We start from the raw sequence: 243793 nt of genomic DNA, 5'->3' as shown, positions 1-243793 counted from the left end.
TATAGTGAGCCTATTTACCCAACTGTGTTTTTTATATGTTCAAACTATCGTGATTGCATCTGTGACCATTTTCTTTTACATCTATTTACCTAATTGTCAATTTCGACCGTTTCGTGCTGTCATTTTGAGGCCAGAATTGATGAATGCCTAATGCTTAACTTCTATTAGAGCCAAGCGCTTAGAATACCAGTGCAGTTCCCTCCGATAGTTTGGGTCGAACAACACAATGTTCGCATTATTATACCAGAAAGATGCTCTATTCTCACCCAGTCCACCTATTCATATTTATATCCCTATTTACGGCTGGCTAATTTTAGAGAATTTGCCTAGCAACATCAAGCATTTTTGTTCACACTTTGAAGTAGGTGTTGTAGATATCGGATATAAATATCGGGGAAAATATTTAGATACAAGACATGTAAATCTATTCTCGTAATTTTCACCCTTTAGTATCACCTACAATGTTTCACTGAATCCAAACTCTTAGAAAATACACCCTTCTATATATAACCATGCTATCTCTGCTTCCAACAGTCTATCGAAATTAATCTGCCGAAATTTTTTTCTTAGCTTTTTTAACCAACTTAAGTTTAATAAGAATATCGATTTTTAATTTCCGAAATAGAGTTATGTGTATTCGAGAATATCTCAGACGTGTCTCAGGAAAAACCCTATATACACAAATATGTTTAAACATAACGAACATGACGAAGTACAAAACTTTCGTAATGAAAGAGTAAATTAATTACAACAGAATATAATTTCCCCTTCTACGATAGTAGAAGTTATAGTAGCGGATACCTTAATATCTTTCAGCTCATTTTTTTTCTTCCAGCAAAGATCTTTTTTCCACTCACATATGATCACAGCATGAACTGTGAGATAAGACTTAATCAGTTTAATTTTCAGACAATGCTCGATGCTGATAAGAGCAAATGAGCGCTAAAGCGCGGCTCTATACGCCAATGGTTTGTTTCAGTTAGTCGGTGATAAGCAATTGGTGGCGGTTGAAGCAATACTCTTGAGAAGAGTGCAGAGCTTGTGTGCAAACTTAGTCCTCTATATTTAGTTAGATATCATTTATAATTTGTGGGTTTCTCTAAATTGCAAATAAAAACAACAATGCAACATTTAAACCATGTATCAAAGCGCCAACTGGTCGCGCTCACGCAGTCAACGAATAAATCTTGGCAGCTGCCACGTGGGCTCTACCAAGCACGTTGCTTGGCCACCGTGCCTGTGGGTGAGGTAATGTTTCCCTCGAAATCTGACTTCCCCAGCCGTCATATTGGACCACGTAAAACGGATGTGGTCGCCATGTTGGATACGCTGGGCTTTAAATCCTTGGAGGAGCTCACGGAAAAGGCTGTGCCGAAGCGTATACAATTGAAGCGTAATCTCAACTTGGAAAAGCCTTTGAGTGAGTATTTATTGGAGGGTTAATTTTGAATTTAAAAACATGTTTACGTTTGTGTCGAATTATGTCCTGGTTGCAACATATTTGCATCTTATTCCCTTCAAAATATTTCCATTCGTGATATGCGTTTTATTTTAATCACGTTTTCACTTGTTGTTTGTGTTACTTCATCTGCTATAGTCACTAGACCCCCTGCTGTTTCGTTTACAATAACACTGATAAGAGCGTCGGGTCCAATCATTATAATACGCCTAGGTTATGGGTTCAACAGCTTTTATCATTTGAAATTGTTCAGTTGTTAGGGCATTGAATAGGCGTTTTGCAAATCGCCCATTTATTTATAATACAACAAAATTTTTATTTTTAACTCAATATTTGAGCTGACAACATTTCTTGGTTATTGTAAAAATATTGAATGTATCATTAGGACTGATGTGTAAATTTGTGAGACACAGTCTAATGTACTTATTAAGCTTTCTGTCATGACTGTATCATGCGGTCAGACTATTTAGTACGACTCAAATTTATGTATTCATAATAATTTATGGAATTTGAGAGTCTTATAAAGCGTTTTTGCTTGGTGGAAATATTTTCGGGTTTGGTATTGCTTGAAAAATGGTTTAGGTAAAAAACTTTCAACAGATTTAAATTAAGCTGCGACCATGACTCTAAGCTAAGATACACCGAATAATACACAAATATCGAATGAACTTAACACCCGCGTTTCTCATCCCATTAGTGAATCTATTGTGTAGCCCAAAAGTTATATCAAAAATGAACATTATGATAACACAGTGGTTTCGTTGCCCTAGATATAGGATCGATTTTGGATACATATATTTGTGGTCACAATTCATAAAACTATCAATGAGTGTGTAGGATTTGCTCGCCTTTATTTTTAAATCCTTATTTCTATTTTAAATTAACAGAAAACATGAAACAAAATAACAGATTGAGATCCTGTTGTCAGTTTTGTTTTGAAAAATAAGGATACATTGAATGGAGCAGAGAGAAAAATATTAAAACATGTGTTACAATCATGATTCAATCACAGTAACGATTCAATTATATAAGAAGTTGGTTTCTTAACTGCTAACTATCACTAGCTAGCAAATTTTCTGCTGGAAAAGCGTTTCTTTACCCGAAGAACTAGCAGAAGAGAGCACAAGTTGAAAGCGTAAAATGCTGAGAGATGCATATAAAGAAGATAGGTAGGTAGAGTGGCTATCTGTCGACGCTCTTAGGCCGCTGGGAGGCCCATTGTGAAACCACTGGGACTAAAATCCCTTCACTTTATTGTCTCCTTTACATGTTTATCGTGAAATAAGATGTTCGGTCCACTAAAAGATCAAGGCATTTTTTCACTATCTTTGACGAAACCCTAAGAGACTTTAGTGATTTCAAAGCCGCTTGGCTACCTGTAAATTGGCTACCTATAAAAAATATGAATATATTCCTTATTGTGAGCATACTCCTTGTCAGAACAAGAACGCATTCTTAAATTGCTGTGATCTCCGCTTGGAAGACACTGTAGTGATCTGGTAGATGAATGCGATTTTTTTATATCTAATTTTGTCAAAAACACCTCCTCACACTAGATTATCTTGTTTTTACCCATCCGTATAGATGCTTTTCCTTGCATCCCTGACACTCTCGCCCCTTTCCCACTATTCTCTGGAAGGAAGGGCATTATTGGGGACCGAATTTAAATTCAATTCTATAGGATTTCGAAAACCCGTGGTATTTGGTAGAATCGGGACTTATTAAGTATCTTAGAATGCCCCTTATTAGAGGCGAACAATAGGGAGGACTCTCTCAGTCTGAGAGCTGACTTAACTACCAGTTGCTTACAGAACAAGTCTGTTGGCAGTAATTGTAAAATGTCGTTTAGTGCCTTGGCGTTATTCTAAGAGCTCCACTGATGCATATACTAGCTGTTCATAGCATGCTTTCCATATACCTTACCTCGTATTTCTTTTCTATTATTGGCCACCATACCAATATATCGTATGCCATAATCGGCTTTACAACTGCTGTGTAGAGCTAATTAGCTACACAAGCCGTTAACCAGTTAACAGTTAAAGTTCTGTAGCTGCTTTCTTTAGCCTAGCCTCTAAGTTCGGCTTTCATGAAAGCTTCCTGTCTAAAATCAGTACCAAGTAACTTGCCTCATCTCCTATTGTTAGCCCATTTAATAATGGCTGCATAACTTCTGGAGTTTTGAATTTTCTAGTGAACAATAACACACTAACTCTGTCTTGCTAGCATTTAAGTTTACTCCGCATGACACAGTCCATCGATTTATGTCATTTAATATTATATTTTTTGCATAAGGTTTGCGAGTGTATTCGGGAATTTACATATACATCATCAGCGTAGGCCACAACATGTATTCCCTTCTTAATTTTGCTTATGTGTATTTCTGTTAGTCTTTAAAACGTTTTTAATAGGAATGAGAAAAGACTAATTGGTCTCAAATCCTTTGGGCTTATATGTGAGCTTTTGCACACTTCTTATTTTACCCGAAACGAAGGAATATAGTTCAATTGCAAAGCCACTTTAAGAATGGGTACTAAAAAGACTTTTATGTAGGGGACTGCTGTAATTTTGAAGGTTTGACGGACTTGCAACTGCTTATTGCTTTCTGACACTATATCTACAGAAATGGAATCTATTACTACTCCACTGTGTTATGTATACTCAACCGTATAGTCAGAGCTGCTTGGGAAGTGGCCTTTAGTAGGCCTAAAGATTCTTCACTGGAAAGCATCTAGCTATGGTCTGGTCTCTGCCTCTGTTGCACAACGAAAGCTGAGTATCTAGTAAATAATTAACGAGCAGTTCACCTCTTTCGTTGATATCTGTGCTTCCCCATAGTATGAGGTCTGCGTTAGAGTCGCATTAAGAACGCGGATGCTTCGCTGTCCCGCACCAGCTGTTTCACCAGCTGCATGGTACTCTTTCCTCTTCATACGGCATATAGCATGACAGCTTACTGCTGTGGTGTCCTGGTTACTGCAGCTATGCAACATGTAAACGTTAAGGGTTTTATTAGCCGTTATACATATCCTAACCTTACCTTTGCAATTCGTATATAGTTTGTAGCTCGGTTTGGTTGAAATCGGTCGACTTTCATCCCAGATCCTAAAAAGCCTTTCTCTACCATCCTGGTTGTGACGTTTTATGCTTGTGGCTCATTTATGCAGTGAGATACAATACCTTTAGTAGTTTTGGGCGTGGTTATTATCCGATTTTACCCATTTTCACAGGGGTGATAAAATCACTTCTTCTCAGCAAGTTAAGTTGATATATCTTAAAGGGTTTGTTGGAAGATATGTACATTAAATCATTTTGAGGGCCGAAGCCATGCCCATTTTTAACAAAATTTTAGCCCAACAGTGCCCCTGGCTACTGCGATCTCCTGTACCAAATTACAGTTTTGCATCTTAATTTGCGGTTTAGTTATGGCACTTTAAACATTTCGTTTAACGGCGTTTTGTTTTGTGGGTCAATGGTCCGCTTCCGCCTATTTGCATTACCATCCTCCATAGGGGGCCAAGGAATGTGTGTACGAAGTTTCATCAAGATACCTCAATTATTAAAGTTATCGCTTTGACCGGACCAACGGACGGCCGGACGGATGGACAAAAAGATACCTGGATTTCAACTCCTCTCGTCATCCTCATCGTTTATCTATACTAGTATATAACCCTATATCTACCTTTTTTAGCTTTAAGTGATACAAACAACCGTTAGGTGAACAAACCTATTGTACTCTGTAGCAACATGTTGTCAGAGTATGAAAATGAATCACTGAATGTGTTGCTAAGCACAAATCTCGAAAACTGCTGAACCGATTTCCCTAATTCTCTCTTTTAAATATTCCTTGAAGTACGAGGATGGATCTTCCGCAGAGAAAATTTAAAGAATTGTATGAAAAAGTCTTTTCTATACTTCCATACAAAGAATTCGTAATAATACCTAAAAGTCAATTTCAACTTTAGTACCATATGATAAATTCAAGTATTAGTGGAGAAGATCTGGGAAAGCAAAATACTTGACTGACGTTAGTATCGCATAATTGATATTTGACATTTGTCAAACACTAACTGTGGTAAAATGACGCTTGAAATGTAAACGACTCTTTTATGTGCATCTATGATATTACTAAATCTAAAAGCCTCAAATTTTCTATAAACTAAAAACTCTTTGTGACTCCTATAAAGCGGCGGACAAATTTCGGCAGAAGAACCCGAAATGCAACGAATCAAATGTACTATCAATCTAATCGTTCTGCAGGAACGTGAAGATCGCATTCAACGTGAAAGGATTCGACTAAGAAAGGCCCGTGAAGCGCGAGCTGCTTTCTATTACTATATGTTGCTATTGGACCTATGAACACAGTGTGCCAATATTGTAAGGCATTAAATGAAGCCATTGGATTATGTTGAGCAAATATAATTCCTATAAAGTACGTTGCTAGCTTATCACCTTTCTAATTCAATAGAAAGCTGATAAAAAAAATTGGTAAATAGCCTAATAGAAGCAATCATATTCAAAGAAAAGTATAAAGTATAAGACGCATTCCCCGCATCGCAATGATTCCGACTGACGTACCATTCGAGTTAAAGCGGCTGCACTAGGTATCATAATAAAAAATTTACTTGTAGGTCATTATTTTCAGCTGCGTAAATCCATCAACTATGACAGCATAACGTTTCCCCGCATACCTTGCCTTCCCTGGGTTTTCGACTTTAAAAATAGGCTATTCTCTGGCAGACGCACTACTAGCAGAAACACTTTTGTCATCTCTATTCCCTCCCTGTTTGGCAGCTATACTTGTTATTGCCTTCCTAGATCTAGACTTCCCTAGTTCCCTCGTAATTTTTCCAAGAGATCCGTACACCTTTAATTCTTCTTTGTTGTTTTTGTTGAATTTTGTTGAATTTTAATATTTGACGCATTTGCTTTGATTTTGTTTATTTTCATTGTTTTGAATTATGAAAATAAAAATTTTAATCATTAATTTTGAGGGATATTTAGTGAATATGTATCGTTATTAGTTTCTTTGTTTGGTTAAATTTGTTTATTAGATTTGAATTGTGAAAACAAAAATTCCGTTGATTAATTTTTAAGTGTGATACTGAGTGTATTTATATTTTGTGACTTTTTTTGTTGAGCAGTAAATTACCTACAAAATGAAGAGATTTCCGGTTTATAATGATTTTTTTTATTGAATTATAAAGTTAATAAAAATAAATAAAATAGGTCTTAAAATAATCAAACTTGAACCGTTAATATCTTTTAATCGGTTAGGTTTAAAAAAACCCGTTAAGGACCATTTTGTAGAGCATTGAATTTCCTAAAATCAATATCTATATCTATGAAACGAAGTATTTTGCAAGTACAGTAGTTGGAAGCGAGATAAACAATTTTCTAGCCGTTAATAAGAAAAAAAGAAAACTGTAAGCCGGTGAACCTTTCGGTTACAATTAAAGGGAAAACTTTAGTATACCATCCCACGATTTCAGGGTTAAGAGATGTATGGTTGGATAGAGGATAATTCCAGATAAAGAATAAATATAATTAAAGCCGCCGGAAACGTCTTAGTTTTCGAGATATTTTCTTTTAAATTGAAAATTTCACAAATTTTATCTTACAATTTCTCGATTTATAGTTATTTTTTATTTTATATTACGCACTTATTATACACACTACAATGTTACTACATATTTATTTTATATTAATTATTTTAATATTCGCTTTAATGCTTATCATTTTATTTTTACACAATTTTCGTTATATGCACAATAACAAATGGGTTCCATGTTGACAGATAATAAGTGTTGCCATATCTATTTTATATATATATATATATTTCAAACGAATTAAAATTAATAATAGAGGATTAAACCCCATATACATAACCATAATCATAATTATAGCACGCTATAATTATATATATTCTTTATCTAGATAATCTCCTCTATCCAACCATACCCCTCTTAACCCGGAAATCGTGGGATGGTATGCTAAAGCCGACCCCAATTAAAAGCTCATACTTGGAAAGATTTTCGTATAGGTGTCTAAGAACCTATTTTTCAGAGTACTAAGCGATAAAAAATATTCGACTTTTTTCCCACCCTAATGTATACATATGTATATATTGTATTTTTGTGTGAATGAAGCTTCTGAAACAGAAGTGGGTCCCGATGAATATGTTTAAACTCAACCAAATTTAAGAGGAATTGCTGTCAGGGATGAAATATCAAGACCTTCAGATGGATTCTGGAATCCGAATAAAAGTGGACATTAAAATGAATTCAAAAACAACTGAATTTGAATTATTTTGAATCATACAAATGAATGAAAGCTTTCAAAATATTAAAAAAATAAAATTGATCAAAAAAATTAGAAAAAATGAGTGCGTTAAGTACATTTGCAAAGATTTGTATAGGAAGTGAGCTGAATGCAGAAGAAACTATTGGTAGGAAGTATTTACGTGATCGTTCAAATCCACTGGATGTGATCTTCCGTTGTGTATTTATTAAATGGCCCCCAGCCTACCTAGTGTTGTGCGAAACTTTCTTCCTGATGAAACCCTTCAAATCCATCCAAACCTGCTAAAAAATTAGCTTAAGAAAACTTCTTTAGAATAGAAAAATTTTGGTTTTTACCTTTTTCCAGCCGGAAACATTTTTTTCCTGTGAACCGTGCACATTAAGCACTGTGACTGATTCCTTCCAGAGCATATCAACTTTCTTTTGTCACCTCAGAAGCCTCGGAAGATCTCCCTATGTGGTTCCATGAATCGAATAATGATTTCATCCTACTCTGTTCTTCTTGTTCCATGTTTTCTTATGTTTTCCACTTTAATATTTGACAATTATTATTATTAAAATTACAAAACACTGAACTTTACTTAATTTTACTTTTAAAAATTGGCCCATGAGTCATCTGAAATTACAAAAAAAAATGTATCTATCTGCAATGATGTCGCAATTGTATGAACTAGCGATAAGTAAAAAAAAAATGTTGATAAAATGGCGACGGTTTGAAAAAAAAACGAGATGAGGCTAGTTCATACTTGAGAGAGGTTTATAAAGAATATTCTCTGAAAATTTCAAGAAAATGGGTCAAAAAGAACGCGAGAAATCATGGGTATCGTATTGAAAAAGTTTGGTGTGAGAAAAACGCATTTTAAATTTCGCGTAAGATCTTTTGTTCGTTTGGACCGAGCCGAACCAGTTTGTAGGCCGGATCAGTAAAATGTCTATATCTCCGAAAATAATTTAAATTTTCAAAAATCATTTCGTAAACATATTCTTATAGTTAAACTTTGAAAATATGAAAATAAAATCGATTTTTTTGGAAATTCTACACTAGAATACCCCGTTAAATGAATAACAACCGCATACTTTTTTGAGAATTCATTTTTCAGATTAATAGTTTCCACTCGAAATTCAAGTGGAAAAAAAAATGTGGAAGTTAAATTATGAAAGCGAAACATCGATTGCCGGATTTAAGCTGAATTTGCTTCAAATTCACTCAGAGTAAATTAAAGAACCTGCCTGATTAATTTAAATATGTTATTTGCTAGTTACACTAATAAAACTAAAACTAACTAAAATATCCGTATTGATAGCAGGATATGGAATGGAGCATTTTATTGTATTTAAAACATTTACTGAAGGAATATATCACCTCAAGTACAATCTCTTGGATTCTTATACCGATTTCGTCTTTATACGTTATTCGTCTTTATACCCAAGGCCGTAGACAGAAAATCGGCACTCGGGGGGATATAGGGTGAAGGCCCCCATATCCATCAATTTATTGAAATTATATTTTATTTATTTTGAGAAAAAATTCGTTTCTTTTACTATATGTATATTTTTTGTTGATGTTACACGTGTTTGAGTACATATGTGATATGAAGTAAGGTAGGCATCCAGAAGAAACATTCATGCTGATCTCAAAAAATTTAATTTTCCAATTGAGAAACACAATTTTAAATTATAACATTACAAGCAAATATTCTTATGAAATATAGGAATTCTTAAAGGGACCAATTGTACTGACTTGTTGGAGATAAAAGTTTGCAAAAAATAGTTGTAAAGATCTGGGCGTCCCTGAGAATCCAAGGTCTGTTGATCATCTTCTTTTTTTGCACGCTCCTCTTTCTTTCTTGCCCTATATAGGCTCGTGCCATAGCCGATGTACTTTCATCAAGAGTACATTCCGAATCGATCCTCTTTTTATTCGCCAGTAATTCGTCTAACTCACTAAACAGAATAAAAATATAAAGAATAAATTTACTCCATTTAGGTTAATATTAACACTGACGCTTCGAATGGCCAATTTCTACAGTCTACAGGATGTTTTAAAATGATCTTGCTTACAAACTAACTCCTATATATGGAATCCAACTAAATTGATATATTAATTAATTTTTATTATAAATTATAACGTATTACCTTACTGTTACCTGTTTGAACTAGTTAGATCTTGGAGAATAATTGAAAAAATAAGTTCTTCTGGTATTAAGGATTAAAAATGTTTTTCATAAGATCAAGCAAGCTCTGAAGTAACACAACCTTATTTAATTGAATCGTGGTTATAATTCAATATTGAAGTTGATAAAGTCTTTTTAAGTACCAGAAATGGTCTGCCAACAAATGGCGTCTCATCAACTTTGATAGCTTTTTCTCATCACTTTTAGATCCTGGTGCATCTGATTTCTCTAACTTGGTACTCATATTTGCTCCTAGGGTCTGAAAGCTTGCCAATATATTTTTCACAATTTTTTTATAATTTGGTGCTTTTTGGTTACCTAGAAAATTTGCGACTCTCAACACTAAATTCTCTCTTGCTTCAATTTTCGGAACCTTGATCAAATATGTATCTTATCATTATATTCCATATTTGAGGACCATCATCAAATATTTCACCTTTCAATTCTTCCATACTAAGCTTCGGAAATAACCTATAAATGTAATTATAACATTCATTCCTAACTTGATCACGTACTAAATCACTGGATACGTTTTGAGAAAATAACTTTGGCGTAAAAATTATTTGGTAATTTTTTATAGAGCTATCTATCTTAACATAGCATACTAGTCTATTAACGACCTTTAGACATGTAGCCATATCAGCAAAACATTTGGAACAGCTGAGGTTCAGGGATTTGCTGACTACTTTTAGAAGATATATAGCTTAATACATCTGTTTAGGGTAACACTAGTTTTATTAGGCCTGATCCATAATTTATCATCCACACATAAGTATCCTAAAAGTGTAAATGTGAAATAATACTTCAGAAAGTATTTCCAAAAATCAGTAATTTTATGACGTATCTATCCAAAAATTTACGTATTGCTGACATTAGTATTGTGAAAGTAATTAGAATATATTAAACATTTTTGCGGTCAGATGTTATGTTCGTGGAGATTGTTTAGTTTTCATAAATTACTACAGTTTATCTTGCATAAGTTGTGTGGCTAAATGTTCTCAACAGTGACCTAGTACAAGGAATCTTCCTCAAAACAAACTTAATAATTAATTAAATGGAAAATAAACTTAGTTATAGTGTCATGTTTGCTAAGCGTCATATATTTATTCAAAGTTAAAGTTTTTGAATAATTTTCAGACAATGACGAGAAAAAAAACCTAAAGGGTATAAATAAAACTGAAAATCCCAACGCTGTTTGTAGCTTACCAGTACTTCTTCATTTACATTATTTCAGTCCTACGGTAATATCACTCTTATTAAGTAACCGGTACTAGAAACAGGACTCACTCATTCAGTCAGTTTAATTCGGTTAGTGATTCCACAAAATGCTGTTGATTTACTAATGAAAAAGTAGGAAGTTCTCAAGCAATTCAATAACTCGAAGGGTTGCTAAATTCTTTGTTCACGATCTGCTTTTGACAAAATATTCCTTTAAACTTATTTCAAAAAGTTATGGGGAAACCAGTACAAGTGGCTTTCGTACCTTGTGTCTTACAAACTTTTTCAGATATCCACTAGCTAATCGCATTTCAAAACCTTTTTTAAACCTAAAATAAAATTTTATTGTTTATTCTGCGTTTCTCCACAACATCAAAAAAATATATTTCTAACTACAATATCCGCTAACATTACACAGACGAACATGAGCTCGTGCGCCACATACGTGAAATCGCGAATCGCAATGAGATTTGGCGTTCCTACATCGGCATGGGTTACCACAATTGTCGGGTGCCCCATACGATTTTGCGCAATGTTTTTGAAAATCCTGGATGGTTTACACAATACACGCCCTATCAGCCTGAAATTTCCCAAGGCCGCCTTGAATCGCTGCTTAACTATCAAACTTTGGTTGTCGAAATGACAGGATTGGATGTGGCGAATGCATCGCTATTGGACGAGGGTACTGCCGCCGCCGAGGCCATGAGCTTGTGCACGAGGTAAGTTGCGGCCAAGGAGTCTTAATAGAATAATTTACTCATTACTTTTGCGACGCAGACACAACAAGCGCAAGAAGATTTATCTGTCAAACAAGTTGCATCCCCAAACTTTATCTGTGGTGCAGACACGCGCTGAAGCTTTGGAGTTTGTGACAGAAATTGGACCGATCGAGAATGCCGATTTGGAGGGACGTGAAATATCTGGCGTCCTGTTGCAATACCCCGACACTTTTGGTGATGTTAAGGATATTGAGGATATTGCAGAGAAAGCGCGTAAAAATGGCGTAAGTCGATTTGAAATTATTAATTTAAAGTATGCGCTTACTAATCGATTTCTTCGTAGACTCTAACTGTGGTCGCAACTGATCTCCTTGCGCTAACACTACTCCGTCCGCCCGCTGAATTCGGCGCCGACATTGCTATCGGTACATCGCAACGTCTGGGCGTGCCGCTGGGTTATGGTGGTCCCCATGCTGGCTTCTTTGCTTGCAAGCAGAGTTTGGTGCGTCTAATGCCTGGCCGCATGATTGGCGTTACGCGTGATATGGACGGCAACGATGCCTACCGCTTGTCATTACAGACACGTGAGCAGCATATTCGTCGTGACAAGGCCACTAGCAACATTTGCACCGCGCAAGCGTTGCTCGCCAATATGTCTGCTATGTACGCGGTTTACCATGGTTCTGAGGGGCTGAAAGAAATAGCTAATCGTATACACCACTTCACGCTGGCGCTGCAAACAGGTCTGCGTGAAGCAGGCCATCAAATTAATAACAAACACTTCTTTGACACACTGCATGTCACACCGTCGGAAAGCCTGTCGATTGATGAGATCAAAACGCGCGCCGCGCAGAAACGCATTAACTTCCGCTACTTCCCTGATGGTAGTATAGGTGTAGCACTAGATGAAACTGTGGGTCCGCAGGACGTTAATGATCTTTTGTGGGTCTTTAAGGGCAAGTCGTTGGATGAAACACTAGCCACACAGGATATACTCTTAAACTCCATCGAGCGCTCCAAGTTCCTGCGAACATCTCCTTTCCTGCAGCACCCGATATTTAGCTCGCACCACAGCGAATCTCGCATGGTTCGTTATATGAAACGTTTGGAGAATAAAGACATCTCTCTCGTACATTCCATGATACCACTCGGCTCCTGCACTATGAAGCTTAATTCTACTACCGAGATGATTCCATGCTCCTTCCGTCACTTCACCGATATACATCCGTTTGCGCCTGTCGAACAAGCTAAAGGCTATCACCAAATGTTCAGCGAACTCGAGAAGGATCTCTGTGAGATAACCGGTTATGATAAGATCTCTTTTCAACCAAACTCTGGCGCTCAGGGAGAATACGCTGGCCTGCGCGCTATACGCAGGTATCACGAACACCGCAATGAGAGCCATCGTAATGTTTGTTTAATTCCCATCTCGGCGCATGGCACCAATCCTGCGTCTGCACAAATGGCTGGCATGAAAGTCGAACCTATACGTATTCTCTCCGACGGCAGCATTGACATGGCACATTTACGCGACAAAGCAGCAGAGCACAATAGTGATTTGTCATGTCTGATGATCACCTATCCATCCACAATGGGTGTATTTGAGGAGACTGTTGCTGATATATGTGATCTGATCCATACACATGGCGGACAGGTATATTTGGACGGCGCTAATATGAATGCACAGGTTGGTCTATGTCGCCCCGGCGATTATGGCAGTGATGTCTCTCACTTGAATCTACATAAAACTTTTTGCATACCACACGGTGGTGGTGGTCCTGGTATGGGTCCTATCGGTGTAAAAGCACACTTGGCACCCTATTTGCCAGGCCATCCTGTGATAAGCCCTCTGGAATGTGAGCAGGAAAGTTTTGGTGTAGTTTCGGCAGCACCTTTCGGCTCATCCGCAATTTTGCCAATTTCCTGGTCTTACATTAAACTTATGGGTAGCCGTGGACTTAAACGTGCCACCCAGGTAGCCATTCTTAATGCAAACTATATGTCGAAGCGTTTGGAAAATCACTATAAAACCTTATATAAGTCATCGACGAGTCAACTTGTGGCGCACGAGTTTATTCTCGATTTACGCGATCTGAAGAAATCGGCCAATATAGAGGCGGTAGACATTGCAAAGCGTTTAATGGACTATGGCTTCCATGCGCCCACTATGTCTTGGCCTGTGGCAGGCACATTAATGATTGAACCTACAGAATCTGAGGACAAAGAAGAGTTGGATCGCTTCTGTGATGCGATGATTTCAATACGTGAGGAGATTACCGAGATCGAAGAGGGACGCATGGATAAGGTTGTGAATCCTTTGAAAATGGCACCACACACACAAGCACAGGTCATCTCGGACAAATGGAACAGACCTTATACCCGCGAACTGGCCGCCTTTCCGGCGGTAAGTATACTATTTTGTTATTCTCTTTTCGAAACTAATCACTTTTTTGTATGTACAGTTATTTGTGAAGCCCGATTCGAAAATTTGGCCCACTGTGGGAAGAATCGACGATGCCTACGGCGATAAGCATTTGGTTTGTACTTGCCCGCCTATCCTACCCGACCTATAGGCACACCATATTGGATTTTTTTTTTCGTTTGATAATGTTTGTTTTTTAAATAGTGTAAATTTTAAGACCAAAAAAGTATAAAATAAAAAAATAGAAAATTAAAATTTGAATTTCTTCATCTAAAATAGTTTATGCTGTTCAGTCACTGATAACAGGCTTTCGTAAAAATTTTTTGACCGAGCTTCAGAGGTTTTGAAAAACAGCTCTTAAAAATCGATTACTTTAATGGTAGTTTTAAGAGGGGGCATAAAAAGATACTTCAGCAATAGATGATTTTATAACTCCCAGAATATTCATTAGTGGAATAGACAGAACGCTGAGTGAATGGCGGTAATACCTGTTTAAATATTATCGCGTCTGAAGTCTGGCCGTTCAGATATTGTATGTTGCCAGCATATTGCAGGAAAGATCGAGCTATAACTGTTTGGAGAGGAGTTTGCTCCCAAAATATTACAGCGTAGTCTGTAAAGAGTATGTCGTTTGGACGCGTCTTACTCAAATCTATAATCAATTATAGTATTATGTAATTTCTCGTCCAGTCAGTGAATAGTGTAGTTGTGGATTTAGAATGAGAGATTTTAAAGTTCTTTCCAAAGAAAGCGAGAAAAGTTGGAAAGAAACTGATTAACTCTGAACACATATGTATGTTTTACTTAAGTCTTTCGCTTTCGCCGTTTTTATACGCTGAGCATAGTATATTAAGTTTGCTACGAAGTTTGTAATACCTAGAAGAAACGTAAAATGTATATACTATAAGTGATCAGCATGATGAGATAAGTCGATTTATTCATGTCCGTCTATCCGTCTGTCTGTATAAACGTGAACTATTCAGACAGTTTTTACGATATCGATCTGAAATTTTGCATGCAATCTTTTAGCCCCAAGAAACTAATCATTTGTCGAATACACCGATATCGAACCACTATAGCATATAGTACATATATATTGGCATACAAACTGAAATGTAAAAATTAAGTTCTTGTATGGAAAACTTTTTTATTCGACATGATATCTTCACGAAGTTTGGTTATTATTGAAAGCAACGGAATAATATCCAGACCTCGATAGTATATAAGTATGTAGCCGCTAAGCAAACTGACCAATCAAAAACAAGTTCTTGGATGGAAATTTAAAGAAAATTAAATATTTTAAAGAGTATTAGAGGCAATTAATTAATTTATGTACCTTATTTGTTGTTTAAATTTTTTCAACAGATTTTACCCTGTGTTTTATTACCTTGTAATAAACTACCACAGCTTTCAAACTGTCCAACAAATTTTTGCCTACAATAAGCTTCGTGTATCTGAAAATATGTTGCCTGGCAACTGTCAGTCGTTTGACAACCGGCCGCAATAGCAACAAAAGCGTGCGCCGCACTAAATGTCAAAAAGTGTTTTAAATATTCTAGAAAAGAATTTTAAGTTTGATCGATAATTTAAAAAAAAGTAAGTTCATCACTTGTAAGAAACACAAAACTCATTCGATATGAAGATCGAAGAAGTAAAAAGTACTGTGCGAACACAGCGTATTGCGGCGCATAGCCACGTGAAGGGTCTAGGCCTCGATGAGAGTGGCGTACCACTACCAATCGGAGCAGGTCTAGTAGGTCAAAAGACTGCACGTGAGGCTGCTGGTATCGCCGTGGATCTAATAAAATCAAAGAAAATGGCGGGACGTGCATTGTTACTAGCTGGACCGCCAGGCACAGGCAAAACAGCAATAGCACTTGCTATAGCACAAGAATTGGGTAACAAGGTACCCTTCTGTCCCATGGTGGGTTCTGAAGTTTTCAGTAGCGAAATCAAGAAAACCGAGGTTTTGATGGAGAACTTCCGTCGTTCGATTGGACTACGCATACGTGAGACGAAAGAAGTATATGAGGGCGAAGTAACTGAGTTGACACCAGTAGAGACGGAGAATCCAATGGGTGGTTATGGGAAAACTATTAGCAATGTAGTAATTGGTCTGAAAACAGCTAAGGGTACAAAACAATTAAAACTGGATCCGAGTATCTTCGAGTCGCTACAAAAAGAAAAAGTAGAGGTTGGCGATGTTATTTACATCGAAGCGAATAGTGGTGCCGTTAAACGTCAGGGTCGCAGTGACACTTTTGCAACCGAATTCGATTTAGAAACCGAGGAATATGTTCCCTTACCCAAGGGTGATGTACACAAAAAAAAAGAAGTGATACAGGATGTCACTTTACATGATTTGGACGTAGCTAACGCGCGCCCACAGGGTGGACAGGACGTACTCTCAATGATGGGGCAATTGATGAAGCCGAAGAAAACGGAAATTACAGGTTTGTAGTGAAATATTAAATGATATATTTCATAGTGCCATCCTGATTTTTGCAGATAAATTGAGAATGGAGATCAACAAAGTTGTTAATAAGTACATAGATCAGGGCATCGCTGAACTTGTACCAGGTGTGCTTTTTATTGATGAAATACATATGCTCGACTTGGAAACCTTTACGTATTTGCATAAATCACTTGAATCGCCTATCGCGCCCATTGTCATATTTGCCACAAACCGTGGACGCTGTGTCATTCGGTAAGTAATTCTATACATTCGTTGTGAATGATCAAATTTTAAATGAATAACCTTACTTTGCAGTGGCACCACAGATATTGTATCTCCACATGGCGTACCTTTAGATTTGCTGGATCGTTTGCTAATTATACGCACATTGCCTTACTCATCCTCAGAAATGGAACAAATTATTAAACTACGCGCGCAAACTGAGGGCTTACAACTGGAAGATACTGCGTTTAGTCGTCTTAGCGAAATCGGTAGCACATCGACTTTACGTTACGCGGTGCAATTGCTAACACCGGCACACCAAATGACCAAAGTGAATGGCCGTACACAAATTACAAAGGAGGATATTGACGATGTACACTCATTATTCCTGGATGCAAAACGCTCTTCAAAACATTTGTCAGAGAAGAACAACAAATATATGTTGTAATCTGATACTGATAAGTTAGGGTATTCATTAATATTACATTGTTTATTTTTTTTTAAACATTTCCAAAAATATATAAATCCTATGAACTAAAATTCGTAAATTGAGCATTTATCATATGTATAGTGTTACGAAGAGATTATCGTATGTTTAAATTGTAGTACACTTATGGTCGTTCAGCTGTTAACAGTTTGTATAGATAATAGGAGTTTTTTTACATTTTATCGCGATTTTTTTGTGTCATTTCACTGATTTTGAGAATGGATGTATCAATTATATTTGACGATTTTATTTTCTACTAAATATTAGTAGGGGTTCAACAGGTTTTTGCTCCTTCAGTTGCGCTATGAAGCTCCTAAGGCAACGCTTTCTATGCTTAGTAAATTTTTGAGAACTTTTATATCGACGCAAACAAACATTACATCGATTTAAACAGTTTATTTTTGTATAAAAAGGCCGTTTAATTACTATCGTTTGATCGAGTGTAAAAGTCACGCAAGCGCGTCGCCGTCGCATAAGGAAGTGCCTACGTAAGTGCTCGTTTAATTCTTTCGTTGAGGCATTCATGGCACCACACCAGAAAATGGGACATTGTTTGTACATTTTTTTCCTCTTTTTATTACTTTTGTGGTTACCCATTTTGCATTGATGCAATGACAATAATCTGCGATGTTCAAATTGTAAACCACATAGATGGCACAGCGCCGCAGGACCCCAATGGAGTGCTAAATGCGAAAGCATTCTTTCCATTGTGTCCTCAACTTCTCCACATAACATGCACTCCCGTCTACCATTCAAGTAAAATATAGAATTCTCTCGGGTAAATCTCATAAATTGCTGTTTCTCAGCGCTTTTTTTGGCCTTCAACTCATTCTCATAAGTTGTCGTTTCCTCACATACCAAATATTCATCTAAATTGCATTGAATGCCTACTGTCGTAGTTTGTATTATAGTTTTCGCTGTTTGTTGTGCCCGATCGCGACAGGGATTTGGACTGTCGGTGCATACACCGACATCAACAACATCGGGTTTTGCTAGTGAGCCAACCTCTAATAGTTCTGGTGGCGTTCTCGTTTGTGTGGCGTTTGGGCAGAGAGTATTTTGTGCGTCTAGCTCAAACCTATAATCAGTTATGGGTAGTAATGTTTGTGCAGAATATATACGATTTTGTGCAGCTATCTGCTGTGTAATAAAGCGTGTTTCTACAATTATCATTTGCGGCAGCTCTATCCAGAAATTCTGTAAAAGTAAGAAAATCAAATTACAATTCGGTCAACTTATCATTTTTGCAACCTACCTTTGACGATGTAATGTATTTTTGTAAATTGGTACCGGGTCCGCCCTTTATTAATAGACTCCTAGTAGCAGCATCAAGATTTACAACATTCGCGTCTCCATCTGTAAGTTTGAGGAGTGGTGATAATTAATAATTAGTAAAGTTACACCATTATTTTGATTGCTAACCTGAGGACTCCAGTGTAACTGTGATGATGGGATCTGCTGAACCATCACTCATCATGTTGCTAATGTTTTCCTCCATTTATGGATCATGTAACTACTTCGTATTACATTAGATTTAGTAAATATAATATTTTGCTGATTTGAAGTATTAATAATAGCACTTTTTGTGGATTTTTCACCGGCGCGCACATTCGAAAGCCACTATAAACATTTTCTTGATTACACCCGCTGCGAATGAAGAGTTGCAATTTTATTGCAATAATTATCGATCCTCGTCATAAAATACATTTGGTTTACGCAGTCTATCGATTTTAAATAGAGATGAAGATGGTGAATGGGACCTTAATAATTTTGTTCCCTATCATAAAAAGTATTTCACCAACAGTGACTAACATATATACTTTGACACCTGATAATTTGTTATTAAATATTTACAGCGAATATTACAAAGTCTTATGAAAATAAATTATCTATTACTTTCGGTTAATAAATGTTTTTGATACTTACCTCCTAGATCTTTTCCTTACTCAACTAATTTTTCTGCCTGAAGCGCTAAGAAGCATGTGTTTCAATGATTGATCCAAAATCGAGTAGTGGCATATTGGGTCTCTACTTGGAAAGGATCGTCTATTTATAAACATCATTCACCTAAGCGAAGTAATTTTAAATAGTTTTGAAGCCAAGTTTTATTTGATTGAACATACCCTCAGTGTTGCAAATCAGTCGATGCACAATGTATTCAACATTGCACAATGTATAAACAATATTAAGTTGAAATAATATGTTATGAAAATCAGAGATTATTCAGGAATCTAATGTAAACGAATCACCCTCGTCAATTTTTTTCCAAGTTTTTCTGTAATTTTTTTCATAGTGCCGTTTCAGACAGGGACGCAAAAGAGTCTCATACCAGTTTATTGTGGGCGAGGGGACGACGAGGAAAGACGAAGGGACCGTGCCACTCGTGTTCGGGTGGCACGCTTTGTGTTCTTTTTCGTAACAGCTCGCTGCTACCCTTTTCAGCATTCCTTTTCACTTTCAAATCCTTTGAATGGTTGCAAGAGCGCTCGGTTTCAAATGAATTCGATCGCAAATTTGAGTTCTGTTATCTATTTTTGTATGTAATATGCAAATACGTATGCATAGAATAATAGAAATATTATGACAAATTGTAAATAAGGAGAAAATTAAGATATAGATTATGGAGTAAAGAAATTATGAGTTTTTAATACTTAAAGATTAGGAAATTCCTATTATAAATTTGGCCTTGAAAATATTAATAGCGGATATTCAATACATTCTTGTGGATTAGGGAATTCCCGTTTTTAGTATTTTTTTGAAACTATTTAGCGGGTAGGTACTTGTATTATGCATATTGTTCTACCATATTCATGGTAATTCATTGCAAGCAAAATGTGTGACCATCATCTCAACATACAAATGAAATACGCAGCATGCAGTGTTGCGCGGTGTTGCGCAGTCGAACCGCACAAATATTTACGAACATTTTGTGAAAAGGAATGCAGAAAAACTAGACTCGAGTTGCTGGACTCTTTTTGACCGTGTGAATGCCCAGAGCGACACCAAAAGAAAATTTGAAAAACATCAGACTCTTTTGCATCCCTGTCTGAAACGGCACATACAAAATTAGTGTCATTGTTACTTTTGAAAGCCTCAAGTGTTTTACAACGGCAACACTGTTGCACATTGACAACGGCGACGCAATGTTCAAAGCGCAGCGTCCACGCTTCAGTCGGCTTCGTTCCCCGTCTCGATGCGGTTTGTGTTTTCTGATTGGATTTAATAGTGTACGGTGTCTAAAAGTGGATATAATATATCGATATATGTATGTGTGTAGCAAACAAAAACAAATGTCAATTAGAATTTGACCAAGGCTTAATGCCGCCCAAGAAAGTTAATACGAAAAATATTTTATTTTTCCATAGTACAAGTGACAAAGCCAAAAAATTGTTTTGAAAAAGTTGGGCAATAAGTTGAATTGTGTAATTTTAGAAACGTCTGGTGCACAACGTTTTCGAGTGTAGCGTTAAAAGAGCGGACACAGACGAAATTGCAGAGTAAGAGCGTGGACCTAGTGGGAGCAGCGCACGATACTAGATCCATTTTCAAATACTTACTTATATCAACTACGCCCCTTGCCGCACGCATCTACGAAATATACGATGTAGCATCGGTGGCAATAATAAACGTATGTATGAATATTTTCAGAGCATCCAAAATACCCAAAAACAAACATCTTCCACTTGCATTCTTGGTTAATACGGTGTTGTTGGTGTTGTACATGATCCCCATACTCCGTACGTTGCATTTTCCTTATATACCAAGTATTCATATACCTAGTATTCATATACCAACTGCCCCAATAAGAAAACTATTACATTCACTCAGTAGTAGCCACCCACACTATCGCCCAAATCAGATGTTCTATGAACTTGTTTTTGCAGTATCGTTAATTTAGTCGCTATTCCGCCTTTGCCATCGCTTTCGTTGTTGTCTTTTTAGCGCCTTAATCAACGAGGTTGTATCGAACTTGGTAGCGCTTTTGTTAGTGTTTAGTTAATTTTCGGTAATTTTTTGTTCTACCAAGCGGCGCTGCCAACGCCGACGTTGACACAGACAGAGTTTAACCTTATTTAACAATACAGAATAGAAACAAAGAACTAAAAACAGTGGAAAATAAGCAATAAGTGCTAAAACTATAAATATATTCGTTTGTACTTGTGTACAATAAATAATCTGTAGATTTAAAGTGTATATTTAAAAAAAAATTTAAATAATATGTGTACAATATATTTTAATATATATGCGCCTAATGGTAAAATTTAGTAAATAGTATTGGAATCTGTACATGTTACTGCACTGTAGTTTGTGATGTTCTTACAAGTTTCCCGTTTGCGAACACAATCCGTAGTGCTTTCAAACACCAGCGATAACAAATAAAAATTTTCTCTCGTAGGGCTGTCAAATCCACTAAAGAAATATATAATATGTATACGATTGTTTACATACATGCTATGTAAATACCTTAAAAGCCGTCACGCTGTCGGCATACTTTCAATTAAGGAAAACCGTACGGGTTGTACTTTTGAGAAACGTTTTTAACGGAAAAGCACACCAAATGACTGCCATCGACAAAGTATAATCGTGAAGTGTAAAAAGTGAAACGTTAAGTCTGTAAAATACATATATTTACGTACGTGACACAACATATAAATTTTAGTTAAGCTGCTTTCCTTAACAGCATCCGGCGAAGTTATAGCATATCCATCTGTACATAACAACCTACTCAAACGAACGAAAGTGAAAATCTACAAATTAATGCTGCATATTCAACGGGTATGTAAAACGATATAATTATTATTTAACTATTTAATTACAATATCGCTGTATCTTCTAAAAGGTTGTGCTGTCAGAAACAAAAGTGATTCCACCCAGTTATTGTAGAGCTGAACACGATTATACAAACTTATGTACATACTTACTTTTTTGTTAGTGCTTAAATTATCCAACGATACTTAAGACAATGCTCTTTTTCTGACCTCCTTAACGCGCACTCACACACTCATTACATTACACTTCATATTGACTTTTTCGCTATCTTGAAGAATCTGTGCTACCACCAACCGGCTCCTCTTGGCCTGTCAATTTCATTGTCTGGCAATGGTTTGACCGTCTTCTTGTCTGTCGTACATCGCATTTATCTCACTTTTTGCCGCTTTGGCTTTTATTCGCAATTTTTATTTATTTATTTATATTTTGTTCTTAGGCTTTCAGCACTTTTCGCAAAAAGTCGGTATAATAAATTGACGCCTGTGTTACTCGCACATATGTATGTATACTTTATATTTATATTTGTATTTCTGCTCATATATATTTTTGCATGTACAGTCAAACCCAGTAAAGAGAGAGTTCACGGGACTATCATTTTTTTTCTCGCTTTTAGAGGTTTCTCACTAATGGTCTAGATCACTAATCCTCGGAGCACTGGGACTTTATGGAGTAATTAATTTTTATAATAGGTAGATTCCGGTAATCCAAATTCAATTCGTATTTCACACCTTGATTTTCCCGACTCAAATGCGTTTATCATCATTGGACATTATAAATTGTTGTAAGAGCTGTACTGTTCGTTGCAAATGATATTCATGAACTGCAGTGAGCATGACAAATAAGTTAATACAGTTAAATATTATTTCTTTGAATTACAAGAAAACATAGTTCCTGATTCCTTCTTCTTGAAAAAAAGAATGAGCTATTGTTGTACATAGGAAAATTGTCGCTTATAGAGTTAAATATAATGCAAAAGAGACTCTCAGTTATAGAGATCAGAATGGGAAAACGACTGTCACTTATGGAGGTTTTTGTTTCTCACTCATAGAAGTTTTTGAGAGGTCAAAGTTCAGGACCTGAGAATTATTCTCACTTATAGAGTTGTTTCGCTTACCCAGTTCTCTAGTACTAAGGTTTGACTGTATATACATACATATGTATGTGTACTTGTGTTTTCCCTTTGTAAACGTAAATGTTTAAACGCCCACTGCTGAGCGCTAACATTGCTTGTCCGCAGCGGCACGTCGGTAGCATGCAGAGCAGGCGCTTAAGTTTACTCTGTCTCAGTCGACGCCTCGGTGATCTACATACGGTATGTACATAGCTGCACGCTGGTATGTCGCTGTAGGCGATTTTGACCTATCTACTTATGTTCGTATGTATCTAATTAGTTGATCGTATGGTTTTTGCGCACTGATCGTGTTCAAATTTTTGTTATATTTGTTGAAATGCCATACGGAACTTATAAAATAAATCAATAAATATTGCTTATGAAAGTGTCATTATCTTAAAGGTGTCATCCCATGTAAAGAGCTCTAAAACTTCGATTTTGTTTTGATAAATTGCTTTAACATGTCTAGAATACGGTGGTAAAGGGATTTTTAAAAATTCGAAGTCGTTTTAAAGATGCAGCAGTTAGAAGCAGGAGCTGTTCAGAGCTGTTTCAAGCAGACTTGAAACTTGAAACGCGTTTTTTAAATTTTCCTCAATTGTATCTCAAAAATGACTTGACCGAATGTAAGGAATGAACTATTATTAATAAAAATTCTCAAACATTCTATTTTTTTAACAAAAAATTAGTAACTTTTTTTTCAAATGTCTACCAAAAGTCCAATTTCTGGTATATTCATTTGATAATAGTCCATTTCGTGCATTTAGGTTTACTGGCTAAAACGCCGCTAATTTTTTTGTTTCAGATAAGCCAATCAGCCGGAATCGTGAAGGAAGTGCGAGTTCATTTTTTCGAGGCGAGCGTGTTCGCTGCAGGCTGTAACTCATGTTCTGCACAATATTTTTAGTTTCATATTTATATATATGCTGTCGAAATATATGTTATTAAGTGATAATAAGCTTTATCTATTTAGTGGTCGTTGAAAAAAATCCCTAAAAACAGGCCGTCATATGGTGTGATCTCCTTAAGTTCGATATCCGTGTAATGCCTCTACAAAATTTTCAGGTGATAGTTCATGCTGCCATATTTCTCATATAATTTGTCAGAGACTATCCGGCAGACAGTATGAATCTGCAGAATGCTGGCTAGTAGAAATTTCTACACTCAATAAAAATACGGGTCCGTTGCAATTACGTAAACCGGACTGTCGTGAGAACGGAGTACGAGTGTAGTTATTGCAAAAAATATCCCAGATAATTTTAAGGAATGCTGCCGAGTAGACAGCCCTTAGCCGAATAAAAATCGGTCTTTTATGGTGTCGTACTCAATAAGTAAAAGTGTGGTCTTCGAATCAAGGTTCCAAGAGGTAATAGACACACTCACAGCGCTGCACTGATTTAAAGAATTTGTGAATAGAAAATAGTATTTCTGAAATTGGTACTGCAAAGTTTACTATTCTGGGACGAATAAACGTCCAGGTTCTTTGCAGTCACTTAGATCAGACTTTCTTAAGAATGAAAAATATATATACCAGTCTACCCTAACAATAACGATTTTAGTCATTTGATAAACTAGAACCTATTTATAGATTTCTGCAGACGAAAATTGGCTTTCATCCGCAAGAACTGTCAAATAAATTTCATCGAAGGATATATCCCACACAATATTTTATTTCGTGAAAAACAGCTCAAATGAAAAGCTTCCAATTTTTGTAATTGGTTAGGGTTTATTGACCCGCATACTGAGTTAAAAATACACACACACATATTAGTATATACAAACATGTGTATGTGTATATGAACTCGTGAGCATCGCACATAGACTTTAATCTGAGCTGATCGCTGCTATATTTATTTTCGCTTCCAATCGAAAATCAAACTGGGTCCAGGAAGAATGTGCTTTCGCCAACTGAAATTTGCCCAGCATTAAATTCCCCAACTAAAAGTGAATTTGCATGACATACACACGTATGTATGTGGTATAGAATATGTGTGCCCAGAAACGCAAGTGTACAAATAAATAATTGTACTCTACGAGCACCGTGTAGGAAAATTTTACAGTTCGGAATTAATATTTGGTAGTTTGTATTTAATAGTTTGTTTTATATTTACCGTTATAATAACCATTTTCAACTAATAGAAGTTTTTTTACCAAATTAAATCTTTTCCTACAGCGCACAATCGCACGAAAGCCATTGCGTATAAGCTACTATTTATCTTTTTGGTCTTTTTTGAATTCTTTGTTGTTTTTGCAATTGCTTTTTAGCCAACTTCTAGCTTTGTGTGTGTATGCGTGTGCATGTTTTTCGACACGGGTTTCAAAATCTATAGCAGAAAAGTCGAACGGCCAACATTCATTGTTTTTTGGCCAAAACAAACAAAGAGCGTTTGCTGGCGTACGTACAAGTACAAAAACAAACATTTTAGCATGCTAAGCATACAAACACATGCATGCACACATAAAAATCTTTGTACAGGATTACACACATAGCGACTATTTTGAAAACAAAAAAAAACAGAAATTAAATTAAGCTAAAATATGCACGCACACATGTATACTTTCATTTTGTGTGCATATGCAAGTCTATATAAATGCGTGTATGTACATATGTAGGTATCTATATATTTGGAGATAAATGGTTTTACAATTGTGCACATTCTGGCGCAATTCGCTTTAATGCTATGCATATGTACATTAGGCTGGCGCGAATTTTGTTTTTTGGCTTAGCCTTTTAACTCGAAGTTTACTTTAAAACTGAGGGCGCCGCCTCTAGGTGTTAAAAAGAATTTTTTTTGTCCAAAAATTTTTTTTTTTTTATAATCTATAGATTTTACCCCCAGGCTATGCAAAGAAAAATTTTTTTTTCGCTCCACCCTAATGTACATATATACCCTACAAGAACAGTGACAGTAATCTGACCGGTAATTTGACAGTCACAGCTGAAAAAATGTTGTCAGCGCGCAAAACAAAGTTTCTATCATTTTCTTAAGAGCCTTGTGCAAAAACTGTTGTAAACAAACGTATGTGTGTGTGTTTGCGTCTAATTTTAAGAAATGCTGCCGAGTATTCTTTATGCATGTCTCTTTTTGGTGTACACAAAATTTGCTTTTTGAAAAATAGTACACATTGACATTTATTTTACTGTTCATTTGACTGTCAGTGGTGACGGTACAAAAAAAATCAGCTATTTCATTCTTACTAATGTAAAGCTATAGTAAGCATTAAAAGCCGTAGGTGTATCTTTTCAGCAAAAGTAGTGACGGCTAGTTGACAAGTAAACTGTACATCACGGCTGACATAAATGTGTGAGTGCATTGGCAAATCTATCATCAGTTTCTTGTAGGGTATATAATATTATGTACCCCCCGTTAGGTGCCAATATCTATCGTCTTTGTGCTTAATCTCTCGCAGTTTGCTAGTGTTTTATCCTTCTTTTTTTGATAGTCTTATGGCTAAATGACGTTAATAATTTCGAAATTGTTTTCTACTCTACATAAATGCCGTTATTTAGTATTTATACGATGACGACAAGCGCCAAAGATCAGCAGATCAACGAATGGTGCTGAATGCCGGCATTTACGTCCACAACATAAATCGCATATGTCAAGACATTATACATGCATTCATATAAACATAAGTAGCTTTACATGCAAAATTTTTTTTTTGTGGCGCTAACTCATTATAAGCGGGCACATCTGAGGATACTAGTAAAATTTCGGAGGGTTATATTTTAATCTCAATATTTTAATTTTTTCTGAAATAATCAAGATTCTATTTTTAACTTGTGGATCCAAAAAGTCTCCAAAATCGCTGCGTAAATTTATTTAACTAATCTCTGCATTGCTACCGCAGACCCTTCTTCTCCGATCTTATCTAATTTTTGGAAATAATAAGATAAACGGTCTAGTCTAGTTTTTTTGGGGCATAGAAGAGCAATAAAGCTATTTACAATTTCAGTATTGAATAATGAAACTTGAAGGCAGCCTTTTTAAAATTTTTTTATAACCTGAACAGGGTATCTGATCTGAAATTTTGCACACGTTTTTTGTTTCCTAAGAAACTGCCCATTTGTCGGAACCGCCGATGTCGAACCACTATATCACATATCTGCCACACAAACTGAACGATCAAAGTTAAGGTCTTGTATGGAAATTTCTATATTTGTGAAGGCTGTTCTAGCTTTAATGTAACCGAAGATAAGTGTTTTCGTTTTCAACAACTATTCGATAATTTTTGATAAATAGTTTGCAGTACGAGGTGTGTTCAAAGGAAAAGGTGAATTTTGATTTTTCGCGGGCTGTGTACATTCCATCGATATTTTGTTTTTGTTATGATCGGACACGTATGTATGTTTATCGTGTGCTTGCATTAGGAGCTAATTTCGATTAGTAGTTTCTTTTTGACAACAGAAAAGGTTAGTCACGTTTTTGCGTGCTCCTCGACTTTTGATGTTGATGACGATGAGCATCCTGGATGTGCGACCACGTAAAAAAGCGAAGACAATACCGAAACAGTGAAACAAATTGTTCTTGAAAATCGTCCAATCACTTTATAAGCTTCAAAAATTCCCGGAATAGTTTCAGTCAGATGTAGAGAGATATGGATCTAAAAAAACATGCTTAAACTAGACTAGTATTGCCGTATTAAAATCGATCAATTACTTTTCAGAATCCTGCTTCGTACGATTCAATAGTGAGAATTGCCCATTGTCGCTTATATACATAAATAAAGCGTCTACCAATAGGGATGACGTGATTTTGACAGCTCGTAGTGGCCATGTTTGTTTGCGGATTTGTGTACGTGTGCTCAGTAAGGTTTACGATTTCATACTGTTACGTTTCACTTTGGTACAGCGCTTGGAAATTGACCAATATTATCATCTTCTCAGATGAAACTCTTTTTCAGCTTAATGCCTTCGTCAACAAACAAAATTGTCGCTATTGGGTTCAATCAAATTCTCGTGTGGTTCAGGCAACGCAATTGCATCCCAAAAAAATTTACCATGCGGATACAATAGTATGGCGGCATCATCGGTCCTTATTTCTTTCGACATTATTTCCCGGAATTAGATTAAATCTCTATTTCCTACAAGACGATTCACCTGCTCATGTCTCACGTCTAAGCATGTACATATTGCGGGCAAATTTTGTCGACTCGTTAATTTCGAGAAATAGCCTTCTAAATTATTTTCCCTGTTGGTATATTAACCAGCAATGCTCGAGAAGCTCGAAGATAACATTCTGCATAACAAAAAAAAATTGACCAAATTTTAGTGATTTATTTCAATTTACCAACACGACGTTCTTCTTGGTAGACCCCGGTCTGTGGGTCTAGGTTCAGAAGAAGTCAAACATTGTGTGTTTTGTGTAACGATGGTCAGCCTCAGAATGTTAAAGCTTCTAGTTTATGTATTTATTCCTTTAAAAAGCTTCTGATAAAAATCGTATGCCCTTAGGAGGTAGTATATTTGATAAATACTTGTTTTACACAGACAATTTTTTTTTAATTCTATTGTAGACCGCATATTTGCAGGTATAATCTTGAACCATGAGCTTGTACTTGTTTGTCCATCTGTTTGTATTTTCCATGAACCTTTGTGCGTTACCATTACTGAAAGTACCCGTACATATGTAAGTAAATGTCAGCCTAAAAGGAATTGCACAAAGAAGTACTGCGTTTGTTGCTGCTTTGCTTTTAAGGCATATACAATACCGTTCACTTTATCCGCTTGTCACTGCTGTCCACAGAATTTCTACAAAGGCTTCAGCAACGTGCACACAAAATGCACTAGAATATATATTTATTATATAGTATACATACATACTTACGTATGTAACATATACATTTTTCTTAGATGTTTACAGTGAAAGCACTTAAAAAAACATTTTGGTTTTATTACCTTAATAAAAAAAAAAGAGTTTTTAAAAGTTCATGTTTCGATCTGTCATCCTTTAAATCCTTTATACTTGTAAGTTCGGAGTTCATGCTCCATGATCATCATGATCCCATGTATCTACTTCACAAATCGGAATAATACTTTAATTTACAATTTTGACGTTATGTCTCTTACTAGGATTTATTAACATTTCCACAGAGCGGAATACTTTTATTACATACGGTACGTAATTCTCAATACCTTAAATAAAAGTGTACAAACAGACGCCTGAACAAGGCGGAGTCAGGAAATTTTACTACCTCGCACTGACACAATAACAATTGAAATTGAGATCATGACAATTATTATTGTAGTTTGCCAGCTCGTTTCGTTATGAAGTATCATAATCTTTTCTGTATCTGGGAGTCATCTAACTGGCGGGTTGGCGACAACCACCCGGTTTAATTGAGAAAAGATATTTTATTTAAGCAATAAATCAAAAAATTTTAATTTATAGAAAGTATGTACTTTTAAAATCGGTGCTTCATGTAGACGATTTTTGGGTTCCCTTGATTCTTTGCAGCCGATCACCAGGAGGACCTCCAAAAAAATATGTCGATTGAGGAAATTTTTTCTGCTTAAAATTATCTCCAATCCCAAAGAAAAAAAGAGTATAACAATACCGGTATAATGGCAATGACCGAATGACTAGTCAAATTTTTGGTTTTTGCTGGCAGCTTTCAAAAAAAACTTTTTTGTTTTGTGTAAAAAACACACTTTAGAGTGACTTCACAAAAAGAGATTATTAGTAAAAATCTTATTCCCTCGATCGAGAAGTTACTGGTGTATGCCTTTGGTGGAATGTTAATAATGTTGTTCCTAATCCTTATTCCCGTACACAAATTTCACGCCACTGTTTACAGTTTCACATGGCAAACATATGTATGTATGTAGAATAAATACATTTAAGAGTTCAGCTAACGAAACACCTTGGAGATTTTTTAACAGTAGGGGGAGCGTTTGGCAAAAGCAACCGGGACCTAACCAATTTCAAATTGTCTGAATGTAAGTATGTATGTCGATGTTTCGGTTTTATATTTCTAGTTTTGATTTGAACAGCTGCCGAATTATAATCCCAAAAATGCAGTCGTCGCAGAATTTAAAAACAAATTTATCTATTTCAATATTAAGCTTTAGGAAATAACCCACCATACGAAAAATTTGCAATGAATTTATTTTTTTGCTTTGTGAAGCGCTGCCATGCCGCTTCAATTGTGTATTTATTGTTGTATGTTTGTAAAACATTTTAATGCAGTTGGTGTTGCCGCTACTGTGCGGCATTGTCTTGTTTGCGCCACCACAGCTTTCTTCCGCAAAATGTGAAGCTACGCTTTGTCTCTGTGCACATTCATCCGGATCTTGTCTTCTTCTTAGCTTTGTGTTTGACTTCATAGAAATGCCAACGCACAGTTATTGCGGTGTAACAAAGCTGCGAATAGACAGACAGCGAGCTATTCTAATAACTGTATAAGCATGTAGTGAATGAATACTTTTGTAGACACTTCTGTGTGTTGCTGGTATGCGTTTAACCTGTAGTAAACATGGATTTGAACTTGAGGCGAAGCATAGTTCTATATACATACATAACTGTAGCCTCGGAAATTTTGATTGCTTACTGATGCAGTTTAGATCAGGGCTGCAAATTCATATACTGAAATAACTGAAATGCAGTAAAAAACCTCAGACCTACCAAATAGTGCTCGACAGGCAGTTATCAAAGTTCAACAAAAGAGAGAGAAGTATGTAATTGAATTCCATTTTTATAACGATAGTATCGCTCCTCCTCAAAATCTCTAAGATACGGCTTGAAGGAGGTTGCAATTATAATATTGAAGGCCTTCCTCACAAAAAAGAGGTAGGATTGTATGAGAGGCTCTATAGGTTTAAGGGGTTTGGAGATAATAATAAGATTATTTGACAAATTTAGATAGCAAAAGGATGTATTCATATCTCTATTGGAGACTAGTCAATTTTGTCCCGGAACGTGTTTTCACAAGCCTCAATCTTGTTCATAATAGTTTCCATAAAGATTATATCGAAAAATTTGTATACTTTAAACTGTTCTTACCTACGAATTGGGTAACACAGTAATATTATTTAAAACAATTTACTGCTTAGTTTTACGGTCTTTTTCACAATACCTTTTTACAAATCTTTATGCAGGTCTTGTGAAAAAGACCTCTTTACAAGTCTTTATGCAATCATATAAATGTTTTATAAAGACTAAAAAAGAAAATTCGAAATCCTCCCGGGACAAATTGTCGAAGTTAGACCTTTTTTGAGGGCTCTAATCTTAAAAAACTTGTAAAAGAATTCTCTGCCTTACCATCGGAGTAGCCATTTTATTCTCTTCGGTGGCTTATATTTATTCAACACTTAACCTTCGTCTTTCTATATGCAAATACTACAACGGGAAGTACAACCGTTCAATTATGTAGTACAACAGATCAATTCGACTAATCACATACTGATTTACCCTCTAATTTGGTCTTCGATCATATTGTGACGAACACGGATGATAGAACAAAATCGAATCAACGATAAACTGCCAGAATCAACTAGTTAGCGAATTCATAGTTGCCAGAATGTTCTAGAAGCAATGTTTGGTTACAGATTTACTATATAAGGGCTGCCGGATTGTGCAGCAAACACAGTTCTAGTTAGAGTTTTGTCGTGATAAGAACAATTGAGACATAAGCACGAAGTTGTAAGCTCGAATAACGAGCAATAAGTGTTAAGTTGTTGGAATTAGAAATAAAGATAAGTGTGTAGCCATTGGGACTTTTATTTAACAATCCAGTGATCGAACTCAAGAGTGAGTTACAGGCGATTTATTGAGAAATCCGTTACAATATGCATACCTGAACTAACGCAGTGCTGCTGCAAAATTCTATCAAGAGAACCCAACTTGGAAACTCTCCGCTAAACCATCGGGTATTTACCGAGGCGCACACTTGAAGAGTTACGAACAGTAAACTCTCTGCCGCGTTATAAAATTGTTGAACATATTTGCATACTGTCGTATGTATGCCTTGTGTGTGTGCTTGCTCGAGAACAGAAACATGTTTTCAATGAGATTATAAGCTGCTGCGAACAACAACAGCAACAATGGCTACAACTCGCCGTCTCTCGCCCACCCACGTACGCGAATTCAGGGAAATTTCGCGCTACAAGAAACAGCCAACAAGCAGCAAACCAGTCAATAAAGCCACAATAAAAACAGTACTATGAGTAGCAAAAATAAGAAAAACAACAACAGCTGTTAGGAGTGCGCCGCTAGGCAGTCAGTCAGTTTGTCACTGTGTTGTGATATGATTATGCATGCGATGCAAACGAATGACTGAAAATGCTTATATGCCTACGCATGATTGTCAAGCACCGCTGAGGGACGGACAGACTGACTGTCTGAATGACTAGTTGACTGACTGACTCCTGCGCTACATGCATTGGCCGCATGACAGGATACGACTCCGCCATGGCGCCCTGCTCCACAACCGCAATTCCCGAACTCTGCCTCGCATTTCTCGTCCCTGCCCCGGCTGGTTGCCAGCCCGTTGGGCGTTTGTAATCACAGCACGGCTATAACGAAAATCCGTTCGTGTCGACTCACGTTTGTTGACTTTATGCGCTTTGTTTGCATGTACATATATACATATGTACATCATATTCATTATGTGTGTGTGTTTGTACGACTGCTTTTGCGGTTGTTCCAGCTCAAAACTAGCATTTCAGCTTTGCTGCAAAACCTGCGAAGAATTGTGGTTTGCTCACGTATTTGTATGTGCTCACGCCGCTTGCGTCTCCAATTACTTGCACTTTCTACCAGCTCCCGCGCCGCTGGAGCTTGTTATTTATTTCGTAATTTAGAAATGTGCTTCACGTGGCTTCGGGCGCGTGCATATCAGGTTAACGGTGTCAAATCTCCAACTATGTACAATACATAGATATATAAATGTACATATGTATGTGTGTGTCTGATTCCACAAACAACTATGCATAGTTACTAAATAGTAATTTCACCATCTCTTACTACCGATCGATCTCATTCCAAAAATATTTGTAAAGAGCTTTCGTAGAGCTTTAATTGGTCGCCAATACTAAACCGCAGTTTAATATCGAAGTGCTTATTACAGTTATGTGCGATTTAGTGGGGCAAGTAATTAAAATGTGATTGGCTCCTCAAACGTCCAAAAACTGCTAAAAATCCACATTTTCTTACAATTTGTAGCGAGCAAATGGTGTTTAGGACGATGACAGCGCGTTACGTGCTGAGGTTGGCTGCAGAAGGAATGTGTTCATGCGAGAAATATGTACTTGTTTTAATTAAAATATACATACATATGTATGTGCTGAAATATCGTGCGTATCACGATATATTTAAAGTTCTACTGCAGAATGGTCCAGCGTACACGCCAAGTAGGTGGCAGGTGGCCAAGGCTATTTTCATCCTGAAAACGGGAAAGGAAAACTAAAATCCTGCCAAAATTTTAAACTCTTACTGAAAGTTATAGAATTATTAAAGATAGGTCACGGCCTCACTGTTAACTCTTTGCACTTGAGGGCGTTTTCGCTTGAGCGAACCAGCAAATCGAGAAGATTTCGGCCTCTTACTGCATAACTGTCTTCTCCACTGGATTTGTTCGTTTCGCGGCATAATCCGCCGGAAATCAATGTAAGTTCGTCATCTAAAGCGACAAAATCGAATTCGTCCGAACTCTAGCTGACCTGATCCTTCTCCATATTCTAGGGCTCAAATATTTTTTTTAGCTACTATACGACTATTTCAAGCGAATGCTACGCTGAGACTATCTGGACTGGAGACAACACTTTAAATGTAGGTCTTCCAAAATTCTTAGAATTTGCAACTCCTGTAGAAGACCTATTGGCCCAAAGTGGGGTCTACGGTTCCACATTGTTTATGGGCTCTACACAAGTGTCATGCGTCCCATACTAACATATGGTACGTTGATGTAGTGGATGGCACTCATGAAAAAGTGCAGTATTAAACACCTGAAACAGATGCAGCGGGTCTTTTGGTTGGATATTACGGGCACAAGGTAAATGACCTCAAAAACGCTCTAGTTGCACGATATCCGTCCAATACATATTCAAGTGAACCATGTTGCCATGATCGGCTTCATTGCGGGTGTGGTATTATAACTCGGAACTAAATTTGCAAAGCGACCGAAAAAACGAGATGGAGAGTTAAACATAACGTGATCATTCCCCAGTAGAAAATAATGGACCAATTGTTCGAAAGTTATAACTGCGAATTGTATGTATTCACCGATGGATAAAATATTGAAATAGTAACAGGAGCGCGTTTGTTCTGTAGCATCCGATACGCAGAAGGTAGCGTCAAACTAAATGTCTGCAATTTAGTCTTTCAGTCCGATATTGTTGGCATAACAGAACGCGCCAAGTCTGATTCTATTCTAACCAGCAAGTTTAGTAACCTTCTAGTCGATAGGTAATTAATGATATCAGAAGTGTTTATATTAAGTCCACTACGTTAGGTTATGCAAGAAGGCGTGACTTGACTCTGAGTGGAAAACTCGAAAAAATTATCTTGGTACTCAGTCATATAAATATGTATATAGGAATAGAGGGAAACGAAAAAACCCTGAGTAAATTAAGCGAACTTCTAAAAATTTAACGAGCTTTATAGCATCCGTCATTTCGTAAGCAATGACAAAGCTTCGAGCACATTTTTATCATACAGAAACCCCTCAGCAACTCGGTGGTCTATATAAAACTGTTGATCTTTCCATTTAGCAGATAAGAAATAATAGAGCAAATTATTTCGAACAAGTGTATGGAAAACCTTTTTATTTGACCGGGTCTTCACGAAATTGTTCAGATCGGACCACTATAGCATATAGCTGCCATATAAACTAACCAATCAAAATCAAGATAAAGATCTTATACACTTTTATACTATAAAAAATGCACCTATGAAGGGTATTATAGTTTGTTAACGTTTTTTCTTGTTTTACTAAAAAATTTCGTCTTTTAAAACTTTTCTAGAACTAATTAATACTTAGAGTATGGTAATTTAACTATTAAATCACCTCGAATCCTATTTGTTGCAATAATTTTCTCTTTTCATTTAATTTCCTGCCACCAAAGCGTAAATATTTCAACTTCTATTAAATCGCATGCATTTCTATTTTGCTTTCAACGCTTCCAAGTTGAGATTCGATTATTCCCAATGCAATGGCAAAGCACGTTTCGGAATTTTCGCAAGAAAAAACTAATAATATAAAACGTGTGGGTGGCCAACACACCCTCCCACACACACTTGCGCAGGGGCAGTGGAGACTGTGGCGCACAGTGAGTTGTGGCGTTTGCATTTTAATCCGGCGTAAGGTTAGGTTTTGCCAGCAAGCGAAGAAGAAGTGTAGCAGGTGAAGCAATTGTTCGCACCACTTTGTTGCATGTGCATGTTGCAAGTTTGTGAGTTGAGATTTAAAGTTTCGCTTGCTTCTATCACAATGTTACACATCCAAGTACCGAGGTACGCTGGGTTCGGCTATTTGTTCGTGTAATTTTTTTTCACTTTTTCGTCGCGTATTCGGCATTCGGCATTTACAGTGGCAATCTGTAAGTGTTACTAATTGAACAATTGTGCTAAAATATGTAATTGGGGAGAGAAAACTTTTCATTACTACTTAGTCACTTAGTTAGTCAGCCGATTAGGCCTTCGCTTGCTCGTTTGCGCGTGTGTGTATGTGTGTGTAGAAGTGCATGTGGGCGGGTGGAATGCCAATTTGTGTTATTGATATGCTGCTTGGGTGCAGTTAGATGCCATGCAATTAACGTAAATTATTGAGGTTTTTGACTAGTTTTTTCCATTTTTTTGCTTATGTTGTTTTGTTTAGCTTGCAATGTAAAAGTTTTAGAAATTCTGCAAAATTAATAGCTTAATGTATTTGATTGTTGGTTTTGCTAAGGCACGCAATTGATTGATGTAAAAGTATAAAGCTGGTGCATTTAGATACATACATACATACAAATTAAAATAAAATATTAATTTTAAATGCAAAACATTTAAATTCTCAAATTGAATGGTTAACAAATGGTATTAAAAAATTTTAATTTTGTGTTCCTACATTTTCAAAATACTGCTCAAATTTGACCCGGAAGGACAAACCAAAAATATATTTTCACATATTTTAATACAAAACTGTAGTATCGCCTTCAAAATATGCTCCTGAGCCAATACAGGTATGCCAATACTATAATCCAATTCTCCATAACCATAAGTGTAAGCCTCGACTCGAATGAGAATTCTGTGCTTTCATGAAATGTGCGTTTGATGAAAGTAGGACCCTTAGCTACGTTCTCAAGCATCTCTTTTGTGAACTCTATCCGACGTGGTTTTTGCAAAAGAGTAAAGTGTTTCTGTTCGAGTCTAGCATTGACACGCTTTGTACCCAAAAAATGAACCCAAATTTGTTGAGTTGATCGCTAAGAGCTGTTAAGATTCTCTGCTATCTCTCTAATGCCAATACGACGATTTTCAAACGCAGTTCCTTTAACTTTTTCGATGTTATCGTCAATAACAGTGAGTGGATGGGCGATTCGCAACAGGCAAGTTTTAAGTGACTTCACGACCTTCACTGAACTTTGTGCCACACAAATTCCACAACATTTTCAACGATTCCTTAGAAGTGAGTTTATTGGAAACACAAAATTTCAAACAAAATCGTTATTAAAATTTTTTCTATGGTAAAAATCGGTTAACAAACTTATTACTGCTGCTACACACACTAATTGACATATGGAGATCAAACTCACGAACATAGAAAATGGTTGTACTGATCTAGGAAGAAACTATTTATCGATTTATTTTGCGCGCGAAGTTAATATGGACTAAATTAAATTTAATCCGAAGAATTTGTTTTTAATTTTATGACGGGAGCTCTTTTAAGTATTTTCATGAAAAGACTAACAAATCCATTAAATTTAAAAAAAAATTTTAGGGAGTAAAATTTAATCTTTATTGCTACCATTAAAATTTGTTACTTTAAAGGGGTCATTCCATGGAAAGGTCTGTTTTTAAGAGATTTTTAGTATTTTTTATTATGTTCAGTGAATAGGTAGAGCTTTAAGTTTATGATCATTTGTTAACATATATTTTGACAGTATAAATATACCTATATTTTATGATAAATTGTGTAGAACATGAGTTACATGGTTCCTCCGTCTGAAAAAAATGGGTTCCTCCACAATTTAGGCTGATTGGCTTATCCGAAACCAAAAAAGGCATTCCATGAATATACCAAAAATTAAACTTTCTTAGATATTCCAAAAAAATTGCGAATTTTGCGTTTTTTCGAAATTTTTAATTGATAATAGTTCATCAATAGTGCGTTTGCATGTGCCGAGTGTACCTAACAAATTTCAAGTCACTCGATCAAACCATTCTTGAGATACGATGGTGGAAAGTTTGAAAAACACAGTTTTGAGAAAAACGCGTTTAAAGTTTCAAGTCCGCTTAAAACAATTCCGAACAGCTCCTTTTTCTAACTGCTGTATTTTTAAAACGACTTCGAATTTTCAAAAATCACTTTACTACCGTATTCTAGACATGTTAGGAAAGCAAGTTATGAAATAAAAAATAAGTCGATTTTTTGAGCCCATCACATGGGATGACCCCCTTAACCATGTGTTTCAGGCGTGTCTTACTCTGCTGGGGAAAAATTCGAAATAATACAAATAATTGTTAAAAATGTTCCAGTAGCTAGCATTAAGTTGATCACTTTCGAAACAGGGGTATTATATCCAGATATATAGTACTTTTAAATTCTAATATTGATTCTATTAGCATCGTGTCCAAATTTGTGAAATTTTTCACATATTGAAATTGTGTGTCAAAATAGACAATTCGAGTGGTTTAGTCTCCCAACTCTGCCTCTCCGACTTCTGTAAATCTATTGGCAGCATTAGAAAGTCAGAGTTCTGTGTGTTGAGTGTTTTAGAAGAAACTTATTTTTACCGAGCATTTCCAAAAATTCATAAAAAATATTAAAACGTCACGAGATTCTTGTGGAGCGATCTCGAAAATCTTAATTGTTCGTTAAATTCAGATTAATCGAATGCAAAAGTACCACTACCATATTATGTCGGAAAATTTAAATATCTATAGCATTATAGCTACGATGTAGTACTTATTAGCCCCTTAAGTTAGCTAAAGATTTGCTTATTTCTTTCGTGTGGTTTTGTGTATAGTCCTCCCTGATCGATGTGGTACTCGTATCTTTGCATTTCTAATTCATGCCACAAATAATGTTGAGGTTAAGTCGACAAGACTATCGTGGGAACGATTTATGTATGTTGCGCCTAGTAGTTCCTATCTACATAGTCTCATTTGGTCTCCATTGATTTTGTTGTTATTTTTCTGAAAACTGGGTGTTTTCATTTCCAAAACAGTAAAAACACTTCTTCAGTGTAAGCTTGTGATATTAAATCCATTATACGATACTTTAAAAGAGATTATAACCTGTAGATAATCTCTATGTTCAGTAATGATAAAAATTCGTTTGATATTTGTCGAAAATCATCTAAGCATCATCAGCTCTTGCTTTTATTCTAATATTACAGAAGTCGTAACTGTAATGACTGCTGCATATGTAAAACACCTACGACACCTAATAGAGTTACTGAAATAGAATCTGTTGTTATTTTTACTATTTTCGAGCTTTTGGTCGAAATTGTATGAAAATTTTCGCTTTGCTTTGCTCGTGGTATAACCAAGAAGCCGTGGCTTGTCTTTTCAATTTACCAATCTATCCCCCTACAATTTGCGTTGCACCTTTTTTTAAATGAAAATTACAGTTCACTAGCTCCAAAGTCAGGAAGTAAAGTAAAGGCTAAAAAGAAACGTCAGTGTAAATGAATATTCGAGAGTTTGAAGTTCGAGAGGAAACCGACGTTCGTTTGTAATTTCTAACATTTGTCTTTTAATTACTGTTATACTCGTACACGCACACATAACAAATGTATGTAGAGTTTCTTGCTTTTTTTTTGCGGTTTGCAGCTGTGCGATGTTCTTCTATGCTATCTTTTCACTTTGTATCGCTTTAGCAAAAAATGGTGACTCAGCCAAGCTTTTTTTCGCACAAACAGTACTTTGAAAATAAAAGTAGATACTTACATAGATATCAATATTGATATGTATGGTTATATTGAATTGTGAGTACTTTTATGATATATAGGTATATGTGTATGTATGTATAAAGATATATGTCCTTCTGCTTATACATATAGACACCCAGTGCTAATGTAATTGGTATTAGAAGTTGAAGTTGTAGCGATGAATATAATAATTTCCGATAATAATTTATGCCAAATTTCGTCAAGATATCTTGCCAAATTTCGTCAAGATATCTTGCCAAATAACGAAGTTGTATGGCAGCAATATGCTAAAGTTGTCCAATATCATCGGCTTCGATAAATAACAGCTTCTTGGGAAGAAAAGAACGTTAACAGATCGATATCTCAAAAAATTAGAGACGTAAGTATATACAGACGGGCATGGGTGAATCAACATAGTTCGGTACGCTGATCAGTGATATATACATATATTTTATGGGGTCTCCCTACGTTTCCTTTTGGGTGTTCGAAGCTTGACACAAATTTGCTATACCGTGTTCATTGTTTAAAAATTAACATTCAATTTTAGTTAAAACAGCGCATTATAATGTGTAGTCTACTACTCTTCACTAAGCTTGAGATTTTTACATTTTTTATATAGTTACATGTACTTTTGATAAGGTGCAAAAATAACTTCACTACTGTTTCTTTTACTTACCTCTACTCTTTCGCACAAAACATACACACATTCGCACTTAAGTGTATTTAAAATATGTTTTCGTATTAGGGTTGCCGATTTTTTCTAGAAAAAACTAAACGATTCATCCATTGCGATTTCTCCGATTGCGTATAGGTTTTGGGACATTAGACACCGGCACATTACGCGTGGGCTATGCATTCTATGTCATTTGAAACAATCTTTTGTATTAATTAAGTTATAATTAATCGAGGACGACATATTTATAATAGTAGTTTTCGAATTTTTCGATACAATTTTGGATAGTCAAGACTGAATATCTTTCAAGCCAACATTTCCATGGGGCCTAATATGATTTAATAAGAGCCAAATCCGGAATATACGGTGTACGTATGCAGAGGCAATCCGATTCGGATAGCTTGCTAACTTGCACTTCTAATGTTAGAGAGCAATTTAGCAGTAAAACTTTTAACTACCATTTTCTAGTGAATGTAATTCGGAGAAAATTTTATGTTCTACTATACAGAATCCGTATAATAGTGCAAGACCACTTGTCTGCAAAATATATCTACGACTCATTAAGGTAGATACTCAACCAATAATAGCCTACAAGCAATGATTCGAAGCAGTAAACTGAAGCTGAGTATGCAAAAATAACGGGAATAACGGTTATTTGTATTAACGCCATTTATTACTCTAGTAGATATTCTGTTTACTTACATATGTAAAGATTGAAGCCCGCTCTCTATAATGGCAGCTGGTTCTGGGGTTCTTCTATATCCAGCCGAAAAGTTGCGAGAAAATTTAGGAAAATACTGAAGTGGAACAAAATATGAATTGATTTGCAATAAACTATATAAAACTATAATTATAGTTTTCTTAGTTCGCATTTTGTGTGTTCATATTTTATGTACTCGTACAACCTTTGGCAAAGCTAGTAAAGAAAACTTGACAGTTCAAATAAATAAATAAATAATCACACGTTAAACAGGGTATATTAACTTTGTCAAAGTTAGTAATACCTAGAAGAAAAAGTCAGAGACCGTTAAAAATATATTGATCAGCGCACGGAGCTGAGTTGATTTTTGGGATATCGATTTGAAAGTTTGCATACGTCCTGCTCATTTGTCGGTACCGCCGATATCGGACCAGGATACAGCTGCCGTACAAACTGATCGATCAAAAGCCCTTGTATGGAAAACTTTTTCTATTCGAAAATATATGTTTACCAAATTTGGCATGCATTATTCTTCAAGGCAACGGGATAGCCTCCGAACAAATTGTTGCGATCAGACAAACATCTTTAGCATATAGCTGCCATTCAAACTGATCGATATAAATCAAGATAAATATATTATATAAAATATAGTTTTATTTATCGCATCTTCATTGTAGTCAACGTTTTTTTTTCCATTTTACAACCACTAACATTTGTGCAGGTCAAAATTTCTTCGGAGTGGTATGTTAAAATATAATATTATAAGTAGTTTTTCCATTGGCCCACCCTAATGCACACACGCCCAATCAAACATCTGTAATTATAAACAACGGAGTGTTTATTTTACGCGACACAAGCTTTCTAGCATTTGTACGATCTGACAGTGAGCGTGATTTGTGGTTTGCAAAATGTCACCACATTTTCACCCGCAAGCACTCCTTTAACAATTACACTTAATTCGCCAACTAACGAATATGTGCAAAAGTCACACACACCAACATACATACCATACACATTAACTTTCCCTCTCTCCATTTCTCCACCTAGCTCTCTCTTTACTGAAATTACCTGTGCTTGTACGCTGACTGAAGTGACTCGGCGCACTTACTGTGTGCCATATCGTATTCCAGCTTTTGCTAATGGGCTTTGTGTCGTCTTTGAGTACACATACAAACACACATACATATTTGAATTTATGTACATAGGCGTGTGTGCTCCTACTCCCTGTAAAAGGCTAGTATTTACTTAGTGGTTATGTACTTAAAAAATTTCACACACTCACCCTTTGACGTGGGGCCGCTTTATAACTGCTGTAGGCGCTCGATGCACTGCCACACCCTTATCAGCACCATTTCTGGGTGAGTGAGTGAGCGTTAAAAAATGCCGGTATCGCTTTATTTTGTTTGGCAGAGTTGAAAAAGTGCTACAGCAACAAAACCACTGTTTATCTACTGACAAGCGCTACCATTTATATATACTTGTATGTACATTCTACATATATCTACATATAAACATATCCATATACATATATAGATATATGCTCGTCCATACATACATACGTATTGTATATGCGCTACTGAGTCAATTAAGTAGAATTAGGCGCATTTAAAAAAAACTTTTGATATTTTTCTTACCGTCGATTTATTGAATTGCCAAACGTTTTTTTTTTAATTTTACTGTTCGTAAATTTGACCAGCGCACAGTGGGCCGTCTCATATTGTAAACATTTTGATAAGAAAATAAAAGTTGTCGTAGGATTTATCGTAGTTTATATTTTTGGATAAAAGACAATAAAAACCAAAAATTGGCGTGGTTGGTTGATTTCAAAGAAAAACTTTCACACAAGCCCTGTTTAAAAAAAATTTCTAAAAATATCATAAAAGTTGAGTATGTTCTTCTGAAATATTGTACATATGCGCTACGTTAAGTGAACACTCTGAAATCAAGCTTAAAATATTGATTTTAAATCAAGTCTTCAATATACAAGTATACCTAACATTTTAGAAGACGTTTCAAAGGGAAGTAGAAATAATTATTATTCATAATTAATTTGTTTTTCTACTCTTGCAACATGTTGCTACAGAGTATAATAGTTTTGTTCACCTAACGGTTGTTTGTATCACCTAAAACTAATCGAGTTAGATATAGGGTTATATATACATATATAAATGATAAGGATGAAGAGACGAGTTGAAATCCGGGTGACTGTCTGTCCGTTCATCCGTCCGTGCAAGTTGTAACTTGACTAAAAATTGAGATATCTTTATGAAACTTGGTATACATGTTTTTTGGTACCGTAAGACGGTTGGTATTGCAGATGGGCGTAATCGGACCACTGCCACGCCCGCAAAGCGCCATTAATCAGCTATAATCAGAAAATTCAGTGTGAACAAATATTTCTATCGACAGTGCGAAAACTGTTGAAATCGGGTGACAACCCCGCTCACTCCCCATATAACGGTACTGGTAAAAACTACTAAAAGCGTGAAAAACAAGCACTAAACACGCCAGAGACATTAAATTTTATCTCTGAGATGGTATGAGATGACTTTATAGGAACCGACTTGAAAATTAGACAATGGGCGTGGCACCGCCCACTATTAGGTGAAAACTCATATCTTAGGATCTGCTTAACCGATTGCAACCAAATTCAGTACATACCATTCTTCTCATATTTCTATGTTATAGTCTGAAAATGGGCCCCATATAACACCATTTTAAATTCCATCTGAGTATTTCGCTTTCCACTAAGCAAATCAAGCAACAATAATTATCGGCGTAAAACGAAAATATCGGTCAATATGTAAGATACATAATTGAAATTCATAAAATAAAATAAATAAATCAAACTCTCGATAATAGTATGTCTTTGTGTCAAAAATGGGTTGAATCCGATCAATACTTCCTTTAATATAAAATTTTGCCAACACCTGAAGTAGCGAGAGTATAAAATGTTCTGTTACACCCGAACTTAGAGCTTCCTTACTTGTTTAAAATAAAAATGTAGTATACTTTTCTTTTAGCCCGTTTTCTTTAGTGACTTTTCCATTCGCTACGTTTAAGTTGTGCTCTCTTCTCGAACAATTTACTCGTAGGCAAGCTGGTTATACCAGTCTATTTGAGTTATATCAGTTGCTTATTCGATTGCCTAGTCTGCAAGGTTTGACAAGTATATCGAAGACAGGTAGTGTTTTATATCTATCAGCAGTTAAATAGTATTTGGGGTTTTCCAATAGGGATGATATGATTTTTTAGTGTAGTTTCGGACATTTTACATATATCATGATCTGTAATTTTCATTGTATTCAGTAATTTTTACAATTCCACCATGGAAAGATATACGCAAGAACAGCATTTACAAATTATTCAATTTTATTATCAAAATAATCGTTCTCCAATTGCAACTTTTCGTGCGCTTTTTCCATTTTATGGTCGTAATAATCGTCCACCTGTGCTCGCTATTCGTTAAAATGTTACATAATGTTGTAGTGGTAATAAGACAAAGAACCGCTCGAATAATGAAAATATTGCTGCCGTTCAGGAAAATGTTGCTGAAGACCGCAATTCGTCAATTCCAAGACGTTCTCAAGAATTGGGATTGTCTCAAACCACAACCTGGCGGATTTTGAGAAAGGATTTGGGTTTGCATCCCGTCGTGAACAACTTGAAAACGATAACGATTTCTTTAAGGAAATCATCTTTTCCGATTAGGGTCACTTTCTTTTGAGTGGTGCCATAAGTAAACAAAACTATCAAGTCTGTTGAGAAGAAAATCCACAAATTATTCATGAACGGCCATTACATTCACCAAAATTGACAGTTTGGAGTGGCTTTTGGTCTGGGGTAATCATAAGTCCGTACTTCTTTCGAAATGAAACTGGTGACACCGTTACTGTCAATGGGTTGCGGTATAGATCGATGATAACCAAATTTTTATGGCTGCAATTGGAAGAAGTTAATCTTGACAACATCTGGTTTCAACAAGACAGGGCTACATGCCACACAGCACGTGCAACAACCAAATTATTGCGAAAAAAGTTTAGAGATTTGATAACTTTAAGAAATTGTGACATTGAATGGCCTCCAAGAAGTTGTGATTTAACACCATTAGACTACTTCTTGTGGGGTTACTTAAAGTCAATAGCCTTTAGCAATAAACCAGACACTCTTCAAGTTTTAGAAGTCAATATTGATTTAGTGGAAAAGTATTCGAAAATTGGGTTCATCGAATTCGTACCTGCTAAGAAGTCTAGGAGGCCATTTGAATGATGTTATATTCAGAACTTAATTGTATCAATTGTACTTCACATTAAACAAAAAGCATATAAATGTCCTTAAAAATTTGTGTTTATTTTTTTAAAATCATATCACTCATATTGGAAAACCCTTTATATACGAAAATTAGAATATAAATATATATTTTATAGTTTATAATCGGCATTAATATGAGCAGCTTTTGTAAGCTTGTATTTGTATCATTGATATAGATATTACAGGACGCAGCCAAATATTAATCATAACCTCTTTGAGTATTTTCTATAAAAAGGTATTATATATAATATATGGTTCAGTCCCTACTCTAAGCTTCTTTATATTTACATTGAAAGATTGAATTTAATCGGTTAAAAATCGTTCAATAATGTTGATCTCATTCCTAGCCTGGCATTGCGTTTAGTTTTTATAACACACTTTTTGAAACTCTGCTGAATTTTGTCAATTATAGATATAGTACATTTTACGAATCCTAAAAGTATGCAATTTTTATACGCTTAAACTAATTTTGTAGCGATAAGTTGAAAATATGCGTAAATAGAAGATAATATATTAGATATGAAATAAATACTATAGCAGTCTTCGATTCGCCAAGCGTTACTCTCCAGCGAATCGAAGAGACTATACCAGATGCTTAAACAAACGGGCAGCACTTGTGGTGCAATCCGGCGCTAACATATCTTCTGACGATTGTGTAATAGTGTTAATATTCTTTCTTAGTGAAGAAATTTCTATTTTCGCGTCAAAATATGTTGCTGTTACCCCTTAAATTTGTTTTCTATAAATTACCACAATTGATTTTAAGTCTTAGGTTAAAAAAAAAATGTAGTAGCATACTCTCTTATACGAATTCAACTCGATAACTTTGTTGATGCTTTTGCACGTAATTTTTTCGAAAAGAGAGCACAAACGTAAAATTTGTATTGTTCAAATTACTTCGATTTATTACGCCACAATCCCTCTGTGCAGCTCTAGCTCTTTTCGCAGGCAGCAAAACACACTGTTTAAAAAAAGAAAATCAATAGTGACTGTGTGTGGGTTGTCGCATTAAATTGAATATAAAACGAACTTATCTTTAAATATTTTACCACCATTTGGGCTATATTATTTTAATATAACACGTCATAGCGTTTTTTCACAAGTCAGAATTTAGTGCTTTAACGAATTGGTTCTTGGATTTTATGACTTAAAAAAATTATAAAAAAACTTTAGTTATTTGATTAACAAATTTATTGGAAATTGAATATAAACTTTTTATGTTGAACATTTGGAAAATTTCAAGGTTTTATAAAGGAAGTTCCATATAACAATTGGATAATATACATATTATATATTTATTATGGAGTTATGAATCTGATAGAAGTGTGACATTTAATCAAGACCTCGAGTAGTTTCAATCGCTACTGCTTACTGGCAAAGTCGTCTCAAAGTCAGTACGCTTCTCCTGAAGATTGCTTAATATGTTAAACTTCAGTAGCGAAATGTCAACTACATTATTTAAATGGGCGAGGTCATGTAGAATACTTAGATTATATATAGTTGGCGATAGTATTTAATCGTTTAATTATTATTTCTCAGATACCAATCGCAAATCCTTATCACTGCACGAAATATAACCAATAATACTGAGATCATACAATAATCGCGTTTATATGCAAATTTGCCAAAATTAGCATAATTATTTAAGCAAAGCCTGTTTTTCTGTCCGTAAATTTAACAAATATTGTGTTACTAATGTATGTAATGAAATATAGGGCGCATCAAGAAAAAATTAGAACCAGCAGCTACAATTAAAAAATTTGCAAAAAATTAAAGTGACTGAACCTAGGCATAGACACTATCACATGCGAACACAAAACGGTGCGGAACTAAAATTGACCGACTGCGGATTTCAAAAAGTTTTTAAGATGATGGTTTTCAGAGTAAATTCCTTAAGTACTGTCATATTTCACGAAATAAGGTTCGAGAAATAAAAAAAATAATAATAACAAACGCACAAAGTATTATTTATTTACTATTTTTTACCAACCACCTCAATAAATTTTAAGCATTACAATAAATATCTTGGTGCGAAGAACTTATTTATAAGTAACTATGAACCGTATTCATGTTTGTTACTATCTTAATAATCTTCTGTCGAGTCTAACGACGTGTGTGGCCTGGCGTTGTCCTGATGCAGCACAATTCCTCTCCTATTAGCCAAAGCAGGCCACTTTTGGGCGCTTGCTGACATTACAGGACCGTTTGACCGTTGGTGAGCAGCAGGTAAATGATTTCCTGCCAATCTCACCAAACGCAAAGCAAACCCTTACTGACCGTTACCCCAAGATTCGCTACCGTTTGCATCGGTTCAACGAGATTCGACCACGAGCTTTTTCGCTGAACGTCATCGTAAGTTATTCACATTTTATCACCAGTAACCATCCGTTTCTTAAATGGATCGATTTTGCAGCGATTCGAAGAGGAGAATTCGTCATACATCGAACTTCTTTTTATATCCAACCTTATTTAAATAGTATCAAACGGTTTTTTGCGCCATATTTACTTTTAGAGCAATCGAAAAGTGAATGGTCGGACTCGACGATTTCCATTACCATTTTACCGAGATACGGATTACTGAAAAATTTAAACACCTATCTTCCCGTTATACTTATAATTCCGTTAATTCTAATTCTAAAGGGCATATCATCCTTGAGGAGCGAAAGCACCACATGACCTTTAAGTTTTTGCACCATATCGTCCTGCATACGTAATTAACTAACCGTCAATTTACTATTACGGGATATACTTAATTGATAATCACTTTCGGTGTCACTCAAATTTCGTTATGCAACAAGAATAACAGGCAGAGAATCTGCAGCTACCGTAGATGCAAAGAAATGAGAATAATAAACGTCTAGATAAATAAAACATGAATGAGCCGCTTACATGCCTCGTCTAGCAGGCAGCACCGTCAATGATGGGTGTGTGCCCGTAGGTGGCAATAAGCTGGAAAGTGTGCGAGAAGTCAAGTTGAGGAGTGTTGCGAAAGGCAAGCGGAAGCAGCTGAGCAACTGAGGCGTCAAGTACCTCTAAACTGGTTTAACCAAATGCAATTTACTTTCGAATAAATACTTTTCGTGACATACACGTCAACTTGTGCGAATCGGTAGCGTTAAGCCGCAGTCAGGTTAACTGCAAGCGTTTGACCATACACATAACTTACTGTTAGGTGTGGTTATTTTTGGTGTTGGATGTATGTATATACAGGGTGGTTCATATATATATATGTGTTGGTACATTCGTGATTCATTCGCTACTTCTAACATTTTTATAATTTATGAAGCTTGTCATTAATAGTTCGGCTATCTTGGCTGAGTTAAACTTCTTAATCACTAGCATTCGACCGATTTCAAATTTTTAGCCGATATCGATTCCGAATAATCGGTTGGTAATTTCAGGTCGTAGAAGAAAAGATATTTCAACGAAATTTAAGGATTAATTTATTATTAAATAATTATGCTAAGCGAACTACTTTTCATAGGACTCAAGCGCTCAATTCTTATTTGCCAGACATTTTAAATGCAAGAATTCTTCATGGGTTGTTCACAAAACCTCAGCATTTCATGGCATCCCTCAAAAAGAAGTCCAACGTCTTCAAAACGAAGTTCAATGGTAGTCAATTGACACTTTTAAGTTGAAGATATGATTACCCAAGTTGGTGTTTAAATGATCGGTTCTGGCAGGAATCATGTAGGCTACCATGCTTCTTTAGAGCTAGGCGTTAATCTACTTGACACGAGCAACAGCTTGAATTAGTCTTGTATTTGTAAGAAATGTTTCTAAATTGTTTTTTTTTTTAATTAAATCACATTTTAGGGACCTTAAAGCATTAATCCATTGGTAGAATAGTAAGACAAATGCCTCTCTTCAATCCGATGTTCTGTTAAACGCGTTTTCTCGAAACTGCATTTTTCGAATCGGGCATTGATCGTACTCGGAGACTTGAAATTTAACTGTTAGCAGTAAATTCTAGTACACTGTGTACAATTTCCATGCTGTTATTGTAACTTTTTTTGATTAAGAGTTTACTCTTAATTTGTTCGGTCATAATTAGAACTTTTATTTTGCAAATCTACCTTTTTGCGAAAAACTTAAACGTACGTTCTTTATAGCAGATCTTGTGTAGATAAATATTCCGTTTTATACCGTGAACAGGGTATAATGAACTTGACACAAAGTCTGTCTATATATGTATATATGCGAACTAGTCCCTCAGTTTTTGAGATATTGATCTGAAATTTAGCAGTTCTTGTATGGATAACTTCTTTATTTGAAAAGATATTTCCAAGGAATTTGGCATGGATTATTGATCAGAAAAAAGATAAAAAAACTCTGATTTTAAAAATTTTTCAGATCGAACACTATAGCATATAGCTGTATATGTATACAAACTGATAAATTAATTCCTTGTATGGAAAACTTTTCTTATTTGACAAGATATCTGTACCAAACTTGGCATAGTTTATTCTTTAAGGCAATGGTATAATTTCCGAAGAAATGGTTCAGATCGGACCACTACCGCATATAGCTGCCATACAAACTGAACGATTAAAATAAAATTTTTGTATGGATAACTTTTTTTGTAACGGATATTATAGTTTCGATGCAACTGAATTTAGCGGTTTTCCTTGCTTTTTTGTTTCATTTAGCACGAGATCTTAGCTTACCGTTGCTCGTCGAGACTGTCTTGAAAATCATAATTCCAAAGGCTAGCTCAGTCGCCGCCATTTTGTATCAAAATGTCAATCTACAAATTGTTACATTACTGCCAGTCAAATACAGACCTTCTTTGAGGGCTCTAGCGTGGTCTTTAAGCAAAAATTATTATATAAACTACCCTGTATGCATTTAGTGCCATATTTTAGTCTATTCGGTCCAGTCTGCACACTCAGAGCAAATTAATATTAAAAGAGTTGAAATCAATTTTGTAAGTTTCCGTATTTGCACTTTCTTGCAAATGAAAAATGGTGAATATTAGATTTGTGCACACAACCGCAAAACTATTAACATATGCATGAACGTGAATGTGTGTGCGTGAATATGGAACTTTGCAATAAATGAAAATTTTTAGATATGCGGTTGTAAGCTCGGTTTAAGTGCGTGTGTGTGCAATAGTATGTCACACCCGCTTACACTCCACATGCACACTGCTTTGCAACTAGCTTGCCATTCCGCCTGTCCGTCAGCCAGCGTGCCATTTATCCATCGTGCCATCATCCAACCAACCAACTAGCTCGCTTTGGTTTGCTACTTTCGAATTTTTCAACATATATTAGTTAGCTTTATGCACTTATGCATGCATGTGAGCTTTTATTTCAGTGTACAAACTTGCATTTGGTTTTATGTGTGGCAACAGCAGCAAGAACGCTAACCGACGAGCTACCGGCACCGAATATCGGTCAAGGTTCTTTTTTGCTATATTCGTAAATATACATAGAGAGTTGTTGTTGTTACGAAAACAGTGTTGTTGTTGGTGTTTTGGCTTTACGAAACGTGCAGTATTCTCCACATTTTTTCGGCCGCAGCACAGTCTGCAGCCCTGTCGAAATGAAATGATATACACCCGCTTTTGCTCGGCGCTGTGCGGCAGCAAGCTGAAATGTGCATGGGCATGCAGCAGGCGAATTAGGCCAAGGATTCGACAGGAATATTATTTGCACGTAAAAGACATTGCACGAAATAAGCAAATCTGAACTGCCTGTTGGCGATTTTTATTATCCATTTGCCTTCGTCTTCGTCTTGTTGTTGTTGGTGTTTTTGTTGTGTGTTTTCGTACACTTTTTGTTGCATGTAACTGTGTGCAAGAAGACAACAACAAGCAAAAATAAAATTGCGCAAAAATATTGCCCGGAAATGACAGCAATGAATGAAGAGTTGAGAGGAATTTGTGCGCCGCACACGCGATGCGGACAGGTGACGCATGCGGCGGTGGGCAAACGGGCGCGCCAACGGTCGGAAGTGAAGGTACAAGCAATCACTACTAAAAGCTGCAAACTCTCGAAGCACTCGAACGGAAGTGGCGCGCGCAAAGTACACAAAAAATAAAGGAGCTGCACCGAAGCTATAACACCCTTCAAAGCTTCATTTCTTATAAAATAAATAAATCTTTATCTTGATTTCGATGGATCAGATTGGCAGCTATATCCTATAGTGGTCCGATCTGAACAATATGTTCAAAGATTATGCCGTTGCCTTGGACAATAATCCGTATCAAATTTTGTGAAGATATCATGTCAAACAAAAGTATTTTCCATATAAAGACACGATTTTAATCGTTTAGTTTGTATAACATCTATATGCTATAGTGGGTTTGGGGAGAAAAGACCGTGCTCAAAATTTCTGATGTATATCTCTAAAAGTGTGGGACTAGTTCGCGTATATACAGACAGACGGACATGGCTAAATCGACTCAAATGTTACGCTGATTACTTATACAAATACTTTATAAGGTCCCCGACGTTACCTTCTGGGTGTTACAAACTTTGTTCCTGTTGAGGGTATAAAAAATTAAAGGAAAAGAAATACGAATAGGAAACCAGCAAAAACTTGACTACCTGAAGAATTTTCGCAAGCTATTGAACTTGTGCAAGATTAATTAGCGCAATTCGCAAGCTGTCCATTTGCACACTGTTCATGCTGTCGCTTCACGCTTTTTATCGCATGCTCACTATTCATAGATAAATGCAAGCATCCCATAAATCAGAAGGGTTTTATGGTTGTGTGTGCTGACAGTAAAGAAATGTTAATCGGAATATGGACCCCGCATGTGTACATCCAAATAATCAAATATGAAGGGAGTTATTTCTCATATGATGCTTTTCTGACAGTCGTCTTTTATTTAATAATGAGTAAAATATTTTGACTCAAAACAACAGTTTTTAAAAATTTTTAAATATTTATATTTGAAACTATCCTAAATGCTTTCGTTTTTTATCTCTTTTTTTCCCTTCGTCAATATCCGTCAATCTTTCCCTATTCCTACATATACATATAACATTTAATATCTCACTAACGTCTGTGTACAATTTTTCTAAAAAGAAATTTATTTAAATTACTCATATGGAAGATGACCAAGTATTTTCCTAGATATATGAAAAAGTAAAATATGCTGCACTCTATTTTGAAACCGAATGTATATACTTTAATTTCTTATATGAATCTTAAAAGGTTTGAGCTCTAATAACATCGGTTATTCACAATATTATTGGTGCCATGACATTCTTTTTTATTCATAAATGCCGAAACATTTGTTATACAAATTTATTTAAATTAAAGATTTTTTTGACATGTGGTTTTCAAGAAGAAATAAACGCATATAATAAAATGTTATGTCCAAGAATTGAGCTTTAGTTTAAATAAAAGGATTGCCAGTATGTTTTTAAAAGGGTTTCGGGCAAGTGACTGCCGCGACTGGTTCGAATAAATTCCAGCAGAGAGCGCTTTTTGACCACTTTTTGCAGCAATTGGGGTCGTATGATAGCAATAACGCACCGAGCTACTTTACATAACTCCATAAAAATATTCCAGCTGAGTTAAATCGCATGATCTTTGAGGCTTCTCCCACGACGCGAGATAATGCGTTCACCAAAAGTTTCCTTCAATAAATTGATTGCTTCGTCGGCTGTATGTCATGTAGCGCCCTTGTTGTAACACATCAATATCCTCCAATTCAAGCACGAAAAAGTTATTAATCATGACTATTGCATTCCCCATTGACTGTGACATTATGTAGTCAATGGGCGACTTCATTTTTAAAGAAATATGGACCAATCATTCTCTTTGCCCATAGAGCACACCAAACAGTGACTTTGTGAGGATCTGACGGCGTCTCAACAATGGCTTGTAGATTACCATCATACCCATTCAACCATAAGTGAGCTTCATCGCATATTGGAGGCAGCGCGCGAACCGAACCATTATTTTGGTAATAAATTTGAATGATTTGAAAATGTTGTTCTGAATTGAGCCTGTTCATTATGAAATGGCAAACCACACTAAGTATATGAGTTTGGTAAATCAATTAACATCTTGACAGCTCGGAAAAAAGTATTGCCACATTGAAAACCACACGTCTCAAAAAACACTGGTCACATAACCAATATTACGAATTCTATATATTGTAAACGTTTGTAGGTCACCATATTCATTTCACATTTTTCAGTGTCCCAATTATATTTTGAATGTTTAATAAGATTGCTATTTCTCTTTGACATCTCCAAATGATATCAAGTGGACCCCTTTCTTTGGTGTTTAGTTTAGTTGAATGCAAATATAATACGTATGATATTAATAATTGTAAACTCTTCCCATAACATTTATAGTAGGTTCTCTGTTCATCTAGTGTAATTTTTGGGCCAGATGTGCTCAGAGGTCTTATACAGCTGCTTAGCGACTTCCATTTGTCACTCTTTAAAATTCTTAGTTGATACTAGATCTTTGTCTTCTTTATTCTCCGGTTTAGAAACCCAGTTATTTTGCATAGCTCTGTCACCGATTCAAGTTATGTTTATTTACGACGTATTAAAGGCCGAATGAGAGCCCTGTAGGAATAATTTTCTAAGATTGAACGTAACTAAATGACTTTCGATTTAATTCTACCGTTAATATGTTTTAAGCTTTTATGATTCGAAGATGTCACTTAAATAAATGTAAAATAATGGAAGTTAATACCCAGTGGTGTTCTGCAAAGGTATGGGGATATGAAAAATGTTCAAGAGTTTCATCCAATACTTCTTAAGTTTTATGTGTTTTAGCGAATAACCAGGTTAAATTTGGGTCTGTCACATAACTTTCAGAATCGTTATACTGATAGTCTATATACCCACCAGCCATTGACATTTTTAAATTTATTAAAATTTCCGAATTCATGCATTTTCGACATCACTTAATATTCGGTTTCGTCCGAACATAGTAGCCCCGCAGTTGTTCTTCTTAATTTATTTGCGTTTGCTACTGCTTAGTTGAAGTGTCAACTATCTTTCTTTTGCTCTGCACTTTTTTGCACCTATTTCCGTTTTTAATTTCGCTTTTTGTCACTGATTAAATTCCTCGTCTGATGCTTCCTCGTCTTCTACTTACGATATCTCTTACTCGCTGTAATTTCCCTCAATGGCTTTTCTTATCATTTAATTTGCAGTAGTCACTAAGTGTGTATCTGTGTCTGCGAGCCTTCCGGTAATAAGTCACTTCAGCTTCCTTGCATTTAACTTCACATTTTCATCAAAAATTTATTCATACATTTACTGTTAGTTTTTCTTGCAAAAGTGCATTAAAAATTTCGCTTTTGTTTATCTTGCTGGCAGCTGCTGGAAAGTGTTATGATAAAATAATATTAAATGATAATAAATTATACGTATATTCACATTCGATATAGTTACGTATGTAATACAGAACCTATAGTAAATGCATTTACGAGTCTTTTAATTTCATCATAAAAACTATTCTATTCAATAACTTTTCGGTTGCAAGAAATACGACGGATATAGATTTTTCTGCGTAGTATTTTTAGTATTATACAATCAAATAGACGGAGAGGTTAATAGGGAGCGGCTAAGTTCGGGTGTTAGCGAACATTTCATTCTCGCAAGGATCAACGTCGGAGAAATACTTTCAGGTGTGAGCTAAACTATATATTAAGGAATGTTGCGAAAGAATTCAACATTCATTAATGGACGAAAGGGTGAAATTATTACAATCATGTTTGGTATCTTATTAAATTATATTATAGGTCGTAGACTCATGTACTTTGGTTTAACGCTACATTTTGCAATATTTTAGAGATATGAGGTTTTCATTCATATTCTGCACTAAAAGATATTATTTCTAAGAAAACTTGTTTACTTTTAAAATTCTTATATTAGGTATATGGGAGCTTGAGTTAGTATTTACTTGATTTTATCCATTTTGGGCATTACGACGTATTATTATGAGAAAAAACGCTTTCTGAGTTTCATTATGATACCTCCAAATATTGACCAATATATAGGGTCAACCGGATGTTTAAAAATCCATATATTAGTTATATGGGGGCTAGGGAAAATTTTCGTTTAGATACAAAGATACAGATGTCATTGATAATATATTTTCTTCGAATTTGATTATGATGACTAACATATTGACCGATATATGCGATACAAAGTCAACTGGAAGTTCGAAAATCTTTATTTTATAACCAGGGAAATTATTATCAGAATTCATCTTTGGTTTTAACAATATTTTTCACTGATAATATCGGTATTGTCGGTAAAGTTATCCATAAGCACTGGAATCCACATATTCGGTATTTGAGACTTGAACAGTTATTGTCCGATATTGACACGGAACAGTTATGAAGCCCTTCCGTGCCAATTAGGATGTGAAATATAATGTTTCTGGTGTATTTACTTAATAAGTTAGCGCGCATTTAGTAGTTTTCAACATAACCGTTATGCGTGGAGCGGACGTAGTCGTCCGATTTCACATTCGAGGTGGTGCTGAAAGGAATAATTCCCAGCAAGTTTGGCTGAAATCGCTTTAGAAATTTGTGAAATATATACATATATTAAGGGGTGGACGCCTATCTACAATACCGTTTTCTCGATTGGACCAAGGAACACGTGTACAATGACAATATCTCAATTTTTACTCAAGTTACAGATTGCACAGACAGACGGACGGACAGGCAGACAGTCACTCGGATATCGACTAGTCTCTTAATCCTGATAATTTATATATATATATATATATATAACCCTATATCTAACTCAAATAGTCTTGGGTGTTACAAACAACTGTTAGGTAAAAAAGTGTTTTCCAAATAGACCACGGCCTCGCTGATTACCTCTTCAATATTACTAAATTTCCTTCGCTCGGATGACTATCAATTGTAGTCTGAAGTGAAATGAAGAACTCATTCTTGGCACATTTCGATATATCGGTATTTTTACTTTCGTACACCTCTAAATATTTGCTACTGAGTATAACGAATTCGTTGATGTTCTTGGTTGCTAGTGAGCTTGTGCGGCACCCTATTAGAACAGAGCTTTCGTATATCCGAATTTTCATGACATAAGTATTGAAAGTGTCGGGTGTCTCGATTATATTAAGGTCAACCAAAATTGTTAATGGCTTGTGCTTTTGTGTATAGCAACCACATGTTAACTGTGTTCATTATCTACGATTCTCATCTATGTTAGGGCCAAGTTTTGAAACTTCTTATATCATAAACGACTCAGAAATCTGATGAATCCGAGATTTATCTAGGTTTAGAGTTTTAAATACAATAATGATTAGTAATTACATAATAGGGATAAAATCAGTATTTAACAAGAAATAAAACATTTATCTTAAACGAATATTTAAAAGCTCACCAACTAATTTACTAATTCCATTTAAATAAAAAAAATTGCAATCTGAAAATTCACTGAATTATTTAATTTATTCAATCATAAAAGTTTATCGTTAGCTTGCAGTTTATGTCGTCTTATTTCTGGCTTGTTCAGGCAATCGTATAAGCTTTCAGCGCGCCACATTGAAAAACACAATTCTGTTGTAAAAAGTTTTGTGTACGTTGAATTTTCAGCATAAGTTTCAACATACAAACATACAAAAAATTTGATTTCTGGTAATGACTTATCGAAAAAATTCAATTGTAAAACGTGGAGGGTTGTATCAGGCCACTCGAAAGACATTTAGTAAGTGCCTCAGGAAGTAAAAGGGTAAAAGAAACAATACTCTTCATTCATACATCTATGAGTAGTTTCGATTTAAACATAACAATGTATGTATGATCCATCCGTACCTACGGATGCGCCAGTGTCTCGGTTTCTGTAGGCTTTAACTTCGCTATCAACCAAGTGGGGAAAGGGAGCCTTGTGCACACTGCTACGAAATCTTCACGTGTCGGTAGATGTGCAGGAAGTAGTGATAGAAGAAAAACTAGATGAAAATATTATATATATAGATATATAACAACAAAGAAAACCAATCTTTAGTAGCTTGGCAAACGACTTCTATCTCCCGAGGTTACTAAAAGTTCCGGGAATACTCAATATCACGTTAATCGTAAGGGATAAGCTTCGCGGGCGAACATGCTAAGCGGCTAAACAAGAGAAAGGGTAGGCCCTAATTGGAAGTGGCCGCTAGAAGAGCCAGACAGAACATATAGGCCGATAAGTATACTTTGTTCTTGACAGAGTGCCGCACCCCAGTAATTATAAAATGGTGTCGGCAGATAACGTGCCCACCAATTTGTGAGTTGAATTTAAGTCAAATTATCTATCGAAAAAGCTGCTCAGGGGTTAGATCAGATGTATTGAGAGCAGCTATAAGAAACTTTTTTCAACTATAGTATCGCAAACAAGTTTTCTCTTTCTCAAAATTAAAATCTTAAATATATGATTTCCCTATTTAAGCCCATTACATTAGTTTTAATCTACGCACTTACAAAATTTTATGTTGATCCAATATGTATTCCCTTCAAACTTGCTGAGTGCTCTCTAAATCCTTTCAGTTAATTGCCATTACTAAGTAACTCCATGTAGTTGTTGCTGTAGCGTATTTTCTTGTTGCATGTTTTCTCAACTTCCTTATGTGCTTTAAGAAAATTTGGGTCGACTCCAATGTTGCATTACACTTCATTACCTAAAAATGGGTGATCCATCTTTCGCTCTGCACACACAACAAACATATACGCCTTGCATATTGAATGAGTGTAAGGGGGCCGAGTGGCAAAGACTCGAGTTAGTCACACATCTGCTTAACACGAGTGTATGTGTGTGTGCGATCTATAGCTTTGCTGGTATTTGTGACTATTTTCCAGCGCAGCCGAAACATAGCCAGTACAAAGGCACCAGGCTGCGTGTAATTGCATTTGTCAACTCAAGTTTGTGCAGTCACACATTCTACATATGTATTTGTGTGTGTAACTTTGTGCATAAAGCACACACTGTTATTTGTATTTCTATACGTGTCGCACAAAATCCTTGAGCTGGCTGAGAGGCTTGCCATATCACAATGGCGCATCGCTGCAGTTGCGGCATCTTCGACGTTGCCTTCATACTTGTCGTCATCGTCAACATCGTCTTCAGCTTTAAGTATCTCAGTATCTCACTGTGCCTTAATCCATTTTCATGTTTCGTTTTTCGAGCATAATTACAAGCGAAGGTCGTTTGATATGTCAGTGTCTCTTAGCAAAATGCTTTTCTTACATTCTTTGAATTAGAGTTAAGAGTTCTGGATCCATAAAAAAACAAAACACTAGAAAATCTTGAATAAAATAAATAATTTCCTAATCATTAACCTGCAAATGTATTCCTGATAAACAAGTTTGCCTTTCGTAAGCTTTTTAAAGCTTAATTTGACCAGCGCTGTTTCCATTATTTCGGTACAGGTATTCGGTAGTATTCGGCTGCCGACCTATTTCTTTATGTTTGGAAACAGAAAAAAGTCTTTGGATTCAGGATTTTTGAAATTATATTCGACTGTCGCCCTGCTTCTCGAAGAACAGAAAGGAATTTCTGGACTCAAGCTCTTTGAGCTTGAAAATGGAGAATAAACTTTCAATGAGTGCCGTTAGCACTGCATAAGTGTGTTCACGTGTTTTCACAAAAGTCAGTGAGCTATTCGGCTGTCCTCGTACTATACATAGTATATGTATTTTTAAAGAATTATTTTTTCTGAATTTTGCTAGTTTAATAGCTACATCGTAGGAAATGGCTTATTGCTTTAATAGATGATAATATTGATAACATTCATGAAGATCGTCAATCGCCCCGCTCTTCATGGGTTTTCTATATTTTAAAAGTAGCTCCAACTCTCCATGTGGAATTCCTGAAATCTCCATCGCGAGTATCAACTCTGAGACCTAAACTAAGTTCCACATACATTAAATGTAGAATGTCTGTAAACTAGAACCGATACGAATTGTTGAAGTTTTGTATTTCTTGTAGGGAAAGTAGATGCGCATGTGTAAGCTGTCGCTTGTTTGGTGCAAAAATCAAAGTACCCGTTGAAGCATTGAAGAGCAAACTGCTTTCTACACTTTTACTTTTCACTTTTACTCTCAACACTTCTTAAAGGTTTCTCTTACTTTATGACAAACATATACTTTGTTGTTTGCGTTTTTTTTTGTTTATTTCTTTGTAGTCGGATTTTCCTTCTAGCACTTATTCTACATACAAGTAGTATATATTATTTATTTATTTATTTATTTTTGGTTTGACCCACATAGAAGTTGTGGTGTGTGAGTGTGTGTGGGCTAGCCAACTGATGCCTGATGGCTGATGGCCACGACTGGGGTATTTCATTTGACGCATTTAACGAGGCGTTCTACTCAGCACCACTCCACCCTCCGGCCAATTCTCACACTTTTGGCGATTATAATTTTAAGCTTTGCTACAACTTGTTCATCTCCTTATTTTTGGTTTTGTGCTACTCAAACGTGTAGTTTTATTCTATTGTTATTCTTGATTTCAGCATTCGTAGAGCGTTAAGGCACATAGCTTTTTTCTGCGCTTCCCGCTGGGTTTGTTTGAGTTCTTTTTCTAGCATTGAACAAATCGTTTTGCGGTCGTCTTTGGTGGTTTAGTCTTTTGTTCGATTTGAATTTTTGCGGCTCGTTGATAGATTTTCTGTCACTTGTTTGAAAATATATCATTTACTAGCTACTTATCTGTTATTTTTTTTTATAGTTTGTTCATATTTTGTGATTTTAGTTACTTGTTCGTATAATCAGTTAAGTAGACGGATTAAATGGAATGAGATGCTATGCTAAATTGCTTCTGTCATATAGTGCAGCCATTTTCTCTAAATGGCGCATGATTTTATGGCTTTGAAGTTTCAAAATAATTGTTCTTACCGTGTACCTTCGGTTACCTACCGTCGATTTTAGTCCCTAATTTGAAAGTTTGCGTAGCCGTTTCAATCGTTACAACTGTAACAATAAATATTATTTTCCCTAAATATTGTGAAGGTCTTTGTTTTCGTAGTTTCATATACTAAGATATGATATACGAGTACTTGTAGGTACTAGCTGAAACGGCTTTGGTCTAACAATGAAATTAAATAGTCGCCGGAGCTTAAATCTGTCGAATACGGATGGGTGGGGACTAGTTCATAACGTAATTTCGTCAATTTAGTGTTCGCATTACAAGCTGAAAGAGCGACGATAGTCAAAAAAACGTGGTTACTGCACTAAAAGCCTTTTCATTTGTAAAATTCGTGGGCTACGCAATTCTTTGAGAATCCCTCCTTTCAGCCAGGCCAAGGGCTTTTCAGCCCAATATTGTAAAAAATATGAAACTTTTTGCGATTCTATGGTAGATATGTATGTGAAACTATGGTTCGAAGCAAATAGTAATGGAAAATAGACATTTTTTTCACGGACCATCTTTCTTAAAAAGGAATAGAACGAAGTTGACGTTTGGCGCTTTTCAGTTAGTTTCAACAAATACACAAACAATCCAATGTGAATATATCTAAATGGGTGTCGAAATACAACTTTTCCGTAAAGGATACACGATGGAAAGGAAAAAAAGTTAGAGAGCAAATGCTTTTCTCAAATTTCGGTCCTCTCCTTACTTACTGTTGCAATGTTGACAGTATTGAAACATCAAAAAGTATAAACATTCGTTCGAAAAATAATTGTTTATCTCTCTAAAACTTGGAAGATGTATATCTTCTGATTATTTGTAACCAAAGTTCCGAATCGGTCCTCTCCTTTAATTACGTAAATCACTATACTCTTCCATGATTATAAAACCTAACAAATAACAAATAAGAAATCTAATCACTCCCTCACTATTACTATTTATATTCCTACAACATGTCATGATAATTAGCGACATATCACACTCAAAAAGTCAAATAAATAGTGTGAAGACACGGAACTTTTCTGACAGGGTGTACGAAGAGTATATATACACATAATTTTAATATTTGACAGCTGGATAAATAAAAAAACTGCCAACAGGCACATTATTACTCACAACGCGACATTTTATTCTGTACTTTTTCACATTTTTTTTTTTGAGCCCCTCGTAAACACCCCGAGAGTGTGTGGGTGGAGTGCAATACTTTGCCGTTAGCAATTTCAACAGGCAGATTGTCGTGTACCGCTACTTGGCTCATTCGCGTATTTGTACATTTTTCGAAAGCAGGGCGGACGCTGCTGTCCCAGCAGACTGACAGCGCCCGTTAAAGATGACGTGAGGCGGCAAATGGCAGACGACATTAACACATCAAACATTCGCACAAACAGTTTGCGCAACAAGGAGAAGAGGAAGAAGCTAGCGTAAATAACACTATTTTCGGTGTCACTTTTTCTGCGCCATGCTTTACATATTAAAATAAAGAGCGAAATATCAAATGCAAAAATTGCATAAAATATTTATGCAAATAAAGTGCATGGAAAAGCATTACAAGCAAGTTACGTCATTAAATTTAAGTTTTGTCGTGCTTTCCATTCGCTTTTGTTTTCGCTGAAAGTTGCTCTTAATTACTTCATTTCATTGCTTCTGCTTGTACCGCGTGAATATGCTTACTGCCTACTTACAGTTGCACGTAGTTGTTGTAGTGTTGTTGTGGTGTTGCAGGCGTTTTTCGTATAGCGCCGACCGCGTGCAAGCGCAAAACGTCCAAGCCGTGTACTAGTAAATTATAATGCCTTAACGTCGTTTTACCGAGCCTGTACATACGAACGAACGGTAGTGAGTTGCGGCGTTTGGGCAGCGAGGGTGTAGTGCGCACTTTTGTTTTGTGTTGTGTGCGCGCGTACACATTTTGTTGTTGTCGTAGAGGAGTTTATGCGCTATGTGGTAGGACGCTGAGCAATTAATACGTTTTCCACTTGACTTGTCTGACCAGTTTTCCTACTAATTACGCTGCTGTGTGGCAATAAAAAATTATTGTGGTGACATTTGGTTTCGTCTGCTATTAATAACTGCACATTTAATCTGTTGAATGAGTTAGTTCCATTTATTACTGTGCCAATTTTCATGTGTATTCATAACAAATACGCGAAACGCAGCATTGAATCCGATTACAGTCAGTTTATTTGTAGAAACTTACAACATTTTCACTTTTTTATTCCGAAACCATAAAATAAAATAGTTTTTTATACCCTGAACAAGGTATATTAAGTTTGCCACGAAGTTTATAACACCCAGAACGAAACGTCGGAGACCTTATAAAATATTTGTATATGTATGTACATAAATGATCAGCATGATGAGGTGAGTTGATTTAGGCATGTTCGTCTTTCTTATCGTTTTGAAATTTTGCACCTGCACTTTACTTACTATAAAGCCGCGGCCGATATAGCTGCCATACAAACTGAATATTCGGAATCGAGTGCTTGTATGGGAAACTTTTTTATTTGACGAGGTATCTTCACGAAATTAGATCGGAATCAAGTTCTTGAAAAAAACCTTTGTATTATAGCTTCGGTGCAACTGAAGTCAACATTTTTTCTTGTTTTTTTTTTTACTTTTTGAATATTTTGTTAGTAACTGGTATCGATAACATAAGAAAAATGAGCGCTGAGTATAAGAAACGTTTTGAAGCAGCCTTTCTAACGAATCATCCTAAAGGCCCCAAATGGACTAATAAAAAAAACTCCAAAGTATTAAATACGAGTTGTACATATGTGAAGAGGTGGTCTGACTATTATGGAGAAACTAGAAACGTTGATGAAAAACCAGTAAGAGGGAGAAATCACGTGACACCTAAAAGTGAGGACAAATCATTTGTTCTCCCTTTTGAGAAGAAACCACTGCTCAGTATAAGCGAAGTTAAAAAAAATTTACTTATAAAGATGTTAAATATACATATCTCTAAATACAATACGGGACAGACTTCAGAGTGTTCAAACGCAACAGCACTGTGATCGAATCCCTACTTTCAAAAACACACTTTGAAAAAAGGTGGGATTGGGCTCAGGAAAACATGTTATATTTATAGATTAGTCACCTTTTTAATCAACCCCTTAAAACGTGTTTGGCTAAGAAAAGGACCAACATTTATTCTAAGGAGTCTTATACACCTCCAAAAGGTGAATGTTTATGGTTTCTTCTATGTTCATGGATTTTGGCTTTGAGGTGCTTCACAGAGAACCTGAACGCTGTTAGAGTGATAAAATTGATTTAAAAGGGTTTACTGAAATGCTTAACAGCAAAAATAACCATGATTGGATTCGCTTTCTGTCGTATATGCGGAAAATTTAGTTACAAGTGGACATCAAAGATGTCAGGCATAGACAAACGTCATCCTTAACGAAACAGTGTGTTTTCTATATTTACAACATTTTCCCAATAAATTCTACCTATACTTTGGAAAACGCAAATATTATTTTTTTAACGCACTGTATATCCACATTCCTCCTGTTACACATGCACATACGTCCCAAAAATGAACACCCGTTTGTAAAACCCTTAGGGCGTCTGTAAACAAACCCACTATGTCACTCTAAATCAAACGCTTTGTTTCCTCTGGCTGATCGTGATTAACGCTGACCTTTGTATTAACTGTGGCCATTTTTTAATGTTAGCCGAAGATAGAATACTGGCGTGTCAGTGTTGGAAATAATGCTGTTAAATAGAGTTGTTATTTCCTGTCAATGAAGTGGCCTCTAGGAAATACAAAGTAAGTTTTGGTTTAGTGTTAAATTGTTTAATGGACCAGAGTGTGTGTCACTCATTTATTCGCTGAGACTAAAAAAAAACATTTCTAATTTTTAGCAGTAGATTTCAAGTAAACGTATAATATAAATTTTAAATGTTTGAACGTCGAATATAACCTTAAATTATTATGTAACCAAAAATTAGCGTGTATTCATAGACGTATTATATAAGTTATACCAAAAAGATGTTTTTCAAATTGCTAGCAGTAAAAGTTTTAACAGATGCCAATATTGCTAAAGGCCTCCTATAGACTTTTACCAGATGAAATAAATAATTATATATACATATTTTATCAAGCTACCGCTACTCTATAGGTTCTGGTTATTTTCCGATTGGGTTATCAGCAACTAGTCTAGACCGAGTATTTTAGTTCGTAACGTGTATGTCAAGGTGCTTGCGCCCATTTTTCTCTGGTAATTTAGCTCTCTCCGCGTTTAATGTGTGTCACCTTAACTGCAAAGTTTGTCGTCCACCGCCGACAATGCTATGTGTGTATACACTCGGAGCAAGTACATGCATACCTGGTCGGGCATAAGGGCCATGAAACTTTGCCAACTCGTTGAGAGCTCGCACGTGAAATGCACAAAACGGACCTAATTTGCGCGCAGCTGGGTCCCACGTCATGATGGATTTGGGCAAACAAACACACACACACACGCACGTGTACTTGTACTGCAGCAACAGAAACCACAGCCGGTGGACAATTGTTTGCATAAATGGCTCAGCGAAATTGTTGCTGTCGCTATTGCTGTCATTGCAGTTAGAAGCTCGCATGGTTGGGTCAGCGGATATGCGCAGTGCAGGGTCTGCTTGCGCTATGCAAATTTGTGACTAACTCGCTAACTCGCTGAATGAATAAAAACGGGGTGGAGCGAGCGAATGGTCGTCAACGGTCGCTAACTCGCCAACCAACCAGTCAGGCAAGTGCACATGCAACACCGAAGCATAAAACTTTTCCACTTCACGTTACTTAAGTGAATTCACTTTGTTGCGCTATGGAAATCTCCACATACATACATACAATTGCATACGTTCTTACGGGCCGGAGTGTGCGCGTGGGTGGCCCAAGTATTCGCGCTAGGCCAATGTGCCTGTGTGGGTTTTATGTGAGTGCAGGCTCTTTTATATTTTGGTGCTGCAACACTATGCCGTCAAAAAACACAATTTATGTGCCAGTGTAGCTGCACTGTCGTAACCAACGCAGCAACAAGCAAAATAAAAGTAAACGCACAACGGTAAAGGCTGAGAGTAACGGGACAATACCTATATACTAGAAACGCACTGTGGCAGGCTTTAAGAAAGAAACTGATCATATTTTTCAGGAATTCGGAAGGGACACACATATTTTTTGCTCTGAATAGTTCTGAGTTCAAAACTGCAACTGGAGTATCGTTTTCTCTTATATCATATTTGAAAGATAACTCCCTTGCCAGTCAGTGAAGTTATCAGTCCAATCTAACTTGCAACTATTTGTACAAATAAACTTTGTTTTTTTAGACATGTGTTTTCAAGGAGAAATAAACGCTAATAGTTAAATGTTATGGCCAAGAGTTTGGCTCTATTATAAAAAGAAAAAGGTTGAGGACATGATGGCATGTTTTAAACATGATTTCGGGTAGGTGACTGCCGCGGTTGGCTTGAATAAATTCCAGCCGAAAAGCCCAATTTTCGACAAATTTTACACAAATTTTTGCGATATATCATCAATAACGCGCCGAATATTCTCTTTCAAGACGTTAATCGTCTCGGGCATATCTGTAGAGACAAGCTATTTCACAAAATCCAACAAAAAATAGTCTGTCTTGTTGGAACACATGAATTGGTGCCTTCAATTTAGGCACCAAAAAGTCATTAATCATGACTCAATAGCATTCCTCATTGACTGTAACATTATGGCCGACATAATTTTTGAAGAAATATGGGCCAATGATTCCTTCTGCCCATAGAGCACACCAGACAGAAACTTTTTGAAGATGTAACGGTTGTCCGCAAATCAAGATCCTGCGCAAAACATTCCATAAAGTAGATGGACACAGCTCCAATATTTGCGTGCGTTATGCGATTATATGGAGTAAGTCTGTTCATTATGAAATGGCAAACTAAACGGAGTATAAATCAAGTAACAGCTGTCAAAAAGTCGAAGTATTAGAGTCTCCAAACTTTCGGAGCTCTATACAAGAAAATAAAACGACGGTTTTATCTAAGACTAAATCCTGGATTGCCAACCAGTATAGCGTTCAATAATCTTGAGAAGTTTAGAAAAGTTTTGAAGAAAAGAAAATGGGATATTGTCTAAGATGAAATATTGATGCCCTTAATCCAATTCATTCATAATAACTCATAAAACATTAGCAGGCAGTAACTGCTGCTTTGTATATTTTATAATTATATTTCTTTGTTCAAATATGGTTTATTCGGCCCTCTGTGGTGAGTGCGATGATTTAAGATGCAGAGTCTTTAATGTTAAAAGCCCTTTCGATCTGCTCGAATCCATTTAGCCGAATTATTGATATGCGATATAGACTTTTTTAGAGCCAAAAGTTACGGCTTAAATGTAAAATGCACCATTCCCCCGTGCATGTTTGTTATAAACTAAAATAAAAAGAAGCTTGATAGTCACTAATAGAGTTTGAAATCAATTGAATTTCGCATTCCACAATCTCCAGTCCACTGTATGTACCGGCGGACACAACTTTTTCAGCGTTCACTGCCACTGCCACTACAAGCTTGTACTTTTCAGTGTTGGCGTCAGTATGCTCGGTGCTGGTGTATGTGTGCTCTTGAACGCTTAAAGCCAGCTGCTGGTAGTAGGATGTGAAGCGGAAATTACTGAAAGAATACACCGCACGCTAGACTACCTTGAACTATAAACGTGTAAGCGAACTTTTTCATGCGGTCGCTGGGCAATACTTGCAGTTAAAACGCGACCACTGACTGACTGCTGCTGCTACAGCTGGCCTCCGGCTGTGGTTGTGGCTATAGGTATAGCTATGACGTGCGCGATAATAACGCGATGAGCATGACGATGATGATGACGTTCGTGGGTATTTATGTATATAAGTTTGCTTTTAGTATAATTATGCATATAATATATATATATACATACTAGGAAGGTTTGATAAATACTGAATATTACCGTTTAATGACGCCACCGAAGTGTGATTTGAATCTTGCATTCAGAAAGGAAATCGCTCAATCAAAACTTTAGCACACAAAGAGTGCTTGAATGTTGTATATAATATAATATGTTGTTTTCGCTTTTTAATGAGCCACGTCTAAGTGCCCCGAAAACGGCCGAACCAAGATCAAAAGATCGCATGGGCTCTTTGCTGCTTGAAATATTGGACTTCGTGGTCACTTAGAAGAAGATCGCAGCAGTTTTTGAGAGTTTTTTAAGCAGAATTTGAAAGAGCTTGTACGTCGACGAAACCAAGAGCCAAGGAAAATAGAAACCGTTCACTCAGCGAACCTGCTCTGAAGAAGACGAAGACTGTCCTACCGGCCGCCTATGTCGTAATCACCATTTTGATTCATAAGTTGTGATATAGGTACATCTTCTACCTGAGAAAAGGCAATATGATCGCAACGCTCTACTACCAAAGCCAAATCTGTGAACTACTGCCTATCTATCGCATTCTCCATATTTGGACCCCGTACGCCTACTTTTTGTTTGTAAACATGAAAAAGCCACGCGCCGGGTAAAAGTTTTAGACGAATTGGGAGGTTATCATCTCCACGGAGATCGGTTTTACTTACAGACACCAAGAAAACTTAGGCAGAAAATGATATGCTAATGAAGATGATCAAATAATTATAGCAATGATGAAGATTTAATAATTGTGTTGATGTTATAATGATCATATGATGATTATGATGAACATATGATGTTGAAGCTAATGATGATGTGTAATCATTTAGTCGAGTCGTCACAATTATTAAGCGCGTTGCAATCACTGTGCTCTGTCTGTCGGAGTGTGAAATGCGCCATAAACGTTTCTTGCTCGTGCAGCTATCAGGAAACGCCCAGCGAATATAAAGATGGCAATTGCTTGAACTTTGTTGTTATTGCAGCCGCTGTTGCATTATTACTATAAACGCAGAGCCAGAATTCAATTTAACTATTTTTCATATTTTCTGCTTTTTCTTTCACTGTAGTTCATATTAATTTTTGTTTAATACGGAAAACGCGGGTAAAGTTTTGCCGCGAGTGCCCGCTTTCTGCGTACATGCGTGCGTGCGTGCGCGTATATGTGTGTGTGTGACGCATGAATGGAAAATGTTAATTTGCACTGCACAATTTTCTATGCTTAATTAACTGACTGATGCGCTCTTCATCTACAAAGCTCCAATGCATATTTGCATAATTGCTCACGCGCCTGTAGTGGTGCGGTTGTAGAGTTGACTGACTGATTGACTAACTCACAACTAATGAACTGTCTTGTGCACGTATGTGTGCATGTGCGCTGTTGCAAGCCTTGCATGAATAGCTCTCAGCTTCTGGGCACCTGCTTCCTTCCAGCAGTCAGACACGCACACACATACACATACAGGTGCGCATATGTCTTTTCAGCCAGCTATTTGAATGAATTTTAATTATTCTCATTATAATGTTGCAACAACGTTTGCTTTTTCGCCTCTTCCGTCCCGTCTTGCGTTTGCGCTTTAACATTTGATGACTGCTGATTTTTTCATGAATGACGTGAGCAATTTGCCATATACAAAGCCGTTGACGCTGACGTTGACAGCGACGCTGACGCTGATTTTGACATTTATGATGAGCACAATGTTACTGTGAATTTATGGAATGAAAAATGTTCTCCAACAGCCGTGTACGTGTGTCCACATATAATATTATATATTATATGTAAGTCTGTAAATATGTAGATAATTATGTGTGTAATCATGTGAGCAAGCAATTTTGCTGCTGGTGCCGCCGACGACATGCTTTTACTGCTATTCAACTGTTTTCTTGCCTTTGAGGTGTGAAATGAGTTGACGTTTGTAAATATGTACTTATATATTTTTTAATTCATTTACATGCCTGCATGTGAACATATGTATGTATATATGAATGGTTGCGTTACTAGGTGTTTAAATGAACTTGTAGGTGATAAATGTATGCGTCATCGCTGAATATATCGATGTTGTTGTTATTATTGTTATTACAGGTACTTAAACATGTGTATTAACGCATGAATAACTGTATACATAGGTACTTACATGTATATTTATATGTACGTACGATTTTATCACTCGAGTGGGGTAGTTTACGGACGTTATTACTTTATAAATAATTGTGTTGTAGTATTTGCTATTGCAGTTACTATTATATTTTATTTTTATACCCTTAAAAAGTTAATATAGCCTTTGTGAAGGGTATTATTGCTTCGGTTCAGCGGAAGTTAACGTTTTTTCTTGTTTATTTGTTATGGGTGTACATACATACATATAAGTATATGGTATAGATGTATTTATGTTAAGTGTGTTAAACTTCTTAAGTGTTGTGCAGTGTAAATTTAATTCATTTCCCAATTAAGTTAAACGGCGTTTCTTTAAACGCCTTAACGTATGTTATCAAATTTATACACACCTATTTTTCGATATACCAACATACATACATATGTACCATATATAAATATGTACATAAGCATATACAAATACTACCATATGACTCGCCCGATTCTCTTGATTATTTTATTTTAATGTTCATTTTTGGCCGAAGAAATTTCTGTGTGAAAAAATTTTATTCCTACATATCGGCAAAATTATTTTTCTCAAACAATTGCAGTTGCCACACCTATCGGCAATTATGAGAAAGTAAATAATCAAGAAAAATCTACTCTGATTTCGTATACTACTTACTAAAAAATATTTAAAAAAAAAGTAAAAAAGAATACTTTCATGCGTGTATAACCCTATAAACCCTTACAATAAAAATGAACATAACCTACAGTTATGGGCAAAAGCAATAGGGTCACTCACTTTAAAAGGAAGTAGTTCAAATACTATATATCATCTTAGTTGTCCTTGCAAATATTTCTTTCATATTTGATCATGATTTTAAAATTAACAAACAAAAACTTTCATACAACTAATAAAAATTGAAATATTGATTGGCATTTATCTTTCATTTAACATACCCCCAGAGAAAATAATTTATAGGCGTTCAATCACAAAATTCAATTATTTCAGCAATCCTACGCTAACCCTGTCCTTCTTTTCGCAATTTTTGAATAATTTCACGATCCTGTTTTGTAAAACGCCTTGCACGTCCTATATTTAAGCAATCTTATGAAATTTAACTACTTTTTTGCAAATACAAAGCTAAAATAATTGATGTATATGTATTTTCTTGATGGAAATAAAAATATGTATTACCACATATCATACCTTTGTTCTTGCGCAACGACGGCTATGATTGATTTTAAGCGTTTTTTGTTTCTACAGTTTGTTTTGAGAGTTCCTAACTAAGAGCTTCTAAAAATTGTGATGTCCAGTAACAATTTCCCCAAAGTATTCCATACATACCGTTCAAGGTTCACAAAGAATTTAAATAAACTTACATTTCTTAAAGATACCCTATATGGAGGTGCCAGTCTTTGATGACCGGTGTAGAAGGAATTATATCTATGGCAGCATCGGCTCGCTGTAAGCGGGACCAAACTTTCGGAAATAAAATCGAATCACTAATTTCTATGAAAGGCTAAAAATTCATATGCGGGAACTTTTTTTGTCAATTATTTCAAGTTCATGTAAAATTGTACAATATCAAATCACGGTCGAAAATTGTTTTATAGAAAATTTTTATATACTAACCTATGTATACTTATTTTCTTTGAATTGTACACTGCAAGCAATTTTCGATCTATTGCTGGATTATAGTTACCATATCGCTAGAAATATAAAATCTATTAATAATTTACAATTATAATTTCATGTTGATGAACTTTACTAAATCCTTATTTACTCTTTTTTAAGTCCAGATCAAAAATTCAAACACGATTCAGTGTTCTTGTAGAAGCAATACTAAATATTGCCGAAGCATCAAACATTTTAACTTTAAAAATTAAGTATTCAAATGGTTTTCCGTACATAGTTCGATTTATAAAGTTTTTTAGTCGAGTTTGACTAAGTCTTTAATTATAATCATAATACGGTTTACAACTTAATTCCACTTACAACACTATCGATGGCGATTTAACTTGTCAAAAATGTTTAGTTGAGTTGTCAGCGTGTTATAACTTTTTAATGTCGGCGATTTTCAACAACATCGAAAACTAACAACTCATAACTAGCATTTGTCATCGAGCTATTAATAAAATATGAAATGCAGGTAGATAAACTATTTCAAATCTAGAATCAGCATTTTGTGCAAATATATAGAAATAAACTTAATATTGACAAAAGTTAAATTCTTGCAATTTAAATATAACTCTAGTCGACCAACTATTCCGATTTACTGTATTAGTTATACATAAGTTACGTATTTTTATCATGCATTATATATATTTATATAATATAATTAATATATATTTATGTAAAAAAATAAAATTTTTCAATATATAAATTTTTATACATTTTTGTATATTTCATTTAATTTCAGAAGCAGTAACTATTTCTACGAAAGGTGGTAAGTTCCTAATATGTAATATAAAGCAATAAACATTAGTTAGCTTTGAACCTCCTTAAATAGTGGCTATCGAAAATTGAATTAAAAAATCGTCTACTTCACAGTTAGAGATGATGTACTATCCAAGGTGATATATGCCACATGATACTACTTTTTCTTTATTTTTAAGTTTGCTTCAGATGGGCTTTGAACCCATGAACCACCAAGCGGTAATCAAGCCGTCAAGCCACTTAGCTCATTCGACAACGAAACTGCTATGTTTTGTTAGTAAAATGTTTATCCGACTAACTCCTGACTCTTAAAATCTAAAATTGTTATATCGAAAAACCGATTTGTAATAGGATTTATTTGCATATCACTTAGGGCTGCCCTAATTGCTCTGATAAAGTGATTTTTTGTTGGTTTCTAGATAATGAAATTTTAAATTTAATTCGAGAAATGGAAATTGTGTGTGTTATGAGCAAGCCTTCTACGAGTATAATCATAAGGAATATGAAATTTAGAATATTTTTATGCGTATATCTAATGTACGAGTATTTCGAGTTATATATGATATAACGGCACATAACCACATGCACAGTTGCATACAAATATACTTTAGCATTAACCAACCATTCATTTCATAAAAGCATATCAACATATTATATAGCCCCGATTTTTTTGTCTGTATGTAGTTCATATGTAAAGTAGCGGAAAAGTTCTCACATTTTTCAATTTGCTAATGCTCTCGTTGCATAAGTGTAAATTAAAATAAATATATTCCCAACAATGACCTATGTATTTGATTTCATTCGATTATATTTGATTATGTTGATTTAAAATATTTTTCTCACAGTTTATTAAGTGAGTTAAAAAATAAAAATGGCTGTACAATTTTTTTATTTCGATTGAATATTTCTGATTAATTTAAATTTTAAGCGGAATCATTATGTAGCAGCTCTGCATACAGCGAACTTTCAAAAGGTTTTAGTATACAGAATTTTCCAGGTGAGCTATATCATCTGACATTAACAGGGCGCGATGCTGCTAAGCCAGAGAAACGGTTGACTTTGCATTATTACGGCAAAACGTCACTGATCACTTACTTTCTATAAACCAACATCCTTTTGGTTTTAAGTAAAGTATGAAAGCAATACTGAGTACCCTTAATTTCTAAAATGTTTCACATATTTGCACTGGGAGAACTGTAATACTCTTGCCTAAAATATATCCAGGTAAAGACGCACTTCTTAACTACGATATTTCGAGCAGCAGAACTAGAGATTTCATATCTATACTATTTTAATAAATATAAACCCAATCGTTGCTTATTAGACTATCTCTAACAATGTAAATGGGTGGTCTTCAGCTGGCATTGTTCCCGATGGTTAACCCTCCAAGACTATATTTAGACGAACTCGATCTCGACTTGGTTCAAAAGTCGTAGTAAAATGACACCTACTTAGAGCAGCAAAGCAAACGGCAGCTTTTAATTTAATTGATATTAAACATAAAATTACCTGAATTTTTCAGACTCACACCTTCATGATTTAATTCTCAGGTTTAGCTCTACAGGATTGTTTTGGGTCAAGTATTTAGGACGATCGAAAGTCGAAGTTTGGGGAAGCACGTCAGGCGACTGTCTGAAGACTAGTGACTAGATTATATATACATTCGATAGTGTCTCGTCTCTCCATTCTTCCAGAACGGCATAAAATCTGTAATCTAAAATAGTATGAAAAGTAAATCTATGCAACAACAATTAATTGAACATTTTGGGTCACCCTGCGTCTTCCTTAGGCCAATAATTTTTGAGCCTATTTAATAATTATTGCAAATATGTTTTGTGCCTTAATTAGATTATGCCCAATATGCATTAATTAATTATGTTTAGCTATTCGGCTGTGACTCTGGTGGTGCCACACATGTTGTGCAAATTTCTACAATTGCCAAAGGATCGAATTTTTGTAGTTGCTCTATATACATACGTATATTATATGTGCGCACACACACATGTAGATTCGAGTTGCTAATTTGAATCAATTTTGGTGTACATTTTTTTACTGTTTATAAAACAATATTTAATAGCATTAATTAATAGACGCCGCAGGCAGTTTGTTGTTGCTTTGGTTTTCTAATTACTGCTTTGGTTTGTGTTTTCCCCATATTTTATATCTCTTTTGCCGATATTTTGGGATATCAACACTAGTTTATTTAATTTTTTTTTTTTTTTTTATTTTATTTTGCTCAAATTTATTTCAAAGGTTTAATTGCTTGCATTGGTGCCAATTTATTTGACTTTGCGTTTCCGCTCACTGTGGCGGTTCACCGAATACATGCACGCATATGTATATATAATATATACATTTGTAATATATATACTTGAACTATAAATATGTGGGCCTACATACATACGAATCGGCATATATATTCCACATACAATGTTTCTATAAACGCAACGAGCAATTTATAAATGAAAATTTTAAATTATGTGCTGTATATGTGGGTATAATATACAGTGCTGGTACAAAAAATTGCATTACGGTTACTATTTGAAATATGTGTAAATGAAAAATTCAATTTTTCCATACTTTTACTGTTCTAGTAGTTACTTGAAAGCAGTTCCATTCTCTCTATTTGGGCACTATCTCATAGAAATCACCTTCGTCAGTTTTCGTGGTACGGGAAAAAATTTATGATCCGAATGCTAAAATATAATATAAACGAAGTTGTCAAACAAAGTAATTCAAACTAGTCAGATATTGATAAAAACTATCAGATCAAAGAGAAAATATCATTAAAAAACAAACATAACAAAAAAAAAACCAACGAAAATTGTCATCACTCCTTAAATAATATAGAAATTAATATAATAAAACTATCCTAAGAAGTTCTGGCTCCAACCCTTTGTTTAACGTGTTTATGTTACACATTATTAAAATATTCTGCTACGAACTTCTAAGCTGATTGCTTCTGAAAAGTGTTCTAAGTTTAGGGGTAGTCAGAACAAAAATTTCTTTTCGAGTTACTCGATAATTAGGTAATTGGTGATGTGCTGTATCAATACATGATGATTTGTCAAAAAGTTTCGATAGTTCTGTGCAAACACAAAAAACTATTTTCAGTGCAATCTCTTTCGTTGTGATTTATTGTGATCAAGTCGTTAGGTTTCAATGTGATTGAGAATTTGTCTGTATGTACTGCTCGACACATCAATAATCATTTACTCTGTTTCAGTTCGAGATTCATAGATTTATTAAAATTCAAAGTTAACAATCACATTTGAAGGAGTTGAACAATACTAATTATAAATTAATAACATACCACTATGTTTTAAAATTCCAAATTAATATATACTTTTGCGTCTTTTTAATTTTATAAAGCAGTGCCATTATTTTTTTCGGCACTGTAAATATACCTACATACAAAAATTACGTAAAAATGTGTGTGGGCTGCATGTGGTGGCTTTTGCGGTGCATGAGGTGGATGCTTTGTTTTTAAATGTAATAATTTCCGCCTGGTTAAATCCATTTTTGTGTGTGAAACAAATTTTATAAAGAAAAAATAAAAATTAAAAGAGAAAAGCTTGCGCTGTCGGCGCTAAATTATTTAATCTTATAAAAATAGTGTTAAATAATTAATATATTTTAAAATCGCTGAGATTTTAATATTTTGCACAGACAATTGTCGCTTTGTTTTCACACAACAACTACTACAATCCCATAGATAAACAGACATTTCTTTATGAATTTAAGCAGTTGATTTGATAAGCGAATTTTTATTTACTCTGACACTAGTTTCGTTGATTTATTTATTTTTCTACGCTTTGTTGTTGACTTTAAGCATTTCTATTTTTACTCATATGTATATATTGCTTTCGAACTCTTTATTGTTAACTGATGTTCTTTGCGTCATGCTCTTTGTTTTGTTTATTCTTTTATAGCTTCGGTTTGAAGTTTGTTTTTCATTTATGTTCTGTCGGCATTATTAGCCGTTGACAGAGCAGCAGTGGCAGCGTAATTGCTGAGCGAGCACGAGCGACGTTTCAGTGACGAGGTGGCCGAGAGGTTAAGGCGTTGGACTGCTAATCCAATGTGCTCTGCACGCGTGGGTTCGAATCCCATCCTCGTCGCAAAGTTCTATTTTATATCTTTTTGTTAAAAATATTTAGTTCTTTGCTTTAAATAGTTCGATTGAAGAGCCACATTCTTGATACAAAATACTTAATAATTTTATTACAGTTTTTTTCAAACAGCACGCCCAAGTCAGCTTTTGCGTGGAATAAAACTTTTTAGTACGTGGAATACGCGATATTAAGAACTCGATTTTGTCGATATTCTTTTATCCAGAAATTATTATAATATTTATTTTAAGATTTGACAGAAATTTGAAGCAGTTGTATACAGAAATTCATTTCAGGGTTTAATAGAAATTTTAAAACAATATTTGATGAATTTTTCAAAGGGTTTTCTTTCCATAATTTGATTTAAATCAATATTTTACCATACTGTCGAATTTGAATCTATTCAGAAATTTATGTTAAGAAATATATTAAAATAAGAAACCACTATTGGACGACTAGTCAAAGTTTTTTCCGAAAACGAGTTTGTCGAAATTTTTTCTATTCAAAATTCATTCCAAGGAATGACCGAAGTTTGAAGCCAATGCTACACGCTTTGCTCCTCGTTTTTTCAATCCAGAAATTTATTTTAAGATTCGAATAAACTTATTAACCGTCATTTGAGGAATTTGACGAAATTATTCCTAACCCGCAGGTAATTTCAAGATTTGATAGATATTTAAAATTTACTTGGATTTATTGGATGAAATTTTCAAAGTGTCTTTCAAAATAATACCGCTTTGTCAAACTTTTTTCTGTAGGTGTTCCTGCATCAGCCTTTGTGAGAGTTTTGAAGAATTTTTTTGGTTTTAATGTGACTTTCGTCAAACACTTGTGACAAAAATAAATAGAAGTGACCAAGAGCAGAAATATTACTTGAAAAGTTTGAATATGTTCGGAGTGTTCTTTTTTTGAATGCAGATATTCTTTTTATTCATGCAATAAGTTCCGCTTCATTCTAAATGTATGCCATGACGTTATATAGAAATACAAAATACGTTGCCTACATTAAGGCGATGATAAAAGTGAAAAAGTAAATTGCATTTAAAATAAGAGTAAACAAATAATAATATTTAAATAATAATAAAACAAATAACAAAACATAGGATAACTTTTTAAAATTCATTTTAATTCAAACTGTTTAAATACGTTGCTTAGGTGATTACATTAGGGCGATTAGTGTTATTTAAGTTTTATACATGTTGAATAAAAATAATAGAATTTTGAAAAAAAAAGTTTATATAATTTTAAAAAGTAATAAAACTAAAGTTTTAAAAGCAATACAAAATAAAAGAAAATGGAACCAATAAACTTAAAAAATCAAAAATATAGGTAAAATCCTTCGTTTACATATATTAAAAAAAAAAATCAAAAATCCTCAAAATTCATAAAATATGAAATCCACTGATTTGGTTTAACAATATTTCAATAAACATATTTTTATGCGTTTTTTTATTTCTTTCACCTATTCATACAGAAGGGAAATTTATTCTAATATGTTGGAAATTTTATTTCCTGCTATGGTTTTTATGTTACACTTTTTATTATTATTTCTTCTTTTTTTGGTTGTAACGCTTTATGAGGAATTTTATCAGAGGTTCATTTGCTGATTTTAGATTTTCATTGCCAACGCCCGACATTGTTTGGCTTTGCGAGCGACATTATTTTATTGTAATGTTTAATCTCTTTTGCAAAGTTTTTTTATTGGTGTGTAGTTCTTTTCTTTTACACTTTCGTGCCGCTGCACATATTCATTCATTTCATCTATTATCCGTGCTATGTTTGCTCGCCTCCGTTACTTATTGTTATGCAGCAGCACACTCAGCAATGCAAATAAAATAATTCCTTGATTTCGAAACTAATATTGCTACTATTGTTGCTGTTTTTGCTAACGCCCAGCAGCTAGTTTAATTGACAGAACAGCTGGTACGAGCAAAACAGCGGATAACACGCAATTCGAATCAATCAAATCTAGCATTACGGCTTAAGCTCCGTAGAAAAGCCAGGTAAATGTGTAAATTGATTGGAAACATTTTAATAGACACTTGTTCCGCATTAACTATTTACAACTATACCCATTTTTTTGTAATTCAACTGCTGTTGCTTACCAAATAGTTACACTATCAGATTCAAGTTTCTGCAATTTTTGTGCAAAATTCATTAATAAATGTGTATGCGAGTAGCAAAAGAACGCATAACTCGCATGAAATTTTCCGTGAGGGATTTAACTGACGTATCAACTGTTAAACATATGTAGGTTGGATTTTGGTTTTAAGCAATGTTTTAACTGATTTTGGCTGCATTCTTTTTCAATGCTTTTAATATTACATTTATTTCAGTCTTTTTAGGACTTTGCACTCGACATGAACTTTTTCATTTAAAGAGATTTTCACAAATTTTAATATAAATCTATATCATCGCTTTCAAAGTAATCTCCTTTTCAGCCAATACGATTCTGCCCACAAATCCGGTCATTTACGTATACTCTTCAAAATAGCCAAGTAGTATTCCTCATTGCCCATTTGATCCTGTGGAACGAATTCATGATGAACGACGTAACGGTACGGTTGTGACTTCTACTTGACGTTGTTTTTGCAAAAGTTCTAAGTTCATGCGTTTAGCATTGACACGCTTCATACCAAAACATTAACCAAATTGTTGAGTCGATCCATAAGAAATGTTAAAATATTTTAATATCTCTCTGAAACCAACACGGAAATTTTCAAGCACTGTTTTTCTGAAGGCTTTGAGCCACTCAAAAACTCGTATTCGCAAGAAAGTGGACTCTCCAAATCACTTCTACAACATTTTCAACGACTACGAAGCCATGATTTCAGAGAAAACACAAAAGTTCAAAGAAACTCGTTTTTAATTTTTGTGCATTCGATTAAACCTTGATCAGATGGTGTTTTATTCTCATTATTATTATTTTCATTTCATTCACAAAAACAAACATGTCATTAGTATACATATATAAGTTGCCTTGTTTTAATCACAGGAACACATTTTACAATTAATTCGAGATACGCTTTTCGAGGAAAAAAATGTAAATACTAATATTCACCTTCGCCTAATTGGCTTGGTAAGTAAAACAAGCAACGATGACCCTCTCATGTGCACTCCAGCAGTAACTGATAAACCTGCTTAGATGGCGGTGCACACACATACACATATTAATAAAGAATTTTCATGCTAATTTCATTCATTCAATTGCTCTCTCGTTACAAATTATTTCGAAAAGCTTTTTGGTACACGCTCGAGTGTCTGCCTCAAATAATTTTGCTTTAAAATAATTTATATGTTTATATTACCTAAAACGTGTTTGCGTTATGTATGTACTTATCTATGTTTATTAGAATTAAAATTAGCCGTTGTGAGAATTTCAAGAATTAAAAAAATGTATATATTAACATTTCTTTGTCTAATTGTTACACTGTGCATGATTGCAACTTTCGTGAACATGACAACAATCCCTCTAACAATTGAGTGTCGGTATCCTGAACAAAGTGCAAAAAGTAAGTTTTCAAGGCTAGGTCCTTTAATCGATTATTACCAAATTGAAGTTTTAGGCGGGACCCTTTGCTGAAAAATTTTCGTTTATTGCTTCGTCGGCGATCAAGAAACTACTTAGTACAGTTGTCATATACAAAAAAAAAATAATCATAATCAATTAAGTTCGAAAATGCCCAAAAACCTTGATTTCTATAGGTAAATAGACTAAAAATTGTCGGGAATACTTTTTTTAAATGCCTCAGAGAATAAATAATATTCCATCCATAATTTTGTTTGAATTGTGAGCAAAACCGTTGTAAGTTCCATTTGTACCAGCTAATAAATATGTACTACCCCTGGCTGGCTAGAATTGCCCATTTAAACAAAAGCGGCTTGGAGAAGGCAAAATACTCATCTGAGCGATAGACACAAAGACATACTATAATCGAGAGTTTTATTCATTTATTTTATTATATGAATAGGCGGTGCCATGCCCACTGTCTAATTTATATATAAACGCATTGAAAAGGGTTAAATATTAATACATTAATAACTATGAATGTTAAATGTTCTCATTGTTCACAAGTTTGAGTATGTACCTTAATCGAATTACTCTATCGGAAAAGTGGGTGCACCGTGTAGTGAAGCTTTTTATAGAGAAACCCGGCAAATTGTTTCACAATTTTCACATGTACGATTTATTATAAAGAAATCCATTATTTTCGCGCTAAATTTAAAGTTTTACCAGGTGTACCGGTATGAAATGAGTTTTCTGTGAAAATGAAATACTAATTTTAAATGGGAAAGTAAAAAAAAATTTACTCAAAGTATTGGCCATTGCTTTTTACACATTTTGACCATCTTTCTGGCAATTTGTGGATACCATGTCAATAAAAATGTTCGTATTTTGAAGAAAACTAATCAGAAACCCAGTTTTTGACTTCTGTGTAGGAATTGAAGTGCTGCTCATCCAATGTGTGTCCCAAGTATTGTACTTTGATTGCATCCTGAACCGGTTTTGCTTTGTGTGCAGGTGCACTGTCGGGTAACAAAATTACTTTGCCATGTCTTCTGGCCCATTCTGGTCGTTTTTCGATTAATGCATAGTTCAAATTGATCGTTTGTTGTCTGTAGAGATTAGTATTAACATTTTCACCAGGTTTTAGAAGCCTTGATATAGCATACCCTCCTGATCCCACCAATCACAGAGCATTGCTTTCTTACTGAATCGATCTGTTGTTGCAGTCGGTGTTGATGGTTGTCCTTGATTAATGCATGATTTTCTCCGTTTAGGATTCTTAAAATAAATCCATTTTTCATCGTCAGTGACAATTCGATGCAAAACTGGCTTTATTTCAAAGTATCATTTTCATTCAATAGTGCTTGCAGTTCAGCGTCTTCAAACTTTTTGGTGGTGTTCCACGTTTTCCATTTCTCACATCAAAATCATTATCTCTGAACTGTTGAAACCATCTTTTGTATGCTGCTTGATCACCATATACCTCGACAAGCATTCGATACGACTCTGTAGTACTTTTCTTCAAATAGAAACAAATAATTTATGTTTTTTTCAAAATATTGGTGTATGCATTAATTCGTGCGGTTTTCTAAGAGAGGGCTAGTATTATTTCGCGTCGTATTCATCTGTGGCTATATTCATTTCAAAGGTACTGCCATTTCGCGTCGTTTTCCATAGATATAAATTGTTTGAGCGTGAACAACAATTTGTTTCATTCATTTGAAAATGTCGAAATTTGTACCAGATAAAGTGTTTTTGCGGGGAGTTCTTCTTCATTATTTTAACATGAAGAAAAGTGCTGCCGAAAGCCATCGTATTTTACTGGACGTTTATGGTGACCATGCTTTAGCCGAACGAACGTGCCAAAAGTGGTTTGCACGGTTTAAAAGTGGCAATTTCGACTTAGACGACGGAGAACGACCCGGACAGCCAAACAAACTTCAAGACGAAGAATTGGAGACATTGCTCGACGCAGATGCATGCCAGACGCAAGAAGAACTTGCAAAAGTATTAGGAGTTGATCAAGCAACCGTTTCCAGACGATTAAAATAATTAGGATTCATCCAGAAGCTTGGAAATTGGGTGCCTTATGAATTAAAGCCAAGAGACGTCGAACGTCGATTCTGCATGTCGGAAATGTTGCTTCAACGCCAGCAAAAGAAGTCGTTTTTGCATCGGATTGTCACTGGCGATGAAAAAAGGATTCATTATGATAACCCAAAGCGCAAGAAATCGTATGTGAAGCCCGGCCAACCATCAACATCCACGGCAAAGCCGAATATCCGTGCTGCTAAGGTTATGCTATGTATTTGGTGGGACCACAAAGGTGTGCTCTATTATGAGCTATTGACATCGGGTCAGACGATCAATGGGGACCTCTACCGAAAACAATTGATTCGTTTGAAAAAGGCCATCGCGAAAAAACGACCAGAATATGCGACCAGACACGAATCAATAATTTTTCATCATGACAACGCTCGGCCACATGTTGCAAGGCCAGTTAAAAACTATTTGGAAAACTGTGGGTGGGAAGTTCTACCTCACCCGCCTTATAGCCCAGACATAGCACCTTCCGATTACCACTTGTTCAGATCAATGCAGAATGCCCTCACCGGAGAACGCTTCTCTTCAGAATAGGGTATCAAAAATTGGATTGATTATTTCTTGACCTCCAAGCCGGAGAAGTTCTTTTGGGATGGGATACACAAACTGCCAGAAAGATGGGCAAACATCATAGCTTCCGATGGGCAATACTTTGAACATTAAATGTATAACAATTTTTTCACAATAAAGTCTTAATTACCTAATAAAAAAAATATGATGTTGTTGTTTCAATGACTGTAAGGTTATTGAATATGTTTGACGGATGATACCAACTAAACAGAAAAAAAAATAGGGCTCGTGCACAACAAATGTTCCCCACCAACATATTTGCTTCTTAACGCTCACTGGATAGCATTTTGATAGTGATTTCAAGATGCAACTCTCATAGAATCCCTAAGTTTCTCTCGAGGAGATTTTTCAGCAGCAAAATCATTCGCCATAGACAGTAACGATTAGTAATCACTTGGTACCAGGTCCGGATTTTAAAATGGATACATTAATACGTCCAACACACCTCCAAGAGCTTCTGGCAAGTCACTATAGATGTATGTGACCTCACATTGTCTCAATGGAACACAATTCCTTTGATATTAGCGGAAACTTCTGAGCTATTGCTTCCTTCAGACTGTTCAATTGTTGACAGTACAGCCACAGCAACCCCTTTCTGACCGTCAATCTTGGCTACGCCACCGATTACGCTAGCTCATCAGGATTCGACCAAGTTAGTTTTCACTTGACGATGCCGTAAGTGGCCCACTTTTCATCACTATTAATCATCCGCTTCAGAAATGGAGTGTTGTCGAGTCTTCCTGCATCTATTTTCATCCTAAATTTCATGAAAATCTATTCAACTCCGGCGTTGCCATTACGGAACGAACAAAAAGACTTGACTTGATCACGGCTAAACATCTCATAATTCTTTTGTCTATTCCAAAATATTTTATGTTCTAAGTCGAACTTCTTAAATATATTCATTGTTCTAACTATTTCTGGTTTCTTTCTGGACACCGTTTTATTAAGTATTCCCAGCGGTGTACTTCGATACTATTTTCCTCTCTACTTTCAAAATACATACAAATAGAAATTTACTGCTAAGAACATATCTTAGTTCTACAAATAATTTTTTTGTTCGTCGTGGTACAGATGTACAGAGACATTTGTCTCTAAGATACATAACCAGAGTACCAACATAGTTCCAAATTCTCTGCATGATGCATCGGCGATATTCGGGCGCAACTCGTGTGTGGCGCGTGCCTCTCTCGCGGGCATTATGCTCACAGCTTCATGCTGTCACTACAAAAACAAACGCACTCACATATTTAATACATAATCGCACAGATTGTCGCTCTCTCTTGCTTAGCCGCGCACTGTACATAAGTATCTATAGCCGATGAGGTTCGTAGCTGAAAATAAAGCACTCATCCACCCGATTTATTTTTAGGACATACGCTTCATGGCAGTCAAAACCGTTGAAAACTTTTCTGCTCGAGATCAATTTGAGCGTGTATTTTTTTTAGACGGCGCGAGCACATCGTGGCTGAAAGGTACTCGCGGCAAGTCGGAAAAGTGTATAAAATCGGTGAAAATACTATATAGAAATATTTATATATATTTTTTTTATACAATCTGTGCAAGCAGCAGCTCTAGCAGTAAAGTATTTTCCATAAAGTGCTATTTATTATTAAATTATGTGTGGAACTAGGTAAATAAATTGATGTAATAGTTAAATGCATTTGCAATCATATTTATATGGATGTAGTATATACCATATATTTACTTTATAACGAAATTTCGGTGCGCTACGAAAGTGATCGGCAAAATTTCCTCAATACCAAAGTGTGTATCTATAATAAAATTCGTGGCGTGTAAAGCGTGTGGTGCAAGCGTAAATGCCTCCATTGCTGGGAGTGTGTGTCTGAGCAGCTAGTCGTAGCAAAGCGCACAGCTTGCTTGTTGTTGTTGTTGGCGTCTATATATTTTGGATTGAATTTGAATTTGTGATTTCGGCACGAGTCCACGATATAGACGGCTACGTTACGGAACGGCTTGTACTTGTGCATGGATGGCTCAACAGCTTTACGCTTTCCGCTTTACGCTCTCGTTCCTGGCTGCGCTGCGCCGCATACACACACATACAGACATATATTGTGTACTATATACCTTTCAACTGAAAATTCTTCTTGCGTGTTAGCTAAAAGCTATTTTTATAAAACATAATACATATATATTTTGTATAAATACGAGACTACCAGAAAATTGTGACCGCATGTGTTAAAGTGTTTGTGTGTGAGTGCGTGTGTGAGCGCATTATTCTATTGTCGGTGTATGCGTGTGTGTGTGCGCTTGCTTCAGTGCCATACGAAATTTCGGCAATAGCTTGTTAAATCTTAGAGCTGCGTAAAGTGTATAGAAAATAAGGCAATTAAAGTGTATTGATGTAGAATGTACGCAGCAAAGAGCCCAACCCCAAAATCAACACAAGGGTGTACGTCGAAAGGAGCCAACGGAAAACGAGATTAAGTGGAAAAGTAAAAAAAAAAATGAAAAAATTAATGATATCGATTGCTTTTTGTGCAGCGTTTGAAAAATAGTGTTTTTGAGTTTACTTGCAAAAAAAAATAAAATAATAAATAAAAATTAAATACTTGAAAAATCACGCGTGTGCAAAATTTTTCCTTAACTGATTTGCATCTTTTCGCCGCCGTTGCTGTATGCATTTGCAGAAACTTGCAACCACAAAAACACCGCTAACTCCGTATTTAACTGCACCAGGCTTAACGGTGAAGGCGAGGAGCATGCGAACACTATTCGGCTGCATACAGCGTCAACACAGTTCATGGACACTCGCTTAGCGCTGCGCTAAGTCAAAACTCTTCGTCTCTATTAAATTGCTTTAACTCGTAATACACAGCGTGTATCACCGCACGGCAACTAGGTATGAGAAATATATATGTACATATGTATATATAATAAATGTGTGTAGAAGTCACTACTAATTCTTATGCTATGAATCACTAATTATTAATTTCGCTGCTGAGCACGACCACTCTCCCAACCGACAAGACAGAACAGAGGAGAAAAGTAAGCGCTGTCGTTATTACCTGTGCATGAGTGCGTCGGCGAGCGTTTAGCGTCATCGTGTTTGCCGAACACGTAAGGTGATTGAGAATGTGTTCTGATAACGTTTTGTACCATTCTGTCTAAGTTGGTCAAATACTTTCAAAGTCACGATTTCGTTGCAGTATTATTTCTGTTGTATGATGTCATTGATTTTTTTCCGAATCATTAATTACTGCTGTGACAAAATATTTTGATAGAAGAGTTTTTTACCAAGAATATTAGATTAAGAGTCAGGTTTTTATTATTTTCACTTCGGAATTTGTTTGTATAGTTACTTTATCGAACTTACAATATCTCAAGAGACAGTTGAGAGTGCTTTGAGTAGCACTCGTTAACAGTTAGTTTAACGTTATCAGCTGTTCATTGGGCAGTCTTCTTGTGATTCGGTATTTGTGTTTACTTTTAATGATCATTTGCTTATTTCATTTATGATCTTCCAGAGAGCGTCACTCAGTAGCGTCACTCGTGTTATAATACACAACTTGCGTTATATATCGCAAAGTTCTCTTATTGGCAGTAGTCATAGTTTAATCGTTACTTTGTTTTAAATTCTAAAAAATAAAACGATATAAATTCGGTAAAAACCGGAAAAAGTTTGTTACTGTGGTCTAAATTCAACATTTCATATTCATGCGCCTGTTCATTCGTTTGCTCTTAGAGAATATGTATATAAATATGTTATTCTCGATTTTGGTGCTATTACACATCATAGACTTTTGAAAATAGTTATATCGTAGCGCATAAGATCTATATCTATTGCTCTTTCTTATTGAGTTTCAAAAATAGAATGTAGTTCCCGCCCAATTTCTTTAAAATAGAAATTTATGAAATGGATCCTCAATGCCCACCAATTTACGCTACCAAAATTATAGAAAGCATATGACACTCTTCAATATCTGCATGATGCGCCCTCACAGAAAAAATGTTAAGACTTCTAGATTTACTTTAAATCAAAACGATAATCGAATCGCCATAATGATAAAAAACAAGTTTCAGTTTACCACTAGCATCTTTTTAAACGTCTTTCGTTTATTAGTGTGAGAAGTTTGACTGATCTTTAGGAACAGGAGTGTTTCAATTTTTATACTCTCGCAACCAAATTCACTGGACGCAAATGTTTTTAGCACTTCTATTGACGGTGTGAAAATAGTTGAAATCGGGTGGCAACTCCGCCCACTCCCCATATAACGGTACTGTTAAAAACTACTAAAAGCGCGATAAATCAAGCACTAAACACGCCAGAGACATTAAATTTTATCTCTGGGATGGTATGAGATGACTTTATAGGAACCGCGTTCAAAATTAAACAGTGAGCGTGGCCCACCCCACTTTTAGGTGAAAACCCATATCTTGAGATCTGCTTAACCAATTTCAACCAAATTCGGTACGTAACATTCTTCTCATATTTCTATGTTATAGTGTGAAATCAGACTACAACCACGCCTACTTCCCATTTAACACCATTTTAAATTCCATCTGATTCTTTCACTTTCCACTATGCATATCAAGCAACAATGATTATATCGGGGTAAAACTTTGCGTGTATAATACGTTTAAAGTATGCCACCTTGTGACCAAAAATTGTCTAAATCGAACCAAAACTGTTCAAGCCCCTAAGTACTAAATATGTGGACCCCAGTGCCTATAGTTGACCTTCTACCGAAAATATCAGCCAATCCACAAAGAAATCTCAAACGAGTATATCATTTGACTTTGCGAGAGTATAAAATGTTCGGTTACATCCGAACTTAGCCCTTCCTTACTTGTTTTCATTTTCCTTTGTCTTTATTACATTATCAACGTCGATTGATCTAAGACTCCTTATGCTCAAGTAGCAACCTTTCTCATTCTCTACCAAGAGCTTTATTTAACAGAATATTTTTTTGAAAAATTTTAAAAATTGTTAGTATTGCCTATACGTATCACTAAATTGACTAAAATAATTTTAAAATTTTCGATGGACTGAGCTATATATGTTATTGCTAAGGAAACTCAATTTTACTAATATTTAATATTATAAAAAGTTGGATTTTTTAAGACTCTCAAACTCAGATTTTTTTATATTATATTCTGAAACGTCGAATTTGATGCTTCGTTATTATATTTTCCACGTCTAAAAAGTATTGCTTCAAATATTATATTGTATGTGGTTATACTTCTTTCCCCGCCCTTTCCCTTAAGTAGAGTACTTCTGTCTCTCGAGAAAGTTCAAATTATACGCTGAGCACAGACTTTTCCTTATACATATATTCTCTTTAGACCTACCTTGGTAAAAGTGTATATTCTCTTCACGTTTCACCTATTTAAAATACCTCCAGCAATGTGATGTCGTCTCGAAGCTTACTAGTTATTGCATTTAAATTTAGAACACAATTTAAATCTATTTGAATAGGTGAATAATTCTTTTAAAACAATCCAAAACATTTTCTTTTGGGGGGAAAATTCTGATGATACCAAATAATTAGCTGATGAGTATTATCCAAGCTCTGTGTCAGTCGGAACAACCGTTTGTAAGTGCTTCGCTATATTCTGTACAGGCCATATGCGGGGCAAATTTATGAGAAAATATTAAAAAAATCTACCAAATGAATTTGGGCAATCGTAAAGTGAGCTTGATATCAATATATTACGCTCTGAAGATATCACCAGATCTGTTGGAATATCACTAATGAAACTTTGGGTATTTGAAAGATCACAATCGATCGATTTTATGTGTCACAAATCTATGAAATTGATAGCAAAATCGCTTGAAAATTGCTACAAATTGTTTGTGCATTCACCGAACTCTTCAGTTTATGCTCGAATTGACTTTTTTCCTATTCTTAAATCCAAAGAGAACGGTCGCTGGAAAGAAATCGCCCAACATTAGGTTATTTTGAAGCAAATAACCAATCGTACAACAAAATTGGTATTGAAAAGTTGGAATTTCGCTGTATTTTATATGCTTTTCTTTACAACGATATGGATATCCAATCTGCTGTTATATGTTATATATACATATATCTATATATTTCCTCATTGTAAATAAGTCGGAAGTATAATAGTTCTGCTGTATCTTTTTTCTATTTTTCTAACACCAAATCCATTTATTTGTTTAAGAGTCAAATTTTTGTAAATAACTCATTGTCCAATAAGTTCTGTTTTCTTTCAATACACTTCCTCTATTTTATGTGTGATCGTAAATATATTTATGTGCATTTACCACATTCATTAAGTATATGTAAGTGCTCTCGCCTGTGATGGCATTTGTATGCAACAGCCATTGTGGTGTAACGACCTCAGCTGGCACCCGCCGTCGCCGCCCATCAACACCTCATCGGGAAAAACAATTTTGACATTTTGAAAAATAGTGTAGGCAGGAAACTGTCGTATTGTCTTGTACGAAATTTATTGTGCCGTTATAAGCTTAAATACTGATTTGAATCGGTGTGTGTTTTCACTACCGAAATGTCAATTCGAAATGCATCAAGCAGCATTGAGGAATAACGGCAAGAAGACAAGCTAAACGGCGAGAAAAAATTGAATTGACGAGTGAACTCAAAAACAAAAACACATACAAAATTTTGGGAAGACAAAAAAAATTCTGTGCGACCAACAACTGCTGCTGTTACAGCAATAACAACAACAACTGTGCATTGCCAGTACGGCAAGTGATTTTGAAGAATTTACGTATTTGCATTCGTATTGTTGCTGCTGCACTTGCGAACGAGTGACAGCTAGATGAAAAAAAGCTAGAAATTAAATAATGAAATAAATTGTGTGTTGCCAAAATAATTATTGAAAATGTTGCGCGACATTAGTGGCTGTACGAGCGCTTACTGACTTGTTGGCTGCTTAAACAACAATGATTTGCCATTTTGTTCCTGCTGCTTTTGTTGGCGTCAATCAGAAACGATCTTGACTAGAAAGCAATAAAAATTAGCAACAATAAGCAAACATGTAGTTAATATATTATGTAAATATGTATATGTGTTTATATACTTTTCATTGGGCACCGAAAGTCGCCTGTGGGCGTTCGCCACCATTTGACAGACTGACAGCTGATTCGGAGACAATGCAAAAAATAAATCAGCTCAAGGGTGAGACATTTTACGCGTGCGAATTCTTCGTCAGCTTCGGTTGAAGCTATTATACCCTCAAAAATAAAGAAATTCCCATACAAGAACTTGATTTTGGTTGACCAGTTTGTATGACAGCTATATGTTACATTTGTCCGATATCGGTACGGAGCCGATAAATGAGAAACTTCTTGAGCAGAAAACTGCGTGTGCAAAAACTCAGATCTATATCACAAAAACTGAGGAATTAGTGTGCGTATATACACACAGACAGACACAAGGTTATGTTATAGTTGTCCGATTTTCTTTGTTTTCATTGTCATTTATAAGTTTGTATTAGAGAACAGTTCTGCAAAATTACGAACTATTAAACGAAGGTAACCCGAAAACAAAATAACTGAATAATCGGTTGTATGGGAGATATGTGATATAGTTGTCCGATCTGAACGATTCCGACAAATGATCAATAGATTCTCAAAATGCACCTATGTATTAAATTTCAATTTGGATATCTTAAAAACTGACGAAGAAATTTGTATGACTCCGAAAAATTTAACTTCACCTAAAAAATCGCGGGCTCGAAGTCGGTTTTAGATCCATATTCTCATAGGCAAAGTTGTTCAGAATGAACCATAGAATATTTCCCTCATACGCGATTTTTCCATGTTTTTGGCTTCCTGTAAATCAACCCACACTAGTATATATACTTTATAGGGTCTCCTACGTATCCATGTGGATGTTAATACACCCTGTTCAGGGTATAAAAAAAATATGTAGCTAATTGCGAGTTGAAGGCGAAAAAGTTTGACGTATCGCGTGAATTCTCATACACCTGTTACTTAAATTATATGCTCTACTCCACTTTATACATATGTATTGTATATCCCTTTACCTCACTCCCTCTTTTCAACAGTCTCTATCGAAATTGCCAAAAATCTGTTCACTACATGCTCAGCCTCCCGTCGCCATTTTCACTAATTCGCTCACTTAATTAGAAAATTGCCAGTTAACTGTTGCCACAAATTGCCATGTCTATTTCATCTGAATGGTGAGAGTGGGAAAAGAAAGAGAGTAGCACTCTCAGTGTGCTCTGACACAAATAGGAGGTCTTTATATATTTCACACAATATGTATTATTTGTACTAATTTCAAAAACAATACAACATGCGTTGTTCCTTGAATCCATTTTTTGTTCAGATCTATTTCATTTAATTTTATATACGCCCACCCGTCGGAGCAGTTAAAGTTGAGTTAAGAATCAACTGAGTTATCGCTACAAGTTGATTCAAAGTGCTCGAATACTCCACAGCAAAATTTTTTTTGTTGTTTTTGCTTTAAGAGATTATTACTTAAGATATCAGTATCTAGCGGCTTAAATCTTTTTTTGGGGCATGCAAATCCTATATTTTGTTGGTTAGTTTAAGTAAGATCTATTCCTTTGCACCCAATTTGTGCTAGAAGTTACTATGCGACATTGGACATTCTGTCATCACGATGAATCTAGATTTTCACACTTGTGTTAGAGTATAACCATTCTAGATTTGGATCCGATGATGTCGAAGTAGTATTATATATTCTTATTACAGTACCTCGAGATCAAGTCGGGGCGCCAATAATAAATATTTCGATTTGTTACGCCAAAGAATACTGCATCCTCTAGATCAAATTTGACCCGGACTGGTTCATATAAAGAACTCGTCCATAGGAGAACATAAGTCTAACTTCGATAGTATATAATCAGACCAAATACATAGCCTCTGGTTTCAACATCCAAAATTTCGTAAGTTTATTATATTGAACCTAAATTTCGTGAAAGATTTTAAGATTATCGATCTTAAATTAGGTAACTGTCATAACCCACCAAGAAGCTGCTCATTTCTCGGAATGGCCGATATTGGAGCTTATAGCCGCCATACAAACTGAACAATCGGAACCAAGTTCGTGTATGGAAAACTTTTCATTTAACGAGATATCTTCACGAGATTTGGAACGGATAATTATCTATCAGATCGGTTCACTATAACATATAGCTGCCATACAAACTGAATGATAGGAATAAAGTATTTGAAAGGAACCTTTTGTATTTGTAAAGGGTATTATAGCTTCGGTGCAACTCAAGTTAACGTTTTTTCTTGTTTTTTTGTTTTTTTTATCTTAATCTTACATTATTCAGTCTTGAAATTTTGGTAGAGTACATTGATCTAATCCTAATCAAAAGTTAATTTGTAACCTACAGAAGGATACGTCGGAGACCATAAAAAGTATATATGTATATAAATGATTAGTGTAAAAAGCTAATTCGATTTATACATGTCTGTCAGTCTGTATATACGGGACTTTTCTCACGCGCTCTTTTCTCCTCAAGAAGCTGCTCATTTGTCGGATTCGCCGAAATCGGACCACTATAGCATATACTTGTAGCTTCCATACAAACTGGACGATCAATATCATGTCCTTGTATGAACAACTTTTTTATGCGACAAGATATCTTTACGAACTTTGGCATGGGCATAGGCAACCAAGACAACGGTACGATCTCCGAGTAGATCGTGCCACTAAAATATATAGATGTCATACAAACTGATCGATCAAAATTAAGTTCTTGTATGGAATTTTTTGTATTTTTGAAGAGTATTTGAGCTTCACTTCAACTGAAGTTCTTTCTTCTTGTTTTTATATATAATTTCACAATAGAATCTAAAGTTATAACCTACATACAGTATTTTATTTTGTAAACGAAAAGTTGTACATAACTTTGTCATGTTTGTCAAGTTCTCCTCTCATTAAACCCTAATGACAATGCAATTTGCCACAAAGTGTTCTCCCTACAACATCATTATCATAAATTAAAATGCCTTGAAATTGAGATCTAAAGTTCGGCGTCCCCTGTCTTAAATTCGTTGTGCAAACAAATTGAACGACATCCTTGAATTTGTATTCTGGTGACCTACACACACTGACGTTATTGGCAATAAAGCCAAAGGCAGTCTCTTCTCATATATGTATATATGTATGGTATGTGTGTGCCTATAAAATATCTATGTATGCTTATATTATATGTATACATATTAACATATAAAGATAATTCACACAAATGTTTATTGTTATTACCCATGTTATGCTGTTGATGCTGTTATCGTTGAATGGTTGCTTGCCTGCCTTTGTCTCGATACGCGTCTAATTTTAATTTGTACTAATTGTTTTAGTTGATTATTGTTGGTTGCTTTTGTGGGCGTGTTGCTCTTGCGAAAACGAAGCTACTTAAATGCAGACACACGTTCATAAGAAAGCACTTATACGTACACACTCACACTACACTCGGTAGCGGCATTTATTAGCATCCCTACAAGAACAGTGACAGTCATCTGACTGGTCATATGACAGCCACAGCTGAAAAAATTTTTTCATGGCGCAGAACAAAGTATCTATCATTTTCTTAAGCGCCTTGTGCAAAAACTGATGTAAACAAACGCATCTATGTGAGTTTGCATCTCTCTTTAACGCATGGGTATTCGGAATTGATTCACTATATATCTATACTGCTCACTCACTCTCATGCCTTTTCCTGAGTCATTGCAGATCATAAATCCATCAAAGCTGAAAATTGTCAGTTATGACTGTAAATCTATCACAAGTGAAAAATTCTTTTGCGCAGTGGATAATATAATTTTTATTTATTTAAAAAATTCAAAACTTTTAATTTAAACTAGTTATAATAATTACCATAAATATAAAAAATAGTGTAACAAAAAAAAAATGAAAATTAACTGAAAAAACAAATTTTATTTTAAACTTAGTAATCACTTTCGTATATTTTATTTGAAAACTCCTTCGTTATTTATTTATTTTTAATAAAAACAAAATTGTTATTGCACAGAAGCACGCAACTTTTTTGGTTTATCGCAAATAACAGCTACAGCTAGTACTTCACAACTTCTCGAAACTTCTATGGAAATGGATGCTGTCCTTTTCGACGTATACAGAATTTGCTTTTGGAAAAGTCGTAAACATTGACAGTCATATTAATTTTAATTTGACTGTCAGTACTGACATAATAAATGTGAGTGGATTGGTGAATACATCAACAGTGTCCTGTAGGGTCGTTATATTGGGTGTTTACTGGTGACTGTCGCGAAAGAAACATAAACACACCCCAAACAAGTACCCTGCAGGCCAGTCTACTAGTTATAAACTAAATTAAGACTAGTGTGGACTTCAAACATAACTACTAACGTCGGCTGTCTGTGTTTACACCCTGAACAGTGTATATTAAGTTTGCTAAGGAGTTTGTAACACCCAGAGGGACACGTTGGAGACCTTATAAAGTATATACATATATAAATGATCAGAGTGACGAGCTTAGCCGAGTTTAGCGATATCGATCTAAAAGCTTGCACATATCCTTTTCTCCCCAAAAAGTTGCTCATTTGTCGAAACCGCCGATATCGGGCCACTACAACATATAGCTGCCATACAAACTGCACTATTGAAAGCAAGTTCTTGTATGGAAAACTTTTTCATTTGTCGAGATATCTTCACTGGATTATTGCCCCAACGGGCATACAAACTGAACGGCCAAATTTAAATTCTTGTATAGAAACTTTTTTATTGTGATGGGTATCATAGCTTCGTCCTCCTTACATTATCGTCGCCCGTGTTCTCGTAAGGGTTTATATTCACTTGTAAAGTTCAAAAAATCAAAGTTTTTGGATATATTTCGAAATTTAAAATTGATGCGTTAAATAGTTTCGGAGGTATGAGCGTATTTGTGAGAGCTTTTTAACTTAGCCGACTTTCCGGTGAATTGGTATAAATCAGCTGCTTTACGGACTAATCCGATTTCTGTCGGGATATTTGACTTGTCAACTGTTATATTTTTCAGATTAGCTTGATGTTCCGTTGAGGCGTATGTGAGATACACATATACATCTATATCTGAATGTACACTCATATGTACTATAAATTTGCTTATAAAGTCTTGGAGACTACTAAATTGTGTGCTTTTCACGGTTTATTGCGTTTACCGTTGCTACTTTATAGCCGTGTCATCAGACGCCGCGACCTACTTACTCGCTTCCCATCACTTTCACCTCCCCTCACTATCCCGCTCACTAACTGTCAAATTGACTTTTGGAATACGTTGCTTTCAGTGGCAAATATTAATACGACTCGGTACATTTATATGCTAATTTTGTGCTGCCATCTTTGCTTGGCGCTGGCGGATACACCAACACACTGACGCTCACACACACCTACGCGCCTCAATTTATTTGTTTGCACAGAAGTTAAATAAACAAACAGTTTTCCTTTCTTGCCTCATCAACACTCGCCTCAATACATCGGCAACGTGCCACGCAGTTTTACAGTTGGTAGTCGTCATAACTCAGAAAATGTATTTACACAGATTTCAAATGCAAGAAAATGCCGAATTTCGCGCAGAAGGAAAATTGCCAGCTAAAATATTGGTTCCAAATAATTGTGCGTGGATTGTCGGCGAAGTAGAATTTTAGTAAGTTTTGTTAATATTGTATTGTTGTTATAGAGACATGCACATTAATTAGAATATTAGAAGTATGTAAAATCGTATATTACAATATATATAGAAGGACAGGCTCAGAACGAGCGCGCGAAGTAAAAAGTGAATTTAGTTTAGGCAAAAATATCTATACTTTTAGCTTAGGGAAACTCATACAAATATCGAGCGAGTTTTTGTGTCGTCTCGTAATTATAGATGAGTCTTGGCCCGCGTTGGGTATATGTAATATATGTACGTATTATAAAATATGTGAAAATTATATTAGCTCTATAAGCAGTGAGGCTAGATAATATATAGGTTTTTTAAGAAATTTTAAGCCACTTTTTATTGATTTGGAATATTGTGGTCGTGACTTTTTGAAACATTTAAAAGTTTAAGAAGAAGAACCTTATTCTGTTGTTTGTTTGTTTAATAGCCATCATATTTCCAAATTTAATTCAATTCGCGATTTTGTTTTTCACCGTTTTTACAGTTCTACTATATTGTATATTTAATAAATATAATGTAATAAATCCTAATAGCAGGGAAGGTATTCATAAAAATTATAACACATTGTGGTTTTTTGTCGACTTGACTAACATTATATTATATGGATTTATAGATAACAATTAAAAAAATCTTTGCATTAAACATTTTTCAAAAGAAAAAAATTGCGAAAAATTACGTTTACTTGCTTTGAGACACATGTTATTTCAATATATTGTATTTAGCTTCGAGCTAAGGTAATAAATTCATAAAGAGACTATAAACCACAAATACTGGAAACTGTGACAAAACCTTAGAGTTTTGCTATAATAAACGAATAAAAGATAGGTATAACAATTCACAGATGTTTAAAATAAAATAATAATGAAAAAAATATTTTTGATTGTTTTTCTTCACCACATCTGATCTTGCCACTATAAATAAAACAAAAAATAAGAAGCTATGTATAAATCCCAATTAACAATATTGAAAAAGCTTCTTTTGCTTAAAAATCTATTTAAATTTGTTTTTATATCACACATCTCTTTGAAATACCTCCATAGTTTTACAAGCCGTTGCACAAATAGTACCACAAACTATACCAGATATTCAAACAAGCGAGAGCATTTACGGTGCGCTATTTGTTCTGCGAACCATTCGCAATTGTGTTGTGATTCTTTCTTTGATGTAAAGAACTATTCTTTCCGCGTGGAATAGTTTGGTTAAGTTCGTATTTCTATTAGATAGTTTTCGGCTAGAATAAAACAATAAATACAATGTTTCAAATATTTCTAAAACCATTTGTTCACCATCAGATAAAGTTCAGTTAATGAAATAAAGATGTTCATGAAAGAGATGTCTCTCGAACATAATTTACCAAATATACATACATAAGTATTAGGAATATTTAGTACATATTTATAGCAAGGAAGTGATAGACGTACATATTAATGTGCGGTTTGCATTATGTCAAATTTAATGACGTTAAATGGATACTCGAGAAAGGAGCATTCAAATTGCATTAGGTTGTTAAATTTAATTATTTGTTCAACGAGCGTAAATCAAAACATGTTGTAATAGATTATTATTCAAATGACAATTCGTTTTATTGGCCTTACCACAACTGTAATTTAATTTGACGTAGTGAAAACCCAATTTAATAAAGAAACTGCACTAAGACACAAAAGCCTTTAGTGATATACAATATCTATAAATATTGAAAATTTGGAGTTTTAAAAATTACACAGTATTCTTTTAAATAGTTTTTGATTATTTTTGGGTTATCTGATTCAATATAGATAATCGCTAAATACAGGAATGTGTGAAATAAACTTTTTGGGATAGAAATGGTTTACACTAGCGAATTTTCGCTCTGGTGTATGGCGAATCCTTGTATCAAATATTGGTTATGATTTTAGGAACTTTAGAAATATGGTACATAAAAAGCGCTGCAAATACAAGAACCCGGTTCATTGAAGAGACAAATTAGCCAAAAGTTCTTTGCTAGCTAAAAGTTGTAAAACCATTTAATCTATATGATGTATAGCTATTAGTTTTCTACAAGAAATTCTCGAAATTTGTAAATATAACTATATGAGACGTATCAGTCTATATGAAGATAAAGCATATTCTCATTTATTAGCTCTGATAAAGAATTGTTAAAACTGGTGGATCGGACAGTCCTAATGTGACACCTACTAACTTCATTGTTTACAATTGAAAACAAATACAAGATCAACGTTTTTGGACGTTAGAAGAACCATTAACAATGAATATATTGGTGGAATCGCAATCGCTTCATAAATCCTAATAATTGCAACACAAGTTGAAATATGCAAATCGCTTCACCAATTTAAATGAAAGTGTGCCAGTATAAATCAGCAAGTCCTGCACCCATCCATTAGCGCCTATTATTTAGTTTACAGCTCGAGGCATAACGCAGACAATTTTACTTTTTTTTTAAAAGCTCTCTAAGAGAATTGTTTGGACACAATATTATCCATATGCTACAACCAAAATATTGCCTTCAGACATAAATTTATATGAATCTATGAGTGTATCGCTATATATGCGCCAATCAAGCGCTTTGCACCCAACAAGAAGGCAGCGCAGGCTAGGCGGCGAGATCATCGAGAGATAGCGGTGAGCTCGCCGATTTACCGCGATCGCCGGCCGTACTAGAGACAATAAACAGCACGGCGTGAATTTGTATGCAACACGTTTAGTACAGCGAGCGCTGATAATTATGCGCCGCCATAGTGGGGTATGAAAGGAGGCCGGTGGAACGGGTTCACCGCACTTTAAAATAATACGTTACATTTCGATGCGTTACATTTTTATTGTTTTCTTTGTTTAGTTGCTGTTGTTATTATTGTAATTGCCGTTGGTTTTATGTCGGCAACTTAATTGTATGTGTGTATCTGTGATTTAGTGAAACCAAACTAAGTGTGCGTGTGTGTATTTCGATTTCTTCGCACGCGTCTTACCCCCCAAACTGCTTTAGTGCAAATTTACCGCTTACTTTCTTGATTGCCTGCCTGTCTGACTATTTGTCTGTCCTTTTCAATTGTATGCTTCTGCATTTCTCCTTTGCTTCTTTCCCGCTGCGAATTTAATTACTTCACTTGATGTGCGTTGCTTAAATGTCGGCCTCACTGACGGATGCCAGCCTCCTGGCCTTTGCTTGTCTGCATTTTTAAGATGCAGCACAGTGGGGTTTCACAGCCTATTTTGGGTGAACATTTAATTTTAACAAGTAATAAAGAGTTCGGGTGTAACCGAACATTTTATACTCTTGCAACGTGCTCGGATACCTCAAAGGCACTATTTGTGCAAAGTTTTATCCGAATATATTCATTCGTGTTTGATTTGTGTACTGGAAGTAAAATAATCATATGGAATTTAAAATGTGACATAGGATCGTCAGGATTATGTTATATACAGATTGTGGTTAAATTGGTTGAGTAGACGGACGGACAGACAGTCACTCGGATTTCAACTCGTCTCTTCATCCTGATCATTTATATATATATATAACCCTATATCTAACTCGACTTTTTTAGGTGATACAAACAACCGTTGGGTGAACAAAACGATTATACTCTTTAACAACATGTTGCAAGAGTATAAAAATAAGAACTTCAAATAAAATTTAATTTTCAATCATTCAAAATCTCTTTGATAGCAACCGACATTGATGAAGTCTAATAAAGTTATGTTGAAAGACATCACATTCGCCTTTACGTCCATACAAATATTTCAAATATTGGTCCAATTTAACGTACACTTGTTATAAGCCTCGGATGGGATGGCCTCCAGTGGCTTTTATTGGCTTCAATGGGATCATAGCGCTTTTTTCGAAGTCAACAAGAAAAAATGTTATTTTTGGTTGCACCGAAGCCTTAATACCTTTCACAAATACAAAGGTTCCTTACAGGAATTGGATTCTAATCGTTCAATTAGAATGGAGGCTATATGATATAGTGATCTGATCTGAACAATTTCTCCGGATATTACATTTTCGTTATAGACAAGAACTCGTGCCTAATTTTGTGAACATAGCTCGTCAAATGAAAGAGTTTTGATTTTGATTCCGGTTGTTCACTTTGTATGACAGCTAAATGCTATAGTGGTTCGATATCGGCCATTCCGACAAATGAGCAGCTTCTTAGTGAGAAAAGGTCAGTTGCAAAATTTAAGATTGATTGCTTCCAAACTGTCGGACTATTTCGTATATATACAGACAGACCGACGGACGGACGGACAGACGGACATAGCTAAATCAACTCAGCTCATGCTGATCATTTATGTATATATTTTATAGGGTCTCCGACGTTTCCTTTTGGGTGTTACAAACTTCGTGGCAAACTTAATATACCCAGTTAAGGGTATAAAAAGTCACAGGTAGCTAAATTTGGCAAGTACCGTAGCGATAACTCTTGTTTCGTGTTTGGCTAAAAAGTCAGTCACAATCTTGCAAGTATATGAGGGCGCATTGTGGTGGTGAAAAAGCCAAAAGAAATTATGAGTATCGCCATGATTTTAGGCCGACTTTGACCTGTTTTTTTCGGTTTCGCCCACGTTTCGACAGCAGTTATAATGCTTTTGGTGACTGTAGGGCTCTAAGCTACGTAGTCAAGCATCTCTTTTACGACCTCTACTCGACGTCGCTTTTGCAAAATATGCAGGTTTTTTGATACGAGTCTAGCATTAAAACCCTTCATACCTAAAACATGAATAAAAATGGTTTGAGAGGTGTTGAGATTTTTTGCTATCTCTCCGTCGTCAACGCAAAGAATATCAAGCATTGTTTATTTAACCTGATCGATAATTTCGTCTTTAGCAGAAGTGGACAGACGACTCGCAAGTTTTCGATATATATAAATTGATAAACAATTCTGAAACATTTTCAACGAATTTCAAACCCAAATTTTTGAAGCAAACTTGTTCATTTTTCTTTTCCTCCACCTTTTTATTAGGGTTAGAATTTAATTATTTTTTATGTAAATAAAAATGTTTATTTTATTTTTTATTTTCTATATATTATCTTATCCACACCACCGTGCATACACAAACACACACACCAACTCTCATTTACTAGACAATATCTGGCCATACTCACACTGCTTGTTACTGTTGCATTAACCACTCAAATGTCGAAATGTATATACATAGTGTTCACTCAACCGCCCCTCTCTACCGTGTACCCTTCTTTTACAATTCACATATCGCGCTAATTGCACTATATTGTGTTTGTTGTTCTATGGCTTTTATTGACTTGTGCCTTACTTTGTCTCAATTTACTTCACTTAGCACAGTGCTGCCGAAACGTCTACATATACTTAGATATGTAGTGTGGATATGTTTATATATATATATATATACATGAGTGTATGTGACTATATATGATACATATATATATATGTTGTGCACTTCCATGTGTCTTGCTTTGCTCAAATCCATGAATTATCTGTTTATTTATATCGTTAAATTCAATTTCCTTTTTATTTGATCGGCTTGACGAACGGAAATTTGTCAGCACCCTGTATTAAGAGAGTGCATTCAGTTGAAATTTCAGTTCATACTTATTTCACAGTTTGTTATTTGGTGCTGGTGTTTTGTTTTTGCTTTTAAACGCGAAGCAACATGTGGCAAAAGGTACTTCAAGCCACATTTTCTTGTAAGCGAGTGGTAAAAGAACATACAATGATATAGAACGGAATGCCTCCAGAGCAACAACACCAACTCGGCTATTTTATCGGGTACTGTGAGATAGCTTCAGAATAAACGCAGAAATATTTAATATGAACATTTTTTGTGAAAGGGTTGCTAGCAGTTAACAAATTTCATTAAAAATGTATGGCAAGATTAATAAATTGCAATAGTATGTTTAAAAACAAGAAAGGTCGTTAATTTGGGTTGCACCGAAGCTAGATTACCATTCACAAATTAAAAACTGTATTTTGATCCGTCAGTTATATGCTATCGTGGTCTGATCTAAGCAATTTGTTGGGGAACTTTGCGTGTGTAAAATTACAGATTGATATCTCAAAAGAGTTCGTGTATATACAGACAGACTTGGCTAAATCGATTAAACTGATCACGCTGATCACTTATATTTATATACAATACATATATTTTATAGGGGGTTCGACGTTTACTTCCGGGTATTACAAATTTCTTGTCAAGTTTAATAAACCCTGTTCATTTATGTATATCTTCAATTGGATCTTGTTCTATGCTGTTGTTGAAAATAAATTTTCAGAAAAGTACTATTTCTTGCATTTTCATACTACCGCAGCCAACTTCTATTATAATTCTTTAGATAAGGCGAAACTGGAAACAATTGACATCGAATAACTCGTTGATAGTACCCTCTCCCTTATTGAGGTGCTATTGCTTCGATCTGTTGAGTGCAAATACCTTTTTCGACACAGCTTTATTAGGGTAGTATTTAAGCATTGGCAGAAAAATTTTAAAATCTCGAAAATAATCCATAAGTAATTTAGACTCTAATAGAAGAATGTTTAAGGTCTCACTTAATGGTCATAAAAAATTTTTTTGCTACTTAACTGACCAATATTTAGAAAATGAAATGAACGTGTACTTTTGGTAACTACTTTATTTATAATTTTTTTGTGATTTTAATAAATCTTTTTTAACAATAACTATTGTATAATTTAGAAATATTCAATACTCATTTATAATTTCTGAACAAACAAAGTGATACTATTATTTGATTCCGCCCGTCGTCGGCCCCACCCTAGTTTTAGTTATTTTATACTTATTGTTTCATGGCGCGTGCCGTCACTCAGGAGCAACAGCAGATTGCCGTCGTTGTCTGTCGCTGGGGTTGTTGTGCTTCATGAATATTATTGTTGTTGTTGGTTGGTTGTTGCTATTGTCATTGCTGCTATCTTTAGCAATCTGATACTTATCGCCATGTTGTTGCATTTGTTGCTGCTGTTTTTGCGTTCTTTGCACGCTTGTCTTTGTCTTTGCTGCTGTGTGCATTCTACGGATCAGTAGTTGCCATCAGCCGGCGTTGACACGCACATATGCATGGTATTTATCTAGCATTCGTGTGTGTGTGTTTTCCGACACATATTCGTTTGTGCATGCATTTCGCTGCTCTCATTCACTTGTAAATCGCCATACTCGCTCATCTCGGCAGTTGTCTGCCGCCACGCCCGCTACACCGCCCACTCGCTCCCGCCACACATATGAATTGCACCGTTAAGTGCTCACTTAAATTTGCTAAGCACAGGCGAATCTACAGATGCTTGCGGCTTACCAGGTATTCCTGCTCCAGCTTGCGTGATTTTTCGCCACAAACACTAGCATACACGCACACATGCACCTGTTACTCACCTATGCATTGGCTAAAGTGTGTGTGTGTATGGCACAATGCGATCATCCACTCTCGTCGCTCTGCTTATTGTTCTGCATTTGTGTCCATCAAGTGCATCTGCAACTCATTACTATTACCGCATGATTTTCCCTTCGAACATTACTTATGTGTGCTTATGCGCACGCTTATGCCACCACATATGCGTACTTATGGTACATACAAAGTTCGGCTTAAGTAAATACATATCTATACTTTTATATGCATGCCCACACATATGCTTTCTTGTGTTTCCTCGCACTTGCCACTTGCAACACATGTTTGGTTTTTTTTTTTCATTGCACTCAAGATTTACCGTTAGCTGCTTGCTTGCACACAGCAATAATCTCGAGTGCGTGCCAGAGTGTCTTTTAAGTGATTTTCATTTGAACGCTTGGAAAAGTGCAGCAAGCGAGCCAGGCAGCCGGCACACACATATAATATAACTATGTATGTAAGCGTTTGTTTATGGCTGCAAATTAGCAAATTGAAACTACAAAATACTTTAAATTAATCATGCACTTGCTTATATTCACTTTTATGCCAACATATTTTCGCACATCAGCACATGTAGGGTCTTATTTACAAACAATACATCGCATCGTTAGTACTACTTGGTGTATGGACTCCTTCTAGCCGGAAAATGTTGCGAGTTTGTTTGCCATTAAGAGCAATTGATTGCAATCTTACATAATGCGATGCATTTTAATTGAATTTGCTTTCAACTGGTGGTTCAAATATGGTCTACAAATGAATAAATTGTGGGTTTTTAGTAGTGCATTACTATTGCGCTCCATAGAATGTATTTAGAACTGATTATTGTATGACAATTAATATTACATTTCACATTATTGTATTAACTAACTTGTATTAGAAACCAAAAAGACTCGGCAACTAAAGGAAGAAAAACTAGTAAGAAATTAGCTTCGTTATAAGTAGATACCATCCGATCACATTTGACCCATATTTTTTGATACTGCGCGCGCAAAGTTTTTATGTTCGTGTGAAGCTTGAACTACATGCATATGTCCATTAGTGTGTAGCTCTTTGTTTACAACGTGAAAAGGTCGTTTGGCAATTTTTATCATAGGAAAAACTAAAATAAGTTTGCTTGAAATTTTCTGTGTTCCATTGAATCGGGGCTACGGAAACGTTGAAAAATGTTTCGGGGAGTTTATTTTATCGCGAACACTAACGGTAAACGGTATTTGAGTGACACAAAGCTTTCGGGGAAGGCCGTGATGCCACCGAAAACTTGCTTCATGCGAGTTGTCCATCCATCTCTTAATGACGATAGCATCGAAAAAGTTAAATGGCTTTTAGTGGCTCAGGAGCCTATTTTGAAGATGATTACAAAGATTTGTATTAAAATACGTGAACGTGTTGTTTTTTGTGTGAGTTTTTGATCAAATGGTACCTAGATATATAGCCATATAACAAAGCTTTTATAAATTATGCTTCTTACTCAAAGCAAATAAAAAATACTAAAAAATTCGTACAATTTTAAATAAAATCACATTTTTTTCAAATTCCGATTTTATGATTCAACATATGTACTTGTATGTAGGTGTCAACTAAAGCGATCTTCTAACTATTCGACACCATTTGTTTTGATCCAATTTGAAATAGTTAATACCGAAGTATAGAGACTCTCTGAATTTCATTAAGAAACCACATAGATTTACCAATATATATAGTGTGTAAAGTCAAGCGGATATTTGAAAATCCGTGTATTAGGTATATGGAGCCAAAGAGAAGTATTGCCCTGATTTCATCCATTTAAGCAAGAGCATACACTGTGTTAGAATGAGATTCTTTCTAAATTTCATTAAGGTTTCTTACATATTGACCGATAGATGCGATATAAGGTCAAAAGGAAGTTCATATATATTTTTATTAGGTATATGGGAGCTAAGAAAAGTATTGACCCTATTTTAACCATTTTCGGCACATGCACATGTATTCACCCTGATGTTATATACTAGCATATGTTCTGGGGTCTATATATTTAGTGTCTGTATTCCTGAAAAGTTATAGTCCGATTTCAACAATTTTTTGGCGTAAGATGAAATAACTTGAAGGCTCTATTTGCAGAAAGTCGCACCACATTGGAAAACTGCCAAGAAATCGAACAAAGTGCTAACGCTGAACCGGATTTCTAGAAGCGAAATTTGGAAAAGATTACTGATCTCGTCAAGACTTTCTCCAACAAGAAATCGCTGAATGTGTGGTGATTAAACGATAAGATATTTACTGGCCATTCAGATCTATACATTCTAATTCCCCTGACTGAAGATCAAGTAAAATATTTGTGCTGAAATCATCGCGTTATTATGCGAAGTGCTCGAAAAAGTTATTGAAATGAACGAATATACAGTTATATAAAACTCATAGTGGAAATAAATTGTGAAGTCTCAAATTATTGCATTAAATAACAGAGTATATTAAGTTTGACATGAAGTTTGTAACACCTAGATGGAAATGTCGGAAACCCTATAAGGTATACATATACTCGTATGTACATATATAGATGATCAGCGTGCTAAGCTGAGTCGATTTAACCATGCCCATCTGTTCGTTCGTATGACTATCCGTAAACTAGTCCATCAGTTTTGCAGATATCGATCTAAAATTTTGTATATGTCCTTACTCTATAGCTAAAAGCTATAGCTATGAAAGAGTCTGAAGTATGTTATACACCACAGAAAAATAAAACAAGTACTGAAAAAAATAAAATATTAAAAAAAGAACACCCTTAATACATTTTACGTATGTCTACTAAACATACTACAACCTAGTACATTACATGCTTTTGCTTTTCAATTTATAACCTGCGTATGCTGCAGAGTTATGATTTAGACAGAGTGACTAAAGCTTCCTGGCACACTTGGCAAGCTTGTCACCGCTTGTTCCGCTGAATGCTTTTCAAATGCCATACTTTGCACTGCTTTGGGGCAATAAAGTTGCCATAATGAGCTCAATAACTCATTGCAAAATGAGGCACATACATCTTTATGCAGCTGTAAGCATGCACACTTACATATATATAATCCAACAATAACAAATACATCCATATATTACTGTAACTGATATCCTTTCGAATGTGGAGCAAATTGTACTTTCTACGCATTGTTGCCACCATCTCATCCTACTGTGGCTGGCGTTGCTGTTTTTGGGAGTGTGTACGTGCACCATTCCACTTTAAACTCAGTTTTTGCTTTGCCTACTATTTTATATGGGGTTTTGCTATAAATTATCTACAACTTAGCTGTCTGCATTAAAAGTATTTTATATTTTATTAAATAAGTATTATTGATTAGTATATTTATGTGTTTCTCTTTCTCGTTTGCATTTCTCTTTACAGCGCACTCCACATATAAAGCTCAAAAATGGTGATAAGCAATCCGGATGCAGTGGCCGCCGCCGCCGCTACCAACAATACTGCTGGCGAAGCGGTTGACTTGGCACATCCATCGGGTATACCACGTGATAGAATCGATAATATAATGAGCGGTATAGCAAATACGGGCGATGTGAAAATGAATAACCACCGAAAGAAGCTGCGTCAGAGGTGAGTTCGACGGTGACGAGAGCTTTTGGAATTTTGAATTGATTTTCTTGTCTTTAAAAACCCATTAACGCACCCTTGTTTCCCCTTAGATTCGATATTATTAAAAAATTAGGTCAGGGCACATATGGCAAAGTGCAATTAGGTATAAATAAGGAAACCGGCCAGGAGGTGGCAATAAAAACCATAAAAAAGTGCAAAATAGAAGCTGAGGCGGATTTGGTGCGTATTCGTCGTGAGGTGCAAATTATGAGCTCAGTGCAGCATCCCAATATCATACACATTTATGAAGGTAAGTGAAGTTTTGATTTCATAATTTATACAAAACAAACGAAACAGTTATTTGTAACAACTAAAAATATCGTAATTGATATACCTATATAAGTGATCAAGATGGCGAGACGAGTTGAAATCCGGGCAACCGACCGTGCAAGCGATAACTTGAGTAAAAATTAAGATTTTTTGATGAAAATTGGTACTCGTGTTCTTTGGTTGGTAAGAAGGTTGCAGTACTGCATATGGGCGGAATCGGAGCAATACCACGCCTCAAAATGCCGTTTAGATGAAAACTTTAACAAAGCAATAAATAAAGATACAAAAGTGTAATTTGGGTCCGGAAATCGAAGTATAAAGCGAACTCAGCGATTTGAAACTTTTTAAAAAGTACGCTTGTACCGAAAATATCAGACAATCTGTGAGATATATTATAGAAATTCAAAAATAATCTTTTCCTCGTGTGAAAAATAGATAAAATCGTATCATTCCCCTAGTCCCTATACAGCTAATGTAAGGGTTATCAAAACTCCGGTTGGCTTTATACCGTATATACCCACTCTGTGGGATGTCTTAATGGAACTCAAATTCATGCTTTTCTGGTAACGTTACCATAATAATATGATGTCATAATGCCTAAAATTGTTAAAATCGGGTCAACACTACCTCTAGTTGCCATATCTAATATGAGATACCTAAGATATCTTAAGACAATTAAGTGAACGTATATTATTGGATACAATGCAGTTTAATATCAAAAATATGTGGAATCGTTTCTCGAATTACCGCAGTCCCTACATCATACAATGGTTTTCGTTATTCAAGTAGACTTTATGCCAAATATAACGATCAATGTGTAAGTTATCTTCTTAAAATTGCGTGGTCGAGATCATTCCTTAGCCACAATACACCCGGTATGAGATAGTTATTTTTTAACCGTTTATATTGGTCAATAAAGAAATTAAGTGGACACATAATGTAGTTTAACGCTGAAAATCAACGAAATCGATCTAGCTCTTGGTCTAAACCGCATAATGATTTCCGATGCTATGGACCTTTACCTGAACTACCCTATAAATAAAAATTAGCCTGTTTATAGACGTAATAATTATTAGTTATAGATCAGCATGGAATCACGCATGGGGTGAATCGGTTTACAGTATGTCGATATATTGATATATTTCGTTTACGTTCTTTAATAAATAAGCTCTTTTTACTACAACCTAATCTTCTCATGGAGTTCGTTAACATAACGTAACGTATGACATAAAACATATACATATTTATTTTATTTTGCAGTATTCGAGAACCGTGAGAAGATGGTGTTAGTTATGGAATTCGCCGCAGGCGGTGAACTGTATGACTATCTCTCGGAACGTAAGGTGCTAAATGAAGAAGAGGCGCGACGCATATTCCGCCAGGTGGCTACGGCTGTATACTATTGTCATAAGCACAAAATTTGTCACCGCGATTTGAAGCTGGAAAATATACTGCTCGATGAGCATGGCAATGCGAAGGTTAGCGATCGCAACTTAACCCCACTCTCTCATGTTTCCAAAACATTTAATTTACATTTTTAGATCGCCGATTTTGGTCTCTCGAATGTGTTCGATGAACAAAACTTACTATCCACATTTTGCGGCTCGCCGCTTTACGCCTCCCCCGAAATTGTTGAAGGTACTCCCTACCAAGGTCCAGAAGTCGACTGCTGGTCCCTTGGTGTTCTCCTCTACACTCTAGTCTATGGATCAATGCCATTTGATGGTTCCAACTTTAAAAGACTTGTTAAACAAATCAGTCAAGGTGATTACTATGAGCCAAAGAAACCATCGCGTGCCTCAACGCTCATACGTGACATGTTGACTGTGAGTCCGCGCAAACGTGCCACCATCGAACAGATCTGCGCCCATTGGTGGGTCAATGAAAATGATAACGTCTCATGTCTGGACTTGGCTGAAGAGCTAGCAACACAAACACCGGTACGTTTGGATGTGTTGTTGTCATTGACACCGGCCGCTGTGACGGCCGATCAATTGGTTGTGCCATCCGCTGATGCGGGTAAAGGAGATCGTGTGCCACGAAGTCACTCGGTGGGATCGATCCGTGATATGGGCGGCAATACGGAAGCGGAACGCAGAATATTGGACATGGTAGCTGGTATGTTGATACTAACGATTAAATGTATAAGCACAAATTCAATTTAGAGAGTCAAGCAGAGTTTATAAAACGTATGAAAACTACTTGTTTGAATACATTTACCCTAATTTGGGGACTTTTACAAGCTTAGCGCTCGAAAATTTATTTGGAGCTTCCACATTTTGCTAAAATCTATTTGTATGTGTGTATGTTTTAAGTAGTAGCAGTTTCCCATTGTCTGTAAATAGCTGATAACTGTCTTTTCCTACCTTTCATGTGTCTCAACTAAACGGTTCACTATCATTTATGCGCTTCTCCGAACCAAACTTTTACATACATATATACTCTATATTACTAAAAACTACAAATGTTTACGTTGACCTCTGCTCATATACACATTCAAGTGGACTAAACTTGTATTTCCATCATGTAATAACCCATAATTCATCGCACCTCCTCTTCTCTCTCTTTTTCCACATATCTCTCTACCACTCTAGCTGGCGGCGAGGCAGCACTCATGCCATCACCAACACGCACAATCACACCTACGCAGAGCCCAGTGCAGAGTAAACGTAAACTCGAGACTACAGTCTCCACGGAGAACGCACACGGTGCGGCGCTCAAAAAGAAGGATAAACTCGGCAGCAGTTCAATGGTACTCGGAGAGTCCAACGTGCCATTATCGCAAGAAATACCCATGGAGACGGAGGAAGATGAGGCGGCCGAGCAAGATATTGACGAGGAGCTAATTACATCGGCCGGAGCTAATAAAATGCCATCAAGCAGCTTTTCCCAAAGAGATATGGAAAAGGTGGGTGATCTATGCGAACAATTGATTAAGGACGAGTCGAAATCGGCGATCGCTGCACCACTGACTGAAGTTAACACCTCTGTGACACCTACACACGGCGGACTGCCGCGTCAAAAAACGATCAGCAAGCTAGAGTCGCTAGAAGAGGCGCCCGAGGAAAAGGACGCAACCAAAGTTATTAAAAAATTCGTCAATAAGCGCAAAACTGCTGATCTGGTCAACGCCATCGGTCAGATAACACCGACAGCTGAGAAAATCAACGAGCAGTCTACGCCCACATTGGCTACAACAACAACTAGTAATGCCAAAGGCGCAATTGTCAAACCAGCAACCGGTGCGGCAGTCGCTAATAACGCCACTCCAGCGCCCTTCGTGCGCAAATGCAGTTTACAGGATGAAGGTTCCTTGAGTAAATTTAACGCCGACCGACGAAAGTCACGTGTGCTTGAAACCACCGAAAAGTTACAGCAAATGAACACCGTCAACTCTACCGGTGGAGGCAGTGAGAAACCGAAGAAGTTTAGCATACCCGGCGTGAGCGTTGGCAGCTTCAAGAAAGAATTTGAACGTAAAGCCACAAATCCGCCAGTACAGCAAGGGCCTACTCCGGGTGAGTTACGTGCAATGGAGGAGGTTGCGGCTGCGGCCGCTGCCGCCCAAGAATTGGAGGGAGAAGTTCAATCGCCAACAGCCGACAGCGCGCAGCAGCCCACAGGTCATATTGAGGCAAGCGATTCAAAGAACTCCGTCGCTTCGTTGTCTCTAGAAGATGCGCGTCGCTCCATGGAGAACTCAATTGCATTGCTCCGCCAGGCGCAAAGCGAATCCTCGAAAGAGGTGGATCAGCTGTGCGCGCAAACAGAGAATATCGAAGTCAGCGAGGCCAGCAGTCCAATAGTGATAGCTGAACGCGAGCGGAAGTTAAAAAATGCGCGCGCCATCATCGGAAATGCCATACAGCCAGGTAAGTGCGAAGTGAACGCTGCTAAAGATATTGTAGTAACTCAAACAGTAATAAGTAATGCTAATGCCGGAATGTGTTAATAAAACAAAATTTAAAAAAGTTATGCAGTAGGAGACTACTTCAAATGCTTGCCAGTAAATTGCTTTAAATAATTATATGGGAGTTCTAACCAAAATTGGTCAAAAGTTAATTACAAGTTGTCTCAAATTGAAAGTTAAACTTAAATTGTTTAGCATGCATTTGAACTTTCTCAGACCATAAACCGTTAGATAACAACCACACCAACCTCGATGTGATAAGTTTTTATTTCATTGAGAAGCGCGAGACGTACAGACGGATGGCTTTACTAAAACGTTCCTTGAACTGTCCTTCCGCTTACCTTGCTATTAATTTGTCTTATTAACATAACCTAGAATTTAATTAATTTCTCTCCTCTTGCTGAAACTTAACTTTTTCGAAGAGGAATCATTATTATGCATTAATTCGTGCGGTTGTGAAAAAATTGTTATACATTTAATGTTCAAAGTATTGCCCATCGGAAGCTATGATGTTTGCCCATTTTTCTGGCAGTTTGTGGATCCCATCCCAAAAAAAACTTCTCCGGCTTGGAGGTCAAGAAAGAATCGAGCCAACTTCTGATACCCTTTTCTGAAGTGAAGCGTACTCCGGTGAGGGCATTCTGCATTGATCTTAACAAGTGGTAATCGGAAGGTGCTATGTCTGGCCTATAAGGCGGGTGAGGTAGAACTTTCCACCCACAGTTTTCCAAATAGTTTTTAACTGGCCTTGCAACATGTGGCCGAGCGCTGTCATGATGAAAAATTATTGATTCGTATCTGGTCGCATATTTTGGTCGTTATTCCGCGATGGCCTTTTTCAAACGAATTAATTGTTTTCAAAATTACTTCTTTTGGTGGCGTTGAAGCAACATTTCCGACATGCAGAATCGACGCTCGACGTCTCTTGGCTTTAATTCATAAGGCACCCAATTTCCAATCTTCTGGAAGAATCCTAATTATTTTAATCGTCTAGAAACGGTTGCTGGATCAACTCCTAATACTTTTGCAAGTTCTTCTTGCGTCTTTTAAACCGTGCAAACCATTTTTGGCATGTTCGTTCGGCTAAAGCATGGTCACCATAAACGTCCAGTAAAATACGATGGCTTTCGGTAGCACTTTTCTTCATGTTAAAGTAATGAAGAAGAACTCCCCGCAAAAACACTTTATCTGGTAGAAATTTCGACATTTTCAAATGAATGAAACAAATTGCTGTTCACGCTAAAACAAATGGCATCTACTGAAAACGACGCGAAATGACAGTACCTTTGAAATGAATATAGCCACAGATGAACACGACGCGAGATAATACTAGTAGAGCCCTCTCTTAGAAAACCGCTCGAATTAATGCATACAACCAATATAAAATGTATCCCGAGTGAGGAACTTAAATCGAATTTTAATGGAATCTACACTAATCTTTCTATCTTAAACAAAATTAAGAAAGAAGTTAGAAATCCTTAAGGGATTTGCTCACCCTACAGTTCTCAAAATAGGCCTAAATTATATATTTATTTCAAGAGTCAGTAAAAAGGAATCGAATATATGTGTTAGGTGTTATTAGACATCTATTATATAATATATATTCAGTACAAAAAATTATCATCTATATATGGTATATACTCGTATATTATTCACTTATTTTTGACTTAACGTCAAGTTTTGGGAAAATGGCGTACTAGTAAAAAAAAGGTAAAGGTCGGGCTGAGTCGATTTAGCCATGTCCGTCTATCTGTACATACGCGGACTAGTCTCTCAGTTTTTAAGAAAACGATCTAAAATTTTGCACCAGTTCTTATCTCCCCAAGAAGCTGCTCGGGAAACACCGACATCGAATCACTACAGCATACATAGATTCGGTAACAAAAAAATCGTACGCAGTTTACTAGATAGTGTTGCTGCGAAGTCATATTTTGTATTTCGCAGTGGATTTTTGTGGCTGTCTTCAATTACCACCGTCGGTCGATTAAAAAAATGCAGTTTATAGAAAAAACAGTTTGAAAAAATTAGTTTATTTCGTAAGTCTTGACTGGCCTAACCCCGTAAGATGAAGAACGATAATTATACAAAAATATTTTGGGTACATTTTACACCTAAATCACCCATAATTAAGGTCGAATTATTTTTCTGAAACAATTTTGCCTAGAACTCCTGTATTTTTCTTCTGCGAACTGCATTTTAAATCTACCGAAAAATTAATTTTTTGACGAAAAATTGGTAAACTCGACTCAAAAATATATTTTAAAATTTATAAAAAATCTGCAAGCAAGATTTTGGCCCACAAATCATACGAATTCGTCTCTTTCGACATAAAAAATCATTTGTAGTGGTTTCATTTTGCATTTATTCATCAATTTGAAGTAATTCCATACATCTCACAAAAACATATACACACATAACATACATACATATATGCGAGTATAATTTCAAAACGACCGTCGCACACCCACACTCACACAAACACATACATACATAAGGACCGTATACATACAGCACGTACGTTCATTTGCATCATCTCATCAATGGTTCATCTATTTTAGTTATACGCAGGCCACCATCACAACCATCCTTTGGCAACGGCGGCGGGGGCTACGGTCAAATGCGTGCAGCCAGTGGCGGTTTTATTGGTTTTGGCAGCAGTGGCAGCGGCAGCGGCAGCATGAACGGCTTGGGTGGCGACAGCGGCTGTGGCTCCTTGGGCGTCCACGCTCCATTTGGCGGCGGAAGCGCCGGTGGCTTTGGCTGCGGCGTCGTTGGCAGCCATGCAGCACTGCCGCAAATGTTGGCGAATAATAAGAGCGCCGCTCCTCAGACACCGCCGCCTCTGTTGACATCGAAAGCAAATACAAATGCGAAGGCAAATTCAAAATCGAACGCGAATGTAAATGCAAACGTTGCCCTCGCCGCTGCACGGCAGCATTTAATGGGTCGTTTAGCAGCTACTACGGTTGGTGGTCAGAATGAGTTTCAAAGCGAGTTTTCACCGTCCAACTATTTCGTACAATCACCCCCCTTCACTCCCTCACCCCTATATAACAGCAATAATGCGAATATCCAACACCTCCACTACCAACAACAGCCACAAGAACACAATCACTATTCACAACAACAACAGCAACAAAGACAAGCACAAGCACAGCCTAGTCAATATCAAGCTAGTAATTCTTTGCCGCATTCAACACAAAATCAACTCTTGCAATTCCAACAAAGACTACAACAATTACAACAACAAAGACAGAGACATCATCAAGTGCTAATAGAACAGCAAAAACAATTTGAATTACAACAACAACAACAACGACAACATCAACAGTACCAAAAACAAGCATTTTCCCAACCATTATTGCAACAATTTCAAAATAAACAAGCTCACAGCATGTCAATGCCACACACACTTGCCGCATCTGCCACTGCCACTGCCGCCAACGTCAAAAATACCGCCATTTCCTCTACCGCCGCCACCGCGAATAGTGTGCCAAAACCGTTTTATAATGCACCACCTCCTTCGATATTCTACAAATGTAAGTTTAGTTGTCGTTCGTTCGCCCGTTCGTTCGTTTCTTAGCTCGTTAGCTGGTTCGCTCGTTCTTTCTTATACTCTTTTATTTTTTTCTTTGCGTTCTTTTCCTATTTAAGCAGTTTTTTGTTGTTGTTATTTCCTTTTCGAAATTTTTGATTTCCAAAATTGTAGAATTATTTTAAATACAATATATATATTTTTGTTGTTTTTTCTGTTCGTTGCTTCTTTTTGTTTAACCATACATATATATATACATCTCGCAACGCAAAGCTTCTAAAAACACACCGGGATTTTGTAAATACATACAGATGGTATATGAAACGAGCTGTTTAGTATTGCTCTCGTATTTCGAATTCGTAGAAAATTGGTGCTAGTTTAAGTAATTTGGAAATTATTTTGAAGAAGTTTAATTTCAATTTTGGTTACCTCGTTGTATTTCCCCTTATTTCTGCGTTTATTCCTTTATTATTTAGAACCAAAATCAGTCGATGAGAATTTGCATTAAGTACTTATGAAAGTAAAATGTACCCGAACATATGATATATTTGGATATACAAGAGTTACAGTAGTGTGATTCATTTAACAACGGCAGTATCCACAACGAAATTCTAAACTCTTCATGTTCCTACGTGATATGCGAACGCCGACTATACGTACCATAATTGGTTTTCATCTGACTTCAAATTATTATTTTTATGATTAAAGCTTTCATACACCGAGTTAAGATATCGGTTAAAAAAACCACGAAATCTTCCTAACATAGAGGAGGCTACAAATTGTAACCCAAATCTCTATACTTATTAACTCTAGGAGACTTTTTAGCTCGTATCCAGTGATCTAGCTAGATCTACTATGAAATCAGATACAACTTCATTGTCACTTCGCCAAATAATTTAAAAGTTTTATGCGTCATTGGATTATAGCTGTATTTAATTCCATAGACCTTTGAGAGTAGCGAATCAAACAAACAGTGGAACAATCAGTGGTAATGAGGTATTCATATACTCTCTTGAATTTAGTGAAACTAGTTGTTTTTATACACTGAACAAGGTACATATATAGGGTTTGCCACGAAGTCCGGGAGTTACAGAACGAAAACGTCGGAGACTCTATAAAATATATATATGGTATATCTAATGATCAGTTTGACGAGCTGTTTGTCCATCTGTCTGTTTGTATACACCAGTCTCTAAGTTTTTGAAATATCGATCTGACACACGTCCTATTCTGCCCAAGAAGCTGCTTATTTGTCGAAACCGCCAAAATCGGACGAATATAGCGTATAGCTGCCATGCAACTGAACGATCGGGATCAAATGCTTGTATGAAAAACTTTTTCATTTAACGAGATATCTTCACGAAATCTGGCATGGGCTATTGTCTAAGGCAATGGTGCAATCTTCGAAGAAATTGTTCCGATCGAATCACTATAGGGTATAACTGCCATACAAACTAAGCGCTCCGAATCAAGTTTCTTCAAGAAATTTTTTGTATATGTGAAATTCCTTCTAGCCGAGCAACCGAATTTAACGTTTTTCCTTGTTTTTGTATTTAGTGAGTTGATTTGAATTCGATGTTTTTTGAGGAAATTAACTGTTGCTCAGAAAACTATAATGAATATCGCTATTTCGAATCTACTCCCAGTATAGTTATTTCTACAGAACTCGAAGACTCCGGATTTATATCTGGCAAAGCTCCGTTCTCTAAATTAGTTTGCCAGTTTTCTCAGCCACTAATCTCTATATATTCATCTTCTATATATTTCTTATGTGCAGGTATAATTTCAATGTATGACAGATCGAGAGAGTTTACTAGAATCTACAATTATTACTTTACAATATTTACTTAGCTGTGAAAGTGAAGTGTTTAAGCGAGGAAAATTAAAGAAACATCTTATTTTAAATTATCCTTATTTTGTATAGTTTAATCGGAATCAGCATATTTCTTTCACGAATTGTTAGTACTCCAACACAATATCTCTTCAGAAATATAATTAAATGTTTATTTGACATGTTGGAAACTTCATAAATGCCCTCTAAGAAAATCTTTAATCATGTATTGTCTTCTGTAAAACTTTTTCGCACGTTGCTGTATATTTATATGTTGTGTACAATATGGTTCAGAGAAAAATATTCCAACCCTTGGCACACTCTGCAAAATTATTGGTAACTTATTTATTATTAAAATCCCCTCACATGCTTGTAAGTTTATTTTTATGTCCGCTCATTTCATTCATACGCTTATTTCGTGTCGCTCTCTCAATATTCATAACTAATCACAAGCATTTCGCATACATTGTCGCTTCGGCACACAGTACACTTACTTTACTGCTATTTCTAATATTCTTTTCATCACATTTTTTTATACTCACCCGCACAGCATCCCCAGGTGGCGAGCCGAACAACAACGTGAAGACATCCACCGCTACCATAACACTGAAATCAGCCACATTGCCGCGCCGTAAACCGAGCGCCAAAACGGAAATCCAGTTAGAAATAAAGCCACGTATAGTTGAACAACCGAATATGCGTTTCACAACGGAAATGCAGCATCCTGTCGCTGATTTGCGCAGCGCGCCACCGCGTGAAGGCCCGGCGCCCTACAGTCCCATCAAGACGATGTTGAATACTCGCGCCACAAGCCTCGAACCCAAGGAGCACATTATACCCATACAGCGACCACAAGCGCCCTATGCGCGCACCACGTCAAATACAACAACAAGGTTAGTGAGAGATAATCTACTAAATCTTTACTTCCTACCTGCTAAACTGCATTTTTGCTTTAAGGTCTGGCTCACTATCACGACAATCGACCAATGATTCTGAATCTGATACAACAACAACGGCAAATATGTCACAATCCACCGTCACGGGCTCATCTCAACCGATTAAAAAGAGTCCACGCGAATTCATTATACCGATTGCGATGGAGGGCGGTGGCTTTATAACACCGCGCGAAGGCAGCATTGAACCATCAGAGTCTAGTCATACCGCTTCGAGTCGTTCGACCTTCAATAGACTGCGGCCAACCCGACGCATTGGGTATGTTTAGCAATAAATTGTCAACTAAATAGGAATACTAAGCATTTTTTTTATTTGTAGCAGTTCATTGCTTAACGAATCTGGCATAGACGATAGTTCGCCATTCCCGAAGTTCCGCACCTCGTCCGGCACCAGGGAAGTCGATGAGGTGCCACGATTCACGCTGCACAGGTTAAGGTAGGCTCACACGCACCAATGAGATACTTAAATATTGCAAATAATTTAATTTTGCTTTTCCTCGTTGTAATGTAGAAGCTCTAGACCGGTGAAGAAACTTAGTCAGGAGAACGATTCACAAAGTTCCGGCGAAGAAGATGACGATGACGGCTTTGAAATACTCACCGCTGAAAATCTCTTCTCCACACTACTACAAAGAGTATTTTGCTTTAGCTTTAAGCGCATTGAATATGTACTAAATATATTTTTTGTTGTATTTTTGCTCCGTTCACGCTTAGGTGCACGCTTTGACACATCGTATGAATGTCGATAAAGATTTAACTGCAGGCTTTTCGAATTCAAGCCGTCTGCTGAGCAATATGCGGCATGGTCCTTTCTGGAATCAAGAACCTTTTGGCAGGTGAGCTCGCCGACAGTTGCATTTTAAGGTTATGTTAATTTTTGTATTACAATAACTAATTTCTCTTGCATAATGGAATCGAAAATTAAATTAAACCTTTTCATACTTATTTTTGTTTTCATGCTGCGTGTGCTTTGGCTAAAAAATAAACTACCAATCTCTAAAATGCAACAAAAAAAAAATGGTTTTTGCTTATATAACTAAAATAAATATAACAATATTAACGCAAAATTCATAAATTTTTCTTAAATTTTATAAAAATCATTACCAAAAACATTGTTCTATTTGGTGCTAAGATCTCAAGTGAGTTATACATACAGTGAAACGGTCGAAAAGAAACAAGTGTAAGTATGCTAAAATCAGGAATATATTTTAGATTAGAATCAAAGCTTTTGAAGTTTTTAGACTGCACTACTTCGTTTTCTTGTTCTCTCAGTTTCTATCTTTTCTTAAAAGCCGAACTTTTTGTTAGTAAACTTTCGACTCGAAAACAGTGCATATTATTTTTTTTATTTTACTTTTAAAACTATTTTTTTTATTATATTTTTTGAATTTTCAATCCATGGAGAGTTTTCGTTCCATACAATACATTGAAAATAAAAATTTCAAAACAGAAAAGAAATTTAAAAACCCTTCGAAAGGTTCAAATCTAGTCTATCCGTAATTATTATCATATCGATTATTTTATATCGATAACTTAAAACCCTTTTTTCAACATTTGATTTTGTGATCTCGTAAAGCTCTATTTTTTATATCCATATTGTCAACTGCGAAGTATCCACATTATTCCGATATTTTTTTCGACATTTTAATAATTAAAACCTGCTTTTCCACAGTTTTTGTATTTTATTTCTTAACCCTTCCTTCTACAGTTTGTTTTATTACCATATATGTATTTCTACAGTTTTTTTTATTGCCATATATGTATATCTTTTCAACAATTTTTCTCAAAACCTTTCTTCGACCGTTTTCAACCTATTTTCTCGAAACTTCTCTATATTTCTTTCTTTTCAACATTTTAAGCATAAAGCTTTCATTTTGACCGTGTTTCTGCTAAATTTCGACATTATATATCTGAAAACCTTTCTTTCGACAGCGAGTTCAACTCTTTTCTCAAAATTTTTCTTTAGTTTTTTTCAATTACTTTTTCGACATTTTATTTTTCAAAACCTTCCTTTCGATTGTTTTTTTACTATTTTTTTCGATATATCATTTCCTAAAATATTTCTTTCGACCGTTTTTTCAACCATATTCTCGATATTTGTAACTTCCTTTTCGCTATACTCAAACGTAATAATTTTCAAACAAATAGACGAAATCCTAAGCTGTCCATCATATCTATTTTTGTGTACTCGTTTTTCAAATATGTGACGATCATTCTTGTTAGAGTTAGTATCTCGTCCTTCGTTTCTACGCATGTCTAGTGTTCAACATATAATCTCACCATTGTACTTTACTTCTACAACATTTATTTGAAGGATACAATTTATGAAATCTATTTTTTCTATTATTTTCTAAATTGCTATAGATCGATTTCGATTAAGCAACGATTTAGAAGGGGTCTTGCCAGTTTTAAACGTTTAGTTAGATTTTTATTCAAGTTCAAATCACATTGCTGCTTGTAAGTTGATAAAATGTATATGCCTGAAATGTGTTTGTTTTCATACAGTGATTTAAGTAAATGTTTATTAAATACTGGTCATGAACACTTTAAATTCACGACAAGTCAAAAGATCTTTTAAAACAGAGTAGTCGAAGTAATGGACGTTTAATAATTGTGAAAACAGTGTCAGTAGAAGATATATCGAACTTGTTAGTGGTATGTGTATATTTAAGAGGACTTTTCGTTAATAAGCTAGGAGAGTTTTCGAATCAAAATTCTTTCCGGTATTTTTTTTATTAAAACTTTCAGTTTTAAGTGCTTAAACATATGTAGTCCTCAGCGGTATCTCACCGAATGAAATTTGCTTTTTCGAATCGATCACTTTTGAGATATAGATCTGAAATTATGCACACGTTCTTTTCTTCCCAAGTAGTTCCTCATTTATTGGAATCCCCTATTGTTTCTTGATTTGATTAAAAATTACGAAATAAATTAACCGATTACGATGTTTGCAGTCTACTTTAGTTTATTACGAGTATTATTATAATTAAATTTTCTTTGAAAGACTTTTAAAATACCATTTAATGTACTCATAATAGTTATTCGTAAACCTTCAAAGAACTAACACAATTCCTTGGGTTAACCTAATATTAAACTTATTTCAACTCTTCTCATACTCAACTTTTCAGCACTGTTTGTATTTTCATTTCAAATAAGTTTAAATACAAACTTTTTCTAACTTTTGTTTTGTTTATCTCTTTTTCATCTTCCAGCCGCCTCAACAGCGCCTCCGGCAATAATGTTGGAACACCATGGCGTCATAGCATGTCACGTGATTTGGGCAACGACATGGACTCCATATTTTCACGCACTGGCGCTACACTGCCAAGAGGTGAATATCACAGATTAAAGAGTAAATTTTTAGATCAATAAACAAAGAATTTAACTAATTAAAAAAATATATAATAATATAAAAGCTCAGTAACGAAGTTAAAAAAAAAACAAGTCAGGTAAACTATATAGTGCGTTAAAAGCAAAAAAAAAAAAAAGAAATATTATAACAACAACACAGTAGGAAAACTAAGTGAGCAATTCTAAGCAATAAATAAAAAATAACCTACTACTACTACTATATTAGCAAAAAATGCACTGCAAAGCAGATGAAAATGAAAATGCAACAAACGTTAGTGCGTCAAGCAATAAAATGTATGTAGTTGTGTTGTTAGTTCGATGTTGATTAGCTATTTGCGCTAGTTTGCAAACACGGTAGTGAAAAGAATGCCAAACTAAAAAAAAAAACCCACACACTCATGCGGATTTTTTGTTGTAGTGTGCCAGATTAATAAATGTTCTAGTTAAAGTTTTTCAGTAAACGGCAAATAAAATGAAAGAATTTAATTTAAAAAAATGTCTAAACGTTACTATGAAGCATTGCAAGTAGTAGAAAATTAAAAATATCGTATATGTTTATCTGCCAGTTTGCCCAACAACAATTTTACTTTAAAAAAATTTGCAATGCCAATTTATGATTTATTGTATTTTTCTGAAAATAAATTCATTTGTGACCGTTAACATTAAGTTAAAACATTTTAAAGACTATAGAAGCTATTAGTAAGCCTGAAGCGGCACAAAAATTACAAATTTGAAAAATTTTGCAATTACATAAACAAAAATAAAAAATTAGCTTAGCGTTCTGAAACTACCAAAAGCCAAATTGTTGCATATTCGATTTTTTAGATAATTAAAGAAAATATATATTTTTTGTTTTAATAATATTACTTCAATTATCACAGCAGCTGTTACTTTTGTGTGGTTTAGCTATAATTTAAACTACAGTTATCCAAGTAGTAAATGTAAATGTGTAATACGCCCAAAAATGGTTATTAATTTAGATTTTTCCATAAAAATATGTTGGTTTTCCTACTATAATTGAATTGAAGATTGTTTCTTATTTGCTTCTGACTTTTATGTTTTTATATTTTGACATTTCTACATATAAAACAAAACACCGTTTTCGTTACTTTACTTTACTACTATTTTTCTATTTTTCTTCTACCGCCTGTTTCTTAATATTGTTTAAACAATGTTGTAGTTAACTGTTAAGGAAGTAAAACTTCGTATTCAAAGTTTTGTACAGCAAGTGAGCGAACATTTTAATGAAAGGAAATGTGGCATTGAAAATGCCGGGTAGTTTAAGAATCGGAGATTGTGTGAGGTGTGATGAATTAAGCTGAAAGGGTTGGAGTGATATTATTTTTTAATATATGGGGAAAAAATATAAAAAGAAATTATTAAGTTTCTTTAAAATTATCTTTAACTTGGAAATTTCTTGTGGCATTGTAACTATTTTTAGTTTTAATATTTTGAAATATTATTTGAACGCGATACCAAAGCATAAAACATCATAAAACTAACCTAAAATGCAAAAAAAAATTTTAGAAAACGAGCGTTTTTCTTCTAATTAATGATATTACTACTTTTATGCTGACATTTGGTTTTTTGATGATAACTTTTTCGAAAGCATTTTTTCAAAATTTAAAATTTTCGCTTTTTTCCAAAACTATGCTGTTTTTCGAAACGGTTTTTTTTCGAAGCTTTCGAAAATTTCAATTTATTTTTTTTTTTATTATAAAAATCATTTTTAGAACCGTTGGATTAAAACCACTTACTCTGACTAATTCTGCGTGTGAGTTCCAATTTCATTTAAATTTGTTTTCAATCATAAAGTTTAATATCGTAAAAATTTCATATTCGAAAATGTCCACCAAATATACCAAATTTGTATGAAAAACATATTCCAATGCATATATCAAATATTTGATTCACTCCAACACCAGAGTTCTATGCAGCATCTCAACGCTCACAAAAAATCAAGCCAAACCCGATTTACGATAATGTTAAACCTCACTTGGGTGAAATTCTTAAACCAACTTAAATGAAAAATTAACACACAGTGCACTGCACATGTCCATGGGTATCATAAAAACAACAACTAACCTTAAATATATACAAAACAAATGTATATTTGATACGATATTTAAAAAATATTACAAAAAAAATAAATAAAATATTTACAAATATTATAAACATAATAAAAATGCAGTTTAGTGAAAATTACCGAATACATATGTAGAATATATACACTTATATATGCATAATGCTGATGACAACCAAAAATGAGAACTTGATTGAAATAAACGATTTGATGCACAATTTTACAAAAATAAAAAATGAAAAAAAGCTGTTTTTTGTTATTATTTGGTATCACTATTTCTTTAGATTTCGTGCAGTTAAACAGCAAAAACAAAAACACACATGGTGCCAGTGCAACAGCGCGCCGCCGTTGAATGCGTGCAACCAAAAGAAATGTGTAAATAAATTAAAAAGAACAAAAACAAAAAATTGATTATACAAATATTATATTGTATATACATATATCTAAAAGTTTCTGCCTATTTATGGAACAACTTGTAAATTTGCAATGGCCCCGCTACCTTAAATTTGTTTTTTTTTACTTTAATATTTTTAACTATTGCATTAACCACAACGTTACGTTTTACAAACACTAACAGCTGCAGTCCGTTTATAATTTTATTTGTTGACCAATTTTGATATTAAATCGTTTTTTTTTATTACTCTTGGTTATACACATGTTTGCGCTTGGAAATTGTTGTAAAGTGTCAAAAAGTGCTCGGTTTGAAATATAAAAATATAAATTTGAGGGCTATTAGTTTACTAAAAAGTCGTAGAAACTGATTTGATAGATGTCAAATTGTTTATCAATATAGAGGTGAAATATGATAGAACTTAAAAAATACATAAAATATTTTTATTTAAAATTTCGAATTCCTTTTTGGTCATTTTGGATTCTAAAAAACTTTATTTAAAAAATTAAAAAAGTATTTTAGTATACAAAATTTCATATAAACCTTATATTTTATTTACGAAACAAAAAAAAATTATTTGACATTAGATATAAATTAAATTTGTAAAAATTAAGATTTGTTAAATTTTTGCTTATAGCGTCTTAAAACATAACCTAAAAGGCAAGAGAAATTTTCGAAAACGATAGGCAATTGCTAAACTAAACTGCGACTTTTTAAATAGTGCGAAAAAAAAATAATGTTGTAATTTTAATTTTGCAAGTGCTTAAAATCAGAAGAATCCTAAAAAAATTGCTGCTTTTTGTAACTATTCTCATACTAAGCATTTTGGAACAATATTTTTGAAATTTCAAACCGGAAATATTGCTTTATCCATTAAATATATTAATACTTATGTACCATTGTGTCAAAAGTTAGAAAGAAATTTTAATTTAGTTGTTTTTACAAATTTAAAAATTTTATGTTTTTCCGAAACCGCCAACTTTTCAAATTTCAAAACGCAAAACAAATTTTTTATACTGTATCTATATTATTATAAATGCTTATGCAACGTTCTGTAAAAAGTTAGCCACAAAGAATTTATACTTTAACTGATACTAACAAAATAATGTGTTTTTTTCAAAACTTTAACTTTTCATTGAGACATTTTTTGTACACTTGCTGTTTTTTAATACTAAATTACATGAAATTAATTGAAAAATCTATCATCTCAAGCATTAAAAACAAACAACAACACTTCTAATACATAATGTAAACGAAATAAATATAACAAAACAAATTTCTGAGTTCTGGGCTTTTTTTGAAAATTGAATTATATATATATATATACCTTTATACATATTTGAATGCAATTTGTTGATACGCATACATATACCAAAAACTATTTGCAAACCATATACATAATTTTTTTTTTCAAATTATTTTGAACTCAAAATTTTTGAAAAATAGCATAAATCTTTTATTTTCAACTTGTTTATGTGTCGTTGCTTGCCACTGAAAACTGTTAATTGTGTGGCAATTAAGTGTTTTTGCATAATTTACAAATTGTTAAGCTGAAAATAAATGAAACGAATTGACAATGACAAATTGTATTAAGCGTAATGAAGCTGGTATATAATGAATTATATAAAATCACTACTAAAACAATAGAAAAAATGTCCAAAACTTTGAATACGACTATTTTTTATGATGTTAATATAATATTGTTCAATACTAATTGTTAAACTTTGTGCATACATAGCTCATACATTTGCTAGAAGTTGTGCGTTTTTTTCAATTTCAATATATAATATTTTACTAGTTGTTAAAGCCTCTTTTTACTAAGCGATTGTGTGAAATTCTAATACTAATGCGTGCCATTTACCGTTAAAAAGTTTTTTCTCCTCTAGCTAATACGCAAAACATCCTAACTAATATAAAAATTTAATGAATATTATATATTTTTTTAATAATTAAATATAAAATAAATAATAATTTTATAAAATAATATTTGATTTTATTAAATTTCGCCCCGCTTTCCTTTTATGTTCTAATTCTTTGATTTGCCATTATTCTTTTGATTTTATATTTACATTTGTTTTTTGTTTTTATTATTGTTTGCAGTGGGCTTGCGTATACCTAAAGCGCATGCGCTACTTAATAGTAAACGCAGCTTTCCTAATACAACAACAACTACCACAACTACTACCATAATGCCAAAAACTAAAACCAATATCTGTACTACTACCACAATAAGTACTACCACAATACCACAAAAACCAAATCAACAAAAACAACAAACGAAAATTATAACGCAAACAAAAACCAGTAGCGATCCCGGCATTGCCATCGGTAATCTCAGCAACATCAACAACATTCGTAACATTAAACCATTAACTGAAAAGACGCAAACATCTACCACCAACATAACAGCGTGCGCCAGCGCACCAGCGTCCAAGCCATCCAACACGAAAGTGTAGCCAACAACAATAACAACTATTTAGAAAGAAACTACCTAAATTAAACAACACAACAACACTAACAGCATAGCATTAAACAATTTGGCTTTAAATAATTTTAATAAACGTTTTTTTATAATTATTACCTTGAATATAATATACAATATATACTCGTACATACACATTTTTTGTAGTATTGAGTGTGTAGAGTGAATTGAAATTTTTGGTTTTAACATTAATTTTTCTTTATAGTAAATATCCTTTTGATAAATGTGGAGTTTGAACTTCTAAACTTAGCTATGTGTTATTTAGCGCATATTAATTCATGAAGCATACATACATACTTACATCCAAAGTTTCCATATATGATTCGAATACTCGCCAAAAAGTTTAAGTGGCCAATTTTGAAAATTTTTCTATATAAATAAGATATGTACATACAATTCCCAAATGAATCAAAAGGATCACTTAAATCTTTTTTTTAACCCTCTGACGCAGAGTCAGTTGCGGTAACACTGACTTACCACATGTATTGAGCAATAGCAACTCCATTCAATTCCATTCGTCAAGTAGTAAAGTAATTGTCTTCAAACTAACGGGTGTTTTTTTAAACGTGTGGTTTTCAATGAGGCCATACTTTTTTCGAAGTTGATCTTTTTGAAAACGGTTACTTCATTTATACTCAGTTTGGTTTGCCATTTCGGAATCAACAGACTTACTCCGGAACAACGTTTGCAAATCGTGCAAGTTTATTACCAAAATTATATCCGATTTTCACAGGAAAGTTTTGTCCAGTGATTAAGCTCACTTTTGGTTGAATGGATAGGTACGTTAATAAACGAAATTGCCGCTTTTGGAATGATGGTAATCTACAAGCCATTGTTGAGACACCGTTACATCCTCAAAAAGTCACTGTGTGGGGCTCCATAGGCAGAAGGAATCATTGGTCCATATTTCTTCAAAAATGATGTCGGCCATAATGTTACAGGCAATGAGGAATGTTATAGAGTCATGATTAATGACTTTTTTCTGTGCCTTAATTTGAAGATGTTGATGTGGACGACCTTTGGCCTGGTCTCCAAGGTTGTGCGATTTAATACCGCTTTACTATTTTTTGTGGGGTCAGGTGAAGTCGCTTGTCTACGCAGATAAGCTCGATACGATTGACGCCTTGGAAGCGAACAATCGGCGCGTTATTTCCGCCGAAACCATTTTTAAAACATAATGACAACCCTTATCTTTGTAATAAGACTAAATTCTTGGCCATAACGTTAAATTATTTTATATGCATTTTATTTCTTCTTGAAAACCATATGTCTAAAGAATACCCTATATTTTGCTTTACTTGTCTTCATTTTTTTATAACTTGGATTGTGACGAATCGAACTGGCATAATCAAACAGAGATAGAAAGTAATGAGTTTATAGAATATTTTAATGAGCAATCTATTTACTCTCTTGTACTGAATTTAATCAGATAATTTTGTTGTTGTTTTCACATGTAAATATTTAGAAAAGAGAGCAGAACTCAATCAAAACGAGTTGAGAAGTGGCGTATCGAAAATGGATTGAAAGACATGATACCAAGTTCTGGGCATTATAAAAATAAAATTATAATATATCTTTTAATAGAGATAATTTTTTTTTAATAATGAACACATTTAATTAGCGATTTACAAAATTTTCATTACCATTGATCAATAGCAGTATGCACAGTTTCTATTGGCATTGAGGACGCTGCTCGAACTGAAGAATGTTTTGAACTCTCCAAATTTCTGTGGGGTATGCGACAGGCCATGTTCTCCAACTTGAAATACGAACTGTAGTGCAATGGTTTCAAATCTGGACTCCCAGCCGGCCAATTATCTGCAGCTGTGAAACCAAGAATATTGCTTTTAAGCCACTGCTGAGTGGCTTTTGCCTTGTGTGCCTGTTCAAAATCTTGCTGAAAGAGCCAATGCTCTCCATCGAAGAGAATAATGCTTAACTGCTTTACCAAGACTTCTAAAATTTATAACTATAAATTTTTTTTTATATTTATAGCTACACAAACCTACCATGTCTAACATCCTGTTCCTTTTTCGTTATTTGATACATACAGAATTACCATTTTTATGAATTAAGTAAAATTACAAAATTTTATAATTTATATGCATAACATTATTTATTATTTTCTGCTTTCACTTTACCTTCAACTAACCATATGACTGTGGCTGCAGGAAAAAACAAGCAAACTGATTTTTGTGAACTTAATTTTTAAAGAAAACTTCTGAGATGTTTTAAAATTTAAATTTAACAAAATAACAGACTCTGAAAGAAAAGTTTGAAATTTTCTTAAAAACTAGTTGATGGTTCACCGAAAAACTGGTAGGTCATTATACAGAGAAACATATAAAAATAATCATAAGAAAAATAACACGGCTACGCTTTAGACTGCTGTAACTCAAAAAATATTAAAAATATGCATTTAAAATCTCAGTAAGTTATTTTTAAAGGTGTAGACTATCGAAATATTCGAAAACAAAAAAACTGTTTTATTTCTTAAGCAAATATCGAATTAGCAATTTTTATAAGCGTTTTAAAGCATATAAAATGTGTTGTGCTCCAATTTGAACGCCATTCTGAAATATCTCACATCTGAGTTTAGATGTTATTTCTTGTGGCCACAGTTAAATCAGTGATCGATTTTTTCCCTAATTTTACTTTAATTAATTTGATATTTTCTACCTCTTTTACAGTGAATATTTGAATTAAAACCTTAAGCCAGCAATGCATTAATAGTTTACCAAGCAATATTATGCAGATAAATATAACCTAAACATATTTGCAAAGAAAAAAAACTACATAGTTTGCGCTTCTTCCACAACACAAAAATATTTACGACTATATTTTGTAAAATTATATAATTTACCCTACTACGCTATAGAAATTTTATATATATACATAAGTGTATACATATAAGCATACATTTTCTATTGTTTATATGCATTTATGTAATTGTACTATTATTATTACAAAAGTTTTTGGCCGAAAAGAGGACACAACTATTCATTAATCAGCATGTTTGAAAGCGAATGACAGTTTAACTGAGCACAATCAAGTATAAATTTATATATTCATCAAGCAAGTAATTCAAAACCAACAATACGTTCAAATGCCTACACCTACACACACACACGCTTGCAATTCCACACAAACAACGTGGAAGCAGCTAGCAGCGAGTTATTGAAGAGGCAATATATTTCCTTACCCCTTTTGCTAATTTTATATATTTACGCCTTAAACAATTTAATTGAATTATATAAAAAATAACTGTAACTGTATATTCATAAAAAAAATTTTTTTTTTGAAAATAACAAAAACCAACAACATGAACACAGTACATAAAACTATATACATATACTATATAATTATAATACATAATATGCTTTATTTTTTATATATTTTTATATAATGTAGTACGAATGATTTAAACAAGCAAGAAACAATAAAATTGTAAAACTAATTTTAGAATATAAAAAGCAATTTGTTAATTAAATATTTTTATATTTTGGTTTAATTTTAATTGCATTTAAAAATTTTTTTTGCCATTTTATTTTCAATTCAAATTTAATTTAATTTTTTAAAAAATGTTTTAATCTAATTTAATTTTTTATAGTTATTTATGTTTTTTATTATTAATTTTTTTGTTATTTTGTTTTCTTAATTTTTTAATCTAATTTATGTTTTATGGCATATCGTACAAAACATTTATTCGTATTTTTACCCTCATTAATGCTTAACACTTGTTGGCTCAAGCATGTGTTTGAAGCCCCAAACCCGATTGCTGCACTTGCTTTCCGCTCCTGCAATTTGTGTTTTGCAACTGAACATGTATGTAGCTGTTAACAGTGTGAGTTTTTGCCAAATTTGTTGTGCTATGTGACCTTGAAGTGTTCTTGCATTGCTGCAAATGCTATGGAATGTGCTTAACTTTCTGATTTAGAAAGACATTCTTCTGGTTGCATTGCTCGGCAAAGAATTTGATATATTTCCAGCAAGCAGAGAACGTTTGTTCCTTTGGCATGTGTGTCGAAAATCTGAGAAAACAGGTAAGTTTTTTTATATTAAGATAATTCGTGTAAGTTTCCGATATTGAGTTAAATGTGGTAACACTAGCAACAACTGAAAACGGTATACCTACAAGGGTGACAAGAAATTGAGAAAACAAGAGAAAACGTTGACGGAGGCCCCGAAGCTTTAATACCCTTAACAGATGCATTTCTTATAGCATTAAGGGGTATACAAATACATTTATTTTATTATGTTAATGAATAGTTAAAAATTATTATGCTTTAAAAAAGAAACTGTGGAATGAAGAGAAGATTTGTTAGTGACTGATAAGTCGTCCAATGAAGCAATTCCCCTCAGACAAATTCTTAAACTCGTCTTACTCTATATAACATATTGAATGCCGTCAATGCACGAAAATTAGGAATATTTTTCCCAAATATTTGCATCGCTTTGTGAATATTTTGCACTTTACCCGTTTCTGTTTCAAGTGGTGAACGTTCGTTTAGTGCTTTAGCAAGGATAAAAAACCTTCATCGATCATGCTCGTCACAGGGCAGGATTTCAGAACTAGCTACACTGTGCCTAGAACCTGAATTAGCCAAGGTGTTGGATTTCCAGACTATTAACGAAGCATTCGCTACCGCCAAAAGAATTGAAGATTGGGGAATTTTAAATAGAATAAATCATAAACTTAATCAAGATAGTCAACAGATTTCAAAATAACCGTTTGTTCATTTATTAGATAGATAAATAAATGTTTGAATAGGATGATTTTGTCTTCTTATTAACTGTCAAGTTTTGCTAGTATAGTCTGAAACAATATTTTAGACTAGAAGTCTTTGTATGAACTGATTTATACATTATTGATTTTCAAAATCATACAAAACAAAACTGTTCCACCCAACATCAAAAAGAAAGAAAATTTAATACAGATGTGATGAGATCATAAAGCATTACGTCGTAGTTGACTTATTGTTCCAAAATATTGAAGTAGTAAGTGGGAAGATAGTTAATAAAACTTATAAAGTATTACTAACATTCCTGTAGGGAGGTGGCCCACGGTTGACCCTGAGCATGGTCCTTCTTTCGGCGGCCTTGTATATATACCTATATATATATATGTACAAGAATATTCTTGAATACTGTCTCCAATATTTTTATCTGGGTATAACAAGGGACTCATTAAAAGTTAGAAGTGCAGAGCTTACGAGAAAGAGATAGAGAGAGAAAGAGAGAGGAGAAGGAGATACAAAGCTAGGAGAAACTGGGAAGAAATAAGTAATGAGAATTTTATAAAAAAAAAATCTGGAAAACGAAACGAACAATGATTGAAAATCGGTAATTTCACATCCCAAATTTTCAAAAAAAAAAAATTCCGGAAGAAAACATATCCGTTCCTTTGTAAAAAAAAACGTCTAATTTCCCGTCCTCCCTTTTGGAATCAACGAAATATATTTATTTAAAGGCATAGTTACTAATGAAAGTTCTTAGCCATCTACAAACATAAGGTGGGTAAATTTATTCGGTTTAATAAAAATGTGAGCTAAATGGCAAAACTCGCTAAAATGCTATTTGTTGAGAGCCATATTAATAAGAAATAATTCTCTACTGGGAAGTAAATCGGTTCTCTTTTATTTCAAGTAATCACTTAAAAGTTGCAAATAAGGCTATTGGATTTTCTTAACTTACCTCTCTTAGATGATTATTTGACCCTACATTTATCAACCGAGCACTGTTTTTGACTGCAACTTAGATCCGGACTAATGCAGTCTCTGGATGTTTTTACGTTTTCAAATATGTTTTCACTCTTTGAGTCTCGAGTTTAGATACACAACTTTTGAAAGCTTTGATAGTCGTATAATAAAATATTGGTAAAATTATGTCAACTAACGCATAAGAGATTTGTATGCTTATATCCGTTAATTAAATCCTCCGACCTTCGTCTAATATTCAATAAAATATAGTGAAAGTGATGTTATTGTTAAGTTCGTAAGTATTTAACATCCCTCTCAAAGCTGTGTATAGGTGCATAGTTTAATCTATTCAATCTATACAACTCTCAATTATCCAATGACCCCTTTGTCTAGTAAGTATGTCCTGAGTAGGTTATTTATATTTCGTAATACCGTCTTATAGTTCTCAACACTGCAGCTTAGTGTAGTATGAATTATAGTTCAACCCTTAGCTTAATATATATTATTCAATATCAACAATTGTAGAAGAATCTAATAACAATTTCTCAATGCAAATATCAAGCTAACCGGTAAGTACATTTGAGCTTAACGTGTTGCAATAATTTTTAAGAATCCACCTAAAAATCTTACATCACATTAAATGAAGCCTTCTTAATGCTTATTCGTCGCGCCTTTTTGCCATTTAACACATTTATTTATTTTCCAGGTACAATGGGGCCAACCAAAATTGGCCGTCCGACTACTATCGCCGAACCAAGTAGCACAGTTGATGGTCAGGCAACGCCAGCCATAGCCGCGGATGAGCCACTTGATTTGGCTGACTTAGATCTTTCGCGTCTACGTTTGAGCAAGAAGGATCTTGAAACGCTATCCAGCATCACACCTGGTCTACCGAAATGCTTCCAAGAGCAACTACTGGCCAAATTGCCGCCAACACAGGCGCGCAAACTGTCACGCACGTTGAGTATGCAAGGCGGTACACAAACCGCACCGGTAAGAGTTTATAAGCGCAGTCAAAGTGGCGGACGTGGTGTGTTACACACCGGTGGTGGACAGGATCTTAAAGAGAATATCGCCGAAGAGACCGCCAGCAGTAGCACAACGAGCAAACGTAGTACAGATAGCAGCGAACGTCGACACTATGATCCCGTATATCGACGCAGTCTCAGTCGTACGCGTTACGATTACGAATCGAGTATTCCGTCTTCGAGCGATGTGGTGTCAAAAAGCCGCAGCAGCAGTGTTTGCCGTGATGATTACGGTAAATCGATGTGTTCCACTTATACAACTGACATCAATGATCGCTACAAATACTACTCACCATATCTTAATAAAACGCCGACTAAAGACTCATATACCGAAAGTGGTTCTGCGTCGCCGCAAAAACGTTATAGCACTTTAGGTATACCACGTGAGACAATCGGTTCTGCGCAAGGGCGTCCACCAAGTGGTTGTTTGTCACCGCCTATTATATCAGCAGACAGTGGTAACAGCTCATTGCGTAGACGATCTTCGCAGAAACGCATCTCACGATTTTTGCGACCAGACTTTTTCGATGAACCACTCGATGAGGATCCGTTTCAACGTGAAAAGAAACAACGTGAACGTGAGACTCAAACTGTGTTGCGTGAAATACGAGAAAGATCACGTGAACCGAGTAGAGAGCGCGGTAATTACACCAGTTTTGATGCGGAGGACGCACTGTCGCGTAAAAATAGCTTACCCAATGCGGAAAGCTCAGGTATACCACTGAAAACGGAACCGAAACATGTGCGTAATAAAAGCATGGAGATATATTCAGAGTATCAGCCGGGTAGCAGTTCATCTCAGGAGACAATTAGGCATAACCGACGTAGTTTGTCGCGTCCACATGAGATGACTGAGGAATTACGTAAGAATGAGCTGGCTGATAAAATTTTGGAAGAATTACAATTACTGTCAGCTACACGAACACAGCAAGAACAGCAGCAGCTAAGATCGGCATTGCCAAGAGAGATTTCGGTAGAGCGCTCTTCTGAGACGACCACAAAGTCGGTAGTCGAGGGACTAAGTAACCGTGCGGAAATTGAAGAGAAAGAGTCCTCATCTACAATTAAGAAAATTAAAAAGATAAAACCTAAAGATAAGTCCAACACTACGGAATCTAGTACAGATGCGGATGCGACCGTTACCACATCTGTAGTGAAGAAAGTGAAAAAGATCGTGAGAAAGACTGAAACCACAAAGACGACTTTAAATGAAGCTGCCGCCGCTAATTCGAGTACAACAGAAGATAATATACTCACACCAGCAGAAATAGAACAGTCAAGGAGAGAATCTAAGCTTAAGCGACCTAAATCGTATCCAACCAAAGAGCCAAGTACTTTGACGCCCAAGTTACCTAATAAACCAAGCACTATACCAGAAATGACTGCAGATTCAACTTTAGAGGCGTCCAACGCTACTCGAGAAAGCCGACTGATACGACCTAAGAGTTACCCAGCCTCAAAGCTCACACCTCCGAAGGAATCGAGGAAAGTTACACGTAGTGGCGCAGCAATCCCAGCAATAGCCGAGGGTAGAGTGAGAAACTCAACGCCACCACTAGCAGTTGAAGAGAAGTTCGAACCACACACGCCAACATCACGAGGCACTATCGAGACTTCATCTTCGAGTGATAATAAACCTACCACTGTTAAGAAAATCGTGAAAGTTTCCAAAAAATCTAAATTAGCACAACCACTGCCAGTCACACCCACAACTCCGACGCCAGCAACAACGATTACGCCGGCGGACAACTGTAAGGAATCAAGTTTTGTGGTTAAAGAAAAATCTCCCGAAAAGAAACCGAGTAAAGGCTTACTCTACGCTATTGGCCAGAAGTTTGAAAAACTTCGCGATTCTGCTATGAGTAAAGAAAAAAAGAGCATAACTTCCAGTCCCACTTCTTCGGCCAATGGCGCGGTAGTAAAGAAAAAGTCACCAGAAAGTTCGTCACCAGATAAAGTAAAGGATAAATCCACGTTACTTAAAAAGAAGAAATCTTTGGATGGTAATTCACAGACTGCTGGTGAAAATAATACAACCGTTAAGCCACTGGGTATCACTTGTGAAGGGAAGGAGAAACCAGCAAAATCGGATAAGCGCTCGAGAATTGATGCAGTAATCCGTTCATTACGTGAGCGTTCCGTACCACGATCACGGCCCGCAACCGAAACAAACTACATCAAGCGCGCCGTCAGCGTAGAAAACATGCCCGGTACGTTTAATAAGAATGCAGTTAACCGGGTGTTAGGGCTGTTTAAGCGTAGTGATAAGGATGTGAATGGCGCGGAGCGGCGCGTGCAAAGCACTCGTTCTACCAGTAATATTGAACGTCAGATTCGTGAAACTTCGCCGTCGCCCATCTACCAAAATACGGGCGAATGTCATCGTTCCAATAGCATTTCAGCCGCTATTGGCACGAACTTGAGCTCTGGACGGAAACCAGAGATTACTGCCAAATGTAGCTGTGAAATCGCATCGACGCTTACCGTTAAAGCAGAAGAAAAGCAGTGCGTCGAATGTTTACAGGACGCCGTAGCACTACAGAAACCCAAGAGCAACCGGGATGAAAAGGATGTCGTATTGTCGAACAAGGAAATAACGCAGGGCAATAAAGACAAACGGAAGGGACTCATGTTAGATCTTACGAAACTGGATAAAATTGATAACAATACTACAACGAATCGCAACAACATAAAAGCGACCTACATGAACGGTAATGGCATTTACTCGAATCTGCCACCTTACCCTGGAGCAGTGAACAGTTCGTCAAATAACAGCTCCAGCCAACAATCCATGGATAACGTCACTAATAATAATAACTCATATATGACTAATAATAATTCATCAATGCAGACCTCGCAAACATCAGGTTATCGCACCTCGTCGACACACGAGATAAATCGAAATCATTTACTTACACCATCTACTGAGAACATTGCTAATTACTCTTCTGACTCGCGTAGTTATCAGGATGATTGTGCCTCGACCTCGACGTTCTTATCGCCAACTGAAGAGCCTGAGCTCTATTTCGATAACTGGTCTGTGTGTTCGGAAGATAACTACATGCTACACGCTTCACCTTCACCAACAGTTTCGCGTCTCTCACGTGCATCGCAACTCTCATCACCCACACGTGGCGAAAGCTCCGATCCAAATGAGAGCGTTATTGATCGCATCAAACGTCGTAGTTTCTACTGCCGTTTTAACGATAAGAAACCTAAGCGCACGAGTAGCATTGTCGGACCGAGTGCAGTGCGCGACTACTATCGTGAGCAACAGGCCGCGATTAAAGCGCGTTCCAGCAACAAACTAAACCCCAACGAACGCGCCAAATCGCCAGACATTACACAAGAGTTCTTCAGACCATTGAAGTTAAGTCCAGTCGGCACTGAATTAAAACCACCCATTTACAAAGCGCCGTTCGATTATGCAACCAACATCACAAAACCGCGTAAAAGCCTCAACGATATACGGCCAACCACATCACCTTCATTGATCAGCAAGCGTTATGGCTCCACTGCCGACAGCGACTATATAACACTAAATAGCGGCGTGCCAATACGATACAAGCCATCTGCCAGTTCAAGTCCTTACGAGAGCAAAGTATTTTCGGCGACCAGTGGCTTGAGTATGGGTGTAGGTACCGGCATTGGCGCCGGTACAGGTGTTGGTGGCACCTACTACAATACCTACAGCCCAAAACGACGTTCCTCATATACATTCAATGGCACTCTGCCCAGTGGTGCTACACTTACCAATTCCACTTTGGATGGTTACGCGACGGTGGGTCGGCGACCTATACGCGCCTACGATCATCGCACCATGTCACTGCTCGATCCTACAACATCTTCTCCGTCGACAGCCGGTGTCAGTAGTTTTAGACGAGAAGCGCGCACGCCAGTACGGGACTACACTTCAAGTATTTCGAGGTAAGTTATAGTACTTACAACAATTCGTGGCTCGCTATTAATCTTGCATTTCCTAACGGTTTCTAGATCAAGTTCCCGTTATCGAACCTCGTCGGCCACACGCAGTCCTACAAACATTTGATGTACAACACCGCAGAATGGTTTCTGTATCTTCTGCTATTACTCAAAACGGAATCGTGGAAGCAGCACGCATACCGCCTCGTCGTCGGCGTCCTCAAGGGCTAGTAGCGACAAGAAACTGCAGGAATGCTCAACACGAATTAGAAATAAGTTTTAGATCTACTACGACAAATAGTGTTTACTAAGAAACTAATTTAATTACCACATATACATACAATATGTAGGTATGTATGGCGTACACTTACTTAAGTCTGATTCACACCGAGGATAAATATACACATGTATGTAGACGCTTCGTCTTGACAGTTATTAAGGGTTTCTGGTGAGGGAATTCTTGTAATTCAATAGTTGCTTTTGGGATGGAAAGAGTATTGAAACGATTGATTAATACACACAACATGTTTCAGTACAAATAAGTATCAAAGATAATTCTCTATTATTAAACCCTATTAATTGCAAGCTGTGTCTTCCTTCGCCTTATTTGCGAAAAGCATACTGCTAAGCTTCTCTCTTCTGTACACCACTTTAACTCATTTAGACAAGTCCATCTATAACTACGCATCAGTATAATCGATTGGTTAGTTAATTGAGTAATTAGAAGGCAATTGAGTTCAATTTACTAAATAAAGTTAGTTAACATTATTCAATAAAAGTTTTATTGCTTGCTTCAAAATAGACATATTTTAGGATTGTTCATAACTAGACAGATCCACCGGATTTCACAAAGAAGTCAAAACCTTTTGGTTTACTACGATTCGCGTAGAGATCGACAAAATGAAAAAATTTCTTTTCCTGGTATGTAATATACCCTATTAGGTGAGATTATAGTAACGAATTGTATAGAAAAAGTTGACTGCCATTAGAAGTTGCATATTGTATTATTGAAATTGCCTAATAATTTGGAAAAATATCTAAACTTCGAAACATAAGAAATATATTGTATACCCTAAAAAAAATGAAAGCTCCCAGTTAGTAGTACAAATTATGGAATCAGTGAGTTGCCAAAACAATTTCCATTCTTTTGTCTCACCGCATTGAGCTTCCAGCAGAGAGTTAGGCAAACGTATAGATTTCGGTGTGAATTATTTACATTTAGAAATCTTTAGAAAAATTAAGTAGTAACAAAAGCGATTAATAACTATTTTTATTAAATTAATAGACTAATTATGATTACGATATGAACTATGAATAAACAGCTACATACTATATTAATAATGACTGACTTAAAAGAACAATAATACAATTTGAATTCAAATATCAAAAACTTTTTGGTTTTCATTATCTCATAGAACCTTTAAAAAGTGCCTCTTTTTGGAAAATAATTTGGGTGTTTAAACAACTATAAATTATTAAATAAAACGTATGTTGAAGAACTTGACTTAAATGTTTTTAGAGCGTTGCATGAATTGGAAAGAGAGACAGAAATAGCTTTTATTTGTATTTAATTATTTGAAGCGTCGGAGAAGAGTGTGAACTTATAAATATTTGGGAAATATACTTTTAAAATGTGTAAATGCCTCATAAAGCAACCAATAAAAAATGAAAAGAAAATTAACAAAAACGGGAAAGCTTTCCAAGAGTAGACGTGCATAGCAGAAGCGATATTTAGAATATACTCACTACAAATGTACCTTTAGCAAACTGGTGAAAAAAATTTGTTAATAGAGAGAAGCTTTTAAAAACTCCTGATTAGAAGTTGTTAATTTCAGTAGTTCGTTTGCTGTTGTTGAAAAAAACGACTTGTTTGAATAAAGAAAGTTCCAAAAATTTTAAAAACTTTAAAAGTTGCAAACTTTAAAAACTGTGAAAGATGTTAAGTAACCATTTTAATACATTTTTTTGGTAATTTTAATTTCTTATTACCACTTCGAAAAATTAAAAGCTTTAAAATCTACAAATTTTGAAAATTGTGAAAGCTTGTGATTATAAAAATAAATTTTTGTGATAATTTTTATTTCCAACTACTAATTATTTGACACGACTGCGAAAATATCGTAATAAACTGAAGCGCAATTTGGAACAGATAAGGCTTGTATTAAGCGATATATCTAGCATCCGAAAAAAGGCGTGAAAGCTCTCAAAAACACACATATACCATCGTTTCTAAATTTATACCATTTTTAAAGTTTAAGAAAATGTTTTGAAAAACCGCGGTAATAAAAGTTTTTTACGGGCACATCCAGATAGCAGTCGGCGTAAATGGAATTTGTCGTGAATTTTGAGAAGAACTGATTTTTTAGACCGAGCACGCACCCAAATCCCAAATACAAAAATAATTAAAAAACTATAATGCCAAAAGTATGAATAAATGTGTATGCTTGTAAAATCACACTCAAACTTTATTAAGAAATTAAAACTACAAAACAAATATTTATTTCGGAATTAGAAAATTGTTAAATCATAGAAATGTTAATGTTATTATATTTAAAATCGTAAATAAATGAAAAATGTTGGTAGGTGGACACACTGGTAATGTAATTGTGTAAGACTTGTACGTACAATATGTATATGTCGTGTGAATATCCCCTTTTAGTAACAGCGAATACGCATAGCGAATTTACGAAACGAATGCAACAAATACGTATGAATTCAAAACAGGCTGATAGACTTTAACAATGGAATTGTAAGGAAAATTATTAGATTTGAACTGTATGCGTACTTAATGGCACGGTATACATGAAAAACGTAGCTACTTGTTTAGTGAAAATGTAGTTAAGAGTAAATATAAAAATTAAATATAATATAAAAACAATAAAAAATAAAAAAAACTATATAAAACAATTTAAGAAATAGTTAATTGAATATATATTAAACAATAGAATATAAATGGATTTGAAGAGTAAACTAGAAGTCATACATTACACAGTTGCCAAGTTCTTTGAATAAAAAAAAAACAAAAAAAATAAAAGTACATAAATAAAATTATATTTACTTAGTAACAAAAGTCTACTAAAATGCGCGCAGTTGTTTATTTTAATAACAAAAAACACTTACTATTACTCATAGTGCATATTGTTTAGAGAATTTTTTAATAAAAAAATATTATTTATTTTTCAAAAAATAAATGAGAATGAAACAATATTGAATTTTATTTTTTTTGTGGGCAACTAAAAAACTTGTTAGAACAAATTTCAAACTGTTGAAACTAGCAATATAAGAAATGTAAGCAAACAATAGAAATGAAACTTTAATTAACAATTAACAACTAAAATTACAGAATTAAATACTTTTGTAATTAGCAGCTATATTGAAAAACGTCCCTGCTTGCAACCACAAAAGAGAACTTATTCAAACATTTAAAAAATCTGTATGATAAAAAATGTACTATTTAGACTTCCATGTATCCATATATACACATAGAACTATTGCGTTATTTCTCATTTTTGGAAATACAAGAAGCATCTATTAAATAAAAAAATACATTTTTGTTACATTCATTTGAACTTTTTGTGTTTCATTAATAATAAATAAAATATATATGATCTAAAATAGGATCTTTAGAGGTACAGAATTTCCTAAAGGGATAATTGTTAGGGCAACTGAGAAAGTATGTTTTTGCTCCAAGCTTTAAGGCTGAAAAGAGTAAAAATTTCTTTTTATTTCTTCGTGTTCTTTAAAGCAGTCGCTTGCGCTTATTTATTGTTGTGATATTTTAATAATCCTTCCGCTTTATTCAGATTGACAATACAAGTATGTTAATGCAAGATCCACTTAGGACTTTCTTTTTAATTTCAGAATAGTACAGAATAGTACTATCTCATTCTTTCTCTATATACTATATTCGACTTAGTATGTGAGCTTTCCTTTTATAAAGCAAATTACTTATCTCATAATTACAGTCAGTGGTTAAAACTTTCTTTAAGTAGGCTTTTGTGTCTAACGAAACACCACTATTTGAAAATTTAAAACTATATATTACTCTAATAACAGTAACTACTCATAAGCGAACATAATTGAGTTGATACGAATAATTTACATCTGATGTAAATAAAGGTTGATAAAAGCTTTAAAGTTTGTCTATTTCTAAAAGCTTAAACCAAAGAAATTATCCGCAATGCACATACACAAATTCATACCTATACTCTTAAATGTATTCCTTCGTATAAGCTCATTTAGCTTTTGTTAAAAAGCTTTTATAGCATTACTGTTAACCGTACCGTAAAGTTTAAAGCTAAATGTAAGATTACTGTAAAAATACGGTAATGCAACACAACAGACATTACGTACCGAAGCCTCCAAAAAATATCGTTTTAAAACTGATTTTTTTTGCTAAATCATGCTTTGAAGAAAAAAGCATCATAAGGGTCTTAAATGAACTATTAAAAACTGCAAAGTATTTATTTTAAAGTTGTATATTTGGTAAGAGGTGGCCTGACCATAATCGAGAAGCTGCAAATGTAAGAGACAAGCCAGGAGGAGGGAAGAATCACGTGATATCTAAAAGTGAGGTCAAAGCTATTGTTCTCCATTTTGAGAAGAAACCACTGCTTAGTCCAAGAGAAGCAAAAAAATTTGTTTAAAAAGGGATTAGATATATCTCTAAATACAATACGGCACAGACTTCAGAGATTTGGCATCAAATGTAGCAGTAATGAAACCCCTGATTTCAAAAACACTCATTGAAAAAAGGTTGCATTGTGCGCAGGAAAACTTCAACCATGATTAGAGCAATGTAATACTTACAGATGAGTAACTTTTCTATTGTTCAACCCCTTGAGACGTGTTTGGCTAAGAAAAGGACAAAGATTTATTCAAAGAAGTGTTAAGCACCCCCAAAAAGTGCATGCTTATGGATGCTTCTCTGCTAATGTATTTCAGGTTTTGAAATTCTTCACAGTACAAAAAGCTCTTAGTGAAGTCAGCTGAAATGCTTTACGGCAAAAATAACCATGATTGGATACTGAAAGGAGATAACGATCCGAAACATAGGAGCAGACTCTGTACTCAATGGAAACAAGAAAATCATATTGTTACTTTAGATTAGATTTTAGATACATAGATTGACCATCATAGTCACCAGACGCCAATTCAATAGAGAATGTTTGGCCGAAAGCTAAAATATCAAGAAAACATTTGATGTCAATAAGAGCTTTCATCATATAACTGTAGGTCGATTTATGTGGAATATGCGGAAAATTTAGAATTGAATAAAAGTCAGCTATTATAAAAAAATAATGTATTTTCTATAATTACAACATTTTTCCCAGTAACCGCTACCTAAACTTAGGAAATCGAAAACGTTAATTTTTGAACGCACTGTATGTGTTTTGCTTAAACCCTCTAACATCGAAAGCGATACATATTTCTTATATGCACAAAAAGACTTACAACACGAATCTCAAGATATCTGGCAATATTTTGCTCAACAATGTTTTTGTATATTTCAGTATATTTTTATATGATGTTCCATCCTCTCATCTATTTCCTTAGAATAATACCATTATGTCATCAAAGTTAGAAATTCTCTGTTTCCCAAACATCTTTTCTTATACACCTATTCCGGAAATTTAGTGGAATTAACATAAACAAATAGAAAACCATGACGTTCATTACATTTAAAATATCTATGTTAAGCAGAATTAAATTAATTAAATAGAACTTGAAAAATTAATTAGTAATTATCAGCTATGAATATTGGTTTAAATTCATAGAGTACAATTTAACATATTATTCTGTTGTTAAATGCATGTGATAGGCAATAAATTTTCGACTGTATCCCACTTAGAAAGGGTATGTAATAGACTTTGAATAGTAAAGTTCCAATATGTTATATATGATATATGGGGTCTACGAGAACCAGTTGAACATTTCCATTTAGTTTCATCATCAAAGCATGTTTAGCCAGAGGGGAGAATGGGTATATTCGAACTAACGATATGAAAACATATGGACATGATTAATGTCATCTGTGCTCACCACCAAACTGTGTCCGAGAAAGCAACTTAATTATATAATATATAATATTATAATCGTACAGGAGCAAACCGTAGGTATTTTTATGGCGGCTGAGTCGGTATAAACCGACTTTTGTAAAGTAAAGGATACTATTTGGTATCAGAATTGAATTCCATTCGAAGAATGTGTCTTTTTGGTCGGATTATTCAAACTATTGCAGAATCTTCATACCAACTTATGCACAAAATTTGCTTAAAATGGGTCGTAAAAGTTTCCATGATATACATTTTTAGTTAAAAGCGGTTATTGTAAGCCCATAATAATATCCTCCTGAATGCCTACTTTTCAGAAGGGCTTATTTAAAAAGTTATTGTGGTTTTAGTAACTTAAAATAATACCATTTTTTAAATTTGACTCAAATATGTACAAGTCTGTTTTATTTTCTAATTCACGAAGCCAATATTAATCGACAACTAGTTCCAGAACCAGTGTTGCTTTCAACGGAATTAAAATCGATTCCAAAAGATATATTTATATAGGAGGATAAGATACGTATTATATATATACAAGTATATATAATATATATATACATATACATATAAAGTGTTATGACTTTTCCTATCTCGTTTAGTAACGTTTTGGTGTAACAATGAACCGTTATTAAAACATCAATATGTTTTGAGAGTGTAATAATAATTGATATTGTTTTCAAACTTCACAAAATAAACTAAACCTTGATGAACATAAACGAGTTTCGTACTATAAGTGCTGAAGTGAATTTCTGATTGGAAATGTTTTTTTAAACTCGGAGACTATGTAGGTCTTGATTACACCTTTAACCTAGAAGCTTTCTAGTTTATAGGTTAGGAATTTTTAAATACTTAAAAGTCATATTTTAAGAAGGGTATTTGAAAAATGAATGTTCCAATATTATATAATATATATGCATGCATATGTTATATTCGTTTATTCATGACGTCTGCATTGTCTTCATTCAGCGCTTCTTCATTATTAATTTATATACATTTACACATATTTCAATAAATTTAATTGTCTCTAACAGTCCGCGCTGCTTTGTATTCTCGCGTTGCTTTATTAGTCCTCCACAAAATTAGTGTAAATTGTAAATAAAGCTCGCGGCATGTCGTAATTAAACACAAATCGTTGTTGACACGACTAGACAACACTTTCGAACTTTCACGTACACATGTACAGCCATGTCTACAAATGTTCTCATGTACCGAAAATAAACGAATCGCAGTAACTCTTTAACCATGGCAAGTATTTTCGCAATAAATAAATGACCTGCGGATATAATTATGTAATGAAATCAAATGAAAAGTGATTTTAATTAAACGCGCTCTTTGCCTCTCGCTGGTGCACAAAGTTCCGCTAATACTTCTCTTCTACAGTTTCCCACTCCTGGGATATTAAATTGTCTTAGAACTCATAGAATTTTATTGCCTGCAGCAGTTTTCATATTAGTTATTGCTGCCACTGAATTGGAAATTCGCAATTAATCTGTTATCATTGGCAGGGATGATGGTGTTTGTTGCATTTCAACAGCTTGTGAGGTGACAGCTCGGCAATTACTTTAATCGTATTAGTTTGACTTTATGCGCTGTGTTGAGTTTAACTTAGTTAACTGCAGATATTTTGCTGAACTATGCAACGTTGGTTAACATAAGTCTGCATGCATAAGTTAGTGCTTGGATGACTTTCAAATGTGAAAATAGTTTTACAATAAATTTCGAGCTTAAGAGCAAATGACACGCGTAATGATTTGCCCCAAGACCTGAATCGAAGCGGGATTGTGTGCATAGATATATACCCACAGGAAAAAGTCACACGATCTTGGTGGCCAATCTGCTCACCGAAGAGTTCTCTTAATAAATCCCTTGATCGATGCGATGAGTGTTAAGTGGCACCGTCGTTTTTAAACCAAATGTCGCCGAGATCACGAGCTTCAATTTTAGGCAACAAATAGTCGGTTACCATGGCGCGATCACGGTTGCCGTTGACGGATACGTTCTCACGGGCATCATTTTTGAAGAAATATGGACCGATGATTCCACCGGCCCACATACCACACCAAACCGTTGTTTTTTCTGGATGAAATGTCAGCTTTCGAATCTCTTCAGGTTGCTCTTCGTCCCAAATGCGACAATTTTGCTTGTTTACATACCCATTGAGCCAAAAATAGGCATCGCTGAACAAAATTTAACTCGAAAACGTCGAATCTTCTTGGAACTTTTCGATTTAAGATCTCGTTGCTGCGAACGATGCCGAATCGACTCTCCACGGTCTCCGTGTACACTCTCAGTTACGGTCGCTATATTTTCTTTACTGCGTGCTGGACGTGGTCTATTCGGTCGAATATTATATAATAATGAATGCTGAGTCTCAAGATGAGTGATGGTGTTGCGAATAGTACGCTTAGTAGGCGATTATGTTGACCATAAGTTGAGCAAAGCACGCGAGACACATTCTTTACAGAACGCGAATTTTCTTTATAAAGTTAAGGCATAAGTCTTTCCATGATAAAATGTCAAACAATACTGACCAAAAGAACATGACTCACCAAATTTATGTATTTACGTTTGGTAACCCTCAATTTTTAACCAGTTATAATATAAGCCCTTTAATATTTTAAAATTTATTCCATTAACAAAAAAATTAAATAATAAAGCTAAGGGGTGGTTAATAGTTGCAAAAAATTTATGTGACCCCATCAAGAAGCAGCAATATAATGGTAAATGCGTTACTGTGGCTTGATATTGCATTTTTTATTTGTACATACATTTTTAATTGGATTTTTATTAAGTATTCTTTGTAAGCAGATTTATGACTAAATTGTTTTTGATACAAAAGCATTTTTCCAATTATTTCTTATTGAAGTGGCATTTTCTTTTAGTCGTATACATTATATTATATATTATGTATATAACATTAGCAGTCGGTAAATGCTGTCTGTTCAGCATGTTTTTAATAGAAACAGTTATTATAGGTTTCAAAATAGTGCCGTTTTACAAAACGATTCGTGCCCCTTACAAAACGATTCGTGCTCTTTAAATATTTTGATTATAAATTTATGGATAATAATTATCATACGCCGACTTTTAAAAGATGTAGAACCAATATAAGAGAAGAATTTCTACATATGTTGATTTCTTTTATACCTACGGTGGTATCTATCTTATCAGGTTATATTTAAATTTTTATACGTTAACGTTATAATACCTTGAACAATATAGGAATATTATGTTTGCTACGAAGTTTGTAACACTCCGAAGGACGCGTCGGATACCCTGTAAATTATATACATAATATATATACATCTTGACAACCTGAATCTATTTAGCCATGCCCGTTTGTCTGTCCACTATGCCTGTATACTATGGCCCAAGGCAACACTACAATCTCCGATTATATTGTTCTGACCGGACCACGATAAAGTGCCATATTGCTAACATAAAAACTGACCGATGAAAATCAAGATCAAGATTTTTTATACCCTTTGGTCTTATAATAAATGCACCTGTGAGGGGTATTATAGCCTCGGTGCAGCCAAAGTGAACGTGTCTTCTTGTGTTTAAATAGGTTAAGAAAACCTTCCCATGTCAGTAGTGTTACTCATACGCCATGTTGTTCTATATGTGGGTTAGGTACTTGCTCACCTCAACAAACAAATAAAACTAAAGAAACTACTAACTGCTGTTAAAGGAACAAACTACAATATTACGAACGTATATATTTATCTAAATCATTGACAGTTATATTACCATAATCTCGTAATTTGATACATCCAATCTTTTTTAATAGAGATTGTAATTCTCTTGTTTTACACACTTTACTATTCTTATTTCTTCCACTGATACTTTTGCCTCCCAATTGTAAAATGTAACATCGCCACACTTCAACACAATTACTGTAAGCGAACAAAAGTAGTTTAATAATTATACCAGAAAATATTTGCGAAGTCTATACTAACACTTCATCTATTTTCTGCTAAATCTGTAAAGTTTTCCTCTAAAATATTAAGAATTTCCTTTCATATGTATGTTTAAGTGTCTGCCATTACCAGTTTCATTAATTCAAATAGTCCTCAAGACAAGCAAATTGTCCAGCAATTAAGGTTAATAGTTATACGCATTTAAACTTAACAAATAAGGCACAGTGATGGTCAGTAATTTGGAGATTGTTGCTTTCGATATGCTTTCGTGCACTGGCCGCTCTTTAATGGGAAAAGTTTAATAGCCTACGACAATAAAAGTTTTGGAATAACAAGTTCGGAGTGTGTGTACCCTCCTCCACATGTATTTCTGCTCATATACTCATACTCATATTGGCAGGGTTGTTTATGAACACGTCTGCTAAGTTGTGATGAAAGTTAATCGAAACTAGCTGCAGTTGTGGTAAATTAAAGAAAGTTTAATCAGTTTGAAAATGAAAGGAGTTTCATCACATATGCTGAGCTAAGTAAGGAAGAGCTGAGTTTGTGAGTCAATAAACATTGTATAAATATAGGAATTTTATTTCAATTTAGTTTATGCAATTTGAATTATGTTTGTGTTATTGAAACTCGTCAAGTAGAAGCCTTCTATTTTCAATATTTTTCTCTTTTTTTCGATATACTATTGTATATTACAAATATTTTTTTACAACCTTATTACAAGGAAGTCTCCAGATTACACGACTATTATGAGAAATATCTATTGTTTATAGTGGGTAAGACAATTGAGTCATCACCTTCAATAGTGACCTCTAATTGAACTTTATTGATATGTATGAGAAAAAAGTGTCATTTCATTATTTATAGGAGATTTCATAATTTTTCTGAATTAAATGAGGTTCATTCGATTTATAACTCCAATAAAAGTTTGTGGAATCAAATGGTTCATCTCCTGCAAATACATGTTTTTTATAAAGCTTCCATTCTTTTTAAAACAACATAAAGCAAGTATCAAATAAAAATAAATTATTGTTTATAATATTTTAAAGGCTATAAGGAGCAAGCGGGAAAAAACGAGTCGTGATGAATTACTGTGTATGTGTCTTTCGCAAGCAGCAAAAAACAAATGTTACTTGATAGTTTTCATAAATTTATATGTTGAACCTTCTTTCCACGTATATACGTGCCAACAATTTTTATTCTTATATTAAGGAGCTAGTCAGTAGCATCTAAAAGTGAAGCCTTGGTGCAATTTCCTCGACAATAGCTTCGTTGACCCATTTTTTTCTAAAAATGCTATAAATATCGCCCCTTTGGTCAATAGTGAGCTCTTGCAAAATTTTTTGTAGTTGGAAATTGAAGCTATTTGTACAACTTTTATTTTCAACTGAACTATGTAGAATGTGACGCAACGCATTCATCCACCGATCTATTATCTAAATCAATAATCGTATTGTCAGACAAATAGGCGATGCCAATTGTTCACTTCGGAGGTCCGATTTGATCGCATTTTCGGTCCTTGATATTGACTTTATAGTGTATATAAATAATGGAATGACCTCAGTGAAATAATATGACCTTAGATCAGAAATGGATAAGATTCCTTTGCAATCATTAGATGAACTTACAAATTTCCAAGAATCTACTTGTCTTGGTCAAGTAAAAAGGTATTAGGTCAAGTAAAAAGTTCGTTCGGTTTTTATCTAAGAGATGGCGTTATTGTCCATAGTACTAGTGTTACGTGTCGCATCATGTCATACTATACGGCGCTGAAAACGTGTTTATTCGCGCTGAAAGTTTGTCTTTGACAGTTTTTCGATTGATTTACTCAGTTCGTTGTGAGCAAAGATGGACACCAACAAAGAGAAAGTTCACTATATTTTACAATTTTTCTTCGATCAAAGCGAAAAAGCTGTCAAAGCGGCTGAAAAAATTAATTTAGTTTATGGGCCCGATACTGTAAACGAACGTGTAGCACAAAAGTGATTTGCTAGGTTCCGTTCCGGTAATTTCGATATCAAAGATGCACCACGCGTCGGGAAGCCTGTCGTCGAAAATTGCCGTAAAATCATGGAAATAGTGGAAACAGACCGTCACGTGAGTACTTATTTAATTGCTGAGGAACTAAAGATAAGCCAGAAAACCGTTTGGAACCATTTGCATAACCTTGGATTCAAAAAGGAGCTCGATGTTTGGGTGCCACACGAACTAACGAAAAAAACATGATGGACCGAACTTCCATCTGCAAATCGCTGCAGAATCGCAACAAAATCGACCCGTTTCTGAAGCGGATTGTGACTGGCGATGAAAAATGGGTCACCTATGACAAGATCGAGCGCAAACGGTCGTGGTCAAAGCTCGGGGAAGCGGCCCAGATGGTGGCCAAGACCTGATTGACGGCCAGGAAGGTTTGGCTGTGTGTTTGGTGGGATTGACAAGGAATCATCTACTGCGAGCTGTTCCCCTATGGCCAAACGCTCAATTCGGCCCTCTACTGCCAACAACTGGACCGCTTGAAGGAAGCACTCATCCAGAAGAGGCCATCTTTGATCAACAGAGGCCGAATTGTGTTCCATCAGGACAACGCCAGGACGCGCCAGAAGCTCCTGGAGCTCGGATGGGAGGTTCTAATGCACCCACCTTATAGTCCGGACCTGGCACCAAGTGATTACCATCTTTTCCTGTCCATGGCGAACGCGCTTAATGGTGAGAAGTTGGCCTCAAGAGAAGCCTGTGAAAATTGGCTCTCCGAGTTTTTTGGCAATAGGAACGCAGTCTTCTACGAGAGGGGTATCTCGTTGGCAACAAGTTTACGAACAAAACGGCGCATATTTGACTTAAATCGGGCAAATGTACACAAAGTAATCATCTTTTGAAAAATCAATAAAAAACCGAACGAACTTTTTACTTTACCTAATATTTTACATACTGAGCCAGATATCGACATTAAACTCGGTGAAGATATTACCAATAATACTTATTCCTTGAAATCAACATTATATAATATCTAATTATACTCTCGCAACTTGTTGCCACAGAGTATAATAGTTTTGTTCACCTAACGGTTGTTTGTATCACCTAAAACTAATCGAGGTAGATATATATAAATGATCATGATGAAGAGACGAGTTGAAATCCGGGTGACTGTTTGTCCGTCCGTCCGTCCGTCTGTGCAAGCTGTAACTTGAGTAAAAATTTAAATATCTATAAGAAACTTGGTACACATGTTTCTTGGTACCGTAAGACGTTTGGTATTGCAGATGGACGTAATCGGGCCACTGCCACGCCCACAAAACACCATTAATCAAAAGTAAATAAACTGCCATAACTAATCTCCACAACAAGATACAAGACTCTTATTTGGTATACAGGATCACATTAGGGGGGGGTATCTGCAGTTTAAACTTTGTTTTAAGTGGGCGTGGTCCCGCCTCCTAATAAGTTTAATGTAGATATCTCCTTTACCACTGAAGCTATAATAACAAAATTCACTGGGAACAAATATTTTTACCATCTCTATCGACAGTGTGATAGGTGGGTGAAATCGGGTGACAACCCCGCCCACTCCCCATATAACGGTACTGTTAAAAACTACTAAAAGCGGAATAAATCAAGCATTAAATTTTATCTCTAGGATGGTATGAGTTGATTTTATAGGAACCACGTTCAAAATTATATAGTGGGCGTGGCACCGCCCACTTTCAGGTGAAAACCCATATCTTGGGATCTGCTAAACCGATTTAAACAAAATTCGGTACATAACATTCTTTTCATATTTCTATGTAATAGTGCGAAAATGGGGGAAATCGAATTACAACCACGCCTATTTCCCATATAACATCATTTTAAATTCCATTTGATTTTTCAACTTTCCAGTGTGCAAATCAAGCAACAATGATTATATCAGCATAAAACTTTGCGTGAATAATACGTTTAAAGTATGCCACCTTATGACCAAAAATTATCTAAATTGAATCAAAACTGTTCAAGCCCCTAGGTACGGGTACCAAAACGAGTATACCACTTGACTTTGAGAGAGTATAAAATGCTCGGTTACATCCGAACTTAGCCCTTCCTTACTTGTTTTTATTTACATTTATACCAGGCTTCATATCTGTTGTATCTTTACTTTTACCTCTTTTTTGTCTTTTAGGGAACTACTATGTAATATTATCTTTATAATTATTTCAATGCCCTCTATTTGACGCTTTCTCTAAATGCGGCGACCTTTCGTAGTCTTGAAAAACTTCTCGGAGCGAAATACTTTAAAAGTTCGGTACCAAATTAAACCGGGCAGCTGAAAGGGTGAATTTTGTTTATGGCTCTGATAGTGTATCCGCCAATCATTTTGGTTTCGTCGTTTTTGTTTCGGTAAGCGCGATGTATGGGTGCCATACAATCAATGTATAAAAAAAAACATGTGTGAATTTTTGCTGAAACGAAAGCGAATGGTTTCTAGTGATGAAAAGTGAGTAACTTACGAAAATGTCAAGTGAAAACAGTCGTGGTCGAATAACGGTGGCCAAACCAGGATTAACGGTCACGAAGTTTTTGTCGAGCTACGTCGCTAAGGCCAAACCGTCTGAAGAAAGCAATTGTCGAGAAGTGACCAGCTCTGGTCAATGGGAGTGGAATTATGTTCCATCAGGGCAACGCCTAGCCACGAACATCGATAGTGACTCGCCAGAAGATCCGGTAACGTGGGTGAGATAGGCTAATACATCCTTCTTATAGGTCGAACCGGGCGCCAACTATTCTCGTTTTTAGCGAATGATTTGGCTGGTAAAAAACCCGCTTCAGGAGAAGATTGTAAAAAAAAATGTCCCAGTTTTTTGCTAATAGGGACTAGGGTTCCTATGAGAGTGGCATTATGAAATTATGCTCGAATTGGCAAAAAGTTCTCGAATAAAAACGATGCATATTTGACCAAAATTGGATAATTTTATTCTTACTATTCTAAATGAAACATTAAATTTATTGCAAAAATAATCTATTTCTTTTACCATACTTTGTATTAAAATAAATATACACTAAGTTTTTAATACACAAATTTTGTTTATTTTTATTTGTCTCAAAAGGCAAATCCGAGGTTCTGTTCTTAAGTAGACCATTTAAAAAAAAATACCACAATTATCCCAGACTTACCACTCATAGCTCTTATACTCATTTTATAATGCCGACTTATAAATATATATGTAAATGCATGCAAATTAATTTAAAATAGTAGACAAAAATACATATGTATATTACATTAACCTTTAGGGTGTTATTAAAAATACTCATATGGAGGATGGTACCTTAATGGAATTAAAAAAAGTTGTGAACGTCTTTTTTTTGATATTTAAATTTATTTCATTAAGCCTAAAAATTATACCCTGCGTGTTAAGCTTGCCACTTAAGTGGCCAATATGACCTCTTATCATTCGCGCAGGTTTAATCTCTATCAAAACATTGTCATAGTAGCCAGACTCCAGGTGACTTTTGTAAATTCGAATTGTTTTCAACATTTTTCGACGACAAAATTATTCAACATTTAAGCATTAAAATTCAAAAGTTTCCACGCACACAGCAAATACTTGCAAAATATACGCGCTGTTAGTGCCGTTACTAAAACAGAACTTAGCTTTGATATTCAATTTACTTTCACTTGTGTTGTGTGTGTGTGTTGTGCCATTAGTTTTCATACGAGTACTCCCCTCGAAACGCACTTGCCGCCTTTCTGCTGTATAGTTTGCCGCGCTTAGCAGGATGTCTCCTTTAAACATAATCATTTGCATAATTTGACGCTGCCATTTGTAAGCAGATATCTTACTTACAAATTTAATGTCTTCGCATATTTTGTGGCATACTTCTGTTCCTGAGGAGACGGAGTTACGACGGTTCCTAAGTTACTTGTTGGAATTTTTATGCGAAACGGACATTTGGGCGTTTATTGCATTTTAAAGTGGCAGCGGAATTTTGCGTAACATAACATATATTTGCAAGTATGCACATACATACACAGGCCCAAATAAGAAAATTTTTAGTTTCAAAGACAAATGTTAAACTCACGGTATTTTAATGGACTTAACTCACAAGCAAGAACAAGGTGTCAAAGCTATACTCCGATATTGATCGGTTGATTGTTGGTAGATGAGTCCTAAGGCTTACTCCATAGCAACGTTTGCAAATCGTGGAAATTTATTACCAAAATAATGGTTCGGTTCGCGTGATACCTCGCGCGCTGCTTTCATTATGGAAGATTTTGCGCAGGGATCTTGCTTTGCGGGCTAAAAAAATCCAAACAGCTAACGAAACAATAAATTTATTGCAGAAAACTTTTGGTACGCTCATTATCTCGCGGGTGCCATGGCCTCCAAGATGGCGCAATTTTACACCGTTGACCTACTTTTTGGAGGTTATACGAAGTCGATTGTCTACTCAGATAAGCTCGAGACGATTGACTCCTTGGAAGAGAATATTCGGCGCGTTATTGCTGCCATACTGGCCCAATTACTGAAAAAAGTGCTCGGAAATGATGGATTTTTTTTTGGCCCACCGCGGCAGTCAGTTGCTCTAAATAATTTTTAAAACAAAATATCAAACCGTAATCTTCAACAATAAATTATATGCATTCAACTTTTTTTGAAAAGCACAAGGCTTAAAGAAACAAAACCCGCAACAGGAGATATTTACACTTTCATAAACATCAAAAAAGCATTGACTTACGACTCCGCCAAAAACTATGGTCTAAGCAATTGAACTAGGCTATGAATTGCTGCCACTTCCACCCTTTCCTCGGGGTTTGCTAAGACTAAAATTTGGGGCAAATTAGAAAGTTACTCTCGCCATAATGGCATACTTTGAAATCCTCCAGAAAGCTTATGTTTTAGAAGGGTTAAAGAAGTTGGAGAATCGCTGGGTAAGGCCCATGGAAATAAAAGAATATTATGTTGGGAAAAAAATTCTTTTGTAGGAAACTTTCTATTAGATAAAATAAGTACCTCCTTAGCTGACTATTTGTGGACGTGAGGTCGCCTACCTTAAAGGCACTATTTGTGCAGAGTTTTTTGTTGTTAATGCCATTGACTACCGATTTATGCATTGAAAGTGAAAGAGAAAGAAGACAAGTAAGTGGGGTTGTTGTTCATTATCCAATTTTAACACTAGCTACTAGGAAGCCCTTCCGTAAAATCTTGAGTATAATAATTAATATCTCTGACATATTTATTTAGTGAGTTATCGCACTTTTAACAGTGTTCAATATAACCGTTATATGTGGAGAGTTGGTGTGGTTATCATCTAAATTCAGCCATTTGCGCAGTCTATAAGGAGGAGCTAGATATACTTGTTATCTGTTGCTTTATAGTTTGTTTTAGAAGGTAAGCGAACTGAGCTGTTTTTTTTTGTTCATTGCATAAACAATTTTTCACTTTTCAAAGCTTTGAAATGTATGAGTTTTTGAATTTAAAATGAAAAAGAAACAAGTAAGGAAGGGCGAAGTTCGGATGTAACCGAACATTTTATACTCTCACAAAGTCAAATAGTATACTCCTTTAAGATTTCTTTGTGGATTGACTGATATTTTCGGTAGAAAGTCAACTATAGGCACTGGGGTCCACATATTTAGTACTTATGGGCTTGAACATTTTTGGTTCAATTAAGACAATTTTTGGTCACAAGCTGGCATACTTTAAACTTATTATTCACGCAAAGTTTTACCCCGATATAATCATTGTTGCTTGGTATGCATAGTGGAAAGTGAAAGAATCAGATAGAATTAAAAATGGTGTTATATGGGAAATAGGCGTGGTTGTACTCCGATTTCATCCATTTTCGCACTATAACATAGAAATATCAATAGAACGTTATGCACCAAATTTTGTTGAAATCAATTAAGCAGATCCCAAGATATGGGTTTTCACCTAAAAGTGGGCGGTGCCACGCCCGCTGACTAATTTTGAACGCGGTTCCTATAAAGTCATCTCATACCATCCCAGAGATAAAATTAAATGTCTCTGGCGTGTTTCGTGCTTTATTTATCGCCCTTTAAGTAGTTTTTAACAGTACCGTTATATGGGGAGTGAGCGGAGTTTCCACCCGATTTCAACTACTACTACGATTTCACACTGTAGGTAGAGGTTCTAAAAACATTTACTTCCAGTGAATTTTGTTATTATAGCATTAGCGGTTTAGGAGATATGCACATTAAATATATTAGGGGCGGGACCACGCCCACTTTAAAAAAAAATTTTAACTGCAGATGCCCCTCCCTAATGTGATTCTGTGTACCACATAACAGTCTTGTATCTTATTGCGGAGCTTAGTGGCAATTTATTTGTTTTTGATTAATGGCATTTTGTGGGCGTGGCAGTGGTCCGATTACGCCCATCTGCAATACCAACCGTCTCCCGGTACCAAGAAACATGTCTACAAGTTTCATAAAGATATCTCAATTTTTACTCAAGTTACAGCTTGCACGTACGGACGGACAGACAGTCACCCGGATTTCAACTCGTCTCTTCATCCTGATCATTTATATATATATAACCCTATGTCTAACTCGATTAGTTTTAGGTGATACAAACAACCGTTGGGTAAACAAAACTACTATACTCTGTAGCAACAGGTTGCGAGAGTATAAAAACGTCAACTTCGGCTATACCGAAGCTAAAATACCATTCATAGCATAAAGAGTATAAAAAGATTTTATCTTGATTTTGATCGATCTGGTTGGATGGCAGCTATATGATAGTTTCTTAAAGATAACTCGTCAAATAAAATAAATTGTCCATACCAACACTTGATAACGAGCAGACAAAGTTTTTTTCGCTAAAAATGTTGATGTAACTCTTTATTTCTGCTTTCTATAAATTACTATAATTGATTTTAAATCTTAAGTTTTTAAAATACAAGAAAAAAAGAAATTTGTATTTACGTTTGTCATTTCGACTATTAACATTAGTGAAGCTGGTCTAAAATATGCAAAACTTGGTAGCAATGAAGATAGCGGCTATACCACTTTAATGAGGTATCCGCATACTCTTTTATAGGAATTCAACTCGATAACTTTGTTGTTGTATTTACATGTAACTTTTTTGAAAAGAGAGCAGAAGCGAGCAGAGAAATGGCGAATCGTAGACAGCTATATATGCTCTGTAGGGCCTACGACTTTTCCTTTTGGATGTTACAAACATGGTGGTAAACTTAATATATCCGGTTCAGGGCAGGTAAAAGAAACTGAGATATACTTATTTTAGGAAATAAAAAATTTTATCCTAGATGGTTAAAAATTAATAATAATTTTATTGAAAGCAGTGTTTTTACGTATTATTTAAATGGAATGCTCACGGCACCTTTTAAAATTAAGCCATAAATCCTGCCCTGCAAAACCATTTTTTCTCTATACATACACTCATTTTAACCCATAAATTCGATATAAGTTTTTTGATTCATCCATCATAGCTATATTATTATTTAAATTATGATTCGGCCTCTCAGTTGAGGGTTCGACTACCACATGGTGGGCCGTGGTTTCAATTCCCAGCCGATACAAAATGAAAAAACTAAAAAAAAAAACTAATAAACCCTGATGGACGATAGTTATACAAGGTGCGTTCCAATGTTAACAGGACTTTAAAAAAAAAGACAGAACAAATGGTTTTATCGGCAAAATCAATTAATTTTATTCAAAATAGTCTCCTTCTGCTTTAATACAACTTTTTGCACGGTCCAAAAGCATGTCGAACGAGTGTTTCAGCTCGTTGCCCGGTATTGCCGCCAGTATGCCGGTACAAGTCTTTTGAATCGCCTTCACGTCTGCATAACGCTTTCCTTTCATCGGCAAATGCATTTTTCCGAAAAGGTAGAAGTTGCACGGTGCCATATCAGGTGAATACGGGGAGTGGTTGATTGTTAAAATGTGATGTTTGGTCAAATAATCGGCCACAAGCGTCGATCGGTGAGACGACGGCGCATTATCGTGCAACAAACGCCAACTTCCATCTTCGCGATATTCGGGCCGAACACGTCGAATACAGCGCGCCAAACGCTTCACAACTCCAAGGTAGAATACCACATTAACGTTTTGGGCGGGTGGAACAAATTCTTTGTGGACAATACCCTTGGAATCATAAAAACAAATCAGCATTGTTTTCACTTTTGACTTCTCCAGGCGCGATTTCTTGGGTTTCATTTATATCCTCACGACCACCTTGAAAACGTTGAAACCACTCGTGCACTCTGCTTCGGGATAGCCAATCATCGCCATTACCTTGTTTAATCAATTAAAATGTTTCGGTAAAAGTTTTACCAATTTAAAAACAAAATTTAATGTTGACTCTTTGTTCGAAGCTCATCTTCGCACCGATGACAAAAACATACTGACACTTAAAACGCAATAACTTCACTTCCAATAGATGAAATGTTTAAATGAGTTTACTTTGTTACTTTTGTACTGTTTACTTTGGAACGAACCTTGTATTTACACAGGTGATATAAAGTATATTATGTAAATCCAACAAATAAATTTTTATAGTTTCACCAAACAAATTTTAACATACAAATACAGGTATGTAAACCAATTTCTTTCTACGTATGTACGAGAAAACATTTTATCGTTTCGGGTAGCCACCGGCAATATCATGACTCAAGGGAAATTCCGTTTGCCATGTTTACTTGAAATTGCAAAATGTCATAGCTTTGACACACAGGTGACCAGCATATACTATTTTTTGGTGAGGATAGCAGTTGTTTCATTGTTGGCATCTCTCATACGAGGCAAATGAAATATTCATCTAACCAGGTAAACAAAAATAATTCGAGCAATGGAGGAGTTACACGTATGTACAATATACATGTATTAGTGCATAATAGGAAATAACTTAAATACAAATACAATGTGTGCATACCTATATATGTATTTTCATCGTATTGTGCATATTATTTTATACAATCTTAATGCAGATGCTGATATGAAGATATACCATATATGGGGTTAACTATAAGCACTTCTAGATCCTAAAGATCGAGAATTTTGATTTGGTTTTTTTAATTAGACTCTATATTTCCACAGCCATTAGAAAAACTTCACCAAGTGTGAGCCATTAACTGAGTTTTTAACGCTTCTACGATAAGTCCTCAATAATTTGTGGTGTGTTCTTCAATTTGTACTGCGTAACATAATGCCATCTCGCTGGTAAAATAAGCGAAGGTTGAACTTATTTGAATAATTTTTGTGGTATTTTTATACCCTGAACAGAGTATATTAAGTTTGCCACGAAGTTTGTAATACCCAGAAGGAAACATCGGAGACCCTATAAATTATATATATAAATGATCAGCATGATGAGCTGAGTTGATTTAGCAATGTCCGTCTGTCCGTCCGTCCGTCTGTATATATGCAAACAAGTCCCTCAGTTTTTAAGCTATCAACCTGAAATTTTGTAGCTGCCCTTTTCTCACTAAGAAGCTGCTCATTTGTCGTAACGGCCGATATCAGACCACTATAGCATATAGCTGCCATACAAACTGAACGATCGGAATCAAGTGCTTGTATGGAAAACTCTTTCATTTGACGAGGTATCTTGAATGAAATTTGGCATGCCAATTCCCGAAATTAGATCTGAATCAAGTTATTGGAAGGAACCTTTGTATCTGGGAAGGGTACTATAGCTTCGAAGTTAACGTTTTTTCTTGTTTTAATTAAGGTGGCATACTTTAAACGTATAATTCACGCAAAGTTTTACGCCGATATAATCATTGTTGCTTAATTTACACACTGGAAAGTGAAAACATCAGATGGAATTTAAAATGCTGTTATATGGGAAATCGGCGTATTTGTAATCCGATTTCGCCCATTTTCGTACTATAATATAGAAATATGACAAGAATATTATGTACCGAATTTGGTTGAAATCGGTCAAGCAGATCCCAAGATATGGGTTTCCACCTAAAAGTGGGCGGTGCCAAGCCCACTGACTAATTTTGAACGTGGTTCCTATAAAGTCATCTCATACCATCCCAGAGATAAAAATTTAATGTCTCTGGCTTGTTTAGCGCTTGATTTATCGCGCGTTTGGTATAGTAGTTTTTAACAATACCGTTATATGGGGTTATATACATATAACTCGATTAGTTTTAGGTGATACAAACAACCGTTAGGTGAACAAAACTTTTATACTCTGTAGCAAAATGTTGCGAGAGTATAAAAAAAGAAGTAAGAAGGCTACCTGGATACTGAAAATCTTCAGCCAAACAACTTAAGATAAAAGAAACTCTACAAATTGAACATGTATAAGACAATTTACAGTTCTATACGTGATTTTTGAACAATGTTGCCAATTGTAATAATATTAATTACACAGCCCTACAAAATCTTTTTTTTTGTTCCTTTATATATGTTAGCAAATCTAAATTTTATTGTATTCTTGTGTTTATAACTGTCTTATATTTTGATCGACTTGAATTTTTCCAGTCATGATTAGGGTTCTGCGCATCTTTTTCGCGCATACAAATATAACGTGTTTCCCACTCTCAGGCTCTTTACCAAAAATATGCGAAAAATTATGCGGAAACTTTTAATGTGTTTTAACAAAAATCAAAATGTTCTGTTTTACTCAAAATCTCCCTTTGAGTTTAAATTAAGTTATTCGCTTGGACTACTCAGAAATAATGAAGTCGCCAAAATTCAGTCTACATGTGGAAGTTAATGGTATGTTGGAAAAACACCTACGCCAAAATTTTTTTCTCAAAAAGAATTCAGTTACTTAATACTTATCAAGTTGGAAATGATAAAGAAATTTGTCATAACTTTTAAGAATATTTTCGAAGCTTAACATAGTATGGAAAAATTGAAAGGTGGACAATTTGTTGGTCCTCAAATATAACAATAAATGAAAGATACAATGGATGCCCTTTTACACTTCGAGCACCATTCTTCCAAAATTATCTCGAACAAGGGGCACGTTACCTGCCTTAGCTTAGACTTTGAAAAAGCGTATGATCGTATCGAACTTCATAAAGTTCTACAACAATTAGCAAAATGGAAATTGGGACCTAAATGTTGCAACCTACTTAAAATTTTTTTAACAAATCGAAGATTTCGGGTTAAGGTTCACAATAATTTTTCTCACTCTTTGCCTTTAGAAAATGGAGTTCCTCAAGGTTCCCCTTTGTGTGTGGTCATATTTATAGTTGTATTTAATGAAATCAGTGAGATACTATCCAATTTCCTAGTCTACTACTGTATGTATGCAGACGACATGCTGATATTTTCCAAACAACTCGATCTGAATAACGTCAAATTAACTTTTACGGAAATACTTAATAATATATCTAACTGGTCGCTCACATCCAGGGCTAAGTTATCCTTAGATAAATGTAATATCTTACATATGTGTCGTAAAAGAAAATGTGTGTCACTTTTAATAACATAAAAATACCTACTGGAAATGAAATTAAATTTTAGGATTAATTTTTAACTCTAAGTTTAAGTTCAAAAAACATTGTTTATATATAAGAAAAAAACTTGTCGGTAGATTAAATATAATAAAGTTTTTAGCTTCACGACATTCTTTTGTTCATCCTACAATACTTATCAATATCGTGAGATCTTTACTACTCTCAATTATCGTTTATGCACTACCAATATACTCCATGGGCTCTAGACTCTTCTGTTATAGAAGACAAACTTATGACCTGGAACAAAGCCTCCACTAACTACGAGGTGTATAAACAAGAGTTTATGCAGCGCAAGACAGATCTCTATTCAGAAGGATGGAAATTCATTTACACCGATGGGTCAAAAAATCCCCACAAAACCGCATATGCAGTGGTTTCCGAGAACTCGGAAATCATTAAAAATGGATTACTTTTATCACCATCTTCTGTTTTTGCCGCAGAAGCATACGCAATAAAAGAAGCTATCCAATGGATCACGTCTTCCAAAGATAAATATGTTATCTGTACCGACAGCCTTGCAACAGTCACAGCTATTCGAAATACATCCAACAGCAGCCCTCTAATCAGTGAAATTCGGGACAAATTGATTGATAGCCGAAATAAAGTTAAAGTAATGTGGATTCCAGGACACTGTGGCATTTCAGGAAATGAACTCGCTGATAAAGCAGCAAAAAACGCCACTCTTAGTCCATGTATTTGCGTGAGAACTAATGAAAGCAAAGACATTGTGCGATTTGTTAAACATTTCTCAAAGCTTAAAGCTAAAGCGGCTCGTTAATCCCGAACAAAGAAAAGCAGTATACCCCTCTACATGCAGCATCCCGGAGATCAAACTTTTTACACGACTCCGTTTAGGACACACCATTTTAACGCACCAACATATTCTAAACCGCAACATAACGCCTGGCTGCCGGCTATGCAACAGTCCAACAAATTCTGTAGAACACATACTGAACATATGTCCTACCTTTCGTCATCTCTCTCTTTCCAAACTCTTCAAAGAACCGTCAACTGCCAACATAAAAGAAATTTACAACTTCATCTCCGGAGCCCAACTAAAACTACCATAATAAAATTTTCCCAAATTTTCCTATACTAACAAATATTGCTACCCCTTAATTCTAAGCATAAGAATAGACATTAGTATTTAAGTATAACCATAAGTATTAGTTTATACTTGTACATACATATTCATAAGTAAAATCTCATACAAAAAAAGTACAAGTAAAATTAAGCCCACAGCTGAAGGCCTTGTCGCTAGTGCTGTTGTATTTTATAGGTAGTATAATTATTTATAATTGTATTTCCTTTAATAAATAAATAAATATTTTTATCAATGTTATGACTGTTCTGTAAAGTTAATCTTAGAAAATTTTTGTGTTGATTTTCGAAAATTTCTTTGGTAACAATAAATCGCCAGTTATTAAGAAATTATGCAAAATAAGCTGATAATATTTCAGACCCAAGTTTCAATTTAGACTATCCTCGCAACTATCTGTAAACTTTTTGGGTTTATATGGAATATAGTGAGAAACAAAGAAAGCGGTTCCACCAAAATCTAAAAGTGATGGAAAATATGTATCGAGATTGATGGGTTAGTCACGAGGTGGCAGATTACCGCTGATACTTAAAAAGAGATTGTCAACTGGAAAATTATAAAAGAAGAATTATAACATATGTTTTTGACATTTGTCTCTCTGTCTACTGCTATAATACCCTTCACAAATAAGAAAGTTGTCTGTGCAAGAACTAGAATTCGATAGCTCAGTTTGTATGGCAGTTATATGCTATAGTGGTTCTATACTGGCGGTTCCGACAAATGAGCAGCTTCTTGGGAAGAAAACAACGTGTGTAAAATTTCATATCGATATCGGACATGGATAAATCGAATCAGCTTATCACGCTCATCATTTATACTATATTACTTTATAGGGTCTTTGACAATTCCTTCTGGGTGTTACAAACTTCGTGGCAAACTTAAGATGAAAAGCAAAAAGAGCGCTGAAGACCCGTTTAAGATAAACCAAATTTTTTAATATGGCTTTCTAAACCAAAAAAACAACTGTTGAAAAGTTTTTCGTGGAGGATTGTCAGTTGTCAAAAAATTTTTTTTTGAGAAGGGTTGCCACCGGTTGCATCAATTTGATCCAAATAAATTGATAATAAAAGTTATTAAGTGCAAAATTATTGGTATTTGGATATGTTTTCCGTATATACGACATACATGTATGCCTTATATGTACATATGTATGTATATTTCCGAATAACCCTGGAAAGTTAGACTACCACTGTTTTCTTATTTTGAATACTGTAAAGTGAAAAAATCAGATGGAATTTAAAATTGTGATATAGGGGGAGTACGCTTGGTTGTGATCTGATTTTAATCACTTTCGCACCGTAAATTAGGAATATTAGGATATTATTTACCGAATTCGGTCCCCAGGTTTGGGTTTTCACCTAAATGTGGACGGTGCCACGCCCATCGTCCAGATTTGACACCGGCTCCTATAATGCCTTGGAATACCATCGATATGGGGAGTGGACGGAGTTATAATTTAAATTCACACCGTTAGGTCAACAAATTTGTTATACTCTGTTGTAACAAGAGTAAAAAAAGTAATGGATTTGCTCACATGACCTATTTAAATTCATATTCTCTGACTAAAAGCTATATACATATGTAGCTGAGTATTGGATTAAATTTTTAGGCTTCGGTATTTCACTTTACCTTTACTTTAGTTTTAAATAACAAGAATAATATAAATATTGTAGCAAAATAACTAACACGAATGTATATAAAACTAAAAGAAAACATCAAAAAAACAAAAAAAAAAGAGTGAAAAGTTCAAGAGCACGTACACACTTATATATGTTCTCACATCGAGGCTACGGTATCAAAGTGTACACAACGTAATATTTGTTGGAATTAGCTGTCGGAAAGTACCAATATACTTTTATTGAATATTAGTTTCTATAAAATAGTTTTTAGTAGTGTAAATATCACCATATTTGTATCTATGTGCTCGACGTTGCTCTGTGAACTCATGTATCCATAAATGGTTGTAAATTTCAACAGCTTCATAAATATGCTTGGCTGAATTTTCATTGGATTTAGTTCACATGAATTTTCAGTTTGGTGCCGCAACGTATTTTCTTATTTATTTCGAATTTAAATTCAAATATTCTCTATGCTGGCTTCCGGTTTTAGCAATGCAGAAATTACGATTTATATTTAATAAAATACTGATTAAAACGGATATAAAGAAACTGTTTGTAAATATGAAATTACTATTTTACTACAAATATTATTAAATTTTCGGAACAATTTTTAATTAAATTGAAAATTAATTTCGATATATATTGGTCTATGTGCATGACTGTCGTCGGGGTGTAGGGGTTGGAGGTTACATTTAATGTCAGTCCCGGTTGATTTATTTACTGATGGAAAAGTTCCTCAGACTTCCGAATATATGAGGTGTGGCCTTGAATTCCGGCCAGCCATTTGTCTTGCCTTATATGACGTTTCTTTTGAAATTTCCGATTTAGTGGAAAAAGAAAGTGCCCTCCCACCATAATGAGCATAGTAAGCAACTCCGCAGTTACGTGAGCAAATTGGTCGAATTTAACTACGATGCTACGTAAAATGCATTGACTGGAGGCGATAATCCCTACTTTTCTGGAGGTTTAAAAATGTTACGTCAACTGTATCGAACTATAAGGAATTTTCTGTCTGTGATACTCCTTGCGGGTATATGCAAAACCATACAGATTTACGATTTAGGCAATTTATTTGAATCTGTTCACTTTTGCAAGCCACATAAGCCAAATAAATCCAAGGGCTTGTATCAATTTCTTTCTGTGGCGCTATGTAATACCATCTGATCAAATTTGACTAGTCCATTTAAAGAGCGCGCGCAAGCCGAATCGGTTAAAGTTTCTGCAGATTTTTTTTCGTTTGTGTGAGGTTTGATCTTCACACAATACAATTAATGCATTAAGCAGCCGTTGGCGTACGACGCAAAGAGTTTGTTTAATGGAAGCACGACTATAGAATCATTGAAAACGTCGCATAAGTGTTTTGGGGAGTCTACTTCATCCGAATACAGGTATTTGATTGGCACAAAGCATTCAGAGAAGGTTGTGAACTCCATCTCTGTTAATGACGATAACATCGAAAAAGTTTATTAATCGTCGTCAGAGAGATTCGGATTTTGGTTAATGTTTTGGATATGAAGCGTGTCTAGCACTGACTCATACCAAAAGATATAATCTTTTACAAAATGACGTGGAGAAGGGGTCGCTTGACAACGTAGCTAAGGACTTAACATTAATCAAACACATTACTAGTAACGAGACGTGAGTCTATGAATATGACGTCGAAATCGTCCAATAATCTAGCGAATGTGCTCCAAAAATTACCTGAAATCGAAAAAACCAAAGTTCTCTGAAGGCAAAGAAAGCCTTCTAGCCGAGACCTAAAACAACTTTATGAAAGATTGAACCAATAGTGCTTGTATTGTATTGGCTCAAATAAAGTCTAAAACGAGAAGGCGATAATAAAGATTTGTATTAAAAGTAAATATATAAGTTTTAATGACCTCCGTGATTTTTCCCGGCTTTAGTGGCCAGATAGCCAAGTTAAAAAATCATAATTTTGTTCCATTTAAAAGGACACTAACCGAGTTGAACATAAGTTACTGACTAGACTACTAAATTTGTCATACCCCGGCGATTTCGTCTAATCTGAAATTTAGTCCTATTACTTAGGGTATTTTTGACATTTTTGTTACATAAGATGAATTCTTAACGAATTTACATTGCCAACCTTAATAAATTTTATAGCAGTAGATTCACAGTAATAAATCAAAAGCAAACCACTGTAAGTATTTCTGTTGTGAAGAAGTCCCTCATATAATCCATTAACCATTCGAGGTCGGATTAAAATCTGGAGGTCCATGGATTCGTTGAATAAAATCAACTCCCATATCACAATTTTAAAGAGAATCTACCGCTTCAACTTCCTCACAACTTATAAGTCTAAATTTGAATCTGCAACATTTTCGGCGACTCAATATTTCAACGTATACCATACACGTACATTGCGTATGGTTAAGTTCGAGATTGTCGTATGAATTTAAAATAAAACTAGATTTTTTTCCCTCTGCCAAAAAACTGCCATGCGTCCCTTGACTTTTATATATACATTTGCATGTAGTATATGTATTTACTTTTACACAATTAGATATGTATTTGCACAAACATAAATATTCATGAATATATTTGCAAATAATCTTTTGGCACCACAACAAAATTATATTAAATTCGCGTTTATTGCGTAATAATCGCAGCTCAACAAATTAAAATTTCTAAATTGAAAATTATGATTATCAAAATGAATTGTTTATGTACTTAAAATGTATTTTACATTTGTCAAATAAACATTGAAAATACCAGAAATAAAAAAGATTAATTTAAATTAAATTATTTTAAGGGAAAACATTTAATTACTGTTATAGAGACTATTCGAGTGAATGTTTTATGGTTTTACTAAAAATCATACGTCTAGATATCTAGAGTTACTGTCTACAAAATTTCCAATTTTGCTCAATGGAAATTTCGCTTTCATTTGAAAAAACTTACTTTGAATGTACCTTTATTTTTTCACAACAAAACTGATATTATAAGTATAACTGTTATTTTGTGTCATGATTTCTCATTTTTGTAGTGTGTACTGGAAATAAAGATTTCAAAATAAATTAGAACAAATTTTATAATATCGACCCTATATCTAGGGCAATAAAACCACTGTAGACCTGTAGGTGCAACTTTCGTTGTTGATTTACGTGAGTATCTGCCGGCGACGGCCTTACCTCACGGTGTACCAAACCCAACGTATCAATACAATGCGTTGATCAGCGCCCCAAACAATACGAGCTATTTGCAAGTATTTATTTGGATACCAGTGGCAGTGTGTCTGGGTCCACACTACCATCTTGGTATGATTCGAGGCCGACCTAAAACCTCTTCCGTTTTCGGGTACGGAACCCAGTTGCTTTTTTCAACTTTATTTTAGAACTGAAAAAACAGTTAGGCCGAATTTTCTTCCTGCATTTAGGTTTCAACCACAGCCACCACGAATCTCCCCAAAGGGGCCATAACCCAATGAGCAGATTGGACCGAAATCCAAGGGCTTTCTGCTCCCCGTGGTACCAGAAAGTCTCCGGTAAGACTGCGTAGCCGAAACTACTGCCAGTTGAGCAACCCATTATTCAATGACTGGTGACATTTGTCGCTTGAACTTCAAATGTCTTTTAAAGTCTATAATATCAGTTCAAGCTGAGTATTATAGCACTATTTCTGACATACTATGCTGATATTACTGAGCAAGGTACATAATAACAGTCATAGTGTATTTGGCTTTTAGTCGCCTTTTACGACAGGCATGCCTTACCGCGGGTAAATTCTTACCCCTACCCGCAGGGGGAACCTGCAGGTGCAATCTTGAAAACCTAAAACTTTGTTTTGTGTTTAGCAGTTCAAAAGTTGTTGGTTCATACTTTTTTAAAATCAAGATGGAGCCAGCGATACCGCCAGTGGCCAGTAGGTTTTGAGGCTGTGTTCCGCGATCTTAGGAAGTTGAAATTTCGCTCGTTGGTGACACAAGAGAAACTCCTTGATACGAATGCACCTAATATTTCGACAAATCTCTTTCAGCTTTTCACATATCTTTAGAGTCGACTTATTCCAGGCAATTGCTCGGGATCACTAAAGTTATGTCATCCGAGACGTTTCGACCATAGCCTTGTGTAGTTGGATAGCTTAGGAGAAAATGTGATAGTTATTCTACTTTGTCATCTTCGTAGTTCAGTGATAATCTTACGTTCGCTGGTCCAGAAGGATCTTGCAGCTGTGAAAGCGCTGATATTTTGCAGTCTGGTATTAAACCGCAAGAGGTCACGGAAGTATTCAGCTTAACATTTTTCAACGACGATGCTATGGCCAAACACCTACACAAGTCTTATAAGCAATTAATAGAAATATTGAAGTTCTATCCTTTCCGACTAGTCTTTACTAGAATGAATTCTCAGTAACAACCACTTCATCTTGAAAGATGTCAGTAATCTAGCTGCCTGATACTTGAGTTCATGCAGAGCTCTCGATAGAAGATTCCTTCACCAACCTTCCGCCTCAGCTTCGATCCAACTAAGAGGAAACACTTTGGGCTCCTTCTCCCGCACATCCGATCCACCAGTTTAACGAGCGCAAGGCGAAAACCACCAGAAGTTCGGTCGGTCGCGCAGACATATATCTAGATTTTCATTATATTGGAGATTTCAAAGTCATAAATTCTTGGACTATCGGAGTATCCAGCTTCCTTTTGTCTAATAGTATTGAGTGCCATTGTTAAAGTTGTCAAGTACTTTTAAGTGAACTAAATGAAATAACCCTTATCATTCCTATAAAATGTGAGCTATTCTATCATTTGCACATACTTCAGACGTAAAGTTATGTTGATAAAGTTGAATTAGTTTACCGATGGTGGGTTCCCAACAATTACATTATAAGTTCTACAAATCTTTGTCAAGTCAAATTTAATTAAATTTTAAGCAGCACTCCAGAGAACTCTTGGTATATCTGCACTAACCGCATTACTAAATATTACCCGCCAGTATTTCATGCTCTCTTACTGTTCTCCTTTCCCGGGTCCATCAACACTACATTGTTTCAGATCCATCTCGTTTTTGTAAAATTAATTTGCTAATTTTGTACTCTCCTATTAAGTTAATTATAACTCAGGCTCTTATTCCGCATAACTAGCTTTTAGTTGGCGCCAAAATTCATTCGGGACAATAATTAGAGTAAACATTTTAATTTTGTAACTAAAAATACATGGACACCGACACACAATAACTAAAAATAATTTACATCATTGACCGAACGCGGTCCGCTTTATTTTCTAACGTGCTAACTTGTTGGGCAAACAGCGTCAACTAATCTGCAAAATATTTCGGATGGTCTGCATATTTGTTGCAAATTAGTTGAAATTATTTAATATTAACAGATTAGCCGCACGACATGCGGTATGACGGGCCACGCAACGAAATGAATGAACAACAACAGCAAAAACGCAAAAATGTATCCGATAACTAATAGGCTTGTTAGTTTTAAACTTTATTAACTGTATAAACATGCCACAGTGAACGGGGGGTGTGTGTGTGTGTGTGCGGGAAATGTTTAGTGGAAAGTGGTCATTAATGAAAATACCACATACTGGGACAAATATTCTGAAGCCATATACCCAACTTCATGTACTAACAAAAGTTTGTTATAAGTATGCCTCCATGTAGATATATGTACATACCTTTATAAAAGCAATCTTCCATATTTGCCTCATTACTTGCGGCCTGGAGGCAGTTGACCGGAAAAAGGTCGTTGTTTAATAGTATTTAGCTCAGATTGTATTTCGTCCGCTGAGACAAACATTTCGGTACACTCAACTTCAAGGATATACGTGCCACTACATATATTACATAAAGGTTTGTTTGATTAATTTGATAACCGCTGCGCGATGATAAGAAAATTAAGCAGCCGACTGATTTTACCACCGAAAAAATTCCGAAACAAAATTAAGGAACTGAAATCATGTAGTAAATAGTAAATGTGAGTAAATATTTACCTAAAACGATTTTTGAATGACCACAATGTTGCTTTCTCTTTCACACTTTTTACAAGTAAGTTTCATTCCATAGACTATTAATCCACACTGCCTGAGATTTTGAATAAAAATGACCGCCGAGTTCACCTGTTGTGGCTCGTTTCGACACAAACAGCCGGTAGACTTAAAACGATAGATAGCCCTATTGATTATACCGAACTCTGATTATAGAAAAAATTTCGAACATTGGATCAAAATTCCTCATAAATGCGTTGAATCGGCAGAGTGTATTTTGAATGGGAGAAAGTTAATTTGCATAAGTTAACTTCAATAAATGTCTCAAACTTTCTGTTCAAGCTTTTATCTATTCTACTTTGGATATTCCAGTAGAGTGTATGAGGGAACTATATGTATATATATTTCAGTTATATGTCCGGCTGACTGAAGCATATAGCTGATATACAAACTGAATGATCGGAATCAAATACTTGTATGAAAAATTTCCTCTTTTGAGGAGATATCTTCACGAAATTTGGCATGGGTTATTGCCTAAGCCACCGTTGTATAGGGACTGGACGGACACATAGACATAAGAGAGGTTGAAACTATTTGTCCTGTGTAAATTTGGCTGATATAGTTTTATTGGTTTGGTAGATATATACCATATAATAAACTTATTAGAGGCGAGACCGCGCCCATTTCCCATTTAAAATTTTCAAACCACAGTTTTCCCTCCTTAATGGGATTCGTTGTGTCCTGTATCTTAATTTACGGCTTTGTTATTGCACTTTATACATTTTCAATTAAAGGAGTTTTTGGGGCGTGGCATTAGTTTGCTAATGCCCATCTACGAAGTCGTCCTTACTTTTCTGCAAGGAACATGCGTACCATTCATAAAGATATCTTAATTTTTACGACGAACAAGCGGACGGATGGACAGTTGATGAATCGGATTTCAGCTCTTCTCGTCTTCCTGATAATTTATATATATTGTATATTACCCTATATCGATATATTCTGATAAGTTAAGTGCTTTACATCTTAAAGCAACTTTTGCAAAAAAACTCAAAATCTTATAAAAATAAAAAGAATCACAAAAAAAAATATCTTTATAAATATCATTTTAAAAAGGATTTATATATATAAATAATTTTAGTGGTTTTATAAATCCGAATCCTTTTCCGGACACAAATAAAATATATCATAAGAAATTTATAAGCGTAATTTTGTGTAACTTAACGCCTCCCACTTTACTGAACTGAGAGCAATAAAGAACCTTAACAGTCGTTAAAAGGTAGCCCTCCCACAGAAAAGACGGTGAAGTAAAGTAAGTTATTACTTATTTCATTTCGACACAAGCATTTGATTGACAGCGCTTGAGCTCAAAGTTCAATATGGCTGTCAATCATTATCCTTTCACAATGATATTGTAACAAATAGTGAAACGGTTGGCTCAAATGAAAATGAGAGAACACAAGTAGGGAAGGGCTAAATTAGGGCAAACGGAGTTGCAAAATTGATATTATTGGAATTTGCACGTTAGAAGGCGGGGGTTTCTATGAAAATTCAGAGACAAAATTATAAGTGGATAAATATCAAATAACTTGAAGAATAACGAAAATTGTTGTGTGTAGTATTTGGGGACCAGAAAAATATTCCCTATGAATTTACATAAGATATGTCACAAAATAACCGATATATCCGATAAGACACCATAAACACTGAGGTTTTCGTATTCGGTATATGCAGGCTTGAAAGTATATGGTTAATTTTCGACTATTTTCAAATGAGAGGTGTTAAACCTCGAAAGCACTATTGGTGCCGATGTCTGCATTGGTGCTTCAATTGTATATTAAAAAAAAGGAAAAATCGAATGCGTAATAAAATGGGCTTTTATGGCGTGGGCGTAGGTGTAGTTGAGTAAGATTTTGTGTATTTTTAAACGACTATACAAGGATATCAAACGAATGGGAATGTTATGTAATAAATTTCGATGAAATTAGCTTAACACTACGAACAGATGGATGGAAAGATGGATAAGATATTGTCAGCCAGCTTAAATTGATATATAAGTATATAATACTTTTCAATTTGATATTAAGAAACCATTAGGTGAACAAAACTATTATGCTCTGTGCAACATGTTGCGAGAGGCACACAAATCGAAGCAATGAACGTTGGTTTTTTCTTTTATTTACACATGTCACGTATACACCGTGTCGCCAGCTCCTCTCGAATACTTTGTTAAACTCACGGTTCGCAACGTTAAGCCGTATATACTTTTGAAAAATAACTGCAAGCACTAAAAGCTAACATATCGGCGCTTATAAATCATACACGATTTGTTGCAAAAGAACTTTGAAGGGAAAACAGTGGAAAATAGCTCAAATATTTAACGCTAAAATGACTGCTGCTCAGCTGGCTGTGATTGAGGAAGATATTTGTTGAATATACATACATACCCATGCAAATAAATGATAAATACACATACATGGAATTATTGGTTCATGTGTTTATATTGCAGCTGTGCATTTGTCCGAGCAAGTGGAAAAGAGCATTTAATCTGTTCCTGCGGATTTTTTGAGCTGCCAGCACTTTTTTCTCATTTTACTCTTGTAACCTACTCTGCTACTATCTGGCAGCGGTTTTTCGTCATCTTCTTCTCTTCTCTTCATATGGCAGACAAGCTTAAATGTTTTATTGCAGCGAAGAAGTTTATAAACTGTACACCACAGCGAACGGGTTGAATCGGCGGTGACGTCATGTAGCGCGCTGCGAAATGCGAGCGTATAAATTTTCGTAATTATTTGTGGTGTTGCGCTACATGTATTGGAAATATATACATACACAAACATTTCTCTGTGATATAATGAAATTAATTAAGAGCAATTTATTAAATGTTTTTGCATGTATTTAATGTTAGTGACACGCGCAAATTTATATGAAATTTACTTAAGATGTGTGAGGATGGTTCGCCTTTAAAGCCCACAATGGACACATTTTCGTTTCCAAACTGGTAAAAAGTATTAACAGGATCTTTAGAAAATTCATTTTCCGCTTTCGCAGCCATTCTTAATCAAATAAAATACATGGAAGTGAATACTTCTTCCCCGATTCATTGAGAGAGAAAGTAAGAAAAGAAAGAAAGAGTGAGTTGTATTATACATACAAGTATTACAGGGATAATCGAAATAATAAGATGTGGTATACACATTTAATATTTAATTTATTTCTTCATTTTGTACATTATCTGAAACAGATTTCTGGAGAATAGAGCATCAATCGCTTTTCCTGATTTAGTCGTGGAATTTTTCCGGTCGTGAAACATATCTAAACCGAATTATTCACGAGGAAAGAGAAGTAGTTGCAAAGACGCATTCTCGTCAAAATTTACATTAAAGTCACCACCGAGAATCAATAGCATGTGATCATCACCCCTGCCAAGGAGAGCAGCACCGCAATGAGTGTACATGATATCCTCAAGTTTTTTTTTAGTTAGGAGATATGTAGATTGCTGCAATGATAATTTATTTTCCATTTGCTCAAGCTGGTATGTGGAGTGTCAATGTTTAATGTACCGCATTCATTATAATAGATCGCAACATCTTCTTCTTTGTTTTGCACAATAGATATCTCATCATCTAGAAAAGTACTAGTTGAAGCTTCAGTTCCAATTTGATATTGTAGTTCGCATTCTTATTCGTTTTATTACTGCATTATCACTATAATCAGTAAATTGTTCGTGTACTGTATTTTCAATGAGATCTTGCGAGGGCAAATATGACTCTTGATGATGACTGTCAGTGGGGGGAATGCCTTAAGGTGTCACAAAACTGTATATTAAAAAATTTAGCAAAAGAATTCGACATTTATTATCCGACGAAATAGTAAATGGATTACAATCAAACTTAGTATTTTACTAAGTTAAAGTCAATGTTATAGACTCACTTAATTATATTAAAATCAGCTGCAAATAAGATATATGTATGTGATATAAGCCCATTTGAGAGGCTAAATTTAATATATTGAGTTGATGTGATGGGATCGGAATTCATTATATTAGAGATTTAGGGTTTAGACCAAAATCTACACGAACTCCTTACATATTCAATGCTAAATTATTGATATAACTTTACAGTTTCTAAGAAAACTTGTTCACTTAATTTCCTTAGAATGTCGCAAATTCTGGCCAATTGACCAACATAAACGGTTTAAAGTCAGTTGCAAAGTCAAAAATCGCTATACAAGGTATAAAGGGGGCAGAGAAAGGGCTGGGCTTGTTACATTAACAATTGATCAAGTATACTTGAGATCATATCTTCAAGCAATTTTTTAAATAAATAACTAACACACTGGCCGACAAGTACAATCCGATATATAATTTGGTATGAAAGTTATGAATTCCGGCTAAGAAAGGTTAATACTGTAGATTTCTTATAACTGATTGTGGCATAAAGTTATATTTGAGAACAAAACCAATGCATAATGTCGTCAACGTGAATGTTAGAAGATTTCAACCTCTAAAAAATGTATCACAAAATTGGAAATTATATTACCACAAAGTGTTTCAAATGTTTTACGCAATGGCTTAAATATTTAAGTAATGAGTGGTTTATACTTTTCTAAGAACAAAATAATATGGTCATGTGTGAAGTTCGAGATTAATTTACTTCCTTTTTAATGTAAAACGATTGATTGTGTTTTACATAGCTTAATTCATAGCAAAAAATGTCCAGCTGCGATTGGCTCCACAATAAATTTAGCACATAAATGTCTATGAGCAAAATGAATAAAATTCGCTATCAGTTGAAGCCTTCTAAAACTTTGACTTCATACTCTAAGTATATAATATATCCCCAAATTTTGTGCCAGAAACTTTAGCTGACCTTTACTTTGGATTTTGACTGCTTCCGCAAGTTTTGCCAGAACTTTCCTTCAACAAAGAGACGCTCAAATGAGTGATGATAATATTTCATTAATTATTAACAATTGATTACGGAAACGGCAACTTTGTTGTTCGCCAAACTTCTACTTCAACTCTTGGTTTAACTGAGGAAATAGTTTTACAAGAGTTAAAGGCGATAGGAGGCGGTGCGAGAAGATTAGTGCAAACTTGGAAACAAAACTTTCATAAATTCTTTACAGATTAATTACAAATAAAGGCGGAAAAGTAATTAAATTGTGAACGTCCAGGAAACAGCAGTTGAGTTGAATTGTGACTCAAAACAGCTTGCGAGCTTAATAGCAGTTGTTAACCGACTGCAGTCGGGGCTGAGATGCTGCCTTGTAAGGAAAATTTGTCCTGAGAGTTTTAGCTGTTGTCTGGCGTCTTTGGTGCTTCTTATGGGTAGAAATAGCAGCAAACCCTGAAGAACTATTTAAAAGAGAGAAGGCATATAATACCAGCTGAACACGTCTACACTCCCCTCAGTGAGTTATGTATGTATATTAATGAACATTGTTCGGCATCTTTCCAAATTTAGATCTACGGCGTCATTTTGAATTTTGATATGAAAATGCTATGTTTTTATTAAGATCGGGTAACCCAGAGTCATTTAAGGTTGTTTTCCATTAGGCTGAACACATAGTGAAGTAGATATTATTTCAATAAATACAGCATGCAAATGGAAGAGCAAATTCATTTTTAGTTGTTGTTAAACTCTTTGTATCTATTCCAAATTGTTTTTAGACACATAGAACAACATAGACATTGTGCAATATCCCTACTACATCTGGTTCGCACGATTTCCATATACAAAAAGATGTCTTCAGCAAAACAAAAATATTAGATAAATATCTTCAAAATATTATGGTTGCCGTTGACTGTCATCAAGTATAAGCCTGTAATAATCTTTGAATCAAACTGGTTGTGATTTTTCGAAAGAAGAATGCTGCCACTATATCATCTGATTTTAGCAGATTTCGTACAGGGTTTTGCTAATAACAGCTAGCTTATTCCGTTGAACGCACATGGTGATCTGTGCCCTCAGAGAGTTGATGAGCGATGTCGTATTATAATCAAGTAGGTCTCTGCTATCACTTATTACTCAATCCGTCCATCGCTGGGGCAAGTTAGTGTTAGTATGCGTATGCAAAATATATGGTTACATGGAGTTGATGATTAATCAGGGTGTGGGGTGGGGCGAGCTCAATGCTGCATTTATAAGTTTAGTAATATGCTAATTATGGGAATAACAATTCAATAATATTCGCACAAAGACATAACTTTAAATGAGCTAATTAAGGGAGGCCATCATTAAAACTGAAATGTTTACAACAAAGTTTATTTGCGTTGACAGCGAAGTAAGACTGGACGAGATTTTAATTGCTTGAAAAGTGTTGGAAGAACATTATACTTGTAAACTAGTATCGACGGTGGCAAGCTGAAGACTGGCAGTTAGAAGAGCGGGAGTTTAGAGTCTTGGTGATATTAAATTAAATTACCATATGCATTTTCATTCTTTTGTTTTTTTTTTATACAAAATTACAGACGAGCTTTACGTGCTATCGATGTGGGGATCTTTCTTGAAACTGCTTCTTACTGTATAGCTGCATTAAAAAAAAAGTATAGTAAAAGAAAGTAAATTGTAAAAATAAATTGGGATAGTCGACTTTCACAAGCTTCTTTCGAGGTGAGTTCTTCTTCGATATGTGTGGCCTGATGTTTTCCTGATGGAACATAATTCCACTCCCATTGGGCCACTTCTTGACGATTGCCTCCTTCGGACGGTCCAATTGTGGATATTTCAGATCCGAAATAAGAGTGTTTATGTAGGGGAGCAGGTCATAGTAGATTGTTCGTTGCTAATCTCAACAAACATAACAAAATCTTCCTGATCGTCAATCCTTGACTTGGCCATCGTTTGGACCGTGATTCGATCACAACAGTTTTCGTTTGACGATGCCGTAAGTCACCCAATTTTTATCCCCAGTCGCTTCAGAAATGGATCAATTTTGTTGGAATTCAGCAAAGGTCGCAGATGAAAATTTGGTCCATGAGTTTTTTCGAGCTTCTTTTTGTTTCCCTCCTAGAAAGTGAAAATAGTGCTTATATGACAATCGGACTCAACGATGTCCAATATTTTAGCAATTTCTTCTGCAATTGGTTTTCCAGACCGTGTTGAATTTTTGACATTAAAGTTACCGGAAACAAACCGACTAAGCCAAAATTTCACGTAATTGGTTGTTACAGTATCAGGACCATAAATAAATGGCTTGCGTTTTCTTTTTTTTATTTTATCTTAGCTGATGTTCATCTTTAAAGCGTACTCAACCAAACACAGAACTGTCTAATGAACGACATTTCTTGTTTAGACTGATAATTCAGGAAGATACCAAAGGTTGGCAAAGGTCTACTACTCCGAAGAAGATTGAAATAAACATTAAACTCATGGTACAGGAATGGATTTAGTAGAGATGATAGAATCGGTAAGGATATTTATTGACCAGGTTTTTGACTATAAATTGACCAAGATTTTAGCAGTGTTGATCTATACTGAAATTCAAAAACGACTGAGACTGAGAATTACATTAATTTCTTTGCTAGATGACAGTCTATCAATGAATGATTTTTATCCATTTAGCAGTAGCAGGAGGGGTATAAAAATTCCTGAAATTGTGTTTGGAATGCTATTGAGTTGATAGTTCTTAATCTAATTCAGTGTAGCCTCAATCACCTAGAAACGTTCTTTTTTACCGGATTCAAAAAGTAAATCGGTAAGAAATGCAACTACAATTCCGTTCACTTTTATTTAGATGGCAGTAACTTAATCTGGCGCATATCAGTCTTTAGACGCCATTCAATTTTTAAACTTATGGCTCCATCACGTAGCCATAAGTTTCAAACATACAGTGTTCAAGCTATGTTCAAGCTATTAACGGTATAAGATACCTTACCTTACAAGCTGGTGTAATTTGTATCTTGAGTAAATGTCCTCATATGGCTATGCGGAAGTTGAGTAAGTAGCCTACAACATGGTATTGTTCTAAAGTTTGTGATGATTGACACAAACAAGAAGATTTTTGTCTCTATAAAAATATTTGTATTAGGAAATTACAAAGCTTCTGTATTTAACTTAACTAAATTATTTCAGAGTCATACTACTGGAACGAATGGCCTAAAACCAATTAAATTAAAAAACAGGTCCACACTCCATACGAATTTCCGATATGCAAACGTATACTTATGCACTAGTATGTATGTATGTATGTATTGTATGCTTTCATTGTTCACTTTGCTAGTTTTCGCTTTATTTGCTTAATGTAAGTAAATATTTCTCTATTGACAGACATGCGTTGTTAAGAATTCTCGAACACATACACACGTAAGCATATGTTAAGTACGTCGGTTACGGAATTTAAACTTAATTTTGAATTTCAAATGCCTGACAATATTTGCCACACACGCACACACATACAAAATGCTTTCCTTTCCCCTATTTAGACATATATAAGGTACAAATGTATAAAAGCGAAAAATAAACAAATGATGTATGTACATTCGTAATAAAGTTTATTTGCTCACGTAAATTTCCATAAATTCACACACCACACACTTGTATGCACTTCTACTCAAGCAATAAAATTTTTCAAGCATTTGCACACATGTGAGTTGACAAAGAGCCAGCCAAACCCACATTCACACACACTCTCCATACATCTGCTTGAGTAATTTGCTTTACATTTTTTTGAGAATATTCGGCAAGTGTATGGCTTGCATCTGTAATTATGTTGTGCAAATGGCCTAGTGAGCATAAGAGCTTGTATATGTGTCTATATATATGTATACGGGTGTATGTGCGTTCGTTTATTTGACTCGAAATTTGTGCGCAGAGTGCAAATATTTCATACACATTTCGCTTTTTTGTTCCTTTTGCTTTGTTATACTTTGCCTTCCTTTGGTCCAAATGCAAATGCGATCCCCTGTTGACGATTTGAATTTTAATATTTTGCCTAAATATTTACGCAAGTATGACATTTAAAACAATTGCTGTGTCAAGTTAGCTTACTTTAAGTCTTAATTAGATCCTTGGTATTGGTAAGAGGGCTCATTTACGTTGTTATTGTTGTTTAGTTTTGCATATGCTCATGAATTGAAGAATTGTAGATTTAAGCTAAGGCTTTATTTACAGAAAAAATGTGAAGAGAGTTACTAGTCTGAAGTCACGAAAATACCATTTTAAGAATAAAATTTTCTACTAATCCGAACTATGTGTATTACTACGTGTATTAAGAACTACGTATTAAGAAAAGATGGATACCAGTTTTTTGAAAAGCTGGTTATGAAAGAGAGGACAGATAAGTTGGTTAATCAATATTCTTATACTCCTGCAACATGTTGCTACAGAGTATAATTGTTTTGTTCACCTAATGGCTGTTCATATCACCTAAAACAAATCGATATATATATAATGTTATGTATATATAAATGATCAGGATGACGAGAACAAATACGGGTACAAAAAAGTAAGGGCGACTTCGTAGGTCGCACCACAACACGCCATTAATGAAAAATGAATAAAGTATAAAAAGCATAAAGTCCATAATCAATTATTAATGCGTCATATACATTAAATTTTAAATCCAGGATGGCAAAAGGAGGCTTTATAAGAGCAGTTGTCAAAATTGGACAATGGGCACCTTCAGATGAAATCACATATCTTTAAACCTGCTCCACCAAATTTAGTACATAGGTTATCCTCTGATCCTTTCACTTTGCAGTTCACAAATCAAGTGCCAATGAATATATTCGGATACAACTTTGCACAAGTAGGGCCTTTGAGGTATGCCATCTCGAGTTTTAAAATTGTCTAAATCGGACCATAATTGGACCCCAGTGCGTATGGCTGACTTTTTCCGAAAATATCGGTCGATATGTGTGATATATTATTGAAATGTTTTTTTGATAATAATATATCCTCGTGTCATTAATGGGTTGAATCGGATCAACACTTCTTTAAAGATAATATCTAAAGACTTTTGAACTTCCAGTTGACTTTATATCACATATATCAGCCAATATGCTAGTTATTTTAAAGAAATTGGGAAAGCATGTTTTTCTAATAACAGTGTATCTTTCTTCAATGTAACTTACTATGATTTCGTCGAACGGTGAGTTGAAACCCCTTCGCTACCTTTTCCTAATATAAAATTTTTCCAACATCGGAAGGTATTTCCCCGGCATTGACCCTTTCAAGTTGCAAAAGTATGATATGTTCGGTGACACCGTAATTTAGCCTTGAAGGTTAGGTCGCTTACTACAAAGATTTGTAAATATAACTTATAAGCTAACCTATCTGTACACTCAATACGTTCTTGTCGTTATTCACCAGCCATATTTAATGAATAATACAAGTATTATGATGATAGGAACAGTCGAGAGCAAGCTTTTAGAGGAAACTCGAATATCCCGCCAATAAAGTGGAAAGGCCTGATATTATGTTAATGGGATAAATCAGGCGTTCCAAAAAGTTTTTTATGTAGTAATTTACGACTAATCATTAATTTAAACACTAAAAGATTGACCCAAAAGCTTTGTAAATAATAAAACTCTTATAATTCTAAATATCAACTTCAAAGAATCTTCTTTTTAGGTACGAAGCAACGAAGGTACGAAATAAAATATATTCATTATTAAATAATGTGCCCTTAATGTTTAGATCTATTACTTGTACTCATGTAAATTAAAGTAAAGATGGAGATTATTTTGTCTTAATTAGCTATTGTTTAATATTTTTAAGTTTTCACATAGCCAAGACAGCAACCAGCCGATTTGTATTCAAGTATTGAACCAATTCCGTCATTGATCTTAAATCTACTTTGTGATAGCATACCAACCAATTTTACTGACCCTTAGCCTAAAAAAATATTAACATAATTTTATTTTCAAGAATTTACCAAATATTGAATAAGCAAATCTCAATTACGTAATAATTTCTGTATATTTGAGTGTCGATGATGTTTATAAGCAGGTGAATGTAGTCGAAACAAAAGCACAATCAAATGAAATAAAAAAGAATCGGAATAGCCCAACGCAAGCAAAATAACATACTTTGTTGCCCAAATATACATACAAAGATTCGCGCACTAAAGCGACTGAAGAAAGGCCCAAGAAAATATGAAATATTGAAATCGAATTTCATGCATCAGGGGCTATCAAAATCATTCAATACAAGCAAATCAATTTGACATACCCCCATTTCAATATGCAAGGGCTAAGCAACGGCGCACTTTAGGGTGCAGAGATTCTTGTCAACATTAAATGGCACGGTAAAGAGTGCGCACTTGCTGATTGCTTGCCATCAAAATGTCTAAAATAAGTGCGAAGGGGTAAGTACTTATATATGGAAGACTTTCTGCTTTCTGCGTCTAATAGATGCCGCCGGTTATTTATGGTTTATTGCCCAAATATATTTTGCTACAAATTGGATTTCATCAAAATAATTTCAATGAAAGAAGAAATGATAATAATTCCCAAAAATAATATGTGTGAAGAGTGCGCTGGTCATTTTATAGGTTATTGATGCAAGTTATTTATTTACAATGTCTACTTATTTATGGCTTTGTGAATGCAAAGCTACTGTGTGTTTGAATATTATTAAGTAGTAAATTATAAAACAAAAACTACATGGAATTTTAAATGAGGACAACTTATTTTAAAAACGGCGTATTTTTATTATGTAATTAGTTATTTATTTTAAATGTAAATAATTTCATGATAAAATTATAAATAAGACAATTTGTGTAAGGGCAGATGTATTATCCCATGTTAAGTTTCAGTATCCTCACGAGTGTTCATAGCAGAAAAGCTACACATCATTTCCTGTTCTATTTCCTAGTTCTGACAAAATAAGTTGTGAAATATATAATTACTTTAGTTGAGGAATTTCGTTTACTATCCAAGTTTTCCTGATCTGAAGCTAGAACATTTTCCAATATTTCTGACAATTTATGGATTCCAACGAAAAAGAAGTGCACCAGCTTGGATCAAGAATGAATCAAGCGTATTTATGGCACCCTGTTTTGATGTCAACCTTATTTCAGTGATGCCCACCTGCATCGACCGAGTCATATTGGAGCCAGAGGGGGCAGGGTCCGGGCTATAAGACAGGTAAGTCAAAACTTCCTAACCACTGTTTTCCGATAGGGTTTTCCGGTCTTACAACAAGACGCCAGGCGTTGTCATGACTATTGATTGAAAATAATTTCTAGACGCAAATTACGGGGGCTTGTCGGCAACCACTCGTTAAATTTGATGAGTTGTTGCCCGTAGTATTCCCTATTGATGGTTTCACTCAGTTTTAGAAGCACATAATCCCACCAAATACAGAGAATGTTCTTACCGTCATGGATATTCGGCTTTGCCGTTGACTTGGTTGGTTAGTCAGGTTCCACATAAGATTTTTCGCAATTAGGCTAAGGACATAATGGAACCAAATTTCATCACCAGTTACAATCTCCTACAAAACGAATTCTTTTTGTTTCGTTTAAGTAGCCTTTCTTGCATACAAAATCGTCTTTCAACGTCTCAGACTTCAATTTATATAGCACTCAATTTCCGTTTTTAATGCACCCGGCTCCTTTTGAACATTTTAAAATTGTTGCTGGAGTGTCTCTCAAAGATTTTGTGAGCTCCTCTTGTGTTTAACAACAATCTTCATCGAGTAATGCTTCAAGTTCCTCATCTTCAAAACTTTTTAGCCGCGCAGGACTCTCTTTTAATCCTGCAAGCCATTTTTGGCACGTTACTCAACTAGAGCATATTCACCATAAACTTCCCCCAAAAAGCAATAAAAAACGTTAACTTCAGTGGCACCCTAGCTATAATACTCTTCACAGGTGCGTTTCTTATGGCAGAAAGGGTATAAAAAGTAATTATTTTGACTTTGATCGGTTAATTTTTATGCCAGCTATATGCTATCGTGGTCCGATCTGAACAATTTCTCCGAAGATTGTACCGTTGCCTTAGACAATAATCCATACCAAAAGTCGTGAAGATGTGAAATGAAAAGTTTTCCATATCAGGACTTAATTTTGATCGGTGAGTTTGTATGACAGCTACATATGTATATGCTAAAGTGGTTCGATATTGGAGGTTCCGACTAATGAGAAGCGGAATACGGACAGTCAGACGGAAATGGCTAAATCGACTAAGCTCATCACGCTGATCAGTTATATATAATTTTTGATTCATCCTACTTTCTCTCTTAAGAGGCATTCCGAAAATCTTTACTATTTCTGTCAGAAACTGCCTTTAAGTTTAGTTAAGTTATGGTATATCGAAAAGATAGGTTTGAAGGGACGCTATGGATACTATGGATAATTTGACAATTCAGTTTGAGAAAGATTCAGCGAACGTTGGGTATATGTGAGCGCTGGATCCACGGAACTACTTGGTCTCAGTAAGGCAGATTTTTCTATAAAGGTTCTGATGAAAATCTACCCAACTGATATCTAGATGAAAAACGAAACATCGTAAGCTAATTGCTATCACTCATTGGTTAAAATATTTGAATCCAAATCAAAAATGGAACTGAAGTCCAACCCCATTTATTTCTTTCGATGCTGTTTGCTTTTTCCCCCTATTTATTTTTTCAATTTTCGAAGTTAAAGAAAGTGTCAGGTGTTCCATTATACCGTCCAGTCATTCGATATCACTTAATAAGTGGAAGGCAGTCGAAAGAAATTGAATAAGTGAAAGTCAATTTGTCTACTGTCGTTCTTATTTATAGCGTTTTCCTTTGAAACGTTTTTTCTTTCATTATTTTGTTATTTTCATTTTCTGTTGTAAGCAAGAAAATTAGTCCTTATACCATATGTATGTAGGTACCACATTTATATATTTCAAGGTTCGTTCTTCATTTTTCATTTAACGTGACCTCACATTTTTGCAACGAGCTGCTGACTTTGTTGTTTATAATCTACCACACCTAACTTGCACTTTCATTATTTCCTGTGATAGAGTAATGAAAGACAAGGCAAAAGAACATATGTTGCGCAGGAGTGCCAGCAGGGATTCATATAAAGGATGAAAATAATAATTAACCGCTATAAAAGGTGTAGTAATAATTTATTTTTTACTCTGAGGGGTTCGCTGCTTAGCGCAGTCGAAGAAATTCACAATCAAGCGCCTTGAAGTAATCAATCAGAATATCTTCTCGTAGCCATTTTATATCAAGATGTTGAAATTAGTCGTGTTCGTTTCTCCATTTCATTGCCTTCTATCTTTTCGGAGTATTTTTCGAATATTCTGAATCTATTCAACTAATTTAAACCAAATTCGCTATATAACATTACCCAACGGTGTTATGTAACGGTGAAAATGGGCAAAATCAGACAAAAAACGTTTAATTCCTGGAATATCATCGGAAACTATAATTATTTTCCGTGGTAGTGAGCCCCTCGGTATTTCAAGAATGTACTACACGGACCGCTCTCACATTATTGAATACCCTAGAACCGAAAAACTCATGACAGCTTACTAAATTGGCTAAGATTAACAAGAAATAATTTGAAAATTCGAAATCAGATAATGATAAACACTGAATATTGTATCCAGAGAGGGCTTTAGAGAGGCACTATAACCTCAAAGTACAAATATACCTGAAGTAAAATACAACTGAGCGTTACAAAAATAATTGCAAAGATATGGATAGGGACGTCTTGACTGGATTATAATAGTACACAGTAATAGTAAGTAGAAAATATTAACTAAAACCCCAGTTGTGGGAATAAATATGTAATAAATATAAATTTCCACATGATTGTCCATCTACCTGTCGTACATATCGCTTTCACCAGAATTTAGTGTTATCATAATAGTCAACTTTGTCGAGAGCTAGCATAAATGACTAAGTTGCCGCAGATATTTCTGAAAAGTGCAAACTTGGCACGTTTAAAAGAACAATTCCATCTACGTACAAAAGTGACAGCGAGGAAAAGGTGAACCAAAATAGAACTAGGAAATGAAAGATACTTGCACTACAACCATGGAATTCTGCATAAGTTCACCCACACTTCTAAGAAAACCATGCGTATGTTCGAGCTTGAAAACGGCAACCCGTTTAAGCAGCTCAATAACACTGGCCACAACTGCAGCTGAATGCTGTTACACAGTGTTGATTGTCTGCGACTACAACGGAGTACTGTCGTGACTATTGGCAGAACCACATGCCCATACATACTTGAGTGGCTTCGGTGTAATGGCCGTCGCACAGAAGTCTGATGGACAGTGTGGATTGTCTGCGGCTACAACGTAGCGCCGTTGTGACCATTAGCCGTGTAAAGGATAGTAGCCGCCGCACAGAAGCCACAGTATTGACAGCGGATTTCTGTTGTGCTTTGACGATTACCTTGGCACCACACACCTTTCATTGTGACAGTAGCATGCCAGCGCACAAGTAGTTCGAAGCTGGCCAGGTGCCAGGTGTGATTTTGCGGCCACTGAAGTTGCCTGGTGAGCGCATTGCGTATACGCCGTGTAGTATGACAAAACAGTTGCTGCTTTCACAGTGCTGCCGTTGAGCAATAAAAATGGAATATAAAAGCCTGTGTTTATTGAATTCACATATAGAGCGTATGCTTTTCAATAGACCTATAAAAGACTGTCGCAACTGCGGGTTGGTGGGCTGAGGTGGTATCAAATGACACTAATACACTTGCCATACAAAGGGCCAGCAATGCTTTTGATGCTGAAAAATGCACATGAAATAAAATCCACTATTTTTTAGTAAACTCACGTTCTGTAATTTACGTTTTCTTTATGATTTTGATTTTGTATTTGTTGCGATACTTTGCTTGGCAGGAAATATGCAAACTTTATTCATAACAGTTTGGTAATTAATCTTAATTATATGTGAACAAGTGTTTGGTGAGTAAGTACCTACCCAACCATATTTTTTTCCCTCCCACCAGTCGCATTTTGAATATTTTTGTTGTTTATATTGGCATTGACTTTGCGGTCGTTCGCGCTGGTGGCTGCATGCGGATTTGCGAGTTAATAATGACACCAACAGATATTATCACTAGGATGTTTTACCAAAAACAATAACAACAACAAAATAGCAAAAAACTGGCAACAATTACAACGCAAATTGTAGTTCGTCGCTAACGATGTAATGAATATTAATTTGCATTTTATGAACTAATATTTTCATCGTTATTGTTTTTATATGCAAGGTGGAAGTTTTTTAAATTAATTAATTTACATTTTGATAAATCACAGATTTTTTGTGAATTCTACCCTGTTATGGTAAATAAAATTGGTTTTTTTATAAGCAATTTTCCTAAACGTAATATTTTAAATTATGAATAAAAACGTGTAACCTTCTGATGAAATACAATTTCTCTGCTATTGACCAAAGCTCCCGGTACTGGGCAATTGCTGCCTTTAGATGGTCCGAATTAAGTGTTAGGCTGTATGAATGCAGGTCAAAGTAGATGAGCGTGCTGTTTTTTCGATATCAAATATATTGGAACCGAATTAACGAAACCAAATTGCGCTTGAACTATTACGGTACTAGGCCTTAAACACTTTTCACATTTTCAGTTCAAACAATACTGTCACAGTCTGTCGGAGACGCGATATGGGTGGGATAATAATCGATATTTACTACAATAGAACTTATATATCTGAAGTTAAGCTCCCGCAAATAAAAATACGCAATGTTTAATAGGTGGTATACAAGATATAAGATTAGGAAATAGCATTAAAGCACGCTTTTTGTACTAGGCATAAATAAAAATTGACAAACATTGTTCATAAAAATATGAACATGAAATATTGTACCCATAAGTTAAAATTATATATCGAAATTTATATTTTTGAGACATGTACATTAATACTTTTGAGACATGTACAGTTATACATACATATGTCAATCATAAATTGAATAAAAAAATACAGTCCACTAAATGTCAAGTGCAATGATAGGCAATCAAATTGCACATAAATATCAGTGTACTCGTATACGAAAATACATACAAACATTGAAAAATTAAATACACACATACACATGTATTAAATTATGCATGAAATATTGTATACAAAACATGCGTATACCAAATTTTATGTAATTACATTAGTAAATGCGCACAATCAGCAACTGATAATATGCTTTAGCTGCGCTTAAGTCACACAGTGAACGTAAATAATTATAAAAGACCCACGCATTGGTATTTGGCAAAAAAAATATGTAGATTAATAAACACACTCATTTACATATACATATACGTAGTTAAAAAATTAGATTTCGAAAATGGGTAAAATGAAGAAGATTTTTGAAATAAATTCGTATTCAAATTGAAACTCACGTAATACAAAACTATAGGAAGAAGGTATTGTACATATATAATCGATTTGATATACATGAATTTAAATTATTTTTAATCGAATTACTTTTTTGTTTTTTTTTTTGATTAAACTACTATTTTGAAGTCTACGACTTTTTTGTAAAGTTTTCATTGGATAATTTTCATTGTATAATTATTATTTTTGTTAATGTAAAATATTGTTGCTCCTTCAGGCTCATGTGTTGCGCTTAATTGTTGCTCATCTATTTATATGAAATATTATAACAGTTAATTTTGACATTTTATGTTAAAGCAAAGGAAAATAAAAGTCCAAAAAGAATTTCACTATTAACGATACGATTCATTACACCGATTTAAATATACATTTGTAAAAGTATTTTAGCAAAAAAAAGTTAGAATTTATAATTCTTTTCATCATGTTAAATTTTATTCGAAATGTTTGGAAAATAATACTTTAACAGGTAACGAAGGGCTAGGTTCGGGTGTAACCGAACATTTTATGCTCCCGCAAAGTAAAATGGTATACTTATGAGATTTCCGTATATACAATATATTTATTAGAAGTAGGAAGTGTTGCCACATTTATTTACATTCACGGTGAAATTAATTAGAGGATATTGTTTACAAAGTTTACTCAAACTATGAGAAATCGTACTTGAATTTGGTTGTATACGCTTATGATTTTATACAAAATGCATTCCAACTATATTAAGGTATATGAAAAAAAATGTTTTTTTTAAGAATTAAAAGTTTGTATTTATTACATCAATTATACATAAAAACAAGTAAGGATGTTAAAATTTCGGGTGTAAACGAACATTTTATATTCTCGCAACTTGCAAGGATCAAAGCCCGGGAAATTACATCAGGTGTTGGCAAAACTTTATATTGAAGGAAGTATTGATCCGATTCAACCAAATTTTGACACAAAGACGCACTATTATCGAAAGTTTCATTTATTAAATATAATAATATAAAAAATGCAAACTGCAGATGCTCTTTCCTGATGTTTTCCTGTATACCTTATGACAGTCTTGTAGCTTAGTTATGGCAATTTATTTGTTTTTGATTAATGGCATTTTGTGGGCGTGGCAGTGGTTCGATTGCACCCATCTGCAACCCCAACCGTCTTACGGTACCAAAAAATATGTGCAAGTTTTGTAAAGATATCTCAATTTTTACTAAGTTACAGCTTGCACAGACGGACGGACGGACAGACAGTCACCCGGATTTCCACTTATCTTTTCGTCCTGATCATTTATATATATATAACTCGATTAGTTTTAGGTGATACAAACAACCGTTAGGTGAACAAAACTATTATACCCTGTAGCAACATTTTGCGAGAACTAAAGTCTTTTTCTTGCAGAAAATGTCTTATTTTACCAACAATTCGGACATTTTGATTGCACAAGTTAGAAGTAAGGACTTCCTGAAGTTCTGCAATTAAATGTCTGATAGAAAAAGCAGAATCTATGTATAGACCCAAAATATTAATATTAAAGCATTTAAACAAAACTGCTTCTAAATATTTGCAGCCTGAATACATTTTCTTGATTATCTTTGGTTCTATAGAACTAGCAATACCATTCTTTGTATATACTTGTATGTATTTATTATACCCCTTTTATTGCGTGTGCTTGCCTTCGTGCAATCTATCCTCAGCTCGTTAATTGAATTAAATCCTATCAAAATTTTCACAGGGATAACTTCAAGTTTCCAAAAGTTTTTTATATGATTAACATAAGCGTGGAGTCTCTGATCATTATGAAACAATATTTGATGTCCTGATGCTGGGAAATTATAAAATTGAAACTTGTTGTCAGAGCTTTAGTTGGATCTAATTCCATCAGTTCCCTAAATACAGGATCTGAATCAAAAAATTTGTTAGGAGGGATAAAAGTTTCCTATAATGAAAAGACAGACAGTAGGAGCTCGCCTGAAAGCGACATATATCGAAGCTCTAGATATTCTGGGTCAAGTTTGAACTGCAACTTTATTATATAATATGTGGCACCCTGATTTTTACGAATAGTTATTCCCTCATTTAGGACAACTGGAAATTGATTTATTTCAATTGAAATTTGTTAGTTTTTTTATATTGAAAAGATTTCAAAACTTTTTCAATTCGTGTCCAGTAACTTTCTAGTGGATGAGGCTTCTTTGATAAGTTGTCCAGTTGCCCCATTAACAAAGCCATCGCACTTGTTTATATTCACTGTAATCATATATTTGGCGGTGGTTTTTAGTGTAAAATCATAGGGCAATCTCTGCGTTTCATAAGTTTTGTAAAGTTTAACTCTATCCAAAATATTATCATTTTCACTTATACCAGCGCTCAGTAGTTGAAAGTATAGCCTCAGTTGGGATTCGACTAAGCTTAAGGGCATTGAAATTATTTGTCTCTTCATTGGACTAAAATAAATGTATGGCATCATCAAAAACTTCTTAGAAATAAACTACTCTAGTTTCAATGAGTGATATGTCCTCATTTGTCATAGTACCAGATGCCATATGGTTTAATGCAATTGCAAAGGCCTGAGACAACGGGAGGAGTCTCATTATTTTTGTTAATTCAAAGTATTTAAATAACTCCCACAAAGCGGAACCAACTAAAGTACTTTATGCATAATTGGGATTAGAAGATAATATCCACCTATATCCAACAGGTGAGAGTTGCTTCAAATCACCAAACACGATGATCGGTATACCACCGAAGGGGCTGTCTGTTTTGAAAATTTGTTTTAATCTCGCATCAACAGAGATAAGCATACGAGCGCCTACCATCGATATTTCAACAATTATGATTAATTTTAAATCGAGAAGTCCGGAATAGAATGAATTAACTGTGTCATTGCTAAGTGGCCTCTATTCAACTGATTAACAGGTAAAGAGAATATTGAATGCAGTGTCAGTCCACCTGTTCCAAATGCTGGTTCACCTGTAGGTGCGCAAAGAAGAACTTTTCAGGAACATGAATAAGATCCAGGTATAGATTTGTAACGATGGTTAAGGGCTTAATGAATTCATAAAATGGGCGATTTGTTTTCAGCTGGCGCATAAATTGTGTTAAATAGGTTCTTTGCTTAGTATTTAGACTTTGAATTAAAGAAAATAATTTCTACACTGGAACTAAAGGGCGTAGTTTAATAAGCCTAATATTGCAATCAGATTCAGTGCCATTATCAGTTGAATCTTCACCATGCAAGTGCAGCAAATTTACATATTTATTTCTGGAAGTGCCAACCCTTTGAACTCATTTTTCACTAAATATAGTTTATTTTGCGCACCTTCTGCTAAGTCTATTTCATTATAAAGATTTCCTAGAAAATTTGTAAGTTAAATAGAATACGATGTGTTATGCAAATCTGCACGTTTAAGTGAGATCTTGCTGTACATTACGTCATGGATAGTTAAGCATTGCCATTTCACGGAAATACTCAACTCTGGCCACATTTGGGCTAATCCGTCTATACCGAATTATACATGGTTTGGTACGGTTGTTCATGGTGAGGTATAACAACTCCATTCCCCCTCGACTTCCCCATGATCACTGTCTTGTGCTCTTCTACTGGATTTAATAATAATCCTCCTCCTCCTGCTCAAATATAAACGAGACTGGCTCAATAAAACAAAAACGGTTAATTATTCTTCAATATTTATTTTATCCCCTTCAAAATAGTCACTATTAGAGGCGATACACGTATGCCACCTTTCTTTCCAATCTTCCTAACACTTCTGGTAGGCCGCTTTAGGTATGGCTTTCAGTTCCTTCTTCGAATTCTCTTTTATGACTTCAATCGACTGAAAATGCTTTCCACGAAGCGGCAATTTGAGTTTAGGGAAAAGAAAAAAGTCACACGGTGCCATGTCGGGTGAATACGGTGCTTGCGGAACAATATTTACGTTGTTTTTGGTCAAATAATCGCGTACAAGACGAGACGTATGAGCTGGATTTTGGAACAAGTCGAGCAGACACACGTCTCATGCCCAAAACATCGTGAATAATGCTATGAGCGGATCCATTTGATATATTGAGCTCACTAGCTATCTCTCTTTCAGTCACACGACGATTTTCCAACACAATTTTCTTTACTTTTTCGACGTTTTCTTCGTTTATTGACGTTGCAGGACGACGATCATGGGGCAAGTTTTCCAGCGATGTACGGCCGTCCTTGAACGACTTATACCAATCAAAAATACGTGCACGTGATAGGCAAGACTCCCCATATGCCTTCTGCAACATTTTCATTGCGTCCGTCGCACTTATTCCATTGGAATAACAAAATTTCAAACAAACACTTTTTGCTCAACGTTAATTTCCATAGTAAAATTCGAAAAACACTCGAGGTTGACTTGTTTATAGTGCCGTAAAAAAAAACTATGGGAGAGATCGCGCTCAAATTTGACATGTAATCATATAACAGTCCTGCCAACCTAAGCAAAAAAAAGTATGGCCATATGTCATGTCCTTGTCGAGTCTCGTTTATATTTGAGCAGGAGTATATGTAATATTTTTGTCGAACCTGAAGGAAATTTTTGAAGTTCCGTGCTAGGGTTTACCATTCGAACACGTTTCTCAGGTCGGGAGGTATTCATAAATATTTCTGCATTACTTGTGCAGCCATTTCTGATGTAAATTTGTGACCTATGTGTTTTAATTTTTGCTTAACGGTATAATTTTCAGCATGTAGTCCTATATAGCTGTTGTCCTCTTATTTCCCTAGTACAAAACCGACTGTGGTTATGCTTTTGATAACCCAAATAAAAGTGGATGACCGAACCATCTGTAAAACAGCAGTGAACTCTCTGTTGAAACTCCACTTTCCAGTAAAAGTTTTTGATAAAATTCAAACCTTGTAACCATCATCGTGTTGAATCAAGTTTTGAACAAAGTTTTCGTTTAATAGATTTTTAGCCGTAACTTGGTTGCGACCTGAAAACTTTGTAAGGCAAATAGATGTACCATTCTTAATTTGTAGCAATTCTAATTTTTTATACTTGTAGAACAATTTCTTCTGTCAAAGCGTCGATTTCAGACCTTACTATCTTACTGAATGTTTCAGAGCATATACGTTTCTGCCCAACGTGTATTGTTCCAAATAATAACTCTTCTGAATTATTATCTTGAATTATGTCAATTGGTCTTTGTCCTTTTTCTGGTGCTATAACTAAACGGTTATACTTGTAGTACACGTTTTCTACAGGAATCTTTTGACCGCCTGAATTTGGCTCTGAAGGTAAAAGACCCGTGGAAATATTATGAGAAGCTTGTTTCGCATGATGTTTAATTCGTGCGCAACATTTTTATATTCTTGCAACGTGTTGCTACAGAGTATAATACAAGTAGTTTTGTTCACTCAACGGTTATGTGCATCAGCTTAAAAATTGGGATATCTTTATGAAACTTGGTCCACGTATTCCTTGACTCTCAAGGTGGGTTGTATTGCAGATTAGCGTAATCGGACCACTACCACGCCCACAAAACGCTATTAATCGAAAACCTATAAATGCCATAACTAAGCTACAAATTAAGATACAAACCCGAAATTTGATACAACATATCGCGATAATGAAGGACACCTTTGGTATGCAAATTTTTTTAAAGTGAGCGTACAATTAAGAGTTGATATTTGGGGAGCGTTTCGTAGAGGTGTCTATCAACCAAGCTTTTGGAGTACCAAGCGAAAAAAAACGTTTGTTTTTGACATACATATACAATTGTATATTTTTTTTAAGACCACATTGCTATATTTCCATCAATATTTTGCACATATACACACATACGCACAAACAAGTTGCGCATACTTATGTATTGTGGATGCATTGCTCTCTTCTACGAGCTCTCAATTGCGCAAGAATATATATATACACATATGAACACTCAAGTCCGCTTACAGGTATACCCTATACAACGTACGGACACAAAAAACTGAAATAAAACAAGTAAGTAAGGGCTAAGCTCGGGCATAACCCCACATTTATACTCTTGCAACTTGCAAGGAGCAAAGCCGGATATTGGAGAAACTTTATATTACAAAATTTTGCGAAAGACTTGAAAAACCATTATACGATGCAATCGCAAATAAACTACAATCAAATTTGTATCGTTTTGACTAACATTCGTAAAGGTAGCTCACATACCAACTCCAATATATAGGGAGTAAAGTCAACTAGATGTGTGAACATTTTGATATTTGTTATATGGGTGCTAGGGCAAGTTTTCATCCAATTTCATCTTTTTTAAGCACAAAGAGGCATTATTATTAGAGTTAACGGTTTTTTCAATTTCAATAAGATTACTCACATATTGACGGATATATGCGATATAAAGCTCAAGGAATTATTGACCCGATACAAACCATTTTTGACATTTACGCATATTATTATCAGGAAAGGATTATCTCCGAACTTCTGTAATATAGCTCACAGATTGAACAATATTTTCGATAAAAAGTTCGCAATAGGGACTGGGGTCTACATATTCGGTACCTAAGAGCTTGAATAGTTTTGGTTCGATTTGAAGAATTTTTGGTTATAAGGTGGCACACCTCAAGTTACTATTCGTACACAGTTTTATCCGGGCACATTAAGTGGTTCTTGATTTGTTTACCAGAAAATAAAAGAATCCGATGAAATTTGAAATTATGTTGTGTGAGAAGAAGGCGTGGTTGTAATCCGATTTCGCCCATTTTAGCATTGTAATTAAAGAATGTGGAGATATAGTACCCACCGAAGGTGCGTAGGTCCCGAGATATGGGACTAACTGTGGGCGCTTCCACGTCTATTGTTAAAATTTGACACCGACCTGGTTAAATTAATAGATGTATCGCCCTCTTATTAGTTTTTAACAAAAGCGTTATATGGTGAGTGGGATTTAATCATTTTCACAGGGTGGGTAGTGATGTCAAAAAATGTGTCCTGAGTAAATTTAGTAATTATAGCTTGAATTGCTTGGGAGATATATGACTTTAACCTAATAGTGGGCGGGGCTAAGCCCACTTTTTCAAAAGTTATAAATTCATAGATGCCCTCTGCGTCCAATACGTTGTACTAAAAAACAGCCTTATACCTTATTGCAGACTTAGTTATTGCACTTCATAGGTTTTCGATTAACGGCGTTTTGTGGGCGTGATAATGGCCCGAATACTCCCTGCAATACCAACCCTTCTTAGGTGTTTAGCGACATATTGCAAGGTTATAAAATTTATGATGCAAAACATAAATCCGGACGCCCTGACGGGACACATATCTTCTTTTATTGACCTAAACTTTCGGTTTTAGGCAATTGCTGCCTTTAGGCGATCCGATTGTTGATAGTGCAGATTCGAATTAAAAGTTTGGTAGTAGAAAAACAGGTCTTAGAAGGTGAGCGTGCGGCAACTTTGATATCAAAATTATCGGAACGAAATGAATGAAACCAAAGTTGTGCGTGATTGACTGTTACAGTATTAGGGCCATTAACACTATTCACATTTTAGCTCAAACAATACTAAGTCAAATCTCTATGAGAATTTGCTTTAGTACTATTCCTAGCGTCCTATATCGTAACCTGTTCGCTATTATACAACATTTTGTTTTTACAACAGCTGATTTGATGTAACCTTGTAACGGAAACGTTATCAATTATAACGTGTTAATTTAACAAAAACCAAATGCACGTAAAAACTACCGATTAACAAGTAAAGAATTAACAAAGCTGGTGTGAATATACATGCTTTATAATTTGATAGATATAAATCGGATAATTTGTCTTCGAGTTATCACCGCAGAAAATTTAATTATATTATATGTGAGCACTATTTCTTAAAAATTTTCGATGGTATATCACGACTTTAAAAAAAAATGTAGGGGGCTCTAAGATATGCTTCCTGCACCGAATTGGGCCCATGGAGAATTTTATTATAGTTTAAACGAAAAGTGGCACAAATATTCATAATAGGTATTACGTTTGACGAGTATACTTTTTACATTTTAATATAAAAAAGTAAATAAGCAGCATAAGAATTTAATGAATGTAAAAAGCGTGCTTCTTTCCTGATATTATTAACCAAGTATTACAGATTAAATCAAGTTGGAGTATTTATGGATCTAAGCTAGACGCACGGCTTTTTTTTTATAACACTAATGTATGACCAGAAAACTGATGTATACTGTCATCCTACTCGATTTTTGAAATTTTTTTTAATAATTGTGCTTTATATGAGTAACTTTAACCATCCACCAAAAATAACTATATTTAATGTAAAACATTAAAACCTTGGCACTTTTTGCTGGTTTTTGCGGTATCAGCTGTGTAATTGCTTCACGTTTTATCACGCCAATTTTACTTCGCTGACGAAAGATGATGAAAGAAGAAAGCATAAGATGCGAATTAATTCCAGTTTTCTTACAAACAAACTCACTTTAATCCGCAGTGTTTTCTCATCAGTACAAACGGCATACAGTGCGTATGAGTAACACACGCAAGTCTAAAACGGCTGAAACGCGAAAGGCGTGCTGACTAAAGAATTGACAATGGTGACACGTAAAAGCTCGCTTTCGGCCTCTGTGTCAATTAACGTGGACGATTCGTTGAGATTACACTTTTCAGTCGCAGGTGGAAAAGCGACGAAAAAATTAAAAGCTAGTGCATGGTATGACCGTGGCGTATGAGCAACCTTGGTTTAAAACGAATAATAAACGTAATGTAAATTTTCCTATTTTCTTTTGCAAAGATGAAAAGGAAAATTAAAAGGCAATTGTTTCGTGCATGCAGATGAAACTTTATCTTATTTATAATTAGCAGTCAAATTTTCTGTTCTGTCTGTAAAGACTGCGCGTGTTGAAACAGTTCGAAGTTGTTGATGAGTTTGCGTATTTAATTGCATACAGTAAATCCTTATGACAATGACATTTATTTAATTAAATTTGAATATAGATACGGGCATGTAGAACTTTATTTATGTTAATTCGTATTATTGTTTTGAACCTTCTATAAACTGGCAGTCCATATTGCCATTGCTATGTATGATTACATTCGGGTTGAATCTAGAAATTTATGGAAAAGTTTTTCTAAGAATCTAATCGGTCCATGTAGCATTCATTTTTACAAAGTTCATCCGATTTTTTATTTTTTATTTATTACTTTAATTTGATTTACCTTGGAAATAGTACGTTCTGTCATTCGAATTTCTATGTCATTTTAGTCTTTCAGTGTCCGAATTTTGGTATTATTGATATTAAAGGAAACATTTGCTATAGCTTCTTATGATTAAAAATAAGAAAAAACATTAACTTAGGTTTCATCGAAGCTATAAAAGCTATATATATCCAACACAAACACAAAAGATTCCATACAAAAAAATGTGATCGGTACGTTTGTATGTAATGCTATAGTGATCTGATCTGAAAAATTTCATCGCAAATTGCAACATTTCCTTCGACAATAATCCATGCCAATTTTCGTGACGAAATTTCGTCAAATGAAAAAGCTTTCCATACATGCACTTGATTCTGATTGTTCAGTTTGTATGGCAGCATAGTGGGCCGACACCCAAAGTTTCGACAAACGAACAGTTTCTTGGAGAGAAAGATGACGGACGGACATCGACCGATTTCGTCATGCTAATGATTTTTATATATAGTATATAAGGTCTCTGGCGTTTTCTGCTCTAACAGCATTTTTCATAACCATTCCCTGAACAGTCGAAAGCACAAATCACATGAAGAGTCAGCAAATTTCGTAGTGCATATCTGCTACGAAAAAGATTTCATATAGTGCAGTAGACTCTCGAAAGTACCCTAAAAGTCGAATAAAGCGACTAAACTGGAGGTGTAAATTACAAATAACAGCAGAAGTTCGGCTAATATTTAGAGACCACAATTTATATATAAAAATAATAATGAAAGAATTTATTGTGCATAAAATACGGCTCACATCTTCAATATTCACATCTAGATTGATGTATTTGTGATAATAGCCCTCACAACTTTGAGGCCTACAAAAAAGGTGTTCGGTTCCATATTGAAATTTTGATCCAACGAGTTTATCTGGCGAATATGGTTGATAGCGTAGATAAATTTTAATATTTTACATATCAAAAAGTTTGATACCAATAACGCGTATGATGTATTGTCATGACACTTCCAAAGCATTCCAGTTGAGGTAAGTCAAGGATACAAAATTTTGGTATTCTGCGATCTCTCGTGAGAACCAAGGAAAACCCTCCAGTGAATGTCGTAAAGTCATCGAAAAATTGCAACACGCGAGTCGTTTGCTCTCATCACCTCTTTTAATAACGATAACATCGAAAAAGTAAAAGAAGCAGTGCTTGCAAATCGTCGTATTGGAACCAGAGAAATAACAGATAATCTCAAATTCTCTTATGGATTGACTGGAACACATTTTGATACACGGAAAACGTTTTGGGTATAAAGCGTAGAGTAGAGGTCACAAAAGAGATGCTTAACAACGTAGCTTAGGGCCTCATATTCATCAAACGTATTATTATGGGTAATGAGACCTTGGTTTATGAATATGACGTCGAAAATATCAAACAATCTAGCGAATGGAGCTTCAATGAATCCATAGAAGCCACTAAAAGTCATTCCCTGAAGCCACTGAATGTTGCCCCAACCGAGGCTTATATTGAGAGCGATAATAAAGATTTATTTAAAATGAGTGAGGTTATAGTTTATTGTTTTGTCTGTCTGGGTAAAATTTCATCGGAGGGAATATGCACTGTGGTCGCTTCTGTCATTGAAGGATCACTGAACTTAGTGAATACTGTAAGATTACTATTTACTTATTATAATATGTGCGTATTTATATTAAGTAACGATTATACGAGACATTATGCTGTCTTTATTTACCTGCTTGTGACTGCAACTGGCATTGCGTGATAGCGCCTGTGAAGGGTTTTTATTATGAAATAATTCATTGCGCTGTCTCCTTTTTAATCTTCACCTTTTTATAAAACAGAGACATATACAGCCTTACTCGCACATATGAAGTTGCCTAAGGCCGACAAAAACTCGCATTAAAGTATTACCAACAGGTGATGCGGTAAGCTTTTATTTTCAATTTTACTTTTGTTAAGAGCAAATTAAATTCCTTTCAACAAGAGTGTCAGTTAGCCATCAACTTGCACGTACAAAAAGCAAGTGCATACACACGAATACATAAATAAAAATACATATTTACATATACATATGCCATATATGTACATATATACTCGCATCGATGAATACTTTTAAGCATGGGTGTGTGGCGCACTCAAATCTTTTCGCACAAAGTGTTTAAAGTACTTACAAGTATAGCTGCATATGTTTATATATATTTGTGTGCCTGTTCATGTGTTTATATGTGTCATTTGGGACTCAAACAATGCTTATTTCGTTAGCAAATAACTCGTTTCGAATCACCGTCCGTAAGTAAGTTAGCCTTACAGTTTATTGCATACTTTCAGGAGGCAGCATCATACTTACCAACTACAGCTGCGTTCAGAGGACGAAATGATGCCTTCGGGTGCCTGACTTATCACGCAAACAAGTAAACAAACAAACTGTTAGCAAACAAACAAGTTACTGGCTTTCCGCACTTTCGCTGACACACGCACACACCACGTATACATATATAAATACATACATATGTACATATTTACATATGGATGTATACTCAATGGACTTACATGCAGTCACACACACACATATGTAGGACCATACATACGAGTTTGCGTGTATATTCGACATATCTCATTATATGCTATATGCATACGTGCATGTATGTAGGTGTGTGCTTACGAAAAAGTTTTACCTGCTCTGGCTTCGCAATATTTGTCAAATAAAACGGAGTTTTCAATACTAGCGAACCCTTAGCTTTCGAAATATAATTTATTCTGATAGTATAGATTCTAAAAAGCTTTCTGTGCGTTTACCAGATTCGCAGAAATATTGGTTAGAAGTCGGCTCTACAAGAGTGGGTAATGACTTCTGATTAAATTACTTATAGAGAAAATACTAGCCAGAAACTAGCTGAAACTTAGCAGATTGGAGAATTAATTATTAGTTAAATTCATCCACAAGGAACAAGGCCGATCTTATTAAGATGACTGTGCCTCTTTATGTAGTTACTTATACTATATAATCATAGTTTATCTAAATATATACGAGTTTGTTAGAGAATCTGACGATCATTGCCTTCTTCTCATCACATAAACATTGAAAGAATTTATCTTCGTTCTCTTTGCTGCAGTCATAAAGCATTTCGTCTGCTTGTAATTGACAATGTATGATAAAAGTATGTGGAAAACTATGTAAGATCACATTTTGATATAAAACGGCGCACAGAGTGTTCGAAAAAATTATTCTGCAATGATTTTCCTAAACTTAGCGAGCTCTCGAAGTAATAATCTGTATGAAATGTATGGAGCTTTTAAATGTGGTATTAAGGAAAAAGTAATTTAAGATAAAGAATCATGGCTTTACTGAATATGCTTTAGTGGTAGCAGACTTGCAAGGGCAAGACAATAGAGGAGAAAGTGCCTGGATGTTTTCATCTCATCTTCCTGCATACAACATTCTTTAAGAACATTTACGATTGCGTTTTTTTCTAAGCCATAAGGGATTTCGCAGTCGAACAGGAGCTAGATGTTGACGAGCTTCTGCGAAACGCACGCGAGGAACGTTTGTCCAGTGCTAGAACGCAAGACGCCAATGTAGATCCAACTCGTTTACATTCCGATGTGAGCTCGGCAATTATTATTAATTCTATTTCTATAGACACTCATTGGTTAACTTCGAGCGCTCAGTTAGCGAACTTAGCGCTAGTATTGCCGCTCTTTTGTTAGAGTGAATGTTCACCTCCCTAAAAATGGATGCTTCGTAGCAGTACGTCTACTGCTACCTTTACAGCAGCTACTTCAGCCTGAAAAGCACTACAGTGCTCCAGTAATCTAAAGCTAAGCTAAGAAAATTTCCATCCAACTCGTCCTTCTATGACCCTTCCGTGAAAAAGAACACTGCTCCTTTTCCCCAGATCGCAGCAATGCACCAGCCTGTAATGTCCGCAGGTGCTAAGTGCAATGTGTATGTATGGCTCACTAGAGCCACTTTTACGGTCCTTGTTGAAAAGTCTTCTGCGCGAAGTTCTGATTTCAGTCAGCTCCGATATTAACTAAGAGGGTTTCCCTTTATCTTTCAGAGTTGTCAGAGGACAGCAGCTTTCAAGAATGGTCCTACAAACTGAGCTGAAAACCTCGAAGTACTTCACATTTGCGCCCGCGGATGGGATCGAAGCACTTCTGAATGTTCTGTAAGATAATTTCTTATAAAAATTAAGAGTTAACCGCATAATCGTCTATGGTCCGTTTTGAGTGAATTCTATGAATTAAGTGAGTCCCATGGATATTTCGATATCAGATTCAATAAACTAAACATGCTAACATATCCCTTTAAAGCGAGAATATATTAGTGGAAAACCAAAAAGAAATGTACAAAACGTCTTCTCTATTGTCTACCGATTAGTTTTCTAGATTGCATTGGCCAATAGACATTTGTTCCATTATGGTTTTGTTTTTGTAAACTGCTGCATACTATATAACAGTGTTAAAGGTATATATATTTTTGATTTCGCAACACTTATAGCTTCATTGCGAGTCTTTGCTACGCTTCATTACTCTCCAACTATTCGGTCAACATTGTAACAACGAGAAGTGGAATCATGCAACTACATACACAGAATATACAAACATACATATTGTACATATACTATATATAAACTTTATATATATCTACTAGTATAAGCAACTCGAAAAAGTAAACATAGACGACTAACTAGAATATTTGTGGTTGGAGTGTCAAAGCAAAATAGTAGCAAGATGCCTAAGAGAACCAAATTGTAATGAAAAGATAATACTCATTGCTAGTTGAAGGAAGAGAAGAACAACTGGAAAAAGTAAACATTGAGTTGAAAGTGAAATCAAATAAAAGAAAGTTTAAAGCAGCAATAATAAAATGGAATATGGAGTGTGTAGCAAGATGCCTTATCTAGGTGGCAAGATCAAAGCGACTACAAGTATGGCAAGTGGATGGTGGAAGATCCATTGTGCTTAGTTTAATTTCGATTATTGGCATTGGTGACTTTGCAGCAACAGTTATTATATAAATAAATACAGTGACTTATTTCAAAACATTGCTGCAGCGTAATTTAATTGGTTTTGTTTCCGAGTGGCTTCGTAAGAATTTTTTCCCTGGAGACTCTTGTGAACGACTACCGGTTAAAGCAATCTCTAGAAGATTTTATCACTATTATTTTGTGCTTCTGCATTGATTTGCGATAGAATCATAGTTTGACTGATGAATTCTGGTGAGCAGGTTTTATACATTTCGCATCATCAGATACAGCATCCTTTAGCAGACATTAGTTCCCATATTGGAAGGTACCTATTCATAACATTTCATATTTTTTAAATTAATAAGAAGGTTTGAATTAAATTGGTTCATAATATTGACCGCCAGATTTAAGATGTACAAAATCCAACTACATCTTTGCCTAATTATATTTCAAGTAAGATTTGACTCTATAGTAGATGGCTTAAAGGTATATATCCCCTTGCAAGACGAAGAAACGAGTTTTCTTGTGAATTTTTTAATACACTCAACAGGTAAAAAGGTAATAATGCAAAATGTCATTGAGATATCTTGTCAAATAGTTTCCCCGCAAAAACTTGATTTTGATCCGCCAGTTCGTTTGTCGTTTAACTTGAGCCTTCTTGCATCCAAAAATTAATATAATTTCGTAAGTACTTTTCATAATTTTCCACCCTCCTAACATATAAAAAATCAGTTAAGCTGAAATGGATGGTTGCAATTTTCTTCGGCTGTAATATAGATTCCAAGCGAATAAAACGTAAAGAACTGAAAAATATACAAAAATATTTAAAAACAAACTAACGGTGGGTTCACTGGCCGAATGAAAATGTTTACTTTGAACGCCATAAAAAGTGAAGCAAATTAGCAAACAACATGAAGGCAATATTCACCAAATAAGCGACTATTAACAATAAGCTCAGCACCAGAGCGTTCCAAATGTAGCATAAGATAACGGTATAAAAAATTAGAATTCGAACGGATGGAAATGCCAAGCGTAGTTAAGAAGCATACAAGGTGGGTGCAAGTGTAAGGAAGAACAAGAGCTGGTCGGAATAAGCGAAAAATTAAGCAAAAAGTGTCAAAAAGCAAGTGAGAAGATATCCGAGTATTTGTGTGAAGTCAATGAGACATGCATAATGTCATCCAGTCTAGTCGAGTCAACTTTAAACGCAGCGTTATCACTGTCATAGCCAATGGCAATGGCAAAGGCAAAGGCCAAAACGCCAAATGCCTTGAACTTGAACTGTTAATGCCGCATCAACGCTGTGCTTCGTTGCTGTGTTGGGCTGGCATATAAATGTTTCTAGACTTGGTTGAGTATATGATTGTATATACATATTATATATGTTTACTTTAGTTCAATATTGTCGTGTATATTCGCATGTATAAAAATAGTAAACAATTTAGTTCAACATTTGTATGTATGTAATACAAATAACGCGCTTTGATCCCCCATGGTATCGAGCTGTCAACGACAACTCTTGCTCTGACACGTACACAATAGATATACATACATTCATTAATGCGTTTATATATACCTATGTATATGTAATTTGGTAAGGCAAATGTTTGCAACCCTGTTGGAAATCCTATATCAAATAAAATAATTTTGTGCTTATATAATTAAATATGGTACATAAGTATATTAAATATTATATATACATATGATTATATGTATTTTCCAAGTTCCCGCCCAAATATTAAGTATATACTTTATAAGTTAGTCAAAACAATCATGAAGTTCGATACCAACACGATAATGATTATCGACATACATAATCTGAATCTTTGAAGCAACTACACACCCCAATAATCACTCACTTTGGAACTAAACCGTATTCTTTGTTTATATACATTTATCTTTACGAGTATTACTTATGTATGTAGTACCACCTCAAAAATTAAACGTTTAAAAGCTGTTGACAAAACTTTATTTTTAAAATTTTGTGAAAGAATTAATCATTTATTGTATGACGAAATTGCTAAGTAGTTCATTCATCAAATTCGTATTTTATTAACTTCTTTTATAGGTCATAGACTAAATTAGTTTTATAACTAAATAGGGTATATTGGGTGCAGAAAAGCATTTTTTCAAACAATGTAATAAATACTTGTATATAAGTACCTGACACACTGACCGACATATTGAACATACGGTTTGTTAGAATAACGAAAATCATTATATGTAGCATATATGGGGGTTTGGGTAATTCGTGGACCAATTTCACATATTTTCCGCATTAAACTATAGTGTATCCAATATTATACAATACTTTCAGTTAATTTTGCTTATTAATCTTACATATCGACCAATACATACGGTATAAAGCCAAACGGAAGTTTGAAAATCTTATATTAGGTATATGGGAGTTTTGACCCGATTTTATCTATTTTTGTCATTATTACATATAATTAACAGAAAAAGATACTCTCTGCGTTTTTTGAAGGTACCTCACAAATTTATTAGGAGTGAAGTCAACCAGATGTTTGAAAATCAAGATATTAGTCACAAGATGCACACCGTTATTAGAAACAAAGGCTCCCTCATTAAAGTTCGAAAATCTTTCTATTGGGTATATGGGGCTTAAGGGAATTATTGATTCGATTCAACCCATTTTTGACATATATTCATACTACAAGTATGATGATTATCGTAAAATGATTATCTAAAAATTTCTCACATTGTATATACATATCTCACAGATTGTTTTGGTTCGATTTGGACAAATTTTGGTCATAAGGTCACCTCGTAGGCAGTAGTAGTATTTACCAAAACCGTTAGGGTAGATGAAACTCTCTAATGAAATTCATTGTACTAAATAATAGTCTTGTACCTTATTGTGGAGCTTAGTTATTGCACTTTATAAGTTTTCAATTTCGATTCCATTCAGTTGTATAGCAAGGAATACCAAATTCTTTAATAAACCTTTTACGACATGATAAAAATAGAATCCATCTGTCCATCTTCCTTACTGAAGAAAAAATAAAATTTGTTATGTCATTTTCATTGTTTTAACATAACTTTATTGTATAGATTTAAGTCTCTTATTAAATTTTTGAAATTTTCACAGCTGATAAGAGCGCGAAGACTGACATTACATGGCCGTGCAAAATGGTCAAATCGCTACAATTGCTTAAAAAGCAAATATTTTTGATCCGTTCCCATATAAATATATTGATATAAGCAGAATATATTAAGTAAATCCCATACCAAAATCTTTTTACTTACTAGCTTCTGCACTACCTGGCCTTTGGTCGTCATTTAAATATTCACGACCATTTTTAAATTGTGCAAAACCCGTATACACTGGATACGAATTTAAGTAATTACTTTCACTTAAGAAGAAATTAGTTCAAACTTGCCTCGCCTTGGATTCCGGATTTCACTACTCGTTTTGTTTAAGCATTGATCTCTTGTAAAAAAATTTAGTTTAGTACACCTGTTTGAGGTTCCATACCTCTTCTATTTATGATAATTGATGTTCACCTCGAAAGCAGTTAGGTTGGGTTAGATTCGATGGCTGATCCAGAGATCGCACTTGAACTACTATATGCAAGTCTTTGTGAAGCCAAAAAAGTAGCACCGCGGGACAAGCAAGAAGAAAGTCTTCACCTCAGCATCTGGTAAGATTCTCAACCTTATAGCGTGGACGCCGAAAAACAATGGTTTGTTAGAACCCCACAACTAGGCAGGAGCTAACCTTCCGTGAAACCCAGTTATCCAGTTGTAGAACACACGAGGAAAGTGGAGCACCGATCCGCTTACATTCTACTGATAGCAGAACTAGGCGACCGGTCCTTGTCAGCTCTTTAGACTTATAGTTACCTTGCGATTTCGCTGTTACCTGGCACCCTACAATTCTTATTACCAAGTGACTTAATGCCATTGTTAATGTGGTTAGGCATTATTTAACCAGCCTTAAATGAGCTCAATGCTAATACTACCGCCCTGCTATCAGAGAGGATAGCTACTTCTCTGAATCAGGCTACACAGTACCTTAATAGCAGCAGTCTCGGCTAGTCAGGAAGTCTGAAACATAAGTTCATAGAGAGTATACCGTTCCAGAACAGATTTACATATTTAGAAACCCAGATTCTGCGCCTGGTATCAATAGGTAAACTGCCTTTGCTTGCAGGGAGCCTTCCTTAAAACACATATTTTATATGTACATACTTGCAAGTATACACAATTTATTTATATAAATATTATATAAATAGGGGACATATTGCAAGTACATATTTGCGCTTTGCTTTCTGTGGCGGGGAGCCAACTATTCGCCTACAACTGCCACAAGCAATTAAATAAACACAAACTTGAATTTATTGCGAATTGAAAATGGGCAAAGCTTATAAGGCAAACACTGGTGAAGCAGCGCAAATGCATGTAAATATATATTTGTGGATATGTGTGTGTGTGTGGGTGTGCTCATGTGTTCCGACATGCCCGCTTTGCTATTAAAATAGACAAATATGATTGATGTGCATTTGGTGAGCGGACACTCGCTTGCCGCTGGACAATCACCCGTTGCTCGAAGGAACAGCCAGCAGCTACATATTTGCACTTTTGTTCAGCGATTTGCTGTTTGAAATTTCTAATACGGAAATAAATAAATTGCTACAGTACACGACACACTGCCAACTGGCAGACAGAAGACAGCCAAGCAGCAGGCAAGCAGGCAGACGGGCAGGTCGAGATGCGGGTGCTAAGTCAAGCAGCGAAACAGTTGAAGGGACGGACAGGTTAGCAGGCGGTTGGGTAAACAACAGGGCGTATCAGCCAAGCGCACAAGCGGACAACGCTGAGAACATCATCTGGTCAGACAAGCGAAACGGATAAATGGTTAAGCAGACGGACAGTGCAATTTGCTTATTTACAAACAAGTAGCTGCTTTCAAGTCTATGAAGGCGAGAAAACACGGAATATGTGATCATGTAAATATATAAACAACAATAATATACGCCTGTGTAAGTATTTCAATTTACAACAACAACAATTATTTGATCAACAAAACTATGCGAACACGAATCGATTCACAGGCTTCATCCTTCAAATGACGTTAACCTTCACCTTTCCGATTGCTAATTCACACATATGCCGATTATATTAGTAGAAGCTTAAATATTATTTTAAAAAAATATTGCTAAACGATTTTCAGAATTTTTAGCTGGACACGTGTGACATATGAAATTTTTTCAGGTTGCTCTTCGTACCAAATGCGGCAAGTTTGCTTGTTTACATATCCATTGAACCAGAAATGGGCCTAATCGCTAAACAAAATTTGGCTCGAGCGGCTTCAGGTATAGCAGGAGCTGATTTTATACGCTTTCAATTTAAGATCTATACATATATTTTTTTTTTTACTGCGTGCTGGACGTGGTCTATTCGGTCGAATATTATATAATAATGAATGCTGGGTCTCAAGATGAGTGATGTGGTTGCGAATAGTACGCCGATTATGTTGACCATAAGTTGAGCGGAGCGCGCGAAACATTTTCGTAATAAAGTTTAACAATTTGTAAACGTCGTTCAGGCGTAGTCTTTATATGATGAAATTTCAAATAATACTGAACAAAATTAGCATGTCAGCTTGACACGATTCACGCGTGATCTCTCAAAAAAAAAAAAAATCCCCGAGTTTCACTAATATATCTCACAGCTTGACGGATATTTTTGGCAAAAAGTCAGCTATACTGGGGTCCACATATTCTGTATGTGGGGCTTGACTGATTTTGACAATTTTCAGACTCAGGGTTGCAAACCTCAAAACAATATTTGTTAAAAGTTTCATCTGAATATAAATGTTTGATTTATGTATTGGAAAGTAAAAAAGCCATGAGAAATTTAAAAATGTGCTATATGGAAAAAAGGCGTAGTGGTAATTCGAGAGATATATGATTTCACCTAAACGTGGGCGGTGCACCCCCATCGTCAGATTTTTACACCGGCTCCTATAAAGTTAGTGTGTATCATCCTGGGTGTAAAATTGATTGCATATGGCGTTTTTAGTTACTGATTTATTGCTCTTTTAGTAGTTTATAACATAACTGTTATACGGGGGGAAAGAGCGGGGTTATAATCCGAGTTAATCTGTTTTCATACTGTCGTTAGGAGTTCTTATAGGAATCGTTCTGAGCAAATTTGGTTATTGTAGCTTAAGTAGTTTAGGAGATATGTATTAAACCTTAGAAAGGCAGGGCCATGCCCATTTTTTTAATTTTGGTCTACAGGTGCCCCTTACTACTATAATTCCCTGTACCATAGTACAGATTTATATCTTAATTAAGTGTGTAGTTATGGCATCTTGTAGGTTTCCGATTAGTGGCGTTTTGTGAGCGTGGCAGTGGTCTCGTTACGCCCGTCTAAACTCTTTCTCAATTTTTTACCAGGGAACACGTGTAACAACTTTCAATAAGATATCTAAATTTTTACGCAAGTTATCACTTGTACAGACTTACAGATGGACAAACAGACAGTCACTCTGAATTCAACTGATCGCACCATCCTGATCATTTATATACTTGTATATATACAAACAACCGTTAAGTAAAAAAGACTATTACACTCTTTAGAAACATGTTGCAAGAGTATAAAAAAGACAGGGAAAGTCAGAACTACAGAAGATGCCAAGAGAGAGTTGAGTACAACAGTAAGGTTCAACACAAAGTATTTATCACCAAGGCTTCATATCAAGAATACAGGATATGTGCTAAGAAAAATTAACTATTAGAGCAATATATTATATTTCTATCAAGCGTACTCTTAATTGACCGCAAATTCCAGGAATTCGCATATTGGGATGGAATAAAGACAAAATTTGACTACGAAAGCTCTTTTGATGCACATTTGTCCGTGTATATCTTCATATTGATCGCTCTCAATCCTTTATGTGTAAAAATCATTCCAATTATTTGAGAACGATGATACCAGCGATAACAGCTTAAAATTACGCTACACTTTACCTTAAATTAAGTAACAACTATTTCGAATTATAGACTTTTATGCTTCAAAGATGCATAATACGAGTATCGTAAACCACGGACTGATTAGCTAACATATTATATATTGGCTTTGAGGTTTAAAAGAAGTTGCAACGTTAGTTAGGCTATATCTTTAAATGGTTCTAAACAATATGTCGGGAATGTTTCTGCTGCAAGACCGAAGTTTAAATCAAGTTTAGACAGTACAAAACTACTGAAATTTTAGATTCGATTTAAAACCTGTATGCCTTAATTAAAATTCTAACCTCTCCAACCATCCTTGTTTTTTTTTAAACTAATTTGTTATTTTATTTAATATATTATTTTAGGTATGTGAATATGAATCGTTCATACTATCGCTAGCAAAATTTTCTAAGCTATTAAAATTTATTCAGAAATGATAAATGCATACTTGAACCTTCATATGAACAAATATTGATAACGTTTTTCCCTGTATGTGCATATGCACATTAGGAGATCCGTTATTTCCTCAGTAAATCCTTTTTTTTTTTTGCAAAAAATCCCTAAAGTTTTAGTTTTTGTCCGAAAATAAAGTATCCAATTTAAAAAAGTTATATATTTTCAATTTAAACCGCACCTAGATCATATATATTTACCCATGTATATAATATATTTCTGTAAAAAATTCAAATATCCAACTGTTTGGGCTTTTTATTTTTATTCTGAAAAAAAAATATCTTTCAAGAAATTTGGTGAAAATTATCATTCAAATGTTCAAAATACACTCTTTTTAATTTAACATATTATGGAGAAAACTTTATTTCGACTTAAAATCGAAAAAAAACCTAGTTCTTAATCAAAAATTCTGACATTAAAGATTTTTATTAAAAGTCAGTCGGAATCTCTATAACTATAACTTTTCTATATAACTTTTTCCTGTTGGAGTCGTACATTTTGTAAAAAATCGAGATAAACCATTTCTAAGCCTTAAAAATCCATCCACTTCCCTTCTCTTCCTCTTCCCGACTTAAGATCGAGATTTTCATTTTATTTTTGTTATTTTATATTTCGTTTTCAATGATTTTCAACCTAAGATTAATTTTTTTCACTTTTTACCTTTTTCTAATTCTACACTGGTGTACATGTTGTATGAGCTACACGGAATTTATAAGGCACTTCGATGCTGAACACACGTAATGCATAACTTTAACTGCGTTTAGGTTTTAAATTAATGCTTTTTTGTAAAAATAATTCAGTTTTTTTGTATTAGAATATCAAAAAAGTTAAATATACGCGAAGAGTAAAATGATTTAGGCTCGGTTTGAATGCGTTGGATGCGTTTAGAGCAAAAACGGAAACTTCAGGGGCCGTTATTGTCTAACTAAGAAAAGTATCGCCGTGATTTCATTCATTTAAGGAAACAGGATATACTATTATCAGAAATAGATTCTTTCTGAATTTTATTAAGATTTCTTACATATTGACCGATAGATGCGGTATGAAGTCACCGGAGGTTCGAAAATATTTATGTTAGGTATATGGAGGCTAAGAAAAGTGCTGACCTGCTTTTAGCCACTTTTGGCACAATTTATAGTGCGATTTTGACAATTTTTGCCGTAAGATCAAATAGGGCACTATTTGTGCATAGTTTTATTCTGATATCTTAATTGATGTTTGATTTGTATACTGTAAAGTGAAAGAATCAGGCGGAATTTAAAATTTTTTTATATGGGAAGTAGATTTCCGATTTCGCTCATTTTTGCAGTGCCTAGATATGAATTTTTGTATCTGATAATATGAAAATATTAGAAAACCGTTAGGCGAAGAACATTCCCGTTACAATTAAGAGCTCACATTTGGAGAGCCTTTCTTAGAGGTGTCTATCAAACAATATTTCAGAGTACAAAGCGAAAAAAAACATTCGTCTTTATGATCCCCCTTAATGCCCACCTGGCGACCAATATGACAAGTTATAAAGAACTTTTTAACTGGTATTGTCTAAAGCCCCAACTAGTTACTCGATTGTCAGATTTTGGTCGGAACTATACCAGTTTTATAACTAGTCTAGATAACCTTTAAATTTTTATTGTTTATTTGGATCTTGTCATGAACCCTGACTTTTTTATTAACAATGCCCTCTCTGAACCAACTTTTCAATAATTTTCATATATGACTAGTTTAATGCTTCACTGCACGGCACATATTCGTACATGCATGCATCTGTGTCCGATAAGCAAATTTTTGCGTAGGCGCTCATAATCCGACTTCTTAGTTAATTTTTTTTCACCGCCGATAAAGTTCCATTTTGATTTATGATAAATGCGCATTGATTTATTTTCATTGAATCTTCACTGAACCCACGTAAGACAATGACAATATGTATATGTATACTCGTATGTGATTTCGTGCGAGTTGGCGAAGTTCTCAATGGATACAGTTATCGCGAAAACCAATCGACCGCAAATCAGAAAGCTTACGAGCTCAATATATGTTAATGTTGTTTATATAGATAAGCTTAGACGCAGATGCAAATTGATGTTGACATGTTCACTTACCACACACATACATCCACACATGAATATTAAAAGTTTAGAAAGTTCATTGCCGATTGATTTAATGTCTGATTTTATTTTGAACATTGATATTATTTAAATTTCGTAACTACAGTTAAGTACAGGTTCTTCGTGACACTCGACTTTTGTTATAAATGTGGGTGCGTGGAATAATTATATTGAATTCTGATACACAAAATCTTCATTTTATACTAACAATATAGCAGATCTGAATTTGTCCGTGTTCGAAATATTCTTCGATGCAACCCTGAAGCCGAACAAACTGACCTACCCGTGTGCCAAAAATTGGTTCAATCAGATCAATAATTCCCTTTGTCCCCATATACCTAATAGAACAATTTTCAAACTTCCGGCTTACTTTAACATATACCACAAATATCGGTCAATATATTATATTAAATATATGTGGCAATCACAAATGCAACTCTGCAAGAGTTATTTATAAAGCAGATATGTCATTCAACCTACTCTATCTGTCATGCTGACGTACCTCCATCTTCTCTTTTCATCACGCATCGTCCAGCTGTAAGCACGTCATCATTATTTTTGTATGTAATCACATTATATCATTTTTTGGAAAGTAAATAAATTGAACATTATTGTGGACATCCCACATATTGGTGACCCCGACGCAAATAAAAATGGCCGAAGAGGACGCTTTAATTCAGTTGGCAGAAAAGTGGCAGCCTCGCAGAGTGGAAGTCTAAAGCTAAAGTGTCCATCAAAATTTCACCATTCTGGCACGCAAAGCCAGAACTTTGGATCGCACAAGTGGAGTCACAATTTATTGTGGCAGATATAACGAGCGACAAGATCAAGTATCACACTGTCGTGGCCGCAATAGAAGGCAACGTGCTAGCACAAATAAGTGACATTATTCTCAATCCACCGAACAGCGACATGTACCCAACACTGAAAAATCGCATAATTACGCAATTCGCAGACTCCGAGCAAAAACGTGTAAAGAAGCTACTACAATAACAAGAGCTCGGTGACATGCGCACATCACAGCTCTTGCGTGAGATGCGTAGTTTAGCAGGCAGCGAAATAAACGACAACATACTTAAGTCTATTTGGATGAGTCGGTTATCTTCCAAGATGCGACTAATAATTTCCATCAGCAACGATCCCCTGGACAAAGTAGCTCTACTTGCAAATAAAATAAGTGAGGTTAGCGACACACCACATGTACACGCAGTTGAAGCCCAACACACAGCCACACACGCGCAGTTCAACATCGAGCAACAACTGGCTGCGATCACAAAAGAAATCCCCTCGATAAAAGCAAACAAAAATCGTCTATCTAGAAGTCGAATCAAGAACGGTGCTCCGTCACGCTGCGCAAGGAAGTTAAACTAATTAGTCGACGACAGGCTCAACAACGGAAACCGCCGCTTAATAGTTCGAGATAAGGTATCTGCAATGAAATTTCTCATCGACACGGAGCCGAACTCAGCGTAATTCCACCGACACAACAGCAACGTAGACATCCTGGTAAAAGTAACTACCTCTACGCAGCAAACAGGTCCACTATAAAAACTTACGGTGAAAAAGTCATGTATCACAAGCCATCATCGGAGCGGATTTTTTATCGCATTTAAACTTACCGGTCAACCTACGACAACGAAAACTCATCGACGACATCACAAGCGTTAGCAAACATTGTTCAGTGTCAGCTAATAATGAAGTGGTATTAAATTTATGATGCAGGATTTGCTGAGAGAATTCAAAGACATCACGGTAGAAAATTTCACGACCAATTAACCACAACACCAGGTCACACATCATATCGGCACCAAAGGGCAACCAGTTTTCTCCAAACCGAGACGCTTATCAGCTGAGAAACTAAACGCAGCTTAAGCCGAGATACAATTCATGCTAGATGCAGACATTTGTCGTCCATCTCGCAGCCCATGGACCAGCCCATTACACATGGCGAAAAAGAAAAACGGCGAGTGGAGGCCATGCGGGAATTTCAGGCTACTAAACGTTGTCACCGAACCTGACAGGTACCCCCTTTCACACTCACACCCACCGATATACCAAATTCCAACGCAACAGCAGAACACCCCTATCAACATTCATTTTACTGAATCAACGATTTGACCATATCAACATGGATATCGTCGGACTATTACCACCTTGCAAGGGATATCGATACTGCTTGACATCCATCGTTATTCCCGATACTTGGAGGCATACCCGGTCGAAGATATGACGACAGAAACAATTGCTTTTAATTTCTGCACACATTGGATCGAGAGATTTGGAGTACCGACAAGAGTAACAACGGACCAGGGAAGACGATTTGAATCTGCACTCTTCCGAGACCTTGCCAGAATTTAGGCATAAAACACTTACGTACCACCGCGTACCACCCATCGTCAAATGGGCTCATGGCATAGATCCTTGAAACCACTAATTCTCTTAGGCTTTCGATCCGCATGGAGAGATGACTTAAAAGCGACACCCGCAGAAATGGTTTACGGCAACACTCTTCGACTACCTGGTCAGCTATTTTCCGAAGATCACACGCACAAAGTCACCGATGGTGAATTTGTCGGAAATTTACGCATACGCATGTAGGCACTGAGACTCTCACCAACAACAAATAACTCAGCTCATGCACCATTCGTGGAGAATAATCTGCACATAACATCATCAGTTTTCGTGCGCAATGACGCAATTCGCCAGCCGCTTCAACTACCGTACGAGGGACCATTTCCAGTAGTCAAACGCAACGACAAGTTTTTCAAAGTCAAAATCCTGGGAAAGGACGTGAACATCTCCATCGACCGGTTAAAATCAGCCTTCGTCGCCGAGGATAGCCAAAAGAGTACCAGACAAAATCGGGACGACGAGTACGTTTTCGCTTTCCCGCATAGGGGGGAGTGATGTGACAATCACAAATGCAGCTCTGCAAGAGTTATTTATAAAGCAGATATGGCAACGTTCAACCTAGACTATCTGTCATGCTGACGTACCTTCATCTTCCTTTTTCATCACGCATCGTCCAGCTGTAAGCACGTCATCAATATTTTTATAAATAAACGGAACATTATTGTGGACATCCCATATTTGCTTACTCTCTCCCATAGCTCTGAGTTTATGATTTAATATAAATTCACTTCCTAAATTATTTTAAACCTTAACCTATTTTTTTGAGTTATAAAATACTTTTTTTTACCTATATTATTATCTGTCATAATAATAGGAAATTCTAATTTAAAATTATATTCTTAACCTTAGCACTTCGCGCATGTCCATATCCATACCCATAGCCACTCCAGTGTCCGGCTCCCAACATACCAGCGGCAAATATTAAAATTTTTAGTAAAATGATTATCAGTAGATTTGTAAGGTTCAAGCTGAGTACCTGCAATGAAAGAAATTAATTTCATCGAGAGGAAATTGTTAGAGCATCTAGCTTATTTAAAGCATAAATATTGTTCAACTTTATTACGAAAATTCACATTCTGTGAAGAATGAGTTTCGCGCGCTCCGTTTAACTTATGGTAAACACAATTGGCCTATTGAGCGTACTATATAACGACTTCGCGCATTTTACATTGAGATCTTAAATTTCTTCCTCAGCGGCATCGCTTTCGAGCCAAATTTTGTTCAGCGATGAGCCCCAATTTTTGGCTCAATGGGTATGTAAAGAAGAAAAATTGTAGCACTCGGGACGAAGAGCAACCTGAAGAGATTCAAGAGGTGTCATTTCATCCATAAAAAACCACGGTTTGGTGTGGTTTGGGGGACGGTGGAATCATCGGTCCATATTTCTTCAAAACTGATGGCGGTGAGAACGTAAACGTCAATGGCAACCAATATAGCCATAATAACCGACGATTTGATGCCTGAAATTGAAGCTCGTAATTTCGACGACCTTTGGTTTCAACAAGACAGCGCCACTTCACACACATCGCATCAATCAATGGATTTATTGAGAGAACACTTCAGTGAGCATTTCCCATTTTAAGCCGGTCGATTGGCAACCAAGATAGTGTGATATCACACCGTAAGACTTTTACCTGTGGGGATATGTAAATTCTTAAGTCTATGCGGACAATCCCGCTTCGATTCAGGTCTTGGAGCAAAACATCACGCGAATCATTCGCCAGTTACCAGTTGAAATGCTCGAACGAGTCAAAAAGTGTGCTCACAACAAGGAGCATATATATATATACGGATAGCCAAGCGGCCTTGAAATCACTCAAGTCTTCTATGGTCTCATCAAAGATAGTGAAAGAATGTCTTGATTTAGAGGATCTAACATCTTACTTCACGATAAATCTGCAATGGGTGCAGATGAACAGATGAACTAGCCAGAACAGGTACCACTCTACAATTAACCCCTGATAAAGATGGTATTTTTATGCCCCTGACAACATACAAGCACCTAATCAGCGAGTATGGTATAAATCTAGCTGAGTTTCGGTGGAGACAATCAATAACCAGCTCATCCAGCAGGATAACGTGGCAGGAATGGAGCGTAAGTCGCGCGAACCGACTATTAATATTCAAAAGGAATGACATAAGAACTCTGAAAGGAGTACTAACAGGTCATTGTCTAATTGGTAGACAGGCCAGCAGGCTAGGTATACCTTGCAACGACTATTGTAGAAGCTGTCAGGAAGTAGAAGAAGAGGAGACTGTAAAACATCTTCTATGCGAATGTAAAGCTCTATACAGGAAAAGAATCGCAACTATCGGTCGTGGGTTCCTTGACGACGTATCAGAAGTTGCTAATATAAAATTATTTGTACTGATGAGCTTCATCAGGAGCACAGGTTGGTTCAGAGAGGAGACGATAGAGTGAGGGAAGATTACCTGGTGGTATCACAATGGGCCTCCTATAGGCCTAGGTGCGTCGTTAGACAGCCACTCTACCTACCTACCTACCTAGTCAACAGATTTCAAAATAACCATTTTTCATTCATTAGATTGGTAAATAAATGTTTGAATGAGATGATTTTGTCTTCTTATTAACTGTCAAGGTTTGCTATTCCCATATTCATATATTCCAGTATAATCTGAAACAATATTTTTGACTAGAAGTCTATGTATGAACTGATTTATACATTATTGATTTTCAAAATCGTACAAAACAAATATCTTTCACCCAACATCAACAAGAAAGAAAATTTAACATTTAATTACAGAGGTGATGAGACTTGACTTATTCTTCAAAAACATTGAAGTAATAAATGGGAAGGTAGTAGGGAAGGGCCCCCAACTTTTTATTCCTGGACCCGGTTTTTTCTTGGCGGCCGTGACCATACAAACTGAAAGATGAAAATTATGTTCTTGTATGATATCGGTAAGATCACGAAAATTGGCATTGATTATTGTCGTATTGTTCAGATCGAAATCCAAATCAAGTTCTTCTAAGGAAAACTTGAATTTGTTAAGGGTGCAGTCGAAGTAAACGTTTTTTCTTGTATTTTGTTAAGTTTATATATTATTTTTGGGTTCTATATTTTATTACCATCCAAAAGCCTCCAAAAAAATTGCTTACTTTAGCTCAGTTGTCAAAGGAAAATGGAAGGAATTCTTGTATTGCTTTTCTTATATGATATTTCCAAATGGGTGTCCCTTAGTTTGACAACCTCAAATCGTGAACGCAGTGATTGTATGTTTATTTGGCAATTTTCATCCATTGTATCATTAAATGCAGCGTCGCGTATGCTTTTGCAGCATTGCTCTTAGTCAAGCCACTTAATCATAGTCAAATGCCATGCCATTCCAGCGTTGCCATTTTATGTAAATTTTTTATTCGCTCCTTTTTATTATTTAATATGAGTGTGTGCGTGCACTTGCGTTTAGAATTTATTTATTGCTATTTTTATGCGTTCCAAGGGTCTTTAGGTTGTGCGCGCGTATTGCGGTTAACCGTTGCCAAAGCTGCGTTGCTGAAATTTTTCTCTTTTCTATGCGAACTTTATTTTTGTATTTTTTTTAATACTTTCGGCATTTTTCAATAAAAAAATTTCCACATATTTATGGATATGCGCATGGGGGCATGTGTGAGCGCATATGTTGTTTGAGTGTGTGTGCGTGTGAAGCTACTCATATTTCGTCTGTCTGCAGTGTTTTTGTGCTTTGGAAAAAATTGAATTTCTGTCAATAATATCCAAAGTATTGCATAAATCAATTTGGCTGTCGTCACGAGTTCACCAAACTCTCTTGCGCGTCGCTGGCGTGGCGAAGTCATGGAGCGGCGTTTTCGGAAATGTATGAATAAAAATTTGTTTGCAGCCTGCCTGCATTACATATACCTATGTATACATATATAGTGTAAAATATGAATGTTGTCCTTTTGTGCTGTTTAAAAATCAAATTTAAGTTTACAAATCTAACACGGAAATTCTATAATATAATATATGCCCATGCATAATCAGATTGCTCTATATTTTTCCAGCTATTTTTATATATGGTAGTTATGTATGTATGTGTGTCGTAAATTATTTGCTCTTTGCCATTTTAAACATTATTATTTGCATGTCAATCTGCAGTCGAACTAATCGATTTCTTCAAATTTGTAAAGTGATACAAAAGTCAATGGAGAGTTCAGTGAAATGTACAATGATTGATTTTTCTCTCATTTATGGTATTCAAATTCTGATTAGGAAAATATTTCAAAAAATCTATAGAAAATATATTGATTATTACTACGAATTTGTGAATAAATCTGCTTCGATGCAGATTACTTTGTAATCTTTTTCCTAGAAGATTACTTGCACTTTTTCCACATTCGAATATCCGGTTAGCGATTTCTACAATCCCTTGGCATGAATAAAATTTGTTTAATATGTAAGTATATCCATTAAGTCTTATTTTTATCTGGATATCTAAGTTTACCTACTTAGATTCGATCATTATGGGTCTTTTTGGTTCAATTTATAAATAATATTCAAAATTGTACACGAGAGTTACTTTTCCAGCCTTCTCACAAAGCATAGCAAATATACCTACATAAATTGCGTTGGAAAGTTGCTAACTCTACTCTTTCTCTCTCAATGATTTCATATAGCCGAAAATCTAGCCCTCCGAAAATTGAAAATTTGGTTTAGCCACATAGAAAAATTCATCCGAAATTCATCCGAAAGCATAATTTCGAAATAACTAAAAAATATATTTCTATTTAGTATCCGATTGAGTTTTTTATTTAGTTTATCGTGCAATGAACTGTTGAGGTGGGGCTCCATACCAAGCTTTTCACTTGAACGAAATAAGTGCAAAAAACATAATCTACTTCGAGTTATGGGAAATATTTGATGATAATCAAAACATTAATCTGCTTTTATGAGTAAAAATGTAACTTTGGGTAACAAACTTGCCTCCACATAATGTAAAAGGCTTCTGAGTCATGCCAAACGAGTTTTTGGATATTTTCATTGAATTTAGTTTAAGAGTAAGTATACAACAAGTCATATACGATGGGGAAGGTATGAAAACTGGGCAACAGATCACATCGGGTACCACAAGCAGTTATCCCTTGAATTAAGTCACCTTGATCGAAGAATTAATACTCCTACTCAACCAGAGGAAATTTAAGGTAGTCTGCTTCTTGTGTTCAGACAGGAACCTTATTGTCTATTCGATCAAAAGTTGAAACAGGAACAGCAGCAGATTTCTTCTGTATTAAAGCACCAGGCGCCCTCCGCTGCGCTCCGGGACGCTCGCTTCGCTCGCTCGCCTACGTCCGCCCCCCGCCGAGCGCGAGCTAGCTCGCTATTATGTTAGTTGATTCTCGACAGCAGCAGAAAACTTTTATATAATAGAGAGATAAGCAGAAGGTATCAAATTTAACGACTACAACTCAGTATTTCAGGTCAAAATTGTTGGAAACTAATTCACTAATTTTCTAATTGTTAGCCAAAAGAAGAAATAGGCTATTCTCAGTGCCAACATGAAGTCATAAGATTATGTAAGGAGGCAATAAAAAGATTTTCAGGGGAAAAGTCAGTGTACATAATCTAGGTATGCGGTCATAAAAGTAGAAGGAAATGAAGAGGCAGGCGAGTTGGCCCGCTCGAAGGAATGCAGTTCTCTTAAACTGTCCTGGATCGTCCAACTACATACTTCAAGGGTTGCATGAAGCAATGAACTTTAGACGAATAACTCATTATACTCTAACAAACTGTTGCTACTGAGTATAATAGTTTTGTTCACCTATCGGTTGTTTATATTACCTAAAACTAATCGAGTTAGATATAGCGTTATCTTCTATATAATGATCAGGATGAAGAGACGAGTTGAAATCCGTCTGTGCAAGGTGTAACTTGAGTAAACATTTAAATATCTATATGAAACTTGGTACACATGTTTCTTGGTACCGTAAGACGGTTGGTATTGTTGATGGGCGTAATCAAACCACTGCCACGCCCACAAAACGCCATTAATCAAAAACAAATAAACTGCCGTAACTATGCTCCACAATAAGATAGAAGACTGTGATTTGGTATACAGGATCATTCTAAACCACTAAAACTATGATAACAAATTTCTCTTTATCTACAGTGTAAAAATGGGAGAAATTGGGTGACAACCCTAACCACTCCCCATATAACGGGACTGTTAAAAACTACTAAAAGTGCGTTAAATCAAGCACTAAACACTATAAAGTTTTGCTAACACCTAATGTAATTTGTTGCGAGAGTATAAAATGTTCGGTTACACCCGAACTGAGAGCTTCCTTGCTTGTTTTATAAATCATTTATGTATATGCAAATAATAAGTTTTTAACAACCACACAAGTTTTATTCTAGACAATATTTTAAAGCCCTATATTTCGCTTAAGCAAAAGTTTTAAGAAGTAAGTATCCTTTTACGCACGTCTCAACTATTATATTTGGATAAGTTTAGATATACATCTACATATTTAAAATGATAAATAAGATTTGAAGTATTCAGTGATAAAATTTCTTTAGGGCAGCTGGTGGGATAAAATATCTATTTTTCATGCAAATTTTGTGAAAAATTTCTGGGGAACCACAATAAAATGCCATTGGCGTGCGCCATGAGGAACATGCTTATAAATGAATACGAGCCAATAGAAAGCACAGCAGAACATACTTATGTGTGTCTATAGTACTTATTTATGGGTTTAAGTACAACTAAAAGTTAAAGACCTCGCAGTGATGATACCAATTTCCAATTTAAATAGAAATATCTAAAATATGAAAAGCGATTCTAGTTTTTCAAGGTTTTTCTATTTATATGGATAAAAATATAAGATAACACACGCTTTATAAGTGCTTGTAAATAAAGTAAATGTGTATTAAGCTAAATAGCTACATACTTTATCATGTAGTCTATTTCCATTTAGTATTCCATAGTACCATTATATAGTAATATCAAAAATAGAAGTATGTATGTATACATGCTTTTAAACAAATAATTTAAGCGCTAAGACTTAGATAAACAAATATAGCTATTCCCGTATGTGATAAAACTAGAGCAGTCATCAAAAATATAAAATTAAAGAAAATTACCATATGTTTGGCACACAGAAAGTCAGCTTACGCTAAATTTTGTGAAATAATAATTTTGTTGTAAAATATAAAAATAAAACCAAAAAATATGGTTATATTATTTTGCGCATAGATTTTTAAGTTATGTGAAAAAGGTGTCAACACAAGTGTTTTTGATCTTTTTTTTACTTACAATTGTGCCATTTAACATTTTTTATATGACTTCTAATTTTGTCGGAAATCGAGATTAAGAGTTTTTAACCCAACAAATTCAACCACTTCATCCCTTCACTTACTCTTCCCGCAGTCAGATCGCGCGTGAATTGTTTTAATACTCTTACAACTTGTTCCTACGAAGTATAATAGCTTTGTTCACCTAACTGTTGTTTGTACCACCCAAAAAACTATATTTAAGTGTTATATATAAAGAAATGATCAGGATGACAATATGAGTTGAAATCCGTGTGAGGGTAAAAATTAAGATATATTGATGGAACTATCTACCTACTTATGTTCCTTGGAACCTAGCCTAACCTATTAACTTCTCATATTGCAGATAGGCGTCATCGGACCACTTCGTTGCCTACAAAACGCCATTAAACGAAGACTTATAAAGTGTCATTACTAAACTCCAAATTAAGATATGAAACTGTAACTTGGTACAGGTGAGCGATGTAGCGAGTAACATCTGTGAGGCAACAATCTTTTTAAAGTGGGTGTGACGCCGCACCCTAAATGGTTAAATGTTCATATCTTCTCAACCACTACAGTCAACTCAACCAAACATTTCTTTATACAATGTGAAAATGGGTAAAATCTGATAATACCCACGGCCACAAAATTGTCGAGCCCGAACAATATCTTTTCAATCACCGAATATGTGAACCCCAGTGAAAAGGACCAATTTTTTACCGAACAGATTGGTCAATGTATGTGGTTTAGTATTGAAACTCGCCTACTTCCTACAGACTTACTTCCCTTAGTTTAATATAAAATTTACTAACATCCGAAGGTATTTCTCCGGACTTGCTGCATGAAAGTTGCGAGAGTTTGAAATGTTCGGTTATACCCCAACGTAGCTCTTCCTTGTTTATTATTATTTTATACAAAAAGATTTTTTCTTTCTCGAAATTTGGCAAAAAGGTTATATGCCGAAATATGCTGTAATACAACTTTTTGTATTTCATTTTATCCCCATATTTTGACTTAATATCGAAAAGAACCCTAGTTTTCAATCGAAAACTCTCACGTCAAAATATCTGCTTGTTTTAACTTTATGTTAGTTGACAACTCTACATTCTGATGGTATAAACATATGATGAACACATTAAAAAATGCAAAAAAATGTCAGTGGAATTTCAATTTAATTAATTAAAATTCAAGTCTCCTGGCCTATATCTGTTCAAAACGCTTTAATTTCTTATCCTCAGAGAATAGAATTTATAGGTTTCGTTTTCAAATAAAATATTACTGAACTTTGGGTCTGAGAATTATAAAATCTAAAGCACACATTCCAATTTTCCGACATTCATGTGTCACCCTAACATTTGAAAGAATTTATGTCTATATGCTAAAGTGGAAAATTCAAAACATTTCTTCAGGTTTTTACTTTCAAATACATTTGGGTAAATGCGCTTTTATTGCACAATTTTAAGTACAAAATTTTCAAGTGCGACCAAAATAGCCAAAATATTAAAAAAATAATTTAATATTCTAAATTTGTCAAGTACTTTGAACATGCTCGTTTGTGTTCGTTTTTTTTTTTTGATTTACATTTTTATTTTTTCGCTCGTGACTAAATAAACTGTTTGCTCACTTCCCGTAAAGACCAACGGTGTGATTGTTTTTGTTGTCACTTGTTCATTTGTACTTTTTTCCGCTTTTGTTTTTGGTTTTTTCTTTTGAATGACTGCTTAAATTGCTGTGGCAACCCACCGACTATTTGCATCGTCGATTTATTTGTTATCCGAACGGCTTTTGTGCCTGGTTGGCGCTGATTGTGGCATGCTATGACCGTCTGACGCGCAGCGGTGCTGCAAATAGAGTGCTAGAATCGAAAATAAATACTTTCACCCCTTCATATTGTGTGAGTGCTTGTGTTGACTGTGGATGTCCTGCTATGCCTCAGACGTCGCTATTAATTACAGACATATATTTCTTGATTCTGAGAAATATTGCATCCTATTGTATATAGTTGACTAGCGCTTTGCAGATTTTATTTTTAATGATGATGATAAACGTACATACTTGTATACATAAAAAATATGGAAAAGAAATGCTTGGCGTTAGCGGTAATTTACATGTTTCCAAAACTCCGAAACAAAAAGGAGATTTATTTATTAGAGCAGGTAGGAAGTTGGTGGATACTATACAGATCATGTAATAAACGGCAGAATAATATTTAATTATTTAAAATTATGGCGGTTATAGTTTAGTGCGTTCGTTGTTGGTTTAATATTCGGAGAATTTTGGGTTTCCACCTCGGAAGAAAAAAAATCTCTTATATTGTATTATAGAAAAACATCAAGTATGTCGATGCTAGTTCATAAAATACAGTTTTGCAGTGTCTTTTGATTTACAAGTACATATTGTATTTATTTAATAATAATTCTCTAGTTTTTAATAGATAACTTTAATACTATAACCAGTAAGGAAGGGCTAAGTTCGGGTGTGACAGAACAATTTATACTTTTGCAACTTGCAATGAGGGAAAATTTCTTCAGGTGTTGGCAAAACTTAGTATTAAAAAATGTTGCGAAAGAATTCAACATTCGTATTTTATTGACTTATATTATAAGGTATGGACTAAATTAGTTTTAAAGCTAATTTTACTTCCCGTCAGCGAAAGTCGTAATAACATCATCCTCAAATGAGTTATGCATAACATAAACTTAACCATAGAGGCTGAATTAAATATTTTATGTGCAAAAGGTCAACCAAGGGACCAAGGTCTAGACCAATTCCATTTATGTTCATCGCTAAACCATTTAAATAATAAGGTTTGTTAGAAGAACGGAATTATTGTATAGAGTATGATAGATATAGATAGTATACTATAGTATATCCAAAGATCTACCTCAAGTTTGAAAATCTTTTATTAGGTATATGAAAGATAGGTGTAGTATTGACCCGATTTTGTCGTTACTACATATTATTAATAGAAACAAATGCCCTCTGTTAGGAGAAAAATACGTTCACTCAATTTAATCAAGGTAACTTATATATTGGCACATATATGGGGTATAAAGTCAGCCCAGTTCGAAAAAATGTCTATTAGGTATATGAGGACTAAGAGAGTTATACATCCAATTCAATTAAATTTTGATACACAGGTATACTACAACGTTTTATCTGTTATATTCATTGGTACTTGATTTGTATATTGAAAAGTGAAAAAATCAGATGGATTTTAAAACTGTGTTATTGTGTTATATAGCAAGTAGTCGTGGTTGTAGTCTGATTTTCTAACTGTAACATAGAAATATCAGAATAATGTTATCCACCGAATTCGGTTATAACCGGTTGAGTAAGTCCCGAGGTATACTTAGGTTTTGACACCAGCTCAAATAAAGCCTAAAAAATCCTGCCTCTGTGCCTGCTTCACATTTTGTTCCATCGGTAAATAGAAATGTAAATAGAATGTGTATTATTCTACATTCCCTGCCACCGAATACTGAATTTGAGCACTTGATTACTTTGAGTAATATATGGTTTTAACGATATCGGCCATATTCTTCCGCAATACATTTACTATAAATATACTAAATTTGGTTCATGAAGTTATTTTAAGGTGAAAATTTCAGAAAATAAATAACAAATCTAAATGAACCGAATTAAGTACGATATTTAGGACGATAATGTATAATAACTTCACAATTGTGGAGAAGATAACTATTAGTAAAAGTATTCTTGCTTTGTACGAGTTTATTTCATAAATATACTAAATTATGCAACTGAAGTTAACTTTGAGGATCAAATCTCAAAAATTGAGTAAGATATCCTAATGAGACTAAATGAGTACGTAATATATAGCTTATGCAAATATTTAGCAATAAGTTCACAATTTCGGATATGTTAAGAATTAAAAGAATTCATTTCATATTCTGTTAAAGTAATGTACATTAGTTCTTCATGTTACAAAAATACGCTAATCGGGCTCTGTTAAAAAGGCACATAGTATAAAATAACTGTTAAATAATGTTTTCAACCAACACTTTTAAAAACAACATTCACTGTTGCAGCTGTTTTAAAAATATTACAGCTAAGTACAAAATCACTCAATGGGCGCTCCCGTTATTTTGAGTCAACTGTTAATCTGTTAAATAGCAATCTAACATATTCCATTCTCACTGTGTTCACACGCCCGAAACACTCAAATTGCATGCGATAAAATTGTGTAACCCCGTTAAAGCAGAGATAGGTGAGCGCAAACAGCTGCCCAGCGCTGAATAACGACTGAGTAATCAAGAGAGAGAGAGAGCGGAACAGGAGTTTGAAATCTTAAAATCGTATGATAACAACACACAAACACGCTGGTGAGTAAGTGCCAGTTCACAGACGGAGTTTTTTGTCGCTCAAACCGGTTTTTTGTAGGCGAGGAGACGACAAGGATAGACGAAAGGACCGTGCTCATGCTCGGTTGGCACGCTTTGTGTTCTTGTTCGAAATAGCTCGCTGCTACCCATTTATGCGTTCTTTTTCATTTTGAAACTCTTTTCATGGTTGTAACAGCGCTAAGTTTCAAATTAATAGATACGATTCGTTCAGATATTTGAATTTTGTTATCTATTTTTGTATGTAATATCCAAATATGCATAATATAATAGAAATAATTTGGAAAATGGTGAATAAGAATAAAACTAAGAAGATTAAAATTGTTAAATATAATTATTTAATAACATTTAGCAGTATGGCCTTGATAATATATATAATTGAAATTAAGTTATTCAATGGAATACTTTTATTTATTTGTAAAGGATTAAGTTCGAATATCATTTTTATTTAAAACAAGAAATACAATTAATTCATAATTATTTTATTATAAATAAAAAAAAAATGGTTTAAAAAAAATTACGGGTATATACATCCCGATAAATTAGGAAATTTCCGTTATATAAAAAGCGGGTATTCGAAATATTGTTCTATCATATTCATGGTAATTATTTTCAAGCAACATACAAATTAAATATGCAACACGCTCTAAGTCTCGCGTATCCGAACCGCACAAACATTTGCGAAAATTTTATGGAAAGAATTGACAGAAAAACTCGTCTCCAGTTCTCGACACCAAAAGATAAAAAGTCCCCATGTAAACGCCATCTAATAGGTCAAACGATGAAGTCTGCAGAGATTTACAGCCGTGGCATAATGGCCACACTATACAGCTGGATAGCTGACCGAGCATAAGCGCATGAGCAACCGGGGAGTGCGCGGGTTGGGAAACGACGCTGATTGGCGATGCGTGTCTTCGATAGACCCAGTGACATAGAGAATAAATTTACGAAGGAAGGAAGTATCAACTGGATGCGCCCGAAGTGCTGTTGGTCTTGGCCGGTCTACACTGCTGATAACAGTTCACTGCTTCGATAGCTCGGCCTCGTGTACATACGTGCTTGGGTGTGTGTACGCTGAGTGGAAAAATTTTCTGTGAGAGAGAACCTGTAGTGTATAATGTGCTCAGCGCTAATCACAGTTGCCCGCAAGACGAACGATAACGGCATAAACGAGTGCTGCTATAGCGCGGATGACGTTGGCGCCAGCAGCAACAACAATTGCTGGGACATCCAGCAGCTTACCTACACTGTTCGGGTTGTATAGCTGCGACTGCTGTTGGCTTTTCAGCTGTTATTGGTTCCGAACAGAGGCAACTTCACCGCAAAGGTTCCAGTCGAAAATGCTCCGTGCGCGCGAGAACAAACACAATTGAAAAGCGGACGATAACGCGCTAATTAAATTTGTGTGATTATCATTAAGCCTAAGCGTAACAGTTTAAGAATTTCAAAAGAGCTGTAAAAAGTTAGTTTAAGTGAAAATTTTACATTCAAAATGTAAAAGTGAAAATTTACGAAAAACTTAGACAAACATTTAAAGAAATAAAATAACGGAATATTGTGTAGTGTTAAAAATATTAAAAAACAAAATAAAATGCAGGGTAACGATAAATAACGGAAGTTTCAATATAAAATAAAAAAAGTTTAAGAATCAGATAACTGCAGTCAATTGTGCGCCGCATGGAAGTGCGCAGAAATGAATGATCGCTTAATGCAATAACAGTACATAGTTGAAAAATAATAATAGTAATAATAATAGCGAATGCAAGTGATAAACGTTGTGCAGCGAAATTGCTATTAATTTTAATTCACTTAAGGAAATTGCTCATACGCCGTGTATGCTGCTGAAGTGGCTTAACGACAGCAGCTGCGAGCCTGCAACTTGCAACACTGCAACGGTAATAGTAACGCTGATGTGCTGCTTAAGGTAATGTAGCTGCGCAATTGTGCGTTTGTGAAGATTAGCTTAATTTGATTGCTGCAAAAAGTAATGCGATTAAAATTGCAGTATAGAAATCTGAAAGTCTGTGCCGTAGCGCAAATACAGTTCAGTGAGTTGACGAGCAGTGCAACAAAGAATAAAATGCAGAAAATGATAAATGCAGCCAAAGGAAAAAATTAAAAATTATATGTATAAAAATTAATAAATAAAAATATTTGAAGCACGAACTTTTAAAATAGGAAATTTGAATAATTAGAAATAGAGGAATTAGGTTTAACATAGCTTTAATGTGAAAAAAGATTACTTATGTATTGGCTTTGTGGTATTTACGTGTCGCTAGAAAAAAATTAATACGAAAACAAGTTTCAATCAAATTTTGAAGAAGTAAAAATAAGAATAAAATGATTTAAAATAACAAATATAAATATAATTATAATACTAATTCAGTCCCAATAAACATAAATAAATATTATATACTCTTACATTTAATTTTAACACAAATTGTAATAAGAGCATAATACACAAAAAAAAAAATACAAAAATATATATAAATGTTAAATGTGTTTGAAGATTACTTAATATTTGTTTGCATATAAAATAATGTACAAAAAAAATATTTAAATAAAATTCACACGTACAAACAAACCATTGTATTAACACAAATTTCCCCGACTTTTATCACCCCACCTACTTGTTTGTGTGTGTTTTCGCCTGGTTTGCTACCCTTACACCAAATATTGAAGATTGTGATATTGCATTGGTGAATTGTTTAAGAAAGTCTGCTGACTGCACACTTTCATTTATTTCCATATTTACCACAGTGTTATTGTGTGGGTGTAAGTGTGTGCGTGTGCGAAAACTAACTCAGCAGTTTTGAGTTACAACAGTTAGTTGCTGTGTATTTTCGCAACTTTTGGCACAGCTTTGTTGTTGGTAAGTTGTATTTGTATTAAAGTTAATTTAAAATTTTGCTAAGTTTTCACTTTTGAACTTTTCGCTTCGCAAAAATGTAAATTTGGATTTAGAAATAATAACTGTACATTGTAAATGTTCCCATAACGTAGAAGAGTGTGATAAAGATTTTATGCAAAAAAAAACATAAAGGAATATTTATCCTTGGCTTATTTATTTATTTCAAAGGTGTACATAATACCAAATTAAGTTTTATAAAAAATAATTATTATGTAACAAAACTTCTGTCTGGCGTTATTTATATGATTCTGCATTTTTGAGTTGCTTTCATGCTTGTATTTGTAAAATGTTGGCTCTAGTTTTAATATAGCCTCAAAAAGGCCTAACTTTGACAATTTATGCTGGGAGTAACAAAAATAGAATCGAATTTCTCTACTTCGGGCTTTACTAAACAGGTATTTGAGTCTTTTCCTTTAGAAATTTTGTTAAAAAATTGCGGTTTTTGAGCCAATCATCGCAATAATATTTTTAACCTTAATGTACATACCTGCAAAACTTTCTAGTAACGTACGTATATTTTTAACTGTGTATATGTAGTTTTTTAAATAAGAAAAAACGTTAAAAAGCCAAGTTATTTAATATAAACAACCTTAAATGTCCGATTAATGTTTTACGCTGATCATTTTTATATATACTTTCTAGGCACTCCTACGTTTATTGCTGGGTATTACAAACTTAATTAAAGTTAATACTTCATTTTTATTTTGACAGTCCTAGATTGTCCTAAATAGTAAGGTTTCTCCAGCACGACTTAACTTAATGAGGCGACTTGTTTCACCTATTAATTTTCACCTACATGCAGAACTGAAGTCTGAAACTTGTGTCCTTCTTAGCAGACTAACTCTTGAATTTTGACGGGGGAGTTATTGTAAGAGGCCCAAAGGATCATGGTATAATATTTAGAATATTTTTCACTTGAAGTTTTTAAAATTGGTTGCTTTAAATAAATCTTTGAAAATAATGACGCACACTGATAAAAGCGAGCTTAATTTAGATAGTTGTACAAATAGAAATAATTCAGACATCTCTTATTGCTATGAAGATTTATGTAATTGCACTTGGTCTCTGCACATAAGCAAAGCAGGTTACTTTCTTTAATAAGTTTTCAACTCGAACTTCTGCGCCTTTTACTCGCACGAACTTATCTTTTATTTTCAATGGTATACTATGTTTTTTAATATAAATTGTGCTATTGTGTTTGTCACAAATTCGTGCGGTTTTTAAAAAGTACTAGTTTTGGTTTCAATATATTAAAATTTCTATTTATTATTGTTCAGCCTAAGCAACCCAGTCAGAACGTAGGAAAAAAAAATACTATTTAAAAACAACTGATAGGCTGGCTGGTGCGCTAAAGTCCATAAGTAAAAGAAACCTTAGCCCTAGTCTTGTTGGAGAAACCAGCACTGTATTACGATTTTATTGTGATTACAAGCACTTTACTGTTTAAGTTTTGCTAGCGCTTCTTTAAAACAACATTCTAGGGCTGATAAAGTACAAGAATAATAGAGTTTTTGAAATTAATTTGGGAAAGGATTCTCGATTACAAGAACTCTTAGGTTTAAAATATGGACTAGAATATATTATTAGATCAAACTTACCAATGTAAAGCTTATTCACTGTTAAACATAAATTCAACTAAAATTATTAGTCGGACTAAAAAATATAGTATATAGAATATTAATTGAATAAATTAATCTAATAGAGTGAATAATTCTTGTTGTTGTTGTGCATATACGAGTTTTTAACCCAGTCACCAAGTGGGTTATTGTCGTGTCATAACTGATATAACCGGTTTAATAATTTTCAATTCTGCATGTAATGTATTAATAATAGTATATAAGTATGCCGAACTGAACAACGAATTGTAACGGTTGTTTTTTTAGAGGTATAGAACTTTAAATTGCAATAAAACAACGATGTATTATTAGATTGACATGCATTTTATTTATCCGAAAGATAATCTTGTGGCATTACATTTTTAATATGATTTCTAGCATATGACCGCCACGGCTGGTTGGGATGTAGTCTAATCTGGACGTCCGACTGACTTTTTCCAACATTTGTGGCCCTATATCGGCAATAAAACGGCGAATGTTGTCTTCCAAATGGTTAAGCGCTTGTGGTTTATGCGCATAGACCAATGACTTTACATAACCCCACAGAAAGTAGTCTAGCGGTGTTAAATCTTGGAGGCCAATTCACAGGTAAAAAACATGAAAGTAGGCGGTCACGAAACGTGTCTTTCAATAAATCGACTTTGGCACGAGCTGTGTGACATGTTGCACCGTCTTGTTGGGACCACAGCTCCTGGACATCATGGTTGTTCAATTCAGGAATGAAAAAGTTAGTAATCATGGCTCTATACCGATCACCATGGACTGTAACGTTCTGGCCATCATCGTTTTTGAAGAGGTACGGACCAATGATAAAGCGCACCAAACAGTCAGTTTTTCTGGATGTAACGGTGTTTCGACATACACTTGAGGATTAGCTTCACTCCAAACGCGGCAGTTTTGTTTGTTGACGTAGCCATTTAACCAAAAGTGCGCTTCATCGCATCATACGATAAAATGTACGTAGTGCGCGTTACGTATTCCGCACCGAACCATTATTTTCGATATAAAATTGCACTATTTGCAAGCGTTGTTCAGGCGTGATTCTATTCATGATGAATTGCCAAACCAAACTGAGAATAAATCACTTGACAGCTGTTAAAACGGTCGCCATATTGAACAGTAATGCCAACATAAAGTTCTATACCTCGAAAAAAACACCCGTTATTACAACAAGATTAACGATTATTTTATTTTTAGCAGAAAACATCAAAAACTTAGCTGATAGAGGTAACAACTCTTGTGTCTATTTGTACTACAAATGGGTGTTGAGTTTTAAAAATCTTCAAATGAAGTTCTAAATATCACTAAACACCTCAAATTCACCTATTGCTTTCTTGTTTCTTTAGTTGCATAGTTCAGTTGTTTATTTCAAATCATTCCAGTATCCAACACATATGTAAGTTTAAATAGTTAGTCTGTTGTCATTGCATTGCCTTTGCAGGTTATACATTTTATTTCTCTTCCCATAATTTTGGTAATTAATATCTAAATTGCCTGCCAAAACTCAAATTAAATTTATTGTACAAGTATAACAGTTGATGTTTCCTAGGCATTTCAACGAATCTCAAGTAATGCATCTTCCATTGACATCACAATATTATTTCGAAGAATGTTGAAAATAGGCAACTATTTTGTTTTTTAACCCATTATACCTTCAACAGGGAATTTTAAGCTGCCCACGAAATATGTAAGTCGCAAAAGGAAACTTCTGAGATCCTATAAAATATATACGAGTATCAATGATCAGCGTGACGAGCTGAGTGGATTTAGTCATGTCCGTCTGTCTGCTTGTCTGTATATACACGAACTAGAGACTAGTAGTTTTTGAAATATTAATCTGAAATTTTGCACAAAAGCTGCTCAGTTGTCGGAACCACCGATATCGCTCATTACAAACTGATCGATCAAAATCAAGTTGTATGGAAACTTTTTTTAATTGTGAAGGATATTAGAGCTTCGGTGTAGCCGAAGTTAACGTTTTTTTGTTATTTTATAGTGCTTTTGGCAGCAAAATACATTAGTGCGTGACGGCATGAAAGAAAAGAGAGCAAACACAGTCACTATGAGGTCAAATAGGACTTAGATAGGAGGAAGATTTAATACAATCATTGACTATTGAATATATTCTTCAAATCAGATTAAAGAAGTTTTTTATGAATATTTAATGGCAAACCTTTACTTGCAAATTTTGGTTTTAAACAACCACCGTACTAGAGTATCGACTTCCTCAATTTATTGTTATTTATGTGCATGCAAAATTTCCGTCGTAGATACGCCACATACATATATGTACTTCTGTTTTTCTATAAGAACACTGCAACATCAAAATCTAATGCGCAATCTATCACACAAATACTATGTTACATTGAGGAATACTGTACGTGGGTGTGTGTGTAGACCGGCTACAAGCCGTAAACTTGACCATAAACTTCCAATGAACATTAAACTTTTTATTCAATCTTTTTTTGGATGAGAAATGTTAGCAGGCGAAATTAAAAGATGAATGAAGCAATTTACAAGATACTGTTATTGGCATAAAGGGGTAACATGATGGGTGCACACAGACGCAAATCTAGATATGTGTGCGCATATAAAAATGTGAGCAAATTAGTGCATAAAATTAGTTTCTGATAAAAAGTCGAATGTGTAAATTTTACTAACTTAGTGATTGTTGGCATAAAGCACTAAATTGACTTGGTGTTCTAAAAGTAATGCTTAATCTTACTTTAAAATTACAGAGACGATTTAGCTGAGTGTATTCGACCTGTCAATTAAATTATTCTAAATTGCCAAAGCCTACATATTCTAAGTATATTCAGTTTATTTTCAATAGAATATATATTTAGCTACGGCTAAAATATAGTTTTTGGCATAATTATTCAATCATATTTTTACCCCATTTCATTTATGTGTTAATGAAAAACCGCAGGTTTTATTTACATATTTGAAATTGAGGCGCGAGAAACATACACGAGACGGTTGTATTATATGGTATATTAATTTTATTAAGGTGTTTCATAATTCAAATTTAGTACTTTTCAAGGTCGAACTACTGCTTTTGACATTAATTTTAATTGAGTATCTACCGAAAAAGCTAATAGAAATATTAAAAGTGATTCCGTTTCAGCTACCACTATGTTCACTATGTTTCTTTCACGACTAAAAATATTTAAAAAGAGAAAAACAGTTAATTTCGGTTGCACCGAAACTATAAAGCCTTTCACACATTCAAAATATTCCATGCAATAGCTTGATTCTTACCGTTCAGGTTGTATGACAGCTACGAATATACGCCATTGCAGTCCGATATCGGTTTCTATAAATGAGAAGCTTCTGGGGAGAAAAATAGGTTTGAAAAATTTCAGATCGATGTCTCAAAAACTGAGGGACTAGTATGCATATTTTTATACAGACCGTCAGACGGACATGGCTAAGTCGACTCAGCTCGTCATGCTGATCATTTAAATACAAGGTGCGTTCCAAAGTAAACAGTAAAAAAGTAACAAAGTAAACTCTAGTGGCGTCATCTATATGTCGACTAGTGCGTTAGAATCTGCTATCCTTTATCGACTTCCAGTAAAAATTTCATGACATTTCATCTATTGGAAGTGAAGTTATTGCATTGTAAGTGTCAGTATGTTTTTGTCATCGGTGCGAAAATGAGCTTCGAACAAAGAGCCAACATTAAATTTTGTTTTAAAATTGGTAAAACTTTTACCGAAACGTTTCAATTGATGAAACAAGTTTATGGCGATAATTGCCTATCCCTTAGCAGAGTGCACGAGTGGTTTCAGTGTTTTCAAAGTGGTCGTGAGAACATAAATGGCGATGAACATGTGGGCCAAAAATCGCGCCTGGAGAAGTCAAAAGTGAAGACAATGCTGATTTGCTTTTATGATTTCAAGGATATTGTCCACAAAGAATTTGTTCCACCCGCCCAAAACGTTAATGTGGTATTCTACCTTGTAGTTTTGAAGCGTTTGGTGCGCCGATGAAATCTGGCGTTTGTTGCACGATAATGCGCCGTCTCATCGATCGACGCTTGTGGCCGATTATTTGACCAAAAATCACATTTTAACAATCAACCACTCCCCGTATTCACCTGATATGGCACCGTGCGACTTCTCCTTTTCGGAAAAATGCATTTGCCGATGAAAGGAAAGCGTTATGCAGGCGTGGAGGCCATTCAAAAGGCTTGCACCGGCATACTGGCGGCAATACCGGGCAACGAGCTGAAACACTCGTTCGACATGCTTTTGGACCGTGCAAAAAGTTGTATTAAAGCAGAAGGAGACTATTTTGAATAAAATTAATTGATTTTGCCGATAAAACCATTTGTTCTGTGTTTTTTTTTTAAGTCCTGTTTACTTTGGAACGCATCTTGTATATATTTTGAAGGGTCTCCGACGTTTCCTACTATGTGTTACAAACTTCGTGTTCAGGGTATAAAAATAGCAGATAATGAGGATGCTGAAAAGGAATGAGATAAGCTATATGATGACGATGATATGGCGGTAAAAAAATTAATTAATTCTGATGCATCTATATATTTTGTGTGCCATAGTTTAATTTCACATCGATGAATTAAGTGTCAATAACTTCTCGCATTAAAAAATATCAGATCAAAGCACTGGTAATTAAAAGAGCAACAAAACTTGGTCTTCTAATCTTTTTTTGACAGAAGAGGCATTTTTTCGGCCCGCAACACTTCTTATTTAAAAACTCTTTCAACACTTTTAGTTCTGCATTTGTTTGCATTTTTCCCTTTGTAGAGTATTCAGTTTTCTGTCGGAATAATTTTTTATTTCATTTTTGAAATGCCCAAATGTCCAGCTACAAAAATAAAATAATAAATTTTCCCCTGCAATTTCTATAAAAATTCGAAAGTTGAAAACAGGCACCTCTTAATATTAATCTAAAAAGTTCAAAATTTTTATGTTGTTTTTTGTAGAAAAAGTTTGCTTAAAAATGAAGCAGTGACTTTCAAATTAATAAACTAACAAACAATTTTTGAAAGCATAAACTAAAAATAAAATTTTCGATTTTTTCGTGTACTGAATTACTTATTTTTTTTTTATGTCAGCGCCGGTGGAATTTGCCGACGGATTCGCTGTATTTTGTATTTGTCTCTAAGAACGTACTCGCAGCGCCTACTTAGTAAAATAAAAATAAAAAAACCCATATACTAAATATTAATATATTTGCATATGTGTATGTGGACAGTCATAATGTTATTAATGTGAAGAAAATACGAAAAATGCGAGACAAAAGAATTGGTGTGCGGGTGTTGATGAGTTGGATTCATCAGCGAATGTAAAAGCAAAACGTGAAATTGAAACGCGAGCGAGATCTATGTTCTCTCAAACATTTCAGTACACGGTCGTCACGTTTTTAGTGAAAATTTTGTCAGTTGTGATGATGCAAATAAAAATATTCCATATTTGTGCTATGACGGTTACGTTTTATGTGAATAAATGTTTACATAGAACGCGTACATAAAATTTATCCTTATCTTGAACTTATGATCAATGCTTTTATTTGAGGAACACATTTTTGTTCTTCAAGTTATCTTCTTAAACGTATACTAATAAAACTTACTGTACTTGTAGCTCGATTTCGTCTTACAGAAGTAACTCATTCGATGTCGATGCCACATGAGAGATAGGTTAAGGCATCCAATAATTTCAAAAGGAATAACAAAGACATATTTAGACTTAAGATATTTGTAGTTTCAAAAAACTGCGTGTAAGTATAATGGGAGTAGTCGAAATAATCTCAAAATCTGGCTTAGAAAAGATACATAACTTGTCTAGGGCATATCAACTATTTATTGTCTTAGGAAGAGACGAAACTATACAACATTACAAGTCGTAGATCCACTACTCACGTACAAATGTTTATTAAATTCAAAATATATTTATATGAAGGCAGACTCGTAACGTAACTTGTCAAAAACCAAAAGTTTCAAAAGCGGTGAGTTAAAAATCTTGTAAAAGCAGATTCACAGATTCAATGGGACATTAAGGTTAGCTGCTGGACATTTGTCTCATTAAAATTGTTATTGGAGATAGTTTGTAAAAGACATAAATAATATACAAAGCAACAAAACAAGATTTGATTAGATTTCCATTAATACTGTCTCGAATGAATTGTAATAGTATACCTATCTATTACTTTACCTTTATTTACCTTTCAACAAATGTTTATGACGCATTTGCTCCACACTTTCGGAAAAATTATCTTCGAATTATTGATATAGTGTTGAAACTGGAACATGAGTTGATAGCATTGCCGTCACGCGAAAGGCCCTCTTGAAAAATGTGATTCCTATAATTAAATCACTAGCCGGCATATTGTATCAATATGTCAAGGTAAAAACATTTAACTATGTATTTAATAAAGTTCGAAATAGAGAAATTCATTTCGTTTTTCCCTACTCCCAGAACAAATTGACTAGCCTATGTAATTTTTTCGGTCTCTAGACAGGCCTAACAGCTTATTTTAAAGCAGGGAAGCTCAACTAGTAGCACTTTGATTTCGGGAAGTTTGTTTGGCAAGAGAGCGGCGGTCAATGAAAGCGATCAGATATGTGATGTATCGAAGACACTATAGTTCACCTCAAGCGTTTGACAGCATCTGTCAATTACATCTATAATCCATACTTTTTTATGGTGTTAGGAAGTTAATACCACGTCGAGGTATAGAGCTGTGATTTTTAGTTTCTTGCAGAATCTTTGGGATAACACAAAGGAACATCTAACAGTATTTATATTTAATATTTATTGCTGTTATTTTATATAAAATTTATGCTTTTGAGCCACCCTTTGTAGGCAGTAAAAATAATGAATTAAACAATTGGCATTATAACAAGTACATACATATGTTACATATACGATTGTTAGCTTAGCTGTGATATTATAATATTGCAGCAAATACTTTATGTGTTCTAATTAAGTTATTAGCATCATAGTTTGAACACAAATAGCCATTCTATTTAGCCGATTTTATTTTTAGATTTGCTCACTTCGCGCTTTGTAGCGAATTTTTAGCTAAGCAAACACACGCTTCAATTTTTATTTAGCTTTCAATGAAATATATAATATATATGTGAATATATGTATTCGTATATATTGGTATATATATTGGAATATATGTGTACATTGTTATTGTTGTGATATTAAAAAACTGCAAATAATGCTGATAAGCGGATGCCTTTGGTATTTTAATCAATGGGCATTCAAATTAATTTATTTGTTGCTTTCTACCGTTTTACATCGTGACATAACTGTCATTCTTTTCACGAATTCATAAATATATATAAACAATTATATATTATCTACTTTCATTTAAATATTTCAATTCGCTACGCCAGTTAACTCAACTCTTATCAAAAATTGAGCGCCTTTTCTTGATAAGCTTAAAATTCACATTATGTTTGTATGTGTGTGTGCAAATATGTCGGCACGTTTATGCTAATGATTTGTCTTTCATTTTCTGTGGGTGACATAATTTATTCTGTAATAAAATTTATTTATTGATACAGCTACTTAGCGCATATAAACAACCTCATATAACTACATATATACATATATGTATATAATCTAATAATCTATAGCTGACCGCTGTGGATGTTGTTCTGGGTTGTGAATTACTCACCCTACATATATTTGCCTTTTGTTTTTATTCTATGTGCACTAGTGTGAGTAAAAAAAAATACGAATTTTTTTTCGCTTCGTTCTTTGTACTCTGAAATGTTGGTTGTTAGACACCTTTAAGAAAGGCTCTCCAAATGTGATATATTTTTCTCTAGTTTTTTATTTGTGTTTTCTTTTTCTTTTGAATTTTGTTTGACGATCTCGTGGACGCTTAACTTATTCGAATAATTATAAAGACTACTTTTGTAGAGCAGTTAATTTCCTCCCATACGCGTTGCAATTTGAAATGATGTTTTTTGATTGATTAAAATACTCAAAGTTCAACCGTTTATATCTTTTAAACGGTAAAGTTTACGAGAAACCGTAAGAAATATTTTGTAAAACATTAAATTTCCTACAATATTGATAAACGAAATATGTTGTTAAGTAGTTGGAAGCGAGACATGTATATTTCTATCTGAAAAGAAAAAATAAATATAAAGGACCTTCCCGTTACAAGTAAGAGCTCATACTTCGAGAGGCTCTCAAGTGTTTACCAACCAATTTTTCAGAGTACAAAGCGTTCGTACCCTAAAAGGTATGTATATAAACTAAAATAAATTTTTTTAATACATATATTGTTGCTGTAGTTCAATCGGCGCTCTCTGCGCTGTGTATCGTAGTTTGTGATCCAATTTTGTGAATATTGTATTTTGAATATTGAAGTGTTTAAAAAATTCCATGCGATTAACCGATTAGAGTGATCTTGCTACGTTTAGATAATCTAAATAGGTGTCCGTCAGTGATTATATCTTTATTGCCGGAAGTTTTATTTCTCTCTGGGTTTCAGAACCAGAGAAAAGGTTGAATGTAAAATGTACTCAAATCCTAGTTCTGTTAATTGCCATAGTTTCCAATGATTTACGACACGATACGTTGACCTAATGAAACATTACTTTCTTTTCTTCACACTCGTTCGTCGAATCGTTATCGTTATGTATTACAACAAAAGCATATACGAACAGTTTTTATCCAGTTTCTTTAGATATAAGAATATCGAAGTTTTCATAAAAACTAGAAAATCTCATTTTCGAAAAAATAAACAAAAAGTATGTAACGCATTAATGGCAGCGATAACCGTATTCTCATTTTCAAAAATAACTGATAAATTATACAATAATTTATGGAGTTAAGTTAGACAAACTTAGTGAGAGATGAAGGAATTTTTATACTGGTTAACTTAAGTAAAGAATGAAATTCACAAAGCATTGCCAAATATATATACATAAATAATATAAAAAGGGGTACAAACAGGGGATAACAACGCCTTTGGCAACTAGCATGTAAGCTAAAACATTTTAATAATAAGTAGACAATTAAATGATATACTATTTTAATGAAAAAATGTTTATCCAAATCCAAAACTAAAGCACGATTCAAGTAATACGACATGTAAATTACAGGTCTTTAATTTTAAATGCAATTATGTATCATTACACTCAGCAATAGCAGACGATGAAATTATGTAATTGTACTTGGAGCCAGATAAACCGTCTGCTGTCTACCAAGATTTATAGTTCCGTTTGCGGAAAATCTAACGAATATAAAAATTTAATAGACATTATCCTAATACATTTTTGAACCTTCTCTCTTAATGTGCTCATTTGCATATCACTAACTGGACGCCTAGTTTTTCTAAAAGCGCAACGTTCATGATCCTTACTTATTATTATGTGCAATCGGAATATAAATATTTTAACGATAAAAAGATCTGACGCAATACATGGTTTTTTTGTGCCTTAATAGAGTTACTATCTAGGCTTCTACTCGTAAAAAGTTTAAAGGCAGTTTCGAACAAAGAAATTAAAAGTTGGTACTCATATTCTCCTTTTACTGCTTGATAAACACTTTGAATAACCCTAGAATAGACATAAGAGATGTTTCTCGCACGAAATTTCTGTTCACATTTTAAAATTAATTTAGCATTCCCCTTTCTAACTTAGCTTTTTACGCTTTTGTTTACTGTTTAAAGCACTTAAGTCAACACTTTCGTCATAGCCTCAGCAAATAAGCCGTAATTCGAAAATTCGAAAAACAGTATAAATAAATAAAAAATTGCCGCACAAAGCCAAGAATCTTAGTAAGTGCTCATGCACCTATTGGATACACTAGTTAAGTGTTATAATATCAAATTCATTTGACGTGAAAATCATAAGCATATAAAAGCTTTTCATTGCCTGTGAAAATCGATTAATGCCTACAAAGGTATCAGGACGTATGAGTGACATTTAATCCTTTTGACACAATTACGGAGGAGAAATGCGAATCGGCAAAAAAACTAGATGAGTGCAACAACAACAAGTACCAAAAGGAAAACAGCGATGAAAAAAAGAAAAAGCAATTGCGTAAAAAATATGAGGACAGAAAAGGGGTGAGGAAATTGAAGGTGCAAAAAATGAAAGGGAAATGAACTGAAGCACGAAGGACGGTTGATGTGGAAGTTGAGATTGTTGGGTAGATTAAAAGGGCTTATTCTCCGTTTTTTCATGTTTCTGCGATTGACTGGATGTTCTGCGAATAACTAGTGTAACAGTATCCAAGTCACACACATATGTAGGTAGGTATATGTAGAAATTGCAACACAAACAACAAACGAATGCCAATAGAATGAAAACAAGCAAATCGGATGTGGAATGAGTTAGAAACCCCCGCTTTTATCAGCCAAACAACGGCGTTGAAGGTGAGTAAATGGAACGAAGAATACAAAAGAAATAACAAGCGAGCAAACCAACGAACAACAAAGGAAACTGAGACGACAAAAAACAAACGCTGCAGTGCAATTTCACAAACTAGAGTTGGACTCAGTGCGAAAATAAAAAGTTACCACCAAACGTATAGTTAACCAAAATAGGAGATGGCAAAACAAAAACGCACACATCAGTAAGTGAATGAGAAACAAAAAACAAAAGTTCTGAAAAAAATACACAAATGTAAAAACACAAAAAGGAAAACGGAAATACATTGGTCCTTTAGCTGGCAGCGTTGCTTTTAAAACACGCAAACATACAGACTCCTTTCTTAAACATACAGACATGCAAATCTACAAATCTACAGGAAAATGTAAATCGGAAAGAAAAAAGTGACAAGTGAAGGGAATTCGCAGAAAAAACAGACTCCACTGAGCAAGTAATGCGTTGGATAATGCAAAAACTTGTTAAGATTAGTTGGCAGCGGAGGGTTTAGGCAGTTAGGAAGTTGAAAAATAACTCCATTAGATTTGTGCGTTTTAAAAGAAAGGGAAAACGTGTGGGTTGGGAATATAAAAGCGGTAAAAAATTACATCTATTTGGAAAAGAATAAAAAAATAATTTAAGAGAAAAGAGTAAGAGAAGAAAAACTATTGGCAAAACCTGTTTTCAGCTTAGTTCTAGTGCGTTTTTATACTCTTGCAACATGTTGCTACAGAGTAAAAAAGTTTTGTTCACCTAACGGTTGTTTGTATCACCTAAACCTAATTGAGGTAGATATAGGGTTATATATACAATACATATGTATATAAATGATCAGGATGAAGAGACGAGTTGAAGTCCAGAAGTCTGTACGGTGCCCCATCTTATTACCAAAAATTGTATAAATCGAACTAAAGCTATTCACGCCCCCTGCAGAGAAGATTTTATCGCAAAAATCGGTCAACCTGTGAGATATATTATAGAAAATCGAAGGTAATCCTTTTCTGATAATAATGCATCTATATGTAAAAAAATTTTTGTATCGGGTCAACAATTCCTTTAGCCCTCATATACGTAATAGAAAGATTTTCGAACTATCAGCTGACTTGATATCGTCCACATATTTATTATAAAATTTTAATGTGTAGTCACTGGCAGCATGAGTAAGCACAGGAACCAGTTGAAAATATAATTCACCAAGTTTATATATCATTGTATTGAAATATATTTTAAACAAAAACCTCATATATGGGTCTCTAAAAAGGCTACTTACTTACAGTGGAACAATAATATGAAACTTACTGTCGATGCTATGAATACCGATTTGATTCCCTAGAGCAAGCTTTTACAAATAACTACGCTGGAATAAGTGTTGCGCGAAGAATGGTCTTAAATCTTTTCAACAGGCTGAAACCTTGCTAATTGCTTGCTAAGAAGATTGTTTTAAAACAGTTCCTAACAGTTTTTAATCAATTTAAAGTAAATTTTGAATATACATGCTTTCAATTTATATATAGTGTGTGCAAACATATATAATAATGGTGTTTTATTAATTTTTTCTTCTTAATGAATTAAAAATAATTTTTGTTTTCCAAAATTAAAAACCGCACACTACAAATTAATTGCACTCTTGCCACATGTTGCTACAGAGCAAAGTATCACCTAAAACTAACCTAGATAGTTATAAGATTATATATACATATGGTGGTCGAGGTTGGTTCATTGAGCCAGAAATGGGCCTCTTCGCTGAACAAAATTTGGTTAAAAAACGTCGGATCTTCTTGGAATTTTTCAATTTAAGACTTCGACTTAAAATGCGCTAAGTCGTTCAATACGTCAGTCCGAGTTGCTGCGAACAGCGCCGAATCGACTCTCCATGGTCTTCTTGTACATTCACAGCTACGGCCGCTATAGTTTCTTCATTGCGTGCTGGACGTGGTCTATTCGGTCGAATACATATATTATCCAATAATGAATGCGGGGTCTCAAGATGGGTGTTGCGAATAGTATGCTCAAGTCAATAGAAAGGTTAATTTCTATCTTGTGTTTTCAAAACACATGCTTGTTCAAGCTCATTGACTAATTAATTAAATTGTCTCATCATTTATTAATTAATGGGTTAATAATATAATATAAGAAATAAATGATAGTTAGAATTTGTCCTACTAGAACGTAAGTAGGCCGATTATGTTGACCATAAGTTGAGCGAAACGCGCAAAACACACGATTTACAGAACGTGAATTTTCGTAATAAAGTTGAATGTTTTTGTTGTTTATGCGTAAGTCTATCCACGATGAAATGCCAAATAATACTGAACAAAAATAACATGACTGCTTGACACGGCTCATGCGAGATATGTCAAAAAAAAGCTATTGCAAAAGAAACCTCTACTTGGATCACCCTTTCTATAAAGGTTAGGGATGACACGACGAGTTGAATTCCGCGTGACTGTCTGTCCGTCCGTCCGTCTGTGCAAGCTGTAACTTGAGTAAAATTTTAGATATATTGATGAAGCTTCAATATGTTTTTTGGCACCGGTATTGCAGATGCTACGCTCACAAGATGCTATTAAGCGAAAACCCATAAAGTGTTATAACAAAGCTCCAAACCAAAATCAGAATCATAAAACAACTAAACCATATAACGGTCATGTTAAAACGCCTTAAAACTGCGATAACTCAAAACAAAAACGAAAACAAACAATGCGTCAAATTCTTTACAATATGTACAAAAATCGGAGATGATATGTAAGGGCTTTTTAAGAACCGTTATTAAAGCTATACAATGAGCGTGGCATTGCTCACATACAGGTGAAATGCCATATCTCTGTACCAGATTGGCTAATTTCAACCCAATTCGATAGATAACTATTTTAGGGTAAGAAAATTGGTAAAACGAAATCACAGCACATTTACTTCTCATATAACACAATTTTAAATTCTATATGATTATTTCACTTTACAGTAAACAAATCAAGCACCAACAAAAATATCGGGATACAACTTTAAGCTATGCCAAAGTTTTCACAAGCAGAAAGTGGTTTAGCGCTGAATGTGAAAGAAAGGGGTCTATCTCTTGGTTTAAGATAATGATATCCGTTTCACTGGTTGGTTTTTTCATCATATACCCAGTATATTAAATTTAGCCTCTTTGCTGTTTAACTTTGCACTATATAAAGTCAAAATCAGTCAAATCATATACATAAGGCCTTGCCTTCGATAAAGTATTTCGAGGCCTACATCTACAAAGTCAAAAATATATTATACTAAAAATGATATTATTATAACCCGCCCTATTTTTTTAAGTGAGTATACAAAATTGACACCAACTACATGATAATCAGTTTAAGAATTTTATCAAAGAATAAGTCCAGTTATTATTGGAAATAATCCTACGTCCAACATGTACATTCTTTTAAAGACAATTTCAATAATAATAATAACCCAACGATTACCCTAAAAACTTAAAATTAATTAGCCGAGTCAGAAAGGGCAAGAGAGTTTTTAAGTGTTGAGATCTAAAACTGCTCAGCTACAGAAACAAAAATTTCAACAGCTAAAATTTATAGTTACAATATAATAAATTGTTACATTTTCATTTATTAAGAGAAAACAATATAGTCTTTTTAATTTTGAAAAGTGAGTCAGATATACGGCGGAATGGCTCGTTTAGTTCAAAATTCGATCTACAGGATTTTAGCAGTAAAGGTCTAAGCTGCCTCGAAAAGCGAACCGGGATATTAAATTTAATTTCAGACAGGAGAAAAGAACTGCAAACTGTTCCATTAAAAATTTTCACTAAGAATATTATGCCAAGCATTTCCCTACTACTAGAAAGTGTAGGTCGATTAATAAGTTTTAAACGACTAGGGTATGGAGGTAGACTTACCGTAGAATCCCATCGGAAATGCGCTAAGGCGAAAAGTAAAAATTGTTTTTAAACAGACTTTAACTTGTCAGAATGGATTTGGTAGCTAGGGTTCCATACAACAGAGCCATATTCCAATATAGGTCTAACCAAAGTTTTAGTAATATACGGATCTCTAAATTCTTTAGACCGAGTAATTATTATAACATTTTTTGTTTAGGTCAAAATATTGTCGACGCAATAGAGAATATTTAGAATAGTCGACAAGTGAACCGGTTTTTTTAAAATGTTTAAAGGCTCGAGTTTTTCTGATTTTCAATTTATATAACTCTTTCGAAAACCACGGACTTTTATTGTACTTTTACTTTTATTAACAATTACTATTGGAACATACTTTTCAAATAATTTCGTAATAATGTTATTAAATTGAGAGACACTCAATTCAATGTCACCATTATAATTAGGCCATGTTATTGTAGAAAGTTCTGTATTTCACTTTTTAAAATTAGCTTTTGTAAAGTTAAACCGAGTACAGAAGCACGAAGTTTGATGATTATTATCCCTTACATTGCCTGAGATTTCGACAAATATTTCCAAAGCAGGATGATATGAGTCCTCTGGTAGAACAAGAGGATTACTCTAAATAACGGAACACTTTGAAGAGGGATCAACGTATACTAAATCTAAGCATTTACCAAATTTATTCGGAATCAAATTAATTTGGTTCAGACCCAAATCGGACATTTTTTCGAAAAACTTATTAAAATATGACGGATTGCAAATCGGCACGATATAGTCATCGAAAGATTTCCACGAAACACACTGCAAATTGAAATCACCTTATACAATTATTGAATATGCATTATTTGCCATCGAAAGATGCATGCTGCATGTATACAGATAAGTCCCAATGGGGTGGTATATAAGATAGGGTTAAATAAATAAAGCAACTATTAACGTAGACTCTAATACATTTAAATTCAAATGAGTCGGCCCCTGAAACAAGAACATTTTCAGATGGGAATTTAGCGGATATAAAATTTCAATCTATGGCATAATATAATATTTTTGTTATTGCCGTACATTAGAGCCACCTTAACAATAACAAATGCGATGTGTTTAAAGGTAAACACTGAACTTTGCCAAAAAGTAAATTTATTTTTTATTCTCTTCTTTCCTTCAGTTAATATGCCACACGCTGCTAACTCTATGTTGTTGTTGCAAGTGCTTATTTATATACATATGTATGTATGTATAGGGGAGTGTGGACACACAGAGCAGGTGTGGTGCGTTAAAAGTATCAAAGCGAAATACAAATAAAAGATTTAGTACAAACTTGTTTTTGTTGCTTGGCTGTGCAGTGCGAAAAGGGATTTAATTCGAAAATTAACGTGTTAAGCCGAAAGGGCTTACGGAAACATAATTAATGAAATATAAACAAACTGTCAAGCGAAATCAAATGAAAGGCAAACAGAAATTTAAAAATATTTACATACAAGCAAACGGAGGAACTTAATAAGAGCTTAAGCCAAAGTTGTGAGTGAGGTGGATTTAGGGCTGAGTTGGGCAAATACTTACGTATATTTAAGTATAAATTTAAATAAGCTAGTTTATATACGAAAATAATTGACATCTAAACTGAAAGTAAATTTTAACATATTTGCTACGAGAAATTATTTTTCCACAATTTCTATTTAATTAGGTTTGCATATAGTCTACAAATTCTCGTAATAGCACTTAACTTTTCTATATTAAATTTTTTTATATGGAGAATTTATGATTTTATAAAAATTTATTAACAAAAAAACTGTTATAATAAAAACTGTTACAATTTCAGTTTTGCTAAAAAATTTTTGTTCGATTGCTTAACGTAATTTCATCTTATATTGATTCTTACGCATCATAATAGTCCAGATATAGTTTATCTATATCATCACGACAAGATACTCTATGATTAGCACTAAATCCTAAGAAACATGAATTTCGCGGCTATGTACAAAGCGCTACAGAGCTCGTATCTGGCAACACTATACATAATTTGAAAGGTCTTGAGATAACCTACAAAATAACGCTTTGCATGATTAGTTTGGATATTGCGTTCAACAGTTATAGACGTGTAAACATGGAGTTCACTAACGCCGAAATTCGCGCTATTTTAAAGTTTTCCTTCGTTAAAGGCAAATCCGCTAGAGAAACGTTCCGTGAGATTAATGGTGTTTTGGGGGATAGTACTCTATCACTTCGAACCGCGGAGGAATGGTTTCGACGATTTAGAGCCGTTGAAAACGACACCATGGATAAGCCAGCCGGCGGAAGACCTGTGACGACAAATACCGATCAAATCATGGAATACATCGAGTTAGACCGGCATATGGCATCTCGTGACATCGCCCAGGAGATGGGAGTTAGTCACCAAACCATTTTGAACCATCTGCAGAAGGCTGGATACAAAAAAAAGTTTGATGTTTGGGTGCCGCATAATTTGACGCAAAAAAACCTTCTGGACCGAAAAACGCCTGCGATATGCTGCTGAAACGGAACGAACTCGTCCCATTCTCGCAGCGGATGGTGACTGGCGACGAAAAATGGATCACATACGACAATATCAAGCGAAAACGGTCGCGGTCGAAGGCCGGTGAATCGTCCCAAATAGTGGCCAAGCCGGGATTGACGGCCAGGAAGGTTTTGCTGTGTGTTTGGTGGGATTGGAAGGGAATCATCCACTATGAGCTGCTCCCATATGGCCAGACGCTTACTTCTACCGTCTACTGCGAACAACTGGACCGCTTGAAGCAGGCGATCGACCAGAAGCGTCCAGAATTGGCCAACAGGAGGGGTGTAGTGTTCCACCAGGACAACGCCAGACCCCACACTTCGTTGATGACTCGTCAGAAGCTACGGGAGCTCGGATGGGAGGTTTTATCGCATCCACCATATAGCCCGGACGTAGCGCCAAGTGATTACCACCTGTTCCTGTCCATGGCGAATGCCCTTGGTGGTGTGAAGTTGAACTCAAAAGAGACTTGTGAAAAGTGGCTGTCCGAATTCTTCGCAAATAAGGAAGGGGGCTTCTATTATAATTATTATGAAGTTGCCGTCTAGATGGAAACAGATCATCGAACAAAACGGCGCATATTTTAACTAAATCCGATCACTGTAAAACTTTTTATAAAGCATTGAATGAAGAGCAAAAAAGCGGAAGGGAGATATATGACAACCTTATAACAAAATTCACTGGGAACAAATGTTTTT

The 243793-nt window shown here is 35.0% G+C and overlaps 5 protein-coding genes, 1 non-coding gene and 1 pseudogene across 11 annotated transcripts in view; 6 read left to right on the top strand and 1 right to left on the bottom strand.

Annotated features, from left to right (window-relative positions):
• The first annotated feature begins 974 nt into the window (after positions 1–974).
• On the top strand, positions 975–14546 carry LOC106623396 (glycine dehydrogenase (decarboxylating), mitochondrial). The gene is made up of 5 exons (XM_036368844.2): positions 975–1420; positions 11569–11869; positions 11928–12153; positions 12213–14273; positions 14332–14546. The coding sequence occupies exons 1-5, from the start codon at positions 1123–1125 to the stop codon at positions 14440–14442; spliced, it is 2997 nt and encodes a 998-aa protein (XP_036224737.2). The 5' UTR covers positions 975–1122; the 3' UTR covers positions 14443–14546.
• Positions 14547–15791: 1245 nt separating this feature from the next.
• pont (RuvB-like helicase pontin) lies at positions 15792–17516 on the top strand. Its single transcript, XM_014242910.3, has 3 exons — positions 15792–16744; positions 16800–16998; positions 17062–17516. Exons 1-3 carry the CDS (start codon positions 15928–15930, stop codon positions 17414–17416), a joined length of 1371 nt encoding a protein of 456 aa, XP_014098385.1. The 5' UTR covers positions 15792–15927; the 3' UTR covers positions 17417–17516.
• LOC106623399 (uncharacterized) lies at positions 17440–19499 on the bottom strand. 2 transcript variants are annotated; one of them, XM_036368865.2, is made up of 4 exons: positions 19382–19499; positions 18878–19176; positions 18711–18811; positions 17440–18652 (listed from the first exon to the last, which is right to left on the bottom strand). In XM_036368865.2, the coding sequence occupies exons 2-4, from the start codon at positions 18951–18953 to the stop codon at positions 17702–17704; spliced, it is 1128 nt and encodes a 375-aa protein (XP_036224758.2). In that variant the 5' UTR covers positions 18954–19176; positions 19382–19499; the 3' UTR covers positions 17440–17701. The 2 variants fall into 2 exon arrangements, with proteins under 2 accessions (XP_036224758.2, XP_036224759.2); XM_036368866.2 differs by having other exon boundaries at positions 18878–19102; positions 19382–19492.
• A 2592-nt stretch (positions 19500–22091) lies between these two features.
• On the top strand, positions 22092–138296 carry Nuak (Nuak family kinase 1). 3 transcript variants are annotated; one of them, XM_036368845.2, is made up of 17 exons: positions 22092–22231; positions 71358–71384; positions 105028–105234; positions 105324–105523; positions 106804–107021; positions 107085–107661; positions 108138–109415; positions 112012–112992; positions 115370–115712; positions 115777–116031; positions 116092–116208; positions 116284–116407; positions 116487–116608; positions 116905–116952; positions 118985–119103; positions 130485–134733; positions 134800–138296. In XM_036368845.2, exons 3-17 carry the CDS (start codon positions 105053–105055, stop codon positions 134852–134854), a joined length of 8868 nt encoding a protein of 2955 aa, XP_036224738.2. In that variant the 5' UTR covers positions 22092–22231; positions 71358–71384; positions 105028–105052; the 3' UTR covers positions 134855–138296. The 3 variants fall into 3 exon arrangements, with proteins under 3 accessions (XP_036224738.2, XP_069961564.1, XP_036224757.2); XM_070105463.1 differs by lacking the exons at positions 112012–112992; positions 130485–134733; positions 134800–138296 and having other exon boundaries at positions 116095–116208; positions 118985–121309; XM_036368864.2 differs by lacking the exons at positions 112012–112992; positions 116905–116952; positions 130485–134733; positions 134800–138296 and having other exon boundaries at positions 116095–116208; positions 118985–121309.
• On the top strand, positions 75414–75495 carry TRNAS-GCU (transfer RNA serine (anticodon GCU)). The gene has a single exon. It is a non-coding gene; the product is annotated as a tRNA-Ser (tRNA).
• Positions 138297–158423: 20127 nt separating the features above from the next.
• Positions 158424–159210, top strand: LOC138856928 (uncharacterized; annotated as a pseudogene).
• Positions 159211–222654: 63444 nt separating this feature from the next.
• Positions 222655–243793, top strand: part of 5-HT7 (5-hydroxytryptamine receptor 7) — a 171275-nt gene continuing 150136 nt past the window's right edge. Inside the window, exons 1-2 of one of the 3 annotated variants that reach the window (XM_036368868.2) lie at positions 222658–223707; positions 223789–224655. The gene's annotated coding sequence lies outside the window, so the exon portion shown is untranslated. Of the gene's footprint in view, positions 224656–243793 lie in introns of all 3 variants that reach the window. The other 2 variants (XR_011394794.1, XM_036368867.2) reach the window with 2 other exon arrangements.

Source organism: Bactrocera oleae, chromosome 2, assembly GCF_042242935.1.
Source record: "Bactrocera oleae isolate idBacOlea1 chromosome 2, idBacOlea1, whole genome shotgun sequence".
NCBI lineage: Eukaryota > Metazoa > Arthropoda > Insecta > Diptera > Tephritidae > Bactrocera > Bactrocera oleae.
Note: the sequence above shows the minus strand (reverse complement) of the source record. Positions and strands in the feature narration are given on the sequence as shown.

Coding starts and splice junctions, on each gene's coding strand:
- LOC106623396 (XM_036368844.2), top strand. CDS start 1,123: ATGCAACATTTAAACCATGTATCAAAGCGCCAACTGGTCGCGCTCACG. Junction 12,154..12,212: donor AGAAAGCGCGTAAAAATGGC/GTAAGTCGATTT, acceptor ATTTCTTCGTAG/ACTCTAACTGTGGTCGCAAC. Junction 14,274..14,331: donor AACTGGCCGCCTTTCCGGCG/GTAAGTATACTA, acceptor TTGTATGTACAG/TTATTTGTGAAGCCCGATTC.
- pont (XM_014242910.3), top strand. CDS start 15,928: ATGAAGATCGAAGAAGTAAAAAGTACTGTGCGAACACAGCGTATTGCG. Junction 16,745..16,799: donor GAAGAAAACGGAAATTACAG/GTTTGTAGTGAA, acceptor TGATTTTTGCAG/ATAAATTGAGAATGGAGATC. Junction 16,999..17,061: donor CGTGGACGCTGTGTCATTCG/GTAAGTAATTCT, acceptor CTTACTTTGCAG/TGGCACCACAGATATTGTAT.
- LOC106623399 (XM_036368865.2), bottom strand. CDS start 18,953: ATGGAGGAAAACATTAGCAACATGATGAGTGATGGTTCAGCAGATCCC. Junction 18,812..18,877: donor AGTTACACTGGAGTCCTCAG/GTTAGCAATCAA, acceptor TCAAACTTACAG/ATGGAGACGCGAATGTTGTA. Junction 18,653..18,710: donor AATACATTACATCGTCAAAG/GTAGGTTGCAAA, acceptor TTACTTTTACAG/AATTTCTGGATAGAGCTGCC.
- Nuak (XM_036368845.2), top strand. CDS start 105,053: ATGGTGATAAGCAATCCGGATGCAGTGGCCGCCGCCGCCGCTACCAAC. Junction 116,209..116,283: donor TTCACGCTGCACAGGTTAAG/GTAGGCTCACAC, acceptor GTTGTAATGTAG/AAGCTCTAGACCGGTGAAGA. Junction 116,953..118,984: donor ACGGTCGAAAAGAAACAAGT/GTAAGTATGCTA, acceptor TTCATCTTCCAG/CCGCCTCAACAGCGCCTCCG.